The sequence below is a fragment of the Lycorma delicatula genome, chromosome 1 (genome assembly GCF_047948215.1).
Source record: "Lycorma delicatula isolate Av1 chromosome 1, ASM4794821v1, whole genome shotgun sequence".
Taxonomy (NCBI): Eukaryota; Metazoa; Arthropoda; class Insecta; order Hemiptera; family Fulgoridae; genus Lycorma; species Lycorma delicatula.
In genome coordinates, this window is record NC_134455.1 from 175,862,894 (window position 1) to 176,106,001 (window position 243,108).

Here is a 243,108-nt window from a genome sequence, read left to right on the forward strand (position 1 = left end):
CTTTTACTATATGATGTAGATTAATTTTCAGATAAGTTGTCAATAATTGAATTTGTGTGTGTGTCTTTTTTCTAGTATACAGTAAAATTAAAGTTATCCTAAATATCATGCAATTTTAAAGAAGTATTCTTAAAAATTAAAAATAATTTTATTAATAAGTCAGGGTTATATGTTAATTGAAGTAAGCATGAACTTAGCTTCCTTTAGGTATTAGTGGTGTAAATCCCTTTATTGTTTATGATAAAAATATTCGCTAACTGATTTCAAACGTCCAGTACTCACTGTGTTTTTTTATTACAGAACAGTGTATTAACTTCCTGTATCTTTTTCTAAGTAATTTTTTTTTTGTATCTTGTTTTTTTCATCTAAGAAAGCTAACCTGTGAATTTATTTAAAGTACTTGTACATTTTTTGCTTTGAATTATACAAAAATTGATAAAAAAAATCCTTATATTTTTTGTCTCTGGATTAAACAATACTATCATCATTACTATCTCAGGATCATAGCAGTGATACTATGACATTTTATTTAACCCTTTCCTCTCAGCTGTTGGAAATTCTTATTCATACTTTTTTTTATTATGAACTGAGACTATATAATACCAGCTTATAACTTGTAGAGGCAATTTATAATTTGTGTTGTTTTTTAACAGTTCTAAAACAACTTTTTTTAAATATGTAGGAATGTATTATTTTTAATTGCACAAATTACAATGAATATAGTCATCATTGCTGTGCAAATTGTATATGTTTTTTTTTCTAGTAATATTTGTTTTTAGTCATTTTTTGGTTACAGTTATTATTATGTAATTAAAGTCTCTATTGTTTCTTTTACAGACATGAATAGTTAAATGAATTTTAATTTACTATACTGCATTCTGCTAATGTGAATTGATGTTTGATAACTTTATGGAATATTTTATATGTATTACTTCAAATAGTTGAATAAATGAGTTATGTTAAAAAAAATCTAATTATATGAATAATAATTTTCACATAAGCCTAAGGTCAGTAAATAAATACACTAGTGGAACTTGTAAATAGTTACTGGAAGATATTGAGTGGAAAGGGTTAATGTTAATTAATTAAAGTAATCCTTTTTTGCTTAATTTCTGTGCTTCTCAGTCTTTTACAAATAAAGGCCCTGTTGTGCTTAAAGCAACCTCCACAGGAAAAAATCTGCTGAAAATTGTTATGCTTTACATATGGATAAAAATAAAAAATGCAGATAATATAAATTAAATGCAGATTTTGTAGTACAAAAATGTGATGAAACAAATGTTTTACAATTATTCATGAGATGTCTCTTACTGTAACACCCTGACTGTGAAATGAGACTGATTTCCAAAAAGTGGTTATCCACTATTTATAAATGTCTTTGTAGATTACTATACAATTTTTCCAATAAAAAAGAAAATTAGGTTTTAGTTAGAATTTAGGAACATACTAAAATATTTTTAAACTGTTTCAGTACTTTTTAGACAGTGAGTGCTTAAAAATTTGAAAATTATTTTTTTTTACATGTCTCGTTTGGTAATTTAAAAAACAGTTGATTGGAAAAACTGACTAAATGGGTTAGTTTTTTTTTTAATCAGAAATTGGAATTTGTAAAATCCTTTATTTGTTTAGTTAATACAGTAGTTTTCACGAATTGGAGTACAGTAATACAAATCTATAAACTATTTGTAAAGCTATTGTCATTTTTTAATCATTGTTATAATTTTCTTTATTATATTCTTATTCAAAATTCAATTCATATTCACTATTAAAAATCACTGCCTAAATCATACTTATTTTGTTACAAATCTTCTGTAAAAAAAATTATTGCCACACCTACTTACACTGGAAACAAAAGGTTAGATTTCATTAACTTAGGATTTTATAAAAACAATATTTTTTTTTTTTTTTTTTTTTGTTTCAACAATGCACTTAATAGTGATAATATAATGTTTTGAGCAAATAACATGACAATGCGTAAAAATATTTTGTGATATTTAGAATCTCATGTATTTGAATTGAATTTTTAATTATTCTGGTCCAACTTATTTATTTAAGAAGGCCATATTTGCAACATTAATATTTTTTGTGCATTAGCATTCTAACAGTTCCTATATAAAGAAAACTTTCAGTTCTATTGAGCAAAAAGCTTTTTTCAGTTATAATATTAAGTTTAATCCACATGGCAAATCCTCTGGAATCTGCATAACGTTTTATTTGAAACAAACTATCAGAGACTGTAGTAATGAATCACAATGGTATTGAATTTTTCAGCTTTATTTTATTGATTATAGAATGAATAAGTGAAAATCAAAACAGAAAATAATTAATTATTGAGTAAGTAGAATACTGTTTGAATAGTTTTTAAATTACATCCATAACTGAATTAGTTCTAAGAAAGGATTTTTCACTAAATATTAACTTACCAGCAAAATATTATATAAAGAAAAAAATATAAAAAGCTTAAATTTAATTTTTAGAACTGGTACTGTTAGTTTTATATGTCTAGCATTTTTTCATGAATTATTTCAGCTATCTTATCTTTCTTGTTAAAATAAAACAATAATATATGAGAAGTATATTCAAAATTAAAAAAAGAAAAAAATTTATTTATGCTATAATAAATCATCTAAGAAAAAATGATTTTTATATTTGTACATCTGATAACACTTCATGTCAGCCTGCTGCCTTCATATGCATTTTATAATTAGAAAGTGGAAAGTGAGTAGTTTAAATTTTAGTAAGCTCTTACCTTTCTGAAAAAACCAGTTTCATTATTATTAGAATGGAAGATTTTAGTAATCTTTTATTCTTTATTTTTAGAACATGGAATAATTTCATGAAATTTAACACTATGAATATTTATGACTGAAAGTTATGAATCTTTTTACATCAAATAAGTCTTAATTCTTCTTAGTGTTTTTCTCTTGATTCTCCAGATGATACTTTATGCTTACCCATTAGTTTACTGAATCATTTATTCCCATTTTCTATTAATATCATTAATAAATTATTATAAACGTATATAAATTGCAATATAAGGAAGCTATTACTTCTGAGCTGAATCATCCACTATGAATTACTGACATGAGTTGACAGGTCATTAATAAGCTAAACCAATAACTATTATTAAACTTTACACTTTATAAGCTCAGTCCTCATGGTTTTTTTCGTGCAGTTTAAGACCATATGTAGCTGCAGTCAGTGGATCGTTGTGAATTTTAAATGACTTTAACATCACTTTATCATCAGCAGACTGAATGGAACCCTGTAAATTCTGAACAGTCCTAAAGTTTTACTGAACTTAATGCTTCCCATGGTTACAAGTATGTTAGTAATCAATTACTATGTATTTAATTATTTTTTACTATTTATTGATTATGGAATGAATTTATTATTATTTTTATTGGTATTACGTTGAATAGTTAAGTAGCAGAAAGATTTTTCAGTATTCTTAATGAGATTTGTTGGGAGAATATGTGATTTTCATTCATTAACTTAAATGTAAGGAATTTCATATAATTATTTTAGGAATATCATTCGTATAATGATAAAATATCGTATATGAGGAGTGGTTACATTTACTTGTTAATTCCCCATCTAATTTAGTAGTTGTATGGATCAGAAAATAATTTTAAGTAATTAAATACAAAGTTTATAGCTACAGCTCAAAGGATGTTTGGAGATATCTAAAAATTGGAAACCAGCTCTAACAATCATACTAGAGAATGAAACCAGTAGCTGGCCTAAATTTTTCTATCTTATTAATCTTTATTCTTTTCCAGTAAAGAATTAAAAAAATAGTCTATATTAAAATTAAATTACTGTAACTATTATTTTATCAGTTTTCTTGAATATTACTTTAATATTCATATTTTTATTGCAAACTAGATTAACTTACCATGATATGATTAGCTTACCAGCAAAATAATGTATAAAAAAAGTGGAATATGAAAAGCTTAAATTTAATTTTTAGAACTGGTACTGTTAGTTTTATATGTCTAACAGCTCAGAATCTCATGAATTATTTCAACTATCTTATCATTCTTGTTAAAATAAAACAATAATATTTAAGATGTATATTCAAAATTAAAAAAAGAAAAAAGATTTATCTATGCTGTGATAAATCATCTAAGAAAAAAATGATATTTATATTTGTACATCTGAAAACACTTCATGTCTGCCTACTGCCTTCATTTGTTAATAAATTATTATGAATGTATGTAAATTGCAATATAAGGAAGCTATTACTTCTGAGCTGAATCATCCAATGTGAATTACTGACATGAGTTGACAAGACATTAATGAGCTAAACCAATAACTGAGTAAACTTTACACTTTATAAGCTCAATCCTCATGTTTTTTTTCATGCAGCTGAAGACCATATGAAGGTTAATAAAGATGATAATCTTTATTATCATCACAAGTGATATTTAAAAAAAATTAATTTATTATGCTAAAGATTTTTTTTTTTTTCACCAGTAGCTTATCAATAATTGTTTATATGTATCTTGAGTAGAAGAAATAGTAAATTGAAGTGTTTTATAACAGAAACTGTAGGTTGTTATTTACTGCAGAAAAAAAAATTATAATTTATGCAATAAGAACATCTCAAAAGTTCTAAATCTGATGCTCTTATTTTTTTTGTTTTCTACTTTTGTCAAACCACAGGTTTCACTTCATATTGATTCCCTTCAATTTTTAAACCTTCCTGCTTTTTTTAAATTTCTTTTATTTTTAGTTTAAAGAATGATGTATAGTAAAAATGTATTGAATAAAGTAACAGAAAAAACACAAAATTAGAAAAAAAAATGGATTTATTTGACTCTCACTTTAAATGCTCATAACATGATTGTAATTTTTAGGCTTATCTGGTGAATTCTTATATTTTATGGTGAGCATCATTATAATATAATTACTACAAAAATAAAATAATACCATAAAAATGTTTTATCTGATAAAGATTAGCAAAACTAAAATAGTACTAATACCAGAGTATATACTCTTTTATTAATGTTGTTCCTTGAAAAATAACATTAGTTCTAGTACTACAATTTTGTAATTTTTCAGTTAGGATTAAGAAAAATTGTGCACTGAAAAATCTTTCTGAGAAAATATTACTTTTTGATTACTGTTCTTATTATTGTTACTGTTAACTGGTTTAACCAGTAAATAAATAATAAATTTGTCAAATTGTGAAATTTATAGAATTAAAGATTGTTAAGTAATATTGTTAAAAGTTTTATTGTTAAATATGTTTATTTATATTGTTACAGTTTATTACTTATTTCAAAATGCCTAATTCTATGTTTATAGAACATTTCTGTGATTTAATTTATAGTCATTCTGTATTAATCTTTTTACTAGCATTGTTAAAAATATAGTGTTATTTTTTACTTTATAACTGAGAATAAATATTATGTTAAATTAAGCTACAAATCCACAACTTATTTTCAGTGCATCACATTTCTGTATATTTGTTAGTATTAATTTGAAACTTAAGCTGGTAAATAAATAAAGGTGGATTGTAAATTAAATTAGTCCCCATTCCAGCCAGTGAAGTTCACAAACTTTGACAATAAAAATCTGTTTCAGAATAGACTGTCAGTTTTTTGTTATGTCAACACAACCTTATTTTTATATTATAGCACATCCTTGATTTTATATCAAAATATTCTTTAGTTCCCAGTAGTTGATCATGGGATGACTGTATGGGAATAAGGCCATAATTTTCTGGTAGCCTTTTTTTTACAGGAGGGAAGGCACTGCCATCATTCTTTCACTACACTACATTACATAAGTCTTTGCTTGAGAACCTGGACTTTTACTATATCCAGTGCACAACTGCCTGGTAACTATCTACAGGTCTCAGCTTTGCTGTTGCTTAATCTTTCTGTCATGAAACCCCATCATATGGCCTGTAAGCAATCATTTCTCATAATAATTTATGTGGCTTCTTATACAAACTTCAGCCTTGGAGATGAAACTACACTCCATCTTCTTTATTCCACATTGTCCCACTGGTTTTACCAAAGCCACAAGCAAACTCACTAGGCAGCTATTTACTAACATGAGAACTTCTGTAGAGCTGGATTCACGTAGAACATCCCCCCTCTTTGAAAACAGGTGTTTAGTTTCTACACATCTGGTGCTTTAATAGTGTAGGACACACTTTCTGCTATCCATTTTCATGTTCCTCCTCTCATCTGCTTAGGATTCAAGGCGGTTAACTGTGGTGGAACTACATTCTGCAACATGTAACCGATCTGCCTAGGAACCTTTGAAATTATTCTGCAAGTTGGTTCAGGGATAGCAGTTTAATGAATGCCACGTTCTTTACCCGATCCAGTAAAAACTGTCTTGGAAGGAAGATGTGGCAATTCTGCCAGTAGGCTCCAAATACATGTCTACTTATCCGGGTTCATATACTTTTCCAATGTCATGACTATGAAGTACTTGACTTAATTTGAAACAGCAAAGTTTTTCTTGGATTCACCTTAAATCCAACCAATATAAATCTTCCCAACACCAAAGCTTTACAGAAGACATCTACCATATGCCTTCCTGATATATTGAGGCTAGTGGTAATCCTCACACATTTTTATACCTTCTTGTAGTATGCAATGTAGATTTTATTAAAGTAATTTACCGTGACTTCATGCACTCTATCCTTAAGCTCTGCCTACTGCCAAAATACTTGAAAGTGAGCGATTTCTACCCTCAGAAGGGTAGAAATCACTCACTATCTGTTTCTTTTTTATGTTTTCTTACCATTCCATAGAAGTAACTGAAGTAATTGTGTGTACACTCTGCTTGTGATTATTATTTTAATTATTTTGTCGTGTTCTTCCTCTTAACTTTTGGTGTAGTTTTTCTTTGAAGCACCAACTCCAGTAGTGTTCATACATATGACAAGAAAGTGGTTTTTCTTCTCTTATGTACGATAATATTTGCTAGTGTTTGTTGTCTCAACACGATACATTTCCCCTTGTTCCTGTTGCCATGTAGAATGACTTCTCTGCATCAGGAGATTTCTATCTAGATAACTGATTTATCTTCGTTGAAAAACCGGCAGTATTTGTTATATCTACCACTATAATACACATTTTTTCTATCTCCCCATGATGGTCTTATTTATTTATTAAAACAGATTGAAAACTCACTGTCACTGATAGGAAATTTTTCAGATCTTTTAACTTTCATTTATGTTGCATTAAATTAAAATATAAGGTAATATTCTTTACAGTCTTTAATATTAAATAATTAACAGAAATGTGCACATCAAATTTATTGTGTATTGTAACAAAACTAAAAAATAAGTAAGCATTGTGCTGTATGAATTTTTATGAACTACAAAAGATTTACGGTGTTCAATAGCAAAGAAACGTTTTAAACAAATAATAAATATGCATAAGTGTAAAAAGAAGATTTTTAAGATTAATGAGATAATATTTCAAAGAATTTATTTTAAAATGATGAATGAAAATATTATACAGATTATTTCAACAATAATAAAAATGAATGCGTTATTTTTTATTTAATTTTTTTTTTTATATTACATTCTCATAAATAGTCTTTTAGCCAGATTAGAGTTTATTTGGTAATAACCATAAAGCCATCCATTTTATTGTATATTCATTAATTGTGTCTAGAAGGATGATGTTATTAAAATAAAATCATGGTTTTAAATATTTTAAGTGGCATTAATTATTGTACTCATTAGCCACAAAAATATTGCAACTATAGTGACCTCACCCAGTGTTCTTAACCTTGATAATGTACAGAAATTAGTTCCTCAAATATGGCTTTGGTCATTGAACCTTACTTAACACCCTTCAGTGTCTAATACTGAGATATTCCAGGTGTTGCAGAACTATCAGAATGTAAAAGGTTTGCAGTGATGTTAAAAGAAGTAATTTTGTGCGTTTTTCTTTTATATTTATTATTTTTGTAGCTTTCAATAGAACGTATAAAAAGTATACAGGTTTAGATTTACATTTATACCTGTCTACCTGGTTTCTCAAGACAGCTGATTCTTTTAGGAAAGTTGTTAGGGTGATAGATAGGAAAGGGAAAATTGATGTATTTTGTTCAATGGGTGCTGTACCGTGGTTTCTGCAAACGTGGACAGTACCGTTTTATAGCCCAATGTGCCATACAACAACGTATCAACCCATTTAGGCTAACAGACTGAATTTTACTTTTGTACCCAAAGACTATGGCCAGGTTTACTATAGCTGTTTGCACCACTCAACATACTCTTATATATATATATTCCTTCATGTATCACTGTATAGAGGTTATTAAAATTGAGCTGAACTGCTCCAAGTAAATTTTCTACTGAATAATTTCAGAAGTTTGGCTTGTAAGCAGAAAGTGAACAAAATTTCATCTTGCTTCTAAAAGGAAATTTGACCAGGTGTTGTAAAAATATTATACAGAAGAAATTTTAAACCCAGTAAACATAACACACGGTTACTGCTTGGATGGCCCACAGACCATCCAAGTAAACTTCTGCTTAAATGAAATCAAACTATTTGAAAATTATTTTTTCAAATTTATTCTACAAAAATCAGTATGCACTTAAAGATAGAAGAAATTGAAGTATTCAATTTGAATTTTTTTTAATATGTAAAAAGTTCTTGCTAACAAAACTTTTCTATTTCTTTGCAATGGTTACAGAAAAATAATTCTGGACGTGTTCAAATTTTTTAAGTTTATAAATGGTTTATTTATGCAGATAATTTTATTTTGTTAAATATCCAGTTTATATGGTGAAATTTGCTTTTCAGTGGTATTGTGTTATTTATTACAATAAAAATGATCCACCATTTTGATATGCATTAAATATTTCTACTATAAGTAATGTACTGCATAGAATTTTTTTTTTTTTTTGTAATGAAGAAATAACATCTTTAAATCAAAATCATTAATAAAACAGCCGATAATTAAAAAATAAAAATACTAGTAGGTCTATACATAATAAATACTCCCACAAAATAGTGTTAAAAGGGTAAATGTAATAAATTCCCTTTTTTGAAATATAATGCAGGATAGTTTATTAATTTGAATTACGTCCAATGATTTGGAAAATAAATTGTTTCTGAAAGACAGTGATAAACATTTTCTTTTATAAAATCTATTATCACATACTAGATATGGGTTACTTCAATAATATTAATACTCACAATCTGTCAGTTTTTTTAGCATTTAGAATATATTGATGTATTTAAATGCTAATTATTTTCAGGAACTTATCCAGCAAACAAAATGGAAGTAATGTACTAACAGAAGAGAATTTATGTATTGCTTTACATGGTTTGTCCTGGACTTTCTCATGGATGTGAACATGTAAACACTTGTTTAAGAGGTACCAATTATTATTCTTTCTGCTGGATTTAATAACATTCACTAGACAGCCAGTGCCTGTTATAAGTACTAAAGATCTGGCTTGTTAGATAGAGTGTACTTGTATTAATGTGTCATGGCTAGTGAATATCCAATAAATGGACATTATATTTGCTTGGTGAAGGCATCAAATAAAATTCGGAAATCATTCTTATCTCATCAGATTATTATCAATCCACATGATACAAAATAAATTACACTGCTTACACACTGAATTTTATTCTATATCTGACAGTATAATGCATGCAAATTACACATTTTATGAAGAGAAAATAGAAATTTGTTCCTCCAGTTTCAGTCATTACAAAGTGTACAAATATAAGAACAGAAACGGATGAATCATAATTTGAATAATTCTCAGCTGAAACGGTTTAAAAAACAGGCTGCAACCATATAATTTTTTCCCACCTCAATTTGCTACAGAATAGCTTCAATTAATAAGATATTTTAACCTGATATGAGGATTCTATCAACTAACAACCAAGCTGAATGGGTTATCATTCCAGTTCTCTGCTAATAAAACTTATTCCTTAAAATGTTAAGAAAAACTAAACATTTTATTATAGAACAAACTTGTTTTGGGTGACTAAATTTAACCATATCTATGGTGTGATATGTTTAAATTGAAAAGTTGCCCAAAAACAGTTGGGTAACATGTTTTTTTCTGAAATTCAAACAAGTGGATGCTAACAAAACCAAATGATTAAAACTACCTACCTCAAACCACTGAACCTGTAAATTTGAGTGGCATATTGGTGATATCCTTCCATCTATTGTTTGGATTCAATAATGCCAGGATTAAAAACGAACTAAAAAACAGAAAGCCAAATTTATTTAAAGTGTAGATTTACTTTTCTTGGTCAAATGAATACAAAAAATTACTTGAGAAAACAATTTAAAAAGCAGTTGGAACTGACATTTAACAAATAAATAATTGAACAATCTTCAATGCATAAAACATTTTCTCCTCTATTTATTTCATCTTTCTCATTAACAGTGCAAATGCATACAATTTCCAAGGTTGCAAAAGGAAAAAAATGTAAAACATGCTTTTCTTAAAAAAAAAAAAAAAAAAACTATTTGCAGTACTTTTATATTTATGCATAACTTTAATGAGCGCGAGGTATGCTGTCGCATACTATATAAGTAGAGTGAACTCAAACTTTTCTTTTTTAGTAATGCATAATAGAAAAGTTTCCTCCCAACTTTTCAAGTTGTTTAGTGTCTTCTATTAGTTGATCTGTCCTCAAATTTTGGGAGATTCAGTATTTTTGCTTCTAAAATACTCTAGTACTCCTTAACTTGATCAGTCAGATAGATCTGCAACGCTCTTTTTATTAAAAATTCACCATCCATGTTTATGTTGACTTTGTCCTACAAAAAAGTTATAGTGTTATAGGAAGTCATCATGATGTTGGCTGTATGACAAGTTTCAACAGACAGGGAATGTGGCAGATGCAGCCAAACGTGCAAAACCAGAAATGTTGATCGGCGTAAAAGCTGCATATTTTGTTAGTCCCAAGAAGTATGTGGGGACGCCTATCTAGCAGTCTGCTCTTTCGCACACAGCATTGCAAGTGTTTAAAGATGCATCCATACAGAATTCGTGTTGTTCATGACTTACCTGCAGACACTGGAAAACATGTAGCTTTGTGTCAATGGTTCATGTCATCTGTAAGACCAGATGTTGCAGAACTCTACGAGACTGGTTTTGGTCTGACAAGGCATGGTTCCACCTTGATTTTTACATAAATGCACAAAATTCACGCATTTAGTGTACAGAAATCCACACCAGCTGCACAGACAAAAAGGGGAGTTTGGTGTGCAATGTCACATTGGTGAAATCTCCATGACATTCTTTCATGGCACATTGGAACAGTGATCGCTATATACAGATGGTGCAATATTTTGTAAACACTATACCTACAGACAGGCAAGATTACACATGGTTTCAGCAGGATAATGCTACGGCCAAACAACACTATGACTTCCATGGATCAGTGTTTTCATGGACAAATGATTTCAAAAGGGTTATAGTCCTCTGCTTTACCCTTTCCTGACTTTTTTCTTGTGAGATACTGCTTAAAAAACTCACCCCAACACCACTCTCAAATTGCAGAGCAAAATTGAACTATGTGTTGTTGCAGTTCTCCAATAAACATTACTTGTGTTTAAGAGCATGCAATGTTGTATTAAATTATGTGAATCGCACAATGGAGGTCACTTTCAACTACTATTGTAACTTACTCCTTCTCCCATAAAGGTTATGTCACATTTGAACACAGTATATAAATGTTCTATATATAAAATGTAGAAATATATAAAATTAACAATGGAATATTGTACTGTCACCTGACTTACATCGCTGGTAAAATTTTGTCATTGTATGAAGCCAGAAAATGAGTTTAATTAAGATTGCAAGATTTGAGAAGACAGTTGAACCATTGTAAGTTAAAGAAAAGCAAATAATGAATGATTTTTTAAATGTTTTCATAGAGTATGAAGTATACAATTTTAATAAAATTCTTTAGCAATTTTTTTTCTACTCCCTCCATATCAGGAAATGCCTGTGCAATGTTAAAAAATACAACAATAATACAGAACTTGCGTATTTCTTTTTATATTTATATTAATCAGAATGTTACTCTCTATTTTAATTTACTTTAAAGATAAGTGTATTATTTGATGTAATGAATTTCACAAAGAACAATTTATTGCCTGAATAAAAAAATAATCAGTACTTTACCACTACTAATTATTGTAATTATATTCAATTAGGATCACCTTCAATTTCGATGAAATTTGTAGTATATCTAATTTAGGACCTAATTTATTTGTTACAAAATCCGTTTCAGTCGAGTTATGTATCTCCAATATCGTAATTCGGCACTATACTAGTGTAATATACATTATTTTCACACTAAATAATTGGTTATTGTACATAATTATGGACTCGGCCAATTTAAATAGATGAGGTCAGTGAGCGTTATGTTGAAATCATACAAAGTTCAATACATGGAATCGTTAGTTACCGTACAATTAAATTTCACCTAAACAAAGTTATTTACTCTGTAAATAATGTATATTACACTGAACCTAACTTACGCTGCTGAATTTAGTTTTCTTAAATTAACAAACTTATTTTGTCTAAAAATAATGTGTACAGTATTGTACACATGTACAATACAGTACAGTATTTAAAGAAACTTTTGGTGAGGATACTGTGTAACTTACAAGAGATGTAACTCGGATGAAAGGTGATTCTGACATATAGTTCAATTGTAAGGAATAACTTAGGTCCTAAACAGGGTATATTCCAAATTTCATCGAAGGCGAGTCCCTGATTGTATACAATTACAGTTATTTTTTATCAAAACATCAAGCAGCCTATATGGCTGCTTTGAATTTAGTTGAATCCATGACAAATATATATAGAAAACCACTCAAGGGCAGAATAAACATAGGTTAACTTTACCAATAAATGAAAATTAAAGGTGATTAAATAAAAAATGTACACAAATCAAAAAATTACTTATCTATTTCCACACAATAAACAACATACAAAACCAGTTTTGACTAAATAATTAAACAAAAAATTGAGGTTACTTAAATATTACAACCACTCACGATCACTTTTGATCCTTTTATAATTTTTTTTGTATCTAGTATTGTTCGGAAACCATCGGTGCTTTGTAGAGTGTGTTATTTTCATAAGTTCTTCTCTCGTTCTTGTTTCATCTTGCGATTTAAACACATTGTAAAGCTCAGATTTGTTTTCAACTTTCAGCACAGTATTAACAGGCTTTGTTTTTTCCTCTACAATAGGTCTGGAACATTCATAAGGGAACTGTTTTGGAGGATGCCAACATACAACTGTTGATCCATCATCTGTAATAACTATTCTTTCTTGTGGCGCCGTTGACTTTCCCCTGAAATTATCAACTTTAGGAAAAGATTGTTTATGAAATGCTGAAAGTATGAATTTTTTAGAATAGTCTAACGACAATCTAGAAAACATGTTTAATCAATATCTTACTTAAAACCCGAGCCTTTTATATGTTTACAGATTTTTATTTAAATTCTCGTTTTCTTAAACACATAACCTGTAAGTTGCACACAAAATAAAGGAAGGTTAACTTAGAGCTCAAGACTACCGTACCTTATAAATAAACTACAATATTCACAATCCCAACTCTGTTTTGACGTAGTATTAGGTGTGATATCGCAAAGAGAATAAAACGAAGTAGTGACTTCATAACGATAGTAAATTAAAATAATCACAAATTAAATGAAAATATAATTAAGTAATTTTGGGGAATTTTTTATAGAGTTTTATGTGTATGTTGTATAAGTTATTGTAGTGTAAACCGGATTTATTATTTTCAAAAGTAATTACTTAACTATTTAACATTGACTGTACCATGATGAACGTAACATGTTACTTTCATCATGGACTGTACTATCGTCATATCTAACGGCCATGAGCTGTGTGCTTATTTAGAGCATGCTTAACTTAGAGCAACAAAGGAGAGTCATTCAAAATTGCCAATTTCTTTAAAAGTTACGTGACCCATTAGTAACTGCCTCGTCAGTCTTAAGATGGTTGTTCATTGGAGATTAAAAATCGAGTTACTGGGAAGAAGCTCTACAATGTAAACGATCGGAGATGTACAGACCTCTGAAAGTAATACTTCTGCAAGAGTAGCAAGCTGCTCTCGGAGAGTAATATACAAGAAAGTTGTTCGTTAATCGACACGCGCAACATTCTCGCAGAATAACACCAATCGTATTCTAATAAATAATCTCGAGAGTTATTAGCTTTATAACGGGAAAAATGATTAAAAAAATCTGTTCCAGGGACGAAATTAAAGTATCATTAATTGAAGCTTATGAAGTAAATCTGCTGTTATGTACATGAGAAGCTCCGAATTCCGTTGCGTTGTAAAAAGAATATTTGTTGCAGGAAATTTCGTGTTTGGGCGTTGAACTTCGTAGGAACTTTCACGATTTAAATCATACGATAAATCTCAAGTTTAACAAAGATTTTCGAGTCCTTGAATTCAAAAATGGCTTATACTAGTTGGGTACGTTTCAAGAGGATGCCCGTAGCCGATTTTTAGTTAGTCGTTTGATGGCGCCGCTAAAAGGAGAAAAAAAAGAAATAGTACATATTTGTTCTTTTTAAATAGATATATTGAATAGCAATATCATTAAAATAATACAATGATACTGTAATAGTAAAATAGAGTACAGTAATTTACGTATATCATTTACTGTATAACTTTATAAGAACCTAACCTGTATTTCTGCCGTTCTCAATTTACGCGATTTCATTATACATGAAATTTTCCGGAACGTAACACCTACATAAATTGAAGGTGGACTGTATAATAAATGTATATAAATAAATAAACAAACAAATATATATAAATTTATATAATAAATAAATCTAAAATTATAAATACAATCTAGCCAAACCTAACCTACGCTTGCTAGTCAAGGTTAGCGAGCGAAGGTTAAGTTTGGTTAGATTATAATTTTAAACGGGTTGGTCTACTGGTGAACGCGTCTTCCCAAATCAGCTGATTTGGAACTTGAGAGTTCCAGCGTTCAAATCCTAGTAAAGCCAGCTATTTTTACACGGATTTGAATACTAGATCGTGGATACCGGTGTTCTTTGGTGGTTGGGTTTCAATTAACCACACATCTCAGGTATGGTCGAACTGAGAATGTACAAGACTACACTTCATTCATACTCATACATATCCTCATTCATCCTCTGAAGTATTATCTAAACGGTAGTTACCGGAGGCTAAACAGGAAAAAGAAAGAAAAAGGATTATAATTTTAAAATATTTTCTCCTTTAAGTGGCGCCATCTAACTACGTCTAAGTGTGTTTTATATTAAGCTTACCGAATTGTATTTTCAGAGGTGATTTGTTTAATACCAAATTATTTCTTTAACACATATTTGTTAAAACGTTGACAAAAGTAGTTTTCCAGAATTAACAAAAAAAGTATTTGTTAATTCACAAAAATATACTTTCTTCTATTATTAATCAGGGTTATATTATAAAGAATACTCTTGCAAGTTCTGCTACATTTTTTCTTTTGAAATAAATATTACAATTTTACAACAGTAATGGATAAAAAGTAATATTTATTTCTGTAAATAATAAATACGGTCCTATTTGCGCATTTTCTCAAATTCAATGGATGCCTTTAAAAAATTACTGGTGACATAAACAACCGAAATTCTATTGCTATTGAAGCCGCTGCAATTGTGGAGTGATTCGGTATGAGTTAAGTTTAACGGAAAAGATTTTTAATACTTCTAGATGACTAAGATAGCAGGTGTAAGAAATTTGAGACGCTTTTACAAAACGTTGTGTAAAATAAACAACCATCTTCACAAGTTAAAATAACTCAGTGGCAGTGAAAAAAGCAACATCGAAAGCACAATTTCTTTAAGAAACGTCAGAGGAAACAATAAACTATGAATTATGCAATTAATGAGTATGCTGTAGTTAGAGCTGATTACAGTGAATCTAAGAATAGACCTTTACCTAGATAAAATTAAAATGTTAGGAGAGATGTAATGAAATCTCCCAGCCTGTTTGATGAACATAAATAATAAGGTAATTATTTAGTTGAGGTGTCTCACCCCGAATTCACAAAAAAAAAAATATCAAATTCATTCAAAATTAACATTTATTAATTTAATGATGTATTTTGGATGTCGGAAAATTAGTAAAAATTTACATAGCGATACAAATAACACACGTGTAAAAATGTGTGCATCTCTCTTATAATTGGTCATAAATGGTGAAATCGTGTTTTACAATCACAATACTTACTTTTAATTAAAAATTCGGCCCTATGTCCATGGAAATTGTGTTTGTAATTTCCATTACGCGGCACATTGTCTGCGGGGTGCCTCACCCCGAAATCACAAAAAAAAACATCTCAAATCGTAAAATCTTTTGAAATGTATTTTATAATGGAAATGAAGTGTCAGAAAAATAGATATTTGAATACTGATACACTCGATAATTCAGATTAACACACATATGGTGTGTAAAAACCTTGCTAGTCAAGGTTAGCGAGCGAATGTCAAGTTTGGTTAAATTATATTGGTAATGTTCCGGCAAATTTAACCAAACTTAACCTACGCTCACTAACCTTGACTAGCAAGGTTTTTACACACCATATGTGTGTGCATTATCGAGTGTATCAATATTTAAATATCTACTTTTAAGACACTTCATTTACATCATAAAATACATTTCAAAAGATTTTACGATTTGAGATTTTTTTGTGATTTCGGGATGAGGCGCCTCAATTAAATAATTTTCGATCAGGAGCTACTTTTGTGAGGCATGGCCACAGTTACATAAATTATTGGCACAAAAAAGATAGTGCTACAGTCAATGGAATTTGAACTGCATGACAAAATTCACATGCTAATTACAAATCTAGGTAAATACTGTACAGCCAAAAATGTAACGAGTAAGATAGCAAAGCAATACATGGCTGCAGTTTTGGGGGTAAAACAGTATATTTTGTTCACAACTGGAAAAAAACTACTGATCTGCTACTCTGTCTTTATCTAATGCAAAGACACAGTAGCTATTGTGAGATATTAGGAAAAAATGCAGTTTTATAAATTGCCCAAAAAATGAGCCAATCCAGTCCAGGAGAATTTTGTAAATCGCTTTCAAAAAAAAAAGAATGAAAGATGGCAATGAAAATGAGATCTCTACAGTAGTCTTTGTAGTGTTGACACATATGGAACTGGCTTGTGTCTGATTATAGAATCCAAATTTTGAATAAAAAATCAAAATTACAGAAAAACTCACCATATTTATTGATCTAAGAGCTTAGGTTCACTAACAATAATTTGTACAATAGTAAAAACAATTAATTACAAAGAAAAATTTATCTGAAAAATTAAAATTTTGGGGAGGATTTATTGTTCTTGTTTACTATCACTATGGTTGTATGAAAAAATTGTCAATTTTTTTTTTCTTTTGCTCTTAAATACAAAAAAGACAACTTATAAACACTTTCTAGTAATCTTTTTTAAAACGGGTATGTCAGCAGTTGATACACAGTTTTCCGTGGACCACTTCAGGCAAATGTTGAATGTACTGCTACGATGTATGGATGAACTTGTACAGTTGGCTCCTCTTGTTTCTCATAATTATTCTCTAAAACATCTTGAATTATCTCTATCAGTTGAAAAATTTCATCTTCTAATCCAACGATCTAGTCAATGTCATTTACAATAAGATTTCATTTTCGGTGCATAATTGGGAAATAGTGTCACATAGATATCCACATTCCTCATTAGTTAATGGATCACTATTTTCTGAGAATTCCCAATCAATTTTATCTTTTTTTTTATTGAGATAACAATGATAAAGTACTAGGCCATAATTTACCCCACAACGCTTACCAAAATTGTATTGGATGTTTTCCCATGCACGAGTGCGAGTGATATTGTAAACATCTTTGAGATTGGTAGTCTTTAGAGAAACAATAATACTCTCATCATTACTTACAAGAGTAAACTTTTTTTGTATTGGATCTTAACAACTTCAATTACATTTTGACCCATCGGCTGTAAAAATGAAGTCGTGTAAGGTGGTAAGAACATAACTTTTATGAAGCCATCTGTGCTCCTCTTGATCTGGATGAACTGGGCAACTGTTTAATAATATCAAAGCTTTGTGGCTAGTTTTTTTTTTTAGAAATTTTGTTACTGATGGGGCAAACTACTGATTGAACCGGTGATTATATAATCCTTTCATCATCCAAGCTCTAATTTGATCTTTATATATAACAGGTAAATTTAAAAATTTTTGAATGTACTTCGAGTTTTCCTGCAATCAATAGGAAACATAATCTACTAGACAGTAGACCATATAAATGTACTGTTTGGTAGAAATTAGGCCTGAAATAATGGCAGTAATTCACATTAAGACTAATTTTGTGAGAAAGCATGAACCCCAAAGAATTTAAAAATGAATGTCAGCGATGAGAAAAATCTACATAAAACTCTTGGAGGACTAGCAGATTTAGAAAAAACAATTGCTTATAGGGAAAGCAGAGAGAAATAAGAATAACAATGTAAAATATTAACTGCATCAAATTTCAAAAAGATATATAACAAGCTTCCTGTTCCCAGAATTTACTAAAAACACTGCTGAACTGTGAATTTTTAATGATGCATTGCAGTATGGATGTGAAAATGAAAAATTAGTAAAATTTCAAATGTAAAAGGAGAAAGAACCTAAAATTTCATAATGAGGTTTTTTTAGACCAAGAATTTACGTTCCTTAATGCTATGTCAGATGGCTTGCTAGAGGTAAAATATGAAAAAAATAAAATATAAAATGGCAAACTGGAGATATAATACCAACAGAAATGACTCCTGAAGAAAGATCAATTGGAGAACTGCTGTAGATTGACAAATTCTTGAATAAAAAACATTCATGGTATAACCAAATACAGAGTTGGTTATATATTATCAAGAGATTGTACTGCCCCAGCTGACACTATGGTCATCAAAAGGAATGAAAATTCAAAAGAACAATCTTTCTGGAGTACTTGCATGTACCCCAAATTAGAAAAATTTTACCTAACCTGTTTTCTTCTGGAACTAGCAGATTTGTGACATGCTAGATCAATGAATACCAGAAAAAATAGTAAAAACAAAAAATAAGCTTCCATTATTTACAACTTTAAAATATATTTGTAGTTATAGGTAATTGGAGTAGCCTGGTCTAGTGGTTAACTTGTCATAGCAAATCAGCTGATTTCAAAGTCGAGAGTTGTAAGGTTCAAATCCTAGTGAAGACAGTTACTTTTATATGGATTTGAATATTAGATTGTGGATACTGGTATTATTTGGCGATTGGGTTTCAATTAACCACACATCTAAGGAATGGTCGACCTGAAATTGTGCAAGACTACACATTTCATCTTCTGAAGTAATACCTTACAGCGGTTCCAGAGGTTAAATAGAAAAAGAGAGTTATAGACAGGTCTTTTTTATGTTTTGTTACTATGCGGTAAAACATAAGATACTTCACATTTTGTTTCTGTGTATTTATTTTTATAAAATAGCAGTTGTTTTTTTTCATTAGATAATGTAATTTAGTAGTAGAGATTTTTGACTAATAAAACCAGTATTGGACAATTTTTTCACTCATCTATGGATTTTCTACAACAATATTCTTTTAATATAATGTTTATTTACTGAAAAGATACCGTATGTCATTAAATGATTATTTAAAATAACTGTTTTATTTATAATTTTTGAGTGAAACTGTTTTAAAAAAAATTGTATTAATTCATGTTTGATTAGTAGTCTAAATTTTGTAAGCTAGTGTTACACATTATATTACAGCAAAAATGAATAAATTCATGCAAACTAGAGGCGTGCCTGTGGCACGTCCTGCAGCTAGGCCCTTCAGGCGGGTTGCTCTGGCGGCTGGTGTAAAAATATTTTTTTTTTTAATACTGAAAATTGATATAACGAAAGTTAAATTAGAAATTTAAGTCTAGAAATTAATACTAACAAATTGGGATTTTCTGTTAGTGATTGGTAGATTCTGGTGCCTACTAGAGCCTAAAGTTTGAGTGAATTTAGCAAAAGATCGGATCGGTACATTTTACAGTGGGCGAGTGCAATCAAAACAAAGCTAAACGATTTAATATCCAGATAACAAAGATTGATCCGATCAATCAAGAGTGTACCTGATGCATTAAACAGTTAGCGCTCAACCTGCTGATACATAAGCTGATTGAATCATGAAAATTGTCTGAGCAGTTGCTGAGATATTATGGTGATACCCCATCGCACCCCCTTGGCAATTTCTGAACGGCACCCTGGGGACACTTGAAAATACTATAATTTGATGGGTACCACTGGAAGTGGATGGGATATCATTGTGGGGGGGGTTAAAAAAATTGTTCAGAACACTAAGAGTGACAGTTTTCAAATTATTAGCAATTTTCATCTGAAAATTCAGATTCGGTTAAAAAGTACTAAATTTTCCCAAAATTTCAGTTGCTACTGTACATAATTTCTAGTAGCAACTGTATACTCTAATGCAGATATCAGTAACCTTTTTGTCAGTAAGGGTGCAATTCAAAAATTATTGGGGGCGCCACACTCTTATTACACAATAAGCAAATACATTTGCCTTTAAAGTCAATAAAACAAAATTGTTCTTCTCAGTCAACATTAAATTCTTTTTCTTTTAAAATTATTCATGATGGGTTATTTTTATTTATAAAATCTGTTAACCAGTACGATACGTATTTGATGGTGAAAAGTGTGACTATCTTGCGTGATATGGTTACTAATAATACGAAAATAATAAAATACAGTCAATAATAATAAAACTCAAAATATGTAGTACTCAGAATTTGGTAACATACTACCAAATTTATCAGATGCAAGAATATTCCTATGTGCTAATTAGCAAGTATGTCAGTGTATGACCTTGATTGCTATTTGCTGACAGTGAGCTTGTGCAATTATACTGTCTTATATACAAGCAATGCTAATATGGTTATTGTGTTTAGTAGGCGTGTAATATAGTGAGGGTGTATAAAAATCTCATCAAGGGCACCATGGTACCCGCAGGCATCGCATTGCCGACCCCTACCCTAATTTATATTTCATTTGTTTATAAAACTAATAGCGTAACTTTTTTTTTTTTTAACCTCCAGAACCACTGTTAAGTGTTGCTTCAGAGGATGAAATGAATGACAATTTTTGTAGCATGTGAAAATGTTATGCCATGCTTGTTATCATTTAGCTCCAGTCAGTTGTTATAGTAGGTAGAGCCAACGTTTTGGTAAAATTATGTATTTCAAACGTGTGAATTTTAAATCCAAACTTACCGCAACAGGATAGGTTATCTTTCAATAAGAAAATATGAATGTAAACAAGGTTGCATAAAATCAAGGGGCATTTTTTCACTAAGCAACTTAGTCCATATCACGTACATAGTCCAAGAGTGAATTAATATAAGAGTGGTAAAAAATATATTATTAATATATATATTTCCCATATATATGGAATATGGATATATAATAGTATAAAAAGTATACACCTCACCACCACGAGACATGTACTAATGAATCAGGATTTTCCACTAGTGATAGGTACATTCCGGTGCTAAGCTAAGGAGAACACACACACAGACAGACACACATAAAAATGCCGTTTAGTAGGGTAGGATTAGTTGCTGTAGGTATTAAAAAGATTCTGTTGAAATAAAACAAAAAAAATTTCTTGAATTAAGCATTATTGTACTGTTGTTTAAGATCATGAGTGACATTTAAAAGTTAAATTGTTGTATTATTTACTATACAAGATTACAGTAATTATTTATTACAGTACTAAAGCAACATGGCAATATAAAACAGAAAGGTAAGATTTTATATTTCTTTGTATAAAAATGATAACCGTTAATTTTATTCAAAATTCCTGGAACTCCATGTGTATTAACAGCAGTTAATCAATATCTAATCCTCCTTCATACAATTTTATTGATTAAAAAAAAAAAATAGGAAGCCTGACTTACCAAACAGGCATCTCAGCCACTAGGTTCTTTCTTGGCCCAAAATACCTCCCAGACAGGAAACATTCCTTGGACATTTAACAGGCAAACAGGATTACCACCCCATAAGCTCCAATAAAGAAGTAGAAACCCTGATGGCAAAAAAGGTGTCTTACATGGAACCAAGGCAGTCACTCAACTCCCTAGGCACTTGCCCAAGGTAGAAGGAATAAGGAAAAAGAAATGGAGAAAAGGGGGTAGCCGACTCTCAGGAGAACTTACTCTGAGATCACTGAATGGTGTAGTTCACCGACTTTCCCAAGACCAATCTTCTTGATTAAAAAACAAACACAGTCCAGTTTGTCAGAGAGTTACAAGTCCCTTTCCTGATAAAAATAAAACAATTGATTTTTAAACCAGTATAAAATTCTTCAAACATTATCATTATGGATCACACTACGTAGGTGGTTTTAATACCAATTCTGAAGTTATTACAAAAATAATCTTTCAATTTATTTTTAGATCATATCTCTAGGAATTAAAGACCTTGTTATTGGTGCCACTGAACAGGTTAGTATGAGCACTGTTGCCGATCAATTACTCTTTAATTCTGCAGGAACATGGTACAAAATAAGTCAAACAGATATTTATTTTGCACTGGATTTGAATGCCCATGTTACCAATTTACTCTTATTCAGTGGAATTTGGTTAACGGCACTCTCTTAGTTTAGTTGGTCTGAAGTTTACACTTAACTGTAATTATTCATAGTCTGTTGTGAACTAATAAAAAAATTAGATAAAAGAAATAATTTGTTTATTTATAATATTAATTTCATATTGAGTGTTAATAAACATGATTTATTCAAGTTTGTAATCTGAAACATCATTTTTAATAACCCTCTATATTTATATTATAAATGTTTATAAGTTTATTTAAAGTATTCACTTTTTACTTTAATAATCTGGATCTGATCAAAGTTTTTTTTTTGAGATTTTTTTATATAAATTATAATTTAGAAGGGAAAAAAGGCTTCATTTTTAAGCACTTTGTGAATTACAAGTATTAATGAAATGATCACTGCAGCTTACAAAACTGCTGAATGAGGTAACTCTGAAGCAGATATGGATACTACACTAATGATTTGTTTGAACTATTGCACTATCTTGAACACAGTTAATTTAATTATCAAACCATAAAGTTTTTGGAAATGCTGTGTACACCTAATCCATCTACCTACTTACCACCCAATCCATCTATCATAATATAAAAAGGCTTACAAATAATTTTTATAAAAACTTTATAAATGAATTAATCCAAATGTAAATAAAACTATCTGAAAATTTTAAACATTGTTCCAAGCAGCTAGTTTTCTCTTGTGTTTTAAGCTGTATAATTCTATTTCAAATAAAGCCTGTTAATTTACTATAAATTTGTTGAATGGTATGCCAAAATATGATAACACTTTTAAAAAGAGTGAAAATTAATTAACAACTTTCTAGAAGATCTTTTAAGAATCATTTGTGCATCTTCTTTAGTAGAATTACAGGCAGCACAGTTGTTAGATGAGGCCTCCATTAGTTTAGAAAACATATTATTAAACTGTACTTTAATACATGGTTAATCATCTCATCAGAGTAATAGAAAGTTTATATAAAAACTTGCAATTAAAAAAATACACATATGTATGAAGCAGGTAGAAAAATTAAGTAAGGACTGAAACAGGAGAGTAGTTTGTCAACTAATATCAGAAATATTTTCAGAAAATAGGAAGCAGTGTTAATTATAGAATTACAATAAGTAATAATGGCAATTATCTAATGTTCTGCTATTTCTAGATGAAATGTAGATTATTCAGAATCTGAAGGCAAACATCAAATATAGTACACTTTAAATAGGCCATGCAAGAGAACTCTAATTTCAGGGTTATTTTATAAAATTTTTGGGAAATTGTATTTGTGATTAATGATTTTACAGGAAAAGGACAAAATACATGGACATCATCCACAACAAGCAAATTTACAGATTATGGATAAAATCTAAACTCTCAAGGCACTTGAACGACATGAACTTTATGAACACACTAAACTTTACAGAACATTATAATATATGAATAAACACAAAGAAACTGAATAATATATTTTTTGATTTTACATTCAAGGAGCTTCCTAAACATTTTAAGATAAAAACCATTAACAACTGTGCTATTTTAATAGACTCTGGAAGTCTGCCCTGGTAAAACCTTCTGAAGCAGAGCTGCAGCAAATCTCTTACTTTTCAAAATTAAAGATAAAAAACAAACTAAAAAAAAGTTAACATCATACAGTATTTAATATGTGTATTTATAATAATAATAATAATAATCATAATAAATAGTAAAATAACTTACGACTAATTAAACAAAAAATTGTTAAATAAGCGTAAAATATATTACAATAATAAAATTAAACAATAACAACAATTTATATTACAAACAAACAATAGTAAATAACATAACCATTTTTTTAACAATCACATATAAACATACAAAGAAGATACAGCTATATAAAAAAAAAAAAAAATAAGTATAGTACATAAAATATGATTACATTTATTAGATCACTTAGATAATATTATTTATTACAAATCACTAAAGATCACCCACCAGTTTTCATAAATCTATAACCATCAAATGGATGTAGTCTTTACATTACTAAACGTGAGAGTAATACTTTTTGATCATTTTTCACTTTACTGAAAGAACAGAGTGGATTGATTATTTGGACACTGAACCAGAAGTACTTTAACTGATTTGAAGAACTAGTATAATTTTAATGAAAATGTTAATAAACATGGGACTCTTAGAAAAGCAGCGATGAGAGAAATAACTAACCAATGCAGTCAAATTTTATATTTTCTTCAATAAATAGAAGTTTTAAACAAGTGAATCTCCTACTCTACAATCTGCAACAATATCAATTTATTCACCAGAATCTGAGCACATTATTTACGGAATTCACTCAATTGGTGTTTCCAATTACGTTTTATTGGTTTTTTTGGCATCAATTAAAAAATTTTTAAGAAACATTTGTACTATGTATTTTAAGTATTAGGAGAAGACAGTAAGACTATGTGGTCAAGATTATTACAGATGGAAGAACTTGTTACAGAATAGTTCAAAACTGAATGTTATTACTGTGCACTAAAACAATTCTATATAAAAAAAGATGACTTAAAGAATTTTTTTACTGTTCTGGGATAAACAGAACATCATTAACCCTCTTCCTATATACTTTGTACTGTTTTTTCAGGTTGATCTTGTGACTGTCCTTTTCTTACCGGATTTAATAATTTATTTACATGAAGCATCACAACAGATAAAGAAAAACATATTCTTATATTTAGTTGACAGATTTAATGGGAGGAAAATGAAACCGTTGTACTCACTGTAAAATATTTATACTCTTCCACAAATTATTATGATACAGTTTAGTATAAAATTCACAAATTAATATTGCTAAAAACTAAAAATCCATTAAAAACAATTATTTCTACCTGTAATATAAAAATAAATTTTCCTTCATTAAAAGATATCTTATTTACTTAATGAAAATTTTTACAAATATTGTTAACAATCAACAAATAATGAACACTCAATAATTTTTATACATGTTCAGTACTTCATCGGCTTTCCAAAAAAAAAAAAAATGTTTTTTTATGTTGGAAGTAGTTTGATTTACAAAGGTACACTTAACATCAGCCTTACTCTATCACATATTTTACTTCTTTGATGGTGGAGCAAAACAATTTCTTTTGAAACTTACAGTATTTAGTTAAAAATTAATGGGAGACAGAACTCAGAGTATGTATATACATACATATTAAATATAAAAGACATGAAAACAAAGATACACAAAATTTGCCTATAAAAAATTCCTAATGTAAAGCTGATCAAGAAGTGCTTCTTGCACTTAAATAAAACTAGCTCAAAAACACTTACAAAGATTTTTTTACAGATCTCTATGTTCTAAAATTCATATATACATTAAAGTTTTACTAAAATACATAATTAGACTACAAATTCAAAATGTATCATTTTTAAAAAGCAGTGCAAGCCCTGGAAAATTTTCTGGGACATACTCCCTATTGAATATCACAAAAACAGAATGAAATATATAAACTACCAATTAATGTCCTTTGATCATATAGGGATTTTAGGCCAGATTATAATAAATCGTAAATTTCTTGTCAAAATAATCCAACATAATTTTGTACTAGAAAGGGTTTCAAAGAGCAAAATGTTATTTCTTTTAAAAGGAAGATCTTGTTACTTTTATAACCATTATGGATCAAATGTTCTAATTTTTACATCAAAGACATATTGTCTTTTAAAAACTGAAAAGTTTTTAAAACTGACTGCAGTATAGTTTGAACCTTATGATACAGATATGAATCAAATAATAAAATTAATCAAACGATATATAGGAGACTTTAAAGTTGATGTAGCACTCTTGAGAAACCACAGCAACAGAGGTACAAAGAATCATATATTAAATAATATGTATATATAATAGTCGCTTCACTCCTATAGCCTAGTCAAATAATAGAAAACTGTCATAAATAAAGTTATCAGAATAATGGAGATCAGGGAGAAAAGAAAATCTTGAGAAAAGAAGAAAATAATAGTTTAAATGTCAAGAAAATTGAATGCAAGTTTTAAAAAACGTAACCTAAAAGTGTAAAAATCATTAACTTCACCAATCGAGAACTAATTACAATAATTTAAAAAAAGGAATGTTAACTTTAAATACAGAAGTAGAAAAAGACTAAATCTGTTGTAAACGACTGTTGATAACGAAACCAATTTTAGGATGCAGTTATACCAAATAACAAAATGGATGTGCATCTCAGCATTACAACTCACTAAATAAACAAACAAATAAAAAGTATAATCACATAATACAAGTTAACAGCAAGCACAACCTGGTGGGCCAAAAGGAGTCATCCATCATATACACACCCACACACAAACACTTACCTTGTTGCATTATTGAACAGGGATTGCCCAATGAAAAGGAAAACTATTAATATAGAAATATAAAACTTTGGACCCTGAGGAAAATGCTAAAGAACTATTTGGTTATTCAGTTGACATGGTCAAGAAGGACAAGGTGGTTGATGTCATGACTTGTAAATTAATTAATAAAATCATTAAAAAATTTTGCGATATTTAATAAATATGACATAAATCATTAAATTAAATTTAATTGTAATTTGTTTTTTAATAAACTGTCTATACTTATGCCATATTTTCCTTATATGTTATATTAGTATGAAAGCGCAATTTTGTAAATTTTTATGAAAATTAAAGAATTTATGTTAAACCACTGTATTAAACAACTATTATTATTTATTGTATTATATTAATGGGGAAGGACAGTGATTATTGCAGTTTATATTACTTGTTTTAATTAATCTATTTATAAATTTTATATTATTTGTTAGAAGTATTCACAGAAACCTTGACATTTATATAACTTTTTGTTCAAAGGTTTTTTTTCAAATTCATTTACTATATGTTTATTACTTTTATTATATCTGTATTTTATGTAAGGAATCACTATTTTGTTAGAACATAGAACAAACATAAAGACAAAATTTTAAAAGTTATGAAACTGATTCTTATACTACATTTTAATATGATTTATATTTTATAAATAAAAAAAGATAAAATTAATAAAAAATTGGAGAGAGAACAATTAACAAGACACAACAATACTGAAACAATCAAATATAAGTTTTATGATGGATTTAATTAATTTAACTAATTTAAAATAAATTCCTGAAAATATGTCACATCTTGTAAGGAAGATACTTTTAATAAAACAAAAGAGAAATTAATCATTGAATCAGAAGCTGGTTTATTGCAAATTATAGGTAACATAAGCAAGATCTGATGTATAATGAAATTAAGTGTCACTAATAAAGACTATAAGAATAAAACAAGGATAGAAAATATTCATAATCATAATATGATTAATAGAAGAATAAATAAAAATATTAATCGTAAATTACAAAATAATAATTCGACTATCATTAAGCTGATAAGAGTGAAGCAATTGTAATTATCAATAAAAATGATCTGGAAAATAAAAATTCAAATTTCATCCAAGAAAATAATAATAAGGAAATTAAATCTGATCCTACAAATAAATATCAAAATCAAATTAATTCTTGAAAAAAAAAATCAGATTTTATTATTAGACACCTTCAAACACTGTATAACGAATGGAAATCCTAAACTACCACTGCTTATACCAGTTATTAAAATTCACAAACAAAACAAACCAGTCACACCAATAGTGAATTTTACAACTCCTGCTTATAAAATTGTTACATAATTAATAATTATGAATAAATTAATAATAAAATTTATTAATAATAAATAATTAATGAAAATAGATATTCATTAAAAAACAAATTCATACAAGACATAAAAATGAAAAAAAAATTCAGAAAAACTATAACAATTTCTCTATATTTGTATACTAATTTATCTAAAAACACCACGTTGGAGATAATACATAAACTAACATAATAAAAACATAAATGAGAAATATATTGAATTAATAAATTTATTAAAAATTATGCTAAATCAAAATTACCTCAAATTTATTAACAGATATTTCATACAAATAGTGGCCTACCTATGGGTGCCATTAAGTAGTAAACTATGAGAAATTCTCCTAAAAGAATATTGTCAAAAATGCTTATAATATGCTAAAAAATACATTCTCAAAGTATTCAAAGTAAACCATCAAAACCTGTTACAAAAGACATGTAGACAATTCTTTTAATAATAAATGAAAACAATAATTTGGATGAGTTATTGAAGTTGCTTAAGGAAATTAATGAAAAAAATCACTTTACTATTGAACGAGAGGTAAATATCACACTGAATTAATTGAATACAAACTAATCAAAAACAAGGTTGAAGTAATGATAAAATTTTACAGAAAAATTACAAAAACCAGTGTAGTTATACCTTACAGTTCAAACTATCACGTATCACATATGACATAAAATGCTTTTTCAGATATTTATGTAACAGATTAAATAATAAGCATATTCAACAAGAAGTGAAAAATAGGGAAATAGCAATCATAAAACAAATCAGTAAAGAAAGCAGATATAATGATAAATATATTAAAAACATTATGAACACAAAATATAGTAAGATTAAACAAAATAAAAGATTTAACAATTGGATCATCCTTCCTTATAGAAATTATAGGATGATATAGACATCGTATATCAAAGAAAAAATAAAACCTCTCAAATAAAAATGTTAATAAAAAGAATAATTTATATGGAAACAGCATTTACAAAATAAAATGTCCATCTTGCATTAAAGTCTTTACCAACCAAATGAAAATGTACATAAACTTGAAATTTATCAAATATGGCAGCTCATTATTTAAAAAAATAAACACATATTTCCAGAACATAATAATGTAAGAATGATTAAACTAATAAATAAAGGAAGGAAATTAACATTATTTGAGGATTTATAAATCTTAAGAATATTATCAACAACGAACTGATAAATGAACAAAAACAAATAGGACAGGTAATGACAAACAGTATATTTAAATTATTAATAATCAGTTGAACAAGTTTTCATAGAATACAGATATTTAACCTAATTTGTATTAAAAATAAATTAATAAAAATAGGACAATGTGAAGTGCTTCGCAAATTTTTACAATTATATATAATATAGCATACGAATTTTGAGAGATATGTGAAATTGATGGATTAATATAATGTAACTGATGATAGGCTGAGCCCGAAACCAGTTGTACATAAAATCATACCTGTTATATGTAAATAATAATAAAAAATTTAATCACATTAATAAAAAAATGCAAGAAATAGTGCATTACAATAATTTTCATGCATAATAAATTATGTTATATTTTAATCATTATTCATTATATATCAATGGGTCATAGGCGATTATTAAAGTATATATTGCTTTTGCTTTTTTTTAATGTATACTATGATTATTTTTTACAAGACATCCATATATGAAATTGAATGATCTCTTGACAGGTCAATAAATCTTGAATCTTAAGACTAGATCTTTGTTATAATGAATTTATTCAATATGTCATGAGTAAAATAGCTGTTTATATTTACTTCAGTCATTATATTAATTTTGAACTATACATATGATAGCTTAGCTTCAAAGATCTGAACTTCATTTTTATCAAAATCAAATTTATGACCAATTCTCTTGAAAACTGTAAAAAGAATTTAAATATGTGACTAGTTTTTAACAAAATTGGCCAGAAATACATTAAAGTGTAGTTTGAAATGTAAGTTTAGTTACACAGTGGCCAATTCCAAAACATCCATTACAATATTATAATTTCAATATAATATCCATTACAACATCCATTACAATATAACTCTGTTCAGAACCCATCAGAGCTTTGAATCCAGTTAAATCTGTTGCAAGGGATCATAGGATTGATACTTTCATTTGCTGAATACTGAGTTGTTCAGGTTATGTCTGTTTATGTGATTATTTTTTTTAAGTTTTTCATGTTTTTGTTTTTTGAGATTTTTTTACTGAATTTACTATTTTAGAGGTTTTTATGTAGTAGAAACTCCTCCAAATAAGAGAAGAAAAAGAGCAGCAAATCCAAACAAATGGAAGAAATGTGCAAATGAATTGATGTTTGTTCTTTTAACTTTAATACTGATGGGTGCCCAGATCAAAACAAAACTACAATTAAAACTATGTGCTTTGCTTGGCTAGTCATGTCTTGTAAATAATAAATAAATGGAAATTGTGTTTTCTGTGCTGGACACCCTTATATGTCCAGTGATTTGGTGGAATATTTGAAAGGGACCTTAAAAAATGGAAAATGTAATTCAGCTGAAAGTGTGACATGAAATTTTCCAAAATGTGGTACTCTCAAAATTTTGGGAAATGACTTGATCAACTGCGACTAGAAAAGAGAAATAACAATGCAAAGCTTGGGAAAATAATAAACCAAATTGATCTAAATTTAATTTACTTAAATCTAATTATTTAAGTATTTAGCTAAAAACTTAACAAATAAAAATCATTGATAATGAAATTTAAAACTATATGGCAATATTAAATTACAGAGTAACTAAACAGTTAAAAATTACAGTAAAAGACTTTGTTCTTTGGAAAGAATTTTCCAAAAGTTTTGAAAAATTTTTTATACTAAAAAAATAAAATTTATGAAAAAATTATTAATTAATGGTGAAATCCGGAGTTTTAATGATAAATTACTCAAAACTACATTTAAAAAAAAATAAGATAAAGTTTAACAGTTATATGTTGCTGTATAAACTAGTCTGTGATCATTAGGTTACTTTTAATCAATTTATTAAAAGATATGCAATTAACGATAATGCAAGAGTTAAAATACATTTTTTAATTAAAAAAAGATTAATAAGAGAATAAAAAATCCCTAAAACTGAATTGTAAAACAGACATATCTAAAATACTACAGGTAAATTAACAACAATATTAAAATAAGGGTTAATATAATTAATTTAATATATGTATTAATTAAGGAATAAAATAAAATTGAAACAATAATTATTTAATAAATAATTTTATAAAATATCAACACTGTACAATCAGTATAATTAATTCTTATGATTTTAATGTTGTAAATGAAAAATAAATGATTATAAAATGTGATTTTTATCATCATCAACAGCACACATATGTATACTGAAATCAGGTGTATCTTGGCTATATAACTGTAAGAGGTGCAGCAGAATTTTTCATAAATTTTATGATAATGATGGAAATTTTAAGGTAAATTTGTTATTATAAATACATGATTATATGTTTATATTTTTATGTAAATTTTATGCTACCTAATAAATTCTAACTGTAATGGAAATCTTATAAATAATACTTTTTTCTTGGAGGAACAAGAGTTTTACTATCAGTCACTGTTTTAAAAGTAGTTATAAGAATCATCAAATCTTTAAAAACTAAATGCTTCCTTGGAATTAACTAATCTCCAATAAATTTTGATTTAAAAAACTAATTAAATGATTTGTGGATCCAACCAATAGTTCATTTTAAGTGAATTAAACTTAATTTTTTTTTTCGATTAACTTTTCAATTAATCACACATCTCAGAGAAACAACTGATCTGAGACTGTACAAGACTACACTTCATTTACATTCATAGATATCATCTTCATTCAACCTCTGAAGTAATACCTTATGGTGATTCTGGAGGCTAAACAAAAACAGAAAAGAAGTGAATTAAACTTGGGAAATGCACTGTTGGCATAGTGGTATGCACTATCACTGCAATGATTAAAAGCTACTAAATATAATGTTTTCTTTAAGGAAAGTTTTTGAAAATGGTGTGGAGTTTAAGCTTAAGCTTCTTTTGAAGAATCAAATCAGAAAAAAAAAACAACAATGTGGTTTTTGTACAGTAAAATCTATTAACATAACTGTAACCCAATTTTTGGATTTGAAAATACAAAAATATTAAGCAGAATGCTCTTTAGATCAAAATGAATTTGAAGGAAAAGCACTAAGAAAAATTTACATTTTTGGGAGAGAAAATATAAGACTTTTTAAGAGTACGGAATATGTTTCCGAAGATTTTTTAAAAACTGTTTCATATCTTTTCTGTCACTGGTGATACAGATGTTAACTGTTTTGGAAATCCCTTTCTGTACAGTTGAACAGTATATTTGTGCTGGATTTGTAGGGTTTTTCAAGTCTGGTCTGTTTGCAAACTTCATACTGTTGCACCATATACAATTTTGTAGACAGCTTAAATGTCAAATTTCTATGTTGAGTTTAGTATCTTTGGATAAGTTCTGTTTATATAAAGTGACGTGCAAAATTCCATTCTATTGTACATAGTTTTTGTATGTGTTCTTTATATTTGACTCTGAATAAGTATCTGACTAGGCCAATGTAATATTTGATGCAGCCATTACAATTCAGTTTTTACACTCTCTGATTAATGTGCTTATTAGCTTAGAAGAGAAAACACAGAACTCTTCAGCTGTGAGAAGATTGTTTTATATCAACTAGAAGGTTAAAACTGAATAATAATACCTTGTTATACATGTGTTACTAGTATGTAAGTGGTAGTTAAATAACAACAGACTGAATAATTGGTAAAATTAAGTCCACTCATATACACAATTTTTTCTGATTCAGACGAATGTGTTAATAACACACAGCTGGTGGCACAGCTAAAATTTAGCCAAAACAATAAATTCACTCTATACATTGATATTAAGAAATTTAATAACTGCAGTTTAATGATTTAGTATTTATTTTGCTGACAAAATGTTTTTGGCTTGTTAAACACTTTTACTACGGGTGGTTTAGTTTAAATAGTTTAAACCCTGTTCCCAATCTAATGTACTTATCAGACTTTAGATTATATTTTTTTAGAGGTACAACACAATAAGGGCTGCACTGCTGGCTGTCTACTGACTTTCACTTCACTGACTTCCCATTACAAAAACCTATCTCCTGTTTGTTTAATACCTGGTTTTCCTGAGCAAATTCAGACTATATACTCATCTAATATGCATTCATTATCAATGGACCTAGTCAATATAACTATAATTAATATACATGTGAGAGCAAATATGGAAAAATGGAATAATTATTATGGTAATTGATGTAATGTAAATGGAGATGTTATAATTTAACAATCTGTTACATTGTATACACCATTAATAATATAAATTGAGGAGAAAGATAAAATTACATAGACAGAAAGACAGCAGATGAAAGATTATTAAAAATGATGGCAGCTAAAACATTTGATCAGCAACAAATTAGCGTACAGTCTGCGACATATGAAGAGGTGTCAACATTAACTCAAAAGCAGCATCCTTAAGATTTGCTCCACGAAGATTTGCTTCATGCAAGTCACTTCCCGACAGGTCACAATTCTGAAAAGAAGAAAGCATACATATAATGGAAATAAATGCATATTTACATGCAACTAATTTCAACCCCTAAATGGAACTAAATGTAACATAAAATCAATGTATAAAATTATTGCTACAAAATGTTAATAAATAATCACACTTTTGATTAAGTACATAAGTGCATTTTTCATCTACAGTGAGATAATTTCAATAATTTTACTTGATGTAAGACTTTATTGAAAGTGTGGAATTGCTAGTCATTGAATACGCTCTATAAGAAGTGGTAACATCTCTGCTTTTATCTGGAAGGCTCTAAGTTCAAATCCCTGTCAGGTTTACCATTTTTGCACACTAAAAAATTAATGTCTTATCATTCAAAAATAAAATGAGTTAAGGTTGCTGTAATTAGGCGTAGACCTGCAGTTACTGGAAAGAGAATAAATGAATAACAAAAAAATTATTACAGAAACAAACTTAAAACATAATGAAATTATATTAATATAATAAATTAACAAATAAAAATAAATAATACAAATAAACAAGTAAAATAAGTAAGAGTTAGGCTTGTACATAATATAGATATGTTTTAGATTAATTAGGCAATTAACAAAAAATTTTTAACTGTTATTCAAGACAATGTTATCATACAATTAACACTCATAATTTACATAAAATGTAATGATATGATACAGTATATAATAAAGTGTATGTGTACAGCATTTCCAACTGAAATGTTATTTAATAAATACCTATGTGCGTATGGACATTTAAAATTAGATACACAATTTATCTTTATTAAAGAAGTTTTTACTCTTTTATTCAATGTGAAAGCACACTATAACATATACATTCTTTAAAAAGGTATCATTAAGAAACATAATATAGTTATTTTTATACAAATAATAGTTTTACTTTGACCTCATAATATGATCATCAATTCCTGAATTTAAATTTATACGGATTAGATATCCACAGACTTTTATACATTTTATTTTATCCTTAATTGTTATATTATTTTATTTTCAACATTATAAAGTCTGAAAACATTGGGTACACAGAAAAAAAATAAGGCATTTTTAATTAGATGAATGCTTATAGTACTTGAATGGTAAGTATCTAGTATTAATTGGGGCTTGAGGAATATAAATAATTTTATTTCTTATCAGGAAATCCTTTGATAACTGAAAGCACAGCAATATCACACATATTATTACAAAATACATTTGAGACCCACCAGGTTGATCTAGTGGTAAAACTGTCATCTCAAATTAGTTGTTTAACAGCTGATTTTTGAAGTTGAAGGTTCTGAGGTTCAAATCCAAGGAAAGGTAAGTTACTTCTATATAGATTTGAAAATTAGACAGTGGATAACAGTATACTTTGGTGGTTGGGGTTCAATTATTCATACATATCGGGAATGGCCAGCCTGAGTCTGTACAAGACTCAGAACTCAGTTCTTATTGGGCCAGGGGGTTGCTTATTGTTCCAAAAATAAACAGATTGCATCACACACATTAGGAGTAGAAAATAAAATACGCTGATTGTGGTATTCATCCCTGGAGCCATGTATGGATACTTCTGTGGTGCTGGGTATCTCGACCTGAACTCTCCCAAAATACAAATGTATTTTCCTGATATAGAAATAATACATTTTCAAATGTACTTAGTACAGTTAGTAGTTAATATGTAGCACAGTTAGTAGTTAATATAGTACAGCAGTGTTAAGTAATTGGTAACAAAGACAATAAAATAAATGTTATTTAATGAGATTATTTAGTTTGTATTTTGCTTGTAAGTAATCAAATATTTGGTTCTGGCTTCGTAACTTGTAGCTTTAATTTGTTTTTCTAAATGAGCATTAGTTATCTGTGTCCTTTTTTATTAAACGATTTTTAATTTGAATCATATATGAAAATGCTGATTCACAACAGTAAATACTTCCAGAGCAGGAAAGCAAATGGCATGCATGTGGATGCAAGTGTGGGTATTCAACTGCATTTTTTCAAACTTAAATCGGGTCTTTTTTGGTATCAAAAAGAGATTTCATAACATTATCTTCTCCCAACTAAATTAGTTCCATTTGTAATTCTTTGGGAGCTTCTGAGATATCAATCAGGTGTGGTTTAAAAGATAGTTTCATTGCAATATGTTCTTAAAAATTTGAAAAAGCTCGCATAGTCACATATCAGCGTTCAGTGTACTCTGAAATGAAGGCCCATTGAATGACAACAGCTGGGCTCTTTGAGTATTTTTGTGCCAAACTGAACATTGTCGAATAGTCATATCCTAGTATGTACACCTTCATATTAAATTTTATTTAAAACCTGCGCCATGTCCACTAAATAAAGTAATTTTTCTGAACTCATGAATTATCCTGATGGTTTCGCCCAGCAGCCTATATTTAATAGGCCTTCACTGTCATAATACGTATGCTTGTTTTGGTCAATGATCAATTATACATTTTAGTAGTAACTCTGTCTATATAGGCCTGCAGTTAAGGCCACTCAAGAAACTTAATAAGCTAGGGTTCCCCATCCTGACTTATCTATGGAATTCCATAGGTGCCAGTAACTGTACTGTACACCTTATTTTACATAAAAATACTAATGTGTAATCACAGCAGCAATAACTATAAAAAATTCTGAAATTTATCATACTTTAATAATATTTAGCCAGTGTTTTAACATTTTCTTTTTTACATATGTTGTATGAATTATTTAATATTATTTTTGATGTTATGAGATCATCAGCATGCTCATCTTCTCTAGCTGTATTCAGTTGCTCTCAATGACAAGTTTTTGATAAAGAAATTTAAGAAATACTTTGAAATTTTCATAATGTCAAGGGTATATGTAAATCGACCATAAAAGTACTATTCTATTGTTACTTTGCATTTAAAATATAGCAGTCTCCCAGTAATCTAAACAGCTTTAATCTGAACAAGTGGAGAACAATTTTATTAATGATAACCCTATATTTTAAAGCTTTTGTTATCAACAACTTTTTTTTAGTAAATAACACTAGATGAAAAATATTTTATTCTGAAAAATTATATTAATTGAAACAAAAAAAAACTTGTTTAAAAAATTATTACAGAGTATATTGGTTTAATATAATAGTTTAAGTAATAAAATAAGCATTTGTCTGACATAAGAGTGTCTTTAAAGTAAACTTATTTGAAAAACATCTGCTTGGTATCATTTGGGATTCTGTTGAAAAATGTCTCATTTTGAGAATAAGGAAAAATTATTACTTTCTACAATTTAAAAAAAATTAACTAAAGATTTTTGTGACAATTCAGGATTACATGAAATTGTAAAAATACCCAAATAAGTTAGCCTAGATGATTATTTAATAATTAATGAAGATGTAACAAACTACATTAAAGAGATCCACCACATAAATTTCAAATTAAATCTGACAAAGGATCATTGATAAGTATGAGGAGTAGTTGAAATGTAATGCACAACTGTTGACATCACAGGAAAACAAAATGCTGCACAGTAAAAACAGATGGTGCCATCATATTTTCATTCTCTTACTATTAAAATTTCAAAATTCATTGAACTACATCCTCTAATTTTTTGTTAGTCACCATTGTTATGGAGTCAAGTACGTCTGGTATCCTGAAATGCTGATCCCTACATGGGAATCGCCTTGTGATGATTCTGGCCACCACACCACCCCCTCTGTTCCTAAAGCTGATGTGCTTTACTGAAGGTCGTCTTTTAGACTCTCTAAACTTGATAACAACACAGTCAACACAGTCTCTGTCTGAATGCCAGTAATGCAAATACCTTGGCAGATATTTGCATTTGTATATTTATACAAGTTACTATGGCCTCTTCCAACCATGACCACCTAGTTTAACTTACAACCCTCAACTATGGAAGCACGATCCCTGCGCTTTTCTCTAACACTGAAGGTTTCACACAAAAACTCTTTCTATATCCTACGTCAACTTCTATAAAACAACATACAGTGATTGAATTTTTAACAGAGGAAAAGTGAACACTAGTGACATTCATCATTAACTAAAGGCTACTTATGTTGATGAAACTATTGATTGAAGAACTGTGAGTACATGAGCAGTAACATTTTGTGCAACAAAAGAAAAATATTGAGAGGTCGGTAAGGAAAATATTGAGAACCTCACAGTGGTTGACAAGTTTTTGTGACTGATGAGAAGGACCAGAAGGAGGGGGATGAATTGCTTCAAAATGACAATCACATCACACAACAATGAATCACCACTCAGAAAGGCTTATCGAAAGGAGGAGGACACATTATTGTACAACTGAACTATTGTAAAATCTGTACAGAAAAGAACAAACAACAAAGGAAGGAATGTTGTGAACAACTTCTGAAACAGCACCAAACAGTTAAGTTTTCACAAAAACAGTTATTATTAATGGACAAGATAAGGCTTGTGCATAAATAGACATTACATTAGTAAAAGGAAAAATTATCGGCATTAGTATCTCTAGACCAGTGTCTACAGTTTTGTGCAACATAGTCTAGTAACTTGTTTTTTCTTAAGGGTATTAAGATTAAAATTTAATAAAATTCTATTAATAAGAAAATGTGTGAAATAATAGTTTTATGTCAATAAAATAAATATAAAATAGGTCTATAGGTAAATAAAAAAAATTATAATAATTGTGTTTTTTAATCAGTATAATGTTAAAAAATTTTTCCCATCAGTTAAAATTTTACATTCACAAAGGTTCTTCATAAGTTTAAAACAAAACATTCAATAAATGCAGATAAAGATACAGATACAAAAAAAATGATTATTCAAGAAAGTGGTTAGGGTACGAACTATGGGTGGGAGTTATATAAATTGAGGAAAAGAAATAATTATGTTTTGTAGATATAGAAAACTACTTGACTGCTTCAAATGGGATAAATTAACGGAAACATTAAAAAGCCAAAAGATAGGTTGAAGAAATAGGGAAGGATGCTGCCTATCCCAGTCTTGTTTAATAAACAGGTCCGCAAAATTAAGGAATTTGAAAGTTGTTTATAATCTGATAACTGATTTTTGTTATTTTATAGCCATCATTTTTTTCTATCACGTAAGAATTTTTCATAATACTAAAAAAATAAAGTGGAAAAATGGCATATTGTATATGTATTCCTCGTGGAAAACCTTTACTTATAAAAAAGTAATAGGGGTTAAAGAAAGAATTTTTGCACATTTTCTTATCTCTATGAAGACTTGTACCGTCTTTTTCTTTTCAACGCTTCTCAGGCCACATTTTCTGTTGTATTAAGCTTGTGGATTGTCTCTATGGATGCACTAACAGTAGTCTGCTATCATGTTCACAATCCACCTTCCCTGATATCTGTGTTCCATTTCCTTTATTATCTTTGTGAAATCTTTCACCCTGTTCTTCACTTACAACACCACGATTTTTGGGGAAGTAATCAATGTGAGAATGCAGAAAATGTACCTTCAAGCTCATCAACAACCCAAGTCTTGGAATTTCATAAGCATGTTTTCCATTATACAAATTTGGGTCCTTATTGTTCCCAAAAAATTTCTTTACTACTTTTTAAATGCTTTCCATGCTTCTTTTTTGATATCCTCCATTTTGATTTGAAAGACTTCATCTTTAAAATGTTTACGAATATCTGGTCCACTGAAACGCCTTCTTTCACTTTGGCTTCTTACAGCATAACTTACATAAAAACTTACAGCATATGTATTTAAAACATTCTCCTTCTTTAGATAGAGCCTTTACAAATCGTTTCATCAATCCCAGTTTGATGTGAAGAGGAGGTAGGAGGACTTTCCGTGGATCAACCAAACCTTTCTGTATTACATTTTTGCTCCCAGGTTCTAATAATATCCTACATGGCCATTCTTTTCGTTGCCATTATGAAGAATAATATCTTTGAGGCTTCTTCTGGACAAGTCAATAAACAACCTCCATTCAGTCACACCATATTTTACGTTCAACTGCTTCGTTCACCAGGAACATTGTTACAATAAATTAATCTTCCATCTTCAGAAAAGTACAGAGTAAAGAAGTCTCTGTTTCTGTATCATGAGAAAGAAGTGCCAGGTGCCAATAAGTTTTTTTCTTTAATCTAGATCCTAAAAGTTCTGCTGAATTTTTAGGAAGAATTAAATCTCTGATCGAGTCATTCAGTTCATGCTGTGAAAAAAGTTGTGGTTCAGAACTACCAGAAATAAAATCAACATCATCGTCATCATTTTGCGACTCTGTTTTGGAGTTTTTCAGTATATCTTCTAGTTTTTCTGGAACTGAAGGTACAGGTACACCAGGGCCGAGAGGTACAGAGCATATTGCCAAATAACAATTTGGATACACAATTTCTTTCTTATTTTTTAGCTAGAACCCTTGTACATTACAAGAACAACAGTAGCAATCATCACTTTGATTTTGTGATTCTCTCCAATTCATTGGTTCTCCAAACCGAAAAGACCTTTTCTTACCTTTTGTCCATTTGTATAGCTCTTCTATACAAGTAAAACAAACTGTATGAGGGGCCCACGTTTTATCTTGTTCACCAAGTTTTGCCCCAAAATAGGTGTAGTACACTTTTTTTTAACAAAATTCTGTAATACTTCTTTGCACAAACTTCCTACAAATTTAACAGAATGTACAGGTGAATTAACACAACCCCTTGAAGTCATTTCAAAATAAAAAAAAATACAAGGATAAGACAAATAACCTTCAAAAAATGAAAGAAAATTAAAATACTATAGAAGGTCTAGAAAACTACTTAACATTAGCAAAACCTTTCAACACAATATTCTAATTGCAAGTGATTTATTTTTATTTCAGTAGAGTGAAAGGGATTAAGAATGAGTGAGTCACCACCTTAGCTAATAGCTTGACAAAAATTACTCACGAATTCACTCTAATTAATCATATTACATCATCTTATTACTCATCTTACTGTATCAAATCAAAATTATGAACACAACTTTTATTCATTCCATATAACCAAACTGATACTAAAGTATCAAAAAAATGAACACAGGCCTAATTTTTTATTCAACGTTTTATAAATAAAATACATTGATTATCAATTTTGAGAAAAATTGATTTAGTGAAAAAAAATGGTATGTGATGGAATTTTTTGACTATTGCTCCTGAAACCAGCACACAAAAATCTATAAGAATCAGTTATTAGTTCTCAAACAACTTTTCCATTATTAACCTGTGTAATGAATGCTGAAGGTATAATCAATAAAAGATGAAGGGCTCAACAAAGAAAGGAAAATTAATTGTATAAGGTTTGCAGATTACATGGTGTTTTAAGGTGATAAAATGTGGGATATTCAACAATTTAAAAATTAAAACACTATGACAGAATATTGTATGAATATAAATTTCAGGAAAACAAAAGTATTTCAGAAAAAACAAGAGAATAGTAGACAATAAGCCAATGAATCTGTATTATAAAGAGTGTGTGTATTATTATAAAGTGTGAGTACTAATATATCATATTAACTGAAGATTGCAAAGTAATTGTGATCTTCATTAAGTATTGTGTACTTAATGTTTGCATTATGTACTAATTTCCCAATATGCAAAAAGTACGACACCAATTCCTAAGATAAAAAAAATTATACTCTTCTTAATCGATGGATTTGATTACCCTTACCTGTATGCAATACCTTTTTCAATTTTTCATAAATAAATCAAGAGGCAAGCTAAAAATATAATCAAAATATGGGAAATATTGAAATTTCTCACCTGAGTCCAGTGAGTTGGAATCATATCACCATGGTCTTATAAGTGTAGGAAGTAAGTATATTTTAACAATAACTTCCTCTTTGATTCTGTTATTAGTTAGTAACTGACAACCTATTGCATGTTTGCATTAGAAGGCTTCCATTTGTCTCAATTAGTAATGCTTTGATATTTCACGGTTTGGTGATAACCCATTCAAATCATTTGTAATCACAAAATTAGTTAGCAAGCTTTCTTATAATAACAAAAAATTTAAGATGTGAAAAATTATTGAAGAGAAAGTGTTAACTATAAGGGTATTTATTATTCTAACTTTCATAACATCAGAATCTGACATTATGAGGTTCTTATAAATTAGTTATTAGGTGAGTTATGTACCTGTAAAAATATGGACATTCATTGAAACAAAGGTTGGAGGCTCAGATATACTATATAAGAGAAATAAATGACAAGGCCTTCTGAATATATATACTAGGTATTTCTAAAATAGTGGGCTGGCTATACTTTTTCAGGTTCTACTTGTAAAACTAAACAAAAAATATCCTTAGGAAAAATGGCGATTTTTCCTTCGTTCTCCCCCTGTCCGCCATTTTGTTATTTTTATATAAAAGTTTATATGTCAAGTTCAGATAAATGAATCACATTCATTCTACCAACGATTTGGTAGAATCACATTATCCAAAAGATAGTCATTAAAAATACCTGCCCATATGTTTAGGGAAAATCTTTGTTGATGGCTACTTTGGAAGGTACCATGAGGATTCTTCTCACTCCAGATACTTTGGTTGTGATAGTTTTGAACACCACTTCTATTGAAGGAAGCTTCATTTTTACATTGCTAACATGATCAACAGTAATATTCGCTGTGTAAAATTATTCAAAAGTTGTTTTATTATTATTTAATATTTATTGTGAGAAAATTATTACTTAATCTGATACTAATTTACAATACTAGAATTAAAATAAATAAAAACAATTAATATTTAATTGAACTGATCGTAAAGTGGAGGACATGAAAACAGACACAAAATTACAACATCAATTTTCTGCTGTAACTCGACTATTGGTTAACAGATTTAAAAAAATAAAATGTCATTTTGTCTAAAATAAAAGGTTTAATATTTTAGCAAATAACATAAATTTTGATGAAACTAATATTTACAAAGATATAATGGATTGAAAAATATTTTGTAATTTGCAAAGGTATTTAACTCCTGATTTTTTTCTAATTTTAAAACTTTATTACCAACACGATTACCAAATATTTATGTGATTCACCTATCCAAACTTGGGATATAAATTTCTATATAAAAATAACAAAATGGTGGACAGGGGTAAACAAAGGAGAAATCGCCATTTCTCCTAAGGATATTTTTTGTTTAGTTTTACAAGTAGAATCTGAAAAAGTATAGCCACCCTCTATTTTAGAAACAGTTGTGAATATATATAAATATTAGAGTCAAACCTCCTTAATTCGAATAAGTCCCTACACTAATACTTTGTCTCCTCGAAAAATCCTCTAAATTAAATTGAACCACCTCCTTTATTCAAAATGTTTGAGGACTTGATATACATATTATTTCATGATGAAAACATTTTTTAAACGTTTTCAATAAAGAATTTACATACTGTACATGATTTCCAAAGAAGCATAGATTAGCAGTAAATTCAGTATAATAGTGTATAGCGATCATTAGTGTGGACTGTGAATTTTATCTGGTACTGTATGCCTAATGCTAATCAACTTCCAACTTGCTTATTTCATCACCGGTTGTTGGAGTGGTCAATAACAAAACTATGTGCACGGTGCCACTGTATGATGAGTAATATCTGGTTTTATTTCTTACAGCAGGCTATGCATAACATAATGAGTCAGATTTTAGTACAGTATGCATTATGATTTTAAATAGTTAACATTAAAATTGTTGTTTCTAGTTGTGTTTTACAATTTACATTACACAATGCACTAGTTTTTCTCATGCAATTCAAGTTTTATTTCATTTTAAAATTTACAATTAGACTATGTACATTTTTGTGTCTTCTTACTCCTTTTTGTTTAAACTTTGATACGTAGGTCTACTGTGAATTTTTAATAGCTGTGTTTTATAATGAGGGTACAGTGGAAACATAAAGTATTATCTATGGGTGATAGAATAAAGATTATAAAAAAAAGTAAAAAAGGGTAACAAAAAAAAAGAGTTATTACTCACAAATTTGGAGTTCCATCAAGCACTTTATCGACAATTTAAAAAAATGAAAATTCAAGATCCTTTCACAAGAATATTGTTCGAATGTGGACCACAAAAGAAGAGAGGTAGGATTCGCCGATAATGATGAATGTGTGATAAAATGGTTCAAACAATGTAGAGATAATACTGTCAGTTTAGGGGGTTCAATCATCAAATAAAAAGCACAGATATTTGCAGAGGCATTGGGGCACAATGAATTTAAAGTGAGCAACGGATGGTTAGAAAAATTTCAAAAAGGCATGGTATTTTGTTCTATAAAGTTAGCACTGAAAGTGCTAGTGTTAATGAAAACATATGCGAATCATGGAAACAACAATTAATCATTTTGTTAAAAGACTACGAACCACAAAATGTTTTTAATGCTGATGAAAACCGGACTATTTTATAAATGACTTCCAGATTGTACTCTGGCTTTTAAAAATGAAAAATGCTACAGTGGAAAGAAGAGTAAAGAGAGAATTACCTTGTTACTTATCGCTAACATGATTGGTACAGAAAAACTATTTTTTATTGGAAAATCTGTCAAACCTAGGTGTTACAAGAACATAAAATCTCTTCCACCTACTTATGCTGCAAACAAACAAGTGTGGACGACAGCTAAATTATTTTCAGAACAGTTAATTAATCTAGATAAAGATATGGTGGAACAGAAGTGAATCATTTTGTTATTTATGGATTACTGTACTGTGCATAATGATATTCCACCATTGAAGAACATTACAGTAAAATTTCTGTCTGCCAACACAATGTCAAAACTCCAACCCCTCGATCAAGGAAATTATAAAAAAATTTTAAAACTCTGTAGAAAAGAAGTTGTGTGTGAAATTATAACAGATACTGAAGATGGCAGGAAAAATGTATAACAATGTTACAGGGTGTCTATTTCACTGACAAAGCGTGGAGGAATGTCTGCCCAGAAACAATTGTTAATTGCTTCAAAACTTGTGGATTTTCATCCGGAAAAATCAAAATGAATTTGTAGGCCTTTTCTCAATTTCAGAAGAAGAGTGGAGGTGGAGTGTAATTTGTAAAAACTTTAACATTAGTATGGACAAAATTTCATTTAACTTGCTTGTACATTTTGATGATGAACTATAGTTAGTGCTACTCCAACTGGTGATGATATCATCGCTTCTGTGTCACATTCAACCATTCATAAGAATTCCAATGAAGAAGGCAAAATGAATCAAGTAGAAATTACAATTACAGAAAAAGACGTGAAATCAGCAATAAATAATGTTTGAACGTTCTTCGAAAGTTCAAGCAAACTAGAAGATTGTGTATTTAGTGCATTAGTGAAGATTGGAAATGTCCTTGATTTCCATATCTGTGAGAAGAAAACTAAAAAAAAAATATTACAGAATTTTTCAAAAAATAATTTAAGGTATTGTAATGTATTTCATTTTTTCTTTTTCTTTTTTTAATTTTACATAATATTATACACATTTTGTCTTTTCTAACGTAATTTAGTACTGTAGTACATTATTATAGATTATCATAAATTTCTATTAATTATGAAATTTTTCTGTACAATTTTTGAGTTTCATTATTTTACCTCTCTAAATAGAAAACTAACTAAATCGAAAAAAAAATACTGGTCCCTTGAGATTCGAATTAGATAAGTTTGACTGTATTAATATGTACATTATATATATATATATATATATATTTGTATGTATATATTAAAAATATTCATGATATATATAGTCTACCTCAAGATCTGCACCAGCAAGGACAGCAGCTCGCAAGTCACAATTTTGTAAATTGGCATTCTTTAATGTAGCAACACGCAGGTTAACTCCAGCCATATTGCTTCCTTCCAAATTAGCACCTTTCAAATTAACTCCTGTAAACAATATAAAGAAACAGTTACAAAATTGATCAATTAATTATAGTCAGGCTATAAAAGAGTGATGCTTGTCACTTATCTAAATATAAAAATAACTAAAATTAAATTGATGAAGAATGCAAAACAAATATATTCAGGTAATCTAGAAACTGATCTGATTTATACTGTTTTAAATTTTAAAATAATAATAATAATAATAAAATTTTAAAATAAAATAATAATAATTTTAAATTTTATATCATGGTTAAGTTAGATCATGTTTGGTAAGTCAAGCTTGTCCAACATTTCTGGAGACGTTTAATGACTTGAAGTTAGTATTACTTGCAAGGTGAAGTACAGCCAGGCCTTTGTATACTCTAGGACTATTATAGTAACTGTGAAATTTCTAGAAATGACAGATAATAGGCTATGGTAAGATCTGGTTTTTGGGGCATGTGTTTAGAAATTATAGTACAGAATATGTTTTCAAAACTAAAAGAAGCCTTGAGAAGAAAAAAACTACAGACAATAGAAAGTGAAATACAAAATAGAAAAGGGAATACTCTAGATCCCAAGATTAAGAATCCTGAATATTCAAATCAGCACTGTTTGGAAAATAAAATTACTTGTTCAGTATATGTATGAGTATACTAAGGTTATCCTTGTTCCTTAAATAATGATAATAGAGAAATTAAAAAAAAAGTGTATATATAAATTGTATAGTAAACTATAAAAAAGGTGTATATAAATATTTTTTCTGCCCTTGACTAGATAAACACCACTAACGGAAAAATATTTATCTAATACATAACTTATTGTAAAACATTACAATTTTCTTCCTGTCTTTCTGTTATGTAGGCTAATTTGACTTCACATAATGTTTTGATGTTTACTTAAATTCTGAAGAAAATGTGCATAAATTTATTAACTGTAAAAATTTAAAACAATATACATCAAATAATTTTCAGTAAACCAAACCGTTTTGATATTTGTTTGTATAATTTAATAATGATCTGCTGCAATTAATTTGTTAATTTTTAGGAGTAATTTTTTATAAGAATGCATTTCTTATATGTTAAATTAAAAATCAACCCTAAGTTACAGTTTACAAAATTAATTATAGCCAAAAAAAGAAAAAATAACAGTTTGTGTGTTAACTGATACACTAATTCACAGTATACTGAACAGCTACCTAGATTACAGTTTTTAAGAATTAAATTAAAAAAAAAATTAAAAATTAAGTAGTGGTTAGTTCTTGATGAAATATATTCAATAATTTTAATGTGATATAACACAAATATAAATTAAATTTTTTTCAAGGAACAAACACACCGCTGCATGGCTTAATGAACTGCAGTATGCTTGCAACCTTAAGCAAGTGAATATCAATTAACCACCAAATAGATTATAAATTTTTTTTTTAAAAACAAGATTCTTAGTCAAAAATTTAGCTTCTACTGTGCACAGTTTCAACTGAGGGTGTAATCTAATGCAGTTGAATGTATTTTTAACATTTAAGGTAATGAATAATGTTTAAGTTGTATGATAATTATTACCTTCCATATTAGCTCTGCTGCCTGATGGGTCTTCAAAGTTGCAACCCCTCAAGTTGGCCCCCTCAAGATTTGCACACAACATTTTCACACCCAACAACTGTGCTCCCTCTAACTGGGCATGTGATAGATCTGCCCTCTCCATTGAGCACCAACTCAAATTTGTTCCTACCATTCGGCAACCATGCAGACAAGCAAACTGAAAAACACATTCTTCACTATTTATTTTCAAATAAGATAACATAATAATAACACATTTACCTTAAATGTGTAAATTCCCAGTTTCTCTTAAATAAATTATTTTTATTATTACTTTAAATACCAGGTGATCATTTGAAAAGTTACCCAGTTTATTATTCAACAGCTGTCAGTCCTATCATATTTCTGTTTGCAGGCATGTATACCATTTTGGGGACGGAGCATCATTAAAACTACTTTCAAAGGGGTGGAACCCACTCTCTCCGCTATATCTACCCCAACTCAAAAATATTAAATGGCAATGGTAACATTTAATTACATTAATTGACAACCTGAAAAAAAAAGAATTTTGGTGAAAAGAAAATTAAAATCTGCCCACTCCTTTGCTCGGTAGGTGTAAAAAACCAATTGGGGTAGACTTTTTTTAAATTTCAGTGCAACAAAAATAACTATAAAATTGATATTGAATGATATAACTTCTTAAACTATTTGAAATAATCATAATCTGTGAATTAAATGGAAGAAAAAAAATCGAGGTTTATTTTGCTATGAAAATTATTTTTAAAATTGAAAACAAAAAACATCACCTTTAAATGTTTTCTAAATTTTCATGGGTTGAAAACTTATTTTTTTTAAATGAGATGATTTTGTTTGTGACACCTCATTGGAAGGTCCTTTGAATGATAAGTAATTTGGTGTAAATAAAATAAAAATTTGATTCACTGGTATTAAAGTTATGATTAAAAATGTGATTTTTTTTACATTATGTTGGAATACAGATACTGACCCAAAGTATTATGTCTGACATCGTCTGTTCTTCTTAAAAAATATGGGTTTTAGGTTACTCCAGCATTGGAAAAATGTGCCAATATATACAGTATTATATTGTCAGTTAAAACATACAAAAAACCAATAATAAGGTATCATCTACTTCTTTGCTGGTAGCATGTTGAAAAATTGATTACCAGATAGATTCATTCAGTGGGATGTAACCATCCCATTGCACAACAAAAATTTATGCATTTACTCACAGCATTTAAAAGAGGTGTATGTTTCAACCATCATCACTTCCCCTACTTTTATATATATATATATATATATATATATATATATACACACACACACACACACACACACACACACACACACACATACAAGGTGTGTTCAAAAAATAAAAAGAATTTTGAAATTTTGCAGGTTGTATTAGTCCGATTCTTGGGATTTTTTTTGTTGTATTGGTAAACATGTCTGAAAAGTATCTGTACATTTTTAGCCATATTGGATGTTTAATCTGTTGTCAACGGTCAAAAGGATAACATGTGTTTTGGTACGATCAGCAATTTTTTATTTGTATAAATAATGGATCAAAGAATTTGTATTAAATTTTACTATAAGAATGGAATAAAGCGTAACAATATTTTTAAAATGTTAAATATTGTTTTTGGTGAGTCTTCTATGATTAAAGCAAACGCTTATGAGTGGTATAAGCATTTCCAAGAAGATTGTGAAGACGTTGAAGATGACGAGCACCCTAGCACATCAACAACCAATGAAAACATGGAAAAAGTGAAAGAAATGATTATGGATGATAGCCAAATCACAATCAGAGAAGTCGCTGATGATGTTGGGATATCAATTGGCTCATGCCATGAAATTTTTTCGGATGTTTTGGGTATGAAATGTGTGACAGTAAAATATGTTCCAAAATTGTAGAATTTCAAACAAAAACGGTGGTGAATGGAAGTTGCTCAGGGGTCATTAAAAAAGTCAACAATGATGCAGAATTAATGAAACGTGTCATAACAGGTGATGAAACATGGGTTTACAGATATGATGTCAAAACTAAGGTTCAATTGTCCCAGTGGAGGCATTCTGGATCACAAAGACTGAAAAAAGCTTGACAAGTATGGTCAAATGTGAAGGTTATGCTCACTGTGTTCTTCAATTTCAATGGCATAGTGCATCATGAGTTCTTCCCACAAGGTCAAACGATCAATAAGGAGTATTACCAACAAGTTCAACGCCCTTTGTGTGAAGAAATCTTTAAAAAAAACACCCAGATTTATCGCAAAGCATTTCATGGCAATTATGGCACTAAAATAATGTGCATGCTCACATTTCATTGCTTGTTCATTAATTTTTAGGCAAAAACAACACTGTAATGATAACCCAGCCGCTATATTTGCCAGACATGGCCCCATGTGATTTTTTCTATTCCTAAATATAAAGAGAACCTTAAAGGGCCGTCGTTTTACAAGCGTAGATGAGATTAAAAGTGAATAGCTGAAAGAGCTAAACACTATTCCAAAGATCAAGTTCAAGAAGTGTTTCGGGGATTGGAAAAAGTGCTGGCGTATGTGTATAATATCTGATGGGGACTATTTTGAAGGAGATAACATTAATGTAGACGAATAAATAAAATTCTTTAAAAAAAAAACAAAAGTTCTCATTACTTTTTGAACACACCTCGTATATAACTCTTTACAATATATTTAAGTTTTATAAAGATTTTTCAGCTACAATAAAATTTTATGGATTCAATTATTACAAACCAATTTGTGTAACACTAAGGATATACAACCAAGACTTCGTGAGAAGACAAAGTGTTCATAATATATCATGTTTCTCAATGAGAGAGGACTGCACAGCCTTACAGATAGACCTCATGAGGTCACACTGGAACAATTTAGGAGATAGCAAAAATGGAACTATAGCACTAGAAAAGTTTAGCTACACTTCAGTCAGATATAAAGCATGAGTTGTATAAAAACGAAGATATATATGATATACCAGTATTTTTGTAACTTTCCTTAATGTTAAGGAAATGTCCCGAGTTCCACAGAAAAGATGAATGTTAAAATGAAATGAAAACACACAATAAAAAATATCATAAAAACACACAAAACAAATGTCACAAACACAGATACATTAAGTATCCAACTAAATTATACTAAACATACAACCTTAGAATATATTCATTGGGTATATAGACAAAATTCAGAGAATCCTGCTAGGGAAGAAGAGATTATGGAGTAGAAATGGATATATGCATGCACAATGTTTAACTTGTCAGATGTTATTCTGGTCATTCAGGTTGAAAGCAATGTAATGTCAGCTATGTGTCAAGATTTTCTGACTTCATATGCCTGCATTTCCTCTCTCCAGTGAGGAGAAAAGCGTCATCGTATCAGTACAGCTCCAGTTACCACTGGCACCCGGAAACTTTTTAGTCTTCATAAATTTACACTTTACAACTGCGCTAGTGCACAGGTTTGAGCGATCTTTTGAAGTTTTCATGCCTCCAATTTCAAATACTGCAGACAAGAGAATAGGCAGCTTTAAAATTCATATATCTTAAAATATTATTGTATATACTCATATACACTTCAAACATCACAAATCTTAGGTCTCTAATCTCGCATATTAAAATTTCTCATGCATTCATACACTGAACCAGTCAGTAATGTCACTCAATACACCAAAGGAAATTCTAGATTTCCAAACTCCAGCCATAATTTAACAAAAGTTGCGGGCAATTTTTTTCACTTGTAATAGTGTGTTCAAACTTCTGTTGGCAGCAAAACTACTTTTTTGATTTTTTTTTTGTACTTTTTGAACCTTTTGATTTGTTTTTTTACAATTTTAAAGTGACTTTGATCTTAGTTTGTAATCTATGCGGGGAAAATTCTCACCAATGGTCGAAGAGGAGTAATGACTTTTATTTACTAGCTCATAAGTACCAAGAATCTGACATAAATATTGAATGTAATGGTTGTATGAAATTTTAATTTTTGCCTCAGCAATAGAAAAAATACTTTTGTTCAATCTGAACAATTGAAACGACAATATCACAAATATGGATAATTCTTTGCTAAGAAAATATACATGTAAACAAGGTCGCATAAATTCAAGGGGCATTTTTTTACTAATTAACGGACCTTAGCGACTTGAAAATGAAAAACGTTTCAAGCTTCTTTAAAGATATTTTTGCACTCTCCAGAATAGTATGGCAAGTGGATTTATGTGAAGTTTAAATTATTTAGGCAGATATCAGTGCCTATGATGGTGCTATCTACTGTTAAGTTCATAAAGGTTCTTTAAAATACTACGGTAACTTCTTTTGTTATTGTACATTTAAATTAATGCAAATGTAAAAAAAGTGATTAAATATAAAAAAAAGGCCCATCAGGCTGGTCTAATGGTTAACATGTCACGGCAAATCAGTTGTCTAATAGCCGATTTTTGAAGTCGAAGGTTATGAGATTCAAATCCTAGTAAAAGTTGCATTTATATGGATTTGAATACTAGACAGCGGATATAGGTATACAGTGGTTGGGGTTCAATTAACCACACATCTCATGAATGGTCAGCCTGAGTCTGTATTGTACAAGACTACACATCATTTACATGTCATACATATTATCCTCATCTCATTGGGTCGTGGGAGGTTGCTTATTGTTAACTTGTTAAACAGAATGCAATGTAGACATGAGGAAAATAAAAAAATATCTCACATTCTTAATAACAGAAACACACTTTTAGAAGATATTTTCAAGATTACAATAAAATTTCTTATTTCAGTGACATTGCAGATATCACAGTTATTAATGGCATTCATCTTAGATAGGTTAGGAAATCTGTTTAGCATGTCATCAAATAGCATATTTCATCTACGCTGTCTGTTCATTTAATATGTAATTTTTTCAAACTTGTCAGTGAATCTCACACTGTTTAAATGGCTTGTTAGTTCATAACTTTTATAAGCCATCTAAAAAAGTTTTGATGATGCGATTAATATTTTAGTATTTGTGTCCCATGTCAGAGCCAGACGAACACTCTGTTAGTCCACGTCCCGTAAGGAGTAAAAAAAATCAGGAACACAAAATTGCCAAAACAAAACAAGGAAAAATCGCAACAGAATTTCTGAATTAATTACAAAATTTTCTGAAAAAAATTCTAAAAAAACAATAAAGCAATCTAATTTTATATACTAATGACCACAAAAATGTTCAAGGTACTATTCCAGCCTAATATATAATATATATATATATATATATATAACATATATATATTATATATATATTATATTCTTTCAGCCTCCGCAAATTACAGAACATTCTTACCTTTATTTTTTCTGAAAAAATCAGATAAATTTAATATATATGATAATTTAGTAAATCTAAAAAAAGTTGTTTTGTAAGATGAAGAAAAATTAATAATGTAGATAAAATTACAAAAAGTGTAATAATAGATTCAGAATATAATGTTGGCAAAATTAATTGTACTAATGAAGAAAAAGATAAAATAAAAAATGATACAAGTAATAAAATTAATAAGTTTAAAGATAAAAATGAAAAAAATTAATTCATAATAAAAATTTAATAATAAATAAAAATATATAAAATAAAAAGCAAATTAAAAGAAGAAAATTGTATAGTGGCAAAATCTAATAAAACAAGAACTCCCGCTATTATTTCAGTTGATGAATATAATGATTTAAATAAATATATAAATGAAAGTTGTTTTAAAAAAATGAACACCCCCACCAATAAATTTTTAAGAATTACAAAAGACCTCATAGTTAAATACAAAGAACTATCTAATTATAATAATAAATTAAAATATCATAGCAGATTATATCCATATAAACCTTATGCCCAAAAACTCCCAAGTCTCCCAAAATTACATAAAGAAGGTATCCCTAATGAGATCATTAATCAATTTCAAAACAACTCCAAGTTATAAAATTACCAAAATTATTGATAAAGTAATTAGATCAAGGTTAAATTTAGAATATAAATATAATATAAAAAAGGGTATGAATTGATTAATAAATTTAAAATTAATAATAAAACTAAAATGATTAGCTTCAATATAACTAACATGTACACAAATATACCCGTTGATTATACAGTCTCAATAAAAGAAAACAAATTAATAAAAACAGGTGAAGATCAAAAATGTATAAATAATATTAACAATAATTAGAAATATATGTAAGCAGAATTATTTTGAATTTAATGGAACCTCTTATACACAAGAAAATGTTTTACCCATGGGATTTCCCTTATCTGCTGTAATGTTGGAAATTTATCTGCAGAAGTTTGAGAATAGAATTGTCTATAGCATAAATCACATACATCAAATTTTATTATGGGTCAGATACATGAATGATATTTCAGTTATAAATAATGAACATGAAGTAATTTTAAATAAATTAAATTCATATCATAAAACATTAAAATTTACATTAGAAATGGAACATGATAGAAAAATAAATTATTTAGATGTAAATATTAAAATAAATAAAAACAATTAAATAATAACTGGATATTATAAAAAACCTGTTTCAAATGAAATCATTATAAACAAGAATTCTAATCATCATTGGTCCCAAAAAATCAATATTTTGAAGTAAATGAGTAATGAGTAATTTTGAAGTAATGAAGTAAATAATATAAAAAATATAGCTGTAAAAAACTGATATCATATGTCATTGATTTATATATAAAAAATATAATCCAGAATTTTTTAATAACACAAACATTACTACATTAATATCCATAAATAAAAATAAAAATAATGAAAATATTTATATAAAATACTCTTATACAAATAAAATTATAGAAAACTTGATCGATGTATATAATGATAAAAAATATAAACGTGCTTGTAAACGTGATAATCATAAAATAAAACATTTAAAATATTATGATAAAAAACTGTAAAAAATAAATATGATTCTTCTGGTATTTATAAAATAAAATGCAACAATTGCAAAAAAATATATACTGGTAAAATGAACAGATCCTTTAAAGATATATTTAAAGAACATTTTAGATCATTTAAAAATAAAAAATTAGGTTTCTCAAATATAGCTGACCATTTAATAAATAATCATCATAATATAACTAGTTTAGAAAATAATTTAGAAATAATTGAAAGAGAAAATATTGAACATGAAAATAGTAATAAAAAATTAGAAATTAAAAAAAATTGTATATATATAAATGTAAATTCGGCCTTATAAATCTGCAAACAGAATTTGATGGGGACATTTTTATTAAAATTATTTAAGTTGGCATACAAAGATAAGATACTGATAAATTAATAGTTGGTGTAATACTTTTTCATTCTCTTGTTCTGAATTAAAATTGTTTTTTTAAAAATGTTTTTAAATTTTTCTATCATAAAATAATTTTTACAAAGTAAAAATAAAAAACTATAATTTTATGTGTAAATACAAAAAATAAGAATTATTTAAAAAAACATCAATGAATATGGGCTTAAGCCTGAAAACATTTTGAACATGAAAAAATAAAGGTAAGAGTGTTTTCCAATTCTGTACTTTGTGGAGGCTGAAAAATATTATTTTATACAATATATAAAATTATTTAACATACACAGGAAAAAGAAAGAAAACTGAACTATAAAAAAATTAATTAAATAAATTAATAATATATGATAATATAATAGATTATATAATATATAATCTATGTATACAAAAGGTAATGTCTGTATATCTGTATGTGTCTGTCTGCAGTACAGTGTAACAGTCTCTAACTTACAGGTGTGAAAATGGCACAAAGATGGCCCAGGACAGGAGCCAAAAGATCTCGAAGCGATGTTTTCGATTTTTGAAGTAGATTTTTCATTATTCAATGTCTTATCAATTTTTTCACCTGTTTCAGGGAAGGTTTGTATTAAAATTGTTGAAAGTCCGGAAGTTGAACAGGTACAGAAAAAATTTTTATACCAGCTAAAATGATATTTAATACCCTCCACAATGAGATCAATTTCAAATATGTATGATAATTATACGTATGTCAGTAATTAATTAAAATAAGGTCACTTCTGCGGATGAAATGCTTTTTTCCCGGTAAAGTCTTTTTGTAAATTGTGGTAAAAACTTTACTACCTGTCATACAAAAACAAATCGTTTTTCAGAAAATATCCTCAAGAGCTGGCTTTTCAAATGAAAGAAAAATTATTCAAATCAGATGAGAAGTTTGTTTAAAAATTTGCAAACTGCAACAACAGCCACATCTTTAGTAAAATTGGCTATAGAGATTGGTGGCATGTAGTACAAACCCTCAAAAATCACGAAACTACAAAAAAAAAAACATTTTGAAGCCTAAAAGTCCTGGCTTGAATTGGGTATTTGTTTAAAAACTTTGCAAACAATAGATGCCACTTCTCAAAGATTTTGGAATGCAGAATTCAAACACTGGAATGCCGTTTTTCAACGTATAGTTTCAATCATCAAACTTTTAGGAGAAAGCTGCTTGGCATTTAGAGGTAGCAACGAAAATTTGTATGAAAATGGTATCGGAATCTTTTTAAAGCTGGTATCGGAATCTTTCTAACTATTAGCTAAATCTGAGCCTGTCAGGGAGAAGTATATAAAGAAGGCTTTGAACAAACATTAAATAACCACAAACTTTTCAAAATGAGGTTATTCACCTAATTGCACATAAAGTCAATAGTCACATATTAGATGAAGCAAAAAAAATCAAAATATTACTCAATTATATTAGAATGCACAGCTGACTTGAGTAAAACAGAACAAATGACCTTAATTATAAGGTATGTGTTGTATGAACAAGAAAACATCAATATTTTTTGGACTTTCTTCCAGTTGAAAGGTCAGCAAGCCAACAACTTTTTGATGTCTTATTTTTAGAGCTAGAAAACTGGGATTGCCTTTGACATATATGAGAGGCCAAAGACATGATAATGGGGCGAATATGAAAGGAGAACATGTGGGATTGCTTTTTGTACTTTTTTATACCATGTGGTAGCCACTCCCTTTACCTGGTGGTAAATAATATGGCCAAATCATCATTAGAAGGAGCCAACTTCTTTAATATTATCCAAATATTGTACTTATTTTTTTCTTCATCAACTTTCAGATGGGTCATTTTTCTACAACACGTTGAACTAACCTTAAAAACTCTCAACGACACAAGGTAGAAAAATCAAATTGACACTACAAAGTTGCTGAGATATCAAGTCAGTCAAATATACGAGGTGCGACAATAAAGTAATGAGACTGATTTTTCTTTGCAAGATGTGGCAACCCTGCAGCTTGCATAGGCACACCATCTTTGACCTTGGTCTTTAAGCTACTTCTAGTCCAAGCGGCACATTGATGCAACTGCTCAGTCGTGAGTTGTGCTGTAATAAGTGAACACGTGTTTGTGTCCCTTGTTACAGAAATGAAACCGCAAAATATTGTGCAACAGTATGCCATTTCTTTTTGCGTTAAATCGGGTGAAAACGCGACAACAACTTATGGTAAGCTTCAGAAGGCTTTTGGAGAGGAGGTTATGTCAAGAGCTCAAGTTTTTCAGTGGCATAAAATTTTTAGTGAAGGCAGAACGAATGTTGAAGATGAAGACAGCAGTGGACGACCATCAACCTCACGGACAGACGTCAACTTGACCAGGATGTGTGAAATCGTACGATCTGATCGAAGATTATCCGTGAAAATGATTGCAGAAGAACTCAACATCGATCGAGAAATGGTTCGTCTAATATTAACTGAAGATCTTGGTATGAGAAAGATTTGTGCAAAAATGGTCCCCAAAAATCTCACACAACAACAGCGAGAAACATTGAAAAATGTGGCAGCCGATCTGTTAGAGCAAATGGAAATCAATCCAGATTTGTTGAGCCGTGTTATCACTGGTGATGAAGGTTGGTTTTTTCAATACGATCCAGAGACAAAACGCCAAAGTTCGCAACGGTGCTCAAAGGAATCACCCAGACAAAAAAAAGCTTGCATAAAGTCAAAAGTGAAATGCATGCTTGTGTGCTTCTTCAATTCCAAGGGAATTGTTCATAAAGAGTGGGTGCCTCCTGTACAAACAGTTAACCGATATTTCTACAAAGAAATTTTAGAAAGACTTCGTAAACGAGTTCTTCGTGTCCGTGCCAACATTGCTAATAATTGGATTCTGCATCACGATAATGCGCCATCCCATACTGCTCTGTCAGTACAGCAATTTTTAACCTCAAAACAAATTTCAGTACTACCACAGCCACCTTATTCACCAGAATCGCTCCGTGCGACTTTTTTCTATTTCCAAGAGTCAAAATGGTGGTCAAGGGACACCATTTTCAAACAACACAAGATGTCCAAAAAGCTGTGACGAGGGTCTTGGAGGATATTACAAAAGATGAGTTCCAGAAATGTTACCATCAACGGCAGAATCGCTGGAATAAGTGTGTGCATTCTGAGGGGAACTACTTTGAAGGAGACAACACTAAACATGACTAAAACGGTAAGCAACATTTTTTTTCACATCAGTCTCATTACTTTATTGTCGCACCTCATATGATTCATTGCTTAGCATTTACAAGAACAAAGATATAGATAGTTCAATAAGAGATGAAGCATCTGGGCTATTTAGGCAAAAACAATAATTCATTAGTAAACTCATGCAGGGGAAAAATTACGATATTGCATTGGCAATAAAACTTTTGGAAAGTTCCAATCTTCTTTTTAGGAATTTGAGACTGGACAATCACTTTAATGCCATTCTTTTCTATGCTGCTGAAATAGCTTCCAAAATAGATACAGATAAAAATTTTGAATCAATACATTGAGTTTGTCAGTGAAAAAGACAATTTGATTATGAAAATCAGGCTTCTGTAATTTTGGCCAACTGCAAAGATTTGGAAACCCCTTCAACAGATGGTGAATCATCAGATATAAACAGCCTGGAACTTTGTGATGAAATACCAGTGGTGTGTATTCTATTGGAAAAAGATTTACCACCTTTGGACATTTTGAAATTGGTAACAAAAATGAATTTTGCTCCGAACTTGAGCATTGCTCAATAATTTTACTAACTCTTGCAATAAGTGTGGCATCTGGGGAACACAGTTTTTCCAAACTAAAAATAATCAAAAACTATTTGCGAACAATAACATCTCAAACAAGATTGTCAGACCTTGCTATGTTAGGAATTGAGTACAAACTCAGTTACAGTTTAAATGTTTCTGAATTAATTAGAAAATTCTCTTAACTAAAGGCTTGTAAAAAAAAATCATCTGAATTATATTCCTGTTAACTGTTTTTTTAAAAACGAGTATCTTTGAAGTAAGTGAAAAGTTATTATAAGTACTTGTGTCAATTACTGAGTTACACTTTTGTTTTTTGGATGTTCACTAAAAACTGTAAAAAAGACCATATACCTTTTTTTTTTGGAATGATTACATTGTACTGATTCAATACAAATCAATTTTTTACTTTTGTATGGAGTAGTTCAAAGGCTAAATCCAACCCTGCCCATGTATTTAACATGTTGCTTTTTAAACCACAAACAAAATATATTAGAGATCTCTTATAATGTAACTACAAATCAGACATCAATTTAAATATGGTTGGCTGGTAAAATGTTCCTGCTTAATGATATATTTATGCTCTTTATGCTCAAAAAAGGAGGTGGAGGAGAACTCAGAAATTTAATAAGAATGAAAACCATCTCTGGTTATAAGAAGATATATTGTTGAAAATTATTAAGTTATTTACTTTATCTAATGAATAATTAATAATTACTACTGTTACTCCAATAAAATATAATGGTTTACATTTTAAAACCTGATTGTTGCCCAGAAAATCAAAGTTTCCTTGTTGGAAAACTGAGATATAACAGAAATTAGAACACACTTGCATAGGTCAGGTAATCAAATGCAACCAATTTTATCTGCTTTTTTTAATACTAATATCTCAGGATCCACTGATAACGATTGTTTAACAATCACAACAGACATTTTATTTTAAAATTTAATTATTATTTTTACAGTTTTTAAGAGTTAATTTTTTTTTTTATAAATTTTTTAATCAATTTATTTTAATATTAATATACATAAAAATTCAAATCAATCATAGCAACAAAAAATAAATACTTTTAATAATGTGATAAAAAGGGAAAACAGATATACCAAAGGGCATATACGAAGTGTGTATATAAAGTAATGAGACTGGTTCAGAAAAAGTTTTTATTTACAATCTAATTACACATGGACTCTATCACCTTCGAAATAGTTCCCTTGGGAAGCCACATAATGCTTCAAACTGTTTTCCCACTCTTCAGAGCAGGGTTGGAACTCACAAACTACAGTATCCTTCACGTGGTCAGTTACATTTATTTTTGTTTTCTATTGTTCGAATATGGTGTCCCCTTTGAGGTGTTTTTATAAAGTGGAAATAGGAAAAAGTTGCAGGGACTCAAGTCAGGTGAATAAGGTGGTTGAGGAACTTCAAGAATGCTTTTCTTTGCCAAAACCTCATTAACTGAGAGTGTAGTATGACAAGGAGCATTGTCATGATGCAGCATCCAGTTGTCTTTGATGGCTGATCACATGTGGGCAACTCTTTTCTGTAGTCTTTCAAGAATTTCTCAGTAAATATATTGATTTAATCTTTCCTGTAGGCAAAAACTCCTTACGGCCAATGCCACTACTATCAAAGAAGCAAATCAGCATACTCATTTTTGCTTTTTTTGGGACGTGAGTTTGAAGTGTGCCATTCCTTGCTCAGGCGTTTTATTTCTGGGCCACACTCAAACATCCAAGATTCATCACCAGTAATAACATTTTTTTAAAATCAGGATCAGTTTCAATTCACCCTAGAGTCGCAGCACATTTCTATTCTTGTTCTTTCCTGTTCTTTTTCTATTCAACAGTGAGGTTTTTTTGGGACAAATTTTGCACAAACTTTTTTCATGTCCAATTCGTCTATAAAAATTTGATGGTCTATGGTATGGTTCAAATTCAATTGTTCTGCAATCATTCTGACAGTTAATCATCAGTCGTACCATATCAAGTCTCTGATTCATTCAACATTGCCGTCACTTTTTGACATTAATGGTCTTCCAGAGCGTAGATTGTCCCGAACTGATTCCTGGCCATCTGAAAATGTTTTATACCACCTAAAAACTTGGGCTCATAACAGAACTTGGGCTCATCTCCATATACCCTTTCAGTAGATTTCAGTAGCATTCTCACAAAGTTTAACACAAAACTTGATTGCAGAACATTGCTCATAATTAGTATTACAGATTTTTGTAACGCACAACAAGTACTTGTTTCATGAAAAGCTTATTTACGTCTCATGTGCAACAATAAACTAAAAATATCAATACCTAATATAAATCAGCTGCTTATATAACCATATGTTTACTAGTAACTTCACAGTGTTGCCACTTTGGCTACAAAAAAAACCTCATTACTTTATTTACAGACCTCGTATATAATGAAAAAGCAATAAATTAATAATTAATTAAACATAATAAAACATTGCAACAAAAATGGTTATGATTAGAAATTAATTGACAAATTAATTAACAAATCCACAAAGAAGGTAATAAAAACACAGAATAATATAAAAATATAACTCAAAATAAAAGAAGGCACTTATATACATTGCCAGATAACATCATAAGTAAAATTTTAAAGAGTTTAATAGATACAAATTCAATATCATGCAAAAAAAAATTATAATTATAAATATTATAATACTGAAAATATGATTTATTGTTATTTAAAATAAAATATACAGTAAAAAAATTAATATAATACTAAAAATTAATTTTAATTAGTATAAGAGAGCATTTATAAATAATGAAAATAATGATAATAATATGAATAGTATTGTATTGTTATCAACAGTATGATAACAATAATATTGAAAACGATATGCATATTTTATAAATAATTAATGACCTCATTTATTTAAACATAAAAAAAATTATTATTTATAAATTACAAAACAAACTCATAGACTACTTAATTCAGTATGAGGGTAGCACACATTCTTTGACAGTTGACAATATTGGTAACTAATATTTGCATTAATTATAGCTAAGAAAAATTAGTCTTAAACAATGGTGTAAAGTACTTATTAACATTTTAATAATGTATAAAATTGCTGCTCTAATTGAAAATAAAATGCAAAAATATTAAAGCACTTGCAAAGAAGAATCTTTTAATAGCGGTTTAAGTGGCTTGTTAAAAAATAAATCAAATTTTTTTTACAATCAACTGGATTAGAATAATACATTGATTTATAATTTTTAGGTTCCTTCATGGATCATTATTAATTTATAACAACTGCCTACTTATTTAAGTACAGTAATATTTAACAAGACTGAAAATGACTTTAATTAACAATAGACAAAATGATGACAATAAAGAATATCTAATATAATCATATGAATAGAAAACACGGCTTTATTAGTTTTATTTATAACTAAACAAATTCAGAATATGCAGTCCTAATTTACCTTGAAATTGATATTACGCAGATCAAGGCGTGACAGATCAGATCCGGCTAAATTAACACCCTGAAATCGCAGCTCAGCACTGTGGGGTGTAATGATTAAAGCATTTATTACATCTCGTCTTGTTAACGGCACATTGTCTCTTGTCCTCTGGCTGGATTGTATGACTGCTTCTAGCTGAGGAATTACGGACTCAATACCAAAAAACCTTGCCTCTTCTAAAATACCTATTTTTTAATTTAACAATTCATCAGATATTTTAGATAAAATATGATACTTGAATTAGTTGTAATATTTAAATTTATTTCATAAAACAGTAATTTAGATATTAATTTATGCATATTTAATTAATTCAATGAGAACTAATAGGAATTTTCTTAAATTTTACAATCATCATTAAGCTTTCTATTTCAACAATTTTTGTAAATTATATTCTATAAAGAAAAAAAATTTCACGTAAAAATGGGTTCGGAAATGCTCATGTTCGAATAATAATTTATGAAAACTTTAAAATGAAGCCATACTGAAATTCTTGGAACTTAAATCAAGGGATAAATTTGTTGATTTAATATGATTTTTAACCTGAAAAGTTTACGAACAGATCCCAGAACTGTATCTAGTAAGTCTTGAGAAAATGATTGGAAATACAAAAAAAAAAAAAAAATGGTGTCAACACAATTTTTTAGGTTTGACATACAATAATTTGTTAAATTGCCAGTAACAAATAAAACTGCACATCAAAATTAGCAAATAATTTAATCCGAGAAAATCTATGTAAGTAACATCAACTGAACATGAAAAAGAGTTTATGAAATTTGATTTTTTATAAAAACAAAAAAAGGCTAAATGTGGCAGAAAAATACTGCACCATAATTTTAAACCAAATCAAGTCATTTCAATATTGGAAAATATCTAAAAACAAAATTAATTATTAAAAATAAATAAAACTGAAGATCCAACACAAACTTAAAACTTCATTGTAATGTTAAAAATATTAAGAAATTAAAATTCATTGTTAAAAACAATTTTGAAAAAATAAATTCTGACATTTTTTATTTTGTAAGTTGGCAGTATTAATCGCTGAACAACAACTGAAGTTTATGAATCACATTTCAATAGTTTTGTATACTTTCAAAACTTAAGAAAATTGCAGTGTTCACTTTCTAAAAATGACTTTACAATTTTCAAATGAAGAATGTGTAGACTTAAATTTTGTTTTTAGATATTGGTAATGGTAATAAGTTAGCTGCTCATCATGAGTATAAAAAAATTTCCCTAATTAAAGGATTCCAAATCTGAAAATCTTTGCTCTGATATTTCAATGTTTACATACATCTAGTTTTCTCTCACCACGTTCATATTCTGTTTAACACCAAGAACGAACGTCATGACTATGAAGAGCAAACTGTAATTCAGCAGGTTCAATGTAGGGCTCAGCACTACATTAATTTCAAATTGCACCAGCTTGTCATACAGACAGAATGGTGAATGCATTGTGAAGAACAGTTCTACCCAAAGACTTTCCACTGTATCAAAATTTCTATCACTTGATTCACTACAACTGTTAAAAAGCAGGTTCTATTTTATTTACTGATAAGGCAATATTTCAAGAGATAGAGATATACAGGGTCTGGCAGAATGATCTGATGATTTTGTAATCATTGTTATGTTGGCATAACTATCAGTGAGAACCAATAGCACTAGTCAGATCATTTTAGTTGGCCATCATGAGTTGGTCAGGTGAACATTGTGCATTTGTGAATGAAGCCTAAAAAAATAACGATTCCCTTATCTCTACACAGTGTTTATTTCACAGACATTTTAATTTAAATCTAAATGCGTCTGTTCCCAGTAGGAATACAATATTACTGTGTGTAAAAAACTTTCAAAACAAATTGTCTACTTTAAAAATGAAATCAGGCAGATGAAATCGCAGTGTGAAAACACCTGAAAACATTGAAGCTGTAAGGTTAGCCGTAATGCAGTCTCCACAACATTCAGCAGCAAGGCAAGGTGATGCATTAGGCATTTGGTTTCAAGATGGTGCCACTGTCCATATGACGAGAGTTTCCATAGATGTTCTTCAAGCAACTTTTCTGGCTTTGGAACTATCTTAAAGCTAAAGTCTACTGTGGTCGACCACATTCAACTGCAAAACTCATTCAATGTGAAATTGCAGCAGTTCCATGAGCAATGTTCAAGCAAGCAATGAAAAATTTTAGAAATAGGTGTTTTTGATAGACGACATAATTTTCAAGTAAAAATGGAATATTATAAGTAAAACTGTATTAATTGCTTTTTAATTTGATATGTTAAACTTTGTAATACTATGAAGTACATTTTTTTATTGTCCCTCCAAATCATCAGATTATTCTGCTGGACCCTGAATTTCATGAAATCATCATTGTTAAGAGTTTTGAAAATTCATGAAACAGTAGAAAGTATTTTCCAACACAGGTTTTATATTAATATTTGATGTATTATTATTGACAAGTGCATTATTGGACCGTTTATTTTTGAAGATCTCCTTATGGAAATGTGTACTTAATTTCTTAGAAAATAACTACTGCCTCTTTTAGAAGGATTTCACTACTAATTAGACAAGAAATGCTTTTTCAACATGGCAGAACTACTCTTATTTTTTTCACAAAGTGAGACATTATTTGAATATAAAATTTAAAAACAACTGGATGAAGTGAGATGAACCAATTAAATGACTTCCTAAGTTGCTTGATTTAAAACCATGGACTTCTATTGTGGATCATGTGAAATTGTTATATGAACAGAAAGAAAAAAGTAGAAAAGAAGAATTAGTGATAAAAATTTTCAATGCAGCTGGATCAAAGAAGTAAGAGAGGATCTGAAGGAAACTGGCCTTATACCAGAAGACACCAAAAACAAAATGAAATTAAATGAAAAAAAAAAATCAAGGACAAAAACACTTGCTTCACATTCATAAGAAAGAAACTGACAACATGAAAATTTTCAACACCAGAAAGGGCAAGGAGATTGAACCGTATGAAAAAGTACTGGGAGGACCGCATGAGTCGAACAATCCTTTCAAAGAGACTTGGGCAATGAACTGACTATAATCTTATATGTTTAAAAATCTCATTCTGCATGTTAAACATTCAAATATGTTTATTTGTAATTTAAGCAAAAAGTAGACGAATTTAAGTGGGGAAAGGTAGGTACTTAATATATAGGTAAACACATATGTACGCACACATACCGTTAATAGTTACAATAAATTATATCATACATAATTTCTTAATGTTAATAACTAACAGTAATGCAACATTATTATGTAGTATTTCTGTTTAAAACTTTCTACTGCTTCATGTACATTTCTTGAAAGAACATAATTTTTTAATAATGTTATGTTAACTTAAATTAAACATTTATAATAAATAATTAAAACTTTTACCAGTACTGTTAACTGGTACTAATTATTATTATTTAAATACTAACAAAACTTATTTAAATTTAATGAGCTTTAATACTTGTACCAACTGTATCAATAAAACAGTAATTATTGTAATAGTTTACTATATTACTATTGTTTATCAGTCATTAATTAATTGATAATTTATATTATTTAAGCAATACATTCATATTTATATATTTATACGTTCAATAATTATATTAATACATTAGTAATTTTATTTTCTTTGTTAAAATACATGAGAGCATATCCAAGGTAATAAATAAAAGATGTATGTACCTTCAGGATTTACATTAGTATCATATACAAGCTGACCGTTTCTAAGGTAATTAAGAATTGGCTCAAAATATGTTGGACTACGGTCAATTAGATATGCTCCATTGGTATCAACATTGCTTGGTGTCATCAAGTAGCCGGTGTCACCTTCAGCAAACATCCTAAAATAGTTAACAATGTGATTTTTTTATATTTATTATAATAAAATTTTTTTATAATATTAATGTAACATTTATAATAAAATTAACTTATAAAAAAAAATTCAGAAATAATTTAGATTGTTGTTTTGATTTATTTAAATCAGATAAACAAAGACTAACAAAAATTTAATCTTTGTTACCCTCATTTGAGTAACCCAAGATCCAAAAATATATTAAATAAATATAAAATATGTATCTATTTTTAAATATAACTATTTCAATCATTGGCACCGAGTAGTGAACAGAGAAAAAGTTACTTCCTATCCCAGAGTTTTTACAAAAGTGATTGAGTATGTTTTATTCCTGCTTTATTCACCTCTTAAGTATCAGGAAACTATTCCGAAAGAGTTACTGTGCCTGCATACATACAAATCTAAAATAAGAGAATGCAGATAAAAGCAAATCTTGCTCTAATAAAATCATTTTAAATCATCACACAATTATAAAAAAAAAAGTTCTGTTTACTGTAATTATAGAAATGCATGCTACCTTAAGAAAAAATTTGCTGTATCAAGTGAATAATAAAACTTTTCCTATATTTGCTACAGAAACCTTTGCTACAAAACTTTTGCTATAAATTCTGGATTATATGATTTTTGGACCAACTGTTACCTACAGTATATATTGCTTTGAGAAATGAACTGCAGGTTTAGAACCTCATACTTATCAGTCGAATATCATTATAAAAATTTGATATGTAGCTCTTTTAAAGTTTGTTTGCTTTTTTCTGTGTTTAGTAGTGAAGTTTATTCACGATAAAATGATTTCTGAACTTTGTCGACGTTAATAATCACTTTGCAGATAATAATCATCATCCTTCAGTATACCTTTCCAGAAATTCTTAAGTGAATTTATTTTATTAATATTATAAATAACACTTAAGTATGATATTAATGCATATTATATTAGTCACAATTTCACAGAAAGACAATCCAGTGTGGTACAACAGTTCTGTGAACCTGATTTACAAAAATCAAAAATTTATGATTTTTTATAAATCAGATCATCTTATCTTCATAAATCACATTTTTTTTTAGTGGACTTTGAACCAGAATAACTAAAAAGTTATTTTTCACTTTATCAGGTCAGTCCAATAAAATTTCTTTACAGAGATGATGATAATTTTTAATGTATTTAGGTATTTTACATCAGTATCGAATAACACCACATACGCAAAAATAATAAAGCTACGTGACAGACGTAGTCACAAAATATACATAAAATAATATAACATAACAATGTCACAAACTAATACCAAAATTACAGTTATAACATACACTATTTCCAAACATACTCCAGAAGGATATTACAAAAGCACAATTACAGATAATTTCCATATTAACATATTTTGCAATTATTATCCTTCTGAGTATCTGGTAAATGATAAAGAAGATACTACCGCTCATTGGACAGATATCAGTTTACCAAGTAATAGCACCTGTCTATCAAAAAGCCTTGCAAAACCCTCCTAAATCTCTTCTGATTGACTTCAATTTTAATAAGTGGCAGCAGCTTATTATAAAGATATAAACCATAATAATTTGGTACATGCTGATACATGGATGTCCTCCTGTGCTTTGGGCAGGACAGGATATTTTATTTTGGGTGTCATAAATATGAGTCAGAGTTGCAAATGTTTCAGTTCTGATAGCTTATTTTCAATAAATAATATAATCTGGGAAATATAAATGGATGGAAGAATGAAGATTGTAAAATATCTAAAAGAACTCTTCTACCATGAATCACCATGTTTCAGTTAACAAATCACACGAATGATCTTTTTTTTAATAATAAACATTTTTTGACCTTCAACAGAATTACCCTAAAAAATAACTCCATAATTTAAAAGGGAATATATATTTGCATAATACACTATCAAGAGAGTTTTCCTGTTCATTATACATAATAAGTTGAACAAAAAAAGCCCAGTTTAATTTAGATGACAGAGGCTGACTGAGGCCCTACCGAGTAAGGGCATCGTCATTTGTGAGACCCAGAAAATCAGCAGACTTTGAAAATTACAAGGCCTCCATAAATGGAGTATCAGAAACTGTTCCATGATTCAAATGAAAGTTTAACCTTGTGTTTTACTGGAATTAAGTAGTATACATTTATATAATTAGTAAGCAATATTTTTTTTAATAATTGTATGATAAGGATTTAACTATTTTGTTATATGTTTTGAAAATATAAAAAATTTAAACAGTATTTTCAAAACTGCTAAAACTTCTGAAACCCTTGCAATTGACGGCTGAAACTTTGTTAATATATTCATAAAATGGTTGAGAGATTATCTTTTAAAGGACAACTTTTTATATTAAAAACTACTGCATGAAAGACAACATACATGAAAAAAAAAAAAAAAATGTGGTAATGTTTTTCTTTGAACAGCTGCCAAGTACACAGATTATGTTTAGAAAGCACAATGGATAAGAAAAAATTCACAGAGGAAAAAAAGGTCTCTTTTTTTATAGAACATTTGAGAGCATTTGTTCTATTGTTACAGATAAGACAAATTTTTATTTTTTTTCTGAAACACTAATATACAAAACTTATTTTTCAAATAAAGAGTAACTACTTTTTTGATTTTACAATTTCTTAAAGTTTGTACCTATAAGTATTTTATGTGTATAACAAAAGTTATTTGACAGATGTCAACACTGTTGTTAAATTCATCCTAAACATATGAAAGCATGTCCTGCTCAACATTTGTTTTAAGTCATCTACATCAACAGGAAAAGGAGGGACAAAACCTTTGTCTTTCATAAAACCTCATAAAAGGTACCTCATAAACGGTAACAAGACATTAGGTCTGAACTTCTTGGTGGCAGCATATCAATACCATGCTTTTCTCAGTTGTACGGACAATCTACTCTCTTGGAAATGTCTATCAAGGTAATTTTGAACTTGTATGTGCCGGTGAAGCGGAGCTCCATCTTGTATGAGAATGAAAGTACTCAATGTCTTCTTCGAGTTGAGTTTAGCCATTCACTTAGTATGCTAATATAAATTCCTCCAGAGTTGGTGTGGATTAGTGAAAAAAGAATGGTTCATATAAAAAGATATAGCATACACCTTTTTGTGGGGAACAACACAAAACAAGTCCATTAGGCAAATCACATTATATTGCACTGTTTCTTTTGGGTTTTCCCCATATTTGTATGTTGTGTCTACTGATATTTCAATTAATGTGAAGTGTATACTCATCATTGAAAAACGGCAATGAAAGAAATCATCTTCTTTGTCAACACATTCTTCCAAGTTCACACAGAAACCTTAATGTAAGACTTTACCATAGTCAGGTAAATTTTGTAAAAGCTGTAATATAAGGTATAATTTTCAGCATTTCCCATAAAATTTTCCACACGATCAGTTGCAGAAATTTGTAATTCTAAACTAGCTGATATAGTTAATTTACCTGGACTAAGTCAGGTCACGGTGTGAACACGATCAACTTCTTTCATCACAGGAACTCTTCCAGAACTTTTCTTTTTACAAAGACACCTGTGTTTTCTAATTACTTTTTCCAGTCACAGATAGACTACCTTATTAGTGGTCATTTACTGTATTGTTCTGAAACATTGTTGTGTAGTAGTAGCAGAATTTATTTTGGCAAATCTGAGCACACAAAAAGCTTTCACAGACTAGAAGTCACCTTACCATGATGACATAATTATCAATAATGACGTCAACAACAGTAGTTGAACCAACTTAAAAACATTCTCTGTAAAACCATATTAGTTATATACAAAAGTTAAATTTTTTATAAACAACCAAGTGTTAATTCCATTTTTATAATTACTATGTATTATCACAACCAAATATTAGATTTAAAATACCTAATGTGCAGGTAAGACCAAACTAGTTTCTTTGCTGGCTAAGGCTATTCTAGCCAGACTTTTTTTTAATTGCTTCCCACAAAGTAAAATAATTACTGTTGCTACTAACAACAAGATGCCTATTAAATAGTTATATAAAATTTTACAAATTCATTAATCTGTGATCATTTGTGCTACACAATTTATTCAAAATTGATACTTTCAGTTTTGATATGAGATAAGATTATTTTAAAGGAGGTACTTTATTTATTTATTACATAAGTTTTGTTGTGCTTTTCATTATAATTGAGTTTTATGTAATTTTTCTCATACAAAATACTTAACACATGAATTTTTTAAAACTATGAAATAATTTATTTTTTAATACCAAAATAAAATTACAATAATTCAATGTAAGCAATAAATTACAATAAACTAATGATATGATAAAATTGAAATTCCTAATAAATACACCAGCAAGATAATTGAATACTAAAATGTTGCTTAAGATTGCACAAGCCCAAGCATATATAAACCACACTCCTTGTCTGTGTATAATTCCATCAACCAATAAAATAAGTTTTAATATCCACAAGTACACAAATCTAATTACATATTTTGCTAGCTTATCTATAGTTCACTGTCAATACTGAAATCTCCAAAATGGCTCAAGATTGTCACCTAACATGATAATTCACCAACCTATTTCATTATTTATAAATTTTCATGAAAGTGTAAAAGAATTCCTCCTTACTGTAGCAAGATTGATAATCTTTTTTCTATCACATTTTGCAGTTTTTCTGTTGAAATTGTTTGGTTTATAACAGGATGTGAAACAGTTTTTTTACGTTGGTTTTTAGGATGGTTGTTTTTTTGAAACAATTTTTAACAATATAGCTCTAAAGATATCTGAGGTTGTTCTGTGGATAAAGTTTACATGATCCATATATGGGGTAGGCAGGAAGTCCCTTTACACTGTAATAAATCCAAATTAATTAGGCTGTACTGTTGCCAATTCTCACTGCTAATATCACTCTTGGCTGCTGGAAAAGGTGGGGAGAATAATCCATGATTGGAATTGTCTGGTGTGTTCATTCATGATGGGATGACTTTAGTCAAAGTCGAGCATGGAATGATGGTGGATATGAGTGCATTCACTGTCGAAGAGCATTTCCCAGCTTGTGTATGGGTCAATGAACAGGTAAAACATTGGAGAACATTATGATGACTTCTTTGTGTGTTTTAGGAAATCTTCACAGTCACAGCAAACATTACTGATACGGGAGAAAAAGGTTTTTCCAATGGGAAATGTTCTTGATGTGTCTCACAATGGGATGCCAAGCACTTGAGCTGAGACATGTGCTGTTGTGGAGGCATTAATTCAATGATCACCAATCAAATCAACGTGCAAACGTTCTGCAGAGTTAGGCATTCCAAAATTAACAATGCGAGACCATATGCGGAAGGACTTGAAAGTTAAATGTTTTCATCCAGTCAGTTAATGAGTTGAGTGACAATGACCTTGATGTGTTTATGCATGACAGTTATTATTTGAACGCTTTCTGAGAACAAACGATAAAAAGACCATCTGTTCTCAGATGAGTAAGCAATTTATCTAAGCTCTCATAACCAAAATGTTTTTTCTGGGAGAAACACAATCATCATTTTTTTGAGGAAATTGAACACCATCTGCCTCAAGTTATGATCTGGGCTGGGATGACAGCTGAACATCTCCTTGGTCCTTATTTTTTCGATGGCACAATTAATGAACATAATTATCTGAGAATCATCGACTTATGGTTGCTACCAGAATTAATGGCAAAAGGGGCTGCTGACAGCTTTACATTTCAGCAAGAAGGTACTCCAGCGCATTTTGCTGGGGATGCCTCAGTAAAATTTTTCAGAATTACTGGATCGGATGTGGGTCAGATTAGTTACCGGGTTCCATTGTTTTGGCCAGCAAGAGCCCTGATCTCACCATACCTGACAATGATTTTGGGGTTTTCTAAAAGAAGAGATCCAAAAACACAAATATGTCAAGAATGAGCAGTACCAAGATGCTGTTTGGTCAGTATTTGAAATGATCACCTCTGATATGATGTTGCAGATGAACAACCGGACATGGAGGTACATACAGCTGTGCTTTGAACATGTGGAACCCACACAGATGTTTTAGAGCCATAGAAGGTAAGTTGCACCTATCCTAATAATCTCATAACTAGCATAAAGGGACTTCTTGCCTACCCCAAAAATCTGTGTTGAGAAGAGCTCTATTAAAGCCCACCAAGTACAACAGACTACACATGTCAAACATATTGCCTATGGGCTGGATAACATTACAGCAAAGATAACTACTATGCAGCCCATGAGACATACTTTTATGAAGACCTGTGAAATATAAATTTTTGGAAAAAAATTGAATCTGACTTGAGTTTGACATCCTTGTAATAGACTAGTAGATGCATATATTTCTTCAATCTAATGTTAAGTATTATGTATTGTAAGTAAATGTTGATTCCTATACTTATGATAAGAAAAATCATATTATATTGAAAAAGATTTGCAAATCAAAAAATGCTTTATGGTCAAAATATGTATTGTCGTCAAATGGCTTAGATGGCTTGAAATTAATAACCTTGTGGTGGCCCTGAAAAGGGCCGTTTTTTGCATTAGTTCTGAGAAGAGCTGTTGGATCCGGAAGCTGGTCACCGGTGAAGTCAGGGAGTTGTGCCTCATCCATTGAAGTCAGACCGGGCTTCCCCTCCGTGACAGTTGGTCCCCAGAGCCCCACGGTGTTGGGTTGGCATTGGTCATCCTTCACTGGTACAGCCGAGGTGGTTCTCCCTGAGTGATCCCACGCTCAGCCGGCTCCTGCTGCTGAGTCCGTCGGCCAAGGCGATTGAAGCTCGTTAGCTGGAGCAGGAAGATAGCATCCGCATCAAGCGGCTCCCTTGGCGGGGATGTTGGCATCTACTGTAAGGTCCCATGTTGAGGCGGCCAGGGAACTTCTTCTGTCTTCTTCCATCTTTTTTCTGTTGGTCTTCTCCAGATGGTAGTTGACGATGAATTGAAAATTCACTCTCGTGCAAGCTCTTTTATTGTAGCCTGAGAGTGGTGGGGCCGCAGTGCCGCTATGGTGGGAGAACTGCATGGTCATCTGTGCAGTGGGAGTGATGCTTGTACCAGCGCGTATGAATACTGTGCGCCAGCTCACATCTGAGTTACTACTGTGTTCGTCTGCCGATATTAAATTAGGCGTGGGTAACAGTGTATACTAGTAAAATGGTTTTTAAAATACTTTGTCAGGCTGAATTCTATTTTTGAGGTCTGAAATGTTCTACTATTTTTTTATATTTACTGATACAATAATTCCTATCGAAATAATGAGCGAGTGCAATAAGATTGATATGAGCATGTTTGGACAGATTGTTCAGATGCTAAATTATATCTGATATACTCCACTGGAATCTGATGCTGTAATGAAAGAAATATCTTCCTCTTTAATCAGCTGGCTTTGGATCTTCAGAACATTTTAGTAAACTTAACCTGTCTACTCACATCCATTTTGTATAAAAAAAAATGCAGTTCAAATCCTACTCAAATCAAAATTAATTATTCTAATTAAAAAAAAAAAGGTGCAACTACACAGGCAACAGCACTAATTAATTAATTATGCAACAGCACTAAGAGAAAATGGCCATTAAAAATAATATGTAATGATCAAAAAGTGATAAATACAATTTTCATTGTTATATTTTTTTCTAGTTATGTTGCTTGAAACAACAAAATTGGGCTGAAAAAAATATCAGAAATACGTAACTCTTAATATTGTGCCTCTCACTACAACACTGAAGATGTCAAGGGCACACATGAGATATAAAGCATAGTAGACATCAAAAACAATGATTTAACACAAGTGAAAAAAAAAAAATTCTTTGGACAAACCAAAAATTTAACATTTGATATAAATTTAAATCTTGAAAATGCTCAATACGTATTAAAATATGATTTAGTACATATTAAAAAATGATATATTCAATCCTCTGATTTCTAATTTTATTTTAGATTCTATTCAAGATTTCATAGTTTTGAATATTACCTAGTTTAAAAATCTATTTTAATAACTATTAACATCATTTTTTTTCATTTAGTTATATAGGTATATATATTGTATACATATATATATATATATATATATATAATGTATTTAAGATATCAGAGTGTGACTGATATTTCAAATGACTAAAATTTATCAAAAATATAGTCCAGATTTAGCATTGAAGTTTTTATGAATCACAAAAAAAATTATGAATATCAACATAATGTTACACCAATCAAAAAAAAATATTAATTTTAAAAATTTACTAAACAGGTAATTTTACTGGAAAACAATGAGTAATAAATACAGTAAAATCCTTTGCAATCAAAATAGTGCAGGCAGAACATATTTCAGATATCAGAGATATTTTTTCATTCTAAAATTAGTATACATATATTATACAGTAAAATTAAATTATACCATAATATTTAGTTATGAGTATGTTTAATTTATTCTTTGATACTTTTATTAGCATAAACTTTAATTTACAAAATGTTAACTTGCAATAGGTCCAGACAAAGGAACACTATTTTCTTATTTTAGTGAATAAATAGGGTTATGTGGTGTTATTTATTGTTTCATAATTGCACTTCTTCCTTATATAAAAGTGCAATCGACCATTCTTGGGGTTTATAGAAAACTGTAATTAATATTTTTTCTTTTCTCAACCAAGTATGTAAGTAATTCTCATAATTGTTTCCAGCTGTTTTTCCCTGATGTTATAATTTATTCTTGCAATTTATTCTCCAGTTTATCATCAGAAAACTCTAAATTCCCTAATAAGCACGTCCTTATTATATTCAAATACAACAGCTAACCCCAAGACTTATTAGTTAAAATACTTTTTATAAAAGTTGTCAGTATGTCATCAGGTGGTATTATGCATGTTGGCAGGTCCTTTGCAGCATTGCTATCCCGTTTATTTCTGTCCCATGGTTTTCTTTTTGTCTCATCATAACCTTCACTACCTTTTATGTCATTTATTAACTTCAGCCTCTTCCTGCTTCTTTCACCTTCAATGGAGCCTTCAAGAACTGTATTTATTATTCCTTTTTCCCTAATTATAAGTTCAATCTGATTTCCTGTCTTCATTCTGATCATCACCAATATTGTTCTACCTTCATTTATTTTTCTTAATACTTCTATGTTACTTACTCTGTTCACCCATTTTATCTTTTCCATCCTCCTCCACACCCACACCTCAAAAGCCTCAATTTTCCCCCAGTGTCCATGTTTCACTACCGTACAAAAGTATACTTCAAACATAGCATTTTACCATCTCTCCCTCAGGTTCACTTCCATGTTGCTGCAGAGTAGGTTTTTCTTTCTAAAAAAAAAGGCTTCCTTTGTCATTGCAATTCTCATCTTAATCTATTTTTTACTCCTCCAGTCTTCAGTTAGTACTGCTCGAGATATCTGTATCTTTTTACTTGTTCAACTTTTCCTTCTGCTATTATAACATTTATATCTTCCCTCTCATTTACCTTCATAACTTTTATTTTCCTCACATTTATTCACCCCATATTCCTTCATCCCTACTTTCTTTGTAATGTCTGAGTGTCTTTAGCTACAATCGGTGGATCATAAATAAATCTTATACAATTTATATAGCTTCTACCTATGCTTGGATTAAAGTGGATGAACTCACACAGTATGGACTTGTATTTTGTTTGCTCCGCAATTTTATCTTTTTTGGTTGCAAATTTAGTTTTTTCGGTGAATTTTTTGGTACGGATAATTGGGATTGATTGGTGGAATTTTTACGGAAGTGTCTTGTAAATTTTTTGATTGTCAATTAACAGGCTTACTTTTTATTCTACCTTTTACAAGATCGGTTTTATTGCCTCTGACAATAGAGGCTATTTTCGTTATTTACATTGAGGGCTGAAGTTTTAATATCTATCAATAACATTATCTTTTTATTAGTTAATAGACAATACTTAATAATATTATGTTGTCTTATCTCATGATATAATATTAAGTAGAATATTATTTCTCAGTACTGATAATTTTACATTATATACTGGCGTTATCAATTTAAGTGATAGCTTGGTTAGTAACTTGAGTACACAAGCTACGTTATTGATATTTAATTAGAATATTTAATTTATTATTTTATTTTTACCGGCCCCTCCATAATAATGGAAGGGAAGCCGGCAGAACTGGAGGTTGCCCCTGAGCCTATGAAGTCAAGACAGGAGGCAATGAAGGATCTGCCCAACCCCGGTTGCCACTGATGTGGAGGAATTCCCCCCCCACAAATGACTGGAGGGCAGGAAGGGAACCAATGGCTGAAAGTGAGGCAGTCCTCCACCGAGGAAGAGGACAACTCTTGACATGGAGATGATGGTCTGGCGGTTTGAAAAGCTAGCCAAGGAACTCAGAAAAAACATAGGTAAAAATGTTAAAAGAAGTATAAAAGAAATTGATTTGGAGTTCACCGCTGCTGTGAAAGACTTATGGAGACTGGTTCGTACTTCAGCTGAAGTTAGTAAGAAGTACCAAGTGATCGAGGCTACTACCCAGACATTGGTCGATACTGGGTGGCCTATAGTTGATGGGCTTCATAATGGGGTGCCCTCGCACCAACTTATGGATTTTATAAAAAAAACTTATGGATTTGGCCAAAAAAGGCCTTTCGTAATACAGTCGTTGGCATTCCGGACAGAAGAGATGGTCATTGTGATGGATATAATGGCGATGGTCATTGTGATGGATATAATGGCCATTGTGGATCTCCATGAAGCGACTGAAGGACGGCTGTTTGACAGCTTGGCATCAAGGCACCCCCAGGTGTCCTGGCTCTTAAACGGACCTGGGCTTAGGGCTGGTAATATCCCGACTGCTACTTTGGAGGCTAGACTTATTGGTGGTCTCCTGATGATGTGATGCCGGTGAAGAACAACTTCCACATAGTTTTTGTAGACTCTGGTAGTGGTGGCAACCTGGCGCAGGAACTAGTTGACACTATCGATAAAGTAAGAACAAATAATGGTGGATGCCTGAGATCGATGCAGGCCGGAGGTGTACGGGCAGAACACTGCAGTATATGTTAGGAAAATATTGGAGTGGGAGGGGAGGAAATCTGGGCAGACATCAACTGCTCACGGCAGCTGGCAGACTCCCACAGGCCTGGAAAAGTGATGACCCTGCTGATCAACTGCACAAGACAGAGACGCTTGTCATTAAGGTGGCTCTGACTACAACATATGCGGATTTGCTGAGATCCATTAAAACAGATGTGACAGTATCAGTTACATCTGAGATATTATCGATATGTAAAGCTGGTAGCAATATGGAGATTAGAGTTATGGAAGACAGAACTGCGGTGAATAAGTATTAGAGGGTGATCTCCATGGCTCTCAAAGAGGGAATTATCTCAACTAAAACTAGGATGACTACACTGCGGATACAGGATTTGGAGCAAGACACCACCTCTGAAGATGCACTTTGGGGACTGGGGCAGGTTGTTGAGCCAGTCTTATTTAGATGCAATACAACTGTCCTTCAGAGATGGCTTTGGGGAGACTCGGGAAGCCTTATCGACCCCACTCTCGAACAGACTGGATAGTATCGTTGGATGGAACTTCTGCTATTTGGGTATGTACACCTTTATTGACAAGGGACTCTCTGCGTGAACGTATGTTTGCAAGAATGAAGATCGGCGACACCTATTTCTAAAGCATATATATGTCGCTGAACATAAGCATGGACAGATAGATATAAGGAGGCACTGACAATCCTTACTAAGCATGTAGCTGTGGATCGCCCGGCATTACTTGCAGGTGATTTTAATGCATGGTCTGCATCGTGGGGCTCTGTCTACACTGATGCATGGAGTAGACTGCTTCTTGTGTCTTAACACTGGGAATGAATTTACTCACCATAGTGGCATATATGGGTCTATAAAGTACATCATCTTTGCCACCCCGCCCTTGCGGCTAAAATTTGAGACTGGTGGGTGTGGGAAGGTTATACAGGGAGCGACCACCAGGCTGTCGTTATGACGATTGACGATGGTAGACATCGTGTGATAGGGCGATCCCTGACTCAAGGATGGAGTGTGAAGAAAATAGACCCCCAAATTACTCGTGGAGGCTCTTGATTTGAGGAAGGTTACTGAGATTACAGTGGCAGAAGGAAAGGTTCAACTATTAGTGGATGAATTGATGAGAGCTTGTGATGGTCTCCTTCCCCGAAAGTGTTACAGGGCTAGTTGTCCACCTGTTTATTGGTGGAAGGAGGAGATCTCACGGAAACGCAGTCAATGGCTAAGGGCCAGAAGGGAAATTCAGCAGACTTATTTCCACTCAGCTAAGGAACATTGTAAGGTACTTTACTAACAGAGAAGGAGGGAGCTACAGAAGCTCGTAAGGGAATCCAAGAAGGCTTCCTGGTGCAAACTTATTGAAGAGATTGTAAAGGATCCATGGGGGAGACCATACAATATTATTGTTAAGTATGCTGTGAGACCTAGAGTACCCACTGCTATGGATGTGGAGGCAAGGTGGTAGGTCTGCATTTGATGCGGTGGAGGAGGTGATATGGACGGCTCGGATGTACCTTGCAGAACGTAAAATGTGTGCATTGGTATAGTTGGATGTAAGAAATGTATTCAATTGCCTTTTTCACGTCGCCATTGCGAATGCTCTCTGGAATCTGCAGGTTCCTCGTGCATATCTGGTAAAATTATTATTGTCTTTCTTAAGAGACAGGCAATTGACTTATATGGTGGAGAATGGCATGACTGTTAGGAGCATTGATCGGGGTGTGCCTCAGAGGTCAGTCCTTGGACCGACCTAATGGAATACAGTATATGATGGAGTCCTTTGAATTTCACTTCCGGAAGACGTTGCTGTGGTCAGCTATGCGGATGACATAGTACTCACAGTTGGAGCTACTACAGAGAGAGGGATTGTGGATAAAATTCAGGCTTTGTATACTAGGATCAGCACTTGGGTGGCTGGAGTTGGCCTTGAGATGGCGCATGAAAAGATGGAGATTGTACTTATCACTTCTAAGACGTCAAACACTGTCACTGGAAATGGCAGGAAGGAGGTTTGATTCCAGAATGGCCATTAAATACCTTGGCATCTGGATTGATGCCTGATTGGGGTATGGAGTCCATGTTATGGAAAGTTGTGAGAGAGAGGAGAGGACAATGCATGCGGTTGCCATCTTACTTCCGAACACCAGGGGGCCTGGAAAACTCAGGAGGAGGTTATTAACAAGTGTGGTGTATTCTTCCATCTTATATGGGGCAGAGATCTGGGCAGATGTTCTGAGGTATAAAAGGTATATGGGAATACTTGCTGCACTGCATAGGAGATGATCCCTTCAGATTTCGGCAGCTTATTGTATGATCTCAAGAGAGGCTGCACAGGTGCTGGCTGGTGTTATACCAATTGACCTGCTAATTGCTTGCAGAAGGAAGCGTAGAGAATTAAGGATGTTTCCTTCTTTGGAGAAGAAGAGATTGATTATGGCCAATTTACAACAGTTGATGAATACTTGGCAAGAATGGTGGGATGCGGGAGAGAAAGGTCGGTGGACTTACCGTCTGATTGAGAATGTAAGAAGTTGGTGCAGTAGGCCTCATGGATCAATTGATTATAGTCTTACGCAATTCCTGGCTGGGCATGGTAGTTACAGATCGTATCTGTTTAGGTTTGCTCTTGATCATTCAGATCACTGTCCGGCCTGTGATGTGGAGGAAACTCTGTACTATGTCTTTTTCTGTTGTATGAGGTTCCACGATGCACGGAGGTGAATGTTGGATGCTCTAGGTCAGGTGGACATGTTCAGACCTATGGATTTTCAGCAGATAATGCTTCAGGGTGTGAAGCAGTGGACTATTATTGCAAATTATAATAGAGAAGTTTTAGAAGAACTCAGTAAAACAGCAAAGCACAGTAAAACGAGCATTGGCGCAGCCTGCAAGGAAGTGAGGCGAGGCGTTGGAGGGTGCTGGGCTGAGTGCCTTGGGGGGGGCCTCTTGAGCATGAGGGGAGGTTGCTTTGGTGCGATGAGGCCGTGGATACTCCACTCCCGATGCCTGAGGGCACTGCTCACGTTTTTAATGATTATGGCTGAGTCGCATGGGTAAGTGATAAGTAGTAAGTAGTTGAGTTGTGTGCGTTAGTTGGTGGGTGTGTGTTTTGTGTACTCTAGGTGAGATTGTGGAAATTTAATTAACTTTTGAGTGTTTTGGTGGATTAGTTATATCTTATGGTCATGTCTTCTTGATTGTGGTGCACTTGTCTTTTGTTGGATTGATTGTATGAATGTATAAATGTGTGTGGTACGTCTTAGTACCAGTAGTTAGGTGTTCTATTTTTTCCGAATGTTTTTCTCTTTAGGTATTCTTGTAGTGGTTTGGTATGGATGATGTTTGCTAGTGGAGACCGAATGTGTGTATGGGTGCTTACCGCCCCTCCAAAAGGGGGTTAATGCTTTATTAGCGGTTTCTAAGGAGGTGGTGTCGCCAAGGGTGGAGGTTTAGTCGGTAGTGCACAGGAATACATATGCATTTTCTGTAAAAGCTTGCAGAACCTGTTAGTGAGTCCAACACTGCTTTGGTGCCTGTAAATGGGGTTCCTCAACCTTAAAGAATAAAAAAGCTTTTACCTATGCTTACTCCTTTTTGACCATCCAATATTTCTTTCAACATTTTCTTGACATAAAGAGTGAACAGTGTTGGTGATAAACAGCAGCTTTGCCTCATTTGTCTAATTCTAAACAATCTGTGAAATTCTCATTTATTTTCACAGCTGCTTTTTGCTTCATATAAAGTTCTCTGATCAGTCTCCTATTTTTTCAATCAACTCTCTTTTCTTTCAGAATCTCAAATAATTTTTACCATGTAGCTTCCCTCATAGATGATTTTATCCTTGATACATTTCCTCTGCTGGTTCATTTTTCCTTTTACCTTGAGAAATTGCCTTTGTCAGCATTCACCACTTTTACTCTCAAACCCCTATACATTCCATTTTTTCAACTTCATTACAAAGTTTGAATTCTTTTTAATCTAATTTTAAAAAACAAGCTTATTTGACTTCTTAACAGCATTCCTGTATTGATTTTCAACAAAAAAATGATATATCTGAAAAGAAGATTCATCTGTTGGTCTTGTCCAAGTGTACTCATATCTTCTTCTTTATGATTCTTAAAAAAACATTTTCATAATGAACAAATCCATCTCTTGGCAAAATTCAACCAGCCTGTCTCCACTTTCATTTTGTATTCCCAATCCGAACTTGCCCACCATCTTTCAATCTTTGCCTTCTCCTACCACTGCATTCCAGTACTACATAATTAATTTACAGCAATCCTGTTCATTTTCTAATAACTCCTCAATGCTACTGTATATCTTTTCAATATCTTCATCCTTATACTCCAATGCTGGTATGTACACCTAAACTAGTAGTATTACTAGATATTTTGGCAGCATTCCTATCCTTAAAGCCATTACTCTATTATCCAGATAAATTAATTTTTGTACTCTTCTTGGTCCAAAATTTTATAAAGCTATTTCTACTCTGTTTTTTCCTCTTTCAATTCCTGAGTAATATAAGGTAATGTTGACATCACCACTTCTCAACTTTCTTCTTCCCTCCCATTTAATGTTGTTTATCCTTACTATATCCATTTTATTTATTTTTATCTCTCTTTTCAAGCTTTCTAACTTTCCTAACGACAATAATGTTTCCCTGTACTTATTCTCACTGCTTTGTCTTTTCTATGAGACTCCTTCTGTTGCTTCCCTCAGAGATTCGAATGGGAAGTCATTTTACCTCCGTACTATTTAACAAAAGAAGACATCACTCTGGTGACAGACTAGAAAAAAGTAATACAGTGGTATTCCATTGCCTTCTGCATTCTAATGGCACTGACTTCCCATACAAGTTTCTTCCGCCTTTGGGGGTGATTTCGCATCCCTGGGGCAACACAGTGCTCCAAACTTTTATTTCTTTTATGTACCCAGAGGTCAGTTGGCTGGCCTACCTTCTTAGCATCATAACGTAAAGGCTGTTGGCAGTTGTAGGAGCAGAACTCCTTATCCCACAAGTTGTTTGGTCCCTTCATTCACTAGCTGCTTTTATATACCAACCAACTTTAATATATACAATCATTGCCTATCTGTACCATGAAGTGGTAAATTTCAGGATTTTCCCTTCATGAAATCTAAGACTTAACTGGCACTTAGATTCTCTCATACTTTTAGAGAGCTACTATTATGTAATAGCTTTAAAACTGCAAATCTCAGGAGTAATTCCCCAAATATTTTCACTTACAATTAATCTCATCTTTTTAAATATAATATGTATGTAAATGTGCGACTGAAGTTCTACTAGAACAAAAAAGACTACATAAGAGAAGCATCAGTATTATTCTAGTTACATTTGCAAACAGCTAAAACAAATACTTCAGCACTCATCTTATAGAATTTCTTACCTGGCAAGCATGCTGTTTGGTTCCTTTGTTAAAAGAGTACTTCTTGAAGTAGTAAAATATTTTCCACCAACATTCAATGTGACCCAGTCTGAATATGAGCCTTTGGGACTTTTTGGTGGACCAAGTTCATTCGTTTTGATGGGTCCTGTTGTGGGACCTACTGGAATAAAACCTTCTCCCTCTGATACATAGAGTATATCATCATCTCTGCAGTTACCATGAAACAACAATCATCAGATACATATAAAATTAAAAAGTTATACAAATTAAGAAATAAAATTACTTATTCTTCTAGTCAGTAATTTGGATTACTTTTAGACCGGAACAGACCAATTCACTTATTCATGTAAAAAAGAAAGGAAAGTACAAATATTATTAAATATACAAGGATTATTTTTTTTTCAAGGTCTGATCGGTCACAAAATTAAAACCACAGTGAAAATAACAAATTTTTTATTTGTAACAAGTACTTACATAGTTATGCTAATTTCTCTACATAGTCGCCACTCCAATTTAGACATTTGTCATAGCGTGGTACCAACTTTCCAATATCCTCGTCATAGAACGGAGCCACCTGTGTTTTCAGCCATGTTTCTACGCTGGTCTGCAGCTTAATGTCTGCCAAAATTTTGCCCTCCTAGTCAGTGTTTAATGTGAGTAAAGAGGTGAAAATCAGATGGAGCCAAGTCCAGGCTGTATGGTGGGTGATCAAACACTTCCCAACAAAAACACTGCAGGAGCTTCTTTGTTACAGCTGCAGTGTGGGGCTGAGCATTGTCATGGAGAAAGACAATGCCTGATGACAACATTCCTCTCCGCTTATTCTGAATTGCCCTTCATAGACGTTGAAGAGTCACGCAGTGTGAGGCTCAGTGATGGTCATGCCACGTCCCATGAATTCCAACAAGAGAACTCTATTCCGGTCACAGACAAAGTAGCCATACACTTTCTGTTGGAGAAGGTTCGCTTGAACTTCTTTGGTTTACTGGGAGAATCAGAATGCATCCACTGCTTGGATTGTTCTTTTGTTTCTTCAGTTTCGAAATAGACCCATGTCTAGTTCCGTGTGACAATTTTGTTCGAAAAATCTTCTTCATTTTCGTAGCGCTGGAGAAATGTTAGGAAGGTGATCATTCTCATTGTTTTGTGATGGTCAGACAGCATCTTGGGAACCCATCTCATACACAATTTGCGGTACTAAGTCTCTCGCTCACAATGGTGTAGAGAGCTGACCTTGAAATTTCAGTAAACGAATCACTCAATACAGAAATTGTGAACCAACGATTTTCTTGAATTGCCTCATCCACTCGCTCAACGAGATCATCGGTTGACACTCACTTCCTTCCCTGACCGCCTGCATCATGAACATCAGTACGTCCTGCACCGTTGTCGCACTTTGCTGTCACTCATTGAAGTTTCACTGTACACATTATTTATTCGTCAATGAATTTCAGCTGCATTACACCCCTCAGCCTGAAGAAATTGAATTACTGCACACACTTCACACTTGGCGGGAGATGCTATTGTTGTAGACATGTTTACGTGCTAGCTGCATGTTCAGAACTAAACAAAGTGACACGGCGTGATTGTAGGCCATACTGGAGACGCTGTGCAACACATGCGCAAAGGTTCATCCGATTTTTGCACGGGTTTTTATTTTGCGACTGATCGGACCTTGAAAAAAAAATAACCCTCGTATACCATAAAGTAACTGAAAATAATGTGAATTATAATTTGAATAAAATAGTCCCTGACACTTATGAACAATATATTGAGGGACTTCATGAAAATACAATTATTAGAGAAACTCTTAGGGTTTTAGACAAAGTGTGATCAAAAAGTAACCAATCTTTTTTTTTTTACTGCAGTAACCAGTAAGTATTGGAGGGGGACCATCATGGAATATGACCTTGTCTCGTATTGGTTACATCTGATTCACTGTTTTGCTGTCACTGCAGATGATTAGCAGCTGTGAAAGTAAAACATGTGAGTAATGCTTGTATTTTTGTTGCTAATCAAAATGAATAATGGGTTGAGCAGAGAAACTTGATGACATACAGGTAGAGAAAATAAGGAAGATTCAATCAGCTCTGGGTGTTATGTAAATCAAAGAATTAGATTGCTAAAAAACCCCAAAAAATCAAGCAAGTTTGAAATGTGGTGAAGAATGACTATCAAATAACAACTACAAGTATAAGGATGCAGCTGGAAATTCATTTGGCTCAGTGTAATTAATTTTAATGGAAATTCTCAGCATATGGGTGCATAGCAGCAAAATTTGTTCAAAACTTCTCACTTACGAACAAAAGGAAAACAGACTGTAAGTTGTGCAAAACATGCAGGAAGTGTCAATAGTGATCCTGATTTTATGAAAAAAATATTAACAGGAGATGAAACATGGTCTATGGCTATGACCATGAGATAAAGGTACAGTTATCCCCTTGGAAAACTCCACGTTCTTCATGGCAGAAGAAAACCTGACAATCATGAAGCAAAGTGAAAGTCATGCTGACAGTTTTTTGATTACCAATGCACGGTTCATTACAAGCAAGAACAAATTGTCAATAAAGAATACTTCATAACCATTCTTCATCCGGTAAGAGGTGCTGTTAGATGCCAGAGACCACAGCTTTGGATAATGGTTTGTGGAAAATTCATCATGACAATCATACAGCCCACGCATCACAACTTATCCAGAGATTATTGGTAAAATAAACAACTTCAGCAGGTCCTTACTCACCAGACATGGATCCCTACGATTTTTGGTTCTTTCCTAAACTTAAAATTCTGCTTAAAGTAAAAAGACAGTGAAGAGATCAAAAGAAATACAAGAGGACTTATGGTGATCACAAAAAATGACTTTGAAACATGCTTTTTGAACAATACAAATATTACTGGAATAAATGTGTTATATCAGAAGATGGCTGGCTAATTTGAACAGGTCAAGTCATTGAACTAAATAGGTTACATGTTTTTATTCTTTTGAGCTGGATACTTTTTGATCGAACCTCATATAGCTGAACACTAGGTATTACTATTTAGCTGTTTATCACACCATCTTTCCGCATTTTAACTGATAAATTATGCTTAAAATATTAAAAGTAAAATACAACTAATCTAAAAACACTATTTACATAGTTTAAACATTAAATATTAGTTAAAATATTGCAAAATGTATGTTTTGCAGGATTACTGGTAAAGTAGACTACAGTATGGCATAAAAAATTGATTTTTTATTTAAGAATATTATGTAATTTGATATGGAAAAACATTAGTGAAAATATCTTACAGGATCATAAAATCATTTTTTTAGATTTAATGAAAAAACATTGATAACTGTCTTTGCAAAATATAAATAATCTTTTCTCATAATCAACTGTAAATTTATAAAAATAAACAATCTCTATAATTGATTTACAGCAAACAATAAAAACATGGTTACAGAGATGTCTTGACGTACTACCTCTGAAATGTTAACTGAATTTTCAGTGCACTTATCCTTAATCTCATAAGTAGCACCAGCAATCCCATTTTTTATAAATTGACTTCACTTTTACGCCTGATCCTGTCCATAAATAATAATAAATAAACTAGTTTAAACAAAAACATTTAATTGTCAAATAAAAAATACATAAAAATATGCATCTTGTAAGATTTCTGTGACTTGTGATTAAGAGCTATACATAGGGAATAGCAATTCTGAAATGTAATTGTATGTTTAAACAAGTATACATAACAGATTGATAGTAAATCTCTCTGATCAGAATGCTTCCGCTTCTTTACATTGCACCTCCTTCACTACAGTCTCAGTAATTGTTATTCTTTTAATCTGAAAGCATCAGTTTTATATTGAAATCAGTTTGGAATATTTATTCCCTAATGGAATCATTAAGGAAACTGTTTCAACAAGTTTTTACATGTTTATTGTAGAGCTGACAATTTCTTACAAAATATGGACAACAGGTCAGAATCTTCTGAATTTAGCTGAGGACTTCCTGTAAAGAAAAACAATGTGCTTTTTGGACACAGTAATAATAACATTACTGAATTACTCCAACGTCTATAGTACAGATCTGTAGCAGTAATAAAGCAATATTTTAGAGGTAAACTTTTAACATTTAAGTAAAGTCTATCACTTAAAGTTGTCTATTCATTTAATATAATAGTGCAAAAATTGTCTGTTGATTTAAATTAGAAACAGCACTACTGATCTAATGATACAGAACTTATATAATTTAAAAACAAATTTTATAGAACTATGTAAATCTACTAACTTTTGTCACAAAACATTAATTTATAGTTAGTAATTGTAATTAAAAATCAAATGGAAAAAACACTCTATGATATTACTTCCTTGCCAAGCAATTTTATGAGATTTAAATGTTGTGAAACTTTTTTATTTCTGAACTTGCTTTTTCATTCATTAATTTTTTTTTTTTTTAAAGATAAAGCTATGAGTTACATCACACAAAGTTCCATAACATCTTGGAAGATGTTATTTCTACTTCTGGAAGTGTTTGAAATATCAAATATTCAGTGTACCAGGATTCCACACAATTTATGCAAAATATCAAATCCTGCTAGAAATTAATCTAATTCCTTTATGCATGTTATAAAGTTATAATGAACTAAGAAACAGACTTATAGTGTCTACAACAAAATGGTGGTCATCTTAAGGATGTTATTTTTAAGAAATAAGATATCAAGATAAGAGAAAAATTGTTCATATGTATATCAATTAAATAAAATTGATGAATTTACTGTTCATTACATCATTAAAATCATCAAATTCACTGACAAATAAATTTTTTGGCCATATCTTGTGTTTTTGAAACAGGAAAGAGCATAGTATTTGCCTATAATAGTTATTACAACAGTAACAAAAACCTATTCACTAAAAAATGCTTTTTGTGAATATATAAGACATTCTGGTAAGCATAAAAACCTAAATGTAAATTGTTATGCTGATAATTTTAAGCACATGTTCTAAAAGATAATAGTTTCTACAGATTTCTTCAGAATAAAAACCAAACACACTGGAATAATGTTTACTTCTGAAAGACAATCTTTAAAGGAATAAATTTTTTGGTGTCTACTCCCTCAGGATGAATTTAACTATAAATAATGGTTATATTAGTAATTAATTAATTTTATATTAATATAAAAAAAACAATAAAAATAATAGGCAAAACTAAGACCCTAAAATTTATAACTTCTGTAGGAAACTTTGAAAAGGGTCACCTCACCAGTCAGTTTTTATAAATATTACTTTATAAGAATGCAATCTAAGAAATATTTCAATAGATTAGACAGAAAAAAATTGTAAATATCAATTTATATTTATATTTGTTTTTAATTCAGCAATTAAAAAAAATTACTACCAGGAATTCCCAAAGGGTTTATTAAACTTTAAAATTCACTTACATGTACTTTTAATTTTTTTTTTTTTACTGAAATAAAAAGAATATTTCAAAAATAAAACTTTTAGCATATATTTATATTTGCATTTTACGTACAAAGAATTTATTAAAGTAATGTTTTTAAAGTAAATATGGTAATCTAATAGTTTCAAACATCAACATTTTTAATTTATTTTTACTACATTACAATATTACACAGGCATTGACAAAGAAGATGGAACATGAAAAAAAAGCTAAATTTTCAGGGAATTGCCCTGAGACCAACTGATCAGAAAGCCAACAGCATACTAATTACTACATCAACTGAAAAAGCAGGATTTTCATTTAAATTTTATTTATGCAAATAACATAATTTTTTATCACACATTTTTAATTTTATGGATAAACAAACACCATAAATTTTATTGTTAATACTAGAATTCTTTTTTATAATCTCTGAAATGCATAAAATTACAAGGAGACAAAAAGTGTAACATACACTAAAGAAGATATGAATAAAGGCAACTAAATCTGGTATGCAACCGACCAGAATGTAGCTGTGGTCTGTCTGCTTATACCGCTTATACATATGATAGATACATCTATCAAAACTTTTAGTAGAAAATTTTGTAAAAAATTAACAAAAAAAATTTTTGTAGCAACATTTTGGTAATAATTTAGTAAAATTATTTGCTTAGCACTGGTAATTATTCTATTATGCATACTTGCACATGCTTTTTCTATTTTACATAACACTTGTAGTCAATTAAACATTTACAATTAACATTTGTGTCATGGAATTAAGTATGGATTTTCTTTCCTACCTTCTAAAAATTTGTTTGAATAAATTAAAAATTCAACTTGCACCAAAGAATCTTAACAAACAGCAAAAGCAAGGCCATGCAAGTAAATGTTTTCATTATTATCATCTTAAAATATAGTCACGAGTTGATTTAAAAAAAAAAAAATTCAACATGATTATCATTTTATAATAAATGAGTTAAATAACTTCCACTGTTCTGTACCAGGAAAAGTTTTGCTTTATGTTATTTATTTTTTCAATAGTATATATATATATATATATATATACTATATATATACTATATATATATTTCACTTTCTTGTGGGCACGATAATGCTGTAATTTTGCACCAACACTTTCAAATTGATACATAAAATATAATGACCCAAAATCTCAATCGAGTTCATTAATGTGCAAAATAGAACCATGGGCCTGACTTTTTATGGGAGGGGCTTTTAAAAAAAAACAAAATATTGCTATAACTTTCTTATTAGGTAAAATATTGAACTCGTTTAAAGTTCCTACTATTCTATGGATAAGGGCCTAAAACTTATCCAAGTAAAGTCTTTTGATATCACCAACCATTGGCCCAGGGGGTAACAAAAATAGGGTTTTGAGGACAAAAAAATCATACCTTCCTTAATAGGCACAGCATTGAATCAGTTTAAAGTGGTTGTTAGTCCTCTAAACTTACAATTTTTGATATGGCCAACCCTTATAGCAAGGGATGATCAAAATGTTGCTGGAATTGTAAGATGGGGCTTGTCATATGCTAAACATGTGAAAATTTTTTCACACGCAACCATTGTATTTGGTAAATTTGAAGTTTTTCTTAACTTTAAGGTGGAAATCTTTTTTATCCTCTACTTAGCACCGGTGAAATCTACCTCTCCCTTCCGGCATGCCGAAAGGGATTTTTTATATTACAGTGAACAATACTGCATATTACCTAATCAACTTAATATCATCAATCTCACCACCTTGTTGAGTGAATAATCTTTTAGCTTTTATTCCAAATTTACTGGATGCAGTTGTCAGTATCTCATCAATGGAATGTGTAACAAGAATCACCTTCAAACATATAAAACAACAAGACTCACATTGCAAATTACAAATATTTCCAACTTCATAAAAAAAATGTAAAAAAGAAATTATTAAAACTACAACATAGAGATAAAGTAGATCACTGTTATTTTAAGATTTAAAGAAAAAGATTTCAAGTCTACAATTTTATGAATACTTAGTTCTTTCCAAATTAAATTCAATCACTTAAAATATAGAATAATGTGTTGAATGAAAGTGTACTTTTTTCTAATGATCACAGCTTACATCAAGAATGGATAGAAAAAAAAAAGACTTGTTAAAAGGGAAAAAAGACTTGATTCAGAATATGGTGGTTACTCAGGAGTGACCACCAGAATGGTGGCTAAGGAAAGGAATAAGATGAAGTATGAGTTGTTAGCTAGTGAAAATATTATTAAAATTTTTAAAAACACAAACAGGGATTACTGATTAACAAATTTAGCTAATTTGTTAATGGAAGGATATGTGTAAGGTATTAATCGTGAGCAAGACAAAGATTTGAATAATTAAAACAGGTAACTGAAGATGTTGGAGGAGGTAAGTATGTACTTACTATAACTTTGTATCTGTATCGATCTATGCATCTAAAAATTCTTTTTGTTGCTATTATATTGCTCCTTCTTCAGTGTTGTAGATGCCATTATTGTGAACTGCACCTATCTTGAGTGATGTGAACAAGATAATCTGTTCTGAATGTAGTTACATGGTATTCAATCATTTTATTTATATTTATTTAGTTTGCTTTTTTTTTTGTCTTCAGTCATTTGACTGGTTTGATGCAGCTCTCCAAGATTCCCTATCTAGTGCTAGTCGTTTCATTTCAGTATATCCTCTACATCCTACATCCCTAACAATTTGTTTTACATATTCCAAACGTGGCCTGCCTACACAATTTTTCCCTTCTACCTGTCCTTCCAATATTAAAGCGACTATTCCAGGATGCTAGTATGTGGCCTATAAGTCTGTCTCTTCTTTTAACTATATTTTTCCAAATGCTTCTTTCTTCATCTGTTTGCCGCAATACCTCTTCATTTGTCACTTTATCCACCCATCTGATTTTTAACATTCTCCTATAGCACCACATTTCAAAAGTTTCTAAGCTTTTCTTCTCAGATACTCCGATTGTCCAAGTTTCACTTCCATATAAAGCGACACTCCTGAAACCAAATTGGTCTTCTCCTAACACTTCCTCCACTCTCCTCTCAATTCTTCTGTATAGAATTCTAGTTAAGATTTTTGATGCATGACTAGTTAAACTAATTGTTCTGTATTCTTCACATTTATCTGCCCCTGCTTTCTTTGGTATCATTACTATAATACTTTTTTTGAAGTCTGACGGAATTCCCCATTTTCATAAATATTACACACTAGTTTGTATAATCTATCAATCGCTTCCTCATCTGCACTGCACAGTAATTCTACAGGTATTCCGTCTAGTCCAGGAGCCTTTCTGCCATTTAAATCTTTTAATGCTCTCTTAAATTCAGATCTCAGTATTGTTTCTCCCATTTCATCCTCCTCAACTTCCTCTTCTTCCTCTATAACACCATTTTCTAATTCATTTCCTCCGTATAACTCTTCAATATATTCCTCCCATCTATCGACTTTACCTTTCGTATTATATATTGGTGTACCATCTTTGTTTAACACATTATTAGATTTTAATTTATGTACCCCAAAAGTTTCCTTAACTTTCCTGTATGCTCCGTCTATTTTATCAATGTTCATTTCTCTTTCCACTTCTGAACACTTTTCTTTAATCCACTCTTCTTTCGCCAGTTTGCACTTCCTGTTTATAGCATTTCTTAATTGCCGATAGTTCCTTTTACTTTCTTCATCACTACCATTCTTATATTTTCTACGTTCATCCATCAGCTGCAATATATCGTCTGAAACCCAAGGTTTTCTACCAGTTCTATTTATTCCGCCTAAGTTTGCTTCTGCTGATTTAAGAATTTCCTTTTTAACATTCTCCCATTCTTCTTCTACATTTTCTACCTTATCTTTTTTACTCAGACCTCTTGCGATGTCCTCCTCAAAAATCTTCTTTACCTCCTCTTCTTCAAGCTTCTCTAAATTCCACCGATTCCTCTGACACCTTTTCTTCAGTTTTTTAAACCCCAATCTACATTTCATTATCACCAAATTATGGTCGCTATCAATGTCTGCTCCAGGGTAAGTTTTGCAGTCGAAGAGTTGATTTCTAAACCTTTGCTTAACCATGATATAATCTATCTGATACCTTGCAGTATCTCCTGGCTTTTTCCAAGTGTATACTCTTCTATTATGATTTTTAAATTGGGTGTTGGCAATTACTAAATTATACTTCGTGCAAAACTCTATAAGTCGGTCCCCTCTTTCATTCCTTTTGCCCAGCTCGTATTCACCCACTATATTTCCTTCCTTGCCTTTTCCAATTCTTGCATTCCAATCTTCAACTATTATTAAATTTTCATCTCCTTTTACGTGTTTAATTGCTTCATCAATCTCTTCGTATACACACTCTACCTCATCATCATCATGGGCGCTTGTAGGCATATAGACGTTAACAATCGTTGTCGGTTTAGGTTTTGATTTTATCCTTATTACAATGATTCTATCGCTATGCGTCTTGAAATACTCCACTCTCCTCCCTATCTTCTTGTTCATCATGAAACCTATTCCTGCCTGCCCATTATTTGATGCTGAGTTAATTACTCTAAAATCACCTGACCAAAAGTCGCCTTCCTCTTCCCACCAAACCTCACTAATTCCTACTATATCCACATTTATCCTATCCATTTCCCTTTTTAAATTTTCTAGCCTACCAACCTTTTTTAAGCTTCTAACATTCCACGCTCTGACTCGTAGAATGTTATTTTTTAATTTTCTGGTGACCCCTTCCTTAGTAGTCCCCACCCGGAGATCCGAACGGGGGACTAGTTTACCTCCAGAATATTTTACCAAGGAAGGCGCCTCCATCATTGCTATATGAAAATTCAGAGAGCCACATTTTCTTGGAAAAAAGCAGCTGTTGTTTTCCATTGCTTTAAGCTGCGCAGTACTCAGAGGACTGAGTGATGTTGATATGGCCGTTTAAGTCATTGTGACTCATGCCCCTAACAACTACTGAAAGAGCTGCTGCCCTCTTTCAGGAATCATTCCTTAGTCTGGCTCTCAACAGATACCTCTCTGATATGGCTGCACCTTCGGTCCAGCTACTCTGTATCCCTGAGCACTCAAGCCCCCTTACCAACAGCAAGGTCTCATGATTCATAGAGGAGGTTTGCTATTTTTGTCAAATTTAGTATGTCTGAGAATAGAACAACCACATAAATTATTGCAACCCAAGAAAGATAAGAAAAATATGGCATACTATTATGAAGAATGGAATGCACTTGCACAAATTTCTATAAAATTTTAAAAATAAAACATGAAGGTAAAAGAAATTTTTTGAGAACACCATAGAGAAATAACAATAAGTTATATACACCAGAAAAATTAACCAAAAAGTGTAAAAATATATAATTAAAAAATATATCTTAATTATTACTTATTCTATTGTTATTAAAAAAAAAAATTCTAAAACACATTTTATTACAAATGTTGCACAGTTCAATGGTGTTGGTAGGGAAACCATTAGAAACACATATAAAATAATTGGGCAAAAAATCAGCAAAACAACCTTCCTTCACAATAACAGAAAGAAATACTGGAGGAAGATGGACAAAAACTGCATCTTGCCCTCCATATAGCAGGAAGGTAAATAGTATTTTTTTTTAAATCAAAACTTTGGCATTACGAAAGTAATCTATGGAATTTGCCAATGTCCTTAGTAATGTTAAAGGTAAGACTACTCCTGCTGAAAGAATATGTACATAAATTGATTTGTTATGACAATAATATGGTACACAGGTCAAACTAAAAGAAAAATTGAAACTAAAATAAAGGATTGTCTTGCTCATTGAAAAATAGAAGACTAAAGAACTAAATCGTAGCCCAACATTGCAATATATCTTGGCATTGCCAGGAAATTGGTCAAACAATTTATTTATTAGAAATAATAGTTTTACAAAAATGTCTGTAATAAACAGGAATCTTCATCTTACTCACAGTTAATACTTCTACATATCCCTTCATAACCAAATTAAATCTGGACATTTTAATATATGGCTCACCAACCTAGTTTGTCAACATAAAATTCTGCCACAAATTTCTCTCCTTTCTTACTTGTCTTAACTTGACATCACTTCATTTCAAATTTTATTGACCACCTAATTTTCAAAATACTACTGTAATACCAGATTTCATACTCTTTTCCTTTTTGTTTTTCTTACTGTCCATGCTTCAATATCATAAGATTTTTTGTTGATAAATTATCACTTATTCATTTTTATATAAAATCTATTAAGTGGTTTTTTGACGTATTAACAATCATCAGAGAATTAATTATTAAAATTAAGGAAAAGAATCTTGTTATATAATTGTCATAAATAAAATTTATTTTAATCTAAAACAGTCTGTTCATAACTATAATAGAGATGTAAGCTTCTTAGATAAATATTTGGTTAAGTACACATTTTAACTTTCTGATTTGGTAGTTCATTATTCAGAATACTATTTACATATGTGAACAATAAGTCTAATAAGTACAGTCTGTGATGCATAATAATTCTTTTTGCTTCACTCTGATTATGTGTTGGTGTTAGTGAGTGGGAGTGTACAGAATGAGGAGGGGAATAAGTCAAGTTTCTGTTATCTGCAGAAAGAAACATGCAGCCACATCTGTGTATTTTGCCCCACTCTGCCAATGTAACAGTATAATTCTCTCACCTAAACAGCTAGTCAATTTGGCTCCATCATTTCACAAAATACACCAATAATGTGTGATAGTTTGAATGTTTGGCGCAGTGCACCAAAACACAAGGAAAAATATGATGAACTGTTATTCAGTAGTATTTAAAGTACATACTGGAGCACCACACAATAATATGAGAGTCATTCAATAATTATACAGACAAATAGCTGCACAGCAAAAATGGTTTATTAAATAAATACAATTTTTTTTGTCTACTTTTCCATGTAATCCCCACCAACTTCTCTGGATTTGTCCCATCTTTTTAGAAGTCTTCTTATCCCCTCAGAGAAAAATTCTTTACCTAAATCTCACAACTAGTTTTGTACTTTTTTGTTGTCATTGAACTTTATGCCACGCAAAGCTTCTTTCATTGGACCAAACAAATAAAATTTCGAAGGAGCAAGGTCAGGGTTGTAAGGAGGATAAGGTAGGAGCTCCCAACCCACTTTGCCAATAGTTTCCAGTGTCAGTTGTGGTGTATGAAGTCGAGTGTTGTCTTGAAGAAGCGTGCCTTTCCTCTACCATCTCAAACATTTCTTCTTCAACATGGGCTTTAGTTTGTTCTCAATCATGGATGAGTAGTATAGACTGTTGACACTGCATTGCTCCTCCAAGTAATCAGAGAAAAATCTGATTAGCTGATGGTTGAATTTTGAATTTCTTACAGACAGGCGACGATTTAGGGTGTTTCCACTTCATGCTTTGATGCTTGGACACAGACAAAATGATGTATCCAAGTTTCATCACAAGTTAAAATCCTGTCCAAAATGCGTAACCTTTGCTATTAAAACAATTTTTGAGTTTGGTGCAAATGCAAAATCTCTTGGATTAGTTATGAATGGTAAACTCTCTAGGAACCAACATTGCACAAGTCTTACAGTAGTTCAGTTTGTTTTGAACAATGAAATCAGTTGTGCCAACACTTACTCGACATTTTTCAATAATTTGTTCAAACTGTAAGTTGTCGGTCTTCTTAGGTAGGTGAATCAATACGAGAATGTAACACCAAGGTTGACACTGTTACCAAATCCCCTGAGTGATGCTCATCAGTCATTCTTTTGCGGCCACTTTTAAACTTTTCCACCCACACGTAAAAACTTGCATGGTTCATGCAACTACTGCTGTATTGTTTGTTCATTTCTGACAGTTGTACACTTTCAAAGACTAAAAATCAGATTACAGAACACTATTCTTCAAAAGTACTTTCTTCGAGCGAATATACCATTGTAACCAAGACTTTAGAGGTTATGCTTACGTAAATATTAATCAAACAGCTGACTAACACTCTTCGCAAGGTTGCTAACAAACACTCATAAAAGTTTCAATTGTCTGCATTAAGCGTTTCCTTCACAAAAAATTTTATCTGTTTAATTATTACCCTTGTATGAGGTGATGATATGGACTCCTCATATGAGGAGTCCATATCATCACCTTCTAAATGTAGATGGCACAAAAGGGACAACTCCTTTATGGTATGGTATATACCATACCATACTATGGTATATACTATCTTACATTAACATTTTCCATGGGAAAGTAGTATCTTTAATCTGACCTAGCTTAATCTTCCATGTTGGAAAATCAACCTATATTCCTGCAACTGACGTATCATAGTGCTAATATAATTGGAATAAAGCTTGCACTCTATGAATGATGACTAACTACAGCTTGGTAGTTCTTTTTTCTGTTCAGCCTCCTTCAGAATCACCGTAAGGTATTACTTCAGAGAATGAAATATATGAATGTAAATGAAGTGTAGTCTCAGGTCAACTGTTCCTGAGATGTGTGGTTAACTGAAACCCAACCACCCAAAGAACACTGGTATTCACATTCTAGTATTCAAATTAATATAAAAGTAACTACCTTCACTAGGATTTGAACCTTAGAACTTTCGACTTTGAAATCAGCTGATTTGCGATGATGAGTCTCATCACTAGACCAACCCAAAGGGTACAGCTTGGTAGCTGCATCAGCTCATTTATTGCCTGGGATTACTTCTATACGAATGGATTTCATAAATTAGTAAGCAAACATACTGATCAATAAAATGGCAGCTTAAAATATGCATAATGTTCATAATAGTTAATAGGAGGATATTTTTAGGATGAGGATAAATTAAAAGAAATTAGTTTCTAGTAATTATAATAAATAAACGATTAACAAAATAAAGAAAATACTTTCTATACTACATAAAACATAACAGCATGGATTTTAAAATGTAAAATAGTACACTATGAAAAGTGGTAACAGAAAAATTGATAAATGAGCGTAAACCAAAATCCTTTTCATAAAAACAAAATAGACGTGAATGAATTAATTCTATATATCTGAAATTCAAATTTGAACTAAACCTTTAAATATTAATAAAAGCACATTCTTTAAGCAACAATAATTTTTTTTTCTAGCTGAATACAATTTTTAATATTCAGTACGTTAAAACGCGTTACATACAACTGTTCATCAAGAACAAGTGAGCATTACAACAGAGCAATTTTTATAAGTTTACAGTTACACTGAATAGTTCACTAAATAGCATGTCCAACATGATAATCCATTAAAGTTTTTGAAAACTACAAATGACTCACCTTCAAATGATTTTTTTTTAATGGTTAAAATGTAATCATTCTATATTTTTGAATAATTCTAGTTTATTAAGTGAACAATTGGAAAAAACAAATTAAAATAAAATCCACATTTTTACTTTGCAGTGAATTACAAGATTTATATTACCAAAACTAATTAATATAAATGTTGAGAGATGCACTCATCACAAAGTAATAAAAACCTGGTTGAGGATTGGAAAAAACAAAGTGTGAAGTAGAAATTGTACAAGAATGCACCAGCGCGACAAAGAAATATTTAGTTTATTACGTACTTGATTTCAAATTGATATAGTAATATGCTTACGCACAGAAAAATTCAAAAACACAAATACTTATCCAACTCTGTAATTCTGGACCTGGCTATTTTTATTTTGCTTTGGGAAAGTGTATGGGTACTAGTTTCATGTAACTCTGAAGTAAAATCAACAAAGTAAAAGAATGAATGATTAACATTGCTAAACGCTAAATGAATGACTAAGAAATTAACAGGTAGTACAATAAGCTAAACGAAGAGACTACCTTGCCATCCACATCAGTTCCATTCTTGAATAAAACAACTCGCTTCATATTAAATAAATTTATTGGGCTTTTAGTAAAAGAAAATTTTTGAAGTGGTTTATGTTGTAGCAACTGATACACCATAAACAAATAACACGTCAACCTACTTATCAGTTATTAATACTGTTTTGACCAACTGACAACTTAGCACGGCCAACTGGATATACAATACACCTCAATTCAATACTTTACTAACAAATATGTAACAATAATTATTTTTCTAATTTCTTACATTGTAATTTATAAGATATTGTGATTCTATAAAATAAACTTAGATTAACTAAGGCTGAATAATTAATGAGATGGAGAGCTCTCAAAAGTTATTAATAATTTGCTTTTTGTGAATATATATTATAAATATTATCACAGAAAAATACGGTATTTTCCGTAATTCGGAAACATTCACGGTATTTTTCACTTAATATGGCTCTCTAATGTTAAAAGAGAGTTTTTTTAGCTTGTAATATAACTAACGTTACAATGGGAACTGTAAAATAAATGGACTGACTACTTCTTACCTCGAAAAAAGATCAATTTTGAATCTCTTTATATATTCTGTCCATTTATGCGTTTTATAAACTCATAAGTTATAGTATTCATTGTACGTTATGAAAATAATTTCCTCCTGAATTGATTACGTCACCAGTTGGTTGCGTCAAAGTCGGTTCTCAGCTGCTAGGTGTTTTGATGTTAGGCGTTATTTGTTTAATCTGAATTCATCGCAATTTTTCTTTACTTAATGTATAAATTAAATTTCTTTGATAAATCCTCGTAGTATCAAATATGTGGAAAGTTAGAGAACTTGCAGATAAAGTGTGAGTACAAGTCTTTTATTACTGACATAATTTGCTAATTTACCTTTGTTAGTTAACCTGTGTTTTTTAATTTCATCTAGGTTTATTTAGGTAACAGTTTATTTGGTTAATCAGTAATTTAAATTTGTTTTGTTTGCAACAGTTTCATTTAAAACACTGCTTTAATTTCATTAGTGAGTATTTTAAACGGGTATTTGGAAACATAACCTTGTTACATCTTACCTGGTGTAAGATATTTGTTCTCCATTGTGGAAGTAGTAAGGACATGGCTTAATTTTAACAAAGTACAGATTAATTTATATATATTTTAGGATATTACAGCTGGTTTGGGGCACAAATTATAACCCTAAAGTCGTGCAGGAAGTAGTTGCGGCCAATTACATATGTTTTTAATCTGTGGTTGTATTATATGTTTCTCTAAAGTGTTGGAAATTCATTTTTGTTAAAAATCAGTGTTTGAATTTTTCTGTGAAAACAATCTGCCAAATTAATTTATTATAACTTGTTATAATAAATTTGTAAGTTTGTTTGAAAAATTATGATACGGCTTGAATTGGTTTTCTGATTACATTAAACATCTTAACTAATTTTACTGCCCATGAACTTGAAATTACACACTTACTCTATTTCTTAATTGTATGCTTGTTGTATTTTTGTTAATAAGGATCATGTGTACAACTTCTTTTTGTATATTCTCATTCTGTATTCCTCGCATTTTTTGTTTGTCCTCTAGCAGTTCATTCGATTTCTTTTTGCTCTTTGCTAATAACATCAAATCATTGGTGTAAATGATATATTCAATTATTCTCTGTCAACAGGTGCTCCCATTTTTTCCATGTGAACATTAATTGACAGTAGTTTCTTCAGATAGATGTCATCTAGAAGATGGGTGGCAAACTCAGCATCCTTGTTATATCCTCTAACCAGTCCATATTCTTCAATATTGATTTATACTTTATTTCTGGTCTAAATAGAAGTTCTATATTCTTTCCTTCCGATGTACATCCTTCTCTTTAAGGATTTCTCAAAGCTTACATTACTCTAAAAAGTCCATTTAAGATCTATGAGTAAAAAACTTTTGTTTTTATTCTTTTCTGTAAACTTTATTATTTGGGAAAACCAATTCAATTCCTAGTGCCTACCCTTTCTAAATGCAGATTGTTTAATACTATAAGTGTATATTAGCAGAATGATGTAGTATTAGGTTAATTTCTTTTACTTTTCTTGGTTCTTTTTTTTCTGTAATTATCATGTTTGAGAAAAAATCTCTAGATCGTTGTTCACATTCACACATCTGATTACCCAGTTCTTAGTATTTTTAAAATCCTTTAATGTTCAGTGCCTCCTCTATGAATCATGAGACCTTGCCGTTGGTGAGGGGGCTTGAGTGCTCAGGGATACAGAGTAGCTGGAGCGAAGGTGCAACCATATCGGAGAGGTATTTGTTGAGAGCCAGACTAAGGAATGATTCCTGAAAGAGGGCAGCAGCTCTTTCAGTAGTTGTTAGGGGCATGAGTCACAATGACTTAAACGGCCATATCAACATCAATCAGTCCTCTGACTACTGCGCAGCTGAAAGCAATGGAAAACTACAGCTGCTTTTTTCCAAGAAAATGTGGCTCTCTGCATTTTCATATAGCAATGATGGAGGCGCCTTCCTTGGTAAAATATTCCAGAGGTAAACTAGTCCTCTGTTCGGATCTCCGGGTGGGGACCTAAGGAAGGGGTCACCAGAAAATCAAAAAATAACATTCTACGAGTCAGAGCGTGGAATGTTAGAAGCTTAAAAAAGGTTGGTAGGCTAGAAAATTTAAAAAGGGAAATGGATAGGATAAATGTGGATATAGTAGGAATTAGTGAGGTTTGGTGGGAAGAGGAAGGCGACTTTTGGTCAGGTGATTTTAGAGTAATTAACTCAGCATCAAATAATGGGCAGGTAGGAATAGGTTTCATGCTGAACAAGAAGATAGGGAGGAGAGTGGAGTATTTCAAGACGCATAGCGATAGAATCATTGTAATAAGGATAAAATCAAAACCTAAACCGACAACGATTGTTAACGTCTATATGCCTACAAGCGCCCATGATGATGATGAGGTAGAGTGTGTATACGAAGAGATTGATGAAGCAATTAAACACGTAAAAGGAGATGACAATTTAATAATAGTTGAAGATTGGAATGCAAGCATTGGAAAAGGCAAGGAAGGAAATATAGTGGGTGAATACGAGCTGGGCAAAAGGAATAAAAGAGGGGACCAACTTATAGAGTTTTGCACGAAGTATAATTTAGTAATTGCCAACACCCAATTTAAAAATCATAATAGAAGAGTATACACTTGGAAAAAGCCAGGAGATACTGCAAGGTATCAGATAGATTATATCATGGTTAAGCAAAGATTTAGAAATCAACTCTTCGACTGCAAAACTTACCCTGGAGCAGACATTGATAGCGACCATAATTTGGTGATAATGAAATGTAGATTGGGGTTTAAAAACCTGAAGAAAAGGTGTCAGAGGAATCGGCGGAATTTAGAGAAGCTTGAAGAAGAGGAGGTAAAGAAGATTTTTGAGGAGGACATCGCAAGAGGTCTGAGTAAAAAAGATAAGGTAGAAAATGTAGAAGAAGAATGGGAGAATGTTAAAAAGGAAATTCTTAAATCAGCAGAAGCAAACTTAGGCGGAATAAAGAGAACTGGTAGAAAACCTTGGGTTTCAGACGATATATTGCAGCTGATGGATGAACGTAGAAAATATAAGAATGGTAGTGATGAAGAAAGTAAAAGGAACTATCGGCAATTAAGAAATGCTATAAACAGGAAGTGCAAACTGGCGAAAGAAGAGTGGATTAAAGAAAAGTGTTCAGAAGTGGAAAGAGAAATGAACATTGATAAAATAGACGGAGCATACAGGAAAGTTAAGGAAACTTTTGGGGTACATAAATTAAAATCTAATAATGTGTTAAACAAAGATGGTACACCAATATATAATACGAAAGGTAAAGTCGATAGATGGGTGGAATATATTGAAGAGTTATACGGAGGAAATGAATTAGAAAATGGTGTTATAGAGGAAGAAGAGGAAGTTGAGGAGGATGAAATGGGAGAAACAATACTGAGATCTGAATTTAAGAGAGCATTAAAAGATTTAAATGACAGAAAGGCTCCTGGACTAGACGGAATACCTGTAGAATTACTGTGCAGTGCAGGTGAGGAAGCGATTGATGGATTATACAAACTGGTGTGTAATATTTATGAAAAATGGGAATTCTGTCAGACTTCAAAAAAAGTATTATAGTAATGATACCAAAGAAAGCAGGGGCAGATAAATGTGAAGAATACAGAACAATTAGTTTAACTAGTCATGCATCAAAAATCTTAACTAGAATTCTATACAGAAGAATTGAGAGGAGAGTGGAGGAAGTGTTAGGGAAGACCAATTTGGTTTCAGGAAAAGTATAGGGAGAAGGGAATCAATTTTAGGCCTCAGATTAATAGTAGAAGGAAGATTAAAGAAATGCAAACCAACATACTTGGCGTTTATAGACCTAGAAAAGGCATTCGATAACGTAGACTGGAATAAAATGTTCAGCATTTTAAAAAAATTAGGGTTCAAATACAAAGATAGAAGACCAATTGCTAACATGTACAGGAACCAAATAGCAACAGTAACAATTGAAGATCATAAGAAAGAAGCCGTAATAAGAAAGGGAGTCCGACAAGGATGTTCCCTGTCTCCGTTACTTTTTAATCTTTACATGGAACTAGCAGTTAATGATGTTAAAGAACACTTTAGATTCGGAGTAACAGTACAAGGTGAAAAGATAAAGATGCTACGATTTGCTGATGATATAGTAATTCTAGCCGAGAGTAAAAAGGATTTAGAAGAAACAATGAACGGCATAGATGAAGTCGTACGCAAGAACTATCGCATGAAAATAAACAAGAACAAAACAAAAGTAATTAAATGTAGTAGAAATAACAAAGATGGAGCACTGAATGTGAAAATAGGAGGAGAAAAGATTATGGAGGTAGAAGAATTTTGTTATTTGGGAAGTAGAATTACTAAAGATGGACAAAGCAGGAGCGATATAAAATGCCGAATAGCACAAGCTAAACGAGCCTTCAGTAAGAAATATAATTTGTTTACATCAAAAATTAATTTAAATGTCAGGAAAAGATTTTTGAAAGTGTATGTTTGGAGTGTCGCTCTATATGGAAGTGAAACTTGGACAATCGGAGTATCTGAGAAGAAAAGATTGGAAGCTTTTGAAATGTGGTGCTATAGGAGAATGTTAAAAATCAGATGGGTGGATAAAGTGACAAATGAAGAGGTATTGCGGCAAATAGATGAAGAAAGAAGCATTTGGAAAAGTATAGTTAAAAGAAGAGACAGACTTATAGGGCACATACTAAGGCATCCTGGAATAGTCGCTTTAATATTGGAAGGACAGATAGAAGGGAAAAATTGTGTAGGCAGGCCACGTTTGGAATATGTAAAACAAATTGTTAGGGATGTAGGATGTAGAGGGTATACTGAAATGAAACGACTAGCACTAGATAGGGAATCTTGGAGAGCTGCATCAAACCAGTCAAATGACTGAAGACAAAAAAAAAATGTTCAGTGATTTGTGTACATTTCTCTGCCATTTTTGTTGTTGTTAATTTCCCCTTTATTTCCTTTTTCTTTAGTTTTTCTAGATTAAGCTTTCAATACCCACTTTATTCAGCTTCACTTAAATTCTGCGGCTACAAGGTTTTGATAAGACATGGTTCCCACAGGCAAAGTCAGTAAGTCAGGAAATGTAAATGTACTCAGGAAAAATTGCAAAAAATGTCAGAGAATTGCATTTTGTTACCAAATTAAGATTATGTTGGTTATTAATAAAGTATTTTTTAAGTAATGCCAAAATATATTTGATATACTTTTCTGGCTTCAGGAAGTAGCAGTTCATCGCCCAGCACATAGCGAACTATGTGCTTAAGCAGTCATTAACATGTTCTTACTTACATTCTCTAATTATTCTTTTACATTAAAGGAAAAATATTCCAAATTGCTATTAATTATGTCAATAGTGAAATTTTACCAAAAAGTTACCTTTGAAAAGTTAAAGGTTGTTAGTTGTTTTCTTGGAATTTCTTTCAAACCATCATGCATTTTTTTTACTTTAGGTAATTAATGATTTTTAAATGGCATCTAAAGACTGTTTAATGACTAGTGGTTAGATATAAACTTACTCAGAATTCAGCTGGAAGAGGTAGAGATGTGTATCATGCATTTTATGATTTGTGTAAAAAACATTTTGGATTGGGCAATATGGGCCAAAAGGCAGTGACTTTGCACATTAAAGGAAAGAAACATAATGAAATATTTAAGATAAAGAATTCTCAGCTTTCACTAAAAACCTTTTTATCTCAAAGTGGTACTTCAACTTGGCAGACTAAAACTTTGATCAACAGTTGTGAGAACGGTGGTTGTGATACATTTATGTTTTTCTGCCTTGATATTGTGATCAGAGTAATAGCATTTCAAATGATACATTTGAATCCTTGACTTCATTTATGCAAAATGACAACACAGTTACTTCTTTTTGTTATAAAGATGATGTTTCTAAGGTGGTGATTATGTGGGTTCTCAATGTTGTACAAAATGTGTTATCCCTAAGTTCATGTGAAGATATTAGTTCAGTTTCTAAAATTATATTTCCTGATATTTGTAGGGTCAAATTTCCAGCTTAATACTTTTACTCTTTAATACTCTTTTGTCATTAATCATGGCCTTGCACCATACTTTGATCGTATTCTGCAAATACGCTAGAATAGTAATGACAAAATATTTTTCAAGTAAAACGTTTGTTTTCTGTACAAAATAAGGTGTTTTGTTCCAGTTTTCTTATGTGCTTTACTTTTAGTTACAGTGATTTTAGTTTTTCTTTGAGTTTTGATCATACGTATATTCTTTGAAATCTGTGTTTCTAAGCATTTTTATGCAAACCAACTCATTAAATATTGTTTTTTTATTTACTTTGCAAAATAATGTTGGCAAGTTTTGTGAAAAAATTTTAGCAATCTCAGGTGTAAGCTAATTATTTTTAAAAATTGCTTAGTTATTTAATTTTTAAGTAGTTTTATTTCTTATCCGTGTTACTTTTAGTTATCATGATGTTCAGTTTTATGCAAGACGCTTATTAAATATTTTTTTTTTTTTTACTTTTTAATGTAATTTTACATGTCTAATATGATAGAACTGATACGTATGCTTCAGGAAACATACCTGAAAGTACCAGAAAGAAGTATTAAAAATAGGTTCACGCATGTAATAAATAAATTGGCGGATTGTGTTTCAACTACTGAGTCAATTGAAGCTGCTGAAGCTATGAGCATGTTTGATGAGGATTGTAATGACAGCATCGCCGAGTTACCTCTTGATGGTAGCCCACTTGCTGACATTAGTGTTTAGTCGTCCTTGCGGAGAATTTCTTATATACAGACAAAATTCACCATCTTCGAGAAAATTTACAGTTTCTAATCAATCAACTCAGTCTTTCTCTGATATGCCTGCAAGAGACTAATTTTAAGGATAACCACTATGTAGTTCTGAAAGGTTACAATGTTGTTCTCAAAAACAGTCCAGCGTTGGTGTAGCAATCTTCATTAGTGATCAACTAGCCTATAAAGAAATTCATCTGCATACTAGCCTTGAAGCTGTAGCTGTGACTTTGATGCATGCTCCTGGAAGCTTTACAGTATGTAATATGTATGTTCTCAGCAGTCAGGAGTTTTCTGTAGAAGAACTGACAGACATAGTTAGGCAACTGTCCAAACCATTTTTACTAATGGGTGATTTTAATGCTCACAGCATCAGCTGGAGCTGCAATAAGTTTGATGCTAGGGGCAAGTTTGTGGAGAGATTCCTTGAGAGGCTGGATCTTGTTTTTCTTAACCTGGGCTCATATACACATCTCAACAGCTCATATGGGACTTTTAGTGCCATTGATCTAACAATTTGTGATGCCTACTTAGCCCATCTCTACAAATGGGGAGTCCTACAGGAACTATATGGCAGTGACCATTTCCTCATTGAAATAGCGATCAAACAATGCAGTGTAACTGTATTCCAAGAAGAGTGAACCCTAGGTGGCTATTGCAGCACGCTAACTGAGATAGATTTAAGGAACTGGTTACTGAAGACGGAGATTTACATTTGACAGATGATGGGATTTAAATAAATGAATATGTTAAGAAATTTGTGGATCTTGTGATGCGTGCTGCTGAACTCAGTATACCCAAAACGTCTGGATTCATTGGTAAGAAACGTATTCCCTGGTAGAACAATGAATACAAATTAGCGATGCAAGCATCAAACAATGCTTTTAACAGATATAAATGATATCAGAACGAGGCAATCTTTGTCAAATATAAAAAAAACGACGCTCGTAGGCTAGAAGGTCATATAAAAATAGTAAATGTCTAGTGTGGTGCAATTTCCTAGCCTCTTACTTAATAGGCACTCCTATGAGTGAGGTGTGGAACAAAATCAAAGGAATATATAAGACCAATCATGTACATGATCTGGTTGAGAATAGTCGCATAATTCACAACCCTTATGATATTGCGAATATTCTGGGTGACAGTTTTTCATGGAACTCGAGCGACTCAAACCTTGATAACAACTTTCTGAGGACTAAAAACAGCTTTGAATTCAGTTCAGAGAACATACTTCTGATGGAATAGCAGTATCAACCAGTACCAATAGCAGTATTAATGCCCCTCTCACCTTGGGTGAATTACGAGATGTACTTTCATGTCTAAACACTTCTAGCCCTGGACCTGATGGAATACTATATGACTTCATATGGGAACTCTCTAATGAGGGTCTTCAGCACCTATTACACCTGTTCAACATTATCTTGGAGGAAGGAATGTTTCCGGACATCTGGAGGGAGGCTGTAGTCATTCCTGTGGCTAAGCCCAATCGTGTCATCACTTCAGCAGAAAGTGCCAATTGCAAGCAATTGGCACTTTCTGCTGGAAAAGGGTGCAACATGCACCCTTTGCAAGGTGATGGAGAAGATGAACAGACTGAAATGGCATCTGGAGAGAATAAAATTCTTCTTTCAATACCAGTACGGATTCAGAGAAAAGAAATCTACGATGGACCACCTAATATCTATACAGACAGATGTTTGTGAGGCATTTGCCTCCAAGGAACATGTCCTTGCTGTGACCTTAGACATTGAAAAGGCATATGAAATGGCACGGAGAGAGAGGATAATTGCTACCTTGTTACAGAACGATGTTAATGGGAATATGTTGTGTTTTATAGTTAATTTTCTGAGTAAACAGATGATCTGTGTTAGAGCTAATGGAATCCTTTCAAAGATCTTCAAAATTGAAAATGGAGTCCCACAGGGATCTGTCCTAAGTGTATTGCTTTTTGTGATTGCTATCAATGGGGTGGCTGATGTGATCACTCTGCCACTTAAGAATGGGTCTTCGCTGATGATATCACTATCACCTGCAGAGGCAAGGAAATTGGAACTACAAGGGAAATAATGCAGAATTCGTTGAACTTGGTGCACAGATGGGCACAATGTAATGGTTTCAAATTGTCGGTAACCTAGTTTAAATTTATTATTTTCTCTAGGCAACCAGTTCTCTAGGATGCAAAGACTTGGTGAGACTGCACTTAGTTGAAGACGAGATAAAGGGAACAAACAAGATTAGGCTTTTTGGTGTGACCTTTGATGAGAAAGTGACTTTTTTGAGCCACATTAAGTACATGATGGCTGAATGTCCAAAGAGAATGAATGTCCTTAAACTCATTTCATCTTGCAACTGGAGTGTGGATAAATCCAACATCCTAAACACGTACAGAAGCATTGTTCTTTCAAAGCTAGAATATGGGTCTGTACTGTATGACTCTGCAAAAGAGGTAATTAAGGGTATACTTTACTCCTTGCACAACACCTGCATTTGCATATCAATAGGGGCATTTACCACTTCCCCTATACCAAACTTATTGGTGGAATTCGATGAACTTCCATTGTGTTACAGGAGGAAATACAAGACTATCAAACGCGTGATCAACTGCTCATGGCAAATGACCAGACACGCTTGCACTTCGCTACTTGGAGGAAGGATGTCCTTACCACAGTCTTTCAGCCTCAGGCTGCTTCGCTATCCAAGAACTAGATCTGCCCCAAAGATCCTTGAAAAAGGAATAGGATGCAGCATTCCTTGGTTATGCGCATCTCCAGAGATTGTCTACTTAAAATCTGGAAGTTGTAAACGGGACCCAGGTTTCTAGAGACCAATTTAACAACATGGCTAAGAAGTACAATGGGTACACTCTCATCTACACAGACAGCTCTGTTTTGGCTGATGGATGCGGATGTTCTATTTTACCCCCTGACACTGAGATATTATATAAGCTTGAGCCTGTTCTTCTGTGTGCTTTTGCGAGGCTATGCAATTTACTCCGCCTTGAAAGTTATTGAAACCCATAGCGATGACAGCTTTTTAGTAATTACCGACTCTAGGCGTGTACTTGAGAGCTTGAGCCGCAGATGTTCTGAATCCATCGTCCAGATTATTTATGATATCCTTTCAAGGATAAATAGGACCGTGGTACTGGTATGGGTCCCTGGCCATTGTGGCATTCTCAGGAACGAATGGGCCTATGAGGCTGCAAGAGAGCTGTTATAAATGGTTTCTGAGTACAATCAACATGTTAGAGAGACTTCATGAGATCAGTTTGTGTAAAATTGCGGTCTCAGTGACATAGGTTCCGGTTGCTGAGTTCTCCCACAGCATTACATAACATCCGGGAAAATGTGCACGAAAAACCTCTTTCCCTGAGCAACAGAAGAGATCAAGTCATCTTAACTTGGCTACGGATTGGACATGCCAGGCTTACCCACGCTCATCTATTTCACTCTCCTCAGAAGATCTGTAAGGCTTGCAATGTCAAATGGTCTATGCACCATTTGCTCTTTAATTGTCCAACCTTTGGAACCATCTAGCAAAACTTAGACCTGGGTTCAGATGTGAAATTTCTACTAAACCGGAAAGAAGGTATAAAACGTCTATTGCAATTCCTCTTCTACAGTGGAATGAAGAATACAATTTAGTGGCTTTTGTCTGATTTATGTGTTTTAGTTTGTATTTGTTGCTACTTATCAATGTTTATTCTTTATTGTTCCTGTTTCTTTATTGTTTATTTTTGTTGTTTTATGTAACCCTACATGATAGTATTATTTTAGTCGCAATTGACTGTAATTATTGATGCGACTTAGAGGAGAAAAAAAAATTACCACAAAAATTAGCCTAATTTTAAATGTATATTGTAAAAAAAGTTATTAAAAAATCAACTTTAAAAATGAACATAATAATAAATAATAAAAAAAAAGGTATGGGGATGTTGGAGGCTGCAAAAAAATAAAATATTTATTATCTATATAATTTGCGAAGTAAATGGCAATAGCATAATATTATGAGGGTCAGGAAATTTTAACTAAATTGTTTACTAAAAGTCAGGAAAAACAAAGTTGTAAAATTTGGTGGGAACCCTGCAAGAATTAAATGTCCCTGGATAGGATTTTATGTTTTGCAAGTAATTCCAACATTTTTTTTAATGAGAACATAAGTATCATTCACATGAAATCTTATACTGGTTACTGTCCACACACTACAATATAATTTTGAAAAATAATAAATATTCTGTGTCAACTACTGCTACTGCTGTTTTCATCAGAACTGCGATTTAGATTTAGGTTAGGAAATTTCTGTATTCTTTATAAAGGGTGTACATTATGTGTCTGTACCTAAGTGATAGTATTTATTTTTTCTATTGTTTTCCACCTGTATGTTGATATGTAGAAAATTAATGATGGATATCATGCTTGGTATATCAAATTTGATTCACAAATGTGAATTCAGTATAGTTTAGATACTTCAAGGTTTGTATCTATGGTAGGAAGAGTACCCTATCTATCGTATGCAGAATTTTTTGAAAATAATTGTTCAGTTTGTTTATTTCCTATGAATTTTAATTACAAAGTTTTGTGTTCTGTATGAGTATGTTTTACCGGGCTTTCTGTTCTGATTACAGGGCTTTAACACATTTTTTTCAAACTTTCTTTTTTTGTAATTATTTTGTTTGCATATTAAGTGTGTGTTTATTTTGCCATTGGCTGAATTTTGAAGATATATACTGAATACCAAAACATTGTTAACTGTTACGTATGTAACTATCCAAAGATACTATAGCTGCAATTTAAAAAAAAAACAGATTTACCCCACAGTACCAACACAACCATTACAATAATATGCAGATTAGAGATATCCATGTGATAATTAATTAAAAAATAATACACTATCACATATAATGCCCGTAGAATATATTTCTATGATTTGGAGAGATCTAGCAATGCTCTTTACTCCACACAAAACAGGGCAGTTAAATTAAATAGTTATAATTCAAATCAACTTTAATTATATGATATAAAAAATTTCAAGTTTGAAATGCTTCTATCATAGTTGACATGACCTGACAAAGAAGCCAAAACTTTTACCCAGGAAACTTTTTTCCATATTATATCAGTGAAAAAGCTGGAGTTAGAACTTTGGTCATTGGTTACTCAAGGTTAATCTTAGTTGCACTCTAGGTAAGTATAACATAATCTGTCAAGATGAGGTATTTATGCATTTCTTAGATGAGGTATTTATGCCTAAGTCTGCAGATGGAATAATAAATACATTCCATATTTATAGGAATTCAGTGGCACTCTTTAAAATCTTTTAGCTCTGATCAATTTATTTATTTACTAGTCTGGAATTGCCATAAGCTACTGTTAAAACTTTTGTCTCTCTTATAATATAAGATTATCCTGGGTGTGTGAACACTTAGAAACTGATGTACAGTTGTGGCAAGAATAGTAGTTAAATGGGGCTCTCCAGTGAAATGAATAAACATCGGAAAATTTAGCATGTAACTAAAATTTTCAGCTTCCTTATTCAAAAATCCTTTTAAAGATTTTAATGTTACCTTTCTAAAACTGAATAGACTAAATCTTGAAAAAAGGTTTTCATTTTTTAAATGGATATGATTTGCTCAGATTGCATTTGGGACTATGTTGTTCCCAGGTGTCTGGGAATTTTGTAGTTTCAGGTTTGGGTTTATCTGTAGATTATTTAAATTTCATTTTCTGTTTAAATTTATTTAATCTTGTTTAGATTATTATGTTGTAATCTGCACTTTTTTGGCAAAATAGTAGTAACCCCATTAATCAATAATTCTTCTTTATCAACAGCTGCATGCACACACCTGAACATAAATGTTCTATGCTCAATTTAACAGTGTTCCAGTGAATAAAATAGAGAAATCATTGACACACTAAATGTAATTATGAAACAAAATTACTCAAATTATTAAAAATTTTGCTGTAGTAGTTTATTTGATCTTGATAATGGATCTTCCAAATATTTTTTGTTCGTTTATGTCTTATTTATGCAATAAGGAGCCTTCTGATTCTTATTTTAACCTGAAGATAAATTCATATTACATTAAGTAGTATGAACAACGTATGTGCTATTGATGCTGATTTAATTTACTGTAGTGCTCTACTTTTTTTGATCAATTAGTTAACTGCATTATTGTCTGTTGTGTTAATAAAATTTTGGAATAATTGTGTTTAAGTGTGATTAATGTATAATAGTTGAAATTCAGTAAACTGTAGGCCTTGAAACTATGTTAGTAATGTTGAATTGTCTTTTTTGTTTTGAATAAATTATTTATAAACTTTAGATACAGTAAACATTTTTTATCTTTGTGTAGTGCTGTTCAATTGACTAGTTTTGATGTCACGAAAAATCATTAACATTCTTATTTGTATATTTTGTAAAATTGTATAAATTAAGTTTCCACTTACCAACAACTTAATTGTTGGTAATAAACTGGTATAAATTGTTGGTAAGTGGAAACTTAATTTATACAATTATATTAATACCAACAGTGCCAATGCTTAGTAAATTAAATCTAAACAATATTTTGTAAAAATTGTTAATTATAAATCTTTATTATTGTTGTAAGATTACCATTAAATAATAAAACTGACTGTCGTTTTTTATTTATTTATTATTATTTTTTAAAAATTGCAGTGATTCTGTTAATTCCTCATTTTAAATTATGGAAAATTTTATGGGATCTGATTGTATTTTGAATTAATAATGCATTTCATTTTTTGGGGGGAGGGGCTAATATTCCTGACTAGTATAAAAAGTGTATCACATAATGTTGCCTACTTTTAATTCTATTTTAAGTTAATAAATTTATCTTAATTTAAACGTTTTAACTAATCTTCTCAGATAATATTTTTTAATCAATGTTTAGTTCTTTTAAGATTAATTCTATTCATTATATACAGTACTTTTAATATTTAATAACTTTAAAGAAACTGTTTTTCAAGCATGTATTATCAAATAAAGATAATAATGTTGTATAAGTAATGGTAGGCTAAGAATGTTATTTTATTTTTGATAAGATAAAGAATATTTTACATAAAATAGTATTAATATAATAATTATAATTGTATAATAATTATAATTGTATAATATTAATATAATAGTATTATTATTTATATAAAAGTATTATCCTAAAGAAATTTTTCTGTTGTTTTCGTCATTGTTGTCTTCTTAAGCATTTGAAATAATAAATGTTTTACTTTTTGATGGAAAATTTTCTTTTTTTATATGAAACAGTATCTGTGAAACTGGAATTGAATTTATATTGTCTTATAATATCACTAACTATTAGTTACGGGCACATAGCATTTATTTCTGTTTCTTTTCTAGTTTGTTGTTAATATTAATACTTTTTTTTAACCTCCAGAACCACTGTTAGGTACTACTTCAGAGGATGAGATACGAATGATTTTTGTTATTGTTGAGTTATTATTCATTGTAAACATTTTTTTTACAATGAGAGGTTAATAATTATTAATAAATCAATATATTTAAATTAAAAATTTTAAAAAGAAAAGGAGATGAAGTCTGATTCGAACCGATGTGCCTTCCCTTAAGATCCAAATATTTCATAATTAAAATTTTATTTGGTTATAACTGTGGAACTAGTGAAAATAAATACCACTTATGATGCATCGTTGAATAGCTCTCAATGAGGGCTTATTACTGCAGTTTTTAGAATAAGTCAATCCAAATTTTTTTGGATTCTGGGCGTTTTTTGACATATTTGGTTCAGTTGATTGCAATAAAAAGGGGAGGTGCACAACTAGTTGTTACAACAGTCTTAAATCCAAAATTTCAACATTCTATGGTTAATCATTATTCAGTTATGCGAGACACATGCATATTATGTATATATACATAAAAGTATGTATGTGAGTATGTATATATACATACGTACGTACAGACGTCACGCCAAAACTAATCAAAATGGATTCAGGGATGGTCAAAATGGATATTTCCATTGAAATCTGGAAACTGAAACTTTTTGCGATCACAATACTTCCTTTAATTCGTACAAGAAAGTAAAAATCATGGCTCCAGCTGCAGAATGTGCTGTGGCATCTTGTAGGTAACATTACATATCTTCAGGCTCTGAAAAATCAGTAAATTTAATTGTGATCTTAGTAAATATATTTCTTTCCATTATGATTAAAAGAAGTCAATCCAGTAACATTGTTAAGTCAAATAGCATAGCAAACACAAACTTTTTCACTACGCATAAATGTGATTCTTGAAACATGTTTGGATTACAGTGCTTTGAATTAAGTTATTTTATGTGTTAATGTTGCTGCTTAGATGAAACCAGACTTCATTACTGCAATAAACATTTATTTTACTTTTGAGATCAATTGATGATTAGAAGGTTACATCTCTTCCTCGCCTCATCTACCCTACCAATTGTCATTTTTTCCTACCCACTCGACTTACTATTGATTATAAATACATTTATATTATGATTTCTTATTGTTGTCCAAAAGTTTGATTGTTCCCTAAAAATAAGTGATCTTATTTTGACTATTAATGTTTTATGATGAGAATGGTTAAAACTCCATACTTATACATCTACATCTAGAGATATGAGCATTTTTAAGGTGCTATATGTATTCTTTTAACTTCATGCATTTTTAAATATTCCATGTTATGTGTAAATGTATTTTTATCTAAACATAGTTATAACAAAACAGATAAAATAAAATGTTCTGTAGTACTTTTTAAATAGTTTGTTTATCATTTGAACAGATGTTCATGCTTTGATAAAACTATTTATTACTGGGTCATTTCATGTCGAGTGGAACAGAGGTCTACCATCTCCAAACTTCATCAAATTTTGCATGGACATTTGGTAAAATGCCATTTTACCAAATTGTATTTCTATATTTGCTATTGCTGATATTCTCTGATTTCTTGATAAAAGGGTACTTACTAGTAGTTCATACATATGTGCTAAAATTCTAACATTGGTTTATAATTTTGAAGGCAATAATTAACCCGTAGGTTTGAGTTTTAATTCTTTTGGTTAACATTTTATGTTGAATTCAAATATGCTCTTCATAAGATTCTTTTAGCGCCTGGTTTTGAGATATAGCAGCCGAAATTCAGCTAAAAAGTTGTGACACGTTTTAAGTCAAAGTTTGAGCTTACATAATTCCTTATGTAGTACTTGAATTGGAATGAGACTTTGTAACCTGAAAAAGGGCATAATTGTGTCTAACATCCTAAAGTTTCAAAGCAACTGGAGGTGTACGTCAGGAGATATTCATAATCAAATTTGGTCAAACAGTTTTTAGCTTGATTTTTGACCTCCTTTAAAGCTTATATCTCAGGTATACCTTCTTAGATTTTGTTAGTTTTATTATAGTTAGATCAACTTTTAAACTACAAAATACATGCAGTTTGTATCTTGTCTCTTATTGAATGCAGAGAAGGAAGTTTCAACTAATTATATCTGTTGCGGCAAGCACAATTTAAAAAAAAAAAATTTATTACACATGCACAAAAATACTAAAACCATAAACAAAATGAAATATAGTCATAGTGGTAATAACAGAGTGCAATTAAAATATTACAATGTTATAGAACACAGGGGCTTCAAAATAAAATAAAAATAATTATAATACTCAGAAACCTTTTAGCACAATACTTGTAATTCCAATTCAGCTTAAATTGTTTCTCAGTCATAGACTGGATGAATTCTGAATACATATATTATTGTCCTGATTGCTTCAAGAATAGTAGCAAATATGTGCTGTTCAGGAATCCAGCAAGTGTCCTTTCTATGGGGGCCAATGATAAGATTGAGCTGCACCATGAGGGTGCATAAAACTAATGAGGGCATCGTGTTCTTCAAAAGATATAATATCACATATATTTCCTATCCACCAAGTATTGTCATACATGCAAGCCACATATTGGCCTGGTTGCAAGCTGATAAACCTTGAGTAGGTTTATCAGTTTCATAAACATCAGCTTCAAATACTGAAGTATCACTTGAGACTTTGCTGACTTGGATTTTAGTTTTGCTAACATGCTTAAACTGGTGGTTCTCTCTTGTTCCTGCAATTGTAAGAACCTGATTCCTGGTATATTTTCTTTACAAAATTCAAATAAGACTCTGTGTCAATATCTGGTTTTCTATTGGTTGCTGAAGACGGGCACATGCTGCTAATCATTTTTTAGTGTCTTCAATTCTATCACAAGGTGATTTTCCGTGGCTAGTACCGAAGAAGTTCCATTCAGCTATTATCTCAAAAGATATATGGTTGCACAAATTGATAAAATTCTTGTATTGAGCAACTGAACCATCACGTAAGTAGTGTATATGTTTTATTTAAGACACTGTCTTCAAATATTTGATCAGTTCAGTCAAAAATGTATGAACAGCAATGATATCAGGCGCAGACAATCAGTGACCATGAATGGATGCAGTGTAGCTTGGTTGTTTTCCCAATGGAATCTCTTTACCGCATCTTGCACAACAAAAAAGTAGTTTTCAGCAAAATCCATCAGGATAATGGTATGATTATTATTTAAATTTTCCTTCAGTTGGTTTAAATATGAAATTTGATGTTTTGAAACAAAATTTTGGCTAGTCAGGCAAAAAACCTTTAAGGAAAGCTTTTAAGTAAAATTTTCTATAGTCGCCTGTTGTGTCTCTGTCTGTATGAGTCCACTGCTTATATTCTATAGTTCCACCAAGTTATAATCTTTAAGCTCATCTATTGTATAGGACTCCAATCCAGTTTTTCTAGGGCACTGTTCACAACGTTGTAGCATGCAATTCTTAGATTCTAAGCCGCCGACTGTTTTCTCAATCAGTACCTTGTAGTCATCCTTGTTGGATATTGCAGCTATCACATGCTTAACATTTTGATGAATGGTTCAAACACAAACTGAATGTGTGCCAGCAGTACCAACTGTAGTGCACCACTTTCCTAAGTTCACAAAATTTTGAGAAGCCAATTCCCAACTATAATGTGTGCAGTAAGCTATGAGCATCTCTTTTAAGTTGCACAGAAGTAGATGTTCCTGCATGTGGACGTTTTCACCACTGATCCTAAATGAAACAAAATATTTCTTTCCTGAACAGATCGGGAAAATTCATCATCTTCAAAAAATTTGAGAACCAATTGTCTAATATCATCCTTCAATTTTTTCCTCCTTTTTTTTGGTATTGCCAAAATACCAACTTCAGATTTGAGCTTCCTGGCCAGCTTCACCATTCGCATTGAAACCTGGAATTCATCAATTGAGTGCCAATGTCAAAATCTGAACTTGTTGTGGGCGAGCTGAGATCAAAAGTTTGGCTTTGAGCTCTTCAATCAGGATATCCAGATCTTTAGATTCTTGACACTGTTTACTCTTTAATGTTTGCAGTACATCAATAATACTCAAACCAGCAGCAGCAGCTGCTGCTGAAGTAGCAATAGCTGCTTGTGTTCTTCTTATGCCTTTTGAATCCTATTTGCTGACATTTAAGCTTCAAAGGACAGATTTCATGCGGTGACAGTGAGGCATACATTGATCCAGAAGCCTCTAGCATTTCCACATCACTAGATTTTGATTCTGGTTGATCATCCCTTGGCTGAATTTCTTTTTGAGTCGATTCTTGTCTACATCGTGGCATAACTTTTGAACTGGCTTGAAGTCATAATTTGTTAAAGCTTTTAATTGGTCAGCAGAATCAATACCAATAGGCCACAATACTTTTCTGGCTTTGTGCAACTCTTTTCCAAATGGATTACAGTGGTCCTGCTGTAGGAATTTAAACTTCATCAGCAAAACAGCTTTATATCAGCATCTTCATTAAAGCTAATTTCAGATTGCCGCTGTAGAAGTTCTTTGTCCATTAGTTCTTTTACAGGCAACAAAAAAGCTTTTCCGTAATTAAACATTAAAGACTTGTGGCATCAGGCTTGCCAAAATGGCAGGAACCAAGAACTTCACTCATTTTAAAACAATTCAAAACACAGTTGGAGTTAACAATAAATGTTACAACTGATTATAGAGGTTATTCAATAACAATTATGTTAATTCACAAAAAGTTGATGCTTGTATAGCCTTTCTTCAAAATAAAGAATGTTCTAGAAGAAATGGAATTTTCCAGAATATTCCAGAACTTTCTGTAATGTTCTGCAGAATGGAGCTTTCCAGAACATTTTAGAAATTTCTAGAACATTAAGAAAATTAATTTTTTAGATCAGCCTAGAAAGTTCTACAATAGTGCAACATTTTCTGAAACACTGCAAATTTTTTTCAAGATATTGTAAATTTTAAAACATTCTTTAACAAATCTAATAATATTTTAAAGCATTGAATTTTTTTCCACCTTTAGCTGTTTTTATTAACTAGAAATGTCCGCAAATTAAATATCTGTCACATACAAAAGATTAGAATTATCTTTGAAAAACTTTCTTACCTATTACAATATATGGGTCAAAAAATTATATGCATGGCTTATGTTGTTTAAAAGCTGCCCTTTCCACTTATTATAAAACTAACAATATCTGAGAAGGTATACCTAAGACATAAGCCTTTGAATACGGGCCAAAAATCATGATAAAAGTGTTTTGACCAAATTTGGTGATGGATTTCTCCTGACATAAGATTCCAATTGTTTTGAAACTGCAGGATCCTAGACATAATTATTCCCTTTTTCAAATTACAAAGTCTCATTCTGTTTAAAGAATTAGATAAGGAAGTATATAAGCTCAAACTGTGACTTCCAAAATGTTGCGACACATTTTTGGCTGAATTTCCACTGCTATATCTCAAAACCAGGTTCCAAAAGAAACTTGTGACTAACCTATTCAGATGTAGCATAAAAAGTTAACCAACAGTACCAAAATTTGAATCTGTATCTTAATTATTGCCATCAAAATTGTTAGTTAAAGATTAAAATTTTTACACTGTCCACAAACTAAAAGTAAGAACTCCTTTTTCAAGAGGCCACGAAAAATCAGCCGTAAGAACTGCAATTTGGTAAAATGGGATTTCAGACCTTTTTTTTTTTTTTTTGAAGAGTTGGAGGAATCCATTTTACAAATGTCAACAAAGCAGTATTAAGTGCGTGTGTATACCTGCGCACTACTGACTAAACCTCCACCCCTGGATGTCCCCCTTCCTGGTTCTGCTAATGAAGCATTACATCATGAAGGGGGTAGGTAATACGCCTGCATGCACAGTCGCACTCCTCCTACTCAAGACAGCTGTCCACACCGCATCTCAGACCATGCGGAACCTCCACCAAAAATTTGATGATATTTGGAGATGGTCAACTGGGGATGATGTTCAAAATTGGACTACTTGACATGGAATGACCGTACTTATTGATTATTTTATAATTATGATATCAGTGCAAGTAAATATCCATGTTTTAAAATCATTATAACATTTGACATTAGTTAAAAAAAATAAGTTTCGTTTAATGAAATATTTTTTAATAGCTACACTAATGTATAGCTATTTTTTTTTACTAATTGTTTAAGGTTATATGTACACTTCTTGTGATGATTAATGGAATTTGATTGATTAATTGTGCATGATTAGACATTAAAAGCATAAAAAAATACATTAATGATAAAATATAGTCTAATTCTAATATAATATCTAGCATAATGTAATAAAGTCTGCAATCTTATTTAAATTACCAGACATTTCAAATTATTTACAAACATTATTTTTAGGTTAACTTAATGATGCATTAAGATGTATTTTTATAACTTTAAACATACTTAACTTCTAAATAAAATGCAAACAAATTGCTTTGTTAAAAGAACATTACAGCTGTTTTGTTCTCTTAACAAAGATTAGTAAACATATTTTTCAAATGAAAGAATAGGATATGGATAAATTACAATTTTTTAAGAATGTATTACAAAGTCAGTTAAACCTTAAGCTGGGTACGGAATTGTAACTACTGTAAAAGCATTTCATTGAATGGAACGGTGCCACAAATGTACTGAGAAATATGATCCAACATAATTTTACCTTGCATACTATTTCTAGGATGTTGAATACACTGCAGATTTGAGGATTATTAGTAATGGTAAAATGTCAAGGATGATCTTGTTTTAGTCTCTGATCAGTTTTCTGTTAACCTACAAAATTCCATTTCTGTATTAAAATTTGTCCTAAAAAAGTAACTTTTTTGATTTCTTTTTAATGACTAAACCTTGTGAATTGCGCATAAAAAACTTACAGCCTGTTAATTAGTCTAATAAATAATTTTTTTTTATTGTATTTTTTCGAGCAGCAACTATTTCAGTCAGAAATGGTTTTTAAAAATTAAAACAACTGGTATGTTTGTTGTCGTAAGCTTCAAAGGGAAAACAACTTTTATAGTGTTATGGATGAATTATTACTTACTTCATAAATAAAAATATGATTAAATATTTTGCACCAGGATGCAATGTACAGTAACGTGAGTAAAATGTCCAGCACACGTACAAGGAGCTAATTCTTCATGACGTAATTAAGTGAGGGTGCTAACATACTTCTGCATTAATTATTTGAAAAGAATGTTTTTCTGATACTTCTTCATCTCCATTGTAATAATTGTTGCATTTAGTTATATTTAGCTTTCCAAAATCAATATTTAGTCTTTTTTTTTTACTTTTTTAAAAAAGCTATTTCTAACTGAAATAGCTATTACTTGTGGAAAGTGAACAATTACTGGTGAAATTTTTGTTTTAAAGATTCACAAATGTTTTGTTGACATTGAAAAAGATTTGTTATCAGACAACTAAAGTAGGTCATATCTTTAGAATTTTTTTTGCCCATTTCACATATCGAATTATGTTAGGTTAAAAAGGATTATTAAAGCTATATTATTGTAGTCTTTTATTCAGTTTTTAAGTCAAATTTTAATAGTAGAATGAAATTGTACAGATTACAGAAGTTAGATTGGGAAATACTAACTTACTGGGTTGGTCTAGTGGTGAACGCGTCTTCCCAAATCAGCTGATTTGGCACTCAAGAGTTCCAGTGATCATGTCCTAGTAAAGTCAAATATTTTTACACGGATTTGAATACTAGATCGTGGATACTGGTGTTCTTTGGTGGTTGGGTTTCACTTAACCACACATCTCAGGAATGGTCGAACTGAGACTATACAAGACTACACTTCATTTACACTCATACATATCATCCTCTGAAGTATTATCTGAATGGTAGTTACCAGAGCCTAAAACAGGAAAAAGAAGAAGATTGGGGAATACTAAAATTGTGATTTTTTTTTTCTTTGTTACGAAGCAAGTTATTTAAGCTTCACTCATTAGCAGAAATGTATAAGCACCAACTGTAAGACAAGAATTTCCACCAATCATATATATATATATATATATATATATATACTTTTGTGTGTACACTCTGTGAAATGCTTAGTTGAGACTGTTATTGATTATTTTAATTGTAGAATATATGAATTGCTAAATATTTAAAAAAAAATTGTAATATTTGTAATATAAATCAGAACTTACCTGTTTTTGCAGATGTTTGCTTAAAACTCAGTAGGTGTTTAATTGGTCTGATTGATTGAACCTTTAACTTCTGACTTTTAAAGAAAGCTTAATTTAATTTGTACATATAACCAGATAATTGTATTCTTTTGTGAGCAGTAAAACTTAAACCAAGAAAGCATGCCTATTTTACAGCATCATTTTTCATGTGATAAGATTTTGAGTTGTTGAATAATTGCCGATCTTCAGGTGGAGTAATAGCATTTTGACCTTTCATTCAGACGTCCTGGGTTCAAATCCCGGTCAGGCATGACATTTTTCATACAATACAATTTTCCATTTCATATTTCCATGCACAAGACTCCAGGTTATATGGTGAATTAATCATCTGGAAAATAAAAATCACTTTCACTATCAGATATTGTATACATTCCTCCTCAATGAATGTGGAAAATAGGATTTTATTATTAATTTATGATTCTTCAGATGTTAGAGATTTATTAGAAAATTCTGTTTCACGATTTTCTTTATAGGTAGTCTAATAACGCAATTCTCATAGTGATCCCTCTGTTAATTTTATATAAAATTGTTTTTATTTTATTTTCAGTCTACATTTTTATTTCATACAAAAGTGAAGCATTTTAATTACTTAAATTAAAATTTTGGCTCATTATATTGGTTTTGTACTCATTACTATGCAAGGCCATTATCTTGATTTGCCTTTCTATTTACTTGAGATTTCACCTGAAAGGTAAATGTTTTTCTAATAAAATATTTAATTATAATTACAAATATTTTCTTGAAATCAAAATTATTGAAAAAATATTTACCTTAGTGAGTATTTATGTAGCTTTAATAATTATTGATTTGATTTGAGTAATATTTTAAGATTTATTATATGATATATTTTATTGTGGAGGATGAGAGATTTTATAAAAATAGACAAGTCATTATGGTTTTTATTGGCATCTTTACTTCAAAAATTCCTTATTAATATTCAGAAAAAAAATTTAAATGGTTTTAATTTAAAATATGCTGATTTTTTATTTTACAAGTTTATTAGATTGTCAAAATTTACTAAAATTAAGTGAAGCAATTATTTACCAGTACTGTTGTTAATACTGCAGAAATTGTGACAAGGTAAATAGTAAATAAAAGTATGATAAAATTTTTGAATTACTGATTCTTTCAAGATAAAGCAGGAGTTTTATTACCTTTCATCTCTTATTCATTTATGTATTTATTTTTTTATTTAAATAACTACATGCAGGAATATCCAGTTTCACTTGGATATGCTCATTAGTACAGTTGCTCAGAAAAAAAAAAATATATAGATGAAGAAAGACTTGTTTCTTCAGCTACAAATTAAAAGAAACTATCTATTAATTTGGCATTAAATGAGTTAAACATGTATTTTATTCTCTTGAGGAAGTAATGTACAGTTCTTAAGTGTAATATATATATATATATATGTAAATTAGTCTCTCCTGAAATCCCTGAACCTCAAAGACCCTTAAAAATAAGTTTTCAATAAAATTCAATTTAAATTTATTGTGTTTTTGCATAGAATTGTAGAACTTGTAATCTGTTAAAAAAAAATATCCAATAGTTTGTACAGTTAAATAAATAATGTTCTATTTTTGTAATGGAATACAGTAAAACTTATTTCTAAAATATGTCGTGTGGTGTGGTTCTGCGCGGCTCAATCAGAATATTGAGAGGGTGTTGACAATTTTATAATGTTTATATTATTTTAGTTTATTGGTATAAAATGTTCAAATTACAACTAGGCAAATTAATAATAATAACAATGGTGATAAATGCAATAATAAAACAGTTAATGAACACAAATATTAATATAATAATTACAACCACAATAATAGTCAGGATAATAGTAGTAAACAATAATTACACAATATAAAACATAACATAATAAAAAGAGAGAAAAATACATAGTGTAATCAAAAAAGAATAACAGTCATGATATTACACATCAAATAATGATAAATGTCATTAATAAATAAGTAAATACAAATTACACACACGAGAAAAATAAATAATCATTTGGAATTTATTCCAGGTATATAAACAGAAAACTAGTATTCAGGCCCATTAACAAAAGAAATGTTAGTTTTAACCCTTTTTAACCACTAGCCTTACTTTAAGAAACAATCTTATAAAATTCACTTGCAAATCTCTTTTGTTGTTTATCTTAACAGTTTATGAATGAAGTCTACAGCATTATTTCTTTCACATATACACTTATAGTTTTACTGTTACTCACTGATGGTACTTTCTTGGTTACTGAATTACTTGTGGTGTCACCTTAATTGTATTGAACTGTACTTAATTGTATTGTATTGAACTGGGTACTCTCCTCGCTGGATTGACATCTTGCAGACTCACACTTGTGACTTTCCATGTTGGACCGTCGTCATACATCTCGCTAGACTGGTTCGCAGAACTCTCTGTTGACTCATACAACTTGCAGCCTCGCCTCACCTCACAGAACTGCCTTTTTGGGACCGACGTCGTAATGCCTCGCAGACTGGTTTGTGGAATTCTGCTGAACTGATTTTTAGCATGTCTTACTGGGTGGGCCATTTATGCTGCTAGCGGCTTTACCTGTAGGATTGGACACAAGTCGAAGCGTGAGAAGAGTCGACCAAGGCTTTGTTCTCATGAATTCCAAGCCTGGTCTCTTCTTACCATACAGCAGGTGTTCATTATGTGAGGGGGCAGTATAACAAAAGACAATTGTAAAACGGACTATTCTTTACAAAAAGGTTTCTCCTTTTTGTCCCTTTCTGGATTCTTTCCAATCATTACATTTTCTATTACTTTTATAATAATTGGTAGGAATCTGTTACTCAGGATCGCTATACCGGTCTTGTTACGATATGGATAAAATGTACATTAAAAATTTAATTCATGTATCTACTTGAATTATAACACTTATGTCAACAGACTTGAGAATATTTTGTCAAGATATGACATGATAATTTTATGTTGGATCTTGTTTGTTTTTATGTCATTTACTTATAAAATAAAAGATGCATGTCATTTTCTATAAAAATAAGTTATGTAATTGAATGTAAAAGTATAGTCAAAGCGGTATTGAATTTTTTTTTTCAATCCATTGGTGATATTTCATTGAAACTTGTGATATCTTTAATTTAACCATGATTGTTTGTACCCAACTTAAAATACTGAAAAAAAAACACCTTTCTTTAGTATACATATTATGTAAACATGTTAAGAGTAAACGGAAAAAATGTTTGAATCGTTTCAACTGTAGAGTAGCACTTATCATGTCAAAGAAAAAAATGACAGCATGCTAGTCTAGAATTACAATTTTAATTTGTATTTAATTAGTAAAAATTATTTAAAAAACTATGCATTAAGCCTATTAGGGATACTATGTACAAAAATTTTCATGCATTTGCCCTTGACACTACTTATTAATACAGTATGTGAATACACATTCTAATGTAGTTCTAAAGCCAAGAGAGTATTTTAACTAGTTAGAATTATTGGTGGTCCTGTTTATGATGTGCTGTGGAGTAGTAACTGCTTGTGATTTTATTCTTTATTATTAAAAACAATTATTTAACTCCACTAGATTAGTAAAATAATGACATTATCTTACCATGGTGGATACAAGAAGTTTTAAATATGACACTAGTTCATACATATCTGATTTTAAAAATAAAAATTTATACTTTTTAATTTAAGTATTTATTTAGTTTAAGTATTTAAATCCATATAAAAGTTATTTTTAACTTTTACTAGGATTTAAACCTCAGAACCTTTGACTTCGAAAATCAGTTGTTGAACAACTGTATATAAATATATTTATTAATTTATATTTAATAGATCAATTCTAAGTAAAGAATAATTGAAACGTGATGACTTTCTTTATTTCATTACACAAACAGAATCGCTTTCGCAAACTTGATTCGTATAATCAGCTGCATACATTTATATATATTACAAAAAACATCATAAACTTGCAAACCATCAAACATACCACTTATTAACCTATAATTTTATGTTAAAAATATTTTCAAACCAATTAAATTTTATTAAAAATCTTTAAATTTAACTTATACTTAAAATCTTATATAAAAAATATTTAAAACTTTTTTTAAATTAAATTAAAAAAAAAATCATAATCAAAACAAGAGATAAAAAACATAAAATATAACAAATTGTTTAAAATTATAAAGATTAATTACTTAAAATCAATAAAGTTAAAATTAAAATATAAAAAAAATAATTTAAACAAAGATAAAAATTACATAATTAAAAATTAAAACCTTTAAAATAAAAAAAAAAACTTAAGAAAAGTAAAATCATGTGCCAACCATTTCACTGAATATACTCTACTTACCATATTGAAAGATCAATTATTCACCACTATCATCAAAATAGATAGTGGTACTATCTACTGCAGCATGTATAATACCATCCTCATATACTGTCTGAAGGTTGATCATATTAGATTTATTCTTATGTTTATATATATAAAATACCTTTTTAAAATGTCAAAACCCTTATTATTCCTATCCATATTGCATTTTTTAATTTCTAATGTTTTTAAGTGTGTCTGACTATCTGATATTGTGTGTTTATTTTTAATCAAATGATCTGATACATTCGAAAAACCCAGTTTACCTCTTTTGTAACTTCAAAAGTGTTCCATGAATCTAGTTTTAAAAGATCTATTGGTCTTACCAATATAAATGTGGTCACAATCATTACATACGGTTTTATAACTACCATTCAAATTGTATACATCAGAAATATTATTATGTATATTACTTATTAAATGTTTTATTATGTGGTTATTTGTCTGGTATGCAAGTTTGAACTTAATATTATCATAAACCTTTGCAATGTGTTTGACTATTTTATCAATATATTCATATTTTAAATATACATTGTCATTTCTTTGTGTGTTATTTACTGGTATTACATTTGTGTTATTTTTAATTTTTACCATTTGTTTATTATAAATATTATCAACCAATCTACTATCATAACCATTATATATAGCAATCTGTTTAATAATATTTAATTCTTTGTTTAATTAATTTTTATTAACATTTTTTCATATAGTTAATTGCTCTATTTACCATATTTATATAAGTTCTAATCTTATATGATCATGGGTGATATGAAGTTCTATGTATAGTGGTTTTGTTAGATGTTGGTTTCCTATATACTGGTTATACATTGATTATTTTTAAACTCGGTACTAACATCTAAATAATTTATTTTACTATTGTTATCAATTTCAAACATAAATTTGAAATCACTACAGTATGAGCTTAACTTATTCAAGATTATTAAATTTTCATCATTTATATATATATATATATATATATATATATATACTGTCAAATTATACCCTGTGAATTGGGATCATGTGACAAGGTATTATGATTTAAAATGAAAATATATGAGGTCTGTAAATCAAGTAATGAGACTGGTTCAGAAAACCTTTTTATTTACATTCCAATTATACATGGACTCTATCACCTTTGAAATAGTTACCTTGGAAAGACACGTAATGCTTCAAACGATTTTCCCACACTTCATAGCAGTGTTGTAACTCAGAAACCAGAATACCCTTCAGATGGTTGGTTACATTTTTTTAACGTTATCTACTGTTCCAAAATGGTGTTCTTTGAGGTGCTTTTTTAAAGTCGGGAACAGGAAAAAGTCTCAGGGATTAGTCAGGTGAATAAGGTGGTTGAGCAATTACAGGGATGTTTTTCTTTGCCAAAAACTAATTAATTGAGAGTGCAGTGTGACGAGGTGTATTGTCATGATGCTGCATCCAGTTGTCTTTGATGGCTGGTCTCACACGGGCAACTCTTTTCTACAGTCTTTCAAGAATTTCTGGTAAACTTATTGATTTACAGTTTGTCCTGTAGACAAAAACTCCAAAAGACTCTGATTTGCTCAACATTGTTGTCACTTTTTGACGTTAATGGTCTTCGAGCGTATGGATTGTCTCAACTGATTACCATCCATCTGAATATGTTTCAAATCACCCAAAAATTTGGGCTCATGATAGAGCATTATCTCCATATGCCCTTTGCAATTTTAAAAAGGTTTCAGTAGCATTCTCACCAAGTTTAACACAAAACTTGTTTGCACAACGTTGCTCATAAATAATATCATTCATTTTTGTAACTCACCACAAAAACTCGTTTCACAAAAAGTTTGTTTACATCTCACATAGCAACTGTAGACTAAAAATATTAATACCTAATATAAATCAGCTGTTCATATAACCAAATGTCTACTAAGAACTTTAGAGTGTTGCCACTTTGGCTGCCAAAAAAAACTAAGTCTCATTACTTTACTTACAGACCTCGTATAAACAAATATAGCCTTGTTGCATTGGTAAAGTGTAAAATGACTAATGTGTGTGTTCTTATTTTTATTTTATTTTATATTTTTTAAATTTATTTATTATTTTGTTTTTAGCACCAACGTGGTGATGAATTATACTGAGGTGGAAGCCAAGGTTCGTGAAGCTACAAATGATGATGCATGGGGTCCAACTGGTTAGTATTATTGGCATTGGTCCTTTTCTTTATGTAATCTTAATCTTCTTTTTTTTTCTGTGATTTATTTTTAACAAATAAAGTTGTTAGATTGCATATGATTAAAGATGGAAGATCTATATTGTACTAAAAGCAGCATGGATTTCAGTTACTTTTTTTTATTATTTTTTTTTAAGCCAGCACAATCAGAGAAATGTAGCTTTAAGGTGTGTGGGTTGCTTCGACTAATTCAGTGTAAAAAAAAAGAAGTGATACAGTATGATTATATTTGAAGGAAGTACAGTAAATTAATTATACAACAGAACATGATCCAAATTCTATTAAATGTTGGATTTTATCTAACGCCTTGTATATGAATTATGCAAATTTATTTGCATCTCAGTTATTATGAAGATGCAGTTAGTTGCATCTCAGATATTAAGCAGTATAAATTACGATTTATTTATTATAATCTAATGTTTAAGTATATGTTTATTTTATTTATTTGTTTGTATGGTTGGACATATTTTAAATGGTATTTGTAGATGAGAAATGCTAGATGAAATTGTGTTGCATTTAGAAGTAGATTGAGAGGTCAATGATGAGAGCAAATCCCCACCAGGAAATTTATGTTTGAATTATCTTTTAAATCAAGATTTCTGGTTAATGCCTGCCTTCATGAATTAATGAGGGTGGGGTGAAAAGTTCTGAGCTTCACACAGAGATGGTATTAGTATGCTTAATTTCTTGATGGCATCATATGATTCCAATCTTTGTTAGTTTACTATATTCAAGTCACTGCATCACTTAGTATAGTATTTAAATTTTGCCAAAATGGAGAGTTAGGGCATTTTTTTGGAAAATGGAAAAATTTGGTAACAAGGGGTCGCAAAGTTTAAAATGGGTCAAACACACAATAACAGTGAACCACACAGTGGACACCCTTCGCTTTGGTAGATTAACAGCTTACAATGAATGAGTTAGCAAAATGTAGGCATGTCAACAGAACGCTTGTGCTATATTTTGCATAAAGATTTGGGAATGAACAAGCTCTGCGCTAGTTGGGTGCTATCTTTGGTCACACCCAACCAAAAACACTGCTGAAAAAACATTTCTGCATAATCCAGTGGAATTTTTATGTTTAATTGTGATGGTTGATGAGATGAGGGCCATCACTACACTCTTGAGGCAAAACAGTAGTTAAAACAATGGATTGAAAAAGGTCACCTGCTCAAAACAAAACAAAAACAACTTTTTACATTAAAAAGTTATGGCAACTGTTTTTTGGGATGCATGTGTAAAAATTTTCATAGATATCTTAAAAAGCGTGAAAAAATAGGTGGTGAATATTATGTAATACTGTTGCTGCATCTCAGCGATGAAATTAAGGAAAAATTACTGAATTTGGCAAAAAATTACTTTTTCAACAAGACAATGCTCCAGCTCACACTTTAGCCATTGTGTGACAAAAATCAATGGATTATGGTTTGAATTCTTCAAATATCCTTCATATTCATCTGATCTGGCTCCTAGTGACTGTTACTTGTTTGCTAAAATAAAAAAATGATATTTGAGGAAAGAGATTTTTGATCAATAATGAGATTATTGCTGCTGTTGATGATTATTTTAAGGAGTTGGATAAATTAATGTACCAAACTGGCAAAATGCTCTTGTGAATGCTGTGCTAAATAAATAGACCTTAATAGACCTTAAAAATGTTTTTTTATCTGTGCTCAAAACTTTCACCCTGGCCTCATATATAAATTTTAAAATATATTTTTTTAGAAATAAACTGTTATGACCATAAAATATTACTTTCCCTAAATTTTTTAAATTATAATTGAGAGGTTTTTTTAGCCATAATTCAGATTCTGAATATGATGATTTTTCCATTTGGTTTTTTGGATATGAATGGTCTGTACATGTTTGAGTCGATCCAGGCCGAATTTTCTTGAATAAATGATGACGACATAGTTCTGATTTCTCTTGTTTTATTTTATAGATGTGTAAATGTTTTGTATTATTTTGTAAGGATGAGTTGATTTTCTTAAATATATTAATTTTCCTCATTTAGTCAGTTTTCTCTAAAAATCAACATTTTTCATAATTTTTTTTCTATTTTAACAGTTGTTGAAGTTTTTAGTAGTGTCATAATATAGTCATGTAATTCTTTCTGTTTGCATTCATTCCTTGTCTAGTTAAATTTAAACACAAACACTTTCATTTAAAAAAAAAAACTTTTGAATCTAGTAATTTTTTAATAAATAAGTTTATAAGTTATAAAAAATTACAGGTGATCATAAATTATTCAGAGCATTTTAGGAGTTAATAAAAGAATATAAAGCAATGTACTTATATTCATGTTTTACTGTGGAACATGACATTTTAAACAGGCTTGTTTATAACACATAACTTCGAACAAGTTCCATGTTTTCTTTTGTGGAATTTTCTTTTTCAGCATCTTTTGTGGCATGTAAAATATCTAGATGATATTCAGTTTCACACCACACATTAGGAAGATATGAAATTATTTCTTTATTTACACTATCAATTCTTCAAGTTGTGTTTATCAAATGACATAAGGGTTTTTGCTGCCCCAAATTCAACAATTATGACAGTTAATATGACCAGAAACATGGTCTGTCAGCACCTTTTTGGTGTCCTACACATCCTGTATCCTTTAACTACAGACACCAACAATTAATAGAATCTTTATTAGGAGGATCACGGCTATACTCTAAATGAACAGTAAACAAATGGTAATTACATCTGCTTTCATGAAATCATAGTACATACATTTCCTGCTCAGCAGCCAATGCTCAACTGATGATCCCCCTTTCATTGCATTGCACTTATGTGTTTATTCAAAGTTATCAGCTACTCTATTACCTATACTGATGTTTGAAAAAAATCAGTGAGTGCTACCTATCTTTGTTCATTTTTTATTAACCCTTAAAATGTGCTGGAATAATTTATGTTCACCCCATATTCTGATTAATTTTAAACATATTAGTTGGTTGTCTTCAAAACCAAAGAAATTTTATTTGCATTACATATATGGATATTATAAAATAATTATTAGTCTTGAAAAAGATTACTAAAAGATACCGATGTATATTGCATCTTCTTGATTTTTACTTTCTCTAAGAACAGTTGCCACATCTACTCTTGGCTGTACATTAGATGTACATATCTTTCTATACATAGGTGTGTAATACTGTATGAATTCTGATTATTTCATGAAGTTAATCACCTAATGTTGGAGAAGGTTATTATTGCTGGAGTTCATGGTGTAACATGTATAAACATTTTTAATTCTAACTCCAAGTAGTTTATTAAGTAAGTGTCAGAATTGAATTCATGTCATTGTTAATTGATTGTAATAAAAGAATGGTAAGATAAGATTTGTTCCACTGTTTCATTGTATCATGAATTCCTTATTAACTGAACAGTGTATTTGTATCATTACATACTATTTACAGCATATGTTTGTATACAATGAAATCTCAGACAGCTCATAACTGTTACGAGGACGGTCCTCTTTAACTACATAGAGACTATTAATTACAATCCCTAGTTCCTTGAGATATGTTTTATTTGATATTCACTAACATGGGTATTGTGAACAACATACAAAAATATTTTGTGTAAAATTTTTATAATGTGATTAATTATTAATCTTGTAGCGTGTTAAAAATTACAATAAGTAATGTTTTTAATTTTTATCTAATAAAAATCTGCTTACTTATTTTTACTTAATGATGACATTGCATTGTATACTTCATGAAGCATCATGATATGTTCTCATGATAATATTAGTTATATTATTCAGTCACTCATTTGCACACTACCTAATATTTCCAGTTTTAATCTAAACATTCCATTGTCACTCTACGTTCAATTTTAAATTTTCAATACATCTTACAACTTACAAGTGTACCTTAGAACTGATATAGTGCTGTGCTGTTTTATATGTTATTATTATAAAATAATTCAATTTCAATTCAGTTTATTCCCACAGTTCCACGCAAAAATTACAAATATTTATATATACAACATTAAAGTATATATTTCAGGTATAAATGTTACAGTATAATTACAATAGTAGAGACAAATCTGAAGTACACTGTTATAATAAGAAATAGTACAAATGTTATAAATTTAAAATAGTAAAGTACAAATGTTACAAAATGTTGTAATATGCATAGTAATATAAATGTAAAATAAGCAAAATTAAATTTTGCTAATTTGTAAATAATTATCAACTAAACCCAACAGAATTGATAGAAGCCAAAAAAAGAAATTGTATTAGGCCATTTAGAAAATTTTTAATTATGGAAGAAACAAGTAAGTAAAATTTTAAATGAATAAAAACTGCATTTTTAATAAATGGGAGTACAAATGTAAGAATACAAAAATAACACAAGCAATTAACATTGCTTTTAAATGGTTTTGTGCAAGTAGATCTAAAAAATCATTGTAAGTGGGTCATTAGTACTGCAGCATGCACTAAAAGTGGAAAACACCTTCCTCCCTTCATTGAATTAAAAGATCATTGCCTATTATGTAACATGCGGCAAAACATCTTTATTTTATGACTGCATCCAGTTTCATAAAAATTGAAAATAACTTGATAATGTGGTTCTCTTTGGATCAGTTTCTAAGAGGAGAAATTTATCTGTTGAAATCATATTCCTTTTTTTTTTTTATTATATCATTTTTTGTTTTATAGGTGTATTAATGCAGGAGATAGCTCAAGCCACGTTTACTTTTGAAAATCTTCCAGAAGTAATGACAATGCTTTGGAAAAGGATGCTACAGGATAATAGGAAAAATTGGAGAAGAACATATAAGGTATACATATTTTTTGGCATGCCAAAAGAGTTATTGTTTATGTTAGTTCCTTTGTTTTATAAATACTTATTTGCGAAAATTATTGCTTCATTCCATCCAAATTTCTCGAATTTTAATTATTTTTTGTTTTTATAAGTCTACCTATAGAATGTACTAAAAAATTGAAAAGTAAGACTTATAAGTTTATTTACCTGAATATTAAGTAGATGATGGGTCAAAATTAAACAATTTTGTTTTGGAGGAAATTACACATGATTAGAAAATTACCAAATCTTTTGTACAAAATCATGTGTAATCCATCCAGCAGTTTTTATTTTATTCATAAAATTCTCATTCATGAGTGCTGTTCAGTAGGTTTATTCACGGATATTTTTACTAGAAGTTTGAGGATGAAGTGATCCCACAATGTACAGCAACTTATATAACATGTAAATTTGTAGGTAGATGTGCAATGAAAACAGTTAATGAAAAAACACTTATTGCATGCAATGATCAGAATCTTAGAAACACAGATTAAAACAAAACTTTACTCTGAGTTAAAAAATCAATGTGAAGATCCTGTAATAACAGTTTGACCACAGAGTTCGAACAAATTGAGTCACAGTTAACTGGTAGGTTCTTGATGGCTTACATCATAATAGAAAATCAAGTATCAATTGAAATCAAAGGTGATTCCTTATATCCAAAGTAATCTGCACCATTGCTTTGTTATTAACTAAGACCAACCATTTTGGATATAATGAAAATTGATAGTATTTTAAAAAAGGTTAAGCTAAGGGCAGTGACAGTAAGCAATAAATACTACTAAAAATAATAAAATTTTGCAAGTAATTAATTAACTAGTGTGCATATTATGTGGTATCTAAAAAATATACATTTTTTCTGCATATGTTTGATTTCTATTGGTTTGTTTAAACTATAATTTTTTTTGAATATTGAAAAATTTATATTGGAATTTTACATTAAAACAATGTATTGTTATCACAGCATTTTTTGATGATTAACAATCTTTTCTAAACATTTTTAATAGTTATTATTCAACTTTTATAACCATTTTTAGATTGGGTACACCTTTATATATTTTCTGTAAGTAATATGGTGATGTTATTTTAACTAAAAAGAGGCTTTTAGAAAAAAAAACTGTTGAAGGACATATTGTAAATTTGTTAATTTAAGTCATGCTAATTGATTATGCATGAACTATTATTGAAAAATTGTTTTAATGTAAACTCATTAGTTCTCTACTATCAAAGTGGTTTACCTGCAGCCAATATATTATTGAATAATTTGTTTATGTTGTAAAATAATCAATAGAATCTTTAATTTTTTTCAAACATGAAAATGTTTAAAGCAAAATATTTACTTCTTACTACAGGGTTGAGTTATACATACCAAGTGAATGCCTTTAAATGAAAAAGCTTTAAATGTAAACAGTAGTTGTTAAATGTCAAGTTGATTTGATATGAATCTACAGAAAATGTTTACTGGGTGATTTAATGTGGAATGCCCCCAATTAAATTTTTTTTTTTGCTCTAAACTGTTATAAGTAAGTAGATTATTATTCATAGCTGAATTTTTCAGATTAGCTTTTTGTTAAAGAATTTTTGGGGATGCTTAGAATTTCTGGTTTTGAAAAGTAAGAAATTAATTTATGTTGATATTTAAATAGTAATGTTTTTTAGAAATACTGTTTCAGAGCCATAAAGTGTGTACTGTTAGCATTTGTTAGAATGACATCATTTTCAGCTTTTCTACTTTTCCTTATTGTTTTTATATTATCAGCTGTGTTACTATTTACTACTTGTTTATACAAACTGTGAAGTTACAGTAATAACTGATTATTCATATTGATATAATGAAGTAAAAATAAAAAATGGAAACAGCAGAGGTTGTTGTGTAATTGTTGTTATTAATTTATTACAGTATTTGTTAAAGTTTTTTCTTTTTACCCACAATGGAACGGAAATGATATATGCGTTTGAGGTAAGAGGTTGTATGTGTATGTGTGTGTGGCAGGGAGTCTTACCATTTTCCTCAAAAACTACTGGACTGATTTTGATGCGTTTTTTTTTGCATTACATAGGTATCACTTCAGAGCAGGTTTTTAGACATGTTTTACGGTTATAGGCCACAAGGGGGCACTGCAGTAGATGTGTTTCTCTAAAATGGCTGGGCTGATTTTGATGGTTTTTGCAATTCATAGGTATCACCTCAGAGCAGATATTTAGAGTAATTTTATGGTTATAAGCCGCCAGGGGGCACTATATGTTTCTTCAAAAAGGTTTTGTGGGTTTTTTAAATTTTTAATTTTATCACTTGTAAATTCATGAATGCATATGTGCCTGTATCAGTAACTGAGATGATGTTCATTCCTTAAGTATTAGTGTAATTGTAAAGTGATAAGTAAGAGGTACTTATCACTAATTCCTATTATGGTATTATTTTATTTCTGACACAAAAGTTTTTTTTACTACAGATTTGATTTTTTTATTAGTGTAAATTTTTATGTTGATGTTAAGTAGAAAGAACAATTATGTCAGCAGTAAGTCAATGGGAATTTTATTTGTATGATGCATTGAATCTTTAACTAGGGCTAATTCATTTTAACTTCTAATTTCACCCAACTTAATATGTTTCATATTCTATGCAAAATGAATAAAGATTTGTTGAATCTGTAGTTAAATAAAAGGCACTTTTTACAGTGCTTATTGCATTGCATAAAAGTGACCAGCTAAATAGTGTTTTTTTATTTGTTTTAAAATATTTATCATTGTTATTAATTGCAATTTTCAAAATATTCACTCTTAGATTTAAAAAAATATGATTTGCATGTATACTGCAATAATATTTTATTTAGAAAAATAGAAAAAAGCTTTATATTTGTTTTGATTCATAATAATAATAATAATGTTAAGAAGAATAAAAAGTGCATTTTGACTATTGAAAGGGAGGATTAGGGAGCCTGGCTTTACGCAACAGGCTCTTCAACATTAAGCTTGTGCAGCCATTGCACAAGAAACAGAATATCCAACTTCAAAACTTCAGACTACTATTGTGGCTATTACAAATGCAGTTAAATTAAATTCTTCCCAAGTTGCCTTAAAAATTTATTATTCTCTTGTACAAGATAGATACAAAACTACTTTATAAAACTAGGCTGATTTCATTGTGTCTATTTTCTAAAGTACTTAATTAAACAGAATAGTATTTAAAATTCCTTGAAAGACATGTCTATCAAGACTCACATTGTTCAACAAACTATCAGCATTGTTTTAGAAAAGAAACTGCCTATTGACCCAGCCATTTTCCAGTTTTTAGTAGCATTGATAAAAAAAATTCTTTACTGATTTTTTGAAATGTCATTAAGTTTTCAATTTACTTCCATATTTTTTAATGATGAAAAACCTTAGTAACTATGTTAAAAGAGGAGCTGCTTTCTTTTGGTTAGTCATATCTTTCCAGTCATTACAGATATTCAGTAAGGACACCCAAACAAAATATTTGTCTCACCTCAAGACATACAACATGGGGTGCCACAGAAGTGTCCTTGGTTCCTTGTTCTTTTTATTATTTATAAAATATCTGCCTCAAACTATTAAACCATTTATTGTTTGTTACCTACTTTACATAAGATAAACTGTATCTCCATCTGAAAATAATTATTTAAAAGGAATAGAAAATTTTGCATTTAGTTGTTGAAAGCTTTTTTTACGTAATGGACTGTAATTATCTAACTTAAAATATGGTTTAAACTATTGTATTATGCTTCTCAGAAATAACATTCCTATTGATGGTTATCCATTATTATAACAATTGTATCTGTATCGTCTGTACTGTGAAATCTCTGTGTCATAATTATTTTTCTATTATAAAGAACATATTTATGTGCTTATATTGTAAATATGCTACTTTCACTAAGCAAAAAGTCTATGATGACTTTTTGCTTACTCAGTCAACAGAACTGTGTCCATAACAAATCCAAGTCTGGCACATGAGGAAGTGAGGAAGAGCTACATTTCTCTTGACAATTATAATGAATTACTGACTTATTTAAAAGATCTTATTACTAGTGCATCGAAAATTAAAATAAAAAATTTTCTTTAACAGTAACAGCGTCATATTAATAAGTCTTTAATTACACTCCTTAAAAATAATAAAATCCCCAAATTTTATGCTTCTTTATTTGGATTAATATGTGGAACAATGTTTCAATATTCCAATATTTGGAACAATAAAATATTATGTGGAACAATATTAATATATATGTAAAAATAAACATCAATAATTTTTATTAATATTTCCTAAATCTTTTATGTGCTTATTTTATCTATTTAGCATTAAAGCTTTTTATTATTTTATGTACATAATGTTTTTAAAGTATTGATATGGATTTTGACATTTATTTGTATTTTATAGTAAGTTGTATATTTTTTGTCTCGTTTCTAATCAGGGTTACTTTTAAGTGACCGCGTTCAGGGTCAGGCTCATCAAGTTTAAAAGTGGTCAAAGAGTTTGACTCGTGAAGAGGGAGCAGAATGCCCATCAACCTCCACCATGTATGAGAAGATTCAGCAAGCTCAAGACATGGCTCTTGCAAATAGGCGAATTACCATTGATAAGATACCCTTCTTTGAATATCAGCCATGGTTCTGTTCATCAAATCATCCACAGCAAGCTCGGCTTCGTAAAGTTTGTGTGTGATGGATACCAAGGCAGCTTACTGCAGAATAAATCTCAAACATTTTGACATCTGCCAATGCTTACTCAATCACTTCAACAAGGAAGGTAACACATTTTTGAGCAGAATAGTCAGTCACCTGATGAAATGCGGGTTTATCACTATGTATCAGAATCAAAACACCAAAGTATGGAGTGAAAACATCCAGGATCTCCAATGAAGAAAAAATACAAGACTGAGCCATTGGCAGGAAAGGAAACCTTTCCTGCCAATGGCTCAGTCATAGCTGTTTTGGGAATGCAAAAGGGGTGTATACTGGAAGACTAAATGGAAAAGGGGACTGTGATCAACAGTGCGAGTTACAATGAAATGTTGGAAAACTAGCTGAATCCAACAATTTACAACATACACTGAGGATTATTGTTGAAGAAAGTGTTGTTGTTTCATGACAACGCCTGTCTGCATATGGCCTGCCATACCATTTGAACCATCAAGAAGTTGAATTTTTGGTATTGGAACAACCTCCGTGCAGCCCATATTTTGCTTTCTCTGACTTTCAACTGCTTGGGCTGCTCAAAGATGCTTTGCAAGGTCATTGATTTTCCACAAACTTAAATGTGCAGGAAGCGATAGAAAAGAGGCTTCACAACCAACCAAAAATCTTCTTGGAAGGAATACGCAAGCTTGTCGGCCGCTGGACCAAATACATGATAATAGATTATACATAGGTTACTATGTAGAAAAATGATGTACATGTTGAACCCCTACCTTTGTGTAAATAGATTGTGGAATAAAAAGTTTAAATAATTCTTGATTTACCCTTGTCCTATATCATTATCTACCAACCAAATAAAGTATTTGTTTATTTATTTATCATATAGTTTATTGACGGACATGTTATTATTGGTAAAATATTAAGTGAAAATTTATATGGTTATGTTAACAATATAAGAATGACAGTATCACTCTTGTAAAATTTCCTTTAAAGGATCAGATTGGTTCATGACAAAAGTGATCAGTTCCAAAACGCCTTTTTTTTGATAACATTCAATAACTTAATATTAATCCACAAATGATATACAGGTATGGCTGAAATACGTGAATGAGCTTTGGAAATGTGGTTCCTTATACAAAATAAATTTCTATGAATGTATCCAGACTGGACACAGTGTGTTATCTTCTCCCTTTTTTCTTATAGAAATTCTAATTTAGATAAATTAGGCATTTTAATAAATTTGGTGTACACTTTTAAATTTATTAAAAAAATAATTATAATTTTTTTTCTAGTTTAAAATAGAAACTTTTAATATTGATACTTAAGTAAATCATGTATGATTGAATAAGATTGTTAGGTTGCTTTTCATTTGTTATGTAATTTATTTCATGTTTATGTAGGTTATAATATTAAATTATGTTATTTAATGTACTACTTTTAATAAAAAGAAACCCTATCCATGACAGTAATTTTTATTATAAAAACATTTTACTGTTTTTAAAATATTTTTAATATAGTTATCAAAGTTAAAAAAATGCCTTATAGTTAATTAATTTGAACTTGAAGTTAAAGATCATCTATCCAAAAAGAAAAAGTAAACACACAGAGAGAAAGGGAGAGAGAGATTGAGATTGAGGGGGATGAGAGAGAGTGGGTGTCCATAAAGTCTTTCCATGATTACAATAATTTATTACAAAAAAACTATTACAGTTAAAGATGTTTGGTTTGTGACTAAAGAAAAAAAAAATTATCAATTTTAATTTTAATTTTTTTCGGCATGTCAATAAACTTCAACATGTGCTCATAGAATGTCCAACTGATAACCAATTTCACGCCATGTGTTGGTCAACATTTCTTTAGTAACACTAGCAACAACTTCAGTTATTCTCCATCATCTGTGTTCAGATCAGTGTTGGTGTTGCACAGACTCTGTCCTTAACATTACCCCAGAGGAAAATGTAAAGGAATTATGTCTGGTGATCATGGTGGCCAGGGAGTGGGGCCGCAACGCTCGAGATAGAGTGGACACGATATTCAATCCATCTGCCGTGAAACGATTCAATCGGAATATCTCGAACTAGTAATCCCCAATGTGGTGGTGCGCCATCCTGTTGGAAAACCACCCTAGGTTGCAAGTCATTTAGTTGAGGTATAGCAAAGTGTTGAGGCATATTCAGGTAAATGTTAGCTGTTATTGATTGCTCAATGAAAAAGAAAGACCACTGATTCTACTATGAAACAAACCGCACCCACACATTCACTTTTTTCTAAAGTACGGATTACTGGTAAAGTACGGATTTTCTATAGTACTGGAAAAGAACATTATGCCTGTTTACTTTCCCTGAGGTGTGGGAAGTAGTCTCGCCTGAGAAATACCCGCTGCTGGTACTGATTGTTGTTATCAATCTGTTGCAAAATCTCTATCGCAAAGGCAGCATAACGAGGCCTGTCATCTGGCTGTAGATGTTGCAATATCTGAACTTTATAAATCTGCAATCTTAGTTTCTTGTGTAAAATTTTGTGCATTGTTGACCAGGGAATCCCTAGTTCATGAGCTGCACGACAGGTAGATTTGGAAGGGCCATGTAGAAATGCTTCCTGCACAACCTCAATCTTCTCTTTACTAATGGTGACCGTCCGTTCTGTTTGCAGAAGATCTCCTTAAACTTTGCATACCTCGCAACAGTACTCTTGGTATCAGATGCTGGTTGTCCGTATTCCCTTATAAAATTTCGCTGCACAGTAATCTGTGATTTCGACTTGTAATACAACACACATTGTGCTTTCTCCTGGATTGACACCATTTTATAAAAGATTGATAACAGTGCCTTTACTCTGTCTCTACCTGCAACAAACTAACATAAAAAAACTTGATAATTTTTTCTTTCTTTGCCACAAACCACACATCTGTAACTAATAATTTTTTTTGTAATAAATTTTGTAATCGCGGAAGGACTTAATGGACACTGTATATTTATGCATGCACTTTTAATAATATATATGAATGTATTGAATTCATATAATGAATAACAAAACTAATATGTGTGATTAGTTTATTTATTGTCATGAAACACATTAAATTTATTTTAGAAAAAAATGAACGAAAGTAAAATTTTTGTGCTATTTAAATTCCAACCATTTTCCTGAAATCAACAATTAATTGAATTATTAATATACTTTCTTTACATTGTTAAATCAGAAATCAAATTGAAGGTTAAAAAAAAATTGTGCACATGTTTTTTGATATCTTTTATCAAATCATATATAGATTTTAAAATACTGCATGAAATTAAATTGCAGATTGTTGTTTATTGCAATTGATGCTGGTAAGTATGAGTTCAGTATATTATTCATTCAGTAAGTTAATATTTTTAATACGACTGGAATGTTTATGTTTCAGTTTTGTCTGCAAGCTAGAACTGAACTTATAGTTAAATTTTCCCGGATAGTATGTTGAAGTTTGTCTTAACTATTAAATTTACAATATATTTATAATCTTTTTCTGTAAGGGGAAAAATTTCTCTCATAGTGAACTGAAATTTTTGTCTTAGAATTTGTATTTTTGCGTAAAAACAACTCGCAAGGAATGTAAATCTACTTCCAGTTAGTTCATCAGTTTTTATTTCTATTTTGTTGATTTTTTTTAACAACTTCTTCATATGAGTTTTTACTGAGCTTATAATATAATTATTATTTGATACATAGTTTTTATAATGAAAATCTAAGTTACCTTTTCTTGTTCATTGTTTTTGTTGCAGTCTCTTTTACTATTAAATTACTTAGTTAGAAATGGATCGGAGAGAGTTGTCACATCATCTAGAGAACACATATATGATTTACGTGCTTTAGAAAATTATACTTATGTTGATGAATATGGAAAAGATCAAGGAATTAATATAAGGTAGAGCATTTTATATAAAAAAGTTGTTTTATGTAATTATAGTTAAAGTAGACTTCTAAATACAATGAATCTGTGTTATATGAGAGTTTATGATAGATCATACAATTTTTATCGTGTCAACAGTTTAGTGCCATTGACATTGTGTTTCTCTTTTAAATTGTAACTTTTTTTTAGAAGCTGCAACACAGCATGTTTTATGGTGATAACATATTTGCCATTGGTTTCAAGATTTTACCACAGATATTAGCTTTCCCTAAGTATTAATTAATAAACTTTTTTTTTATTATTGCATTATATTTATATTATAAAAAGACTTACCATTAGAAGCTGTGTGGAGATTACCAATTAGGAATCAGTTGCACAGAACTGCTTTAGTTTATCTGTAGGGTTAAGTGCGGCACATTCAGTGTCGCCAAATGATAAAGCTTCTGATTAAAAAATCAAACATTCTTTCCTTTATTTTTTGATTTAGTCATAATTTTAACAAGTCTTTTAATGTTTGTTAAAGTAAAATAGCAACAATTTCTTTCAATTTTAGGGCTGAATTTTCAGTGACACATGCATAGCACAATTTTCTCATTAATGAAGATTACTATAAAGCCAGTGGGCACATGTGACGGGGTCCTTGAGCCTTCATTTCTAAGCTAAAAATATGTTGGTTCTTTATTCTTTCCTAAAATTCAAATAAATAAAACCTATTTCAATAAAATAGTTATTTTCTTTTCTTTAATTTTTAGCATAATTATTATTATTTTTTTTTTGCCTTAAAAACATTAAAATATTATCATTGGCTAATAAATGGATAATTTTAAAATGGATCTGTTTTTATTTTAATTGGATCATTGTTTGTTTTCTCCCTGAAAAACTAGGGTTTTTGAACATTATATTTTTCTGAGTTGGTTGTGTGGGTAATCTTCTGAATCTCAATTTACATTGCTACTTTATTCTCTAAAATGTGTGATTCATTTAACATAGTTTTTCAAATTTAATCATTGTTTTTGGTTGCCAAGAAGATCCTACAGCTAAATATTAATCTAAGCATAAAACTGCAGTTGTACACCTATCTACTGTTTCTTTATATCATAACTTAACATGTCAATGACAAATACGAGGTGTGACTATTAAATGAGACTAATGCTGTAAAATATTTTATTTTAAATTTATACATATTTGCTCAGAAGTGATTATTCACTAGAATTAAAAAAAAAAAAAATAATTACTGGGAGCTATAAGTCTGTAGGGTTAGGTCCCAAGTCTTAGATTAAATTAACACAATGAAATTATAAAAAAAAAAAAAAAAAAGGCTGATTTTATTCTTTATAAACCACATGAATGAACTGATTATAAAACTACTGAATATAGACTGTCTTCTAACTGAATAAATGTGTAAACAAATTCATATTACTATTACTGCTTCTGTTACTATAGATAGTTACAATTCTTAAGTAAATTTAACCAGCTGACTGCCTCAAATAGTATGCCTTTCTCACTGCAGAGCAAGGTAGACACATGTATGTAGGCTGGAAATACAAAATGTGTTAGGAATGGAACAAAGTGTTAATAGCTTTACTGAATGCAAAAAAGTGCAAACAAATTACTTTGTATTTAAGAACTTATGTATAGAAAAAAGTACCGAAAGGACTTCAGAGGACGGACTGAAGTGGAATATTGCTGGAAGTACAAAGCACATAACACTTAGTCACTTCGTATCAGCTGCAGTCAGTTGTTTCTCATTGGTCTAAGGGACCAGAACGCAAACACCAAATCCATCCATAAATAAAATAAAACAAATAAAATCTATACCGCCACTAAACAGATGATAACCTGCCAGATAAAATAGAAAGATACAGCAGCAAGGGAGATTTGTCCAGGTTTTGTAATTAGTAGGGAGGAAACAAAATCCTGTTATCCTTACGTTCCGTTTTGTTTAGGAAAAGGTAATGGAAATTAAAAAAAAAAATAGTTTATATGCAAATAAAATAATTACTTTTTAAAAGGTTTTACTATAAATTCATTAGACCGAATAAAAAAGTTGAACATTGTTTTATAAGGATAAACTTGAATTTAATAAACAGTTGTAAGTATTGCAGATGAAAATTGATCCTTTTTTTCAATGTAGAAAAAAATGTGTGAAATTATAATGTTAACTTGACTGTATTTAACGTTGGTTACTTCCATTGCAACATTCTTGCACTTAAATGTTAGTGTCATTAATTGCTCTGGTTGTCAGAAATTGTCATCACTTTCTTTTCCAATCCTGTCCATAAATTTCAAGCTTAAAACTTCCCTTTAAAAAGATGGCACACGTTTTAAACATTATTATGAACAATTTTTTTTCTTTACATTTCAAAATATTCTGTAAAAACATCATGTAAATAATCCATTTGTAGATTGTTGGAAGTTGACTAAATTGAAATTATTTAACTTCAAACTTATGAATTCATTCTTTCTAGAATCTTTAAATGACATTTTTATATAATATTTTCAATATATGGTGTCTGTTTATAACAAACCTATAAGTATTTTGAGGTTTTAATGCAATTTTAAAATGTTACTTTGAAATCAGTTCATTTGGTGAAGATGGAGAGCGTCCTCTGTTTTTTAAGTTATTAAAAATGAGAAGTTAACAAATATTTTACATTCCTTTTTTTTATAATATAAAACACAACTTTTAAATATGACAAAATCATATAATTTTGGGGCATTTTTATCAAAATATAATTTTGTTGCTGGTTAGAGACTAACTAGCTACAGTGATGTCAGGAGTGGATTTAAAAAAAAAAAAAAATTATTTTATTGTTATGAAAGAATGATTTTATGGTGTTGCATAGTAGATGAAAATATATCAGTAAAAAATGAGTGACAGAATTGCTTTTAAATAAGCCCTCTTTACATACATGTAATTTTTCTTCAAAACCTTGGACTCCTAAATCCTCTGATCTCAACTTTATGGTGTATTGATTTATTGCGTACTTAGAAGATTACAGTTTATCTGTTTGTGGTGTTTACTTGTGCGATCAGTACAAAAGCCTTAGAGTAGTAGATCTAAAGTTAATTTTGCTCTTTATAAGTAACAGTAATTCCATAAAAGAGGTAAATAATAATGCACCAAACTTGTGATAACTTCTAGTGTCTGGTTATAGCTACATTTCCCTTCACTGGATTTTCATAGTACTCAGCTCATTGAACGTTTTTTGAGTGTTGTGGTGTATTAATTTTGAGTTTGCAAAAAAAATCGTATTTATGTAAGAAACAAAAAAATCATATTTGTGTAAGAAACAAAAAAAATCATAAGTAATGGAATTTTCTATTGCTGCATATTATACTCTTTTCCTTCTTAATTTAAAATATTAAAACTGCCATTGGGAAATATATTCTTTTTTATGGAATGCAATAAATTATAGTATGAAGAAATATAAAATCTATGTGAGGCTTTGTTTTGTTTAAAGATGTTCTGTCCCTCCTCTTTTTTTTGTATTGGGTCGTATGTTTATTCCATTTTGTATTTTTAAAATAGAGACAAATGAAGCACATGAATTAATAACAGAAATAATAATCTCAAGATGTAAACATTTTAGTTGTTAGAATTGTTAAAACAATGAATTAGATACTAAAACAAAAATTTTGCTGTTATCAATTTTATCATACATTTTGAACAAAATATATATATCTTAGTTTATCTTAAAGAGTGTGTAAATCATTTACAAATCACTATTTTAATGTCAACTAAGTAAATTTAAAATAAGTCAGCCTGTATAAATCAATTTAAAATATTTAGAAGATTATTGCTTAATATAAAACTATTGTAAATGGCCTATTTATTTACGATTAGTTATGCGAGATCATTATGGAAAATGGTAAATTGTCTTTTTTATTATTTTTTTGAATAAGCTATTATGGATTTTCTTTTAATGTGTTAATGTTGTTCATTTTAATTATGAAATGCATTTACTTTCTGCTGAAGTATAATTCACTAATTGTCTTTTTCTACTAGGCACAAAGTTAAGGAACTAATAGAATTTATCCAGGATGATGAAAAATTAAGAGAAGAAAGGAAAAAAGCAAAGAAAAATAAAGATAAATATGTTGGAATGTCAAGTGATGCTATTGGTGTTAGAGGATTTGGTATGTTATGTAATTGATTTTTTTCATCACTCTTAGTGTTTGTTTGCTTACACCTAACTTTGAACCCTTGTTTTGTTAGTTTTTTAATTTTTGTAATTTTCGAAGCACTTCAGAGGTAATTAAACTAGATAAATATTTCAGATTGTGTCAAGATAAAATATTGTAGCAAATAAATTTAAGCCCTTCAGTTACTAAACCCTTTGTGTGAGAACATTAATACTTTGGTAACTTATGATAATGAAATCAGAAACATTTCCCAGGTTTTTGATCCAAAAATGTTGAATTTTAAGTTTTATCTATTAGTTAATTAGTAGGTGTAAATATAATTCTTGTTTGTGATTGACAGTTTTTACATTAAAGGAAAGCATATGTTTTCTTAGAATTTACTGTATAGCGTAGAAACTTTTTTTAATTTTAGTCTTTTTTACATTCTACATAAAACCAAAGTTATTACCAATAAAGTAATAAACTAATAACTCTTCTATGAAACTTAATAATTTTTTATTTTTTGCAATTTTCATTTTAACAAAATAAATCTGGATTAAAAAGCAAGGGTTAGAAACAATTTTAGCCTTGCAATTAATTTTTTGTTTAGTATTAAAAAAAGGGATTAAAAAATAGAAAAAAGAAATTATTTTACAGTTTTTAAGTTGGGTAACTATAATAAGATTAAAAAATGTGGAAAAAGAAGCTGTTATATAGAAAGTAGTATGTTAAAAAGACAGGTATTGACTAATCATTGCATTTTATTTTTTGCATGAAAGAAGCAGTAAAAGAATGTTGTTTTTAAATCCTGATTTCATTTAAATAATTATTTATGAATGTGATTTGGGTTCGCTCCAATTTTGTACAGTGTTCCATTTACCAAAAATAAAACCCTTACAATGTTTATGGAATTTGATTCTATAATCACAATAGTGCACAACATTGTGATAGAAATGGATAGAACAGTAACAATAGATTTTTGCTATAACATCTAGAAAAAAAAGTGAAAATTGACCAGTTGGTTAGAAAGGGAAAGAATAAAGGCGCTGGTAAGAAAGTTTGTAAAGATCAATTTATGATTGTGATTGAACCCTTGCTTTAATAATATACCCATTTTAGTGTATGTTACTTACTTTTTACAATCTTTACTTTTTACTTTTTTGATCCAAATTATTATATACTGAAAACGACTTTTCATCATTCTTTCTCTGTGTAACCCTTTGAAAAAGGTTTTATCACTTAGGTGCTGAAGTGACATAAAATGTTATTTTATATTAAGTATAATAAAATTAAATGTTATACTTAATTTAACTTTGAAGTTAAGTGTAAATTACAATATATTTTAAATGGATATCTGGAAAGAATGTTATTATATATAAAAAAAGCTTACTGTAATTAATAAATAAGTACAAATTTAGTAATTTGTTAAAATTATCTAATCAGAGTGATTTAGGTCTTGTAAAGATAAAGCTTTGATTTATTTGAAAAGGTTAAAAGGTAGATGGTTCTGTAATATGTATTGTATCAAACTGAAAAATTGTGAATTTAATTGTTAATTAGATCACTTAGATTGTTGATTACTTTACTGCAATTCTAATTATTAAATTTATATACATGACTTTGTTAAGTGGTTTAAATAAAAATATTTTTATAGAATCTTAATAAATAATTCAGTATCAATTTAACTTGGAGAAATGATTCACAGTCCTAGCGTATTGTGATATTACATTTCAGTAATAAATTTTGTTAGTGAATTATTGTTGGTTTATCACTGTCTGACCAAGTCTTTCGTACAGCTGTGACACATGCAAAGCATTTAAGGTACTACATATATCAGTCAGTGTTACTTTCTTTAAGCGTTATGATGTTACTATTCAGCCAATTTGTGGTGAACCTTAATGAAAGTGTAACTTGTTAGGTAGAGTATCACTTATATTCTGGGCTTGGCATGCTGATATGTAACAGTGTATCTAGCTTAGTGAACACAATAGAAAACTACTTCACTTCTTACTTTCTTTAGTAAGGCTGGGATGGAATGTTTTTTATAATTCTTAAGAATCACTATACTTTTGGAACTGAATTGTATCATTTAATGTCAGATAACCATTTATTGTGTAAAACAGTTTCTACTGTTGGATAACAAGAAGAAGCTTGGTTATTTGTTTAATTTGATTGGTCTATAACAAAGAGAATGATGTGAAAAAGGAGGACAAGTTTGGGAACATCCTGGAGAAAATATGTAATTCCATTTTTTTCAAAATTTCAGTAATAACTGATCAGATAAGTTATTTATCTAATCATCTGTCTGATAAATGTAAAAACTGATCATCTTCATTTTTCCATGACAAAGTCTTATGTTTTTTCAAGGAAATTTCAAAATAGTAATTGTAGTTAGTAGTAATGATTTCTCTAAATCACCATCTGGATCTCTTTGTCTGAATTTAGCCATGCACTTGTGTCAGAACTCAGAGATGTGTTGAGGCTCTGATGGAGTGGGATATAGATATCTTTTAGAACTCTTATTATATTCTCATTCTAAATGACAGTGTAGGTGTTGTTTGGAAACCTAGTGGTGGAAAAACTCATATTAATGCAAATGAATGTATTGAGATTTTGTTAGACATAGAAGTGTTTGACATACATTTTATTAAAAGATAGACATGTATTTGGTTTTATTAAAAGAATTCTCTGGATATAGCGTGCTGATAAGTGCAGTAAACTTACTGTATTAATTGTCACTCTTATCTTTTAGGTTTATGTTAAGGGAAAGATTTAATTTATGAAATAATACATGACTGTTAAATTACAGACAGTTTCATAGAAATTTCTTTACCTTCTACTATGGATGTGCAGAAAGAGAAACAGCCCAAAAATAATTATGATATTGGACTTTACATTAGAATAATTATTATAGTAATTGTATTATTTTTTTGTTAATTATGTTAAAAATTATTTTAAAAAAGCTGTCATTCCACTACTCTTTTCCACTCTTCAATTCTTCTTGGTGGTGGCCAGAAAAAATTGTTTTTCTTTTAGTTTGGCCGTAAAAGTTTGCAAAATTCCATCAGCATATCCAGAAAAACTGAGAAAAGTGGGTATGAAAGACAAAAATAAAAATTTTTTCATATTTCATCTAATTTTACTTAACTGAAAGCAGTCTTATTTGTTTATAGACTCAAAGTCCAATTATTTCTGACTATTTACTAGAACTGAAGTGTGAGCAGAAGTGTGTGTGTGTGCGTGTATTTTTTTTTTAATATTGTGGAAATTTGTTTAACAATTTCTTTATAGTCTTTGTAGAATTTTTTCTGGTCCCATTTCTGAGCCCCTCCTTGATTTTGCTGAAATTAATAATAATGTAATGTTTGTTTAGTTGCTTACATTCCTTTTTTAAATCTTAACTGAACATCTTTTCCTTTGTAGGTAGCAGTCGAGATCAGTGGGATTCCAGATGGAGAGGTAAAGATGAAAATGAATGGGACCAAGATTTTACTGGCAGAAGAGACCCATATACTGAATCGCCTAATAACAGGTTGTTATAGATTGATTTTTATAATCATACTAGAGATATCCAAAAATTTAATGAAGTTCTGTTAGTTGAAATTTTTTTGACACAGTAAGTAGTAACCAATTTAGTTTATTCAAATCAAATGGAAGTAATAAGTAAGTGGTCTGAAGCAATCTATAACATGGCCAATGTCCATACATTTTCTTCACTGGTGGTAAGATGTCAGTTGTTGAGATTCCTATCTTAAAAAACTGTTGTGGTTGCTACTGCCAGCTGTGAAATTCATGGCATGAGATTTTATCATTTTTTTAAGTCAGAAGAAGAAGAAGAAGAACACAGCATTATATGAGGTGAATTAAATATAAACGGTAACTTTTTTTTATAAATTTATTGATTAATATTTATTAATATACATAATTATTATTATTATTATTATATATATTTTCTCTATATATTTTCGTTTCTCTATATAGTCTCCTGTGTGATCTACACACTTTTACCAATGATTCTGCAATTTTTTCTTAGAAGCTTGAATATTCCTTATCCTTAAAAAGTTGGAGGACGAATCATCAACCAGTTGTGCATGTGCTCCTTGACATCTTCATTGTTTTCAAATCATTCCCCTCCAAGTAATTCTTTCAAGGGCGCAAACAAAAAATAGTTACAGGGGCACAAATCTGGATTGTAGGTAGGGCGGTCAAGCGTTTCTCAGTGTACTTTTTTTAATTTATCCCTTGTCAAAATCGCAGTGTGTGGTCTGGTGTTATCATGGAGAAGGATGACATCTTTGATGAGCATACTCCATCTTTTGTTTCGGAAGGCGGCTTTTGTTGAATGTAGCTGCTGGCAGTAGTAAGCCGCATTTACCGTTTGTTGATTATAGAGAAAGTTAATGAGTAAAACTCCGCTTCAGTCAAAAAAAATCGTTGCAAGAACTTTTCTGGCTGACAGACAGGTTTTGGTTTTCAATGGGCAGCCCTCATCCTTTCTATGCCAGTCCTTACTCTCCAATTTTTGATTCTAGAGTGTAATGATGGACCTACTTCTCATCACAGGCGATGATGCGCCTCAAAAAATTGTTCCCTGAACAATTTTTTTAAATTAATTCAGAAGTCTCTCACAGATCTCCAACTTGACCTGTTTTAGATTTTCGGTCAGCAACCTCAGAACCCATGGTGCACTAATTTTTCTAAAGCCTAGATAGCATTCCTATAGCTGCTACCCACTTCTGATGCAATTTCTTCAACAGTGAACTGGCAATCACCTTCGATAAGCTCTTGAATGGCACGAATGTTGTCAGCTCTGACTTGACTTTGGATATCAATCATGGCTTTTGTTTTCTACACTTTCTCACCCGCCCGTAAATTGTCTGGCCCTTGTATATACTTGGTCCTGAGACAGTATAGCATCTCCAAACTGTACCTTTAGATAAGTTAGAATTTTCGCTGCTTTAACTCCTTCATTAGTTAAATATTTTATGATTATACGTTGTTCAACAGTTGATTGAACCTCTTACTCACATTAGTCGTTAAAGTGGGAGAACTGGCTGACCAATTGTGTCTTCCACCAGGTAGCTAGAATTACAAACATTCATTTAAATGTTCACCTTCCAATATTTTAAATTAGATCCTGTGAAAAAATTACAGATGTTTTATAATTTCACGGTGTATTGTTTACAGATCTCAGCAACAGCTGATTCTGTGGTGAGAGTAGAAGCTTTAGAATTATGTTTTATTTACAATATTAGCCATTATATCTCTCTTAATATAGATTTCTTAGAGCAAAAAAATTAAAAAAATCTATAAAGGCCTTTATATAACACACGCGCGCATGCATGCATGCACGCAGATAGCAAGAGAGAGAGAGAGAGAGAAATACTGGATTGTCGTTTTCATAATATTTTGTTATCGATAGCTGTGAATGAAGATTTGAAAGTAATATTCAATGTTACTGCAGCAAAACTATTTATTTTTTGTTCTGTTCTTCATTTTTCATATCTTTTTACTTTTGAAAAAAAGAGGATTCAGTCCCTTTTTAAAATATCAGATATATAAACTGGAGTCAGAAATGTTTATGTACATTATTGAATTCTAATGAAACATTATAGTATATGAGCAAAAATAGGTAATGTTGGATGCAAAAACATCGACTTCAGAATAAAGATGTAGAACTTATAAATCATAATATTCAACATATATCATTGATTGTATCTGTAATTTATTTAAACTTTCTATTTCGAGAATGATAAATGTTGCACCTATCTGCTGCATTGTGAGTGGAACAGAATTTATTTTTACTGTTTTGACAGATTACTCAGGTGTGAAAAATTATGCTGGACAAAATATTTTATAATAAGTGAATAAATTTTAAAAGTATGATTGAAATTTTCATACCATTAACAGATTTTGCTGAATTTTAGAGTTCAGATAGTGTTGGTAGCATGCAATTTGTATGAGGAACGTTTAATAATTAATGAGACAAATTGATGTAGAGAAACAATGATTTATTAAATTAAAATAAAAGTTACACTACTTTTCAGCATACTTTCCAGCAATATTTAGACACTTGACCCACCATTCTGTGAGCTTTCTGATTCCCACAGGGTAGAAGTATTTACCTTGCTGTTTGAACCATGCAAGAGAATCACACCGTTTGAGAAAGCGCCCTTACGTTTTTGCCTTATCACCAATCTCATTTTCTGTTTGAGCACGTTAGAATAGTACTCACTGTTCATGATACATTTTTCTTCTAAGTAGTCACTAAAAATTGGTTCTTGTGAGTTCCAGAAGACCGTCAACACCACTTTATCGCCTGACACGTGAGTTTTGAATTTTTTTTTTCTGGGTAAATCCAGATGTTTTCACTCAAGGCTTGTTCATTTGGATTCAGGCTTGAAATGGTGCATCCACGTTTCATCACAGGTTATTATTATACACGTACAATCTAGAAAGTACCTTCTGCTTAAAACTGTTCTTTGAGTTCACAAAAAATGCGAATCTGGGTGTCTTTATGGGCTTGAGACTACTGTCTTAGAACCCATCTTGAACATGTCTTGTGATAATTCAGCATGTCATGAGTGATTGCACATTTCCAATACTAATATTACATAAACTAGCAATTTTGGAAATTTTGACTCGCCTGTCTTCGCAAGTAAGATTATTTATGCGATTTTGCAGCACGGTAGTCAAAACTTCAACTAGTTTTCCAGTGCGATGATTAGTCATACTTGTTCTTCTTGAATGAAATTGTTTCACCCACTTATACACGTTAATGCAGTTTAAACAGTTTTCACCATACTGTTTCAACATTCTTGAGTAAATGTCTGCCAGTTTAACGCCTGATAGCAAAAATCTTATCACTGAACATTGCTCTTCCAGTATACAAGTTTCAAGCAGAGCTCACATTCTGAAATCAACAAAAAAAGTTATGTCTAGTTTAATTATGATTGAACTACTGATTAAATGTGTTCCCAAGGTTGCCAACTTGACCCTCAAAAAGTTCCATTTTCATTGAATGAACCGTTTTTTCTCAGCATCACTTTGTCTCATTAATTATTGATTGTTGCTTGTAGTAGAAAAAAAATTAAGTAAAAGTTAAGTGCTGTAGTGTGATAATTAATTATATAAATATTTTATATCCTTAGTTTTGTAGACTATTGTATCTTTTATATTCTACTGCATCTTTTATATTTGTTTGGTTGTTTGACTGTTATATTGAAGATAAGGGTTCATTCAAAATTAATAACTAGGTTGTTGCACCATTCATACCCTATTCCAGTCACTTTGTTGCAGAAGCGATAAGTGATAGAAACCAAACTTTACCTATCTTCCTTATCAACTTTACTAACCTTGAAAGTTCACGGTTGTTTAGAAAATCTTTAACTACTTCATTTATTGAAGTTGTTTATTTCATTGCATTCTGGTGTCATGAGTTTTATTAAAAAAAAGTTCATGTGAAAAATGGGCAAGTTCAAAGGATACAACTAGAACAGGTTGTGTGGACAATCTGAGCTGTTTTTGTTGCAGTAACCAATTGAGATTGGCAGGTGGACCATTGTGGAATGTGTCCTTTATTCTTATTGGTCACATATGATTCATTGTTTTGCTGCCATTGCAGCCAGTCGCTGTTTAACCTGAAAGTAAAATGTGTGAGTAGTGCTTTTGGTTGCTGTTCAAAATGACTGAACACAGGTTGAACAGAGAATGTGCACTAAACTTTGTCAGAAATTTCGTAACATGCAAGTAGAGGCAATAAGGAAAATTCAAACAACTTTTGGTGATCAAACTATATGTGTTACAGAAATTAAAGGAGTTGTATCACTGTTTCCAAAATGATCGAATGTCTGTTGAAAGTGATGAATGTTGTAGCAGAGTTCTCACCATCAAAGGTCCCCAAAAAATCAAGCAAGTTTGACAGATGGTGATGAATGATTATCAGATAAAAATTAGAGAGTGTGAGGTAGTAGGATGTGGTAGATGGCTCAGTGTAATTGATTTTAATGAAAGATTTCAGGATGCAGCACATAGCAGCAAAATTTGTCCCAAAACCTCTCTCATGAACAAAAGGAAAACCAAATGTGCAAGTTGCATAAGACATAATGAAATATTAGCATATTTTGTATTAATTTATTTTATGGAATATAATAGTGATCCTGATTTTATGGAAAAATTATAATTTGAGATGAAACATGGATCTATGTCTATGACCTTGAGACAAAGACACAGTCATATCATTAGAAAAACTCAAATTCTCTGCAGCAAAAAAAAAGCCAGGCAATCACAAAACAATGTGAAAGTCATGCTGACAGTCTTTTTTGATTATTAAGGCATGGTTCATCAACAGTATAGTTCTTAAGGACAAAGTGTCAATAAACAATACTTCATAACTGTTTTTCATCAGCTACAAGGTGCTGTTTTGGAAGACCGTAACAGACCATAGCTTGAAAAATGGTGATTGAAAATTTATCATGACAAACATTACAGCCCATGCATCTTAACTGGAAATTCTTAGTAAAACAAAGGATTGAACAACTTCAGCTGGTTATTTACCAGAGATGACACTGTGAATTTTGGTTGTTTCCTAAGCTTAACATTCCACTTTAAGGAAGAGATATGAGAAATGAAGGCAGAGAAGAGTTCAAAAGAAATGCGACAAGAGGACTTACTGTGCTCACTAAAAATCACTTTGAAAAATGCTTCCAGCTATGGAAACATCTGTGGGATAAATGTGTTACTTCAGAAGGGACTAAGACATTGAGCTAATTTTTTTTTTTTTTTACAAGCCTAATCAGATACTTTTTGATCACACCTTATACACGGGTGCTTTTAAGAAAGCAACACAAAGGTAAATATTACCTCTTGTTTATGTTTGGCACATTTTAAAATGAAATTAGGAGATCAAGAAAAAATTTTGACTCGGTTATATGTAAATTTTGTACAGAAAATTTAAGAGACTGATTTATTCATCCATGCTTGGTATTCTTATGTTTTGGTGTGAGCAATAAAATCATTACATGGGCGCAATCATTATCGCAAAGTAAACAGTAAATCATTACAATTGATTTGAGTAAAATGACAGAATAAGATGTTATTACAACGAATTACTATCAGCAATAAGGACTGCGCCTTCTAAATCAGATGTTCCTATCGCAACAATTCCAGTCACAGATCTCCTTAACGCATCACCTCCATTTATATTGCTACTGAGTAAAGTTTTATTCTTCTTTAGTACAGAAGATACAAATTTTTCATCTGATCTTGAAGGTTAGTATCCACTGTCTTTCAGTCAGTCAGAGTTAAACAATTTATTATGAAATCTGGATTTTACATAAATATCAGCTGTTTTGGTTCACATTCAAAGTAAATATCCTTTAATTTCTGGAACGGCCATTGGTAAGGAAATTATTAGAATTGATTTTTTTTTAAAGCTAGGGAAACTAATTAGTGAATTGTGATCCTAGTTTGATTGATCTTCTAGGAAGAGAGATTTTATCACAACATAAAAGATATGGAAAGTAAATTGCAGGAAAAATTAACTATGTGTCAGTGATGACCAACCTGTATCAGCACCGTGGATATAAGTTACTTAATGTGTTTTACAATTAAGCAAATTGAAATAAGTAGTTTGGTATACTTAAAAAATTTTAGGCTTATACAGTTTATTTTTACGTTTAGTATCTACAACATTAAGATTTTTTCCTATTTTTAACTTTTCCAACATTCTTTAATGTTAATGATTTAGAATTTGAATTACAAATCATTAAATATATTTATTAAAATTTTATATAAAATATTGATGTGAGAGATTAATATGCAGACTTGAATTCAGCACACCAAAATTAGTTTTGAACATTATGGAATTGAAGGAAAGTAATTTTACTGGCCTTAGTTATTGATTAAAATTGCCTTGCCAGTTTCTGAAGTTTGTTAATAGAAATTTTACCCATTAAGAGCTATTCCCAACTAGAATGTGCATGTGTATTTGTAAGTGCTTTTTAAATTTAATTAATTTTGAATGGTCAAATAAATACAATATGTTTGCCTTTTCAAATAAAGTTTGATAATAATTAATAATTTTTCTATTATGTTCTAGTGATGATGGTGAAAGATATGATTCGGATCCAGATTCTAGTTTTCCACCACCTCAGACATTAAAAAAATCAGTTACTACAAAAGAATATAAGGATACAGCTGAGAATACAGATTCACCACCAAATGTTATTGAGAGTAAAACAAGTACTCCGACAAGAAAACCGAAAACTGCAACACCTTCTAAAAAAATTGACCTAGGAGCTGCTGCAAATTATGGAAAAACACAGGTAGTTGCTTACTTTATTGTTAAAGCCTGTTATTAATTATTGCTGTGTTCTATATATGGTGTCACTAATTTGGATATACATAAGGCTGATATTCTCCATTATTTGCCATCCATTATTTCTGTTTTTGTTACCTTTTTTTCAACTCAACTTCTGTTCAGTTGAACATTTTAATGATCTTATTCTCTTTCAATTTCCAAACATTTCATTGTTATTGTGTAATAGATGTTTCAGTATAATGCCATATTTATTACTATTTACTGTTTTAATTTGCATGTATATTTTGTTAAAGGTTTTTTTGCATATGTTATATCCAGTAACTTATTTGCTCTCCAAGCAAAGTAATCAATCCATTATCCTTTCTCCCCAGTCATACCTTTTTTGTCTTTATCTGTAACCATTACTTCATGCATCAAGTTGTTTTCATAATCATGATCTAGTGATTAGAAGAGGAAAGAAGTATGGAGCAATTTAGTTTGGTATTTAGTATTGGGTTTGATTTTATTTTTTAACATCAAATTAGATGTAACATTCTGTAGTTTCATAATATATTATTAATAAATATCAATAGAATTAACTTTTTTCTGTTTGTTAATTTAAAAAATGATAAATACAGAAATTTAAAACCATAATTTTTATAAACAATAATCTTTATAAAATATATGGGTGTATATTAAATCAGGATATTATTATAAAAATTATATTAAAATGAGCTCTTATCTAAAAAAAAATTGTTTTCTTTTTTTAATGACTTTAAAACATGTTAAAATTATCTTCGGCATTTTTAAAGTTTGACTGCCTCTAAAAAGATTAGTTTTTTATATTATCTGAATTTGCAAATATTTTGAATTGCTTTCAGAGTTTAGTGTACCATTAATTCTGGTTCACGGTGTTTGGTTATTTGTACAAATAAGTTCATCAAACATATGGAAATTAGTGTCTGTGAGATCAAGGCTGCAATAGGAAAGATATATAAAGAATGATTCCAAATTGCATGAAAATCTCTTCAGAAATAATTCTATAGCCAAAAATAAGTAACAGAGTTCATATAAACATAGTTCAGAAAATGGTTTGTCAGCGACTTTAGGCTTGTGAAACATTTTTTCTGCTCCCTCTGTGAAGTTAAAATGTACTAAAATCCTTAGGGTACAAATCGAGGGGTAAATTTGGTTTTTCCTTATGATTTTTGATCTAAGAAATTGAATAAAAGTGGTCACAAACCTCTATCTCACTTATTTTTAAGAAAAAAGGTAAAACACGAAAAAGTTTTGTCGGAAAATACGTTTTTTATAGATTTGGAATAAAATAACTTTGTTAATTTACCAATTAAAAAATAAAAATTTCTAGATAACTTTGTAGAGAATTCAATTCTGAGAAGATTGATGTAAATAATATCTATTAAAATTAAACAAAAATTTGAGAAGTTCAACTTTAATAAGAAATAAAACATGAAAACTGGATCGCAAAAATGATGATTTTAAACTGAAGAATTTTCTTTAATATTTGAACAACGGTATGTAATTGAAAACAAATAGAAAACTTATCAATTACAGAAAAAGATTTAAAAAAATTAAAATCACATACATTTTGGTTTTTTTCTAAAAATGATTAAATATCAAAATGCTTCTTTGATAAAGCTGCAAGTTGCTCTGTGTGGCTGCCATTCTGTTCAGCTCGGTGAATCCATGCTAGTCAGGCATGCCTAATAGCATCATTATTATTACTAATAGCAGCTCCAGCTTCTATTATATGATGTCTCAATGCTTCTTGTGTGCCAATACAAACGGAGTAGACTAACGATTTCGTCCATTCCCAAAGAAAAAAGTTCATTGGCATGAGATTGTGAGATCAAGGTGGCGATATTTAAATGATTCATTACATCATAACAGAAGTGAGAAGGTGTGCCATTACTGAAAAATCACATCTGCACTCTATCTATATATTTGCAAGAGTTCCATCAGATTTGTTTGCAAAAAATGTGTATCTCCATTCCTATAAGTGGAGGTACCTATCTCCATTGAGCCTTGGCGATAAGAAAAAAATGGCCTATAAAATTATCACCATGTAGACTACACCACACATTAAACGAAAAAGTGGGTTGCAATGACTTGTAGCAGTCTCATGGGGATTTTCTTCTGCCCAAGTGTAAGAATATTTTTTAGGAAATCAGGATGATGTTCATATTTCCTAATTAACCATCAACAGAATTTTATCCGTTTATCAAAATCTGGTGGTAATAATTCTTGAACAAGTGTTGTATGGATTGGGTATAATTGTTGCTCCTATAACGTGCCCCACACACTTGGTTGCAAAACATGAAAGTGATGTGACAACCTTCTGGTGCTTGAGGTGGGAAATTATTGCTTCTTTAGGTTAGCATTTCTCACAAAACATTCACGACCAGCATCAGATCGTGGTTTAAGAATGCCTATTTCTCTAACTCACCTCTCTGAATTCTCAAATGTTTTATGATCTGATACTCTTCGATGTGGATAATTTTGAGGATATTCATGCGCAGCAGCCAAAATTTTTTTATTTCTTGACCATAAGCAACATATACATCAACTCTCCAAATGATAAAAATTTGTGGATCACCCATTGTGAATGACTGACCAAACAATAACAGCACAAACACTGTTCAAATGAATATTCAAATGCTAGACACTAAACTTAATTGTTGATCAGCTATTGTTGCCAACCTACAAAAAAAATAATAATATGTTTTTAGAAGTATGTTTTCAAATTTATTTTTATAATTTTTAGCATTTCTATGTAAATTGTTCTGTTTAAAATTATGTCATTACACAAATGGTCTTTACGCAAGCATGTAGGTACTGTCAAGAAATTAGTGCATATCTTTCACTCATAATGCTTTCCTCCATTCCTCTGCAGAGAAAATGTTTGTGAACATACATGTATAAATAAGTTGATTTACATGATGTTTTCAAATCCTCCTTTTTTCTTTCTATTTTTTCTGTTGCAATATTTTTTTATGTGAGTAAAGCATGCTCTTTTACAATTAATTTCTGGTGATGATACAGAATGTAAAGAAAATAATATGGGAGTTTAAAAGCTATTTAATATCTCTTTAACGTTGACTTGCAGTGATGATTCATAAATAAGAAAGAGTAACTCTTAAAGTTTATCCTGTAAGCATTCAGTGTGGGCACCTTTTGTCACACAGCACATATCCAGTTGGAAGGTGAGTTTATCCTATAGTTTAATCAGCACATCTGGAGAAATGAAAATGAGCTGCTTCAGTCCTGCGTCTCATATTGGGTAACTCATATTTATGTAGCGGAGATGTACAGATGATCCTTTGTAAAACTCCAAAGGAAAAACCACATGGGATCAGATTGGTTGATCTTGAAGACTGCCACAAACAAACTTGTTATCGGATTCATGGGGAAAATCCAACGGTTGGGGAAAATGTCATTCAACCATTCCCCTACAGAGGTATGTCAATGAGGAGATGCACCATCTTGTTGCCAAATAAAACTTTCTTGTCCACTTTGAAGTTTAGGAAAGAACAGCATATCCAAATAAGCAGTTCCGATTATGCTTACTTAAGTGAAAATGAACAACCCATAAACATGCTGTTGGGATTTTGCATAGAACATATTTAATTTTGGGGAGTCCTTTTTGCATTATAAGAGCTCATGGGGATTTTCTGACCCCCAGAAGCAAACTAGATACAAACATTTTTAATGCATTTAGATTTTCTAGGACTACAGATACATTCAACATTTTCTCCAGTTACCCTTGTTCTTCCGTACTCTTCCCCTTACACAGACATTCAGTTGTTTTCAACTTATTGTACAATTAACAAATTTATCGTCATTTGGAGGATCACAAATAAATTTTTTGCATAATGTGTGTTTAACTGTAACTATCGATTCAAATTTAGCAAACTGTAAAACACAAGGCTTTTAAATTACTTTTCTTTCAGGAGTTAATGTTAACATCAGACATGTTAACTTGATTATGTATGCCATGTCTATAAAAAAATGTTTGAAAAAACATAACAGGAATAAGACTTGGACTTGGGTTTATTGCTATGATGTGAAAACCGAGATGTAGTTGTGACAGTGGATGGGAAAGGATTGTTCCAACAAAAATGCCTTTGTGAGGCGATCAAACATGAAGGTGACATTGATGGTTTCTTTTTGACTGAAAAAGAAACCATCAATGTCACCTTCATTCAATTTTTTTAAATTTATGTAAACATATATATGTATATACATATTTATACAGCCTATGACATTCCCAGTAACATAAGGATTCCAACATGGGGTCATACATCTAAATCAGTACAGCCGTTGAGCTGCTGCGATGGAACAAGCATACATACACCATCATGAATCTGTTTTGCAGGGCCAAACAGTAAACAAGTTTCATGAAAATTTTACAGCAATGGAACAATGCAAAAAGAGGCCATGAGCTGTGGGAAAACTAAAATTTGATGTCGCAGTATGACAATGTGTCAGCTGCATGCATTACTTCTTAAATCAAATTACCTGATAAAGTACAAGACAACTGTTGTCTCACCCATCCTACTATCGAAACTTGGTTCCTGCAGACCTTTTTTTGTTTTCCAAATTGAAAGTTACCTTGAAGGGTGTTTTCAAACCATAAATGAGATTGAGGAGAATTGATTGTATTTGGGGATGGCACACTACAGGTGTGTGTTATTCCCTAAAATACACTCCAGGAAACACTCACACAAGAGATAAATATTAAAAATTACAAAACACAACTGCTGAAAAAAAAAACATTGCTGACAAATATTACTTTTTAATATAGGGTAATTGAAGAGTATGCGGTTTACAATTTTGTATATATATATATATATAAATCTATTTAAACACACACACATTTATTTATGTAGCCTATGTCATTCCCGGTAATATAAGGATTCCGACGCATGGCATAGATCTAAATCAGTTTAGCTGTTGAGCTGCTACAGTGAAAGAACATACATGCATACATACATATATAAACAATAACAGTTACACTCCTTTTTCGGCAGTCATATAAAAACACTAGATACATGAATAAAATTGATCATTTGATGTACTAAATGATAGATTTGAAAAACCTATCAGATGAATGAGTTGTTTTTGAATAACTCACTTCTCAACTTTTCATTTTGAATGATTTGGAAACCTAGTATATCATATGTGAGATATGAGTTATTCAAAAATGACTCGTCCATCTGATAGATTTTTTTAAATTTATGTAAACATATATATGTACATACATATTTATACAGCCTATGACATTCCCAGTAACATAAGGATTCCAACATGGGGTCATACATCTAAATCAGTACAGCCGTTGAGCTGCTGCGATGGAACAAACATACATACACCCTAAATACATTACACTCCTTTTTGAGCAGTCATGTAAATAAAAGAAAGGGATTACTAGTTAATATTTAGCAATGAAATTGTGGCACAGAGCGGACCAATGGTAGTTTGCCAGATAGTTGCACATTGCTTCCTCTACGACTCTCTCCAGCTAGAAGCAGTCCATTGTCAATTAATTTACAGATTATTTCATTTAGTTTCTAAGCCTAGATTATTTTTATTTATTTATTAATAAAAGAAAGGGATTATTAGTTAATATTTAGCAGTAAAATAACATGCTTACATGATCGAACATACTGCCCATCAAAACCTCATCCGATTTTTTTTTTTTTTTAAATGTTTATAAATAATAAAAAGAAGCAATACCAGAACAACAGATTAGCAATACAAGAACAGGCTCACATGATCGAACATACTGCCCATCAAAAAATCATAAGATTTTTTCATAATGTTTATAAACAATAAATAACAACAGTAATAATAATTATAAAATAAATTAATAAATTTTACTGTAATTCATTCATTAAATATCATAGCAGATTTTAAAACACGAACTATTTTAAATACAAATAAATCGATATTGAGAGTACTATCTATCGATTACACTGACAAACAAAAAAAATTTTTTTTAATGTTTCTCTAAGTCTGATACCATTTCTTGAATTGTTTTTTGCATACATTACCGATCTGTAAATACAATTTTTCTATCACTCTTAGTTTTAAATAAATTATACTTTAAAAAAAAATTATGGGAAAATATAGTTAAAATCTAAAATTTATAATTTTGCATGGCCATACCTGTGTTAGAATGATTTCACTGATATTTTTCTTTTATAAATAGCCTCAGGCACATCCCAACTAATGTTCAATAGTAATTGGCTAACATGTTAGTATTTCATTTCCCTTTATAGTGGCTTTCCATCATCAAAATGTCTTGGTGGATTTCCACCACGGTGAACATTTATTCACCGTGTTCATCACTTACATCTCTGAGGTTGTCCAAGAAAAATTCAAGATGTGAGTGGAGGAAATGTATTTTCAAAGACATATTACATCCCATAGCTCTGTATGAAGTAAGAAGTTGATTAATAATATTGTGGTAATTGTCGGATTTTTGTTTGCAGAGAACATTTTTGCAAACATCTTTAATTGAAGCCCAAGCTGGACTTTCTTCATTATTTAACATCAAATTAAATACATAGTCTTTGACCGACCTTCTTATTTGAGGACCAACAAATATTATTCCTTCTTTAATTTTTCCTTCACTTACATTCGGAAATTTCTGCCCGATGTACAAAAATCCGAGATTATCCTTTTTCGTTGTTTTTACAAAATTTTTTATTAGTTGAAGCTTGATATGGATGGGGATAAAAAATTTTTTTTGGGTTCAACTAAGGGCTCATGAATAATATTTTTCCCATTTAGAGTTGTCTCATTTCTTCTACTCTTAGGTAACATAATGTTTATCCCTAGCTCAGCTGTCCCATTTGCAAAGAAAACACATGCACTTAGTATAGCCCTACTGCACAAAATAGCTATAGCTTTCAAATTACCACATATGTTCCAGCTATGTTTTTTATAATTTATTTTTCAAGAACGTCTTTCATCACATCCTACATGTCTTTCAAATTAATACCATAAGTGATTGGTATCGAAGGATATTTGTTACTGTTGTGTATGAGAACCATTTTTAAACTATACTTGATGAATTTATGAAAAGGCACCAAATTCTTTGTCTAGTATTGTTTATTTATAGCTTACAAATTATGTTAACAGAATTAAACAATAAAAAATGAGCTATGAGGGATGAAGTTGTAAAAGTTATTTTCCAAGTTCAGTCTTTTTTTGAACATACCTTACATGTTCAATACTGGTTGGTGAGCCATAAATCTTAGCTCTTTCAAGGATAATTTTTCTGATAATCTGTTGTTACTGTTATAACAAAATATTGATCACTGTTTTCAATTGATTCCTGAAACTTGAATAATTATGGCCAGGATAAACTAAAAGAAACAAGAAGTTGTGCTACGATTATACTGATGCCAACCAGGAACATCCTTGGAAAATAAAACTCAGTTCTGGTTACTTGTTATACCTTCTGGAACATACTACCTTCTGTGACAGGGAGTTAAATTGAATTTAATGAGATGTAGCTCATTTTATTATTATCACTGAACCATGGACATGATAATAAGACCATTAATTTTAAAATATTATTATTCTCACAAGCATGAGTTTAATGAACACAGCAGAGTACAAAGGACAGAGCCCTCTGGCTTGACAGGAAGGGTGAGCAAAGTGACTCATGATCAGCTAAATATTCCCTGACCATGTCAGGAAATGCAAGTAACCATATAGCATGGGCAAAGCCGGGACTAAGCTAGTGTGTGGGGGGGGGGAGGGTACATGTGTGCGTGCATATCAGACAAAATTATAATAAGTTTACCACCAATAGTAGAGAATTTAATAATGCTTCTTACCTTATGCTTGTTGTTATATAAGAGCGCTTTCAAGGGTTTCCCTCATCATCAGTTTATAAAACATATTCTTTTTTAAAAATTACACATTCAAAATTTAAAACTTAAAATTGTAAAAATACAAAAATATGTAGTCATAAAAGTTAAAAACATTAATAGTATATTTATATGTGTCTAGCCATGCATACAGTGCTGTACTAATATATTTTCAATTTTTATTTACATTATATAAATGTGCTGTTATGTAAGGCGATTTTGACAAGAAAGTCATAATCAAATTCTGTCTGTATATTAATCAAATTAAACTTTTGTCTATACCTAAAATTATAATATTTTTCTAAAATATTTAATTTTTTTATTATTATCATATCCTTTTACAATTTCTATTATATTTAAATTTGTATCTGAATCAGTGATTGAACGTTTACTGATTATTAAATAATTCGCAAGATTAGAGAAACCTAACTTGTTGTTTTTATATGATCTAAAATGTTCTGCGAATCTTGCTCCAAATGATCTATTAGTTTTCGCAATATGAATTTTGTTACAATCATTGCTTATTATTTTATAGATACCACAAAAATTATTACGATCACTATCATTATGGATTTTTTAATGTTTTATTATATGATTGTATGGTCTATAAGGTATTTTATATTTTTTATCATTGTAAACATTAACCAAGTTTTCAATAATGTTGTTAGTATAGGAATATTTTATGTAAATATTTTCTTTATCACTTTTATTTATTTATAGGTATCAACATTGTTTCATTATTAGATTTTAATTTTTGCTTTTTATAAATTAATGACATGTTATATCCATTTTTTACTGTAATACATTTTGTAATATCTATTTCTGAATCTAATTTTTCTTTATTATTATGTGTGTAATGTATTGCTCTATTAACAGTATTTAGGACTGCAAAAGTGATAAATGGAAAGTTTCAAATGATGTGAACTGCTGTTAACCATATTGATTTAGTTAAACATAATTAATTATGACAATAGTACAATGAAAATCTTTTTATCTTTTTAAGATTATTTAATGTACATTGTTATTAATAATAGTTGGCTGGTATTAGGTTCAACTAAGCACAACTCATTAATTAGTACCCATTAATAAAAGTCAAATTGCTATTTACAAGATTCTTATACTCTGTTTATGTTTCTCTCTATTATAATTTTCACACATTTAATGACATTTTTAGTACATTTGCAGGCAGTGGTATTTTTATTAAGTTTTCTTTATAAAATTTATTTATTTTTTATTCCTGGTATTGTTTTGCTCAGTTTGGTTATGCGGTTCATATTTAATTAACTAGTAGCAGTAATTTTTTTGTTTTATTCAAAGTTTATTTTTGTGTTAGTCATTTCATTACTTGACTATATCAAATTCAGTATTTAAAAAGAATAAGAATAAAACTATTACAAATGCTTCTTATCAAACAGTTTTGATTCTGTTTCTTCTGTAAGATGATTTCTTTGGTCTGTTACATTCATGAATTTAATATGGTAGAATTTTTAACAGCAAGTTGTTGTGCTATTAGTCACTCATCAATGTCTCATTCTCATTTACTGTGGTAATTTATCTACATTGTTGTATTCATCTTTTACCAGGCCAGCCTTTTCTACAGTAATGTAGTTGTATTTACAACCTTAATAGTCAGACTAGATTAATGAAACACATTGTAGATTTCTACATTCATTAACAATTCCATTTTTTCTGTAGGAAGATTTAGTCATAATTTTTGTCAATTTTCTTTTTCATTGTGCATTAAAAGGTACTGGCAATAATGAATTAGTAAAATACTGTGTGGAAAACTTTCAGTGATAACAATCATTGCTGTAGTGATTCTGTGTTCAGTCTCATTTATTTTCTAATGACAGGAAGTTACAATCATTGAGAATTTAAAGGATGTTTTATGTGTGTATGCTTTTATCTGTATAGAATATATTAAAACTCCTTAATTGTTGTATTAAAGGTTTTTTTTTTATTCACTGACAGCTAAATATTCATTGTGTGTGTGATTAGAATATATGCTGTCAGCTTCTAGCGTAATATATTAATTTCTAAAAATAATAATACTAATAATAAATAATACTAAAATGATAATAATTGTACTAAATCATACACCTTAGTATTGATTGTGGTTTTTTAATTTTTCCCTGGCCATACGTAGAAGAACATTATTTATTTATTTTTTAAGATAGGTATAAAGTTGTTTAAATTATATAAACTTGTAGTCACAGATTAAAAACTGTTAATTTGCATTGTAGAATTTAAAAAAAAATTGTTTTATTGAAAAGAATCTTCATTTTACTTTATATTTTTTTGCTATTATCTTTATATTTGTTGTGTTGACTGTTTGTTATAATTGTAGTTTTTGATGACTTTATATGTGACAATTTGATAATTTCACTTGTTTTGTCTTCATAGCTTATCCTAAATATTCTATCTATATTAAGTTGTTTCATAACTATCAAAATGACAAAAAATGGCAATAGTACATCTGGGAATTTTAAAGAAAATATATATTTATAGTATAACAGAAAGGTATTTCTGAATAGTGTTCACCTTTATGTTAAGATAATTTAATATTATTGTTAGCTAAATTATTTTCTGAAAATTTCTTAGTATTCTTCAGTGGTTTATGAAGATAATTTTATGTTTCATTCTTTAAAGATATACCTTTATTAATAGAAATGGTATTAAACATCTGGTGGTATAGCAGCAGCTCAGAATTATCCTGATATAAACCTTATCTGTACTATATTGCAGTTTTTCCAGAAATATCACCAAAAAGGAAATCAGTCTGACAGCCAATATTCTGATAAAATGTCAGAGCAATAAAATTTATGAGTTCTTATTTTGTGTTTGATCTGAATTGATTCCATTTGAAACTTTAATACACTCCTCACTGATCTGTGATAAAAGTTTGACATCATAATTGTAATTTGCAGGCTGTTGGTGGTGTTGTTGTTGATGGAGTTAATACTGATAGTAATAATATGGATCTGTTGGGTGATGTTTTGAGTGATAACAGTTCCAGTAGTGGTGTTACAATGCCTCAATCACAAACTGAATTTGGAGACTTTAATGCAGTGTTTGGAACAAATAATACAGTTGCCAGGTGAGGAGTACATGCATCAATGCGTGTAATTCCTGAAATTTTATTTGCATGTCTTTATTTATTATATGGATAATGTTAATAAAAAGTTATGACTCCTAGTGAAACTGCTTTGCATTATTACGTTTCACTATTTATGATTTTAGTAATGTTTTATTTTTCTTTCAGTATGGTTATGTTTATGAGTTGATACTTTAAAATATCTATTATTTGATGTTACTCTTCTATAAGAGAGGTGGAGTGTATAATAAAATTTTCCAAAACATTTTCTAGACATCTTATGGTAGAAAGTTAAAGAACTGTCTCATGAAGATTCTGGTCACAAACATTGACTTTTTCTTTTTACCAGCTGACTTGCACCAATTTACCTTTTATTTCTACCAATCTCAAATTGTAAGTCTCAAACATGTAGTTTCAACAAACCTTTATAAAAATTCTTATAAACTTATTATGTATGAAAATAGTTTTTTAGAGTACTTGAGGGTTATTCAAGAACTGCTCATGTAAATGATACAGACTATATGAATGAGGTTGATTGCATGAGGAATGTTTATAACATGTAAAAGTAAGATTTCAAGCAGTTTTATCCACCTCATGTTTTATCCACCTTGGAGCATCAGTTTAACATATTCAGAAAAGATATGATTCTAGAATTGTATTAAGATAAATTGGAATGTCATGTAATTTTATTTATGGCTGTGTATTAACAAAATTAATGAGTACTTCAAAGTTTTAGTGTTATGTTTTTCTTTACAGCCTTTCTCAAATTGTTATTTAAATTTTTTTTCAATTTCCTTGTACAGAATAAAGGAAGTATTGTGATTGCGAAAAATTTTGGTTTCCAGATTTCAGAGGAAATATCCATTTTGACCATCCCTGAATTCGCTTTGACTAGTTTTGGCATGACGTCTGTACATACATATATATATCTCGCATAACTCAAAAATGAATAGCCGTAGGATGTTGAAATTTTGGATTTAGGACTGTTGTAATATCTAGTTGTGCACTTCCCCTTTTGATTGCAATTGACTGAACTAATAGTGTCCAAAAATGCACAAAACCCCAAAAAATTTGGATTTTGGACTTTTTCTTAACTGCAGTAATAAGCCCTCATTGAGAGATTTTCAACAATATATTGCAAGTGGTACTTATTTTCATTGGTTCCAGTTAGAGCCAAATAAAATTTGAATTAATGAAATATCTGGATCTTAAGGAAAGGCACATTGGTTTGAATCAGACTTCATCACCTTTTTTTTAACTTTTTTTTTTTAATTTACATATATTGATTTATTAATTTTTAGATCATTTTAATTTTCATCCATGAAAATCTATTTTCATTCATGAAGAGAGATTAACCTTTCATTGAAAAAGAATTTAATGATGAATAATAATTAAGTAACAAAAAAAAAGAAAAAATATCAGAAGTTTTTAATGAAATAGAATTTTATGTACTTTACATTTAAAAAAAAAAAGTAAATGTAATTTAATAGGCGTACAAGGGAGGTATGTGTTGCCCACATCAGATTTTTTTTGTTGTAGTTGCATCTTTTCATTTTGATTTATGATGGCAGTCCAGAAAGTAACTTACGTTTGTGCCTAGTGTGGAGATGGGTGGGGATAGAGCCGTCGTCTTGGCATCAAAATGTTTCTACCCTCAGTACGCGTCAAGCTGTCAGTAGTATGTAGACTGTGATTTTTCTACTTTGTTTGTTGTGAATTATAGAAATGTGCGCTTCAATAGAAAATCCTGCGAGTTGTGAGGTGCGTTTATTGATTAGGTTTTTACTGGCAAAAACCTCAAACCAGTTGAAGTTCATCGGCAACTTTGTGAGGTGTACAGAGATGGAATAATGAGTGAAGGTGGAGTGAGGCAGTGTTGCATTCAGTTTAAAAAATGGCCTTACTAGTGTTCATGATTAAGACTGCAGTGGTCAGCCTAGCCTTGTGACTGATGAACTGATTATGAAAATCAATGATAAAATTCATGAAAATTGCCGCATTATGATTTCAGAACTATCACTTTATTTTCCCCAAATTTCATGAAGTTTACTGCATGAAATTGTATCGGGGAAGCTTGGTTATCACAATTTTTGTGCAAGATGGGTGCCAAAAATCTAAGGCAGCAGATTCTTCAGAGAGTAGGAATTGAAAAGCTTGTGCATCATTATGATAAGTGCCTCAATTTAAATGGAGACTATGTAGAAAAATAGTTTAAGATTGTCCCTTTCTCAGTGTAATAAATTTTTTTTTTTATTTGGTTGATTTTTTATTTCAAAATTTAAGTTACTTTCTGGACAGCCCTCATATTTATTTATGTTTTTAGTTGTAATATATTTTTTTTCTTTTTGTTTGAGGTGTTCTTAAAGTTGTTGTTGTTAATATTGTACTACATTTCCAAGTTCAGTTTTTAAGTGAATTTTTGTATAAACAAGTATATATTATTATGTTATTTTAGATTTAGGTTTTAATATCTTTTGTATCAAATGCTTAGAGAAATTCCTCCCAGTAACATTTAAATAATCAGTCGTTTTAATTTGTAAGTGAATTTGGCCATATTGTCCAGAACTTCCCCTCCCAAAAAAAAATTGAGATAAACGAACAAAAATCTGAATCAACTAAATATGAATCCACAATTAATTAATTTGACTTTCATAACTTTTATTGTCATAGTTTTAAAAAACAAAAAAAAAATAAACAACATGTTTTAGTATGTTTTCTCCTCATTGCCCCTTATCTGATTAAACTGTGAGCTCAGTAAACTAAAATATGAAATCATTGTTGATATTTTATTGCTCTAAAATATCTAAATCATATAATAGATTGTTTTAAGAAATTTGTTCTAAATTATTTCTTTCTTGTGTAATTAGCTTGAAAGATATTATATCTGACAGTTTAGAAAATGATTGACATTATTTATTGTTTGGTGTAATCCTAATTCATAACTTTTTTAAACTGGTTTTCCGTATTTTTATTTATTTTACTTTTTATTAATTATTCCCATTTTAATAAAGAAATTAATCTTGGTGGATTGTATAACTATAACAATTTTGCTTCAATGAATTATTTAAAGTAAATGTCAACTTTTGTATCTTAATTTACATTAGAATTGAGCAATGCCACTCAGTAAAAGGGATACATTTTTTCGTGTATAAATTGTTTCTTTTTCTGATGAAGTACTTGATGACTTACATATAGTATGCAAAAGCTTTATTTCAAAATAGTCTTCCATTTGATTAAATATAGAAACATCCTCATCTAATTGTAGCCTGTTCTCTTTTGAATCTTTTAGTGTTGGTGAAGTAATTATTGTATTATTTAAGAAACTCTGCGTGGTAAAACGTATGCTATGGTTTACAAAACCAATTATAAATTAAGAAACTTATACTTAGTGAAACATGCTGATTGGCTAAAGCTGTTTTTATCTTTTAATGACATTGTTTAGTGTTTCTCGTTTAAAAATATATTAATTACATTATGATGTAATTAGTGTTTTTGTCTAGCTTCAGCTCTGATTTTGTCTGTTTTTGTTGATAGTGTTGATACAAAAGATGATGAGTTTGCTGATTTTACTTCAGCATTTAATTCATCTGCACCAGTACCAAGTGTTAATAGCCCGTTATCATTATTTCCATCACAACAGCAACAGACTAGTATCCAATGTGGTAATAATAATGTTATTAATAATACTATGTCAGCGGCCAACGGAAGAATTATTACTGGTAGTGGTGAGTTGTTTTTGCAATTTTTATGGTGTATGATGTATTTAAAATTTCATAATTTGTTACAGTCTAATCTACTGATCATATTTCAGTTTTTGGAATTGTGAAAGGATCAACAAGAGATTCCACTTGCATCATTTAGGTTAAATTTAATTGGCTTAGAAAAAAAAATTGTAGGGTACTGTGTTCTGTAACTTTACAAAAGAAAATTATTTGAATTTTTTTTATAAGTTATAAAGTACAGGAAAAAAATTTGTGAATGATTGTAAAAAGTCTTGATAAAGTAAGGCTGGGTTGCCTCATGTACAAGGGTTAAAATAAGAAAAGTACCATAAACCAGAAGCTGTAGAATTTTATTGTTTAGGTAGTAAAATTACAAAGGATAAACAAAATAAATTATTATTATCAAGAACAGTCTTGCAAAAGCTTGAAGGGGAGGGTTTTACAAAAAAGAGAGTAGTTGATATTTAACTTAGTTTTAATTAGAAATAAATTCTTAAAAATATTAATGTGGAATGTAGATTGCTGTGGTATCAAAACATGGATAGAGAAAAAGATTTTCATATGATATCAAACTAGAAGTAGGAGATTTTTTCATCCAAATACCATTGGATATGCAGACTGAGAATGTTTATAAAGATAGTTCACTATAGTACTTTTATTATGCATTTTTATGTATTTCATTTAGTATTGAGCATTTAAATACCTTTAGTGGAAACAAATATGGATTAGCTTAATTACGAGAGGTGGATCAAAAAATAAGTTACACCCTTGTCATGTTCTTGAACTGAAAGGGATATATATTGTGGTGGCAGCATTTGTTGTATTGTTGTCTTCATGCTCCTCTCCCAGCGGCAATTCTGTATGACATTCCGTATATATGTAGTGTCGTATTCAATATGGCATGTCCTCTAGAGGATTGGTCCAACATAGAAGTGTAAGTGTGTTCAGTAGTCCGATTTTTGTGAAAAAAGAATTACTTTGTAAAATTCATCGCCAAATTGTTGAGGTATACAGTGATAATGCAATGTATACCCCCATGATCACAAAATGGTGCCAAATGTTCAGAAATGGGAGAACAAATGTGAGTGATGAACTGCGTGCTGGCGTCCTTCAACTGCAAACATAATAGGTAACGCGTTCTGCGAGAATGAAATGATCTTGAGTAACCAGTGCATTAAAATTATAGAAATTGGAAGTGAACGTAACATCAGTTATGGTAGTGTGTTTGCGATTTTATTCACTATCAGCTTGGCTACCATAAGATGTGTGCACAGTGGGTGCCACATCTGTTGACTGACAACGATAAACATCAACATTTTGCATCTGCTCCTTCTTTTCTTCAACATTATTCCAGGACTGCTCCATAGTTTTTGAAACAAATCATCACAGGGGATGAGTGTTGGGTGCTTTATTAACTCCTGAGATTAAATTAGCATCACATGAATAGAGACAAAACTTCACCACAGCCAAAAAAATGAAAACATCCTCACTTATTCAAAAAGTTATGTTGACAGTCTTTTATGATTCTGAAGGAGTTGTTTACAGTGAATTTATGTCCTGAGGAACAACAATCAATGCCAAATCTTACTGTGATACTTTAAAAAATTGTGTAAAGCCATTAAAGATTGAAGACTTGGAAGATTGAGTGATGAGGTCATTTTTCTTCACAACAATGCTACTTCTCATTCAGCTCATGTGACAAAGGATTACTGCAAAAGTTCAAATGGGAAGTATGGTCTCATCCGCCTTAAAGTTCTGACTTAGCACTCTGCGACTACCACCTGTTTTCTTCTCTCAAGCGAGACCTGGGTGGGGAGTGTTTACTAATGATGATGAATTGAAGGAAGTGGTTCTTAATTGGTTGAAGGAAATTGGAAAAACTTTTTATGAATGTGGAATTGAAAAAGTTGTCACAAGCTATGAAAAATGTTTAGGAAAACTTGGCGATTATGTCAAAAAATAGATAAAATATTTAGTTTTTTGTTCAATAAAAAAAAAATTGTCTTATAAATATGTTTTTGTTTCATAGAGCGGATCTAACTTACTTTCTGATCATCCCTCATAAATGAAGTATATTGTAATATGGTAAATGTACAGCTCAATTTAAAAGCTAATAGAAATTATTTTTAAAGTGAATTGGATGTTAAAATATTCCTTATTGTGTCTATTGTTATTTGATGTGAACTCTGTTTATTAAAATTAAGATAAATTCACTAGTACTTGTTCTTGAGCCAAGTTTAAACATTTTACACAGATTTGATTTTTCATCTATTTTCTTCTTTTTTTTATATGAGGGGTGTCTGAAATGTAATGCACAGTCGAATAACTTGCAAATGAAAAGAGACAGTTATATGAAACAAATGGACATAAAAATACATTTTATTTGCTTAAAAAACTTACATTTATATTTCCACCAAGTTATCATTTACAACTAAGCATTCTCCCTATAGTGAAGCAGTTTTCTCATTCTGCCAATGAAGAGTGCTGGCAGTCTTACATGCCAATCATTGTCATGTGAGGTTGTAGATCAATGTTTCCTTGATGTGTAACCCCAATGCATCCTTCAGTTCATCATCCATAATGGATTAAATACCCTTAAAATCCCTTTCTAATTATGAAAAGAAGTGAAAATCTCAGTGTGCAAAGCGTGATAAGTTTGCAGAGTATCGAATAGGTTCAGATTTCAACTTAACAAGAGCCTTGGCGGTTGTATATGTTGTGTGTGGCCGAGCATTATCATGTTGCAGAATTATAACACTGGATTGTCAAAATGAGCCATCCATCTTCTGTTATTATGTTTCTGTGTATTGTGCAGACAACCCACTTTCCTGGTAGTCAGTGATCTACATGTGTTTGGAATTACAGAACACTGCCGAGAATTTTTTTTTGCAGAGGTTTATGTTTTGAATTTGTTTGAATGTGCAAACCATAGGGAGTGCTCTGCCATTTTTCCTCTGGGTTATAATGATGCACCCAAGTTTCAACTCCCTTCACAATATTAAAGGAAATCATCTATTGCAATCACAACATTTCAGAAGCTATTCACAACATTCCTTTCATTGTTATTTGTTTATTTTTGTGACAATAATACGTTCTACATGTTCTTTCGCTATGCCTACCTGGATGGTAATGAGCTGTATAATGTAATTGTCATTTTGTATCAATTCATCTGGTGCTTCTCATCACTCACAGAAATTGGTCGATTACTGCGAGGTTCATCCTTAATATTAACTTTACCAGTTTCTGATGTAGACATTTTATTTGCCCTCCACCTACTCACTGCACTTCAATCAACAGTTTTATCACCATAAATGGCTTTTGGACGACACTCATGTCACTAATGGTCATTTTTTTGTTGTTAAAAATTCAGTCATTGCACATTGCTTTAGATGCATTGACATAGCAGGTGTATTCGACTCCTACAGTAATGGTGACTCATAGAAAATGAGAGGATTGAGTTAATGAGTTTTGTAATTTTAGTTGAAGTGGAATAAAACTATTAGATGACAGAACTTTTTGCTTTATATAACATTTGTTCTCCCATTATGTTCCAGTGTCCATTACATTTCAGCTGCTCTTTATATATACTCGTATGTAGGTTGTGATTATTAATTAAAAATTATATAAGTTTGCCGTTTTATCTTCCTATCAGGTGACTATGTATTTTTATCTTAGGTGTTGATCTACTATCTGCAGTAAATTCAACAGCTGTCAATAACAGTGTTATTACTAACAACAATGGTAACAGTGCTCAGCAACTTCTGTTTGATGATAATAATATAATTTCTTCCAGTAACATGACTGACACAATTTCATCAAATCAAGGTAATGTAATAATTATTTTTTAATAATTTTGTTATATTTTGTGTGTAAAGTATCAAACTGTAATTAACCAACACTGGTGTTTAGGATTGCTTTAATTGCTTGCATTAATTTTTTGCTGTTTTATTTCTCACTTTGTGAATGGGTGAATGGTCTGTTCTTACTTTTGAACTTAGTAGGTAATTAGAATTTGATGCATTAGCTAGTTAGTAATTTAATAGATTTATAATCCATTTAGTGCTCATTAGTAATACATTTTCATCAGCTTCTGCACCATATTATTTTATAAAACAGACTCTGCCACTCTAAGAATAACTAAGTAAATGTCCTGGGTTAAATGCAGTCAATTTTATTCCTTCAGAGCTAGATGGTTCTCCATTCCTCACCACTTAAACATTTCAAGAGAGTTACCCCTCTGGAAATTGTAGGTGAATGCCCACAACCAAAGCTATGTATAATGAATCATTTCCCATAGATCTGAAGTAAAACTGTATAGTTTTATTGCATGCTATTAGCATTTATTATCAGCTATTGGCTGTAACATTCTGTGCTATATAATTTATTTAAAAAAATTTAATCAATGGACAACTATATAATTATATCATGTACTTTTTGACCTTTATTTCTCAGGGATACCCAGCCATAAAATATTTCTACCAAATCCTTTCTATTAAAGTCAGATAAACTTGGGACAAGTGTCAAAGAAAAAAGAAATAAAACATGAAATAAAAAATAATAATTGGCAGAAAGAAATGCAGAAGAATTATTAGCATTCATAAGAGTATATGTTTAATCTTGTAATATTATAAAAAAAGAAGCTAACTTGTGAGTCATACTCAGAACAGAGGTACCACTTTCAATGATATTTTTTTGTAGGGAGTTTCTACCATAAAACATGAGTGAATGGCTTTTTTAAATGAAAAATATTGTCATCTAAACAGTTTGAAGATATTTCTATTTGTTTGGTTTTATCAATACATAATATTTATTTGTTGTAGCACAATGTTATATAGCTTGAAGTCTCTTTGATATTCAAAATATTTTCATAAAAAAAATTCATAAAAAACAAGAAAATCAATAGGAAAACTTCAGATTAAAAATAATGCAAATATCTGCATTCTACCCAGCATTAGCTCATACTTCATGGTTGTTAAATATTTAACAATGTTTTTTTGCGTTACTTGTGAATAACATTTTTTCATATGGGCAACAATTTTTTGCACTTTAAAAAGTTTAACATTTTAATAAAGTTAAAAAAATTAATTAAGCAGAACCTCATTTAAAAGTAAACGATAGATATTATTCAATTCTTCTATTAAGTTTTCACTTTTTGAAGTTGACACAAAATTATGGATTTATGTGTTTTTTTTTAAATTTAAGGTTTATCAATCAAATTAATTTATATCCCAGTATTAGAATTCTACCAGTCACAAATTTAATTTATAGACTAATGGATTTTTTAATTTTACGTGCATTTTATCACTAGATAAATTGGTTTTTATTGATATTGCAGTATGTAAACCTCCTATTGTGGGTTTTTTTTGTTGTCACTGCAATATTGAAATAAACTTGTACGAGTTTGGGTTGCATAAATAGTTCTGGATAACATGATCCAATAATAGCATAATCTTAGTTTAAAGTCACAAGTAATGAATTTTCATAATGTTCCACCCACTTTTAACTTTCAAGTTCAGTCTAAAAATCACAGAATTGAACTGAAATAGTTTTAATTTTTTTTTTTTTTAATTAATGTAACTAAGAGGAGGAGTTCTCAATTTGATGTTTATGTTTCAATTTTCTACTCATATCTACAAATTCTACATATTAAAATGAACAAAAAATGTTTTGTAAGGGTTGTTCAATAATTAAAGAGACAAATGACTAGAAAAATTATTATTTATTCAATGACAATGAGTTAATGCTACTTTTAACGTAATGCCTGGCTACAATTAGTTACTTATCCCATCTTTGTGTGAGGTTTCTTATTCCAGTGGTAAAGAACTGTTGACCTAGGTGTCTAAAAGAATAAAATAAAATACCAAAAAAAAAAAAAAAAGCTATAAAAAAAGGAAAAATAATCATTGGAAATTCTTGAGTCATTATTGAATTGCATTCTTGATCTTTTCATTTTTACCGAAATTGATGCCACATAAAAACTATTAAGAGAACAAAAAAAAATTATAATGTGAGATCAGGACAAAAATGTTAATGATTGACTGTGAGATTGGATTATAATCTTAGCTATTCAAAAGTTGGGTTAGGAGGTGTTGCCACATCCACCTTATAATCCTGATCTCACACCATCATTTTCACAAAATAAAACATTCTTGAATAGTTTTTACATGGCAGCAAGTTCAGTGACTGTGAACAGGTGAATAGTGCAGTATAAGAATGACTCGGACACCAAGGTGAACAGTTTTTTACTACTGGAATTAGAAACCTCACAGAAAGATGGGACAAGTGCCTAAAAAAGGTGCAGAAGATTACGCCTTTTGAGAGAGAACTAGAATGTTTCCTTCTTATTGCAGATTTTACTTTATTTTCTAGTATGTCCCAATAGTGCTTGTTGATTGTATATTGTTCTTCCAAATAATTCCAATAAATTAGTCTCAAAACATCATTTTACCGGCTGATGCATAGGTTAAGAATTTTTTTCCAGCGGGCAAACTCAGATGTGAATTCAGCTCAAAATGATGAATGGCAGTTTTATTACAAAATTATTATGCAATCTAAAAAAGCATTACCTTGTGCTAAAAACTGCTGTTTATGTTCCTTACAAATATGAATTTGGGTGTATGTGATTTTGTGTCAACTCACGGTAGATTCTACCTGGAACAAACTGTGCAGTAATTCAGCTTATTGTGTGTAATGGAATGGATAATGCTGATACTCAAACTACAGATTTCAAAAATTTCCCAATTATGATTGCTTGTGAATAAAATCATTAATACAATTTTGCAAAGCAGCAGTTAAAACTTCTACCAGTCTTCCATGATTATGAAAGCTGGTGATATTGTTTTTTTGCCTGATTTAAATTGTTCAATTCACTTAAAAAGATTTTTACAGTTGGTACACATTTAACATCTGCAAATGAAGTTTACACCTTTAGAAAATAAAAATCTTATTTCAGCATGCTGTTGTTTCATTGTACACTTTTCAAGTGTACTCAACATTTTAAAATAAATAAAAGAGCTTATAATAATAATAGTAATAATCAAAATTCTATTGGAACAGCTGGTATTTCCTATGTCAGGTGTGCCAGCTTGAATGTCAAGCAGTTCCAGTTTATTTTATTAAGTGCTTTTTCCACTGTTGCCATTTGTTTCTTTAATTATTGAATGAACCTCTTATGAAAAAATGGTGATTTCCCCTTTTTCTTTTTTTATCTTCCATTTTGTTATATTTATTTTTTAAAGAAGAATTTATATCTAAAGATGGAATTGAAGAATCTATAAAGTATTTTTTTACACATGCCTACACCAACTTTACATAGATTATACAAACTGATGTATAATATTTATGAAAAAGGGGAAGTTATGTCAGACTTAAAAAAAAATGTTATTGTCATGATACCAATGAAAGCAAGAGCAGATAAATGTGAAGAATACAGAACAATTAGCTTAACTACTCATGCATCAAAAATCTTAATAGAATTCTGTACAGAAGAATTGAGAGGAGAATGGAAGAAGTGTTAGAAGACCAATTTGGTTTCAGGATAAGTATAGAAACAAGGGAAGCAATTTTAGAGCTCAGATTAATAGTAGAAGGAAGATTAAAGAAAAGCAAACCAACATACATAGAATTTATAGACTTAGAAAAGGTATTTGATAATGTAGACTGGGATAAAATAGTCAGCATTTAAAAAAAAATTTAGGGTTGAAGTACACAGATAGCAGAACAATTGCTAACATTTACAGAAACCAAACTGCAACAGTAATAATCAAAGAGCATAAGAAAGAAGTAGTGAAAAAGGGAGTCCCCTTTAAAGGATGTTCCCTATCCCCTTTACTTTTTAATCTTTACATAGAACTAGCAGATAATGATGTTAAAGAATAATTTAGATCCTTTGTAATTATATAAGGTGAAAAGATAAAGTTGCTACGATTTACTGATGATATAGTAATTTTAGCCGAGATTAAAAAAAGATTTAGAAGAAACAATGAATGGCATAGATGAAGTCCTATACAAAAACTACTGCATGAAAATAAACAAGAACAAAACTAAAGTAATGAAATTTAGTAGAAATAATGTAGATGGATCTCTGAATATAAAAACAGGAAGAGAAAAGATTATGGAGCTAGAAGAGTTTTGTTATTTGGGAAGTAGAATTACTAAAGATGAACGAAGCAGGAGCGATATAAAATGCTGAATAGCACAGGCGAAATGAGCTTTCAGTCAAATATAATTTGCTTACATAAAAAATTAATTTAAACATCAGGAAAACATTTTGAAAGTATGTTTGGAGCATTCTCTATTTAGAAGTGAAACTTTGGATGATCATAGTACCTGAGAAGAAAATATTAGAAGCTTCTAAAATGTGGTGCTATAGGAGAATGTTAAAAATCAGATTGGTTAATAAAGTGACAAATGAAGAGGTGTTGCAGCAAATTGATGACGAAAGAAGCAGTTAGAACAATATCATTAAAAGAACAAACAGACTTATAGGCTACATCTTACGGCATCCTGGAATAGTCACTTTGATATTGGAGGGACAGGTAGAAGAGAAAAATTGTGCAGGCTGGCAACGTTTGCAGTATGTAAAACAAATTGTTAGGGTTATAGGATGATGGGGGTATACCGACATGAAATGACTGGTACTAGATAGGGTATCTTGGAGGGCTGCATCAAACCAGTCAAATGACTGAAGACAAAAAAAATAGCTTTCTGTAATAAATAAAAAATTATGCTTAATTGTGTTCACAAATTTCAAAATGGTGGCCAATCTCTTACATTTTGTAATCATTAGTTTTATAAAAGTACTTTTTATTTACTAAAATATTAAGCCTACATTGTAAAAAAATTACCTTTATTTTTAAAACTGGTCAAAAAAACATGTTTTTACAGAATATTGAATCCTCATCTAAGAAAAAATTATTAAACTGATTTGATAAAATTGGAATAATCTAAATTAGTAAATTAAAATATATTTATTAATTATTTATGAATAAATTAAATCAAATTTATCAATAACAGTAACACATTTGTAAAGCCTTATAGTTGTAATAAAGTTATATTATTATATTACATCTTTTACTTATGGTATTGTGATATTACTAAGATTTATTTTATTTTTATTTTCATTGTTTTATTCTTGAAAATCAGTTGTAAAATTGTTTCATATTTGTGTTTTTCTTTGTTTATATTGTACTTTTTGAAAATAGAAGTTTATTCTCATTTTGAAGTAGCAGATTTTCATCTTATTATGGATTGGCAGAATGCAATCAAATTGAAGCAAAGCACCCACCTATACAGCAAATTTTCTTTACTGTAATTTTCAAAGTGAAATTTCTTTTGTAATTTTGCAAGGACAGTTAATATAAACAGGGAACTTGTCCCAGAATTCATAATAAAAAAAGACTCTGAAACACAAGAATGCTGAAATTGAAAGAATGGATATTGAAACATATTTTTGGAAATCTAGAGGACAGTACAAGAAAAGAAGGGTTGCGTTGTGGGATGAAGTTGATCATATGTCTGTTCAGAGAATTTTGTGAACTCAACATCTGCATTTTTGTACAGAGTCCAAGCAGTTAATGAAAATGATCACCTTCCAAAACAAGCAAGCATTTTGTGAGACAGTTTTACAAAAACTACAACTAATCTGCAATTCCTTACCACAATAATGTTCATTGAGGAAGCTGGATTTAACCCAAAATGAAATCATCAGTTTTCACAACAACCATCGTTGCACACAAGAAAATTCTTTTACTATTATGTAGGTTTTAGCAATAATTTTTAATAAATGTTTGGGTTTGTAACATCAGTGATTCATTTAATGGTCCATATTTTCCACCAACATCATGGAACAGTGAGAATTATTACCATTTCTTAGAAAACTTCTTATGAATTTTCAGAATATAATTCTTTTGATAACCAAAAATAAAATCTAGTTCGTTTATGATAGCGCCCCACTACACTTCATTATCAATTTCTAGCAGTACTTTGATGATTATATCCCTGAACTGTGGATTGGCTTGTAGGACCAATCTGAAAGCTTGGCTCACAAGATCACCTGATCTAAATCCAGTAGATTTCTACCTTTAGACACCAAAAAATTATTGTTTATAGTACACCTCAGTATTAAAGATTCTCAGCAGAGAATTAAACATTTTCACCATAATATAACTACACTAAGGGTATTTAAAAAGTGAGACAGTTGATAAATCATTGGCTATTTTAGTGTATTGCCACTAATGGTTGCCACTTGGAATATTTCCCCCATAGAAATTGAGAGTAAAACTGGTATGCAACTTTTTATTTCTAATGTTTTTGTTTAAATTTATGTTCAAATTTAAATAACTCTGCTCTTTATTTTAAATGCATAGATTTTATAAATGCTATTATTTTCCTATAATGATAAATAGTCTATACTCGGTCATTGTTTAAAGTGGATTGAGGAAAATGTCAGATGTATGTTATGATTAATATTTTAACTAATAACTGTTTTTAAGTTAAATAATAAAAAGACTACCATTTTGTAAATAAGTAATGTATTACAAGTATGGTGGAGATGAAATCCATCTGAAAATAATCAGTTTTCTCTGATAACTCTGTTTTTGTTAGCCAGTTTTAAAAATAGATGTCATTTTGTTTACTGTGAATGCTTAATGTTTGACATGTAGTAAATTTCACAGTATAAATTATTGATCGTGTAAGTTAAGTATTCTATATAAAACTTTATACTCAGTTGATAACACCAACTTTGAAAATGCATTATATATGTTGTCTGTCTAAAAATCACTTTTGCCATGTAAAAATATTAAACTTACAGTAGGCATAATAAATTCACAGTAACCAAAGGAGGCACAATAATAATAATCAATGTCGTGTATTTAATCTAGTGTCACCAGATGAAATTACTATAAATTATTTAAAATATTTTCAGTTGAACTTGCTTATATACAAGAAACTTCAAATGATCAGTAGCTAACATAAATGATTAAAGATAACATAACTATTTGTTATATTAGTAGGATTTAATAAAGAAGCTTTGATTTTATGAATTATTTTATTTTTGGTTCTTACCTTCTTACAGCAAAAACATTTCACTTGAAATTGTCTAATATTCAGTTCTTTGATCCAATACCTTAATCTTATGTTACTGCTTTGACCCGTGCTTTTATCTTGTCAATAACATATCGAAGACTAAATATGACAAAACAACTACAAAACTTGTCTACAAAACTTAAACATGTGTTTCAGTAATGTTGCACATCATGTTATGAATATATTACACTGCCTGTGGTTTGCATCATGAATATGTCTAGGCCTCTCTCTACTGTCCATTTATTATTTTTACTGGTCATAGTTTATTTTTATTGCATGAACAGGATAATAGATTGTCATTCCCATTTTAAAATAAGAAATGAAAATAAAATACATGGATAAATGGTTTAACTTAATGTTTTAACTATAACAAATTATTCTCAGCTTATGCTTTGTGAAGTGATAATGTATTGATACTACGCAGATAACAAAAAGAAAGTATGATGTGCGTTTTAATTTTACAATTAAAATTTTACTAATAAAAGATGTTTTTATAAATTTAATGATTATTGAGATATTAAGAATTAAAAAATTGACATAGTTGCCATTTTGAAAGTTGTGAATGTATTTATACTTTAATTATTTATTTATTTGAGAAAGTTGGAGTAAACATGTGTAACAGATATTTATAATGATTCCTCAATCCCATTTCAATAAAAAAAAATGGTAGACAGAAAGAAACAACGAGGAATTCACCATATTTTCATAAAACATTTTTCATTCAATTTGATGCATAGAATCTGAAAATGAATAACCAGGTATACTTTTGGTACACCTTTATATGTATGTATGTATGTACTTGTATATATATCTTTAAATTCCATTAATATAAACCACCTAGTACAGAATACTGAGATAAGAAATATTTTACCTTAATTTTATCATGAAAGTACTTTTGCAGGTCCCACATCCTCAGTCATGATTGAATTAAATTAAAATGTATATTAAAAATACTAAAATAAACCACTTATTAATAAGAATTTAAAATAGACAGTAAGGAGGAATAATATGAACCTTAAAAAGTCTAATTTCAGTAAAATATGTTTTAAGAATTACTCTTCACTGAATGGACTGATTGTATTTTTTAATTGTTTAATTTTATTGTATTTTTTAGTAGGTTTTTAATTTTTTTTTATTTCAAATATTTAACATTTATTAATTTTGTTAATTATACTTACTGTATCACGTTCACTAAAACTTAATATTATAAAATTTTAAGATTAGTTTGTATATTAACTGTATATTTATGAACAACCTTTTATCATTGGTTTTAAACTAAATTTTAAAGATCTGATTGTGATAATAAATCCCAACAGTAAATGCCTAAAATCTATCTGTAATCCATTTTGCTTATTGACTTCCTATTATTCTTAATGTGTTTCTTTGATCACAATTTATTGGTTTTATGTAAAGTATTTATACTCTAATTTTCAAGAAAGATTTTTATTTAATAATACTTCTTGTTTTTTTATTGAATCTGATAAAAAGGACAGAATTGTCCCTTGTTTTGTTAAGAATGATTATTTTTAGATTGCATATTCAGCCTTATTCTTGATGCCAGATCTTTTTTTTTATTTATGGTCATGTTAATATACTTAATTACATCATAAGATCTGCATTATTTTACTCTATTCTTTACTCTTGCATTTTTTTTTATTGGTACCTACACTTCAGTTTCTTAAAGTCGAAAACTATAACTATATGGTATTCAGCTTTTCATTTGTCTAAATTTACTTACTTCAGTATAGTAAGCGTAAAACAGCAGAAAAGTATAAAATCTGGAGAGAGTGGCATTTCATTAATTCCATTCGTTATTTTTTTCATTTTACTTTTATTTTATATTGTAATCTAATTTTTAATTTTACCTAATTCATTTTATATTATTGGTTATGGATACATTTTATCATTTCAAACAATAATGTTTTCTTTTTGCTACTTAGTAAAATAGGTATTACTTATGTTTTCTAAAAAAGAAAAAAATGTGAAAATATATATATATATGTTCAATATTTCTGAAAATGCCATATTTAAATTCTTAATTTTTTTTTAATGTGTGATTATTTTATAATTGCAAACAAATTTTAGCGTTTTCTTTTGTTTAGATTTATGTTTTGTTCTGTAGGAACTATTTTTATTTCATATTCTATGAGTTTTTAGGTTCTAATGTATTATTTTAAGAAAATAGTTTTTAAAAATGTGTTTTTGTGCTATGAATCTAGTTCATTGAGTATTATGGTAGTAGCCATTGAAAAAAGTCATTTCATTGAGTTCATTCTAATGTATACATGATTGTTTTAATGAGTCGGTTACATTGTTAATTTAGTGGAATACATGGATGTGCAGACAGCAAGATTAAGATAGAAAAATCCTTTAGTTTTATAGAATTTAATAATCTATTATGTTTGATTTACATAACAATATATGAGTTTAGTTTGTTTTGTATATTTGTCTATTATATTCTAATCTTTTTCCATATAGATTAAAATTGTTTTTTAATAAATCATTATCTGTAATTTATGAAGGTTTTTATTGTAAGTTATCAACTGTTCTATTAAAACAATGATTTCTTAACAGAAATCTTAAAACCTATTGCTGATATTCTTTCACTTTTAATGGTATTTATAAATAAATTGACTTCTTTTATATAGTTTCTATTTGTTATAATTTTGAATTTCCATATTTTAGTCAATATTTTATCAAATAATTAGGTTATTATTATGTTTATAGGAAGTTTTTTTATTTTTGTTATTAGTGTTTCTCATATCGTCATGACTGTAAAATTTGTGTAAGTTAGCGAACATTATTTGATTCTTGAAGTTTCAGTATGATGTGTAAGTACATTTATGAAAATCGATTTGTTTGGAAAGTTAGTTTTATTCTTTTTATAATTTTTATCAACAAATTATGTTTTCAATTTTAAATTATAATATTTATTATTAATTAAATAAATGACAGTAGTAATTGGGATCCAAGATGGTTTTTGTGCGCTTGCAGTTGTTCGAGATGGACTACATCTACAGAAGAAGACTGATGATGCAAGTTTATCGATATCAAGTGAATGGCAGAAGTCATCCATAAGTGACAGTCATTATAGTATGGAGATGATTGTTACACGTATATTTAACATATTGGCATCAAAGGTTAATGATGTAGAAGAAAGTCATCTTTACTACAATAAGTTAGAATCAACAATTTTACAGTTAACTGAATATTTTCCTGGGCCAGTTACACCACAGCAATTAATTGGCATTGATGAGCAAAATTTTGACTACTTGTTAAACTTGAATAGATTTGGCGATTTACATTATAATGAGCTTTTAAAGTGCGTAATGAATAAAGTTGATGATATAAACTGGTTTGGTAGATCATTGTTAAATATTCCTAATTGTTTAATTCAGTTAGTTTCTGTTGATGGTGCTACTTTAATTATGTTTCATGAATTATTATTTACAATGTCTGAAATAATTAAATCTGTTCCCAATAAAAGTTCAAAATTAGATATTTCTGTTAAGCTTTTAGAATTGCTGATCACAAGTGACGCTATACAGTCTGCTTATCTGAATTTAAATTTTGGATGCTGGGATAAAACATATGACTCCTTTTCTTTACATGAAAAGACTATTACCAAAAATGAAATTGAAATAGAAATGTGTAAAGAAATGTGGAATGAATGTGTTCAAACTTTTATAACACTACCTGATCGTATAGCTAATAAATTAAGTGGTAAGGTTCCAGATGTGTTTTTGCGAGATAATTTTTGTAGTCTTTGTTGTTATCATATTAGTAAAATTGTCTTTTATTTAGCAGAAACAATCATGTATAATAAGAATAAAAAATTATACATAAATAGTATATCAAAATTCTTTGGTAAATGTTTATTGCATTTTAATGGAAGTAAGTCGTTAATAGATTTGATTCAAATTTTGTATTCATGGTGTTTTAGTAAACATTGTGGCTATAGAAATGTTATTCAGAAGTTGTTCTTATTTTTGGATAGTACTAGTATTGAGGTTGCCATACTTTACGTTCTTAAACATTGTACTGATTCAGGATTAGCTGCTGTGAGCCTGATATTAAGTGATGATGTTATTGATTCTGATAGTTGGTTTTATGTGCTGGTTAATAAGATACCTTTAATGACTTATACGCATGATTTGATTTGCCTAAAAAATCTGGTGTATTTTTTGGGTGAGATTCAGTTGAAACGTGGAAGTAAATACATTCCATCATCATTTTCATCAGTTGCTGTTAACAATAATGACGGTGTTTTAAATAATCTAATTATTCATCTATTAACTATTTGGTCAGATAGAAGTGCTTTATTACATTCTCCTGTTGAACAACATTTGTATATTAGCAAAATAATAGTATTATCTATTGCACTTGTTAAAAAAAATTGCATTAATTACACCACTAGTCATACTGATTTTTCTTTTATTAAATTGTTAGTGAATGATATTAAAACGAAATTGTTTTTTGGTTTGCCTATACATCTTGAATCTACATCAGATATTGTGCGTACAATTGGTATGATAACTGCAGAATGTATTGTTAAAATTATTAATGATTTAAAAGTCATTGATTGTGGTAATGAAAAGGAAAAATGTATTCAGTTAGAGTTTGATTACCATGATATGAAGGAAGATTTATTAAAAATAGTAAATGAAATTAAAGCAGTTGGTGAGTATGATTTTAGTTGTTATGAAAATTTAAAAAAAGAGAAAGATGGTGATTTAAAATGCAAAGGTGATAAGCTATTAAATGATTTTTTGTTGCGTATTAATTTACTGAATAGAATGGCTAATTGTGACAGTAATAATTGTGAGTCATTTAAAGATAACAAATTAGGTATCAGAAGCTGCAAAACCAGTAATAATACAGGTAAAGTTGGATCTACTACAAATTACATTCCAAAAGATGATGATGATGATTTAGATAGTGATGATGATCTGGAACCATATGATTTGTCAAATGATATTAAGTTGTTACAAACAAAACAACCAAAATATCTAAGAGATTTAATAAAAAATCTCTTCACTACTAATGATCAAAGAGATCCAGATATTTGGATTGCTAGTTTGGAAGTATGTGAAGAATTGATTTACAAGCAGTTGCCAAATGATGATGTGTCATTAGGCTTAGAATTAATGGACATACTTTTGTGTTTAGAAATGAAGTTTTATTGTAGTAATTTTGACGATTTAAAATTCTCATCAGCTTTAGCAATTGTTATTGTTTATCCAGCTGATACAGCTGAGTTTATTTGTACTAAGTTTCATGATGATAATAAATATTCTATTGCACAGCGATTATTTATGCTTGATTTGTTATCTGGAGGTGCTAAAATTTTGTCAAATCCATCTAAAGATCCTGTTAAAGAATTTTCTTCAACCGAATCATTTCCTAAACATAATGAGCCAGTTAAAGATCTTGCTAAAAAATTAAATTGGGAAGAAATTGTAAAACAAAGGATTAATAATAAAACAAGAAGATTTTTGCATCGTCCAAAAATTTCTCCTGTTCTAGGAAAAGAAAATAAGTTTGCTAGAGTTGCCGGTTCATTTCTATTTCCTCTTTTACGTGGTAAAGGTAAAACTACTCCTGGCATTATGTTTCGAGTAGATGCAAGTACAAAAGAGAGCCCTGAGGACAGTTTACTTCTGCTAGTACATATTTTACGTACTTGTGCTATAGTTATGTCTTGCTCTGTTAACTGTTATAGTTCAGTACGAATGGCAAAAGAATTATTAGAAGCGACTTGGTCTTTACGATTTCATTCAGAAGTTAAGATTAGAGAGGGCGTAATTTCTTCTATTGCAGCAGTTATTATAGCTGTACCTAAATCGTTATTGAAAAGTGATTTGTTCAATGATGTTATTGAAGCCAAATTGTGGTTGGAAGAGATTGTTGAGTCTCATGGTATATTCGGTAAAAGAACATGTGAAGTTGATGCCAATTGTAGAGGATTTGCCAGCCAAGTTGTACTTCTTATAAATAGTATCATTATTGCAGATGATTGATTTATTTTTTTATTTTTTTGTACATTTAATGTTGTTGTAAAGAGAAATGAAATTCTATTCCATGTTTGTATTATATAATCATTTTGTTTAGAATTCATTCAGTGTCATTCATGATGTGTTATTGTTTTAGAATTTCATGTTTAAAATAGGTAGACCAAAATGCTTTGAGTAATTTATGAATTACTTTATGATTTATGAATCGGTTCTCAGTTCCTGATGTACTATATAATTTCATTCACTATTTTGACAAAAAATGATATATTTCTTTTCTTATGTTTTATTTCTTGTATATTGCCCACTTTAAACTCACTTTTTTATCAAACTTTGCTGGTATATGTATATAATCAATTTGATAATTTTATGTAATTATTTATAAAAAAGTTTTAGTTCAGTTTTAGTTAATTCTGTATTAAGTATTTACACAGGTTAATTTTTTATTTACAATTTTGAGTTTTTTTCTTTATAAATGAGAAGTAGTTTTAGGCTAAGGGCAATAATTTCATATAACTATGAACATCTTTAAATTTCAGTTAAGAATATATAAAAGTAGTTATGAAAATTTTCATTAACCAGTTCATAAAGTGATGTATAACTAAAATTAAATAATGAAATGAATAGTAAATATAAATATTACTTACAGTAAGGTAAATTCAAACAAAGATTTAGTATGGCCTTTAAATTTTAATTTTATCATAATAAAATGAGATTTATGAGGATGTAGATTTTTATAAAATCATGATTAACTATGTACTACATTGAAATGAAATTGAAATTGGGAAACAAATAAAATTTTGGATGAGAAAAGACCAAGAAATGTAAGTAGCAGATAATTTCTGATATAATGAAATGTTCCTACTTTTAAAATTGAATGTAAAATTATATTTTACCCCCAGATATTGTGTATTCAGCATAATTGGTGTACTGTATACTTTTCTGAAAAAAAGTTTTGTCATCAGCAACTTGTCTGCTTGATATAACATATATTACTTTTTTTTTTGTTTGATACTAATAATTTGTAAAGGGTGTCTTATAAAGAATGCAAGATTTAATATTTACTAAAATCATCATATATTATAAAATTAAATACTTTAATTTTAATATAAAGTGCATTTACTGTTACTGTTAATTGTGCAACGGACAAATGTCCCCCATTCTGTTACCACATCTTCCTCTTAGTGTAAAACCTTTTAATGATCCTTTTACATAATTGCAGTTCAATTTTTCCATTTACATGCAAGATCTTTACTTTGAGCTCGGGAATTGTTAGCGGTTTGTTGATATAAATACAAGATTTCATAAACCCCCAAAGTAAGAAATCAGATTGTGTTTATATTATTTATATTATTACTGTGGCAGTGTGAATTGCCTTTCACTTCTTAATATTCCACCATTCAATTAACAAATTCTTAGGATTTCAAATGGTCTATTGAGTTGAGCTCTTAAATCAGCTGAATCCTGTAGCCTACAGGATTCAACTGATTGAATATCAGCAAAAGAAAAATATCAGCATTAGAAGCCTTCTAATGCTGATATTTTTGACGATTCACTGATTCTCAGATCAGCCAATTGTTAGTCACAGTAAATTAATTTCCTTAGACCCACATTAACACTTTCTTTTATGCTTTTAAGAAACTCATCCCCAATCCCTGGCAATTTAATGCCCATAGTTGAAAACGTTCCTAAAATTCCTTAATCGATTTCTGAACTGTTGACTGATCAGGTTCTTTTTATCAACAATTCTGTACAGTTTGGAAACTATCTTCATGCAATGTTCTCTGGCTAATTTTTAATGTGTTTTCACCATAAATACTTTTCATTTCTTAGCATGATTCAACTTGTCAACTAATCGCTATACAAACCAAAAAATTTTCAGTGCCATCAATCTAACAGAATGACAGTGCATGCAGTTCAAATCTTGAATTCTATATTTGACGTTCTTATATTAGATATTTTTTTAATAACTAACTTTGTACACAATCCCTGTTAATTTATATAGATATTGTAATATACACTTTTCATTACATCACAAATACTTTCACTTTGAAATTATTTAGCCATACAGTTATGCACATCAATATGATAATATAGTGAGTCAAGTTGCATTTTGCTCTTGGTTTTGTGATTTGCATTTAGTTATATTTTTGGACAAAAAATTTAACTAAATGAAAATCATAACAATATATTTGGATAAAAAATGTAATATTTACATCAAAACAAAGCAGTTTATTTATTTGTATGATTATATATTTATATATAGTTACTTTCAATTTTGCTTCTTACATTTATGAAACTGATGTAATGTATATTAAATTGCTTTGTAAGAATAAAAGGTACTTATATTAAAATATATTTAATTACAATAATTATCCTATAAAATATTTTTGTACATGATGTAAGTATACTGTTATTTAATTAAAGAATTGCTTACTATGATAGTTTTGTTTTTTTATTATTGTGTAACTATTCTGTTATTTAATTAAAGAATGATTATTATGATAGTTTTGTTATTTTTATTAATGTGTCAGTATTTTATTTAGTACTAATGCTTTGAGGGGTACTGGTTTTATGCTTTGACACTGAAATGCTGAACACTTAAGAATATTTATAAATTCTGAATATAATTTGCACTCATTATTATTTGAAAACGTGTTAATTAAATGTAGCTTTCATGGTTGGGATTTTATCATCATCCCTGTTTAACAAACCCTGTTACTTGAAACTTCTGGGCATTCAAAAACTTTTAAGGAGATGTAAATAGAATCATGTATTTAGATGAGATCGGTTAAATATGTGCCTCTTCTTTAGTTTTTGCTTTAAAAAGTCTGAAAATTTTACACCTCATTTGTAAAGCTCTGATAAAAGTGTGTGCAAAAATCACAATGAAAATTTAACTTTTTCAGCTAAACAGATTAATAAGTTTTCTCAAATGAATTTTTTATTAAATACATGTGTTTTTCTAAACTATTTATTATTTGTAAAGCCTTATGTTTAGATATTATTTTAGCATTTTATTATTATAACATATTAAGAATTATTTTAACATACTGTTTTGTGGTAAAAGACAATATTCCAGTCAACCATTTGATACAAATAATGAAATAAAATAATAAATTGAAATTGATGAAGTTGGTTAAATTTTTGCTTAGATGATATTATAACATAAGAAGTACTTTGTTTTAATCTAATTTATTAGCCTTGTGATTTTTTGGTGATATAAACTGAAATTTGTATTTAGGAATGTAAAGTTACAATTACTGTTTATTCCAGGATTTTATATTAGGAACAATTTTTTGTTCCAATAGTAAAATATCACAAAAAAAATTGTGTTCTTCACTTTAAAGTAGTAGTAAATAACCAGACTGAACACTCAAATGAAATAAATACAATTAAAAAGTGATTACATTAGCTGCATGAAAAATAAACATTTTTAAATAAGCTAAGCCTCTCAATCAGACTGCATGCTTAAAAATCAGTTTCAGAATGTATAAATGTTTCTTATTTATAAATATGGCCAGTAGCTAGCACACCCATGTATTGACTGGTTTTATTGGGTTAAAGTTGTTTTTGTATGCCTTTAAATAATCATATTACAATTATTTATGATAAAACAGTTGATGGAAAAACAAATTTCATAGGATTAAAACATGTTAGTCTATGTAATTTATGATGTTCTGTTCTACTTGAGTCAATATTGTTTACATTACAATATTTATCATTTTATTACAGTTAGTATTATAAATATCAGTCATTCTTAGGAATGACTTGGTTTTAATAAAGTTTGATATTTTATGATAGGAACTTTCTCTAAAGTTCCTAATGTTATAATTATCTAGAAATCTTTTAACTTCTGCCATTCACTTACATGAAAAGTAGTGATTAACAGTCATACAAAATAGTAAATAAAAAAAGCTGTATGTTGATGTATTCATGCAAAAATATAAATTTATGCATTAGTTTCACTTGGCTATTTATTTATTAATTTATTGATGTTGTATAGTTAAAAACTGACAGTTGTTTTATAGCAGTGAGGGAAGGCTAAAAGGATCATTGTCATCTGTAAAATGTATTTTATGAATTGCTTGATATAATATTAATGTTTTGTTAAGTGTGTGAGTTAGTTATTAGAAAGACATCCACTTTTCATCATAGAAAATAGACATTATTACACAGTATTTTAAAAACGTGCTAGCATGGTTAAATAACTCTTAAACCAATGAAAATGCGAATTGAGAATCTTTAAATGTTGGTGTAAAATCTGCTTTATGAAATAAATTCACCCCTCATTCCTATTTGTCTTTTTGGGAACCCAGAAATTTCATTTGTGAAACCCTCTCCCCAATCACCTGAGTAATGTCACTTTAAAAATCTCATTTAGTATAGAAAAAATTATAAAAAGAAGATGCGCTACTTTCATGACCCTATACAAAAATAGCATCCAGTCAAATGTTAAAAAGTTAATCTGCATGCTTAATTCAGTTTTCTCCTCCTTTTCTTTACTTGCTAATTTCAAAGACAAAAATATATTGGTTAAAACAGACCAATTTTTTTATTGTTGGAAGTATTTTTACTGTTGCCAAATAATTAGATTACTGTCTTAAGTGAAAGGATTAGCAGAAATCTTGGGTTAAGCAATCGATGCCAAAGTTGAAGCTTACTGGCTTCCCTTACTGTCTGTGCAAACAGGGCTTTAATTAACATAATGTGCCAGATAATATTGGGCAGAAAATGTACTTGCAGCAGTTTGGTGCATCATAGGTGCTGACCAGTATTGTAGATACAAGGTTGTACAGGTAAGGCCTTTAAAATTAGGTATTATTCAGAGTTTACATTTAGAATTTTGGACTTGCTGCTCCAAAGATTTAATGCTAAGAGTTGAATTTTCCTGGTGTTTAAATTTTCCCAGTAGTTATAGATATGCATTTTACACCAGTAAAAATTTACAAAACTACACCTGTCTGTTGGTTTAAAATTTATTTAACTATTCTCAAACTTCTTAGAAACTGTACAGTTAAATATTTGATTGATTAATGTTTTCAGTGCAGATGATGTAAATAGCCTGCATGTGTCCTTTGGTCATAATCGATTAGCTACTTCCTTTATTACACTGTTGGTTTCAATGAATTAAAATTTACTTTAAATATCTTTGAATAACTGATTGTATTTAATATAGATGCGTTTTGTTTCTGGTTATCTTTATGCAGTTTAAAATTAGTCCATCTTTTCCATTTTCTTTTAGAAGCTGAAAATAAGATTAAAGAATATAAATTACTATTGTATGAAATTGAGAGTTAAGTAATAATGAATTAATAATAAATATGTTCAATGTGAAAAATAATGGTTTTGCAGTGCAGTTAATTTTTATTTTAAATATAAATTTCATTTTCAAGTCCTCCATGTAAATCAGAATAATAATTGTTGCACATTACAAGTTTAATATTTTATAATCTCTCATTTTTACTCTGTTGTAATTACCTTTGTGATTTTTAATTATTTGTAATATGTCATTAAGCTCTTTTAAGTGTAACTTGACTTGGTGATGATCTATTGAGTATATTATATTTCAAATACGTTTTCTACCTTTTTATTTTGTTAGAATTCATCAACTGTAGTCTGTTAATGATTTTCATTACAAAAAAGAGAATTGGGTTCCCTCACCTCTGTTTACTTTTTTGGAAATCTTAACTCTTGCAGAAGAAGAATATTTTATTGTGTATTGTAGACAGAATGATTAACTTAATTTTATAAGTAGTACTTACCTGAATATTTTATGCCTTTTTAGGTTTTCATAGGAAGTATTGCTTTGACCATTTTCCCATTTTGTTGGGAAAGTAGTTAGATAATTAACATAAACAAATTTCTTTTTGTGATATGATTTCACTCTTTTAGAGTAGAATCCTGTATTAAGAATATAATTATAATTTGAGGAAAAGAAACATATTTTTTAAATAAATACCTAACTCAGATCATGAACATAGTTATGCAAATTATGTTTGAACTGTTATGTTTCATTGATAATAAAAGGAAATTGACCCAGCATTAGCCAGGAAGAATAAAGGAAACTAAAAAAACCATGATCAGAGAAGCATTACAAAACAAAAACTAAAAGTGAAAAAGAGAGAATAGGTTATATCATCCCATATTAACCCATCAGTTGTTAATAATAATTACATAAAAAAATTATAGATGTGTTAATTGCTAAATATTTGAGTACTTTTTTTAAATACGCTTTAATTGGTACACAAAAAGACAAGTTTTTACACAAAAAGACAAGTTTTATGTAATCAATATTAATTAAAAACTCATAAACAGAGTAATTTATTACCTAAATGATTATATTGTAACGTAATTTTATATAAATTGGTTGAAGAGCACTTAGATCATTAAATTACTTAGCTGTGTTACTTTTGCCAGAATCATATATATCTGGGAATATTATAAAATTGAGTTATAGCAAAGATAAAAGGGGCAAGAATTTTCATGGGATTAAATTATCTAATTTTTAATCAATCTGTAAAAACATTTGCTCAAGATCTATTGTACTTCAGCTTCCTGACATCCTTTCAGTTTTCTCTAAGCTTTGTTTTATTATCTTTAAACATTTGGACTATGTTGTTTTTGCATTTTTTGTAAACATTATTCTCTAACTCTAGCCTCACTATTTTTGTTAATAAATTTTCAAACCTTTTTTTTATTGAATTTAAAAATATATACTTAATCCTTGAGAATGGTTCAGTGTTATGAGATAAATTCATTGTGATTTCCAAAGATTTGAACATTACTAAAAAGTAAATATAGAAAAATAGCTATACTTACCAGTTATTGAAATAAATTGGTAAATAAGAAAGTGTTGACGTAGTTTATAAAAAAATGTTAATTAAATTCTAAAATAAGTGGCCATTTTTATTGTTAAACATTCATTAATAGATTCTGCAAGAATATTGTGTATAAAAAGAATAATTAAATAAAAAATTAAGAAATTATAGTAATAGTAAATACACTTGACCCAGCATTCCTTCCATTAGTAGGAACATTTTTTTAATAGTCCTCTTTTGGAATGACTATCAGTTGTGCTATGGCACTTGTCCTCCTGGCTATCAAATCAGAATCCTTTAAGTGTCATCTTCAGAATAGGAAACATTTGTAAATCACAAGGTGCTTATGAAGAAGAATTCTGTGCCTGACCAAGAAAGAAATCCTGGATTATACAGGACAAATTGACAGGTGCATTATCATGATAATGCACAAACTGCCACTTGTGCAATACCCACAACTTTATAATATTGCAAACAGTTTTTTATTTATAAAATATATGTTGAACAAACTTAGTTATATTTTGTAATTATAGTATAAAAGGAGAGCAAATGCATAAAAGAATCGCTGATTCCACATGGATTCAACACATGCAGTTATGCAGTTCAGTAACTGATATTCAGTTCACATACTGAATAATTTTAATTGTTCACTGTAGTTTTATTATGATAAATACAGTTTATGATAAAACCATAACTTTTATTTGATATACTTTAACAATAATTCTCAAAATAGCTTTAAAGATTTTCATTTGAAATAATTTTTGATATTGTATAAGCATTTTAAAACTATTGAAGGACTACCTTATTTCCAAGATATATCTCCAGTCTTGAAATTGCTCATATATGGTTGATTTTTCAATCCCTGAAATCAAGTTTCATAATTAGTATACGAGACAGAATTTCAAATGTCTGACCACCATTTTGAACAGTATTATCCATTAAAGTAAGTGTAGTTATGAAGTAATATTTCAATTTAGCAAAACAATTAACAGTATGTTGCATAGATCCTAGAAGAAAAGTTAAGATCAGAAATGATAATCATTAATTTATTTTTTAAGTTCTACAAGACAGCTGCAAAAGAACCCTCTCTCTGTTTATAGGCAGTATTTATGTTACGTATGTTTTTTTTTTGTAGATATAAAAGTTTATCATATTCTGTAATAGACATGCAGTTGTAGATATTCTTTGTTTTAAATTGCATTGAATTGGTAAAAAAAAACTTACCTTTTTCTTGAGCTCATAAAAATTATAGTTTCTACTTAAGAGCTTATTTTACTTACTGATGTTATCATTAAGGTAAGATTTCAATATGTAATAAAGGTGCTTTTGACTAATACGCTTTAAACAATAAAAGCAAATCATTGGTGGTTTTGGGAGAAGGATAATTGTCTTTTTAACATAGTGTTTTAGCAAATTTCTGTTAAGTAAAATTTATTGTTTGCTCTAGCTGGGTTTTAAAATATGTTGATAGTGTTAAGCAAAGAAATTTCTTATTAAAGAAGTAAGTATTTAAAACAGGAGAGGAGACATTTGATAGACAGATTGTAGTAAAAAACCATGGGTAAATAGAGATACATTAAAATTATTGAGTGAACGTAGAAAATATAAAATCAAAAATATAAAAATAATATGAAAATAAAAAATTGCAGAAATTTTATAGACTCTTTAAGAAGTAAAATTAATGTAGAAATAAATTTTTAGAAAGAGAATAAAGAACCAAAAGATTGCATGATTATGTGGAATAATTAAAGTTGGGGTTAGTCTCTCTCCGAAGTACGAGGGCAGTTCAGAAAGTAACCTCTGCTGGTTATTAAAAAAAAAGTTTAATGTAGGTAAATACATTTTATTATATACATCTTAAAACTACATCTTTCCTCTACTTTTCAACATAATTACCATTTAAATTTAGACACTTATCGTCCCTTGTAACTAACTTAGATATTCCGGCTGCAATAAAATCTCCTGCTTGTTCTGTAATTTGTGGGGTTTTCTATTGCAGTGCACATTTTAACAACCCACAGAAAATCAACAAGCAATTGCACAACCTTGCTACTGCCATGGCTGGTGCCAACTGGCCTCCCACGCACGTCTGTACATAAATGGTAGTGCTACCCCCACTCCTTCACACGTAGTGAGCAAACGGAGGTTACTTTCCAAATTGCCTCATAGTTACACAGAAGTAAGGCAGTAGGGGTAGATGATATATCAATAAAATTATTTAGAAAAAAAAGGAATTGAATAGGCCATAAAGATTAATAAAAGAAAATAATAAAAAAAGGTAATTGGTGGGAACTATCACACCACCTATCAGTCATAATAAGTTAATTTACAGAATAGAACATGTAATTGAAGTGAAGATATAATAAATAAATGTAGTTTGATTTTAAAAAGTAAAGTAAAAGATAGTTTTGGCCTTAATATTTATCTTAAAGAGTATGCTTATCAAGAATGAAAACCATGTACATGGTTTTTTTATATTCAAACATTCTAGTAATGTTAGAATGGAATGAAACGTAAAAGAAATTTTGTAGGAAAATCGTAAAAGGAGATGAAAATTTAATAATAGTTGGAGATTGGAATGCAAGCATTGGAAAAGGCAAGGAAGGAAATATAGTGGGTGAATACGGGCTGGGCAAAAGGAATGAAAGAGGGGACCGACTTATAGAGTTTTGCACGAAGTATAATTTAGTAATTGCCAACACCCAATTTAAAAATCATAATAGAAGAATATACACTTGGAAAAAGCCAGGCGATACTGCAAGGTATCAGATAGATTATATCATGGTTAAGCAAAGATTTAGAAATCAACTCGTGGACTGCAAAACTTACCCTGGAGCAGACATTGATAGCGACCATAATTTGGTGATAATGAAATGTAGATTGGGGTTTAAAAACCTGAAGAAAAGGTGTCAGATGAATCGGTGGAATTTAGAGAAGCTTGAGGAAGAGGAGGTAAAGAAGATTTTTGAGGAGGACATCGCAAGAGGTCTGAGTAAAAAAGATAAGATAGAAAATGTAGAAGAAGAATGGGAGAATGTTAAAAAGGAAATTCTTAAATCAGCAGAAGCAAACTTAGGCGGAATAAAGAGAACTGGTAGAAAACCTTGGGTTTCAGACGATATATTGCAGCTGATGGATGAACGTAGAAAATATAAGAATGCTAGTGATGAAGAAAGTAAAAGGAACTATCGGCAATTAAGAAATGCTATAAACAGGAAGTGCAAACTGGCGAAAGAAGAGTGGATTAAAGAAAAGTGTTCAGAAGTGGAAAGAGAAATGAACATTGGTAAAATAGACGGAGCATACAGGAAAGTTAAGGAAAATTTTGGGGTACATAAATTAAAATGTAATAATGTGTTAAACAAAGATGGTACACCTATATATAATACGAAAGGTAAAGTCAATAGATGGGTGGAATATATTGAAGAGTTATACGGAGGAAATGAATTAGAAAATGGTGTTATAGAGGAAGAAGAGGAAGTTGAGGAGGATGAAATGGGAGAAACAATACTGAGATCTGAATTTAAGAGAGCATTAAAAGATTTAAATGGCAGAAAGGCTCCTGGAATAGACGGAATACCTGTAGAATTACTGCGCAATGCAGGGGAGGAGGCGATTGATAGATTATATAAACTGGTGTGTAATATTTATGAAAAAGGGGAATTTCCGTCAGACTTCAAAAAAAGTGTTATAGTAATGATACCAAAGAAATCAGGGGCAGATAAATGTGAAGAATACAGAACAATTAGTTTAACTAGTCATGCATCAAAAATCTTAACTAGAATTCTATACAGAAGAATTGAGAGGAGAGTGGAGGAAGTGTTAGGAGAAGACCAATTTGGTTTCAGGAAAAGTATAGGGACAAGGGAAGCAATTTTAGGCCTCAGATTAATAGTAGAAGGAAGATTAAAGAAAAACAAACCAACATACTTGGCGTTTATAGACCTAGAAAAGGCATTCGATAACGTAGACTGGAATAAAATGTTCAGCATTTTAAAAAAATTAGGGTTCAAATACAGAGATAGAAGAACAATTGCTAACATGTACAGGAACCAAACAGCAACAGTAGCAATTGAAGAACATAAGAAAGAAGCCATAATAAGAAAGTGAGTCCGACAAGGATGTTCTCTATCTCCGTTACTTTTTAATCTTTACATGGAACTAGCAGTTAATGATGTTAAAGAACAATTTAGATTCGGAGTAACAGTACAAGGTGAAAAGATAAAGATGCTACGATTTGCTGATGATATAGTAATTCTAGCCGAGAATAAAAAGGACTTAGAAGAAACAATGAACGGCATATATGAAGTCCTACACAAGAACTATCGCATGAAAATAAACAAGAACAAAACAAAAGTAATGAAATGTAGTAGAAATAACAAAGATGGACCGCTGAATGTGAAAATAGGAGGAGAAAAGATTATGGAGGTAGAAGAATTTTGTTATTTGGGAAGTAGAATTACTAAAGATGGACGAAGCAGGAGCGATATAAAATGCCGCATAGCACAAGCTAAAAGAGCCTTCAGTAAGAAATATAAGTTGTTTACATCAAAAATTAATTTAATTGTCAGGAAAAGATTTTTGAAAGTGTATGTTTGGAGTGTCGCTTTATATGGAAGTGAAACTTGGACAATCGGAGTATCTGAGAAGAAAAGGTTAGAAGCTTTTGAAATGTGGTGCTATAGGAGAATGTTAAAAATCAGATGGGTGGATAAAGTGACAAATGAGGAGGTATTGCGGCAAATAGATGAAGAAAGAAGCATTTGGAAAAATATAGTTAAAAGAAGAGACAGACTTATAGGCCACATACTAAGGCATCCTGGAATAGTCGCTTTAATTTTGGAAGGACAGGTAGAAGGGAAAAATTGTGTAGGCAGGCCACGTTTGGAATATGTAAAACAAATTGTTAGAGGGTATACTGAAATGAAACGACTAGCACTGGATAAGGAATCTTGGAGAGCTGCATCAAACCAGTCAAATGACTGAAGACAAAAAAAAAAAAAAAGTAGGAAAATCCAGTTTAAAATAAATGGACTAAGAGGAATAAAAACATTTAAAAAGCAGTGATACTAGGATGTAGTACATCCGCTATTAGTAGAAGAAACAATAGTAAAATGAAAGAAAAAATTTAAGAACCGAATAATGATCAAAAGGGTAAAAATTAAGGTGTTAAGATTTATTATGATTTTTATTTTGGCAGAAACCTTGTGTTTTGTTGTTACGACTGAGTTTAATCTCTACCATCATTTATGATGAGTCCTGTTATTAATGGGTGTGCCTAATTATCAGTTTATAATTTTAAACTTGTTCTTCTGGAAACCAATATTTGGAAACTTATAAAACTAACACTTTACTGAAAGGTTTGTTTTTTATTCATTATTAGTGGGTACTGTAATTTAAAAACTTCATTACAGTTGTCAGTTAAGTTTTCAAATATTCTGTGAAAAATAACTTAGGTTATTAATATCTTAAATAACATATTACTTTATTAATACCTACAGAATGTGTGAAAGTAGTACTTTTTCATGATTAAATTAGATAATTTAGCAGTTTATAGACAATTCAATTTCCTTTGTTAATATTAATTTTTTTTTTTGAAAATGTTAACTGATTTTTAACATTTACAATTTTTAACATTTAACAATTAAATACATTCCATGTATTTAATTAGCAGCTTTTGCTCTGTGCTAACTAAAAAGCTGAGATTTAACAAATCCCAGCCCTCTTGCATTGCACCTACACAAACATGATACAAAGCTTTATTGGTGTATTAACAATACTATATAACCATGAAAATATTTTATGATAATCTCATACTGTTTGTATATTATTATTAATAATTATTTTTACTTAAAGTGAATGAACTAAAGTGAAATGTCTTTCCTGTTCACTGTATTATTACTGTTACAAACAGAAACACTGTTTTTTGTTGTTGATATTATTCCTACTGTCATGGCTGCTAATATTATTTAAATTATCACCATTTGAATCTGATGTGATTTTAATCTTATCAGTTACATTTGACACAATTTAATTTCATCATAATAATAGTTTTAACCTATTTAACTTTCTTCTAATATCCTTTCTGGTCAGAATTTTCCTTTTCTCATTTGTTTATAAAAAAAACAATGGTCCTATTAAGACCATTGTATAGAGTTTCCTTCAAATTGTTGTCTCTTTTTTAATGATGCTGGGAAAGTAAATTTAAAATTATTTTTGTGATTTGCAGATAAAGATTTACAATTTTTTTTCTCAGGTTTGTTTACAGGTGGTGGTGCGAATTTGCTTTTACAACCTGTTCCATTGCTGACTTCTTCAACAATTACTACAACTAGCTCAACATTGTCTTCCAACAATACAACTGCACAATCGGTAATATTTTATTTATTAAGTCAGTTATATTAAAAATTAAGAAAATAAAATCACCTTGTAAAACTATACGAAATTCCAAAAGCACTTCTCCTTAAGCATACATGAGACTCATGTAATACATGTCACGAACAGAGCTGTCTTGTCTGTTTAAGAAGAGCTACGCTTAGATTACATGCATTAAGTACTAATAAGGAGTAAAAAATAATGAATCTCATCATTAGTAAAAGCGTTTTGTAATTGTATGAATGAATTTAGAGACACTTATTACAAATATGGCATTGATAGCTTGTCAACAGTACTGTGTGAAAAGCACATGGAAAAAGTAATAGGTGACCAAAAAGGGTATCGGCACTTTGACTATTTATTGCGAAATGCAGCAACAGTGACAGTTGTGGTAGGGGTCAAATTATAAAGTGGTACAAGGAATTTTAGTTGCAATGTAATCATTTACTGGAGAGCAACATGCTTTTTGCATGCGGGCATTTTACCAAGATAGTTCTATCGTGACAGCATGATGTCAGTATCGCACACATTACCTGTTATGAGACATTAGCTTATCACCTAGCCATGTAAATAACCACAATTGCAGGTACTGGGCTGATAGTAATCCTCACAGAAAGCATGAACATCCACTGCACAGCCCCAAGATTGTCATATGGCTGCTATGTCTTCTAATGGTATCATTGGACCATACTTTTTGAGGATCAAAATGAACAAGCACTTACCGTTAATACCCAGTGATATTTTGCAATGTTGCGAATTTTCTTGCGCCATCTTTACAACAGTTTCAAGGCTTTAATTTAGAAACTTGGTTTTAGCAAGATGGTGCCACATGCCACACAAAATCAGGCAATCGAAGCTGTTCAGCAATTATTTTTTCCTGGCCCCCTAGGAGCTCCGACTTATCGCCTCTTGATTATTTCCTGTGTGATTACCTTAAAAGTAAGGTTTACAATAATAATCCAGCTGATATAAATTAATTAAAAGCAAATATCAAGGCACAAATAAGTTGATCTCAAAGGAAATAAATGTATGGATGCATTATCAATAATCTTCGTTCTCGATATGAAGAGTGTATACAATGGAATGGACATCATTTAGTTAGACACTATTGTTTTCAGCTCATAAATCTCCATTGTCTGTACATTACTTTTTCATAAATAAATAATCACAAAAATGTCAGGTTTTTTATTTATACACAAATCATAGTGTCGATACCCTTGTTGGTCACCCTGCAGTTTGATTTGAGAAAAAAAAAATCAGTTAGTTTTTTGGTAATTTTAAGTGTCTGAGAAGATCCACATCCTTAAACAAATATACATTGCAGATTTAGTGAATACTTTGAACATTTTACATACAAATTAAGAATTCTTTATTTTACAAATTATTTATCCTTGTAGATCTTTTAGTGCACAGAACTGTATGTCTTCTCATCCTTCTTGAATGTTGCAAGTATCTCTGGAATTATGGTTCAAAAAACTTCTTCCATTACTGTTAAATAATTCCTCATTTGTTGTGTTCGATATTGAGATACATAGGTCTTATTGCCCACATTGGGTTATCAGGTATGATAAGGTTAGAGCTTTGGATGGCCATTGCAATAGGGTTGGGTTGCTCGTGAACCACTACCAATCCATCAGTCTGAAAATTTTTTATTTAGGAAATTGCACCCTCAAAGTTCAAAATGATCTGGATGCCTGACTAGTTGCATCCAGATATGTTCTGTATGTTCTATATGATAAGATTTTAAAATCACCTTTCTAACACTTGCAGATAAGATTCACCATTCACATATTCTTCATAGAATTATGATTATAACAAGTATTACAATGTCATCCCAGCCCATATCGTGACATGTGATGGATTCGTTTCCAACATACATACAAAATAAGGATTGTCCTTTTTAGCCCAGAAAACTTCATTAACTGTGATAAAAATTGCTCATTCTTCAGAAAACAATTCTTTGCAGGACACACATTTGGAAATTATGCTAATAAAACATGGCAGGCTGCAACATGGTATTCTATGTCTCCATCTGATAATTCATTCACATGCATTGTTTTAATATGATCACGGATTGTTGACCATGATATATTAAGTTCAACTGCTGATTTACAAATAAATTTAATAGAGACTGTTCAATTGAATCTGCGACAGCAACATATGTGTAAATATATGCAAATGTAAATTTCCATCTTCTTTTGTCTGTTACACAATTTGTTTTTGATACTATTGGGAAGGAGTTGTTCTGATAATAAAAGGCTGCTTTATGAGATGGGTTCTTGTTAAATTGCTTATAAAATGAACCATTATTTGTGGCATTGTTTTTTCTATGCTTCATCATGTTTGCACCCCAATACATGTCATCAATCATGAGAGCAGGGATATCAATTGCAGTAAAGAAATTATTTCTTAGGAACTGAATATTGCACAACTTTCAAAACAATAGCAATTGGTTAATTGCAGGGAGGATATGGGGACTTCTCAGACCTACTTTACATTTAGATAATATTATATGTAGTCAAGAGGAACTTTGTGCTGATATTATTTGCTATGATGGAGATATTGAGGTACACAATATCAAGGAAACAAGTCAATCTGTTCTTGATTATTTAGACATAAAAATGAGAATTTATCACAGTTTCATGAGCAGTGTCAATACTTGAAGTGCACAATCTTAGATAACAATTTGTTAGAATGAATTGCCACATTTGTTTATCAGTTATTAAAATAAACGAGTAATAATACTAGTCCAAATACGCTCAAATTAATTGACAGCATAGATAAAGGATTACTTACTGCACAGTTAACTGAGTATACCTTTTTTACATGGAAACAAAGACAAATAATTGAGTTAAGTTTAAAAGTATTCACAAAAAATATTTTCTTTAGTTTTCTCAATTTTTTTGAAAATAAATTTCAGTAATGAAATGAGATTGCATAGGTTAAGAGAAAAGTAATTGGGAAGTAAAATAAAATCAATTTCTTGAGATTTTTTTACCATTGTTATGGAGCAAATTATGAAGCTTCATATAAAACATGAAAGCAATATAGATATAATAACATGGCAAGTGTTAGTGAAATAATACACTATATTGAAGATTTTTTTTATGTTAGCTTCATTATTTGAATAAATAATAAATGAATGTGGTGATATTTTTCAACATATTTACATGTAAGGTTGTGTTGAAAGTATTGAAGATAGGATAGAAAGAATACATTTTACGTTCTAAAAGCTTAACATTTATTAGCCAGCAGTTTAATATTATAATTTATCAGATGCCATTACTATTCTTTATACATTCATTCACATGTGCTGACAAAAGTCATTTTAGTATTGATTTCTGTGGTAGCTTTAACAAATTTGTGTAATGCAGTGCTTTGCTAATTATTGCTTGTTTCATTCTTTTAGTGGTCATTGGAGTCTTTATACTCGTCTTTGTAAACTTTTATTCACTATTGACAGTTTGGATTAAATTTAATGAAAAAGATTAAATTTTATAAGGAATTTAAAGTGATTCTGCAATATTGAACTCTTAGTGAACAAAAATTATTTCACTGAATATAAATTATCATCATAATTTATTGGCTACTGGCATGATACTCATAGCCAGAACATAAACAATTTTCCTCCATATGGCAGAGATGTTTTCACATTCATTAAAACCTGTTGTCACTCTTGTTATTTTACAGTGTAATGTTTTATAATATTGTAGAGTGTAAGCATTTATTTATTGTTTATGATGAATGGATGCTTTATGGGGTTGTAAATCACCATTTATTTAATACTGTTTATAGATTGGTAAAACATGGAGCAATATATCTGGTAATCTGAATATTGATATTGATAATTTAACGCTTGGACCAAATGCAAGAAATACAAAGCTTGGTGCTGCACCTTCCATGAATCAGTTGGCTAGTAACCCTGCATCACCTTTGCATCCGACTGTTGGAGCTGTTAATAATGTTGTTAGACCTCCAGTAAATACAGCTGGTAGGTAATTCCATATCAAATTATCTCTTTGTTCATTTTCTATTTAGTTTTAGATGGTTGTATGGTTAAGGTGTGTTGAAATTATAAATATTCCACAAGAGCAGCTTTCTAGTGGAATATTGAATGATTTTAGAATATATATTTAGTAGTTTTGACATGTTTGCCACTGTGTTGATCATATAACCCCACTGCCATAATACCACATTAACCCTCAGTGGTCATTGATTGGCACATGAATTTTTGTTCTGTATTCTCAACCAGACCACTGCTTGTGAATGCAAGTTCTACATCCTGTTATTTTGATGAAAGTAAGCCCCATAGGCTTTTTCTAATTTTTTATTGTACATATTTTTTTGTTCTATTTAAGCTTCCGTATACATATTTTTTGGAGGTATCTATTCTCTTAATAAAAGTTATTTTAATTTAATGTAGTAAACAAACATGAAAACTGTTCATGTTTTTTTTTTTTAATCATTGCGAAATAATTAGATATGGAAAGGATGAGTCTAAAAATGTTAATGTAATTTATTTATAAAGTGGGATTCTTGAAAAGAGATGACATTAGAATTAGTCATAATGCTCTAGACTTTTATACATAACGGTAAGAGTTACTTGGAGAAAAAACTAGGTCAGTAATAAAACTAGTACACATGTTAATTAGGATATAAAGTTGGATAAGATTGACTATAATTTCTATATCTATATTTACTTTTGCTATAGAAACTTCACAGTTGTTATTGTAGTAAAACTCAATTTATTTGAAAATTTAGAACGGTTAAGTTGGTTTCCTTTTTTTGTTGTGTTCGGAATTGTTTGTTAAGTTTGCTTATTATTTAAACAGACAGTAATTAATAATAGAGGTTAATCTTAATAACAAATTAAACAGTAACAAAAAGCAAGGTTTAAACTATATTTTTTCAGTTTTCATTGAAAATTTTGTTACTGAAAATGATGAACAAGTAGAAAATACTGTTCACCTAAACATTCTAACACTTCACATGACTAATATCACTTACATCACTATTTTATTTATCACTTACATCATGCAATTTGATTTTACATAGTAATTGTAAGGGACTCTGTTTATATAGTAGATAACATTATGTTTTGGATAAAATTTAATAGATGACTAGAGACAGACAAAACATATATTTAACCACGTACATATAAGCAGATTCATTTCTTAATTATTTGTACAATTTATCTTTGCATTTATAAAATAATTTCTGAAATGTATTGTCTTATTTATAAAATAGTTTTAAAGTTTTATATATGTTATTTGTTGCGACTCAAATAATTGTTTATACTGGCCGTATTCATTTTTTGTAAATATTTATTGTTATTAATATGAGGGCAATTTAAGTGGTTGAAAAAATTTCTTATAGAATTTTTTGAAAAAACAGGAAATAACTTGTATCTGGAAAATCACAAGCAAAGAATTTACGTAGATACACGTTAATATTTACACTTTTGTTTTCGTTATGAGAAAAGAATGTGAAATTGGAAAATCATGCAAATAAATATTTATACAAACAAATGAGTAAGCAACTGTTGTGATCATTTTACTGTCCTTTATCATTTCTATTCTATTTAATTAAAAGTTTTGATGGGTTAAAACCCGTAATATAATAATACAGATGGTTAAGAAGCAGGTCAAATCATTGTTGGTTTAATCATCATTACAAGTCACCTTCATTTGTATTTCTCAAATGTAAAACTTCCACAGGATGTAATTGTTTATATCCAGACCAAAGAGTGAATGAAAGGAAAGTTTTTGTTAGACTGGATTGAAACGGTTTGGAGCTGAAGGCCGATACCCTCTTTAAAGAAGGAAAGCTTGTTAATTTTGAAAAAAATTGAGTTAGTAAAAAGAAGACTTAAAGAAATAAAAACAGTTTTGGCAGAGGTTCTTGATGGATTAAGAACTGTAATTCAGCCTCAAATTGTTTGCAAAAACTAATCATTCAAAGGCAGTTTTGAAAACTGGAATATTTGATAAGTACAAATTGTCTCGAAAATTAAATAAAATCTAGTTTCACTACTATTAGAATGGGTTGTTAACACCTACCTAGTAAACAGTAAAATGTTCAAAATATTGAAGACCTTCAAGAAGTGAGCTCATATTGAATAAGGTTTATTTTGAACAACTCTAGAGTACTGAAAGTTGTGTGTTAAGGATAACATTTACTACCATGATCACATAATGATGCAGTGCCTTCTTCAAAATGAGATGAAAAGTGTTCATAGTTGAGTTTTCTTTAAATATTAAAAAATAACTGAAATATTATAAATTGTGTAAGTAGGGTTTTTTTTTAAAGATTTTAATTGTTGTAATTTTGTTTTCAGTTTTCAAATAGATATGCTTTGTAAGTACACTTATATTATTTATGAAACTTTTTTCTTTATAAAATGTTTATATCTAAGATTTTCCTTGTTCACTGAATCCTTCAGTTTAAATTTACAAACCGTACCCTTTAAATTTACAGACCTTTTTATGTGAAATATTCCAGTAAAATACAGGTGTACATTCAATAAAGATATGGTAATAATATTTACATGTGTTTTTAAATATATTTTTAGAACTGTAATAGCATGTAAAGATAATTTGTCAGAATATAAAAATCCTTTTGCAACTGATAGCATCATCAGCCAAATTGTTAAAATAAATACATATTAGCTAAAATAATTATTTTAATATATTAATATTGTTTTTTTTTGCAATCAGCAGGTCCAAAATAGATTTATATGAAATGTTTCCTTATTACTTATAATCATTTCTGTAACCTTGTGTTCATTATCAAATTTCAGTTGCTTACTAATTAGTATTTTTATTTTTGAATTTATAATTTCTTTTTTTACTTACTTTGTAACTATACAATAGTGATGAGAGTCAACTGTTTCTTCTGTTTACTAAAAGGTAAAAAGATTGAGCCCAAAGGAATCTGGCAATATTATGGCCCATTTCCTGCTACATTTAACATATAATAATAAACAAAAAAATATTATGATAAATAATTTTTATCATCATAAGTACATTTTAATTTATAGAATTAGTTATAAAAGCATTATAATAAGTCCCATTTCTCTATAATATGTAGTTTCAGACACCTTCATAAAAAATGGAAACCTTACTATGAGGGTTATTTTTTTTCAAGGTCCAATCGGTCACGAAATAAAAACCCGTGCAAAAATCGGATGAACCTTTGCACATATGTGTTGTGCAGTGTCTCTAGTATGGCCTTCAATCACGCTGCGTCACTTCATTTAGTTCTGAACACGCAACTAGCACGTAAACATGTCTACAACAATAGCATCTCCCGCTAAGTGTGAAGTGCGTGTGGTAATTCGATTTATTCAGGCTGAGGGGTGTAATGCAGCTGAAATTCATAGATGAATAAGTAATGTGTACAGTGAAATTTCAATGAGTGACAGCAAAGTGTGACAATGGTGCAGGAACTTTAAAGCAGGACTTACAGATGTTCATGATGCAGGCGGTCAGGGAAGAAAGCAAGTGTCAACCAATGATCTCATTGAGTGAGTGGATGAGGCAATTCGAGAAAATCGTTGGTTCACAATTTCTGTATTGAGTGATTCGTTTCCTGAAATTTCAAGGTCAGCTCTACACCATTGTGAGTGAGAGACTTCAGTACTGCAAACTGTGTACAAGATGGGTTCTCAAGATGTTGTCCGACAATCACAAAACAATGAGAATGGATGCCTCCCTAACGTTTCTCCAGCGCTACCACAATGAAGGAGAAGATTTTTTGAACAAAATTGTCACAGGGGACGAGACATGCGTCCATTTCAAAACTGAAGAAACAAAAGAACAATCCAAACAATGGATGCATTCTCATTCTCCCAGTAAACCAAAGAAGTTCAAGCGAACCTTCTCCAACAGAAAGTGTATGGCTACTTTGTTCTGGGACTGGAATGGAGTTCTCTTGGTGGAATTCATGGAACATGGCACGACCATCACTGCAGCCGCATACTGCGTGACTCTTCAACGTCTAAGAAGGGCAATTCAGAATAAGCAGAGAGGAATGTTGTCATCAGGCATTGTCTTTCTCCATGACAATGCTCGGCCGCACACTGGAGCTGTAACAAAGAAGCTCCTGCAGCGTTTTCATTCGGAAGTGTTTGATCACCCACCTTACAGCCTGGACTTGGCTCCATCCGATTTTCATCTCTTTGCTCATATGAAACGCTGGCTAGGAGGGCAACATTTTGGCACAGACATCGAGCTGCAGACCAGCGTAGAAACATGGCTGAAAACACAGGCAGCTCCATTCTATGAGGAGGGTATTGGAAAGTTGGTACCACGCTACGACAGACGTCTTAATCGGAGTGGTGACTATGTAGAGAAATAGCGTAACTATGTAAGTACTTGTTACAAATAAAAAAGTTTTTATTTTCACTGTGGTTTTAATTTCGTGACCGATCGGACCTTGAAAAAAAAAATAACCCTCGTATATTTGAGATTTGTTAGGTCTGTTTAAAACAGTATGATGAATAAAGGATAAAAATTTTAAACAATTTGGACTTGGATTGTGTGAATAGTAAACCAGAATAATGTGTCTTCAGAATCAGAGCTCTGAAAACAAGCTGTTTTTCAGATTACAGAAAAAAATATTCAAATAAATTATCTGAAAACATATTAAAAAAAAAACAAATGTAGAACTAAACAGGATAACGTTTTATGTATTTTTCATGACAATCAGATTGCTTATTTTATTTTTAAACTTGATTACACATTATTTCTGATTGGGTAGTTATAATTACCAAATATGCTTTGTAGCAGTTTTTTTTTTCAATTTTCACATTGTATAAAAATTATTAAAAAAGATAACAGAAATTCAGGTTAGAAAGAAAATTTTGTAAAATTAACTTTTATTCAAGACTGAATCAAAAAATCTACAAAATAAAGATTTAGCTTTTAGATATTATAAAGATAGAGGATTTTTTTATTTTTTTATTTTTTTGGACAGGTAGTTTATTTTCTTACAACCATAGATAATGGATATACACAGGTGAGGAACAAGGAATTAGTCTGTGAATCTATGAATCTAGCCCTTTGTATTGGTTTAAAACTATTTAAACTTTTTTCTAAATCATTAAACTAAGTTTCCTAAGACAGAAAAAATGAAGCTGAGTATATTTTTTGAGGATTAGAATTTTGTTAATATATACTAATTTATGCCAAAATTTATGACTAACTTCAAACTCAGTGGAAAATTTTGATAAATTTAAAACATTTATGAATTTGTAATTAAGCATCATAGCAATGTAATAACAAGCTATTATCAACAATAATAAAAATTATAACACTTATGTTTGTAATTTTTTTTGCTGCAGTACTTTCAATATTTCATCAGGTAAAATCCTTTATGTTAAAATATTAAAATAGAAAAGAAAAGTATGTTTCACCTTCTAGGTCAATAAATAAATTTAAAAAAGATTTCAATCAGTAAGTGTTATAATTTTGACTTTTGTTGATAATTAATCTAAAACTGTAATTTTAATCATTTTTAATTAAAACTGCATTAAACTATTTTAACGCATTTAACTGTTTAGGAATTTGAATGAAAAAAGTGGTTTTACATTTAAGCACAAAAATTACCAAGACTTTTTTAAAAAAGTCCACTAAATAATGAATGAAATTTAATTTCTTATTAATCTATATAAAAAATAAATAAAGTGAGTGAAAAATGTGTTAAAACTATAAAAAGTTATTTCCATTTTAAACGACTTAAAAAATATAGATATAAATTTAGGGTTATTTGTTATACAATCTTGTAAAGATATCTGAATAAAAAGGAAATTGTGGAAATAAAATTAGTGACACAAGTAAGTAAAAAATTTACTGATATATTGACTAGCTATTATAGATAATCAAATTCTCTTCTATTGCTTTTTACAATAGTACAGTTTAATCTAAGAATCCTTGGCTGTCTTCTTACATAATATTGGATGATTTAAACAGAATTTTAATTTAGATTTACTAACTCTTCTCTTGTATGTATATTTTTCCCCACACTAAATTTTTATTTGTTCCCAAAGGTAATAATAGTCCAATGGCATTATATCAGATATCCTTGGAGGCCAATGAATTAAGCCCAGACTATTCGTTTACAATGTGACATAACTATCTATTTTGCTCAGGTTGTCATCTATTCTCTATTTAGAAATTTAGCTGATCAATTAAGAATTTGGTGTAAGGAACCATGGATGTATCAGGCCTTTTTCCATTTTCCCGTATTATTTTAGATTCTTGTAACTGCAGATCTGTTATGTTATCCTGCATGCCTTAAGATAGTAAGACTAAGTATATTCGTATGAACAAGACTAAGACTATTTACTGATAAATGTGATTTTACAAACTATTTAATGACATCATTCTTGATATTATTATTTATTTTGAACTAATATTAGTATTATTTATAACAGCTATTGTTATTTCTGAATTTTTATTTCTGCAGGTGGTTTTGGTATAAGTGGCATTAACATGATGCCTTCTCAGCCTCAGCAACAGCAATCACAAATTCAGCAAAACTACTTTCCAGCATTCCAATGATAAGTAGTTAACTTAATTGATCACTTAAAAATGAAATATTAGATTATTGAAAGTAAATATTTACTTAATAGCAAATTATTATTATTATTATTTTATTTTTATTATATGCCTTATGAAATAAATGCTGGACATGATTGATGTATATTCTTTAATTTTTAAAGATGAGTTTGTAATCGACTGAATCATTATATAATTTAATAATTTATAAAAAAAGAAACCATATCAGTGTTCGATTATAATTGGTAAGCCTGTAAATAGAGCGTGTAATAAAAATAATACTAGCTATTATGATAATAATAATATAAATGAATTGTGTTATGTAAAACATTATCACAGGTTGTCTTCTTTAAATAAGTAAATGTTTAAAGTAATATAATTAGACAATTCACCAACAATGTATGAATAGCAATTTCAATATATTTTTTTCTTTTTTTTCTGTTACTAAACGGATTTTAAACAAATTGTTTTATAAATATATATCAACTATGTACAGAATTCAAGTTTAATTGAAAAACTGTTGTTAATTATTAATATAATCATTGTAACAATAGTAATAATAATTAATTTGTAAGTAATAAAAATAATGATAATATGAAATATTTTATTATTGTTAATTATCATAGTGATTATAAAATACATAAATATTTTAAAACTTATTTATGTGGGGGTTTCGGTTATATTTGTTTTATTGATGAAACTTTTTTAACTTTATTTTTTATTTGTTTCATGTAGTATATGAAACTCATATTACTGTCCATTGGGAAAGCATATTTTTCAAAGTTCTGTTGAAACATTCAATTATTTTACTTTCCTGTTATATTTTCAGTATCAGTTTACTTGCATTCTTATCCGTGTTTATATTATGGGAAAATTAAATACGTGATAAACAAAAATGTTGAGTTCCTATTCTCAAATTCTTGCCTTTCTCATTTTTCACCATTCATGTATTTGTACTGAAATTTCTTTCTTAAGGAAGAGTTATACATATTAAATTAATATATACCAGTAGAACGGGTACAATATATTTTTTTTTGAAATATATGTTTTCTATAAAAACATTCTGTTACTTCATTTTTAGATTAACGCTTTAGCTCCCAGAAATTTTGTACAGATATCTTCCATAAAATCCCAGGGTTTATTATTGTGCTATCTGCATAAAATCCCAGCCCTAATTTAGCACCTTTGCAGTGTTTTGCTAAAAAATTCATTGCTCATTTATTAATTAATTCTTATGATTTTTTTTTTGTTTTGTTATTAACTACTCTAAAACATTAAGTATGGTATAAATACATAATATTGCAAAAAAATTGAAATATTTTTCTTGAAGTGCAGAGGAAGGTACTACCAAAAAAAGTTCTGGTGCCATTATATATACATATTATAAAAGTACACTTGAAAATGAACACACTCACCAAATTTCATTGGATTGTTTCTGTAAATAACAGTCAGAAATTCCTTTGTAAATTAACACACTTTCAGTTTTGCAGAAGCACTTCATCATGTTAGGTAAGAATAGAATTTTTAACCCAAAACAATTTTTGGCAATATTGACAAATATTTATACAAAACATAATTTTCCAATAATAAGAACAGTTTTATTTTAATGCAAAATCAACTAACCTAAATATTATCTAAAATAACTGTACGGTGCATAAATGTTTGAGGAAGTGTAATTCCAGCATTTGTGTTGTCGGTAACACTTTGTATATAGACCTTTTTTTCACTTTTGCACAGATGAAGTTGGATTTTTTCTTTTTCCACCCATTCTGGTGCTGGCTACACTCAAATACAGTAATTCTTTTCCCTTTTATTGGGTAGTGTTTCAAAAAACTGCAGAAGTGTGTCGGCATCACCACCTACTTGCTCTTCTACATCATTCTCAGAGTCACCATTCAGAGACTAATACATTAACTAATGTAACTGTATATTTTTCATACATAGGATTTGTGGCATTTTCTTTGTACAAAAAAAATATATATATATTTAATAACACTCTTGTGAACAAATTAAAAGTTATCTTCTAGAATTTAACACTTATGTATTGGTGTAACATTTTATCATTACAGTCAACCGCTCCCATGTAGGCATTATAATCGCGTATTATTTTAGGTTTACTAGTAATGTATAATTTATTAACTCTTTTGTTATATTTCTGTTCTTTCCCAGCCGTAACATGAGTTGACAACAATAACTGGGTTCTTTTGTGTTTTCTTTTGACTGTACATCAACATATTGATTTTTCTTTTGTATTTTCTCTGACCAACTGAGTAATTTACTTTCAAATCTGGAGGCATGTTGTTTCTGTTTTGTCTAATTGTACCTGTCAAAAATTAAATTTGGTGTACAAAGCTTTGGCTAGTCCAATTGAAGTGAAAAAATTCTCCACAAATATGTGGTACTCTTTATTTTTATAACCAGCTATTCCTAAAATTTTCATGACTACATTAAAGTCAAGTCCTTTTTCTTTCACTTCCTGTGCATCAGAGTGCTTGGCACCTTTGTAAACAAAAAAACTTAAGAAAGAAATTAAACAAAAACTTAAGACACAAAACAATAACGCAAAATACAAGGGAAGTTGATTATAAACATAGAATAGCTGAAGTGTTACAAAGAAGAACAGTTGAATAGGCAAGGTTAACATAATTATATTTTCAGAGCCAACTAAATTCTGATCAAATTTATTCATTGAATATGTAACGCTTTAACATATATGGAAAGATTGTTTTTTCTTGATCATTTTGATATCTAATACGTATACCACTTTCTTGTATTATACACAAAACAACCTTAATTTTATAAACATCCAAAAAATCAGATGTTGGGATTTTGTGGAGAAACCCAACGTCCCTATATACAGACATTTGGGATCCAAAAGGTTAATGGTATTTAACTGCCATCCCATTCAGTTTTCTTGGAATACCACATTAAATATATATGAAAGCATACTTCATTGCACTAATATTAATTTTAAAAAACTAAAAATATCTAGTTAAACTTGTAGTCCCTGTTTTAGGTTTTCATGATTTCTTTGTTATTAGAAAATTAAAAACAAAATCTGTTCTATAATTCATCATACTTTTCATTCAGTACGTAGTTAAAAACATTATTTTGCTAAAATACATTGAACATATAACTTGTACAATCTTGTATCTTAAGGAAGGATGCTCTACTGTTATCCTATCCTAAGTTGAATATATTATATTTTTTTTTATCTCATTTGTGGCCTGTGGGGGTATATAAACAATTCCCTTATAACCCTCTTAACTATAAAGTTTTGTGTTATGGCTAGAAATTGATACTAAGTTATGGAAGGTACAACAGGAATGAATTATTTCCTATAAAAACCTAATTAATAAAATTCTCGTTTATTAATGTGATTAAACATCAATAATGTATGTAATTAAATACCATTAATAAAATAATAACAATAAAGTGTGTTTTATTACACAATTATATACAGAAATAAACACATTAAAAAACTAATTTTAGATAATGCTATGCTAATAGAAAATAATAATAATACAATAGCAATAAAAAATCAGACCCTACATCCATAGATCAGCTACCCTATGTCTGAAGCTATCTGCCAGATTCTTAAAAAAACATGATCTATGGTCACGCTTTTTTTCTTTTTTTATATATTTTTAAACACCCCAGAGCAACCAGGATCTCCTTTAGGCATTACGTCAGTCATTCCCGAGTGTTGTGGAAGCAGTCTGCTACCCCTATCTTGGCTCATACCAGAGACCACCCATAGGGGTAACCCATGGATCACAGGAGCAGTCAGACTTCCTCTTCTGGACAGCTGAAAAGCCCCTCCCAGGAGAGCTACCCATCCCATCCATAATGTAAAAATCATTCTCACTAAGAGAATGATTTTTACATTAAACGATCCTTACGTCTGGATCCTGGACACCAGGATCCAGACGTACATTCCGGACATGTCTGGATCCTTACAAGCACACAAAAAAAAGAAAGAAAATATAAGAACTGAAATAATTTTTATAAAAACAAGAACATTTATACATTATTTATAAATATTGAAAGTGCCCTCCTTTATAAATACAATTGGAATAGTAATAATAATAGTAAAAAAATAAATCAAAAATAAATAAGAATTTGTTTAAGTTAAAGGAAGTGTAATGTAAGTTAACATTATTTGAACAGACTATGTGCATGAATTGTAAGCATTTCATTCAAGGGTCAATCCACTTGAAGTGTCCCAAAAGTACATAAACTGGTTGCTTGACCAATTCAAAAAAAATTAAAACGTACCCACTTGTTTCCTACATGTTTCAGGACCTTAAAACTATTTTTTTAATTTTTTTATTTAAGCAGTTTACCTGTGATGGCCATTTTTTTTTACAGTGTGCACACCTGTTTTTGTGATTGTAAGGGTTTATGGAAAAAATCAAAACTAAAAACTATTGGTCCTAGAAGGATGAAACAAAAAGCAATTTAATCATATTTTCTCAAGGTAAAAGAATGGTCCAGTGGTTTATTTCCCTATCCCTCTTCTTTCTATGAGAAAATTACCAATAAAAGTTGAACATGAAAAATGGTGAAATTTCACTTTTGGAAATTTTTTTCGAGAAGCAGGAATGACATACACAGTTTGAATTATTTTTTTTTAGGTAGATATATGTTAGTAGTTTTATTACAAATAATATTAATGGTGATATACGTGTACCCTACCCCCTTTTTATGAATGTTTGAAAACAGATTTTAAAAAAAAAATTCAAACTTTGGCTTCAAATAACTCTGATAAAAATCTCAAATTTGCACAACTTGCAGTGTTTTTGTAGGTATTTATGACAAATAAAAAAGTTTCTTGTGTATTGTACTAATAAAAAAATTATAACCTCTCAAAAATCATGAAAAACCTGTTAAAAGCAATACCATTTTGACAACTAAAATAAGTGCTCCAAGGGGGTTTCTTGTCTTCTTTGCACTTTACATTTTTAACGTAATACTGCTACAAGGAGCATCCAATTGTTCAATATTGTGATGTGGGGCAATATATTGCTCTTGGACTTCACATTTATATAGTTCTTTGTTCTTCTGAGAAAAAATACTTTTGAAACAGTTAGCACAAAGAGACTTTCCAGGAAGTAAATGTAAATATGGAAAAATGTGTTCTTTAAGAGCTTGCTCTAATGTTATTTGTCTTCAAGTTTTTCTTAACTTTTTTTTATTAGTTCTCAAAGGGTCAAAACAGAACTGTCCATACAGGTGACTGAATTTTGGCAAAAACGTTTTTTCATGATATTTACAAACACTAGTGACATCTGAATTAACATGTAAAAAAAAAATAAGTTGTTTGCTTTCATCACTAAATTTACAAATTTTACTGGGTTCTTTTGGAACTTTACATACACTGTTTTATGACACTCTTCATTCACATAAATTGCAAATTTGAATTTAAAAAGAAATTAGTTTTAAAAGATTTGTAAAACTTTTAGGGGAAATTATATAATTATTAATATTATTTATGGTAAAATTACTATCACATACCTATACCTAAATTTAAAATAGGATTCAAACTGTGTATGCCATTCCGGTCTCTAGAAAAAAAATTACCTAAAGTGAAATTTCACAGTTTTTCATATTCAACTTTATTCGTAATTTTCTCATAGAAAGAAAAGAGATAGGCAAATAAACCACTGGACCACCTTTCAAAAATATGAATAAATTGCTTTTTGTTCATCCTTCCAGGACCAATAGCTTTTAGTTACAAATTTTTCTGTAAGCCCATACAATCACAAAAGTAAGTGTGGTTGCCACAGGTAAACTGCTTAAATAAAAAATTTTAAAAATAGTTAAGGTCGAGACATGTAGGAAACAAGTGGATAAGTTTCAATTTTTTTTTAATTGCTCAAGCAACGGGTCAGTTCAAATATATTGACCCTTAAAACAATAAGTACTTTTTTATTAGCAAAACCATAATAAACAAGTTAATTCCTTTTTGTACAGATTAATGTGAAAGTTATTAGTTGTTAGTACTTTTTTTTGTACTAATTTAATATATCTAATCAATAAAAGTGCTGCATAAATTAAAGAATAATTTTTTTTTGTTAATATCTTAAGGTGAAAAAAAAATGCTTTTCACATTTTTCAGTTCACTTTCTTTGGTACATTAAATAAATTTTTTATTTTTAATGTTTAGCTAATTACATTATTATACTCGATTTAAAATCATTATTTTAAATATTCTGTGTAATTTAGTTATAATTTTAACCTAAATTTTATATGTACATATACCTGATTTTTTTGTGATATCTCCATTTCTTTGTATGGTATGATATAATTAGATCAACTTTGTTTTGTTATATTTTTCTATATTTCCTGTCATTAAAATTCATAGAATTATTCTGAGTGCTTTTTTTGTAAAATCATGTCTTACTTTTACACTGTCAATGTTGCGTCACTGGTTTATTGCATAAGTTATCCTTATTCTGCTCTTCATTTTTATTTTACTTTTATTAATTTAAGTTTAAATTTTAATTACAAATAATTATCAGTATTTGGTCATTACAAAAGTATTTTCATTTATTTTATAAAATATTAGCTAGCTTTTAATCTTATTTCTTTTAAAAGCATGTTTAACTTTTATTTTTCCTTTTATATGCTCTGATATTATTTCTGGAAAATAGTGGGGGTTAAGTATAATCAGAATTTTTTATGGCTAGAACATTTTTACTGTCGTTATATTGTGACTGGACATGTTACCTTATTAAATACTCTGCACATTTAAGACTGTTTTTATCTATTATTTGTATGTTATCATATAAAAAATCTGCATATAATAAACATCTATAAAACTTGCTTCATTAAGCATGAATTCAACCTAAGAGTGAATTCATCATTTTTCATCCTAAGCAAATGAAAAGTGATTTCAATTTTTACTCTGTTTAATATTTTTAAATGTGGGAATATACTTATGTGCCATTCAGAAAACTCTTCATTGTAGTCTTGAGGCTTGTGAATTCCCAACCTGTATTATTAACCAAGATTTTGCCCAAAAAAGGCTTGGATTTCATGTTATTATTTAAAAGTAGACTGTTCACATTGTGAAATTGTGGCATTCCTTTGAAACATTTATATATCTGTCTATTCATTAGGTTCCTGTGTAAAATTTTTTTGTAGTTTACCTGGTTCTTGCATTTCATTTTTTTAGAAAAATGTTAAGTTTTAAGTGCTATCACTCAGCAATAATGCAGATTTTTCATTGTTAGTATACCTCTTTAGAGATTTATTAAATGCTCCTGGAGTGTAAATTTTATTATTTTTGTTTTCTTATAAGTATGCTTAGTATATTGGTGTTTTTATTGTGAAATGGTTGTAGTATTTTGCTTATTTATTATTGTAGAAAATATTAATATAAAGGTCTTACTATATTTTGTTATATAATGGTCACAGATTGTACCCTGATGAATGCATATAATATTAAAATAAGTGGCATTTATTAGTTATTTTTAAGCAGGATGGCAGCTAGTTTACTACTTACCTACATTTATTATAGTATTTCAATATGCATTCCTATTTTTCATTATGCTTAATTAGTATAACAAAATTATTTTTTAAATTTTAGAAGATTCAAATTGTATATATTGTACATAAAATTAAACATCATGATCATCATCGTTATTAATATTGTTATAGTTGAGTTGTATTTAGATGGTTCTAATTTAAAATGAAGAAATTTGTAAAATATTTATTATTTTACAATATGTAATTGTGTGTAATTATTAGTAAAGATTATTATCATTTAATGTATTATTTCTAATGTGTGTTAATAAATAGTCTTTTGCAGTTTCAATATTAATGTTTGTGTTGTTAATTCATTTTTCTTGATATCAGAATGTATGAAGGTGTTTAAAAATTATTATTAGAAGTTTATTGGTTACTAAACGAATGATAAGATTGTTAACTTTATTTCATTTGGGAAATTTTTTCAGAAATGGTTTTTACGTTGTTTACTTTTGTTGTATCTTTGTGATTTACTTACATTCTGTTGATGTTATTGTTTTTCCTTAAATTAATATATTATTCTCTATTATATGTCTTTGTTCTTTGTTAATCTATTGTTGTATCTTAAAGAGTTTATTAATTGTTCAATTTTACTCTTTCAGCAGTATTAAGCTATGAGAGAAGGAAAGCTCAAATTATAGCATTAAAAATATGTAAAGGTATATGTATTCATTTTTGTTATAAACAAATTTCTGGTGTTTATTTATCTGTTGCAGTCTTAACCCTTAAATGCATGATTTGAAAATTTTTTTCTGAAAAAATACTCGCTTTCTGAAAATACTGTCTACATTAGATATGTAGATTTCTGCAAAAATCATGAAAAAAGTAATACCTAATATTTTTATTAATTTTTCTGGGAAATCCTTTTGTTGCAGAAACGCAACATTATGCGCTAGGAATGCTAGAAACTGTCATCAAAGGTTTCTGTAAACCAAATTATTACAATGCAATTACTTTTATAAGAGAATTACTTCACCAAGTTTTTTATAATAATATAAATAAAAATGAAAATGAAAATATACATGCAGAAAAATTTTTTTTAATAAAATTTAGTAATATTTTATTTGAAAACTATATTGTACAATAAATTCAATAGAAATAATTTTTTAATCTACTTATAATATTAACATTATCATTAATTATGTGGCAAAATACATAAATAAAAACTAAATGTGAAATGTAAATTTGAAAATAAAAATAATCATTTATTATGAAAGTCTTTAAAACAGTTATTAGTTTTTTGTAACAACACAACCCCACATTTTTCACATTGTATATAGATTTTATATACAAAAGTTAAGAATTCTATGAAGGAATCCATATTATGACACTTCCCAGCTTCCTGCTGGCATTATACTATTTAGTTACTTTTGAACAAGATATATCTATTCTTTTCTTTAATTTGTACCGTTTAGTCTTTCCCAGTGATTTGACTTCTACGTAGGTAGAGAGCAATGTTACTGCTTTATTATCATTTCATGGAGTGGCAGATAAATCAGTATTATTGTATGTAGTGATTGATTCTTCATACGTTCCATGAGAAACAAAATTGCAAGGTGCCCAGTAAAAAGGATTTAATGAACTCCAGTGTTTCTCATGGAACATATGAAGAATGAATCACTACATACAGTAATATTAATTTATCTGCCACTGTGGAGAATAATAATAAAACAGATACACATCTTTATATCTTTAGCTTGCTAAAGATGTAAAGTGTAATTGATGAGTAAATATTAAATACTGTGATTAACACAGGAAAGAATAATGTGAGCCAATTTAACAACAGCATTGACAGTAGCACTCATACAGGTTCATTTGGTAATAGAAAAGTAGGTGACCTACTCTCTTTATTGCCATAAATTTCAAATTTGTACACAAAAACCATGGAGTAAACAATTTAAAGTCCCACTTGTTAAACGTTTTCGGTAAGTATTGTTTCATAAAAAGTCTGATTTTTGTTGAAAACATTTGTTCATCAGTAGAAAGACGCTGATCCAAAGTTATTATTGAAAATCTTTTGTTTAAATTATCGATTAATGCCCTAATTTTATGCAGTCTGTTATGATTAGGATCAGTTGCTGGAAGGTGTTCCTTATTATTTATGTAAAAAATTTCTCAAATCTTTTCAACTTGCTGACAGAAATAGCTTTATAATATTTACAAAACAAAATTTCTACCAGTATGACCTTACACTCGGGTCATGGTACAGACATCAACAGCAGTATACCAAATTTCCTAATGTCAACAGCAGTGTTATATGTAGATTTATTAGGAAACTTTTGAGTTTAATACAAATTTGTTTCTACAACAATTTTATTAATAATATTGTCAGTAAAAAAAAAAAAAAATTAAATCTGTACAGTGTATCAGTTCTAACATATCTGGGGTTAACTGAGTATTACCAAGCAATTTTAGCTGGTTGTCGTTTACAACTAAATTTTTCTTTTACCAGATCAATTTACATACTGTATCTTTTTTATTAAATGACATTGAAGAGGGTTTTGTAGAATCAGAAATAGGTGGTTGAGTACAAGTAATATCAGTTGAAGCTGGAAGGCAATGTATCTATCAGCTGAACTAATTGAGTAGTTGGTGAAATTAAATTTACTGAACTTGTTGGAATAGATTCAGTCTGTAATGTAGGCTTAATTTCATCAATTGATAATCTTTGTATGGACTCAAATTCCACATTATTACTGTTTTCTATATCAACAGTAAGCATCATCTTCATCAACATCAGTAGTGCCGTTACTGTCATCCTCATGATCAGAATATATAATATCGTGGTTCCCTAATTCACAACCATCATCAGAATCATTACAAAAAAGAAATCATTAAATAATCTTACTAAATTTCATCATTTATATGTTTTCTTAAAATTTCTGAAAGTTTGAACTTGGTTTTTTAATGTAAACAAGTTCAGAAAACGCTTAGAGGTTATGTAGGTTTACTACCATTACTGCATGTTTTTGCTATAATATAACAAACAGTTGAAATGAAGTAAATGAAGTTTTTTAAATATTTTTTAAAATAAACTACCAGACTTAGTAACCAATCTCTAACTTATATTTTTTCTCCGTCCCAATTTGTTACATAAACAGTTTAAAAACAACTTCCACACAGTATAAAATTAACAACCAGTCACCAATTATACTTACACTAACACAGCTGTTTTTATGAACTACTAGTGCCATCTACTGACTGTAAAAGTAAATGATAGTGATCAGTAGTTTGTTACTCAACTGCAACATTATGCATTCAGTTCAGTGTAAGTTTTAATATAATTCTAATTATATTAGAGGCCCGAAAAAGGTTTGTTTATTTCTGCAACAAAGTATTTAAGGGTTAATTCTCTCCAGTCATGTGATGCATGGATACAGCATTTAACTGGGAAACAAACCCATGTGTCTCATTGTGAGCATTGTCTGAAATTTGTTTGATTTGAGAGAAATAGTTTAACATAATTAATGTATGTTCATAAAGGCAACTAAGTAAAACTTTGAAATAAATTTATTTTATATCTCAATGAGTTAATGATTTTTAGGAAAGAGTAGAATTCTTTTTCCTTCTGTATTGCTTATTAAATTACTCTTTCTTTAGCTAACAGTACAAGTAGATTTTTATTAAAAAGCCCACGTAAAAATAATTAATGAGGAAAATACTCAAAATAAAAACTTTTTAATATCACATACGTACATAAAGCAATTTTTTTGTGTACATTCCCAAATATGTCTTTAAATTTTTATGTTATAAAAATAAAATAGTGTTAAAACAGTACTATTAACTTAATACTTTAATAACTTAACATTAACGTTGTTAATGTTACACAATAATTACACTGGAAAAATATGTTTGTTGTATGCTGAAATGAATCTATTTCTTCTAGCCACAAGTATTTGTGGTATATAGAATTGTTTCTCAATTTTGCTTAAGCTGTTCTGTTATTGTTCATACTATATTCTTACGTAGTTATTTTTTTTTGCAGTTTCATTGTACAGTTTTTTAAAAAATATTTAGATATAGTAAACTTGATTTACCAAAATTAATATTTATTCCAGTGACAGTTTTCAGTCAATTTATAACAATTAAAAATTTTGGCCGTTTTCAAATTCATGTAGAAACAGATTGAATAATCTGCATAGAAAACAGATATTCAAACTTTTCATAATAATTTATTCTGTATAATGCATTCATTATATCTGCAGTTTTTTGCATATAAAGTTACGAGTAGTTTCTAATATACAGTTATAATTTTTTCAGAAAATTCCTGAGAGAGACTTACTTTAATCATGTAATTGATTAATTTAAAAAATTAAAATTGCATTATTTTTATGCAGAAGTTTGTGAATGTGTTCATACAGCAAATTTAGAAATGTTTGTTAAATATTAGAAGTCAAGACTGTATTCACTTAGTTAAATTATTGAATGTTCAAAATATTCTAATATCCTATTATAAAATTAATGTTTAAGTGGAAGCTCTCCAGACTTGTTGAACAGAAGGAAAGAATCAGAAAGTGAGTATATCTGTTCCAGTAGAATTATAAAATAGTAAAAACAGTGACTAAAGTGGAATGTGATTATCAAAATATAAAGAGTGAAAAACCAGATTATTATGTCCTCATTCGTTACACAAAGACTGATATAATTTTTATATATGCTCTTGTCATTGCATGACATTGAAAGATACGCTCAATACCTTCATTTCCATTTCTTCAGTTATGCTTTCTTTAGTAATATAAATAGATGTTGAATAATATAAAAAAATGTTCACAATACTCATTTGAAATTTAAGAAAATGATATAAATTTTTGAGTGTTCATTTTCCGTATACTCCTCTTTTTAAAAGACACTAAAAACCTATTATACATAAAGCCTATTTCCCAAACACTAGTATTATTTTCTCTTTTTTGAAGTGTTGAAATATCTGCACTTAAAAAATTGACAACCTTCAACTGTAGGAGTTTATATGAGGATGATACTGCAGTTACATAACATGTTTAGAGTCTTGATTCAATTCTTTCTTAAAATATTCATTTCATCAAAATTTTGCATTTTGGTTGAAAGAGTCATATCCTGATAAATTTCTAATAGCAGAATTCTTATCTGTTGTATGGATAACTGTTTCATTCTGTTTTTTGTACTTTTTTTATGATTTAATTACAATATTATTATTTATTAATATTATTAGTACTAAGTGGAACTGTGTAATGTTAGACACAGACCTGGAATATTTTACCTGATAAAATATTATAGTCTATTATATGTTTTATAGCCTTACCCCTATTATTCTTTTAGAATCAACTCATAGCCTTAAATTTGTTATCAGAAAACTGATAACAAAAACTTGCAAAACTGCAGTTTAAAAAAAATAGTAACTGTATTATGATTACAGATTTGGAAAAACAGTCAACCGTTATTATCAGTAGATTGAAACAAATTTTCTGCATTAAATCAGGTAGTAAAACAGAGTATTTTCACTACCATAAATTTAAATTCTTATAATAAAACCTTTTACATAAAGGTATAAACAAAACTGAATAAACTTAAGTATATGCTACTATAATTGCAGTATAAACTGTTATTTAGATATTACTAAAAATTACATATAATAATGAAATGAAATGTTTAATTTTATTTCATTTTTAATTCATAACTTCATTCTTAAGGTTATTTGTTCTGATTGTGAATTTCAATAATTCAGACTTGAATGTTGTCTAAAATAGACATTTCACTGTACCATGCTAAGTGTATATTTATTAACACAACATGAATTCTTTATAGTTCAATTTCCATCTCCAATATAAGGCATTATATCTACTCCCTTACTGTTCTGCTGAATTCAGATTAGAGAGCTTCTACTGCTATACAATTCTCTATAATAATTTTTCTTAACATTAATTTTGTAGAAATAATAGCTGTTTAAATGTAACAATCAAGTATTATACATTGAAACTGCAATTTATGTGAAATAGTGAAATATAAGTTTGCTGATGAATGTTGGCTGTGGCAGAGGAGTGTTCAGCTGTGATGACAAAAAATTGTGAATACTCATTACAGTTTTTTTTTTTATAAAGAATACATAGAACATGTAAATGTGCATATCAGTCTCAAAACTTATAGATTATTGTCACAACAATAATACATCTTAATGCTTTACTGCTGTTTGTGTAATATATTATCTTTCATAGACTTCCAATTATCTTTATTATTATTTTTTTTAAAAATAAAACTGGTTTTTCTGTATAAAATAATTTATCACACATAGGTTTATTTTACTACTAAACTTTTATGGTATCTGGATTTAATATAATTTTTCATTATAAAAATGTTAGATCACAGTCCTTAATTTCACTAACAGTTTTAATAAATTTTCAATATCAGAATTAGTAAGAAAGGATCTGCATTATGAAATTGTTCGGAATAGGTATAAAAATGATGTAGTAGCTTAGAGATAAACATTTTATTTTATTGTTTACCTCTGCTTTCACTTAGCACTTCATAAAGAATATTTATTCATCGTAATCTTTTTTGATGATATGAAAAAATGTGATTAGTACTTACTAAAATAAAAGAAAGAAAACTAAAGATAATTACTTTTTAATTACGTTTTAGGTAAAAATAGCAAGATTCTTGAGTTGCTAGTGAAAATTCTGCATTGTTTTCATTTAATTGTAAATTATTTAAGATTTTTTTTTAAATTAGTAAAGAATTTGTTTTCTGTATACTTGAAAATTTACACTTAAATATATTTTTAAAAAAAACTCTGTTTTTGTATTTGGTAAATAATATTTTTAGCATTCTTAATAATGAATCAGAGATATGACAACTTATATTTGTAGCGGGGAAAGTGTTCAGTTATGAATGTTTTTTCTCAGTTCACTAATCTCCACCTTAGTTTGTTTTTTTTAAACTCACAGAAATATGTTTATATTATTTATCTGTCACTTTTTGGTTTAGTAAAAATGTTAATATTATGTACTTTAGTCTTTTGTGTTCAATTATCTTAAGTTGTAGTCTGCAAACCATCTTATTATAATTTAAAATTGTTTGATATCTATTATATATTCTGTTGTTTGTAGTGGTAACTGTGTGTAGCTGATTATTCTGTAACTGGTTACTTTAATTAGAAATCCCCCGTTGCAGTGAACGTGTGCATTAGGTACTTGATGTGGTACAAATTGTTGATAATTGTATGACTTGTCTTGATTAATTTGCCACAAATCATTTCTGCTCTCCTACTTCCGTTACAAAATTAGTGAAAGAGAACCTTATATGCAAGATGTAATTTCAGTTAATGTTAAGAAAATATTTCAAAAGATCTTTTATAATTTTTTTTTAACCGTCCTATTTGGTAATGCAATTTCATTATTTAAATATGATTTAAAGTTAGAATGAAAAGAAAATGTAGTGTAGTAAAATTTTTTTAAAATAGAAATCAAAGTCAATAATAATACAGGGAAAAAAAAATATTGGAGTGTTAAAGATATTTAATATTTCTTAACTTTGACTTATAATAGTGAATCACAAATAAAGTGAAAGAGTAACTCTTAAGTTTTTTCTAAAAGTGTTCAATGTGAGCAGCTTTCATCCGAGACACATTTCCAACTGATGACAAGTTTATCCCATACATTAACCAGCATTTCTGGAATAATGAAAGCAACAGCTGCTTCAATCCTGCACCTCAAATTGAGTAGATCAATAGGTAGTGGAGGCACATACACAAAATCCATTATAAAATCCCAAAGGAAAAAATCATGTGGGATAAGGTAACCTTTTGAAAGCCACCACAAACAAGCTTTATCATTGTGTCCATGGCAACCAATCTGGCCGTTGGGGAAAACAACATTAAACCAGTCCAGTTCATAGTTACGCATTGGATTATTGCACAGAAAGTATTTAATTTGGAGTCATATTTGCATTGTAAGACTTAATGGGGCATGTTCTGACTCCCCAGATACAGACATTATATATGTTAACTTTTTCACTAAGATGAAACACTGACTCATCACTAAAAAAAATATATTATCATACAATATTAAAATAATAAAATATTAAATATACTAACTATCATGAAAGATAATATCTTGCTGCAAAATTTTAATTGCAAAGTTGGTATGGATGTTTTTGTAAGTGTTTCCTTAAAACATTCTACACTATCACCACCAGAAAAACTAGTTTGCAAATGGCATTCCCAACAAATTTTTTTGGACTATGTAGGAACTCCCTGAAATGTTCAAGAATTTTTTCTTATATCCTTGGTTGCCCCATACTCCACTCTTTAGATAGATATCTGGTTATTTCAAACTGATATGCCATCAGTAAATGTTACTGTCCATTGGAGGATCATAATTAAACTTTCTACTGTTGACCTGTAACTACAGACTCACACTTAGCAAACAGTAAAACACAGAAGGCTCTCTGATTTTTATTAGTCGTACATTCAAGTGGAAAGATAGGGAATCAATCTATGGCCATGCGTGCAACTAAAACTGTCCTTTTTGCTATTTGATTCTGTAGCCTTAAATCAACCTGTACAGCTCAACCAAAAGATATTAACAAATTAAAACCTTAACATTCTTTTTTTACACTCTGTTTTATGAACATTAAAATAATTAATATCTAACACATTACTTCTTTAAAAAGGGGCTGTTTTAGATTGATGGGATTATACAAAAAAAATTTATATCACTAAAAATGTATCAGTTTTCTAGTTGAAATTGACTATTAAAATTAAATTAGGTTGTTAAAAAATACATGTAATAAACTTAGAAATTATAATAGTGAATAAACTATTAAATTATCATAATTTGACAGTATAGTTAACTTTGTTATTATTGAAAATTGTTTATCATTTTTTTCTCCAACTACTCATAGTTTATTGCATCTTTAATATTTATTAATTGAATTTTGTTACAATATTATTTTGAAAATGTTAAATATAAATTTGTATTTATTTGATCTATGTAATTACTTTTTAATTTAAAGTAAATGTTTAATGATTATTTCTAGTGATATTGAACATATCAAAATAATTAAAGGCTAATAAAATTTAAGTTAATTAAATTTAGACAACAATATTTTTTTTAAATGAAGAAGGAATATATAAATAGATTTGCGTTTGAAAAATTGGTTATCGCCTTTTACAAATTGAGAGCGATAAAATTCAATAAGAAGTACTTATGACACACATTATATAATGTAGTGTCCCAGTGTTACATATATTATTCTTTCTAATTATTTCAAAATAGCAGTATACGTACTAACAGTCATCTGAACATAAGGGGTATATTATTTAAAACTGTCAGGTACATTGTTATGTATGATGGCTTATTTGATTGACTAGATTTCACTGGAGTATTTCCTTCCATGACAGCTTTCAAATACTAAAGGTTATTTTTTAGAAAGTAATAATCTTGTTTTATGTTGCGTTATGACTTGTTTTAGAATTTTTCATTGTTAGAAAAAAAGCAATACATTGTTGTCAGATTGCACTCTGTAAGTCTGGGAAAGCATTATTTCTCATTGATATTTCCCTTATTCAGATCATTGAAATTCTAAAGTAAAATTGTTTTGTTACCACTTTACAACGATCTAAAATCCACTTTTTAACGATCTAAAAAAAGTAGTGAACAGTTTTCTCTCTTCATGTTAGGAAGGTTTATACTTTACATTAATGAGATCATTTGTTCTATGTTCATAATTTTCAATTGTATTGATAGCCACTTTAGAAAAATTGTATTTAAAAAACTGAATTTTTTTATCTCCTAACTGCTCCCTTTTCTGCTCATTAGATAATGCACGTGCAAGGTAATTTTTTTACTTGAAAGTATTCTTATCCTCTACTGTACAGTTCACTATGAAAACGTGCCTCTGTTTAATAGAAATCACTTTGAAATTACTACATTGATGTACACATACTTATGTGTACACAACTGATTTATATACTCACACATGCTTATATGCACGAGTAAACACTCATTCATCTCAAAAATGTTATATAACATTTTTTTTAAATTTATTTTTTTATATAATTTTACAATAATTATATACTTTATTTGATTCAGTTCTTAAATTTATAATTTCATATGTGTGCATATAAATACTTAAAATAGAGTATTATTATTTACTAGAAAGTTATACAGAAAACATGTAAAATAATATAATTAAGTAGAGTAATTAATTATAAATTATTATTCTTTCATGTCTTATTCAATAATGAATAAGATTATAAACTTACTCCCTACAATTATTGCTAGACATATTTAAGTGATTTTGTAGGTGTTGTAAAATGTACAATATGTAACTTTATGAAAATCCCCAAAACTAATGAATTTTATTGATGGGTTTTTATTGTTATTATTATTATTATTGACTGCTGCTATTATGAGAGTAATAATAACTCTCCTTAGGTAAGATAGTGTAACCCACCGGGTTGGTCTAGTGGTTAACGCGTCTTCCCAAATCAGCTGATTTGGAAGTCGAGAGTTACAGCGTTCAAGTCCTAGTAAAGCCAGATATTTTTACATGGATTTGAATACTAGATCGTGGATACCGGTGTTCTTTGGTGGTTGGGTTTCAATTAACCACACATCTCAGGAATGGTCGAACTGAGAGTGTACAAGACTACACTTCATTTACACTCATACATATCATCCTCATTCATCCTCTGAAGAATTATCTAAACGGTAGTTACCGGAGGCTAAACAGGAAAAAGAAAGGTAAGATAGTGTGTGCTACCACTCATCCATGGCATGAGTGGTAGCATCTTGGCCTTTCATCCGGAAGTCCCGGGTTTGAATCCTGGTCAGGCATGACATTTTCACGTGCTACAAATCATTCATCTCATCCTCTGAAGCAATACCTAACGGTGGGCCCGGAGGTTAAGAAAAAAAAATTTAAGATATTGTAGATGATATGATATGACTGTCCAAATTAATTTCCCTATATGTATTACATTAAGAATTAGATATTATTACTATTATTGGAAATTTGAAATGTTTACTATATATTTCCTTTGTGTTTAATTTTTCAAATATCAGTGACAGATTAAAACAAGGCCAAACAAGATTTGACAGTAAAGATAGCAAACTTCTCATGATGTAATGTATAATCTCTCATTTCAATGCATCGTTTTGGTCTGGATCTAAGTAATCATTTTATTTGCATTTGGAAGGAATCATAAAATGAGTTTCTGTAAAGAATGACATCAATAAGAATTAAATTATTTATAATAAATCAGTGAAATAAATAATTAAATAATCGAATCAAATAATAATTATTATTATAGTCAGTCATTAAAATAGTAGTGTATAACCAGTTACTACTTTAAAATTACATACTGCAATTAATAGGCTATTTTTAAATGTTAATATTATAATATATAACATGTGTGTTAATAATACATTAAGCCCATGGGTTCTGGGCTAGTCTAGTGATTAACTTGTCACAAATCAGTTGTTTAACAGCTGATTTTCAATGTCAAAAGTTTTGAGGTTCAAATCCTAGTAAAAGTTAGTTGCTTTTATTTGGATTTGAATAGTAGACAGTGGATAACATTGTATTTTCATGATTGGAGTTCAATTAATCAATTAATATGGATGGTTCATGTCCAGGTAGTCAGTGGGCGGCCTCTGCCCTGCTTGTCTTCCTTTGCGGTTAAAACTTGTCGGGTCATATGATTTTCACTTCTATGCATTGTGTCCAAACTAGTGTAAATGACTTTCTCGCATTTTTGCTGTATTTCAGCTACTTTAAAGGTCCCTTGGATGTAATTATTTTGGATTTTGTCAAGTCTTGTAACATCACCAGCCCATCGCAGCATTTTCATCTTTGTTACATGCATTTTTTGCTCTTCACATTTCCTTATCACCCAGCACTCAGATCCATAAAGCATTGCCGGTCTAATGGCTCTCTTATATATGGTGCCTTTAGTTCTAATAGGTATTTTTGCATCACAGAGGATCCCAGAGAGCGACCTCTACGTGAGCCAGCCTGCCTTGATTCTATTTTCCTCTACTTTATTTAAGGGAGTTCCTTCAATAGCAAGTACTGCCTGAGTGTTGCTGTTGTCGCCGGAGAAACTACAATGCATGTATTCAGTCTTTTTGCGACTAACTTGTAGGCAACTGCTTCTCAAAGCCTTACACCATCTGTCAAGGTTGTTTTGGAATTCCAACAATGATTCCTCTATTAAAATCACATCATCTACATATAAAAGTGTCCATGGAGCTGGTTTTTGGAGATCTTTTATGATGTAGTCTATCACAATGTTGAAAAGCAAGGGGCTCAGAATGGATAGTTGATGGACCCCTACCTTGACCTCAAAACTATCACTTATACCTGCTGGTGACACCACTCGTGTTGTTACTTTATTATACATGTCTTATATGATACTGATGTAATGCTCTGGTATCAGTTGGGCTCTTAGTGGTTGCCACATGAGCTTGCATGGTATTCAGTTGAAGGCCTTTTCCAAGTCAATGAAGATAAGGTGGAGATCTTTTTTCAGGACTTTATATTTCTCTCTCTTTTTTCCTGTTTTGCCTCTAAAACCACTGTAATATATTACTTAGAGAATGAATGAGTATGATATGTATGAATGTAAATGAAGTGTAGTCTTGTACAATCTCAGATCGACTACTTTATATTTTATATGGACTTTATATTTGTCCATCGTATTCTCACACAGTGTATGGCATCTATGGTGCCCACTCTGATACTAAAAATGCACTGGTTTGTGGTTATGGTAGAGAGTTTATTTAGCTACCAATAATGACCCTTTCCCATATCTTCAGGGTGTGTGAGGTTAATTTAATGGCTCTATAGTTTTCACATTCAGCAATATTTCCCTTGTTCTTATAAAATGGTGTCATATGTCTCCACATATCTGGCATCTTCCCAGATGCAAGGATGAGATTAAAAAGTTTTGTCAGCCGCATGCTTGTTTCCTTCTAGAGTTTTGCTGGAATTTCTGCTGTAAAGTGACTTTACTTTAATTAACAAACAAATTTTACAAAAACTAATATGCACTACAAATTATAATTTCCAAAGCAGTATATAAAAGTGTAAGTATATAATTTATTTACATTTATAAATTATATTGTTTATAAACATTAAAAGTCAATATAATAACAATCTTCTCTTATAAATATTTAGATTTATTGGTTGTTAATAAAAGCTGTATTACACATATTGATTTTCTTAACTGGAAATGTTCCTTCATAACAAAGTTTATACTCAAATATTTACATTTTGAAAAACTATTTAGATGAAACTTCTGAATATCACTTTATCATATCATATCACTATCTACTTTTCATTTAAATGAAACCCCATTTACCCAAAAGATTATGTCTGCTACAAGTATTTAATTTTCATCATTAAGTATACTTAGTTGAATTTGAGTCAATCCTCACTTTCCTTATTAAGCATCAGCTCCACTAGTTTGTAATAACCAATTTTTGAGTCCCCAAATACAGAAGTTTTTAAGATCTCTTTTCCAGTCATCTTAATGCTCTTTAAAACAAATATGATCATTTTGGCTACCTATTTCTATTTGTAAAGCCTAGTTTTGCGTTTCTATTTAATAATAAAATTCACTTTAAAAAATGAACCTTAGCCTTTACAATCAAATCCAATCAACTTAGACCTCAAATTTTTGAACTATAAAGAATAGATGATACTATTATAACATAACTTCATTTTGCTCTCCTTTGTCTTTCTTAATACTTGTATAACAGACCCCCCTACTCCTTTTATCTTTTTCAAGAGAGCTTTACAAAATCTATTAGAAGCACTAAGTTGCACCCCTTTATTGACAGCTTCTACTTTCCTGCCCTCTTAATAAAAAAATTAATTATTTTTTAATCTACCTTGTGAAAAAAAAACTTTAATTTGATCAGTGTTTATTTTAAGGTTTATTCTTTACAGTTTGGAACTAGATGCTTAAATTTGTTTATATTAGATTTGCTATTAGCTAATAAAACAATATCATCAAAAGGTAACAGTAATATATCATTTAATTTGCCCATCACTATATCATGGAAACCATGTTCTCTGAAAAATAACTAATTTCCAAAATATACAATGCACGTACAAGAGAAACACCATGAAAAACACTTTTACCTATAATAATAGGAGTAAACTGATACATTTATTTTTATAAAAACCTTATTTTATCATATAGACATTAAATTAACTGTATCAGTTTACTTGTAACTCCGAATAAACCTAGTTGATACCAGTGTGTCTAGGACATGATCAAAAAGTGATTTGAAATCAAATATAGCTAGCAATTTTTTTATGTTTAAGTAACTGCTGGTTGATAAATGCTTGCAGAATAAAAAATGATGTCTGTACAACTAATGACCTTCAAAAAAATGCCATTTTGACAGTCATGTAACATATCATTGTATTCAGTGTACCTAAGTTACTAGATGTGTCTCTAAAATACGGGTAAAAATTGCAACTGTAGTATTAACATGATCTCTCTGTTGTACACAGTTTATTTTGACTATCTTTTTTGCACAAGAAAATCATTTTTACAAAAGATCATTCTTTAGGAAATCTTTCTTCCATTATAATCCTACTTAATAAGGTAAGTAACTTTCCATACCGATGGAAATGCCTTGTACATTTTTTAAAATTTGTATTCCACCAATTTCTGGTGCTTTTGTTTTTTCTTTTTTTAATTTTTTAGCAGTTGCTAAGCTCAGTTAAACTTATTTCTGCATCTGAAATCTGAAGAATGTTATGTATCCCAAAAATCTATCTCTACCAGTATGTCTAGATCGGTGCTATACTTGGTTATTAAAAGTTAAAACCACTCACTCATATCTATAGAATCCAGTTCACAAATTTTCACAGTCCTAAAATTTTTGTGAATTATTTACTTTATATAAATTAAACGTAATCATATTAAAGTGTGATATCCTTTTAAAATTTGTAGTATTTTTATCATTTTTCTTCTCAGGTTGAAGTAATTATTTAAAGGATCCCAATAAATATTTTTTAGCTTCTATATTTTTTATGAGCCACTCTTTTCAGCTTCTTACATTCTAATCTTTTAAAGAACTACTGTTTAGCACTAGTTTTAAAATTGTTCTGATCACTTGTCAATTATGACAAGAGATCAGAACTAAAAAAAATATAATTCCTCTGTATTCTTAAAGAAATCATTACAATTAAATTTATCCCTATTAAATTTACTACATCCATTTTATTGAAAAAGGTGAAGTTTTCCAGATTATCTTACACCTACAGAAAGAAAAAACATAGCATAATAACAATGAGCAAACATGCCAACTTGCACACTAAATACTTCTATATTAATATTCATAATGCAGGCTACTTACTGTAGACAACGGAGTGAGTAAACATAACTGTTTTATTCAAAGCCCAACCAATAACTCTTATCCACTTTAAAGTAATCCCTTAATCTAAGCTCAATAGAAGTCTTAGTTGCCACTCATACTAATTTTGGAAATTGTTTTGTGAATGGTTTCATTGATTCATTTTGACTTTATCAAAATTCTTTTCACACATTATTTTAGGAACAGAGAAGCTGTTGGGAGCTAGATCCAGTGAAGAAGTCATATTGCAATTCTGTAATCTTTTAAATAAACAAAACTATCTCGCTCACGAACACTGTTGTGAGCTGGTTCATTGTCACAAGTAAAATCTGTATATTTCTGGTAAAATGTTTGGGTCATTTTCACATACCCATTTTGAAACGCTTCCAAATATGCTGGTGATTGTATCCTGTCCCCCCTTGATATGAATTCATATTATACAATTCCTTTGATATCAAAATATTTTATCAACATTTTTTTGACTGAGTTCAGACAGAGGGAAGGTTTTTTTTGCAATTCTCCAGCATGTACTTCTGCTTCATATGTTGGTAATGTAAGTAAGTACATATTACCTGCCATCATACAGCCAAAAAGTCATCTTCCTGTCCAAAAGTTGATGGGAACAATTTTACTTTCTTCATCACAGGATCGTCAGTTACAGTATTCATTTACTTTTCTATTCTTGACCGATTTTTGCATAGAATTTACTAAAATTTTATGATGTGATTGCTACTTGCTAATCCTTTAATCTCTTTCTGTGAGCAACACTCTCTTTTTCAAGAATGAGTGTTTCACCACTTAACTGTATTACCCTAATAAATTTGCACCACTGTTTCTTTGATTCACTTCAGTTTTCAGTGAAAAATGTATTTTTTGATGCCATAATTCAATCTCTGGTATTCATACTACATTATGTATAGCCTTTAGAAGATACCATTGAAAGAGACATTGTCACAATTGAGCAATATTACATCTGCGAAACATCAGTGTTGTCAAAACAATATAGTTCCTCTGTCTAATCTTGCTACAATAAGCATATAACGATTACTTTGCTAACTTTACTGTTAGATCTTGCATGAGTAGCCTGAATCATTCATCTATACAATTTCTGAAAATTTCTAGGTAAAACAAAGATAAAAATGTAGCTTAGTTTTACATTACCTTGGAATTGCTTGAGATTCTTAAGAAGATCCTCTATCAAAACTTGTTTATGAATATGAGATCAGGTAATTTTTAGAGATATCTAGATAATTAATGCTAGTTAGTCATCTAATTAAAGAAGACGTATACTTTCATAGAGTTAGGAGTCCACAAAGCATTCAATTTTAGCAAGTCTCATTTATAGTCCATGTACTCTGCTAATGTTTGTAAGCCCCATATTCTCACATTGAAAGTTAACTCTTATTACTAAGGTGGATGGTTACCATATTGTTATTAAACAAAATCGTACTAAAAATAAAATGTAATTTTTATTCTGTTCAGCTATTCATGCAAAACTCATTCTATTTTTGCTTATTACTATCACTTGACATCTGAAGCACAATTACATATCCTAACTCGCTCCTGATAACAACATTTTTAGATTTTACATATGCTTCACTCGCTGCAGTCTCAGTTTGCCAACAAATTGATCATACATATTTTACTATTTTTACATCAAATCTTTGAAGCTTTGTTATACTTTGTTCTGAAATTTTGCACTACAATTTTCATAAACCATAAACAAAACTCAACTTCATTATTAACCCTCTATTATCTACATGGTAGGCTATGTATTCTGCATGAAGATAAAGTGAAATCTGGACCCCTGACTTAAAAATTTAGTGGTTTGGGACAAACTCTGAAAATTTACTGGTAATACTTTTGGGATTATTTAGTGTATGTTTAAGTATCTACTCAGAATATCAATCTATGAAATATGCGCAAATAGAAAAAAAATTAAGGAAAAAAGTAGCTATAACTTAAACTAGAAAGCAGAGAAAGGTATATTGTGACAATTCCTACATGAAATGTAAAATAATTATTTTTCTACTAATAAAAAGAGAAAAAAGAAGCAAGAAAAAAGTAAATCTATAATTTATAAGTTCCATTGTATGATTAATAAATTAACAATAAATTTCTTGGCAAAAATTCAAATTTATGCAACTGAATAAAGTAGTTAAAAATTACAACCATTTTGGGCTGATATTTCAAATGGATTCACAATTTTACTGTATGCTGTGTTGAAATTATAACTATTAGGAGATGGGAAAATTAACAGGGGGTTAATGCCTCTAAATTTCTAATAACAGGTTGTATACATATGTAATGAAATCATATGAAAATAACACCGTGAAACATATAGTACATACAGCATAAATACATAGCAGACATAAAAATCTGCTATAGGTAAATTATATTTATTAAAAATTAATATATTTTTAGTAAATGTGATATTCACCAAGCATTCTGGGTGTGTTTTATATAAGGAATTACAATATATTGTGGATTTGTCTAATTTGCAATCTGTGAGGTTTTTTCTATCAAATGCATTTCATTACTGAAATTGGCTTTATTAATTGTTCCAAATTTGATTCCTACTTCTCAAATGTGATTACTGTATAAGTACATGAAATTATGGTAGCTATTTATAAAATTCTAATAATAATCAGTATTTAAGTAACAGATATCTTGTTAAGAGTATTCTGTTATTGACCTACTCTTTTATACTTTTAATAAAGTTGTAGCTTTCTCATTTTTCCAGTGCAAAGAAAAATATATGCTTAAATAAATTACATTTGCTTGTTGAAAGTTGCTTGTTTACTTTGGTGTACATCGGATTGACTGGAATCCCTACTACTGTTTATAAATTTTGCATTGGTTTCTAAAAGAATTCTATAATATTAAGGCAGGTTAACATGTATGTTTGTGTGAAATAATTTTATCTAGCTTTCTTTATTGGCCTACAGTAGTAAAAAACATTATTAATTTTTGCCCTGTTTATAAGACATATTTGATATTTTTTAATATTCTAAAACATTCACATTGTAATTTAGTTTTCATCAGTTAGAGTATAAACTATTAATTAGTTCATTGTCAGACTTCTTTCCAAAACGTGGTCTGCCCAAATCTAAGCTATTTGCAGATGGGGCATGAGCAAGGTATGTAAATATATGATATATTACCAGTACATCACACTAATTAGTTCTTAATGTATTATTTATATTATAAGACTTATTCATATTTTATTTACTTTTAAAGCTATGCATTTCTATTAAAAAGTCAAATTATTAGCTGCTATCAGGTCAAAGACAACTTTTACAATAGCAATAGTATTTATGCTTTTAAAATGAAAATTTTGATTGTTTTATTAGAAAATAAATTCTCTTTGGATGACATAACTGTTTAGCTGATTTTATTTGCAACAAAATGAAAACATATTGTTTCACTTTAAAGGTTCTTCATAAAACATTAATTTTGTTGCCATTAATAAATATGTTTATGCATATCCGTCTTAGTATAAGCTTAACTCTTGGGGCTTCCTCAGAAAGTCAAAACCAGTTTTCAGAATACAAAAACAGATTATTAGATCATTTTTTGGTGTTGTAAATAGGAATCATGTGATGATATTTAGTAAATTAAAAATATTAACTCATCCATGTGTTTATGTTAATGTACATGGAATCTTTGCTGAGAAGAATAGTTGTTTATTATTAAAACAAATAACAATATCATCTATATCAATTTACAACAGAACTGCTTTTTGCATGACTCAACACAATAATTAGTGTTGAGTGTGTTGTGACCTCCTTTGCTCATGACCTTATCATTTTTATACAATCTTTTTGTGTTGATATAATTTATATAACTTTAAGAAACAGCTTAATGTTGGAAACTTGCAAGTCTCAGGAGACTTAAGTAAGCTGATGAAAACTAACTAGTCTGTTCATGACAAAATCTAAAATTCAGCTGAATAATAATAAAGTATAGAAGGATGATTCAGACAAGTTCCAGTTATCTGGTACATAGTAATCTGAGTGTCTTACTACAGATTATGCTTATTTTCTTATTCATTTCAAAGCAAAAATATTTTTTTTTTTAATAAATCAGATGCTGAACTTCAAAGAAGTATCAGCAAAGTCAAAGAAGCTTTGCAGCACCAGACTACTATAACAGTAAAATATAATGAAGTTAATATGTTAATCTATTAACTGTTTCCTATGACACCTTCAACAGAATTCTATTTCGTTCTGTTCACTATTGTTATTGAATCCATATACTTTTCTCAATTAAATAGAGAATTTTTAAGTGGAAATGAAACATTTATTTTTTCCTTATGATCATTTCTTAAGAACAATTATTTATAATACTTTTTTTGTATCATTGACTCTAGACATTAAGTATTAATTAATATAGCAGCATGTAATGAAATTTATCCAACGTAAGTTATCTATGGAAACTGATATATTAATTGCTTTGAACAAATTACATTTTACCTTAATTTACTCCCTTCAGATTCCAAGATGTTAATCCTTGGAATGTAGCAGGTGTTACAACTATCATTCCAGTTGTCAGAATTTTACTGTTTATCATTTTATGATTGGAATCTGTGGGTACTACTTCTAAATTATCATTATTAACTTTTTAGTCCACAGAATCTTTTGCCAGATAATTTTCAGTTAAATATAAAAATATATATAATTAAGTTTTCAATAGCATCCTTAGCTGTTTTGCTATACTGGTTAAATTTATGTGACAGCTTTTTTACATTGTATGTTTCTGGTATCCATTACTAGATTATTTTCAGGAAGGCCTGTATAAGAAAAAAATTGTTACACATACATGTTATATCTCACAGTTTTTCAAATTAAATTTTTTACATCATTGTATGGTTAACATTTATTAAAATTTTTTTATTAATACTAATTAGACATTGAGCTTGTGTGTGTGTATATATATATTTGTTCATATAAAACTGTAGTTGGTTGTAATGTTAATGTCATGGCTCACTTAATGCAAAAAACTTAATATGAAATAATAATTCTATGTTGTATTAGATGTACTACTTGTTACGATGACATAATTAAGATAGATACATTGTACAAATATATGTATGTATTTAAATTTTTTGACAAATGTAATTATAAAATTAAAATTTTGTATTAAAATAAAATAATTACTCTGTCGCAAGTAATTAGATGGTAGATGTTCTGTGAGAGTAGTTAAATAACCTGTTTTTAATGTCATTGAAATTATGTTTATAATTGCACTGTCAGTATATAATTAAGATGTCTTTTGTACATAATGTTTATGTAAAGTATGTAATTTATGTATAGCTACAAATATATTTCATTAAATACATTATAAATGGCTTACATATTATCAAACAATTCTATGGTTGTAAAGCTATAAATATAATTTACTTAAAAAGGAGTGCCTTAATGTAACAAGTAATTAATTGAAAATAAATATCATTATAACTGATTACTATTTTTAATGATTTTCCTTGTGTGCTGCTGTTTGGTGAAGTTTAAAAACAATTTGATTATGGTGAAGCCAAGATGGGTGATCTTTATCAATAATAAATGCATTTATATTTTATTAACCCTCCTCCTCACATGTATTTGATTTTTATAAAATAAATATCAAAATGGTCATATACTCTTAAGAGAGATGTAGAGTTCATTTCCATTTTATCAAATTGTTTTATAATCCCGAATATAGTTTAAATTAATTGTTCACTGCTGGATGTGATTTAAAGCTTTAGGTAATTTGAACAAATTAAGTTTATTTTCAGTTCTAATGTCCTTAAAATGAAAAAATTACAGTTTAGTATCAAATTGTACATCTTGATCAGTGTGACAAATGAGAAGCAATTCAACAGAATTCTAAAAGTGAGGTAGAGACTTGTAGAAGTAAAGATATTATCCAACCATGTGCATGACAAGTGGGAAATAATGAAAACATTGGTGAATTTTTGTAGAAAGTAAAGTTTTTTTAGAAAAAGCAAAAAATTATTAATGGTGACTTAAATGCACAAGCAGACAAAGAAAGAGATAGAATAAAAGAGACATGTATTTAGAAAAAGAAATGACAAGGGAAATAAAATGTACTGATAAATGGAAATGTGTAGAATAATTAAATAAAGGATAAAAAATAACAACTAAGTCATGAGGTACAATTGGGGAGATATATTCTCAGTGATCGTATATTGAAAAAAATATATATACAGAAAAATAATTTGTGTGAGAACTAACAAATGTTAAAAGTTTTAGCTGATGAGGTAATTAATGTAATCATAATAGGGAAATACAGCAATAACATTAAGTTGATCTTTAAAAGTGATGATAGAACAAATGGTCAAATTATAGAGGAATTACTCTTCTCTCAAAATTAAAAATTTTATATAAAAATAACAGCTCTACATCAGCAACCTCCAAACTTTATTGATTCCATACTCTTAATTCAAAATAATTATAAGTTGAACCCATATAATATTATGTGTATGTGTGTGTGTGTGTGTGCAGTCAAAAATCCAATTATTTATTTATTTTAAACAATATACATTCATTTAAATTAATTTACAAATTTACATTTTAAATTTGAATTTAATGTGAGCGATGCAATTGTATTTGCTTAATAGTATTGGAAAAATCTATTTTGATACCCTCTGTTAATGCATTTTGTAGATCTGGTTCTAACTAATTTATTTCTGTGTTTGGTTTTAATTATTGTCATTGCAGAAAATGCTACTTCACATAGGTATGTAGAACCAAATGGTAAGGTTGCATTCGTTGTGCTTACGAAATCTGGATATTTGGTTTTCAATCCTCCACCAACTGTGAAATTTTTTTAAAATTTGGACTGTAATGTTGTTCTTTCTCTCATGTCAATTACCTGTTCTTGAGCTGCAATCAAAAGATGATCTGTTTTTACATTCTCAGAAAATGGGTTCATGACCCATTGAAATTCTGTTTTAATACTTGGAAGATCTGTAAATAGGTTACAAAATTCTGTTTTTTAATTTTTTTAATGTGTAGACACAACTTAATTTTTTCCAGATTTACTTCATTTCCAGAAGCAAAGTCACACATTGGAAACATTTCTACAGGATCCTTTTCTAAATTGTCCCTCCACATCACAATTTTCTTTTGAAATATTGTTTCATTACATGAAACAACAATAATGTTACTAACATTATTGTTAGTTACTTTCTCAGTTACTGATAAAAAATCACCTTTTCTTTTAAGACAAATTGAGTATGTTTACTTTTTCAGACATATCAGCTAAGTAACATATATCAACAGCCACTTAATATCACTGAAAAAGTAGGCAAACTTTGAACTCTTGTCATGTCCAAAAAAAACTGCGCAATTCATCCTTCATTTTAACAACTCTTTTTAGCACTTTCCCAAGAGATAACCAATGTAAATTTCTGTGTGGAATAGAAGATTTTCATGGCTACTGCCCATTTCATTGCATATTATCAAAAATATTCTACTATTCAAGCATCTTGTTTTTACAAAATGAACTACGCTGATAACATCCTGCAGCACAAAATGTATTTCTGGCTTCAATTTCTTTGCTGCAATACCTTGCCAATGGATAATATAGTGTACGAATCTCATATGGGTTACTATTACAATTATCTTTGCCTTGAATCCTTTGTTTTTTCCCAGGAAAAGCAGCTGTTATGTCACTGGTTACACTCACACAGTTTTCCCATAAAATGTTATTTGTAACAAAAAAGTTATTTACTGTTGAAAAGATGTCTTTTCCTGTACATCATTTTTTAAGTGGCTCACAAAAAAGTAGTTATTTGTGCAATTCATTATTAAAAAAATATCTAACAAATACCATTAACTGAACAGTCATTTGTGCTTTTGTCTAGTTTTATAGCAATTTTTCCACACTGAGTAATTTGTTTTAACAATTGTTTCTTTAAATTATCAGCAATAATTCCTCTATGCCTAGCAACGGTATTTGCTGATAAGAGAACATTTTAGTTCCTCAGCGTACTCTTTCCCGTGAATTATTTGCACTATTTTTTATTGCAGCAGGAAGAACAAGTGTTTCACCAATAGTGTGTGGCTTTTTATCTTTGGCTATTAAGAAAGAAACTTTGAGGTTTTTAAACGTTCAAAAAACTATAGTGGTTTGTGTTCATGTTAAGGGTGTTTAGTTTCTAAATGACTCTGATGGCTTCATACAAGCATTAGGTAGCATCTTATAACATAATGCACATACCGAATGAGATTCATTCACATCACCTTTGATGTAAACCCAAATTTTAAGTAGGCTGCTTGATAATTTCAAACTTTCTGGCACTATTTTTTTGTACATGCCATATCATTAATAATTTTATCTTTTAGCACGATTGCTAATGAATTTGAATAATTATCAGTATCAATACTATTACTTGTTGCACACCAGATGTAGTAGCACTATCAGAATAATGCTCAACCCTTGGTTTCTTTGCAGGCAATTTTTTTAAACCATTTATCCATTTTATGAGGGGTTTAAAACCAATAGCACTTAAGTCAACTAATCACGTTTATTATAATACACACCACTTTCTATATTAGTTCTGTATAGTTCATTAAATTCTCTCGATGATGATGATACATAACATGAAAAGTTAACTTTTCATGTTTTCACATTTTTCATGTTAACTTATAGAAAGGTATGTTCTCATAGAAAGAAGAGAGATAGATAAATAAACCACTGGACCAATCTTTTACCTAGAGAAATATGATTAAATTGCTTTTTGTTTCATTCTTCCAGGACCAATAGTTTTTAGTTTTTTTACGATTTTTTGTGTAAACCCTTACAATCACAAAAATAGGTGTGTACACCATAACAAAAATGGCCACCACAGGTAAACTGCTTAAATAAAAAATTTAAAAATAATAGTTTTAAGGTCCTGAAACATGTAGGAAACAAGTGGGTAAGTTACATTTTTTTTTGAATTGGTCAAGCAACCAGCTTATGTTTCTTGGAAAACTTCAAATGGATTGACCCTGAAAGAAAATTATTTACTTTTTTTCTTCATTCTTAGCAATGCTTCATGGTATTTTTATTTCTTTATTCTTTATCACTGTTAATTCAAGAGAAGACCTAAAATCAATTTGACTGATTTTACTACTACTTGCAAGTCTATATAATTTTCATGAATTTATTATAATAGAATCGACGGCATTTGTAAACAATGGCCACCACTATCTTTTTTCCATGCATTTGAATTCTATAATTTCTAATAACAATATATGGGAATTAATGCCACCCACACTTTTATTATATTCTGATATCATTAATGGCTGAGAAATAATGATATCTTTTCTTTCTTTTCAGCTGTATATTTTCATATTTGATAACAGATATATGCCATTGTAATTATTGGCAACCGCCACCGCAGTGGTGACGGTTGGACAGTGAAATGTGGTTGGACGGACAGTGGAATGGTAATGCAGTATTACCATTCCATCTAGCAACTGTAAAAATGATTTTTTCATCAATTCTTTAAACTCTTTCATAATTTTTTTTCTCTATTCATTTTCTGCATTTCGTTACAACTGTTTAATAGACAATTAGGAAACCTATTTTCTCTGACAGTGCCAGTAACAAGCCAATTTCTTTTAGGTTTACAGTTTTTTGGTTTCTATCTGCAACTGGATTTTTGATCATCAGATTCTTTTTCAGTATGCAAATGAATCTTCAACATACCTGCTATATTGGTTGTACCTGTTGAAGAGGTCTTAGCAAATTTTTTATCAATATATTCTTTGTCAGTAAGTTCATCAACTTCAGATAGAATATAAGTTACATCGATGACAGTTGCTTGTGAAATATTATATTCACCTTCTAAAATGTAATGCAGTTCTTCAAGTGTAATGGTTTTTCAAAATTCCACATTTAAAAAAATTCTTATGCTTCAATAAAACAAAATTAATACATTTAAATATATTGCATGGGTATCACAAAGTAAACATTAATTCCTAACATATAAAATTGACTGAGCACATAGTAGAAACTGAACATTTTATAAAATAAAAATTTCTATACAAATCGTAAGATCAAAACAAAATGAAATGACTAAAGAAAATGCTATATC

The 243,108-nt window shown here is 29.8% G+C and overlaps 2 protein-coding genes across 2 annotated transcripts; one reads left to right on the forward strand and one right to left on the reverse strand.

The window, feature by feature from the left end:
- Positions 1 to 31,537: 31,537 nt before the first annotated feature.
- LOC142325661 (BTB/POZ domain-containing protein KCTD9) lies at positions 31,538 to 97,514 on the reverse strand. Its single transcript, XM_075367693.1, has 8 exons — positions 97,333 to 97,514; positions 89,240 to 89,361; positions 82,090 to 82,296; positions 65,522 to 65,679; positions 61,801 to 62,024; positions 47,312 to 47,507; positions 45,640 to 45,773; positions 31,538 to 33,966 (listed from the first exon to the last, which is right to left on the reverse strand). The coding sequence occupies exons 1-8, from the start codon at positions 97,453 to 97,455 to the stop codon at positions 33,850 to 33,852; spliced, it is 1,281 nt and encodes a 426-aa protein (XP_075223808.1). The 5' UTR covers positions 97,456 to 97,514; the 3' UTR covers positions 31,538 to 33,849.
- A 509-nt stretch (positions 97,515 to 98,023) lies between these two features.
- Positions 98,024 to 188,803, forward strand: lqfR (clathrin interactor lqfR). The gene is made up of 11 exons (XM_075367703.1): positions 98,024 to 98,186; positions 126,665 to 126,744; positions 131,456 to 131,577; positions 140,009 to 140,151; positions 144,146 to 144,276; positions 147,685 to 147,793; positions 154,361 to 154,586; positions 165,393 to 165,562; positions 169,094 to 169,284; positions 172,957 to 173,106; positions 183,364 to 188,803. The coding sequence occupies exons 1-11, from the start codon at positions 98,155 to 98,157 to the stop codon at positions 186,387 to 186,389; spliced, it is 4,380 nt and encodes a 1,459-aa protein (XP_075223818.1). The 5' UTR covers positions 98,024 to 98,154; the 3' UTR covers positions 186,390 to 188,803.
- The last annotated feature ends 54,305 nt before the right edge of the window (positions 188,804 to 243,108 follow it).

Bases quoted from the DNA above. Each gene is read 5' to 3' on its own strand.
- LOC142325661 (XM_075367693.1), bottom strand. From the start codon at position 97,455: ATGGTGTATCAGTTGCTACAACATAAACCACTTCAAAAATTTTCTTTT. The intron at 89,362-97,332 runs GTAGTCTCTTCG...ATATGTTTGAAG, and splicing joins GAACTGATGTGGATGGCAAG to GTGATTCTTGTTACACATTC. The intron at 45,774-47,311 runs GTAATAATTATC...TATTGTTTACAG, and splicing joins CAGCAGAGCTAATATGGAAG to GAGTTAATTTGAAAGGTGCT.
- lqfR (XM_075367703.1), top strand. From the start codon at position 98,155: ATGTGGAAAGTTAGAGAACTTGCAGATAAAGT. The intron at 147,794-154,360 runs GTTGTTATAGAT...ATTATGTTCTAG, and splicing joins ACTGAATCGCCTAATAACAG to TGATGATGGTGAAAGATATG. The intron at 173,107-183,363 runs GTAATGTAATAA...GTGCGCTTGCAG, and splicing joins CACAATTTCATCAAATCAAG to TTGTTCGAGATGGACTACAT.